Below are 280,134 nucleotides of genomic sequence, written 5' to 3'. Positions count from 1 at the left end.
GGGAGGGGCGCGCGCTCCCGGGTCGAGACTACCGGCGGGGGCGGGGGCCACAGCGTGAGGTCCGGTCCTTTCTCCCGCGCGAGCGCCTGGCGGCGTTGCTCGGGGTGCGTCCTCCCGCCGCGGGGAGGCCGGGCCGCGGCAGGTGAGGCGCGGGGCGCGGGAGGCGAGGCGGCGGGGGCGCCCGCGCGGTGCTGGGCGCGGTGGCGGTGACTGGAGCCCCCGGCGCCCTCCATCTTGGAGCGCGCGGCCGGCGCGGCGCCCCCCGCCTTTGTTCCGGCCGACCGAGGGCTGCGGGTGGCTGCACAGGTGAGGGCGGAAGCGCCGCAAGAAGCCCAGCGTGCCCGTGCCAAGCCGCCAGCCCTGGGGCCCTGGGACGGCGTGTGCCGAGAGCCCTGTGCGCGCACCCACGGTGCCCCGGCCCGGGCGCGCAGCCCGGCAGACGGGAAGGGCGCCCCCCGCAGCCCGGGCGGGGCGCGGGGCCCCGCGGCGCTGGCCTGTGCAGGGTGCTCGGAAAGCCGGGCTGGAGGCAGGGCGCTGGACCTGCTCCCGGGAGGGCCTCCCACGAAGTACCTCCTGCAGCGCCCAGCGGCGAGATGAATGCGTCTAGCTGGCTCTCCTCTGACCGTAGCTCAGAAACCCTTTCTGTTCAAACCCTGTTCTTACCTACATAGGATCGTGCCACAAGGTCCCAATGTCTGTCCCACGTCGTATCTCTTACAAAGGGGAGTGGGCGGTCTGGGACAGATGAGTTTTCCGACAGAAGAGTTGTGCTACTTCTGCTTGCTCCTTTTCAGTTTCTGCGAAACCCTGGTCTAAAAAAATACCTGCATTGATAGATATCGGAATGCTTTGCAAAAAAAGTTGTTTTCATTGCTGTTTATATACGTAGCTACACACTGGTGAACACCTGTTTCTTCAAAGCGGCTCCATCCAGGCACTTGTAGGAGGTGGTGATGGTGGGAGTAGGCGGCAAGGACAAGCCGGAAGAGCATGGACCCAGAGAGCCAGGGTCCCTTGGTCTGTGGGCTCTGCCACCATCAAGCTGGGACGGGGAATCTCAACTCTGGTCTCAGTTTCCTCAGGTGTCAAGTGAGAGAGTTTTATTCTGTGGGTGACCACTTTGTGTCTCATTCAGGTAATGGAATTAGGAGTCCAAGCTCCACTGGGCACCTGTCCTGGCACTGGGGCACATGGTTCCCGCCCGATAAATAACTTCCAAACTACAGTCTTCAGAATGCCTCTAGGTAGAAGAATGGAGCCTTTTTTTAAAAAAAAATTCAAAAGAGACTTAAGAGTGTTCCTCTCAGAATCAATCTCAAGTGTATTATGACTGGTGGTCACAAATCTTTGCAGATTGATTAAATTGCGCAGAACTAAATACACAAATGAGTGCATATGAAACTGGGGAAATCTGAACAAACTTAGTGGATTGTCAATATCCAGGTTGTGATACTGTGCTGTAGTTTTATAAGGTGTTGCCATTGGACAAGGCCGGTGGATCGTGAATAGTGCACGAGACCTCCCTGTATTATTTATTACAACTACGTGTGAATCCACAGTTAACTCAAAAAGTTTAAGAAATGGATGGATAATGGTAAACCAAAAGATAAAAGACCATATAAATGTACCGAGTGTCCTCACTAGAGTTTGCAGAAGTCTCCTTGTCCCAAAACCAGCCCTCTCCCCACCACCCAAGCTGGTATAGACTTAAGTCTGATCTCCTATCAGGGGCTGGAATTCAGACCATTAGGTTCACTATAAAGCAGAGACAATGATTTCATTGTCTCCGTAAGTCCATGGTTATTGTATTCAGCCCCAAAGTCATCTTTCATATTTTACGTTCATTGTATAATCATCGTCAGATTACCCACCTGCCAGTTGAAAGGGTTATACTTTTAAAACTCCCCTGTTCTTAAATTTAGGTACAAATTTACATTCATCCTTACCAAACATCATTTTGCTGAAGTTTTTTAAATCTTCACATTAGGCATCCATCCCAGCTTAGCATCACTGGAATATTTATAAGGCTGCTGTGTACAATGAATTAACATGCTTGAAGATTGCCCCAAGACTGGTGTGGCCTGCCATGAGACAGATGCACGCTCAGACTCAAAATCCTTTCATCAGAATTCTAGGGCTTACCGTATAGTTGAGCATGTCTTATCTGTGGTGTCATCTACACTTCTATATTCTGTTTGTGCCTTCATCACAAGACACCATCAGATGTTTTGTGAAAATATCAGTGTCTTGTGACTGAAAGGCATCACCTCAGTTTATCAACCTTGTACCCCCTTTGGAAGAGTGTAGTATAACATTGAACTAGTGTGTAGACTCCTAGTGGTGACGGCTTTCTTAGAAGTCACTACTCGGCCAGAATTTCCAAAGGTAGAATATATTTATGGGATTTGTCTTTTGTCCTTTTGGGAAGCCTGGGGCACCACATTTGTTCTGTGTAACTTCTCACTGAATGTTCGGCTTCTTTGCTGAGAGAACTCGAGGGTGAGCATATAATCTCTCTGGGCCTGCAGAGAGCATTACGTATGAGCACCTACATCTAGGGAGTCAGTAGCTTTAAGTATTCATGGCACTTTTCCAAAATCTGAGGTTTATTTCCTGTGAGAGAGAAGAGACAGGTGACATTGAAGGTAGTTCTGCTTTCACTTTGTCAATGAATTAATGAATGAATAAAAGGCAAATTAACCAACTTTGAGAAACTAATCTTCTTTATGAAATAGAGGCTCAAATTATTTTAGGTTTTGCTCTAATAAAAAAAAGAGATTTATACTCATTGTAAATGTGAAGGATGGAGTTAAAAAATTTTATTTTATCTTTCAAGTTAGTGGCTCAGGAGGGTGAAGCTTGGTCTTTTATAAAGGCAATGTTAGCCATTTCCTGCTTGCGGCACTTGCTCCCAAGCTCTGGGCCCTATGAACTCAGACTGGCAGACGATCAGTCAAGATCAGAGAGCACATGAGTGATGCAGTTAAAAGAAAACTTTGACACAGCAAGTTTGCCCTTTGTCCCCAAGGGTTGCCATCTTATCCTTGATTTCTATAAGCGATTACTATGAACATTGGGATTTAACTTAGCTGCACATCTTGTACCAGTGATAAAAAGCTGAAAGCTGAACCCGCCCCCACCACCACCCACTGCCCTGTCTGACCTCATAAGGATTTTATTTTACATAGATCTTTTTGTCCTTGAAATATTTACAGACCTCCAGGGGAGAGATTTCCCCTTTCTGTGCAGGGGGAGGGGGACAGGGAGACCACTTGGTCTCTACCTGTACCTGGCATCATTATCCTATTTATAGATTCCACATTTGGAGTTTGTATTCTAGGACCGCTACTTTTCACCGATGAAGAAAATAGCCACAACAACTAAAAAATAGTAGCTATCATTCACAGAGTACCTCCTGTGTGCCAGGCACTTTCTTTTTTCTTTTTTCTTTTTTTTGAGACAGAGTCTCACTTTGTTGCCCAGGCTAGAATGAGTGCTGTGGCATCAGCCTAGCTCACAGCAACCTCAAACTCCTGGGCTGAAGCGATCCTCCTGCCTCAGTCTCCCGAATAGCTGGGACTACAGGCATGCACCACCATGCCTGGCTAATTTTTTCTATATATGTTAGTTGGCCAACTAATTTCTTTCTATTTATAGTAGAGATGGGGTCTTGATCTTGCTCAGGCTGGTTTCGAACTCCTGACCTCGAGCAGTCCTCCCACCTCGGCCTCCCAGAGGCTAGGATTACAGGCGTGAGCCACCACGCCTAGCCTGGGCACTTTCTATAAATTGACTCAGATCCTCTCTGCAAACTTGCTTGGTGTATGCATCACCCCATTTTACAATGAAAGGAACTGAGACCCAGAGGGGTTAAATAACTTGCCCGAGATCACCAAGCCCAGATCCCCGTGAGGGACTCCTGTTCTTCCTCTTACAGGCACCAAACCTCTGCTGGACCCAGTGTCGAGCAGCAGAGGGTAGTTCTCACTGAGTGGGTGTGTTGACTTTCGTCTGCCGGATACAATATTTGGGACACTTGGCCACCTTAGAGATTCCCTTGATCTGCAGACAGCAATTTCCAAACAGGAAAGAGGCTGAAGCCTACCCGTGAGACAGCTGTGCTCATCTGGGCAAACTGGACGCTCATTGAGGTCTGCCCAAGTGCTGACTCTTTTACATTTAGAATGTGCTCTTTAAAATGTTATATGTGTGACATGTGAATTATATGTCAATAAAGTTGTTTTTAAAGAAATGTTACATAAAGGCCAAGTTTCCATATATATATAATTATGTAACATCTGTATTATATAATTATAGATTTAGATACATATCAATAAGGAACTTTCAAATCAGGAGTACTTAATAAGAGAAAATACTTAGCTGCAGCTACTGTAACAAAGTTTTTGTAATTTGGAATGTAGCTTTAGGAAGCCATTGGCTATTTTCTGTGTTGTAATAAAGTAGCCAGTGAGCCTGTGTTTCCAGAGCCCTTTTTGCTCACCCAGCACTGGGGGCGGGGTGCCGGGGAATGTTAAGGTCGCAGGAAATATGAAACATTAACTCTGGGAGGAAAAAGAAATGAAATCTCATGAAGAAAATCACAGAGCAATTAAGTGCTAAGCCACTTTTAACTACAAAAGTTTCAACAAGAGAGAAATCAGAAGAAAATCAAAAGAATAAAATCATAAGTGGAATATTTTATTTTTCACCTTTAATCGTGGAAATTTCAAAGGGACACACAAGTAGAATTCTTGTTTGAACCATTGCCCACTTTTTTTCTTGAAGTATTTCAAAGCACGACCAAGCCACGAAGACTGAGCCATCCCCTGGGGGTGGAGAGGGAGTGGGGGTGCGGGCTCATCGGGTGGTCCTGTGAAGATTGGAGGGTCCATCAGGAGTCTCAGGACTGCAGATAGAAATCTCCAGTGAGTACAGTTCTCGTTAAACTTCTCAGAAGAATAATGTCAAACGCAGGTTTGGAAAGGCCATTCCCACGTCCAAAGCGAAGCCCCGGGAGTGCCTGGTGGCCAGCAGAGGTCATTCCTTCCGCAGCCCTGCTGGGCCCTGGACGGTGCGCCAGGCTGTGTCTCAGAGTGGAGCCCGGCAGGAGGAAACAGGCAGGACCTGTGCCCCCGTAGGGTTGGACGTGTGGCCAGGGTGCCCAGAGATGGTGGAGGGACTGTTGCTGCCGCCAGTAATGTTGAGGACCAAGGCATGACATCAGCATGGTGACTGAGCTCAAGAAGGACAAGATCGCCAGTCGAGGCGCTGAGAGGCCACACTGGAACAGGAGGATGGTGGAAGAGGGCTGTGGGCCAGGGACTACATCCAAGGAATGAAGGGGGTGACTCTGGTCCCCAAACAATGTCAGCCTGAGCGGGGCCTGGGGGAGGCCGAGTACTTGAAGAGCCAGGCGTCCCTCTGTGCACTGGTGAAGGGGGGTGGCTGGTGATGGAGGGTTTGGAGTGGAGGAGGCCAGGAGATGGGGTGTGTAGGGAAAAGGCTAGCTCGCTCGTGCAAGCAAAGACCAAGGGCGTGAAATGGCAGGTGCTATTGGGAAGACAGTGGATGGCGAGGGCTGGGAGACAGATTCAGCGGGGTGCATGTGTGTTGGGAGTGGTGTCAGAGTTGGGGTCTGGCTTCAGTAACTGGGTAGAGACACTGATAACTGGAAGGTTGGAAGCAGGGTGGTTGTGGCGGAGAGGGAGAAGGCAATGAGTTATGTTTGGACAGGTTGAGTGTAAGATGCCTTTTGTGTTAGTTTCCTAGGGCTGTGTGTGCAAATTACCAGAAATGTGGTAGCTTAGAACAACAGAAACGTTTTCTCTCCAGTTCTGCTCTGACAAACAAGTGTCAGCAGGGCCATGTCCCCTCTGGAGTCTCCAGGGAAGAATCTTTGTCCCTTCAGGCTTCTGGTGGCAGCTGGCATTCCTTGGTTTGTTGTCACATCACTCCAGTCTTTGCCTGTGTGGTCACACAGCCTTCTCTTCTTGACTTCGGGCTTTTGGCCTGCAGAACTGTGAGAGAAGAAACTCTTGTTTTAAGCCACCCAGTTTGTGGTCATCTGCTGCAGCAGCCCCAGGAAATGAATGCAGAACAGTTGCAGATTTGCAGAAAAATGGAGCAGACAGTGGAGTTCCCAGGCACGCCCTACCCACTTGCACCTATTAACGTCTTATGTTGTGAAGGCACATTTGACACAATTAATAAACCAACCTGGGCATGTTATTATTCACTGAAGTCCACCTATTCAGAGTCCCTTAATTTTTCCCTAATGTTCTTTCTTTTTTTTTTTTTCTTTTGAGACAGAGTCTCACTCTGTTACTCAGGCTACAGTGCCATGGCGTCAGCCTAGCTCACAGCAACCTCAAACTCCTGGGCTCAAGCGATTCTACTGCCTCAACCTCCTGAGTAGCTGGGACTACAGGCATGTGCCACCATGCCCGGCTCATTTTTCCTATGTATTTTTAGTTGTTCAGTTAATTTCTTTCTATTTTTAGTAGAGATGGGGTCTCGATGTTGCTCAGGCTGGTTTTGAACTCCTGACCTTGAGCGATCCTCCCACATTGTTCTCCCAGAGCGCTAGAATTACAGGCGTGAGCCACTGCGCCCAGCCCCTAATGTCCTTTCTCTGCCTCAAGATCCCATCCAGGATACCCCATTGCATTCAGTCGTCTTGTCTTCTTGAGTGCCTTGAAGAGGTGGTTCTTATTTTTACTCCAAGATGTCTCTCCATGAGGCTTGGGTGTCGTTGAAGGTAGCTGAGCCACTGCAGAGTCTGAAAGCTCCGGCTCTCTCTTCACAGGCTCTGTGGCGCTGACCTTGAATGTGGTGAGCCACCCTGACTTGATCACCATGAACCATGCCCAGGAGGCTGTCCATGTCACACCCAGGTGTGCATCCCTGCCCTTCTGGACATGCCCAGGTGTGTCTCAGGCACCGCGGTGACCCTTCCTCCCTCCCACCCTGTATCCCCCCCCCCCCCGCTATACATGCACACACACGCACGCACGTGCACGTGCACACAGAAACATCCTCGGAGCTGACATAATTCTGCGAGAGAGGGAGGGGTCTGGAAACTGAAACCGCCGAGTCTTCAGTGTTGGAGGACTGCTGATTGGGGTCCGGGAATTTCTTCACTGGCCGCTGGCCAAAATGCTTGCTTCAATCAAACCTATTTTCCTGAACTTCAAGGAATGTAGAAATATTCGACTAGGGGTAAAAATAACAGGAAGCAAGTAATGGAAGACAACTGTGCGAAAGGTGGTGCGGCAGACACAGGGAGTTTCTAAAAACTTAATTGGTCATCATAATTCTTTACTTTTGTGTAATCATCCACACGGAAGTCCCAAAGGAAGTATTTACCTTTTTAAAAATAAATTTTTATTGTGGAATAATTTAAATGTATAGAAACGTTGTAAAGATTACAGTACATAGTATACGCTTTACCCCGAGTGTAACGATGGTACCTTCATAGCTATGGTACTTTTGTCAAAACTAAGAAATTGCCATTGGTATGTTACTGTTAACCATACTCCTGGCTTTATTTGGATTCCCCAGTTTGATGGCTAATGTCCTCTTTCTGTCCCAGGATCCCATCCGGGGGCCCATGCTGCATTTTGTTGTCACGTCTCTGCTCTGTGACAGTGTCTCTGTCTTCCCTTATTTGTCGTGACCTTGAGAGTTTGAAGGACTGGTCAGGTATTTTGTAGAATGTCCCCCATGTTGTCCATCTGACCTCTTTCTCTTGATTAGCCTGGGGTTATGGGATTTGAGGACGATTTCTACAGATGTGGGGTGTCCTCTTTGTCACATCAGGCATCCTTAACATCACACAACTTATCACAGGTAGTGGCAAATCACGTGGGTAAGGTGGTGATTCTGAGGTGACTAGGTTTCTTCATATAAAGTCACAGGGAAAATTTCCCCTTTCCTGGTTGACCTTTTAACATTTTTTTCATTTTTAATTATTCCGGGTACATAATAGTTGTATACCTGGCTGACATTTTTAGCATAGTGATTTTTACCATTCAAAGGTGTTCTGTGGGAAATCACTTTGATTCAGTGGTAGCCACTGAGTATGCCACTGGGCAGGCTGTCCCCGAGACCGCTGGTCACACTGCTGATTAACTCGATTGAAAACTGACAGCAAGAAAGGAGGAAAGGTCGGGTGGTGGCTGCATGCCGGGCGGGCTGCGTTAATGTGGACATGTCTTCTCACCCTGTCGCTGCCCGTGTGGCCGGGAGGACGGCAGTTGAGGCCGAGCCAGGAGGTCAGCACCGCTGCTACCCCAGAGAGATGCCCACCCTGCGCCTGGCCACCGCCGTGACTTGCTAGTTAGCCCACCAGCAGCCATGGTGTGGGCTGCCTTTCTCAGGGAGGGGACGCAAGCGGCCAGACTGGGCAGCCCAGGACAAAGCAGTGAGACCCAAAGACACGGGGAAAGGGCCACCACGGTTAAACCGCCAGGCAGCGCTCAGAGGAGCAGCTCATCCCCACCGCGGGCATCAGCACCGGCAGGTCCCCGGCTGCTCAGGTGTGTGCCGCACCAGCGTCCCAGATGGCGGGTCTGCAGCCCCCCGGAGAGCGTGGGGGAAGGCTGGGCCCTCCGCCAACACACGGCTGTAACCACCAGCCAAGTCCCTGAGGTTAATGTGGGTTTCCTGTTCCCTGCTCACGCCCACCTGAGTGCCAGCAAAGCAGTCACTTCAACATTAGCCGCAGTCAGTGGTTAATGAGCAGATTTAGTCGTTTTTGTTACATAGGTGAGATTTGTGGGATTGAGGACTCCCAGGCATATAGTCATCCTAGAAAAAGTCGCCATCTTGTTTTACTATATTCATAGAATATGCTGCAAAAGGAAACATTAGGTAAAATTGGATTTCAAAACTGTGACATGTATATATGCATGCCCATCCTAATCATCCCCCTCCCCCACACACACACAGACACACACAAAACCTTGGAAGCACAGTTGCGACGAGCATGGCATCACAATTTGCCACCTGTGACCTGCTTCCCACTTCTAAAAAGTGCACTCCGTGCTGCTTCTGTAGGGTGGCGGAGGCCTCGTTTCCTGGCTCTGAGCAGCTCACGTGCACTCGTGGTGACTGGACGTGCGTCTCCGGGTCCCCTCCTGAGGAAGTGTCATGGCCTAATCTGCTCAGACTTGATTCTCAACTCCCTGCCTCTGTGACCCTGGACACGTTCTGTCACCTGCTCTGGCGGGGGGCAGTCAGGTAATGTTAACACCCTTTCTTTCCTCTTTTCAGGACACAACCCACCTTCTCTCCAGCTCATGTTTGTTTGTTTATTGAGACAAAGTCTCGCTCTGTTGCCCTGGGTAGAGTGCAGTGGCGTCATCATAGCTCACTGCCACCTCAAACTCCTGGGCTCAAGTCATCCTTCTGCCTCAGCCTCCTGAGTAGCTGAGAATACAGGCACGTGCCACTACGCTGGGCTAATTTTTCTGTTTTTTGTAGAAATGGGGCCTCACTCTTGCTTAGGCTGGTCTCGAACTCCTGAACACAAGTGATCCTCCCACCTTGGCCTCGCAGAGTGCTAGGATTACAGGTGTGAGCCACCACACCTGGCCCCTGGCTCGGTTTTGTCGCCTCTCTTCCATGCCGAGACGGCGTGGCTCAAACAGACTCTGCCTGCTACAGAGCTGGGGTTCTACTGGTAGGCACTCTTTTTCCACCCATGAACGTCTGTGGATTTTCAGAGGAGGGCATAGTCCGAGACTCTCGTGCTTCCTTGGGCGAGCGCAGTACTCAACAGCCACAGCAGTCGGGCTCTCTGGGTCCAGAGCCTGCTCCAACACTCACTCCTTTGTGCAATGTCTGCAGAGCCGCTGACTTTCCCGAGGGGCAGAGGAGGGGTTCGCTGCCAAGTCTAAGCCCCGGCCACATGTTCTGCCCTCTCAAGGCTTTGCAGCCACCCCTGAGCATTTTTGTCCATTCCACAGGGTCAAACCAAGCAGATTTAGTTGTGGATGGAGATTATAGCAGATGCTGCCTGGAGTCACCCTTGTTCTTTCGTCCATGAATGTTTTCCTGCACCCCAGCAGCTAATGCTTGCCTCTCCCTGGAGGAAGACGCCCTCAGGTACAGCAGTTCACTCTGCCCTTGTGCTCAGAGAGCCCGAGGGGCCCGACACGCAAGGAGTGGAAGTGCCCACCCCAAGGGCAGCCCGGACTGGCTGGCGGACAGCAGTGGGGCAGGAACATCGCAGCCCCCTCGTGCCACCGGACAGTGCCGAGAGTGGCTGTGCTGGACACCCTCTCCGGGGGACTCTCTTGGGCTGCCTTTGAGGAACCGAGCCTTTGTACTGTGAGCTGCCCTGTGGAGGGGCCGAATGGCAAGAAACTAAGCAGCCCACAGCCCACCAGGAGCCGCACCCTGCCAATAAACACTGCATCCGGCCCTGCTGATGGTGTTCGTGTCTTTTTTTTTTTTTTTTTTTTTTGAGACAGAGTCTCACTCTGTTGCCTGGGCTAGAGTGCCATGGCATCAGCCTAGCTCACAGCAACCTCAAACTCCTGGCTCAAGCGATCCTCCTGCCTCAGCCTCCCGAGTAGCTGGGACTACAGGCATGTGCCACCATGCCCGGCTAATTTTTTCTATATATTTTAGTTGGACAATTAATTTCTTTATATTTTTAGTAGAGACTGGGTCTCACTCTTGCTCAGGCTGGTTTCGAACTCCTGACCTTCAGCAATCCACCTTCCTCGGCCTTCCAGAGTGTTCGTGTCTTTTGACTTTAGCAGGAAACAGGGTATGCAAGAACATCTGTGCATACAGGACATCTCAAATTGGAACGGATTTACTGACTTTTGATTGAACAAATGATTTCCATCATTCATGATCTTAAAAGCACAAATAAAACTCTTTTTCTATGTTCAATTTGGCTGTCAATGAAGGGTGTATAATTTTTCCACAATTCTATTAAGAGTTAATTTTGTATATACATTCAAACAAAAGATGCGTGTGTGTGTGTGTGTGTGTGTGTGTGTGTGTGTGTGTGTGTACTTTCAAAGCCACTCCAGAGAGAGCAGATTTATGTGAAAGAATTTGCCTTTGAGGGGCCTTCAGTGTTCATCAGCAGAACTCAGATACATAGCTGAACATCATCACGTCTCAAAACCATTACATTCCTTTGTGGGTGTTAGAAATTTTGTTTAAAAACTTTTCTTCTTTTGAACTGAAATGTCCAAATGTCAACCTGTAAAATAAAGTGAACTGAACCGAAACTCTGATATTCCTTTTTATAGAGAATGGTAGGGAAATGTCTTTAGGTATGCAAATGGGAGGATTGTTTCCTACCATGAAGGAATGTAGAATTATTTATGCTTTCATGCACATCCAGAAAAAGCACAACATGTGAATTTACACGTAAAATACTTCACTTGGCAGTAACTGAAGTAAACACTGAACTATCTTTAATAGTTTCTGCTTGTCTGTTTATTTGTGGCACTATTCTCTTAGTTGTTAAACATTTTAAATAATAGCATTAGCTACTCATATCACAATTAACTTTTAATATATGTTTTGTTTCCTTTTCTTTCTACTTGGTGTTTATTCCATCACTAATGCCAGTTTCAGCTCTGGAGCTATACGAAAACTGTTACTCTTGGTACATTTACTTCATCTGACTGTTACCAATCATTCCTATGGAAAGAATGGCATGTGTTCCAGGAACTTTCGCTGTGAGTTGAAAATCGAATCGCTGTGAGGCAAAGCCTGTCTTGCCTTTCATTTGAGCTTTCTTCTCACAGTTGACGGCTGGCCGGCTGACATTCACCGAGAAAGCATTTAAACTGGTGTGTGAGGGGTTGGTCCACAAAGGGCAGGGAACTGCTGCCCAGGGCAGGAAGAGCTTCTCCAGGAGCTCACACAATGCGGCTTCCTGTTTTATCTAGACCAGGGTGGAAGTTCTCCCATAAGTTTCAACCTCAGAAAATTGTCAGGACATCCTCTGTTCCTGACACAAGTCACTTGTGTCTGTCCCACCCAGCCCTTATCTGTTATCCTCCTCTTCCCTTTGCTCCCTTTTCCTGCCAGCATCCTGACTCTGTCCCGGGTTAGTCCCAAGCATTCTCACTGTCAGACCCCCAGAGGAAGGTGGCTGCTTGTCATTCCCAGACCCAGACCGCCACCTCCCTCCCTGACTCATGCTTTGCTTTGGGAATGCGCCTTGGCTTAGTTGGGTGCTAATCGATTTTTCTGCATCTATTTTGAACCAAGCCCTCCCCAAATTCAAATCTGACCTGGTAGTGCCCTTTGTGTTTCAGGGCGAGATACAAGCCCTAGGGCCTTGCTTGTCCAAGTAGGAGCCTCAGGCCAACAGCCACCAGGTCTCCTGGGGGGCGGCTAGAGATGCAGAGCCCTGGACCCCACCCCAGACATCCTGCATCAGACCCGCCTTTTCACCAGATGTGCAAGTGAATGCACAAGAAAGCTTGACAAGTACTGTTCTCAGGCCTGATGTCATTTCAGGTGTCTCTCTATTTTCAAAAAGTATAATACAATTTAATTTTAAACCATACTCATTCCTTATCTTTTTCCACCCCCTCCACTTTTCTCATCTTTATGACTGTTAGTTTATTTGGGGTTGGCAGTGCCTTTGCTCTTTTGGTGTTCTTCTTCATTAAGGTCTGGTAACACTCCCTTTATTGATCACAGATTGTCTCTTGATTGTTGCTCAATCAGCTTGCATATGGTACCCAATACATTTCTGGTGAATTGAACTGAATTGAAAAGCAAAGATGCTGCTGGTCCTCGGATGGAAGGGAAGGAGGTTGTGGCCCAAGCAGCTGAAATCCTTTATCAGGAAGGCAGCTGTCTGAGCCTAGGCTGCTTTGTGCACAGAGCCTAAGGCACGTTGTGCCAAAGCTTTCTTGGGGTCAGGTCCCAGGACTACAGGACTGAAGACAAAAGGGAAGTGAGTCAGGGAAGGAGGAAAGCACATGGGAACAGTGTGTTTATGAACTGGCCATGAGATTCCCAAGAAGCTAAGCTGGTGGTCGCAAAGCACTCCTTGTGCACGTCCATACTGAGGAAGGAAGGACGAGCAATTTATCTGCCAGCAACTTCCTGCTTCCACTCTCTCACTGGATTCCGTTTGCCTGCCCCATTAGGTGTTAGCCCCCCTGCAATTCCCAGTTAGCTGCCCAGCTCTTTGGGGCAGCTGCTAGGTAAGCCAGAGCCTCAGTCAGTAGGCTTATATGAGCTGCAACCTACCCTACGGCCCTTTGCCTATTTTGTAAATAAAGTTTTATTGGAACACAGCCATACCCATTCACTTGTGTATTGTCTACATCAGTTTAAGTATCAGTAAAACTTACCTGTATGGCTCCTTCCAAATATGAAATCTAAAATTCAGAGCATAGGCCGGGCGCGGTGGCTCACGCCTATAATCCTAGCACTCTGGGAGGCCGAGGCGGGCAGATTGCTCTAGGTCAGGAGTTCAAAGCCAGCCTCAGCAAGATCGAGACCCCGTCTCTACTATAAATAGAAAACAATTAATTGGCCAACTAATATATATATGGAAAAAATTAGCCGGGCATGGTGGTGCATGCCTGTAGTCCCAGCTACTTGGGAGGCTGAGGCAGGAGGATCGCTTGAGCCCAGGAGTTTGAGGTTGCTGTGAGCTAGGCTGACGCCACAGCACTCACTCTAGCCTGGGCAACAAGGTAAGACCCTGTCTCAAAAAAAAAAAAAAGAGCATAGTGCCTGCCCACACTCCATAAATTATTATTTAAATTTTATTTATTATTTAAATTCAGATTATTTTGAATAACAGTCTCCTCACTTAGGCTGTGGCAACACTTGTCTGTCCCAGTCACTTTGGGACTCGGGGCTCAGTAGGATACCTGAGATTTTCACAATGAACTCAGTCCTTTCGGCTGAGACATGTGGATGTCGAGACTAATAAGCCGCCTGGGAGAGAAACCCACTGAGCACCTCCCAGCAGTTGGTGCATCTGCTCAGGCAAGAGTGGTGGCCAAACAGATGCATGTTCATGGACTTGGAAACCAATTGTCACTGCACAAATACGCTCAGCAGCACCACCTTTGTATAATGTTTCTCCCATCTACAAAGCTTCCAGATATTTCTGCCTCCTAAGTGTGTGTGTGTATGCATATGTGTGTGTGTGTGTGTTTGCTGTAGCTCATCTACTTTTGTTGCATTTGTAACCACCCTGTTTCATGAAAAGTTTCTGTCACCATCTCCATTTTATTTCTCATGTTAATTTCAAGTTCCTTCTTACTTTGATGACAGATTTTTAAAAATTTAGTCTTATAGCCACGCTTCTGCACATTTGCTCGGAGGCCCACCTTTATTTAGCATAGTCAACCGCCAACGTGGGCCTAGGAATCTGCAATTGGAGCAGTTTCCTCTCCAAGGAGATTCTGACTACTGACCCCCGTGGGAGGCAGGTCCTTGAACACTGGCACTGGAGCCAGCCAGAGTCCCTGGCGAGCACCCCCAGGTGTGCAGGTGGGAAGCAGAGAGGTGGACATAAAACTGAGTTGGAATGCACCACCCATTCAAGTGCATTGGCCAAACAAGCCCCTGGCAGTTGGGCAAGCATACAGACACTCCTTTTCCATTTTTGTCTTGTAAAGCACATTCCATTACAGTAACCTCCAGAAGCAACCTCTGCTTACCAAGAGAGAAAGAAGAGACTGTCCAAATTAGATATCAGGATCCATGCTTTAAAATATCAGCATTGGGGAAGTAGTTCTATGGCAGTAGTTCTATGGTGCTTTCTACTGTTTTTACAACTGAATGTGTAATGCAGAAGAGCTGTTAAGATTTTTGAAAATGTTGGTCTGTTCTGACTTCTATTCACACAGTGTGAACAGGCTGCATTTATAGACGTGCCAGGACTCCCTTCTTTTGAAGCGGTGGCCTTTGCAGCCCATTGTTAAAGACAGCTCTGCTCCCTGTCTGGCACTGGAGCCTCCAGTCTGCCCTCTGCGGGGTCCCAATGGAACCCCAGTCCTGGGGTCCCCAGAGGAAGATGGCATGCGCATTGAGCACACACTTTGCCTTCCTTAAAACTGCAAGGCTGCTGTGGAAAGTTAGCTAAGCCACTGTGGTGGGAGGGCAGGGGAAGAGCCCATGGAAACAATGGGGACACCTTAGCTTTGGCCGATTGAAAAAAATGTAGAGGTGAGCACGGTGGCTCAAGACTGTAATCCTAGCACTTTGGGAGGCGGGCAGATCACTCAAGGTCAGGAGTTTGAAACCAGCCTGAGCAAGAGCGAGACTCCATCTCTACTAAAAATAGAAAGAAATTAGCTGGACAACTAAAAATATATATATATATTTTTTTTTTTTTTTTTTTTTTTTTTGAGACAGAGTCTCGCTTTCTTGCCTAGGCTAGAGTGAGTGCCATGGCGTCAGCCTAGCTCACAGCAACCTCAAACTCCTGGGCTCAAGCAATCCTCCTGCCTCAGCCTCCCGAGTAGCTGGGACTACAGGCACGAGCCACCATGCCCGGCTGATTTTTATATTATATATATTAGTTGGCCAATTAATTTCTTTCTATTTTTATGGTAGAGACGGGGTCTCGCTCAGGCTGGTTTTGAACTCCTGACCTTGAGCAATCCGCCCGCCTCGGCCTCCCAGAGTGCTAGGATTACAGGCGTGAGCCACCGCGCCCGGCCTAAAAATATATTTTTAAAAAATGAGCTGGGTATGGTGGCATATGCCTGTAGTCCCAGCTACTCGAGAGGCTAAGGCAGGAGGATCACTTGAGCCCAGGAGTTGGAGGTTGTTGTGAGCTAGGCTGATGCCACGGCACTCTAGCCTGGGCAACAGATTGAGACTCTGTCTCAAAAAGGAAAAAAGAAAAACCCTGGAGAGGGGCCCATTTTACTGGGGTAGAGGACGAGGAAAGATGTCTCTTTTGTGGTCGAAAATGAGCCTATTGGGTTTACAGATGATGATAAATATGATAGTTCCGGAATTTTTTTTCTTTTTATAAAATATAAAGGCCATAAGCTAGAGGGGCATTTGTATTTTCAACCTTGAAGAACTTTTCTTTAAACATCACTCAGTATGCTTATTGTTATCATTAATATTGATATTATTTTGAAACCCATGTGTATAGAATAAAGCAAGATTTTTGAATGTGTAAGAAAATAGAAAAGTTAACACAATTATGAAAAATCTGATTAAACTCGAATAGCTTTTTTTTTCTACACAGGATGGCTTTTGAGAGCTAATTTGGAGTGTTAGAAACTTTACTGTGTTGCAGTTGAGCAAAAATGGAACACAACTGAAAGTTAAGGTGCAAAATGTGTGTGTGTTAAGTAGTTTCCCCTTTCTTTCAGATTGATACTGCTGGATGCAGCGGCTCACGCCTGTAATCGTAGCACTTTGGGAGGCTGAGGCAGGAGGAATTTGAGGCTGCAGTGAGCTATGATGACACCACTGCACTCCAGCCTGGGCAACAGAGCAAGACCTTGTCTCCAAAAAATGAATGAATTGATTACTTAAATTTAAAAATTAAAAAACAATTATTTTAGTGGTTCTTTTGTTCACTTTAAAGGAAAATCGTACCTCTGTGAAGGTGTTGCCCCGAATGACAGGGGCTATAAACAAGCACTGCGCTATTGTAACAGCAGTCGCTACTCACAGGCACTTACAGGCACCCCACACAGTGTGTGAACGGGTTCTGGTGCCTGCAAGGCATCAAGATCAGGATGTCAGAACCCTAAATAGGAAAGATCTGGCTCATGAGGCCTGTGTTTTTAGTAAGACCAGTTAAGAAGAGATGGCAGGTTTGGGGCTCTAGCTGCTGGAGAATGAACCACCAGGAAGCCTTGGTGAATGGGGGGAAAGCTGACCTTATGGACCCCCTCCCCAACCTCTCACCCCCTCCCCCTTCTCTCCTCCTCCCTCCTCCCTTCCCCTCTCTGTGTCTCCTCTCCCCCTTCTCCTTCTCCCCCCTCCTCCTTCTCCTTCTCTCCCCCTCCTCCTTCTCCTTCTCTCCCCCTCCTCCTCTTCTCCCTCCTCTCCCCTCCTCCACCGCCCAGGCATCACCCTCGTGAGGCCTCGTGCCGTTAGCGGAGGGCACGGCCCCCACCGCGCCTGGCGCCTTTTCTGCGAGAACGGGGGTTGGGGCGGAGGGGAGAGCCAGGGCGCGTGATGCCCCCAGCCCGCCCAGCACATGACCCAGGCGGGCCGGTGGGGTCCTGGCACTCCGCGCCGCGTCCCCCAGCAGGGCCATGGCCTCCCCTCGCCTGGGGACCTTCTGCTGCCCCACGCGGGACGCGGCCACGCAGCTCGTGCTGAGCTTCCAGCCGCGGGCGTTCCACGCGCTGTGCCTGGGCAGCGGCGCGCTCCGCCTGGCGCTGGGCCTCCTGCAGCTGCTGCCCCGGCGCCGGCCCGCGGGTGCCGGCGCCCCCGCCACCTCCCCGCCAGCCTCGGTCCACATCCTGCGCGCCGCCGCCGTCTGCGATGTGCTCGGCTGCCTGGGTAAGGGCGCCGGCCCGCGGGCTGCGACCTGGCGGGTGTCGGGGAGGGCGCGCGGCCCGGGGGTTGAGAAGTGACGGGTGTCCCGGGAGGGCGCGTGCTGGAAGCTGGAGGCGGCTCTCTAGGGATCCGACCGACGACCAGGTGATTCTGCAAAGCAAGATGGTCGGTAAAATTCATGTCCAAGGGACGTTGAGTTTTTAAAGATAAGTTTATTGTGTTTGATATACTGAAACTTCAGACAGTGCAGTTAAGCAGACAGTGGGTTTTGGTTAGCTGCACCAAGGAGGGACTAACAGTTAACACTCTGTGTGTGTGTGTGTGTGTGTGTGTGTGTGTGTGTGTGTGTGTGCGCGCGCGCGCTCTTTTTTTGCACCGTACAGTCTTTCCAGAGTGTTTTTTAACCTGAAACCCTTCCTTGTCCAGGCCTTTTAGGTTTGGTTTGTACACCACATGCGTGCAAACTGCAGCCCCCAGGCCAAATCCTGCTGCCCCTCCTCTACAGGAGTTAAGAATAGTTTTAGATTTTAAGTTTTTTTGTTTTTTTTTTTTTGAGACAGGGTCTCAGTCTGTCGCCCTGGCTACAGTGCAGTGGTCTGATCATAGCTCACTGCAGCCTCAAGCTCCTGGGCTCAAGCGATCCTCCTGCCTCAGCCTCCCAGTAGCTGAGACTACAGGCACCCTCCCAACCCCTGCTAATTTTTCTATTTTTTGTGGAGCGGGCTTTCACTCTTGCTCAGTCTGGTGACCTCCTGACCTCAGGTGATCCTCTCACCTTGGCCTCCAAAAATGCTAGGGTTACAAGCATTTTAAGTCTTTTTAAAAATTAGAATAAGAAGTATATTTGGCCGGGCGAGGTGGCTCACGCCTGTAATCCTAGCACTCTGAGAGGCCGAGGCCGGCAGATTGCTCAAGGACAGGAGTTCAAAACCAGCCTGAGCAAGAGCGAGACCCGTCTCTACTAAAAATAGAAAGAAAATTAATTGGCCAACTAAAATATATAGAAAAAATTAGCCGGGCATGGTGGCACATGCCTGTAGGTCCAGCTACTTGGGAGGCTGAGGCAGGAGGATCGCTTGAGCCCAGGAGTTTGAGGTTGCTGTGAGCTAGGCTGACGCCATGGCACTCTAGCCCAGGCCACAGAGTGAGATTCTGTCTCAATAAAAAAGAAGGATATTTGCTGGCTTGGGACTGTACATGAACTTCAAATGTTAGTGACCATAAATAAAGTTTCAGGAGTCGAAGCTATGCCGTGCACATGCACTTACGCATTGTCTAGGGCTGCTTTTGCCCTAGGAGGGCAAACTGAACAGTGGATGGAGAAAGTATGTCCCACAAAGCCGAAAATATTTACTATCTGCCTCTTTATAGAACAAGTTTGCCAACATCTGCTTTAAACTATAGCATGACATTTTTTTCAGACCTCTAAGCTAGATTCTGCCATTTTGTTTAACTTTTCATTTTGGAAAATTTCCAACATACATAAATGTAGTCTATTATATATAAGCAAATATAATGAATTTCCATGTACCCCTCACCGAGCTTCACCCACACCCCTCATCACCCTCCTCACTGGATTAATTTGAAGCAAATCCCAGGCTTTGTATCATTTCGTCCATTTGGATCTCAGTGTAGAGCTCTCAAACATAAGAATTTTAAACATATATATCTCTAATATCATTATCACTTTAAAATAATTAAAACCAATTCCTTAATATTATCAGTGTATGTCCATTTGTCTCAAAAATATTATTTTACAGTTGGTTTGTTCAAATAAAGATCCAAATACTGTCCACCCTTTGCAATTGGCTGATAGGTGCTGACCATTTTGAAAATGTATTTTCCGGTAATGTTTGTCCTTGAAGCAAAGGCTGTTAAGTATATGGGTTTTTTTTGTTTTGTTTTTTTTTGAGACAGAGTCTCGCTTTGTTATCCAGGCTAGAGTGAGTGCCGTGGCGTCAGCCTAGCTCACAGCAACCTCAAACTCCTGGGCTCAAGCAATCCTCCTGCCTCAGCCTCCCAAGTAGCTGGGACTACAGGCATGCGCCACCATGCCCGGCTAATTTTTTCTCTATATATCAGTTGGCCAATTAATTTCTTTCTATTTTTAGTAGAGACGGGGTCTCGCTCTTGCTCAGGCTGGTTTTGAACTCCTGACCTTGAGCAATCCGCCCGCCTCGGCCTCCCAAGAGCTAGGATTACAGGCGTGAGCCACAGCGCCCGGCCTAAGTATATGTTAACTGCCCTTTGTACCCCACCTTGAGCAGGTGTCTGGGCACAGTTGGCTGTGTGTCCCAGGAGCCAGTCCTGTCCTATGTGCAGAGTGCCAAAGATTTGACTGGAGACACTCAAGAACTTTGAGTCCAAATAATTCTGTGCAACCTCAGGTTGCTTTCTCAGGCTTGAGGAACGAGATGAGGAAGCAACATTCCCTTTCCATTAGGGATAAAATGATTCTGGCACAGCACAAGTCAATCAAAATTGGTTTTTTTCCTAGTTCCACTAAATCACTTTGGAAAAGCGTCTTCATAGTAATTTAGTTTCTGTAACTTGAATGTATGGAAATAAAGATGTACCTAAACATCTTTTCATGGTTAGTGAATAATACTTGCATATCCTTTAGCCTTAGAACGGAAGCGATGACGTCGTGGGCAAACGGGCAGAAGTGGAAGTCAGGGAGTGCTGCGTGGTCGGGACCCCTTACTGAAAAATAAGAAATTTGAATTGGTACTGCATCGGGCTTTTCTTAAGCTCAAAGGAGTGGTATATGCTGAAAATTTTAAGGCACTTTACAGAAGAAAGGAATTATTTTATTAGCAGTGGCTTGATAATGAGAAGATCTATCTTAAGCTTTTCAGTGTCCACGGTTGTCCTTTAGTGGTATATTACATAGTGTGTGTTCAGGAGTGTAGTAAATACTCTGTGTTTAGTAGGGTATTACGTACTATATTATTAGTAGTGTATTCCATAATGGATTCAGTAGTGAATTCCATAGTGTCTGTTTAGTAGTATGTTACTCAATATGTGTTCAGTAGTGTATTGCATAGTTTATGTTTAATAGTGTATCACATAGCATGTGTTTGGTACTGTATTCCATAGTGTGTGTTTGGTAGTGTATTGCAGTGTATTCCATAGTGTTTGGTAGTGTGTTACATAGTACATATTCAGTAGTGTATTGCACAGTGTGTGTTTAGTAGTGTATTGCATGGTGTGTGTTCAATAGTGTATTGCATAGTGCGTGTCAAGTAGTATGTTACATGTACACTAGTATACACTAATACATAGCGTGTAGCTTTGTATTGCTTCCAGTTTTCCTTTAGCAGTACGTTACAGAGTGCAAGTTTAAACAAAGGGTATTGCATTACCTAACAAAGTACCGTAATATATTCCATGCGTGTGTGTATTGTTTTGAGTGTTAGATGTTTGTGTCTACCGTAATAGCAAGGGGAACTCACAAATAATAAATGTTAGAAGCAAATTGTTGAGAGCTAATTTGTGAAAATCTTAAATGTATTTTTACAAAGAATGAGGGAACTATATATTAAAACTTCCGAATTGTGCTTTTTGAATGACTCTTTTTTATATGAGGAATAATTAACACGGACATTAAAAATGCAGCTGAGAAATAGATTGCTAGTCGCATAGTGGTTCTGTAATGCCGAGTAAACAAAGAAATTGGGGTGAGACTGTGGCTAACAGTGATTTAAGTTGAAATCAAAGTGCCCAGGTTTGCTTTGCTGCTGCTGTAGGAGTAACTTTCTGAGTAACTCAGTCTTCTTTTGTTCTTTCTCTGCACCCACCAATAGACATACTTTCTTTCTTTCTTTCCTCCTCCCTCCCTCTTTCTTTCTTTCTTCTGTTCTTTTTCCCTTCCTCCCTCCTTTTTTTCCTTCCTTCCTTTCTTTCTTACTTCATTCACTCCTCCTACCTCCTTACTATCTAGCTACTGTGTTTCCCCGAAAATAAGACCTACCCATAGAATAAGCCGTAGCAGGATTTCTAAGCATGTGTGCAATAGAAGCCCCACCCCAAAAATAAGCCCTAGTGATGGGCGTGGCTATGCAGCGCATCTGCACAACTCATGCATTTCGTCGCAGAGCCGGAAAGAAGACGAGCAGCCCTTCTCATCTGCCCCATCCTGACAGCTACTATCCCAGAGGTGACTGAAAGGTGCGGGCAGCCCCACCAACAAGGTCGGCTCCCCCTATCAGGTCCTGGCCATCCTGTGCGTGCTGCGAGCTGAGGCTTTGAGGGGAAAACAACACATCCCCTGAAAAATAAGCCCTAGGGTGTCTTCTTGAGGAAAAATAAATAGAAGACCCTGTCTTATTTTCGGGGAAACATGGTACCTATCAATCATTTTTACAAAGCAGCGAGTCAGCTTTAGATTTGAATTACGATCAGACACAAAGAACCATCTAATTCTCTCTCAGGTATTGTAATCCGCTCTACGGTGTGGTTGGCATGCCCAGATTTCGTCGAAAGCATCTCTGATGTGAACGGGACAGACATTTGGCCTGCTGCTTTCTGCGTGGGGAGCGCGGTAAGCCCACCCCCCTTGGTCCACCCTCCGCCCTACCTGGGCTCCAGGTGCGCTGTGGGCCTCAAACCGCAGCAGCACCAACCCAGGGCAGTCGGTGGGAAATGCAGCTTCTCAGGCCCTGCCCCAGACCTGGTGATCAGGAACGCAGTCAGCCACCTGGGTTTTAACAAACCTTCCGGGGGATGCTGCCGCACACTCAGGTGTTGTTCCCCCACCTCCACCCCTCAGCACCCACGTGCACCTTGCCTGAAATAGGGCCACAGTCAAAACCAGATGGCAAAAAAAAAAAGTTATCAATATATTGGATGTATTTTGCTTAATGAAATATATATTTAAATAGATTAGAATATGCAAACATATAAACAAATCATTAAATATATATTTTGCATGCACGCCCCCAGTGAGCCCTCATACCAGTTTAAACCGCAAATCTTAGACCCTCACCTGCTGAGCGTGCAGTGGGACCAGAAGGTGAAGTTCGTTAGTCAGGTCTGGCCGAGGAGACAAGACAAGCATACACACCCAGGCTCTTGTTGCTTACAGATGTGGATCCAGCTGCTGTACAGCGCCTGCTTCTGGTGGCTGTTTTGCTATGCGGTCGACGCCTACCTGGTGATCCGGAGATCCGCGGGGCTGAGGTATTCCCCGAGGAAAGAAGCAGGGGCTGCAGCCCGGTTCTATTATGAGGAGAGTTTGGAGCTATCACTGAGCAAAGCATTTTGCAGTAGGGCAGACACCGTCCATCAGACTCTGCCAGCTGGCCTCTCTGTCTAGAACCATCCGTTGAAGATCAATTTTTATAAGAGGCCAAAGGCAGTTTCAAACTACTATTTAAAAACCTTAAAAACAAGTAATTCACAATAAATTTGGGACTAGAGAAATTTGAGACTAAAATAGAATTGGCGTGAATGTAAACAAGTTTTCATTGTGTATGAAGGTTCAAGGAAAAATATTCTAAGTATGTATTGATAGTTCGTGCCAAGTCTGGGACCCAAGAGTGCTGGAGCGGGAGGGGGCTGCTCCCCTGCGTAAACGTGACAGTCCGTGTGGATAGTTGAGCGCAGTGCCTGGCCGTCGAGGCTCTCGATCTGTGTCAGCCGTTGCTGTAGCTGTATGTGCGCACGTGTTGAGGAAACAGCAACACAGAGAGCCTCACGGACAAAGAGAAGCTGGGCAGTGGCAGGACAGGCTCTAAGTCCAGGAAGCATTTGCCTCTCTGCCCCCCACCAAGGTCATGGTCCACTTGAATCAGGTCCCCTTTGGTTGGAGCCTTTGCTTTTTTTTTTTTAACAGCTTTACAAAGTTCACCTGTTTAAAAGTGTAAAATCTGGTGGTTTTTAGTATACTCACATAATTGTCCAACTATAACCATCATCCAGCGTTATGACATTTTAGTTATGCCCCCCAAATCTCGGCTGGTTATTACTTACCCTTATTTTCTCCTCCCCCTAGCCCCCGGCAGCCATGAATCTACTTTCTGTCTCTAGGGATTTACTTACTCTGGACATTTCGTATCAGTGGAATCATACAATACATGACCCTATGTGCTTGGCTTTTTAAACTCGGCGTACATAACATTTTCAAGGTTTGCCCATGTTGCAGCATGTGGCAGTACTCATTCCTGTTGTGGTCTGAGTGTTTGTGTCCCCTCAAAACTCATATGTTGAAATCGTAACCCCAAAGGTGATGGTATTAAGAAGTGGGGCCTTTTGGAAAGTGATTAGGTCATAAGTCGGATTAGTGCCCTTGTGAAACAAGCCCCAGAGAGCTCCCTTGCGCCTTTCACCATGTGAGGACACAGTGAGAAGGTGATGTCTATGAACCAGGAAGTGAGTCCTCACCAGACACCAAATTTGCTAGCGCCTTGATCTTGCACTTGCCATCCTCCAGAACTGTGAGAAATAAATTTCTTTTATTTATAAGATACCCAGTCTATAGTATTTTTTTTAAAGAGAGAGAGTCTTATTCTGCCACCCAGGCTGAAGTGCAGTGGCTCAGTGATGGCTCACTGCAGCTGCAGCCTTCAACTGCTGGGCTCAAGTGATCTTCCTGCCTCAGCCTCCTGAGTAGCTGAGACTATAGGCGCCAGCCACCGTGCCAGCCTAATTTTTTATTTTTTTGTAGAGATAGGGTCTCACCTTGTTGCCCAGGCTGGTTTCAAATTCCTGGCCTCAAGTGATCCTCCTACCTTGAACTCCCAAAGTGCTTGGATTGCAGGCATGCGCCACCACGCCCAGCATGTATTTTGTTGTGGCAGCCTGAATGGACTAAGACAATTCCTTTTCATTGTTGAATAATAATCCATTGTATGGATATACTATATTTTGTTTATCCATTTATCAGTCATTGGACATTTAGGATGTTTCCATTGTTTTGGCTATTAGGAATAATGCCACAATGAACGTTGTAATGTTTGTGTGGACATAGATCTCATCATATATTCCTGAGTATATACCTAGGTATGAAATTGCTGGGCCACATCATATCTCTAGCTGTAACCTTGTAAGAAACTGCTAAACTGCTTTCCAAAGTGGGGGCAACATTTTGTATTCTCACCAGCAATGTATGAGGGTTCCAACTGCTCCACATCCTCACCAACATTTGTTATTATCTGTTTGTTTTAATTGTAGCCAATTGTTTTAATTGTGTGAAGTGGTAACTCATTGTGCTTTTGATTTCACTGATGGCTAATGATGTTGAGCATCCTTTTGTATGCTTATTGGCCATTTGTATACTTCTTGGAGAAATCTCTGTTCAACTCCTTTGCCCATTGCTTAATTGGGATATTTGTCTTTTTATGATTGAGTTGTAGGAGTTCTTTATATAGTCTAGATACAAGTATCTTATATAGTTCACAAATATTTTATCCCATTCTGTGGGCTGTTTTTACACTTATTTGGTGGTATCTTTTGAAGCATAAAAGTGTCGTGGCCCATTTGCAGGACGGAGGATGAACATAGAACACACAAAAGACACACAGACACACACAAAGACAGTTACAAGACTGCCGCGCAGAACGCACCAGTCGTTTTATTTTTATACTCTAAAAATCAAAGTTAGTTCCTTGTACATGCCCACCCAGGCGTGGCAGCGATAGCCATAAATTCCAGAACATGTAGCCTAAGGACACAGATGTCTCCTGACTCAAGGTTTCCAGGCAGTTGCTCGAGGCGCCAGGCATATATCACATACTGAGATTAGCAAGGTTGGGCAAGGCCGCCACAGGGGGCATTTTTCGTCCCCAGTTCTCTTAGGCTGATTCCCTGAGGCTGTGCCTGGCTTAGGTCACTCCTCCCTTGAGGGGTCTTACCCATCATTGACTAACCAGCCATCTTATGGGATTAAGCAGCAATCAAAAGAACAATGTGTTTATTGTGTGGCCTCCAGGCCTCCACTTATCCTGGGGCTGGGCAGCTCTTGCCTCAATGCAGAAACTTAGGTCTATTGTTATGCCTCTAGGCAGCAACCGTGTTTGTCACAAGGGCCTTGTCCAGAACACATTACTTTCAAACACTCTGGGCAGAACACATACATTACTCACTAAATTTAATTCTTAAACTAGGAAAATATATGTCAGTCCCCTACATAAAAGTTTTTTATTTTGATGAAATCCAGTTTTTTCTGTTTCTTTCTTTGCTTTCTTATGCTTTTCCTTTCTTTTCTGTGAAATCATTGCCTAACCCAGGGTCACAAAGATTTATACCAGGGGTGGGCAACCTTTTCATGTTGGAAGGCCACATTAATTTAGCTATGATCAAATAAGGCCTCATTGAAGAAACTTCAATTAGATATACTTAAAAATGTACATTTTGTAAAAATCTAACTAGTATGTACTTAATAATTTCAAAAAATGAAAACTACTTGTTAATTTTAAAGTTAAGTAACCTTTTAATGACTTTGTTGTGTCTGCTTTTTGTTGGAAAGCATTTGAATATTTGGTTGCAGCATGGAGGTCTGCGGTTTCAACTGATCCTCTAGATGGGTGTCGGTCATTTGTGACCTTAGGGGCATCTTGATTTGGGTTAAGTAGGAGAATGTAGATTCACAGCAATAAGTAGTCGAAAAGCAAGAAAGCATTTTTCAGGCATGTTGTTGAACATGTGGGTGTTCTACTGCATTTTTCCATATGTCAATTGGATCTTTCTTAACATCAAACAATGACTTTAAAATCATCTACAGAGAGCTCAGTCAATTCCATCTGTAGTTTTTTAAGTGCCTTGATGATATCAGCTAGGTGAGGCTAAAATGCTAATTTGAGTGTGATGTCATGATTCTCAAAGTCAGTGAACCTTTCATTGTGTCCTCCAATTAATTGGTCTATAACAACTGCCTATTCTTCAAATGATTCCCATATATCATCTTGCTCATCAAGGACCTTTGCTAGGGTCCTTGATGGGGAAAATGTTCATCCAAACATTCCTTTTGAAGGAGTGTTTTGAAAAAAAAGTAGCTTGTTTTGAAATGCTTAGAATTTTTGCCACATATCATATATAGACTTAGTTTTACCTTGCAAAGAAATATTCAGGTTGTTTTGATTTGACATATTGTGCAGAAATGCTGCATTCCTATAGAAATCTTAATAATTCACACTGCTGATTCTCTTCTTCATAAAATTTAACTATCTATTTTCATAGAGATAAAATTTTGGCTAAAATGATAGTGATAGTCACATGATGCAGCAAATCCACACTGAATACTTCATCATTCAACTTTAGCATGTTACAAAACTGGCAATGCTGTGTTGCATTTGTGTGAATATATTTAACAATACTTGTAACTTGTTGCCAAGTGCCACTTAAAATAGTAGCTTTAGCAGAGAGATTTTGCTGGCGCAAGATACAATGAAAAGAAATGATAGCATCTGGATCTGTTAATAATTTTTTATCTGTGCAATAAACCCTTCATATTTTCTTGTCATGGAAGGTGCACCGTCTGTACATACACTCATTAAATTTACCAATTTCGCAACATTTATCTTGAAAGTTGTTGAAGATATCTATTCTCTGTGTTCTGTTTGCAAGAGTGCCCAAAGTGAGTAACTCTTTTTTTGAGACAGAGTCTCACTCTGTTGCCCTGGCTACAGTGCCATGGCATCAGCCTAGCTCACAGTAACCTCCAACTCCTGGGCTTAAGCGATCCTTCTGCCTGAGCCTCCCAAGTAGCTGGGACTGCAGGCATGCGCCATCATGCCTGGCTAATTTTTTCTATTTTTGGTAGAGATGGGGTTTCGCTCTTGCTCAGGCTGGTCTTGAACTCCTGAGCTCAAATGATCCTCGGCCTCCCAGAGTGCTAGGATTATAGGCGTGAGCCACCGCGCCCAACTGCAACTAACTCTTCATAGCAAAAAAAATCTTCTGTTATGACCCGAATGAAGTATAGAACCTGTGCTGAGTCAGTAGTATCAGTTGATTCATCCCAAGCAATTGAATAACACATATTTTTCTTTTGAAGTATTGCATGAAGTTATTCTGTTAAGTTGAAGGCTAATTCATGCTGCTAATGAGTTGTGGTTTTCCTTGAAAGAGGCAGTTGTTTGTATTTTGAAATGTTACCAGGGTCTAAGCATCCTACAACTTAGACAATGTATTCTTTCACAATTTCTACATCACTGAATGGCTTCCCTTTTTCCCCAAGTATCTAAGCTACTTTGTAAGTTGCTTCAGTGGCATTATTTCCAGGTCTTATTGCTGCTTGAAAGAATTGTCTTTGCTTTTGCTTTTAATCTTTTTATTTCTGCAATATAACCCTTTGAGCCTCTCCCTCTAATTTAAACTATTTGTGGTCCTTATGAGTGTTATAATGCTGATAGCATTGAATTTCTTTAATGTTCATACTGCAGTATCACAAAGCAGGCAAATCATCTTATCGTTAGCAGAAACAAGATAATATTGCAATTCCCAATCCTCATTGAAAAATTTGTTTTCTTCCTTCAGCCTTTTCTTGGTCTTCTTTGACATGATGGGCTGTTAAGCAGACAGAATTGAAAAATACTGTTGAGGTGTGCAACTATTCATAAATTCCACTTCAAACAGAAACACAGTGCACCATTGTCAAAAGCTGATAACAGACTGCTGTCCTTGACCCCCATAAACTCTCACCAACCAGCCTCCTGTGGTAGTGGTGTCGGTCAGGCGGGGAAGTCGGAACTAAATCATGTGCATAGCAGCCGTCAGTTTAACCCTTATGGCTTACTAATGTTCTAATTTTGCCAGTTGATCTGGGAGGATTATTTTGTCAAAACTTATTTTATTCCTTCGTATTGTAAATACATTCATTTTAAAAATAAAAATATAAGAGATGAACAAAAAAGAATTAATAAAAATAAAAATATTTGTAAAATTTGGATTCAGTCAAAAGGCTGTACTTAAGGACCTAGAAGGCCACAAGTTCTCTACCCTTGATTTATACCTATGTTTTCTTATGTTTTGAATGCTTACATTTAGGTCTATTTAGGTCCATTTTGAATTAGTTTCTGTGTATAGATGAGGAAGGGGTCCGTCTTTACTCTTTTGCATGTGCGTACCCTGTTGTCCCAGCACCATTTGTTGAACAAATTCACTGTTAAAACCAATATCATCACGCCTGTAATCCTAGCACTCTGGGAGGCCAAGGCAGGCGGATTGCTCGAGGTCAGGAGTTCGAACCCAGCCTGAGCAAGAGCGAGACCCTGTCTCTACTATAAATAGAAAGAAATTAATTGGCCAACTAATACATATAGAAAAAATTAGCCGGGCATGGTGGCACATGCCTGTAGTCCCAGTTACTTAGGAGGCTGAGGCAGAAGGATTGCTTGAGCCCAGGAGTTTGAGGTTGCTGTGAGCGAGGCTGACGCCACAGCACTCACTCCAGCCTGGGCAACAAAGCGAGACTCTGTCTCGAAAACAAACAAACAAACAAACAAAAAAATCAATATCAATAAACAAGTAGAGATCATATGCAGGTTATAGAATATATTGGGCAATCTTAGTAGATCCCTGCTCTAAAATTATTGACATTCTTTATGTTTATCACGTCACCATTAACTTTGGTCTCTTTGGCCTGTAGTTTAGTGTTTACTTCATTTTTTTGTTCTTGTTCCTTCCACCTTTTTTTTTTTCTTTTGAGACAGAGTCTCGCTTTGTTGCCCAGACTAGAGTGAGTGCCGTGGCATCAGCCTAGCTCACAGCAACCTCAAACTCCTGGGCTCAAGCAATCCTCCTGCCTCAGCCTCCTGAGTAGCTGGGACTACAGGCATGCACTGCCATGCCCAGCTAATTTTTTCTATACATATTAGTTGGCCAATTAATTCCTTTCTATTTATAGTAGAGACGGGGTCTCGCTCTTGCTCAGGCTGGTTTTGAACTCCTGACCTCGAGCAGTCCGCCCGCCTCGGCCTCCTAGAGTGCTAGGATTACAGGTGTGAGCCACCTCGCCCGGCCCCTTCCACCTTTTTCCTGCAGCTCCCAAACTCTTATACATGAGTACAGAACCTGGGTATGCCTGGTCATGAAAATTCTCTAGGGAAGATAGTCAAGGCCAAAGCCAGCCAACCAGGCGTGTCAGTGAGGATTAGTTTTGGCTACATAAAATATATGTAATAATAGTGACTTGCAGAAGATAGGAGTTTCTCTTTCATGCTAAAGGAGTCCAGAGATAGACAATCCAGGACTCTAATGATGGACGTCAGGTATGCAGGTTACTTCTGTCTTCCTGCTTCACCATCCTATGGTGTGACTTCCATTGGCAAGATGTCATGGCCCAGTATAGCTGCTGCTGCTCCAGCCATCAGACCTGCTCATTCCAGGCAACAGGAAGGAGGAAGAGAGCAAGGCAAAAGTGGCCTGTTTTCCCCTGAGCCCGTCTTAAACAGTGTCCCTGGGAGTTTTGCATAATGCCACCTATATATTATTGGCCAGAACTTAGCTTCATGCTACACTTAGTTGCTAGAGGAGGTAGACAATATAGTCTGTGAGCTGCAGCTCTGTGTGACATCCAGATAATGTTACTGAGGGAAAAAGAGAGAATGCCTTTGGGTAGGCAATGAGCAGCCTTCTCCCTTAAGAAGGCCTTGGCCCTAAAGCCTGCACCATCAGTGTGTGCACCCCTCAATCAGTGTTGGAGGGATCAGAGCTCTAACACAACTGGAGGTCTCACAGATGGCCTGTTACGGAGAGAAGAGGGACCGCAGACTGCCACAGGGAAGCTGGGAGAAGAGTATTGCCCCTGCAGTCACAGGAGGGTGTATAATACCACTTCATCCTCACCTATAGTGGGAGGTGGGGTGGGCAGCGGTGGATGGGGTCCGACGGGGCAGTCTGAGAACTGTGTGGACCCAGAGGACAGGCGGAGCTCTAGAAGCTGGGACAGGCAGTCACGAAGCCTTCCTCATCCCCAGGAGACTGTTTGGGAATTCATTTTGGAGCTCAGCGTCCAGAAGGCAGGACGCTGCGGGTGCTGGAGTCCAGAGGATGCTGGGCAGAGTGTGGCCGCGGGGACCCCCATCATGCAAAAAGGGAACGTCTGAGGACATGAAGCATCCAGACACCTCCCAAGCACAAGAACAAGGGCGGGTTTCCAGGACCAGGACGACGGTCTCTGGGGAGTGAAGTGGGCTCTCCCGGCAAAGAGGAACAGGCACAGGAAAGAGAGAGAGGACAGGTGCTCAGCTGCCATGGAGACCAGGCCCCAGCTCCTAGCTGGCACAGGTCCCACTTCCTGGAGGCTGCGTGTGAGGTCTCAAGGGGACACCACTGATGGTCTGAACCAGGGCTGAGAGTGTGGGTTCAAAAGCCTTGTAGCTCCTCTTTTAAGAGGCAGCTTGTTTCCCGAGCCGTGGGTGGAGCTGAATCTGCAGGTGGCCATTAAGAGATGGCAGCTGGAGGGTGGGGACGGGGGTGTCCTGACCAATCCCAGGGCAGAGGGCCAGGCGTTGCAGGTACGGGTGGATTAAGCTCCACATTCCTTTCTAGAGCCTCTCAGTGCTGAGATATTTTCTTTGGCACAGGAATATTTTTTTTTTAAATCCGAATCCTAAGAAATGTCATGAAGACAGATTTAAAGTTAAAATTTAAATGACTACTCTGGTCCCAGGTGTGGGATATACAGGCTATAAACAGTACCAGAAGGCACTTGGGATCCTGGAACAGGCTTGGGAATCGAAGGCACTGCTTGCTCTGTGAAAATGGCAGTGTGAGAGGAAAGAGGGCCTGGGGGGGCAGGGGGTGGGGGGACCTTCGGGTGCCTGGACGTGGAAACCGCCCGGCGTTTGCACAGAGTGGGAGCGATGCTGCACTCTCCAACAGGCCAGTGCCTTTCGGAGGCCACTGCCTAGGTTATCTGGGTCTCCCACAAAGCCACTGGTCCTGGGCAAGACCCTGCGTGGCTGAGACCTCCCCACCCGCCCACTCCCAGCCCAGCCCGGCCAGGAAGGGAAGGGCCGCTCGGGGAACTGGTTACAATGTGGGAGGAAAGTATGTTGGAGCCGCTCCTTAGGAGATAGAGCTGGCCACAAAATGTTTATTCTCCTCCCAAGCTCACTCCGCGTGTGCCATTGTTTCTTTTCCGGCATGTGCCACTGTTTCTCTTCCCCTGTGTGCCTCTGTTTCTCTTCCCCTGTGTGCCTCTGTTTCTCTTCCCCCATGTGCCTCTGTTTCTCTTCCCACATGTGCCACTGTTTCTCTTCCCACATGTGCCTCTGTTTCTCTTCCCCCATGTGCCTCTGTTTCTCTTCCCCCATGTGCCTCTGTTTCTCTTCCCACATGTGCCACTGTTTCTCTTCCCACATGTGCCTCTGTTTCTCTTCCCCCATGTGCCACTGTTTCTCTTCCCACATGTGCCACTGTTTCTCTTCTCTCTCCCTGTAGAAAGGCGTCCTTTCTCACTTGCAGCCCTGACAGGCCCCTTGGTCCCCGCGGCTGAGCTTTGCAGTTAAGGTCCCAGTGGGATGGGGGTTGTGCTGTGTGCCAGGAGCCTGGTGGGGGGGTGAGGGATGTGGGGCCCAGGAGGCAGGGAGCGCTGGCCTGGCCGGCCTGTCCGACAGACAGACAGACAGACAGCTCCGCAGGGATGTGCTTCTGTCTCCTCCTGGCGCAGCTGGAAGGCCCAAGGCTCACGCGCTGGGGGAGCGGGCAGGCTGCGGGGGACTAGAGATGAGTGACAGGGCTGGTCCAGGAACACTCCTGTGCGGGACTGGGGAGGCAGGAAGGCAAGGAAGGAAAGCCGCCTCCTTGGGGACCATCCGGGTCCCTCTGGGTTCTGGAGAGGCCCCTGCCCATGAGGGCTGAGCACTCAGATGGGTGCGCCAGGGCATTCGGTCTGGAGAGGAATTCCAGAAGGGACGGGCTGGGAGCTCCTTGCTTGTGGGGCAAGCCCGGTGCTGGGAGGCCTCAGACAGCCCGGGGGCCCCCAGCTGGGTCAGGTTCACATCCTCCTGGTGGGACACCCCGGGTTCAGGGCAAGGTTTGGTGCAGACCCCTCTGGATCCATTTTGATGCCCGAGAAGCAGGCGGTACAGAGAAAGTAGATAAAACCTAGAATTCCCTCTTTTCCTCCCTTCTGTCATGTTTCCAGAAACCCTGGCGTCACAGTCATTGCCTGATTTCTTCCCAAATCTACCCCCAACAACCACCACCTTTTTTTACTCAGTTTTTTTCCCCCCAGATTCTGTTGTGTTTTTTTCAAGCTTTAAGATTTACCTTACTGCAATATTTTCTTGAAAAAATGAAGAGTCCGTAAGGTTTTGCAGCGGTGGCGAAAAGGGGGGGGGGTGGAAAACCACGTGGCTTTATTTAGTACTCCTGGACGAGGTTCTGGGGCCCCAGGAGAGGGGGGGGGGCAGAAGTTGCCTCCATTTGAAGTGGCTGCCGCCTTTTATACCGTTTGGGCCAGGTTAGGGATTTTTGGCGGGAAGAGCTGGGGTGACCTTTGGTGGTCATTGAGAAATAGGAGGGGCTGGTAGTATTTGCGGAATCCAGGAGCCAAAACGTTCTCATCCGGATGGACATCTGGGTGTGGTTCCTCTCAGGGGGCCTGGCAGTTTTGTCCTTGGAGAGTCTGGTCTCGTGAGCCTTTTCTTTTTTGATCTAGGTAGAGGAGGAGGCCTGCCACCAGCCTTACAGAGTCCACCAGTGGATTCTCATTGTACTTAGACTGAAACTGACGCTGTCCTGTGGCCCACAGAGTTCTGGGCCCTGGGCCTCACCGCACCACCCTCCTGCCTGCCCTTCCTCCTCCCACCTCCCTGCTCCGCCACTCTGGGCTCCCACCTGCCACAAGCAGCTGGCTTTCCTTAACTCGGGGCCTCTTCTTCCATCTCCGAAGCCAGCAGTGGTGGGTCACGTCCTTCCCAAACTCTCACCTCCCACGTCCTCACAGAGATTCCCTGCTCTGGTGGATTCTGGCAATTGGTTAGGGCCCACCCCGTTAATCCGGGGTGATCTCCCTGTCTCAGAAATCCTTAACTTAATCACACCCGCAAAGTCTCTTTTGTCATATGAGAGGACATAGTCACATAAGTTCTGGAGGTTAGGACAGGGACATCCTTGTGAGGCCTTATTGGGTCTATCACGAGTGTTTGGCCACTTTAGTTGACAAACATAATCTCATGTCTCAGATTAATCACAGCTGTGAAGTTGATTTCATGTAAATTCTTTTCCCCAGCCAGGCCCTCCCCTCCCCCCAGCAATGGGAGGGATGGGGACATTACTCTGCTTCTTGTTTGTCACCTTCTCCAGGTGGTCATCCCCGAGGGCAGGGTCTTTGTTTTATTCTTAGTGTTTCCATTGCCTACCTCAGGCATGGTCTCTTGCTCAATAAACGTTCAGCCAATGAATGCTAACGGGGACACATGGCCCATATAGCTCTGTGCTCTGTTTTCACTTGAGATATAATTTGCAGGCCATCCTGCCTTGAAGGGCAACAGAAGTAGCAGAAAGTGGCAGGGCCCTGCTAGAGTGGCACAGGCCGGCCACAGAGGGCTTTATTGTGCCCATGGGTGGGAAGAGCACCCCAAGGGATGCTCTGAGAAGCGGGTCTGGCCGAGGCAGTGCTGCTAGTAATCAGCTAGATGTCTGGATTCAGGGTTGAGAGCTTTTTGCCTCAGGGCATCTTCCTGGGCTGAGGCTGGGTAGGTGTGGAGGGTGGGCAGGAGCACCGCGTGAGCACCTGGCCTATCACATGGTGTCCAGGCTGCTGTAACAGATACTGCAGACTGGGTGGCCAATACACAACAGGTGTGTAATGCTCTCAGCTCTGGAGGCTGGAAGTGCAAGATCCCGGCGTGGCAGGGGCTGTGTCTGGTGGGGACTCACTTCCTGGTTCACAGATGGCACCTTCTCGCTGTGTCCTCACGTGGTGGAGGGGGCGAGGGAGCTCTCTGGGGTCCCTTTATAGGGGCATTAATCCCATCCATGAGGCTCCACCCTCATGATGTCATCACCTCCCAAAGGCCCCGCCTCCTCACGCCATCACCTTGGGGTGAGGGTTTCAGCATGAATTTTAAGGGGCCACACACATTCAGATCATAGCATGTGAGAACTAGAAAATGCCATCAGAGGGTGCCATAGGCAGAATTTCCTATTCCACCGTTGGTGCAGACTGGGTCCTGTTTACATCAAATCTCAAAAGTTGCAGCCACTGTCACCAGGATGGCTATGATGAAAGTTGTGAAATAAGTGTGGCAAAGGTGTGGAGAGATGAGAACCCTTCTACGCTGCTGGTGGTGAAACGGCGCTGCCACTGTGGGAAACAGTTCGGCATTTCCTCGAAAAGTTAGACACAGAAATACCATCTGACCCAGCAGTTGCACTCCTGGGTGCGCAGCCCTGAGATTGGAAGCAGGAACTCAAGCAAGTACTTGTACGCGCGTGTTCACAGCAGCACCATTCACAGTGGCTCAGAGGTAGAAAGAACCCAACATCCATCGCTGGATGGATGGATGGATGGACAGAGTGCCGTCTGTCCGCACCACAGAATGGATTCAGTCATAAAAAGGAATGAAGCTCTGACACCTGCTACCACGTGGGTGAACCTCGAAAACATCATGCGCGTGGAAAGAAGCCAGGCACAAAAGGCCACGTAGCATTTGCTTCCATTTGTGTGACATGTGCATGGAGACGGAAAGTGGGTCAGTGGTTGCGGGGGCTGTGGTGGGGGAGGGCAGGGAGGGCTCAGTGGGGACCGGGCCTCCTTTGGGATGACGAAAACATTTTGGAACTAGACAGTGGCGATGGCTGTACAGCACTGTGCGTCTACTAAAGGCCACTGAATTGTTCCCTTTCAAATGGGTGATTTTATGTTATGTGAATTTCACCTGAATTAAAAAATTAAAAATCCTCAGCAGCAACACAAGGAAACGTTGCGGCGGGTTTTGCTCTGTGTGCGTGGTCCTGACCTTTCCGGAGCTGCTGGTCTGGCAGCTCCAAGGCGGGACCGCTGGGCGCCCCTGAGCCGCGGCCGCCGTTGTGCTTGTGTCCTAGCACCGTGCTGCTGTACCACATCATGGCGTGGGGCCTGGCCACCCTGCTGTGCGTGGAGGGAGCCGCCATGCTGTACTACCCCTCCGTGTCCAGGTAGGCCGGACTCCCCGGGCCCCCGGGGCGGGGGCAATCCCTGGCCTGTGCTGTGCTCTCCGACAGGGGCCCTGACACACAGAGTCCGGCCATTGTCTTGGGGCCACCGGGTGTGGCGCTCACAGCCAGGACCCGGAGGGCTCGCTGCAGTCCCTTGCACCGTGTGGCCGTGTCCCCGCCTCTGCCCCTCCTGACTGTGTGCCCAGGCGCCTGTGCGCACGTGTGCAAGGCTTTGCTGTAACCCTCCGCGTCAGTCTGTGTCCGAGTTTTAGGTGTGCCCGCGTGTTGGTGCGGCTTCCTCACGCCCTCTCTTTAATCTGTATTCTCCACGCCTCCTCTGCGGGAGCAGGTGAGTTTGACACTCTGACTCGGGAGGATGCGGGACAGGGGACAGGAGCCCTGGGGAGAGCGCGTCCTGTGCCTCCGCTCCCTGCACGTCCTCACTTCTCTTCCTCCTGCATGCTCGGCTGTGCCCAACGCAGGGACAGGCAGGCGTGGCTGCCGAAACGGCTTCTTCACGTTTGGATTCCTGTCCGTGCAATCCTGGGCTGCGAAGCCTCCCCGCAAGGCTACGCACTCTAACTTCCAGGGTAAACCTGGAACACAGGTGGACAGTGTCGCTTTGTCTGCGATTCTAGGGCTGTGTAGACCAGGGACCAGCACAGCACAGCCCCCAGGACTAACTCGGCTCCGCCTGTTTCTGTACAGAGAGTTTCATTGGAATGCAGCTGCACGCATTTGTCTATGTCCCCTGGCTGCTTTTGCACGACAACATCACAGCCGAGTAGCGGCAACAGACACCACCGTGTGGCCCGGGAAGCTGAAAATATTTACCAACTGTCCCCTTACAGAGAAAGTTTGCCGACCAATGGCATAGATCATTTCTACCCCTTTTTCAGCTTCTTGCAGCTACTCATTTAGATGTCTCCAAACCGGTGTTGTCTTGTCAACTGTGAACACAAACAGGGAGTTCTGTGTAACCCTTCCGGACACTCTGCTTTCCTGGGGGACCCTAACAGGGCAGACACAGTGTCACACTGGCTATAACAGAATGCACTTAATTGGAAAGGGGGTCTCTGTCCCTCACCCGTGGCACCTTGAAGACTCCTGGCAAAGTTGCCCGCGCGGCCACTGCGGCAGGGCTAGCGCGCAGCCCAGGGTGCTCCCGGGGTCTTCGGGAGCTGCTATTGTCAGCTCGGCTGTGCCCAACGCAGAGACTGGCAGGCGTGGCTGCCGATCATCGGCAGCCTCGATCATCGCTGCATCCTCACATCCCGTGACCCGGGGTTCTCGGCATTCTTGAGGCTCACAGCCTCACGCTCTTGTCATTCACCTTCTGTCTTTGTACTGGAGCCGCTTGTCTTCCTGTCTTGTTTCCCTTTCTCTCCCCAAGCCTGTCCGACGCATCTCAGCCTTCCCAGCTGAGGGGACAGCGCCCAGTAGAAGAAGGTGGCATCGCAAGGAGGCACAGTCATGCTTCCGAGGGCCAGAGGAGATGCCTACTGCATTTTTCCTGCCTGATTCTTTTCCATTTTCTGCCTTGCCCCCCCTTCTGGGCCGACCACTCCATGGATATCAAAACAAGAGTGCTTTCACCCGCTTTTGCCACCCCACCTCTGTGGCCACGAAGCTGCTTGGTCGTCTGCTTTGCTGCCTCCCTCTCTCGGAGCCGTCCTCTCTCCTGTGGCCCGCAATTGTCCCATCCTCTGCACGGCCTGTCTGCTCTCCCACACTGTGCGCTTCTTAGCCTACCACAGCGACACGCGTGCGTAGGGCTCCCACCACGTCCTGTGGTGGCCAGTGAGTCACGGACCCTTCCATAGAAATCCTCGTCCTTTGCCCTGATGCGAACCTCTGAGCCGATTGTCCCCTTAACCATGGGACAGCGAGCGCCCTCGGAGAGGTGCAGCTGGCATATTTTGAGCTGCCCAAGGAGAGGGGCCAGGTCTCATTCACGCTATTGCCAAGCCACGCAGGAAGTGCCCCAGCCCTAACCAGTTAACGAGGGCCTCCATCTCTACCGGAACTCTGGAATCCACCAGCCCAGAGTGTCTTTTCCGCTCCTATCTTTTCCCAGCGGTGACTTGAGAGGCTGCCGTGGCGGGACGCCTTCGAGGGCCTCTCACGTATGAGGCAGAAACGTGACCCACCTGCCTGACCCTCCTGCAATGTATGGCCTGTTCCAGACACGAGAAATGAGTCGGGTTTCCTCTGGGCAGAGTCAGAAGCAGACATGTCCCTCTTCTCTGGGCTTCCAGATGAGCAGCTGCATGTCAGCCACAGCCTTGCCTCTGAGAAGAACGACAGAATGACGCGTTTTCCTCCCTCAGGTGTGAGAGGGGCCTGGACCACGCCATCCCCCACTACGTCACCACGTACTTGCCGCTGCTGCTGGTGCTCGTGGCCAACCCCATCCTGTTCCAAAAGACGGTGGCCGCAGGTAAATGACAGGGCCGTCCTCGGCGTGCACGGCCACTGGGTACGGCCCCGTGCCTCCGGCTCAGATAGTGACAAATGGTGTCCTTCCGGAATTAGCCAGGACAGTTGACCTCATTCATCACCCTCCAGAGACATGGAACACAGCTGGGGAGAGCAGCAGGTTCCATAAAGGGACATGAGCAAGGCTTTGCTGACATTGCTCCCGGCCAGGACGAGTGGACTTTTCCGTCCTGTGCCGGGCCCATCCCGGTCTGCCCCGCGAGTGTCGCTGGCCACCTGGGGCCAGGGTGCGCAGGGGCAGAAGGGGCGGGCCGCAGGGTGTGCAGTGAGGAGGCTCCCGTCACGGCCACACTCGCCCTCCGCCTTTTCTCAGAGGGGCAGGAGGCGGGACACGGAGCACAGGAAGTGAGTCGAAGGCAGAGCTTGGAACTGGGTAAGACGATGGCGATGTCATGTCGATGTCGCGAGCTGAGGAATGCCAGGGAGAGACCTCTGGGCTGGGGCTGGGCCCTGCAGTGCAGCCCCGGCCACCTCCTAAAGAAGCGTGGCCTGGAGTGACCTGCAGCCTGCCCGGCTGCCCAGGGTCCCCAGGGCAGAGCGGGAATGAGGAAGTTTGCCTCAACCGGAAGGCGCTTGGAGGGTCAGCTGTTGATCGTAGAACCTTTTAAAAACATGGTTTAAAGTACTCTGTCACTCGTAATAGGAAATGATTGCAGCTCTTTGAGCTAGACTTTTCATATCTACATTTAAATGTAGTATATTATTAATAAACATAGCATGTTTTTAACAAAATTGCATAAAAATAGTGATTCGAGTACACCAAACAAATGAAAATGACTTATAGAAAGAAGACTGAGGCCAGCATGGGGACTCACGCCGGGAAACTTAGCACTCTGGGAGGCCGAGGCGGGAAGATCGCTTGAGGTCAGGAGACCAGCCTGAGCAAGAGCAAGAGCCCTTCTCTACTAAAAATAGAAAAAATTAGCCAGGTGTGGTGGCATGTGCCTGCAGTCCCAGCTACTGGGGAGGCTGAGGCAGGAGGATCACTTGAGCCTAGGAGTTTGAGGTTGCTGTGAGCTAGGAAGATGCCATGGCACTCTAGCCCAGGTGATAGAGTGAAACTCTATCTCAAAAAAAAAAAAAAAAAAAAAAAAAAAGGAGAAGAAGACTGAAATAAATACACAAAGATGTTAACAGTGGTTGTCTCTGGATGGAGGGACCAGGACTTGTCAATACTTCTCTAAACCTTTTTTTAAATATTTTCTAAGTGTCTATAAGGAGAAATTTTAATTTTTTCAATATTTTAACGAGCGAATTCTTTTTTTTTGAGACAGAGTATCACTCTGTCACCCAGGCTACAGTGCAGTGGCATCATCACAGCTCACTGCAGCCTCAAACTTCTGGGCTCAAGCGATCCTCCTGCCTCAGTCTCCCGAGTAGCTGGGACTACAAGCACTCACCACCACACTAGGCTAATTTTTTTCTATTTTTTGTAGATATGGGGTTTCACTCTTGCTCAGGCTGATCTTGAACTCCTGAGCTCAAGCAATCCTCCTTCCTCAGCCTCTCAGGGTGCTGGGATTACACTTATGAGCCACTGCAGCTGGCCTGTGAATTATTTTTATAATAGACAAAACAAACCCTTAAAAACATAGTTGCTGGCCATGCACAGTGGCACTTTGGGAGGCTGAGGCAGGGGATCTCTTGAGGCCAGGAGTTGGAGACCAGCCTGGGCAACATAGTGATACCCCGTCTCTACAAAAAATAGACAAATCAGCGAGGTGTGGTGGTGCGCCCCTGTTGTCCCAGCTGCTTGGGAAGCTGAGGCTGTAGGATTACTTAAGCCCAGGAGTTTGAGGTAATAGTGAGCTATGATTGCACCACTACACTCTAGCTCTGGCGACAGAGCAAGACCTTGATGTATATAATTCCTGAACTAGAAAAATCCAAATAAAGTCAAAGTAATGTACCTCTGTTACTTTCTTAGTTGTGACAAAGCTCTCGTGGCTGTGTGCAGCGTTCACGTTGCGGGAAGCTGGGTAAGGGGACAGCTATACAGGAGCTCTCTGTGCTATCTTTGCCATTTTTATGTAGATCTAACATTATGTTAAAGTAAAAGTTTTTTTTTTTTTTTTTTTTTTTTTTTTTTTTTTTTTTTTTTTTTTTTTTTTTTTGAGACAGAGTCTCGCTTTGTTGCCCAGGCTAGAGTGAGTGCCGTGGCGTCAGCCTAGCTCACAGCAACCTCAAACTCCTGGGCTCGAGTGATCCTTCTGCCTCAGCCTCCCGGGTAGCTGGGACTACAGGCATGCGCCACCATGCCCGGCTAATTTTTTATATATATATCAGTTGGCCAATTAATTTCTTTCTATTTATAGTAGAGACGGGGTCTCGCTCTTGCTCAGGCTGGTTTTGAACTCCTGACCTTGAGCAATCCGCCCGCCTCGGCCTCCCAAGAGCTAGGATTACAGGCGTGAGCCACAGCGCCCGGCCTAAAGTAAAAGTTTTGAAAGCAAATATCCTTAGAGTGTGTGAGGGCGCCACTGGGCGCTGGGGGGCGTGTCAGAGCCCCAGGTCCCGGCTGTGCCCTGGGCTCCCGTGTGCAGTGCTCTGCCTCGCTGGCCCTCTGTGCCTCGCAGTCTCCGGAACTTCAGGCAGGAAACAGTCCTCTCTGTTCTTTGCAGTAGCCTCTCTGCTGAAAGGAAGACAAGGCATTTACACCGAGAACGAGAGAAGGATGGGAGCCGTGATCAAGATCCGATTTTTCAAAATCATGCTGGTTTTGATGATCTGGTAACCTTTCTCCTACTTTAAAAAAAAAAATTTCCAGCATATTATGGGGGTACAAATGTTAAGGTTACATATATTGGCCTTGCCCCTTCTCCCCCCTTGAGTCAGAGCTTCAAGCGTGTCCATCCTTTAGTTTGGTGCGCATCGCACTCATTGTGTATGTGTATACCCATCCCCTCCCCCCCCACACCCGATAAATGTTATTCCTATGTGTCCACTTAGGTGTTGATCCATTAATACCAATTTGCTGGTGAGTACATGTGGTGCTTCTTTTTCCATTCTTGGGATACTTCACTTAATAGAATGGGTTCTAGCTCTAGCCAGGAAAATACAAGATGTGCTATATCACTGTTGTTTCTTATAGCTGAATAGTACTCCACGGTATACATATACCACATTTTATTAATCCACTCATGTATTGATGGGCACTTGGGCTGTTTCCACATCTTTGCAATTGTGAATTGGGCTGCTATAAACATTCGAGGCAGGTGTCTTTTTCATAGAGTGACTTTTGTTCTTTTCGGTAGATGCCCAGCAATGGGATTGCTGGATCAAATGGTAGATTCACTTGTATCGCTTTAAGGTATCTCCATATTGCTTTCCACAGAGGTTGAACTAGTTTGCAGTCCCACCAGCAGTGTAGGAGTGTTCCTGTCTCTCCACATCCATGCCAACATTTATTGTTTTGGGACTTGTTAATAAAGGCCATTCTCACTGGAGATAAGTGATATCTCCTACTTTTATATTGCCAGTGGGAGGGACGTGCACATGCCTTGCCTTTCGCCTTTGCGAGTGCAACGGCAAGTTGCAAGGGGAAGAGTCTTTGCGCAGGAAATCTGCGAGGCTGTGGGAGTGTCCTTTGAGGCCATGCATGGAGGACAGGGGGGCAAGTCCAACATTCAGGAATTTCTGGAAAAATATTCAAATCTACTCAAATTCTATACAAAGCCCTTAGAACACCAGCTCCTGGTTTGGTTTTGAAATGTCCCAACCGTGGGCACCTGGTTATCTCATCTCACTGCTGGGGTTAAGCAAAATAAAGTGCTTGGCCCTGCTTTTTACATTTACCCGTTTGCCCCATTCTTGACGCCAGAATCACATCTGTGATGACACATGGCTCAGTTAAGAGGCGCAGAGGACAGGCCGAGCAACTTTTCTGTCCTCAGTTTTCCCCACCGCTGGTGTCCTGCACAAATGCTTCAGGTGGATGCTTTGAAAGTTGACCGGTAACCAATGCAAAAAAGACTGGCATCCGAACATGCTGCACCGTGGTGAATCCATACTTTGCAGGACAGGGCAAGCCCTGTGGTGTTAATAATTCACCCGATATGCAGAGGTTCATTTGGAAACCCTCCAGGAGAGACGTAAATAAATAATCTCCCACTAAAAATACACTCAGCTCACCATTTCCAATTTCACTGACCCACCTAGAATAACATTGAAAAATTCCAACACAAAAATGTCAAGATAGGTTTGCTTTGGTTTCTTTCTGTCAAACCTTTAGGTACTTCTCAAACATAGAATGGATTCCGGGTTACGTGACACAGTGCCAGAACTGTCGCCCTGATGTGGTGTCGAGTGTTACCGTTGGAAGGATTTGCTGACCTCTGCTTTAGAGAGGAGTTATGTTTTTGAATTACTTTCTTGGCATGCTGGCTCCTTGTCGTTTTTGACTGCTAAAGTCAACTCTCCACCAAAGAGTTGGCACTTTCAGGCCAGGGTAGAGATTGTTCCCTGACCCCAGCATTAAAAAACAAATCTTATTGAACATTCTCTTTACCTGTGGCCATTTTCTTTCCAACAGTTGGTTGTCAAATATCATCAATGAGAGCCTTTTATTCTATCTTGAAATGCAAACGGACATCAATGGAGGCTCTTTGAAACCTGTTAGAAATGCAGCCAAGACCACGTGGTTTATTATGGTAGGTCAATCTAGATTTCAGATTTTTGCTTGTAAAAAAAAAAAAAGAAAAGAAGCAGAACCACTCAGAAGTACAACGTATTGTTATTTAAATACAGAATGAGCTGAACCGGTTCCTGGTCTGCCTGCATCTGGCCTTGGTGTGCCAGCTAGCTGCTTCATTCATTGTTGGGATCGTTATTCCATGGTACAACTCCGGTAAATCAGTTCAGCGCAGTGTCAAACCTTTCAGTCAATTGCGTAACGTCACAGCATTGATCTTGAAGGGATATTTCAGACCATGCAGAGATGAAGATATTCCTGGTAGCGTTATCCATAATTATAAAGCATTATAGGAAACTCACATTTCCAAAAAAGAAATAAAAGGGATGGTTAAGTCAATGTGGTCCTTCATCTTGATGGAATGTTCCCAGAGGTTAAAAATGATGATCACAAAATCTCTAGTATTAAGTGGAAAATGTAGGAATATACAATTATACCAACTACAACTACATAAAAACACACATAAGAAAAAATATTGGGCCGGGCGCGGTGGCTCACGCCTGTAATCCTAGCTCTCTGGGAGGCCGAGGCGGGTGGATGGGTGGATTGCTCGAGGTCGGGAGTTCGAAACCAGCCTGAGCAAGAGCGAGACCCCGTCTCTACTATAAATAGAAAGAAACTAATTGGCCAACTAATATATATAGAAAAAATTAGCCGGGCATGGTGGCTCATGCCTGTAGTCCCAGCTACTTGGGAGGCTGAGGCAGGAGGATCGCTTGAGCCCAGGAGTTTGAGGTTGCTGTGAGCTAGGCTGACGCCATGGCACTCACTCTAGCCTAGGCAACAAAGCAAGACTCTGTCTCAAAAAATAAAAAAATAAAAAAATAAAAAAAATAAAAATATTGGCTGGAAATACATGAAATGATGGCACAGTGGAAGCGCCCCGGGTAGACCCCCCCCCCCCCAGCGTTTTCATTATATTGCATGCATAGTGAGACATGCACGCACGAGTTCTGGGTGGAGAGGTGCTCTCTGTGCTACACAGAATCGATATTTATGGTGCTTCCAATTAGGGAAAATCTCATTCACAAGGACTTTCCGATAAGACCAGCCCTAGCCTCGGGTCCCTGCATTTCGGTCTGGAGCCTGGCCTGGCTCCTTTGGCTAACCGTATGTGTTCTTTTTGTTTTTGAGACAGAGTCTCACTTTGTTGCCCGGGCTAGAGTGAGTGCCATGGCGTCAGCCCAGCTCACAGCAACCTCAACCTCCTGGGCTCAAGGGATCCTCCTGCCTCAGCCTCCTGAGTAGCTGGGACTATAGGCATGCGCCACCATGCCTGGCTAATTTTTTGTTTCATTTTTAGTTGACTGGTTAATTTTTTCTATTTTTAGTAGAGACGGGGTCTCGCTCTTGCTCAGGCTGGTCTCGAACTCTTGAGCTCAAGCAATCCTCCCGCCTCAGCCTCCCAGAGTGCTAGGATTACAGGCGTGAGCCCCTGCGCCTGGCCCGTATGTGTTCTTACTACACACAAGTGCAGGGATGTTTCCCAGACTCATTTTCAGTCTCAAGAACTGTTATTAAGTCAAATTCTGCCTTGGCAGTGCAAGGGGGAAGGCCGCAGGACGCAGAGGCACTCTGGCCGAGGGGGGTGGGAGGTGGGGGGACTTCACTATCAAGTGCCTGTGTCCCAGCGGACTTTGTCGCTCTGACAGCGGAGTGCGCTGATGCCTGGTGTGCCACACTCACCGCCGTGTCTCCTTGTCCACGCAGGGGATGCTGAATCCAGCCCAGGGATTTCTCCTGTCGCTGGCCTTCTACGGCTGGGTAGGGTGCAGCCTGGAGTTTCAGTCTCCCAGGAAGGAGATCCAGTGGGAATCGCTGACCACCTCGGCTGCCGAGGGGGCTCACCCGGCTCCGAGGGGCTCCCACGAGCCCCACGAAACCCCCGATTCCAGAAAGGTGTCGAGACTCGGTGGGCAGACTTCTGACGAAGCCCTGAGCATGCTGTCTGAAGGTAACACCCACCCGCCAGGGCCCCACAGCTGCCCTTGCAAATCCTTTACCAAACAACAGGTGGCCCAGTGTGGAGGGGCGTCCTGGTGCGAACACTGAACTTTGGGGTGCGAATGGAAAGTTCTGGTTGCTGACAATGACTCCACTCTTACATTTTGCCATCTACCTCTCCTTTCATATTCCAGTGGTGCCTGTCATTCATTTACGGCGTTACACTGTAGCCATAATTCTCGTTGGGTTAGATGGCATCTTGGTTTTTATTTTCCTAAATATTAAGGGGGTACAAATGTATTTGTTACATGGATAGCCTTTGTGGATGGCACTTTGAATATGGGATACATTGTCACGTTAAGCCCTTTGACACATTGGCTGCGAGGCAAGGAATGTTATGATGTGGCCTTCGGGTTATAGGTGCAGTCTAATCGGTCCCACCCGCCGGCCAGGGCTGACGCCTCGGATCTGTGCTTTTCACACGGAGACTCTAGCACTGGGGTCTTCAAGCTGTGCTCTGAGGAACAGTAACGTGGTGCTTCAGCCATCCAGTAAATGGTTCAAATTCCATCCCAAAGTTCACGTGATAAAAATCATGCATACTTAAAATGTGTTGGCTACCAAGCATTGACCCACAAACCCACTGACTTGGCCTGCTAGGGTCGCTAGCCTGTGTGGGGGGTCTGGAATATGTTCTTCACTTAAGTGAAGACTTAAGTCCTCAGATAGCAAGGTGAACCACTTAAAAGCTGTTCCATTTTCAGCTCCTCAGCCATTTAAAACTAGATTTTTTTTTTTTAAGATAAACTCTCATTCTGTCACCCGGGCTAGAGTGCAGTGGCGTCTTCGTAGCTCACAGCAACCTCCAACTCCTGAGCTCAAGCGATCCTCCTGCCTCAGCCTCCCAAGTAGTTGGGACAATAGGCAGGTGCTGCCACACCTGGCTAATTTTTCTAATTTTAGTAGAGACGGGGTCTCACTCTTGCTCAGGCTGGTATTGAACTCCTGAGCTCAAGCGATGTCCCACCTTGGCCTCCCTGAGTGCTAGGATTACAGGCGTGAGCCACTGTGCCCAGCCGCAATTTTCTTGATAGGGTGCAATCAAATTAAAACAGAGAAAAAATGAGATGCTCAAGTCGGTAAAAGATTATAACTTTCACCTCAGTTTTGGTTTCAAAGTTTTATGTTGACTAAAGCGTCCTTATAGTTCTGATTGATCACAACATTTATTTTTTATAAAATTCAAATTGCAACTTATGAAATAAATTCTTGCTAATATATTCTTCTGTGTTAGAGTTCCTTGTAAGGTTTTATTTTAGCAAAAAAAAAAAAAATCTTTGGGTTAGGAAAAGAAGTTTGAAAATCACCACTCTGACATGCATGGAGTTTTTAACTTAGCTGGCAATTTATAATGAACAAGCAAATCGGTCCTTAAGAGGAGGTCTCTGGTGGCTATAATTTCATGGTGGCCCACTGGATGTCTAGGAAGGAGGGAGAGGGAATCTTAGAGTCAGAATGCTTAAAAACATCCAGGGACTTAAATGCTGCCTTGCCTGTCCTCAGCTGGGCGGTTGGGACTGGGGAGAGGTAGGGCCAGGTTCCCTGTCTGATCTCTCGTCCACCCACCGCCTCTTCCCTGTAGGATGTTTAGCAGCCTCCGGGCCTCCACCCACTAGATGCTGGACTAGCCTCCCCCAAGTGTGAAAACCGAAACTGCTTCAGACATTGGCAAATGTCCCCTGGAGAGCCACCTCGGCCCCCAGTCCAGAACTGCTGCTTCAGGATAATCCAGCTTTCTAAAAGCTTGGATCTAAAAATATGATTTCCCCAAATTGTTGTCTGAGCTGAATGTGCACACACACAAAACCAACGACAAACATCACCCAGTCCAGACCACTTTGGTTTGTACCAAAATAATGTTGAAATCTGGAGTGGGAAAGATATGCAGAAAGATGTCCGGAAATGGCTTAAAGAGCTCCATTTTCTTTGCTGCTTCTGCTATTCAAGTGCATGGAAGGAAGGTTCATTTTTAGGTGATGAGCTTGTTTTACTTCCGAGGCCAAAACATATGGTGATGAATGGAGGGACTGATTCCATGAGACGGTCCTGTCCGGTCGTGAATGAGAGCTGGCGTTTTAAAGTAGCTGAGCGGATCTTCGACGGTCAAATAAAATGCTAGAAATAACAATAAAAGCCATCCTGATCCTCACCTTGCACCCCACCCCCGTCACCACCTGCACATGTCAGTCCGCCATTCCTCATCTTCATCCAGTGGCCCACGGCACAGAGCAACTCCTAGCAGTCCTGTCAGGCATGGGGAAGAGCTTGCCCTTGAGACTTGGACTCCATTTATTTAGTCAGTTTTCATTTTGGAAAATGAAAGACATTTGGAAAATGTCTTTTGAGTTTGGATAGTGACACAGCTAACTGGTGACATTGGCTGTCACATAGTGGCATTTCCCTTCCTTACGGGAGGTGAGAGAGTTCCAGTCTTCCAGCTGTAGAGAACCACCAATGAGTGGCGCAGCCCCAGTCCTGTGCTGCTTTTTTTTCCCTTCCTTTGCTTTTTAAAAAAATTGACATAAAATTCACATACCGTAAAATTCACCCACAGCAGTCCCTCCCCGCCTCCCCTCTGCCGGCCCCTGGCAGCCACGGATCTACTCTCTGTCTCTATAGAGTTGCTTATTCTGGGCTTTTCATATAAATGGCATCGTATAATATTTGTCCTTTTGTGTCTGGCTTCTTTTACTGCGTTGTAGCATGGATCAGAATGTTCTTTTTATGGCTGAAAACCATTCTATTGCACGGATAGAATCACTGTTTGTTTAGTGTCTACTGATGACGCCCGAACCCCGGCAGGTCCTGCTGCACACTGTAAACCTTGCGCTCAAGGACTGCACAGTGCGTTGGATAAAATTTTTAAAAATGTCATATTCTATTATTCTATTCTAATAATAGAATAATTAATTGAAATACCAGTTTGAGAAAATTTTGGAGGAAAAAAGGAAGCATATAAAGAAAGGTTTTCGAGAAAAACAAGAAATACAATCAGTATTTCTAATGGTGGAAAGCATTTCTGTAAAAATGGCAGCTGTCAACTCAGAACGCATAGTGACATATTGTTAGCTGACATCTGTGGGGTCACGCTGTTTGAGGACTGTTTGAAACACAGAGTAACTTTGCAAAATTAACAAGAAACATCTTCTGCTAACGTATAAAGTATTTGACTGAACACGATGGCTTGAGCCTGTAGTCCTAGCTACTCGGGAGGCTGAGGCAGGAGGATCGCTTAAGGCCAGGAGTTCAAGGCTGCAGTGAGCTATGATCACACCACTGCACTCCAGCCTGGGCAACACAGCGAGACCCTATCTCTAAATTTTTTTAAAAGTATAAAGTAGAAAAAAAAAGTGGATGTGCTCCTGAGGTGGCAGTTAGGGTCTCAAGTTTACATCTAGTCGCCCTTGGGATATATTAAAATTGTGCATGATATGTACTTGTCACCATTTTGTATATTGTAAGCCTATGCAGGAATTTATGTTATTATATTAATCAATCTAGTGAGAATTAAGAGGACTTTTATTCAGAAATTAAATATTAATAATTGAAGTGTTTTGCTGTCTAGGACACTTCAGCACATTTATGAAGATTGGCACATCTAACTTGTGGCTGTCATCAGTATTGTACTGTCTGGGGACAATTTTAGGATTCCTTCTAACTCTTCCTTCGTCATTATGTCTCTGGGGCCACCTGCCTGTCACCTGGGAATGTGCTTCCCTTCCCTGTCAGTGGTGGAGAAGCTGGAGTGTCATTCGGATTTTCTTACCAGAGCTTTACCAACTGCAGAAATGTCTCCAAGCTGCCTCCCTCCCTGCCTGTGGGCACAGGCTCATGGTGTGGAGAGCTGGGCAGCATGACCCTTGGGACTGTGTAAATCCTCTCCTAGCCCCCTCTTCTACCCACGTGGCCCTCACTAAATGGAGCTGAATTTAGGTAACTTAAATGTGCATGTGATGCTACTTCTGTGCATAAAGTTAAGGAAAACCCCTTGCCAGCACTGTTTGCCTAGTGACTTAAGCTGATCATTAGCACCTAAGTGGGTAGCAGAAAACTCAGCCACAGGCTAAGCTAGGCTTCTCCCTGTGTAAACTGTCCAGACAAAGCTCAACTTGTTCTGCTTTGTCTTTTGCTACAAGGCCAGGAGGCTCACGCGGAGCCCTGTTAAGTGTCTGATGTGGCGGCTGCCACTTACTAGGCATTTCACACAAGTGAGCTAAATTCCACCTTAAATATTCACTCAGCATCTGCTATACGGTCAGCCCCATTTCAGCCAGGGTGGGTGAGTGTCCCTGAGAAGTATAATGTATGAAACTCACAAATAAGTAAGGACAATGCTCTTTTTCATTTTTGAAAAATCTGTGACATGTTAAAAGAGTACAGAAAACGCAGGACTAGGTTGGGTTTTGGAGCGCGGGTGAGGGTTTCCCTGGAGGCGTCTGCAGGTAGTGTCTACACGGTAGCCCTGCGTCGGGGGAGGGGAGGAGGACAGTCCAGACGAGGAGGGGCTGTGGAGCGGGGCAGGCCATCGGCCCTCCTGGGGACCTGCAGCCCGGCCTGCTGTGCTGGCATCAGGGGCTTCCGAGGCCGGTTGGGACCAGAGGTTTGATGAAGGGTTTTGTACAGCTCCTGCTAAGGAGCTGGATTTTATCCGGTGGCCAGTGAAAGGCCAGTTAAGGTTTGTAAGCAGAGGCGGTGCCCATAGGCCCAGCCCGGGGGGCATGGGTGCGGTGGAACCGCTTGCACGCTTCTGTTCCGGGACTGCAGCGGTGCTCTGCACGCGGGTCTGCGTGTGGCTCAGCGTAGTGGGCTAGAGTGGGTCTGGAGACACGCGAAATAAGTCATTATCAGACCAGGATTGTGCATCTGCCGCCGAATTTCACTCCCAAACGTGCAGGTCTCACAGACCTGGTCCTCTGGGTCTCCCAGGACTACACCAAGGAGGGGCTAGGAGCCTGGCAAGGCGGGTGGGGCCTGGGTGGAGCTCTTGGGTGGGGCTCGGCAGAGGGGTGGGGCCAGGGTGGAACTCAGGGGTGTGGCCAGGAGAAAAGGTGGGCACAGGGTGGAACTCAGGGGGTGGCCAGGAGAAAAGGTAGGCACAGGGTGGAACTCAGGGGGAGGCCAGGCAGAAGGGTGTGGCCAGGGTATAGCTCATGGGTGTGGCCAGGTGGAGGGGTGTGGCCAGGTGGAGGGGTGTGGCTAGGGTGGAGCTCATGGGTGTGGCCAGGGTGGAACTCAGGGGTGTGGCTGGGCAGAGGGCTGGGGCCAGGGCAGAGCTCGTGGGTGTGGCTAGGTAGAGGGGTGGGGCTAGGGTGGGGCTCATGGGTGCGGCCGGATCTAGGGGTGGGGCCAGGCAGAGGGGTGGGGCCAGGGCAGAACTCAGGGGGTGGCCAGGCAGAGGGATATGGCCAGGGTGTAGCTCATGGGTGTGGCCAGGTGGAGGGCTGGGGCCAGGGTGGAGCTCGTGGGTATGGCCAGGCAGAGGGGTGGAACCAGGGTATAGCTCATGGGTGTGGCAGGGCAGAGGGCGGCGCCAGGGTGAAGCTCTCCAGTGTGGCCAGGCAGAGGGGTGGGGCTAGGGTGGAATTCAGGAATGTGGCCAGTCAGAGGGGTGGGGCCAGGGTATATAGCTCATGGGTGTGGCAAAGCAGAGGGGTGGGGCTAGGCTGGGGTTCATAGGTGTGGCCTGATCTAGAGGTGGGGCCAAGGTGAGACTCAGGGGTGTGGCCAGGAAGAGGGGTGGGGCCAGGGTGGAACTCAGGGGTGTGGCCAGACAGATGGGTGGGGCCTGGGCAGAGTTCATGGGTGTGGCCAGGAGGAAGGGTGGGGCTAGGGTGGAACTCAGGGGTGTGGCCAGGCAGAGTGGGGCCAGAGTGGAGCTCATGGGTTGGGCCAAGTGGAAGGGTGGGGCCAGGGTGGAACTCAGGGGTGTGGCTAGGCAGATGTGTGTGGCCAGGGCAGAGCTCATGGGTGTGGCCAGGCAGAGGGGTGGGGCTAGGCTGGGGCTCATAGGTGTGGCCAGATCTAGGGGTGGGGCCAAGGTGAAACTCAGGGGTGTGGCCAGGCAGAGGGGTGTGGCCAGGGTGGAGCTCATGCGTGTGGCCAGGCAGAGGGGTGGGGTTAGGTAGAGGGCTGAGGCCAGGCAGAGAGGTGGGGCCAGGGTATAGCTAATGAGTGTGGCCAGGTGGAGGAGTGAGGCCAGGTAGAGGGGTTGGGGAGGGGTGGAGCTCATGGGTGTGGCCTAATGGAGGGGTGGGGCCAGGCAGAGGGGTGGGGCTAGGGCAGAACTCATGGAGTGGCCAGGTAGAGGGGTGGGGCCAGGGCGGAGCTCATGGTGTGGCCAGGTGGAAGGGTGGAGCTAGGGTGGAACTCAGGGGTGTGGCCAGACACAGGGTTGGGGCCTAAGTTGTTCTCATGGGTGGGCCTTGGCTAGAGTGGAGCTCAGTGGTTGGACATGGTAGGGGGAGGTGGCCAGAGCATAACTGGGCTGGAGCTTGGTAGGGGAGTGTAGCTACTAAGGGTTGATGGTTCTTTATATTTTCTCACAATTCTTGTATTTTAAACAATTCCCTGTGCCACAATTCCTTGTTTCTCCCATAATACCTTAAGTGTCCCATAATGCCTTAGCTTTTCCACAATTCTTTGTTTCTCCCATCATACCTCAGTTCTACCAGAATTCCTTGTTTCTCCCCATAATGCCTTGTCTCCCATGCCTTAGCTGTCCCACAATTCCTTGTTTCTACCATAACACATTACGTCTCCCATAACGCCTTAGCTCTCCTACAGTTCCCTGTTTCCCCATAATGCCTTACATCTCCTATAACACCTTAACTCTCCCACAATTCCTTGTTTCTCCTATAATGTCTCAGGACTCCCACAATTCTGTTTCTCCCACAATTCTCTACCTTTCCCATAATTCTCCATTTTCTCCCACAATCCTTTGCATCCCTCATAATTCTGTCTTCCCACAATTGTGTTTCTCCCATAATGCCTTAACTCTCTCACTCCCATAATTCTTGTCTTTCCCACAATTAATTCTCCTCATGTTCCTTGTTTTTAAACACCATTTTTCATAATTTTTTTCTCATAATTCACTGCTGTCACCACTCTCCCTTCTTTTACTCATTTGTTTTATTCTGTAATTCTGATCTCAACTACATCTTGCCCCCTACAATTCTCCATCATAATTCCTTCCCTTGCCACTCTCCCACAACCCCCTGCTCTGCTTACAATTCCATCTCCTTCCCAGAATTCTCTATCTTCCCCATAATCCCTTGTGTCTCCCACATGCTGTCTTTCCCACAGTTTCCACCCCTCTCACACTTTTCCATTCTCTTTCACAAAATGATTTTCATCTATAATTCTGTTCTGTACAATTTTTCATCCATATAGTTCCATTTCTCCCACAAATCTTTATCCTCTTGTGTACATCCTTCCCTCCCAAATTTTGACATTCTCATAATTACACACTTTTTCCCACAATTCCATCTCTTCCCTATAATTCTACATTCATCCCCATAATCCTCTGTGTCTCACACAATTTTCCCTTACCCACAATATTTTGTGCCTCCCATAGTTCTTTGTATCTTTTGCCATTTTTTCTTGTACAGTTTTCCCTTTTCACATAATCCTCTGTTGTTCCACAGGTCTCAGCTTTATATCACAAATCTCAGTTCTCATCTACAATTTTGGTTTCTCCCATGATTCCTTTTATTGCTTATACTTTGTCTCTCTGCAAATTCTGTCCCTCAAATTCCTCATTTTCACCAGAGTTTCCTTTCACAGTTCTGTTCTCTCCCATAATCCTTTGTCTCTCCCATAACTCCCCTATTTTCCCCTGAATTCCCATTTTTTCTCATAATTCTGTCCTCACATAATACCTTGTCTCTCTCATAAGGCCCTACTCCCACCATTTTGGGTTTTTTTCACACAATTCTCTTCTTTCCCTTAATTCTTCTTTCTTCCAAATTTTCTGTTTTCATCCATATGTGTCCATTAATTTCCCCTTTTCTCCATTATCTCTTTTAAGATTCTCCCTTCTTTGCCACACTCTCCCCTACAAATTTCCTTTTGCCAGCTGTCCCTGTGTCTCACAATTCCTTATTCCCTCCAGAATTCCTATATCCCCACTCTTTTCTATTTTGTCTTCCAACTCCGTTTCTCCCACAACTCCATCCTCCCCAGATTACATGTCTCCCCCAGTTCCTTATGTTGCTACAATTCCCCAACCCCTTCCACATGTCCATTCTCCCCCACAGCTCCCTGCCTCCTCCCCAACTCACATTCCCCCCTGCAATTATCCATTTTCTTCAGAATTCTTCTTTGCACAATTCTCTTTCCTCATAATCCTTTATCTTTCCCATATTCCCTAGGTTTTTCAGTTCCCTCTTTCTTCATTGCCCCACAATTCTCTATTCAACTTTTTGTTCAAGTTTGAGAAGACAAAGCTGAAAGCCTAGTCTAAAAGCATATCATCTAGCCTTTTCTGTGCGTACACCTGGATTTTCAATAACGCACTGGAGCAGAGGCTTGTCGGTATATGGCATTCAAAAAATAAAAATGCTTTCCAAAGCCGAATGAGGATTCTCTCAGGGCACATCTATCAAGAGAGCAAGCAGCACAGGCCCCAGCCCTTGCCTCCCGCTCCCTCCCCTCCCCGGTGTAAGAGGAGCCCTTTTCATTCATGCCAGTGCTGACAGCAAGGGGTGGGAGCCAGTGGGCTGCTTTTGACTGGTTGGGGCCTTGTTTCCACTGGTTCTTAGTTTTAGAGGTAAATGTGGGCATATTGAGGAAGGTAGGAAAGGCAGGGGTATCTCTGAAGCTCAGCCTTCTTTCCGGAACAGGGTGGGCCATGTTTCAAATGCGAGCTTTTGGGGAACTCAGAGGCTGCCTTCAAGGACATTTCTTTCAACTGCTTCTGAAGAGCCATCATGTTAGCATGATTGCTCCCTTCCCTGTCCATCACCTGCAAAATTTCTTTCCTGGTCAGCCGCGTTGGACCAGCCACCTCCCACTTGCAGGGCCCTTACGTGGCAGCATGCAGATGCAGACGCTTGAACGGCCTGTCCTCCACGTAGCGCCCTGAGATGCTGCCCCCAGAATCGGAAGTCACTCTGCAACCCGCCCAGGGCGGGTGGAGTCTCAGCGTGGGCTCTGGGAGATCAGCTTTGCCCTCATAATGATCGGCTGTCACTTCCCCTGCCCTGAACGTAATCCTGGTGGCCCCACCAATTGGCATCGCCAGGTCAAATTCCACACCCTGACGCGAGCGTGGCTCAGGTGTCGTGTTGTCTGTGGCTCATGCTCTGTGCCCACTGGTAGGGGTTTTGGTTCTAGGGCCTCAAGGTTTTCACGGGATCCGAGAAAGGCTGCTGCAGGCACAAGTGACATTCAATATACGATCGTGTGTCACTTAACGGCGGGGAAAGGTTCTGAGCAATGTGTTAGGTGATTTCACGGTTGTGTAGGCATCACAGCGTGCACGTACGCAAACCTCGATGGTAACAGCCTGCACCCGGACGCTGTATGGTACAGCCTCTTGGCCCTGGGCTACCAACGTGTACAGCACGGCTGTGCGGAATGCTGCAGGCAGCTGTAACAGCAAAGGTGAGTGTTTGTGTGTCTAAACACAGGAAAGGCACGGTTAAGATGCTATAATCTTATGGGACCATTGTCGTCTATCGTGGATGGAAAGGTCGTTATGCAGTGCATGACTCTGCATCCAAATCTCAGATCTGCACGGGGCTGGGAGAACCTCAAGAACCTGCCTGGACTTGCAAGGCTCTTGAAAGGGGGCTGCTGGCAAGGGGTCGGCCCTTGGGCACCATGAGGTCGCTGCAGGGACACCAGATGGATGTTGAGACTGCCCCAGTAAGGAATGGGTCCGCATCCCCAACAACCTCACCGAGTTGTGTTCTCTGAGCCGTGCTCGGCCAGCACAGCCTCAGCTCGTGGAGACCCCTAGAACCAGAGGAGCAAGCCCGGCCCACTGGGTAGCGCACGGCTGCAGGACCCCATGCGACACAGCGACGCGTGGGGGGCTCATGGGGCACCCTTCCTGCAGGATGTGTTTCAGGAACGTTATGTGTAAATATTCTCTTCCGTGGTGCCCCAGAGGGAGGATGAAGGGGCCAGAAACTTTCCAAAGCCACAGGACCCAGAGCATGTCCCAAAGTGTGAGGTCATGGGGGAGTGTCCTCAGTCCAGGCTTTGATCACGAGCTGCCGTGTGACAGCCCAGCCCAGAATCTTGTTGAAAAGAACCACATAAATCACACACGAGTTCCCATGAGTCCCGGATGTCCACATCAGCACGGGTGACCCTGTTAGCATCGTGTCTCTGTGATTCATCACCAGCCCCTCCGGCGGGAATGCTGCTCAGGGCCTGTGGAAGCTTCCCCGTCGGCGCCTGGCCCCAGGAGGAGCGGGCTCACCCCACCCGACAGCAGGGCCTCCTCCACCATCCGCCGGCCACCCAGGCTCTCCCTGGGGTCTGGCTGTGCGGTCCCTGCCCAGAACATCCGTCCTTCCGCCACCCTCTAAGTTCCTTCACGCCCTCTTCGAGCAGCTCATCACGCTTGGCGGACGTGCTCAGACCCGAGACTCTCCCAGACCCATCTGAACGCAGCCCTGGCGCCGAGACGCGAGCGCGGCTTCCCCAGTGCCCACAGTGCTTGTCAGGGGCAGCGCAGTGTCACACTCGCCTTCTTGGTAATATCAACGTGGCCACCTTTCTGTGGCTGAGGGTTCCCTAGTCCTTTCCAAGCACATCTCTGCTATTGCTACAGTCTGTCACCCCCTCTTCCATGTAACACCGACATTCTCTTTTTTGCTCAAGTGTCCTCCCCAACTCTGTGCCACTCCGTGAGCACGTGCTCCTTCCTGCTCACCGTGCTTAGCAGTGCCCCGAGCTACTAGCGCGGCCTCCGGTGAACGCCCAGGCACTGGCTTGACTGCACTTATCCCTTGATGTGTTTAGTGAGCACCTGCTACGTGCCGGCTGTTGCGTGAGGTGCTGGCGACGCTCTGGTGGCAACTAGGATAGACAAGTTCCCTGTCCACTGAGACTCTGTCCCAGTGGCAGAGACAGAGAACGGAGAACACAAATAATTATATACTACTCCATCTGGGTAGTGAGAAGTGCTGTGAAGAAAAAGCAGTCAGGGAGGGGGTGGGAGAGGGGTTTTAGAGAGGGTGTCCTGCAGTCTCCCTGAAGTGAGGTAACATTTGAACTGAGACCTGAATGCAGTAGAGGAGCCGTGAGAAAATCTGGACAAGAGCTTTAGAGGTAGAAAAAGAGACGTGCAAAGGCCCTGTGGCAGGACCAGGCCTGGAGCGTGAGAGAGCGCGGCAGTGTGCCCAAGGGCCTGAGTGAGCAGAGAGGGAGGCTGCGATTGTCAGCATGGTGTCTTGGTGAGGGCTTTGGAGGCTTGTGTGAAGGGTCATCGTGGGCCACAGATGTGGTTGAAAAAGCCACGTTTTGGGTCTTCTATCTCTGCCTCCCCCACGCACAGCTCACAGCCTGGCATACAGCACACCCTGCAGGACATTTGCGATTGAAAGAATAATTTCTGACATCTGTTCCAAAGGGATGGTTAAACCTCTGGGATTAGTCTTTTGGTGGGAATGACGTTAACTCACATTCTGCTGAATGGTACCCACTCTTTTTTTCTCCTAGTATTGCACCTGCTCTTTGTAAGCCATCTCGTATTCTGGAAGGAGGACGGGGAAAGGGGAAAGTTGATTAATAAAGAACATGAACAGGGCCGGGCGCAGTGGCTCACGCCTGTAATCCTACACCTCTGGGAGGTCGAGGCGGGCGGATCGCTCAAGGTCAGGAGTTCGAGACCAGCCTGAGCAAGAGCGAGACCCCGTCTCTACTATAAATAGAAAGAAATTAATTGGCCAACTAATATATATAGAAAAAATTAGCCGGGCATGGTGGCGCATGCCTGTAGTCCCAGCTACTCGGGAGGCTGAGGCAGGAGGATCGCTTGAGCCCAGGAGTTTGAGGTTGCTGTGAGCTAGGCTGACGCCACGGCACTCTAGCCTGGGCAACAGAGTGCGACTCTGTCAAAAAAAAAAAAAAAAAAATGAACAGGACCAAAGGAGAATGAAAATGAAATCAAAATAGTAGAATCAACCTTCCATAGTTATTTAAAATGTGCTTTCAGCCTGTTTGACTTTGAGCTTCCTAAATGGGAAATAAAGAGAAAATATGACCGGTTATGGGATCTTAATCATCCACAAGAAAACACTGCACCTGGAAGCAAATTGTCTTGAAGCCCAGGCCTGAGAAAAATGTCTCTGGTGATTTCTCTTGAAGCAGGTGCTGGGTGACATCAAGTGTATTTGGACATATACGTTCTGGTATTCAAAAAACATAGCATTTGTCACCTTGTCATACCTAGAGTCCCAGTTTGTGATGAGCACAAAGCAGCTCCACTTGGCAAACATGTCCCAGGCATTGCCACTGTGTATGTAACTGGGGCCTGAGAGATGGGCGTGTCTCCCGAGACGACAGTGCGGTGTTGGCGGGAGGACTGCGTGCTGAAGCCCTGTGGCACCGTGTGTGACGAGACGACTCGGAGGTGGCTATTTCAGGGTGGTGGTGCCCCTCCCTTTGGGCACCTCCCGCGTTGTGTAGGTGGCCAGGCAGCCACAGGGGCCCCACTGCCTGGGCCATCACGCCTGTGGAAGCTACACCCGCGGTTGCACGCCTGCAGTCTGCCCCTGTGCCCTGTGCCCGTGTCCCGTGTCCCCAACACCTCGCTAGGTCAGCAGTTGCAGTTGCCTTCGGCGCTCCTGTAGCATTTGTGTCATCCTTTGGAATGATCTAATAAAATGCAGATGAAAGGAGAATGCAGCTTTTTCTTCCCCACAGAAAGGTGACTGCTAGGACCTTGACCCAAGTTGGCGCGTGAGACACTCAGGGGCTGCGCGGTACCGAGAGCATTTCCCGAAGCTGATGACAGACCTTCCAGGACACAGACACCATCACTGTCTTCTCCTTTCCTCCTCAGGTTCTGACGCCAGCACGGTTGAGATCCACACTACAAGTGAGCCCCGCGACACAGATGAGGTCGCCTCTGCGCCCCAGCCCCACGGAGACCTGTGAAGGGGGCGCGGCCGGGGCAGACCGCATCCCTCGGACTCGCGCTTCTCCTCCTTCAGAGCTGTGCTCCACCGTCCCGCCACCGTGCTCCCGCGTGCAGCTGCCCCGCCCCCAGCCTTGCTCTGGTCACCACGCTGGGGCTGCGTCCTGAGGCTCCTTCGTGGCGGGATGCGTCACGCGTGTGCAGGGGGGGTGGAAGGGGAGTTCCTTACATGCCACCGGCAGCTTCTCTAGGCTCGCAGCTGCCACTGGGAACTCGTCTGAGGCTGGTGGCTGCGTACGTGCATGGTCCAAGTACGTGGGGAAGTTGACAAATAAAGTCATTGTGACTCAGCCACCCGCCGGCCTCAGGTCTGTCTGAACACCTCCTCTAGCGAAACTGGCATACACTAACGCGTCACGTAAGGACAGGGATAAGTTTCAAGAAACTTGTTATTAGGTGGTTTTGCCGTGGTGGGAGCAGCGCAGCGTCCTCACACAAACCCAGATAGCAGAGCCCGATGCGCCTGCGCCACATGGTACTGCCGGTCACTCGTGGGCCACACAGCAGGTGACTGCACTGAACGCTGTAGGGGACCGCAACACAATGGCGTGTAACACCATGGCGAGTGTGATACCATGGCAAGTGTGTGACATCATGGCGAGTGACACCATGGTGTGTGTGACACATGGTGAGTGTGTGACACCATGGCGAGTGTGTGCTTATCCAGACATCCACACGGTGAAAGCCTACGGTAAAAATATGTGTTCTAGAGCAGATGATCTTGATTGAGGTCATCAGTGATGCCAGCAGCAGCGAGGCGGAGAACCAGCAGGATGGCTGGGGAGCGGCTGCCGGCGTGGCCTCCTTGCACCCAGGTGGGGAGGGGACAGGGCTTGGTCGTGCATTTAGCCTTTGCTTAGTTGAGCAATGACACGGTCCAAGCTCAGAACCTGACTTATGCTCAGATCGTTGCCTGTGTCTCAGTCTTCCCATCCATTAAGATGTACGAGGGTTCAAAACGTTCATGGAGAAATGGAATAAATAAAATGAAAAAAGGCAAACTTCCCTTCCCGATAAGCTCCATCAAGGTCAAGACATTTTTATAAGCGATGACATCAGCCGTTTCATCCATCACTACAAAACCGAGGGTCCTGGGAACTTAACCACGTCAGTGTGGCCTTTTTCACATCATTAACTGAACAAAAATGGGTGCCCTTGACAGATTTTTTAATATTAGGAAACAAAAAGAAGTCAGAAGGAGCCACACGAGGACGGTAAGGTGGAGGCCTGATGACTTCCTGATGGGGAAAAACCCCACTCCGGGTCCCTGTGGCCGATTGGTTACAGACACAGCTCATCGCTGATTGGATGTGTGTAAACCTGCTGCTGATTGGATGCTTTTGAATCCTGCTACTGATTGGTTGCTTTTGAATCCTGCTGATTGGATGACCCCCTGAGCTCACACTTGATTGGGTGTTTGTAACCCTATGAACTGTACAAAACTGAGAGAAAAACAGGAAAGGGTGCTCAGAATTTGGTGGTATGCCCCTCTGAGCCCTCCAGCAAAATAAAGGCTGATTCTTCAACTGTGTGCCGCTCGGTTCTTTCCCGGGCCAGTCGCTGTAACACTTGCTGTAACATTCCCAGCAAACTCTTGCAAGATCACCCGGTGTGACGGGAGGAACGGGCAGGAATGTCGTCGTGGCGGGAAAGGACTCTCCGCTGAAGCTTTCCCAGTGTTTTTCTGCCAAAGCTTCAGCTGACTTTCTCCGAACACTCCTGTGATAAGCAGATGCTCTCGTTCTTTTTCCCTCTGGAAGGTCAACAAGCAAAACGTTTTGAGCATCCAGAACTCCTGCCGTGATCGCTGTCCCTGACCAGTCTGCCTGGCTGTGACGGACCCTCCCGCCTCTCGCAGCCGCTGCTTGGGTTGTGCTCTGTCCCCAGGGTCGTGCTGGCAAAGCCGTGTTTCATCTCCTGTTACAGTTCTTGGAAGAAATGCTCAGGATCCTGATTCTACTTGGAGTTTCATCGGAAGCTCTGCTCTTGTCTGCAGCCGATCCAGGTGCAAGTCTTGGCGTCCATCGAGTGGAGTTTGCTCACCTTTAATTTCCCAGAACTGTGTTAAGCTGAACCCTTGAGATGCCTATAGTGTTTGTGCTATTAATCACCAGTCCTCTTCGATTAGAGCACGAACAAGATGAATGTTTTTCCTTGAGAATTGACTTGGAGGGTCTGCTACTGCTAGCCACATCTTCAACATCTTCTTCTTAAAACAAGGTATCTATCTGTAAACTGCCAAATCCTTTGGGGGCATTGGCCCTGCAAACTTTTCATGAAGCACTGACGAGTTCACCATTCTTCCACCCAAGCATCACCATAAATTTGATGTTTGTTCTTGCTTCAATTTTACCAGAATTCACATTGCTCTGATAGGGGCTCTTTTCAAACTGATGTCCTCCTTAGTGCCTCAAACTAGATCCTGCTCAGACATGTTATAATAAGGTAGTACGAGTTTATTTTGGTGTAAAAAACCCTTTTTAAATCCCTGCATTGCTTTTTCATAAAACGTATTTTCCATTAACTTTTTGAAGTCTCCTGTGTGTACTTTTCTTTTACACAATCTTGCAGCAGGCGTTGGGATTGCAAGCTGCCCAGTGTGCACGTAGGAAAGCAAGACACACTGTTTTCTCTGGAGTCTGCAGACAGCTCTGCCAGGTGACATCTCCCTTCATATCAACACTGGGACTGCCTTTCATCATAGAAAAGCTGTCCAGGAAGCTTCTACATTTGTACTTCTGGCATCACAAAGCTGCACGTGGATTTTGAGCACATCGTGAGGTGGTGCCCCAGGCTCTCTGGATAACTGCTGCTGCGCCCTGTTACAGGTGGGCCTGGGCTAGACCACACCTCCCCCATCAAAGGTGTCAAGGAGACGTGAGGCAGTGTCGGTTTTCTACAGACGTCTGCATTCTGCATCTGGGTGATGGCATTCTGTCTGCATTCCCAGCCCCCCATCACAGGCCCTTTGTGTAGTTGATTCCCTACTACCTGCCCAGGCACAGTTCCAACCCCCATTCTAGAAGCAAAGAGGCCAACTACTGGCTTTTCCAGCCTCCCTTGCAGCTAGAGCAAGGCAAGTGACTTGGCAGGGCTGATCAGGCACGTCTCTATGTTAGAAGCTGGGGCCCCAGGGACAAATGGGCTGCAGGGAAGCACCTCTGGAGAGGCCTTGGCAGCAGGCAGGCCCACTTTGGGAGGCAGCACCAGGCTGTGTCCCAGGCCAGTCCAGCATCCACTACTGGGGTGTGGGCAGCTCCTGCTGCTTCTGTGTCATCTTCACTGCTCCAGTCCTGCCGCCTGACCTTGGCGGTTCCTGTGTAGCCCCACACCTGGTTCTCAGGATTCTCAAAGCTGCCCGATATCCTTCTCAGCTTACGTTAGCCTGAGCTTATTCATAAGCACCCCGAGATCTGATTGCCCTAGACAGGTGACTCCTAGATGGGGCACCAAGTGTCACCAGCTGACACACGCCCAGCGGCTTTGATGGGGGCTAAGTGGAGTGACAGGGCTAGTGGATGCCTTCTTGTGGCTACATAGGCCCTGGGCCAGGCCTGGGTGTCAGGGACGGAATGATGGATGTGAGAGATGTTGCGTATGCAGTCAACCTGGGCAGGGAGGAGGCAGTGATGAAGATGGAGGGAGGGGACACCACAGGAGGAAAGTTCTTAAAGAGGGGAGGGGGTCGGGCGTTCACTTCCTGGGAAGGCTGATGCAATAACCACCACTCTCCCTCCCCTCCCCGCTGTCTCGACCCTACCCCTGCGTGGTTCTCCAGGTGGGACGCCGGGACGTTGTCCTCTTGCCTTGCTTCCCTTGCTGTGGATGCGACAATGCAGAGACAAAGCACCCAGACTGGAAAACACCATCCGGCCGAATCCAGAGTCTTTTATCAGGGCTTGAATCTGTCCTCACCCTGCCCGCCCCTTCCATGCAGCCCGCAGGGACTTCTAGGTTTCCGCCCCAACACCCAGAACTCTCAAACACCCTCTGCAACAGCACCAAGATGGCACAGTTAAAAAAAAAAAAAAAGAGGTCTCTGTTCAGTAAGTTGAAACTTAGGTTCCCAAAATACATAAAATTAAATGGGCACCTCAATGAATAAAGGAAAACATTTTTAGAATCACTACAGCAAAGGGTTCCATTGGGTTTTTTTCCCCTAAAGGTGACAATTGTTCATTTAACATTTAGTCTTATAAAGAAAAATTAAAAAAAAATTTTTTGAGACGGTCCTGTTCTGTCGACCAGGATAAGAGTGCAGTGGTGCAATCACGGTTCAATGCAGCCTCCAACGCCTGGGCTCAAGTGATCCTCCTGCCTCAGCCTCCCAAGTAGCTGGGACCACAGGTGCATATCACCACCTGGCTAATTTAAAAAATATATTTTATATAGACAGGGTCTCGCTATGTTGCTCAGGCTGGTCTCAAACTCCTGGCCTCAAGTGATCCTCCTGCCTTGGCCTCCCAAAGTGCTGGGATTACAGGTGTGAACCACTGTGTCTGGCCAACATTTAGCCTACAGTTGCCAATTCAAGACGTGTACTTGGGATTTGGCCCCTTCAGGAGCCTGAGTCATCTGTGAAGCCCACAGATACTCTTGGATATTTCCCGGGCAATTATCCACAGTAGCCTTGAACCCAGAGGGGCCTGACCTCTGCTCTGCCCTGAGCAGACCAAGCAGCTTGAGAGGGACACAGCAGTGTTTGGGACTCACCTTCACAGTGAAAGCCTGGACTAAGACTAAGCCTGTGTCCTTCATGGCACAGGGACGGCCAACACCACTAACTGCATCACATAATACCCACCAATTAACTGAAGTGGCATCAATGAACACGCATGGCAGAGTCTGGCAGGGAAAACGTCGGCCCGTGGTTGCCACACGCTAGCTTGCACTGTGCAGAAGTCACGTCAGATGTCCGTCACCCTGTCCTGTGACTGCTAAGTTCTTCAAATTACTCAGGGCTGGTCCTTGAATCCAAACTCCCAGCAAACCAACCTTCTGGTGAAAGTTCATTTGTGTTGCCCTTTAAAGACAGCCCGGCTGAAATGCAAGAATGGAAAGGAAACCCACCGGAAAGCATGCTCCTTGCACAGGACACCCTTCCGAGCAGCCGCGGTGACAGCCCTTGGCCGTGCTCGGGCTGTTCAGCAGAGCGATCCCGGGAGGCGGCGCGGCGCGTCCCCGCCACGGGGCAGCAGGAAGGAAGCACACCCACCACGTTCTCTAATATCAAAATAGAGCAATTTATTCAAGACACTGAATATGATCTGTTGATTCTCTCGAAACAAATGAGCTACGACACACACGGTGATTTTTTTCCCAAAGAGCGTGAGGGTGAGCACGAGTGGAGAGGAGAACGGAACAAAGCCGATGTCGTTTGAGCAGAATCTGGGAACGCTGACAGAGAGCACGTCTGGCTGTACGTCTGACACAGACAATAAAAACCGCAGAAGCCAGAATTCACAACTTCAGCAAGTGGCGGAAGGAACATTTCTGCATCACACAAGAAACACAATTTAAAAAAAAAAGGTGGGACAAAAGGTTAAAACAGAAAAGTAACTAGGAACGAAGCAGACCCTAACATTTGACAAAGTGCACTTCACTTGGCTCCAAGATCTAGTTTTAGAAAGACAAAACAAAGTCCAGTCATGGGGGGGGGGGGGCGTGGGGTCAGAGGGTCGAGCCCCGCCACGCCCGGCCTGTTTGGTCCCGGGGGCAGCGTCCCGTTCCCAGGTGTGCGTGGCCACTTCAGACCCTGCCGGAGACTCCACAGGGACCGCCGCGTCACGCCTGCTTCCAAGGTCAAGTTTGGTCACCAACACTCAAGCTCTGCTCGCCATTTTTTAAGGTGATCGTTGAACAAAAGAATTTCAAACAGGCCACCCCTGTGGTGACAAAGACGAGTCAGCTGACTTCTGGCAGCTGTGAGGGAGGAGGCGGGCGTGCAGACGCCGGACGCTCCAGGATCGGCTTTGCCAAGTGTGGGTGGCTTTCAGGGGCAATGGCTGCGTTCTCCCTTGGCCCCCCTTGCGTCCTGGTGGCAGGTGGGAGGGCAGGGGCAGACCGTCTCCCTTTGTCTTTCTGGGGGCTCCTCCTGGGCACAGGGATTGAGCCCAGGGTCCAAGGTCTTGCAGCCCCAGGCGCCAACCTGACAGTTACGACGTGGTCACATTGCAAACGCTAAAGCCAACACTCTGGCGAGACCCTGGCGACCAACACTCATGCGCAGATTGTCTAGTGAACCCGTCACGGTGCATTGGACCAACACCATCTTGCAGTGTCCTGGTTTGTGACACACAAGCCGTGTCCCCAAAATGGGCTGGCCTCTGAGAGCTGACACTCAGAAGAGATGAATGCACTTTTACTTGGGGAGGGGTAAAGACGGTGTTCACCTGGGACCCCATATATTGCACCCCCAAAACTTACTGAGTTCTCAGGGCAGGAAGTTGTCAACTCCTCTGGGGAGGCCTGCTATCCTCAAAGATGGGCACTGTGACACCATGTGACTTTGGCCATCGTTGCTAAGTGTTTGGGAAACAGCCTGAATAAAATACTCATCTTGGAAACAGAGCAGCTTTTTGGTCTTTTGGGGCTAGAAGAATTCACATGCCCAGGTGGAGGCCAGTGGACTATGTGAGAATGATTAACGCACCCTGGCTTTGGTAGCTGGTCCCGGCACACTCCTAGTCCCGCAAGAAGCCCTTCCCTGACAGCTGGTTTTCAGCTCTGTGGATGGATGCCACCCTCCGTTGCCTTCCTGTTTTGCTGCTAGAACACACGTAGAGCGAACCCTTGCCACTGCCTGCCGATCCAGCAGCCCCCGCCGGCCTGGCCAGCCTCCCAGCGCCTCCTCTGCCCGCAGGACAGCCCGAGGGACAGACGGCCTGGACTGTCTTTGGACCATTCCCCGGTTGCTATTAAAAAAAAATAAGTCAGTGTCAGGTTATGACAACAAGAGTACAAAGATCACCTGATCTAATGAAAGGAAGCTCTTCTAGGAACACAAAGCCTTGTTTAATTTCTTTTAAAAACAGTAAAAAGATGATTTAAAAAAAAATTCTTTCTCCTAGTCTCTTGAGAGAGAAAGAAATTATAAAGACGGCAGAAATTTTTAGTGACGTTCTACCTTTGGGACTGAAAAATTTTCCTTCCTCGTTAATTTTTGTCATCATTAGACCAAGTGACATGACATGCTGGGGCCCTGACGTGGGACATGCAAGCACTCGCCCTGCCCTGCTGTGGAGGGGCCAGGCTGACGGCGGGACGGCCAGCCGTCGGCTCACACGGCTTCTCCAAGACCTTCCGCTGGTGGAGCTGCGTCCTCATGGTCGCATGCACACTGTTGTCACCGCTTCCCTGCCAGCTGCCAGGGTAAACACACACCGCTCTTCCCACCCACACTGCTGAGATGGTCCTAACTGGCTGCGGGCCGGGCACGGGCATGGGCATCCTGTCCCCCAGGGCCACCTCCACCCAGTGCTTTCCAGACCACCTTCCACGAAGCTGAGGGGGGAGGGGAAAGATCCGCAGACCCCGCCTGTGTCTTCTTAAATTTCTTTTTAAAATATGAATCACACAAAGCTCTCTATGTCTGATGGCCATTTTGGGATTTTAAAATTGTTTTAACATAAAAATATTTTTTTTTTCCAAAAATACTCCAGGCTCTTTCTCTTATAAGTCATTTTGTTTTCTCCTGTAAAAAGTTCCCCAGCCCTGCCTTCTTACATAAAGCACTTATTATGCACCAAAAGTGCCCTTGAGACCTCAGATCTGAAGCAACTATGTGAGGGGGAAAGGGAGAGGGCGGGCAGGCGGGCACGCAGTGGGCAGTGGGGCGGGGGGTGGAGCACAGGGACGCTGTCCCCCAGAGACTTTGCCATCTGTCCGTGGCTGCGCCTACCTAGGGTGCACAGGAAAGCCAAACCTCGAGACAGACAGGGGACAGGCGGCGGCGGGAGTGGCGCACGATGGAGGGAAGGAGCGACAAACCCAAAACAGTTCCATCTCAGACCGCAGGCCCCTGTGACAGAAAAACCACCCAACAAAGAAGATTCTAGAAAACAGAAAGCGTTGGGGTTACAGAGTTGCGCATTTCATCGGTACAACCTGGTCTGTGAACATCTTCTGTGAGAGCAACTGTAGTGTCCAAATTGTTAGAGGAAACAAAGCAAAACAAAAAAATGCCACAACAACGAGGGATTTTTTTTCTGGTGTTCTTCCCCTTTCGGTAGGTTCATCACAGCATTTTTCTTTCTTCTTTCTTTTTGGCACAGCTTTAAAAAATTGTCTTCCGTTCTGTTCAGCCCTCACAGAGCCTGTTGCGGATGGAAACCAAAGTGGCGCGTCCAGCTGGTGGCTTCGTGTCCCCAGGCCACATGGGCTGGTGGGAGCCTTCCCTTCCTCCTTTGAAACGACTGTTTGCTTTTACTTTTGTTTGCTTTTTTTTTTTTTTTTTTTTTTTTTTAAACTTCTCGATGAAGATTACGAAAAAGATACAGACTTACAGACTCCTGTGGCCAGGGATAAGCTAATTTCAGAGTCCACACTAACGCAAGTCAGTTGGGACAGTCCGGGAGCTGGCGGAACTGTGTCTGACTGCGCTGCAACCTCACACCTTCCCTGCTGGTCCTTCAGACTTCGTTTTCACTTTTTTCTATGACACTTGGTGGTCACTTCCGCAGATCTAACACACACACCTGGAAGGAAAGACAAAGCGCCTGTTATCCTGAGAGCCCACCGAAGACGCCTTGAGGGCAGGGCTGGCGGGCTGGCGACAGCGGCTCACAGACAGACTCCAGCCAACAGCCCGAGGGAAGCCAGCTCTCGGAGAGGCCGGGGACTGAGTGGCAGTGACCACGGGCCGGAGTCACAGGCCGGATGCCTGCGAGGGTGACACGTGACAACGCAAGCCTAAGCACTGGACTTGGAGAACATCTGGGGGCCACGGCGACATGGCTGGCCAGAATGCCCCCTGCCTTGGAGGTCAGGGCAACCCCACGTCCAGGGCAAGACAAACATCTGGACGGCTGACGGGCCCCAGGAGGCCGGCAGAACGGAAGGCCCCGTGTGGCACCGGGGAGATGGGCTGTGGGCTCAACGTGGGCGCGAGGGCAGGAAGCCTGTTGGCGTGGGCACTCGCAACAGCCGGGCTGCACACTCCGGCCGTGGGCCGTCCTGGGCCCCGGAGGAGGCTGAGCAGCATCCCTGTGTTCACGCGCAAGACGCCAGAGCCCCACCCCCACCACACTGCAGCCACGCGCCGCACAGCGCCGTCCCCATCGATGCCACACGGCACAGGCGGCGGCAGGCTCGTGGTCACAGTGCTGAGCTGCGCTGTGCCTCTCCTGTGTCTGGATGCGGTGCGGTGCACGCACACTCACTGTCCTGCCACACTGCCGCTCGCTCGGCGCAGTCGCCTGCTGTGCGGGAGTGTGGCCCAGGTGCGCCACGCCTCGCCACGTAGCCCGCACCATTCAGGTCTGCGTGAGTGCACGCCAGGATGTCACACAACGGCGCAGTCACCCAACGGTGCGTTTCTGAGAATGCAGCCTCGTCGCTAAGCGACGCATGACTGCAGTGACCACCCCAAACACCTCCAGACGTACTGTAACGTCCTCAGAGGGCGAGGGTGATGGGGTTGGGGACCACTGACTTAACTGAGAAACGCTGACTAGAATGACATTCTGCAAGGGACAAGGAGGCGGCCATTCCCAGATGAGGTGCCAGCCCAGATGGCACCCAGCCTGGAAGCTTCCTTGCAGCATGGCACGCGGGCCGAGTGCCTGCTGCGTGCCAGGCCCCCCCGGACACGGACACCACACACGCCCGGGAACGCACGCAGGAGTCAGCCAGCCAGGGTCGCTCTCCCCCCACCCCGCTGCGCTCCCCGGCAAACCAGAGGTGCTGCTTACAGAGCCGTCAGACGCGCTGGCACCCACTTTGTCACCTCGGGCGTTCCAGCACACCTCGAAGATGCCGCCGGTGCCTCGGTAGCTGTGGACGAGACTTCCGCTCTGCAAAGCAAGACGGTCGTCACTTACACGGCACCCTCGCCCCGTCGCCACCAGTGTCCCCCGTAAACCTCTGCCTGTCTCTTGGAGGACCCGATGAACACAACAGCCCCCTTGCCCTGTAGCAAGGAAAACAGCTGCCTAATGATTATTGATTAAATTTATCAGTATGTCATGAAGTTAAAACCCAAACATTTTTCGGACAATTAGCTTGAAAGAACAAATGCATAACGAACGTGCAATGGAAAACACCACAGACCACTAGCTTCTGGTTCAAAACAGCACTAATGTGACAAATGCAAGAGAGGAGGCAAGGAGAGGCTGTGGGAGCACCCAATAAACCTTCACTCAGGATGCACGGAAATCGGAAGGTCGAGACCAGGAGAGTTCTTACAAAACCTTGGCTCAAACAGACCCTTTAAAGGGTGGCGTTCTGTGGACTGGGAGAGACCAAGTCAACAGTATTCTGTATTTTATTTTCATACTTAGGATTAAAGTAAGCTTAAGAATTTTTCAGATTTACAAAAAATGGTTGAAATGATTCAATGAGTTCTTGATGGCAGGCAGTATCTACTTGATACGGCACTTTTTTTTTTTCAGAGATGGAGTCTCGCTGTTGCCCAGGCTGGGATGCAGTGGCGCAATCACATGCAGCCTCAAACTATCCTCCTGCCTCAGCCTCCGGAGCAGCTGAGACTGCAGGTATGCTACCACAGCTGGCTGATTTTTATTTTTTTGTGGAGATGGGGTTTCACTATGTTGCCCAGGCTAGTCTCAAACTCCTAGGCTCAAGGGATCCTCCCTACTGGGCCTTCCACAGTGCTGGGGTTACAGGTGTGAGTGACCATGTCCAGCCCGATCATGTCATTTTTTGATGATGCCACTTCACAAATGCATCCGTCACTATTTGTAGTAAGCACTCCATGAGTAGAGACCTTGGCACATGAGCCCTGAGATGCATGTTTCCCGGAAGGCCCATCTAGGGCTGTGGCGCTGGGCCTGGCATCAGGCTGGTTCTATGTAGGGTCCACCATTTCCTTCCCTCCCCTGACAGGACGTGGTTCACGTGAGGCACGTTCCTGGGAAGCCCGTGATCTCAGTGGACCCCCAGCCAGTGCACACGGCTTATCTACCACCTCCTCCTGCCACAAGGGGCGTGAACTTGAGAGTGCAAAGCCACCTCCATGTCAGTGAAGCCAAAAGGACTGGAGACAGTGGATCAGATTAAAGTGGGTGGTGGGGAGACATCTGATCCATCCTGGGACCCAACCAACCGGATCCTTGGTTATTTTCCGTGACTCCCACCACCGCCTCACTCCTCTCCCCCGTTAGAATGAGAATGAAGAGCTGGCCGCCCCTGAACACGGCACAGCACTAGTTCCACCCTTTCCATCCGGAATGCTCCTGTCCTCAGGTACGGCCACAGGAGTCACGTGTACTCACATCCTGTCTCCTTTTAGTCCGTGGTAAGAAGACAACCCAATGTTGACACACCCTGTGCTACTAAAACACAAAACATTCTCATTCAGAAAGTCTCAGGGGTTGTGACAACAGCAAACACACATCCTTTGGAATTCCCCAGGGTGTTCCCTGGCGGGGTTGCGGGAGCCGGTGTGGGTCACAGGCAGCAGCTGGCCTGGCCCGGGGTGCCTGGAGGAGAGTGCTCCCGGGGGTGCTCTACCCGGCCCCGGGCGCCTGGAGAGTGCTCCTAGGGGTGCTCCACCTGGCCCTGGGCGCCTGGAGAGTGCTCCTGGGGGTGCTCTACCCGGGCCCCGGGCGCGTGGAGAAGAGTGCTCCCAGGGGTGCTCCACCCGGCCCCAGGCACCTGGAGGAGAGTGCTCCCGGGTGTGCTCCACCCGGCCTGGGGAGCCTGGAGGAGAGTGCTCCTGGGGGTGCTCCACCCGGCCCCGGGCACCTGGAGAGTGCTCCCAGGGGTGCTCCACCCGGCCCCGGGCACCTGGAGGAGAGTGCTCCCGGGGGTGCTCTACCCGGCCCCGGGCGCCTGGAGGAGAGTGCTCCCGGGGGTGCTCCACCTGGCCCCGGGCACCTGGAGGAAAGTGCTCGCAGGGGTGCTCCACCCAGCCCTGGGCACGGCCTGACGGGCCCCGTAAACGTGACTGCTCGCACACTGCTCTGGGCAAGGGTCGGCCGCAGGGCCGGGCGTTACCTGAGTGTTCCAGATGTGGACACACTTGTCGAAGGAGCCGCTGGCCAGGTACTTGCCGTCAGGGCTGAAAGCTACACTGTACACAGGCTCCTGATGTTTGGTGAGCGTGTGGATGCAGACGCCTCGCTCCACATCCCACAGCCGCACCGTGGAGTCGAAGGAAGCGCTGCGAGGACAGGGAGAAAACACAGCCACGTCAACACGCCGGCGTTCGCGTGTCTCCGCGGTGCCTGTCGACCTGGGACGGGTCGGCTTTCTCAGTGTTTATGTTCTGAAAGACAATAAACTAGCGAGCCTTTGCTCTTCTACAGTGTAACTCAGATGTACTGAAAACAAACCCACAGTCATTAAATAGCAAAACACAATTTTTGTGTCATTACTAGGGAAACGTGATATCCACATTTGTTTCTGTTTCCTATAGATATGAAAGGTAAGTATTGTAGAATATCGATTTCTCTAAAACTGCTACAATTTAAAACACAACATTTACTATTGCTAACTAAATTAAGCAGATAGCGCTATTGGGAAAAACAGCAAACTGAGTGAATAAACATTTAAAAACATTTTAATCCAACGGGAAATTAAATACAATCACATCTACATATGTGATTACATTGCCAAGAGCTACAGACTTTAATTATTTTCAAATTTAAAAGAATAGCACACATCATAAAACTGTTATCTAGCTTCCTTTTTAAAAACTACTTTTATTTTTTGTTTTTTTGTTTTGTTTTGTTTTGTTTTGTTTTTGAGACAGAGTCTCACTTTGTTGCCCAGGCTAGAGTGAGTGCCGTGGCATTAGCCTGGCTCACAGCAACCTCAATCTCCGGGGCTCAGCGATCCTACTGCCTCAGCCTCCCGAGTAGCTGGGACTACAGGCATGTGCCACCATGCCCGGCTAATTTTTTGTATGTATATTTTTAGTTGGTCAATTAATTTATTTCTATTTTTGGTAGAGACGGGGTCTCGCTCAGGCTGGTTTCGAACTCCTGACCTTGAGCAATCCGCCCGCCTCGGCCTCCCAAAGTGCTAGGATTACAGGCGTGAGCCACCACACCCGGCCTAAAAACTACTTTTAGTCAATAAATTTTTTAGAGACAGGGTCTCACTCTGTTGCCCAGGCTGGCGTGTAGTGGCAGGATCACAGCTCACTGTAGCCTCCAACTCCCGGGCTCAGCGATCCTCCTGCCTCAGCCTCCTGAGCAGCTGGGATTAGAGGTATTCCCCACTATGCCTGGCTAATTTTATTTTTTATAGAGATGGAGTCTCGCTACACTGCTGAGGCTGGTCTCCAACACCTCGCCTCAAGTGATCCTCCCGCCTTGGCCTCCCAAAGTCCTGGGATTGTAGGCGGGAGCCACTGCGCCAGCCTTGTTATCTGGTTTGCTCTCCCGCAGCAAGGCCCCGCTAGGCACTGGTATGTCCTGTCTATACTCGAAAAAAGGATAATTTATGCTCCTGATGGGTACCACATGACACAAAAGTACCTTCCAAGTCACTAACAAATGATTATAGCGTGTAGCACTATATCATGACGACATGATTGGATTTTGGGACTGGAAATACAAGAGCTATGGCCTCTGTGTTCTTTGTTCCTTGGTTCAACCACTCAGTTGATGCAGGAATTATGTCCTCTTTTCTAAGAGATGGACTTGGGTCCAGCACTGTCTACAAGAGTCCTCCCTGCCCGGCTGGGGCGTGCAGAAGGGGTGGGTGCTTCCTTCTCCGCAGCAGGACCGTGCCCACCGTCACTTCTCCCCACCACCCTCCTCTTTGAACTACGCAGAGGCAAGTCCGTGCTGCCTCCTGGTCGCCAAACATCCCTTGTCTTTTCTAGGCCAGAGAACACCCGTGTTTCATGGACCCAAAGCCCTTGGATCCATGTGATGGACTGCAGACGCCCGGTATGGTGGCACTCAGTCTCACAGTCTCGTACTCTGGCACGCGGCTGACTGGCCACTCCACCCCCGCTCCCCACGTGGGTGTCGTCGGGGAGTCCCGACGGTCGGGTCAGACCCGGCCAGGGCCCGGGAATCTTTTATCTCCACTGGAAAGTCCCCATGCTGGCATCTCTGGGTCAAGCCAAGAAAACGTAGCCCAAGCGCCAAGCTGAACTCTTCCAGCTTCCCTTCTGTGTCTGGACAAAAACCCTCACCAAAGCCAAGTGCTCAAAGCCTGGACACAGAACACATCTCTCCTACCAGCCTCACGGTCACAACGATCCTTGCCTTGAGGTCAGGTGTCACCTGATAATTCTATCTCGGCCCCTTCAGAGCGAGCTGCCACCTCGTTTAGCTTGGAAGGACCTCAGTACACCGGCAACATACTTTGGCAACATTGCCTGACCCGTCTGTGTGCGAGCGAGTTTCACTGGCCGTGTGGCTAACTCGGCCGTGGCGAGCAAGGCCACTTGAGGCCCCGAGCCCGGGCTGTGCGGCCGCCTCCCCTCACCTCGCCAGCATGATGTTGGAGTTGGGGTTGCTGGTGGCCGGCCCGGTGGGGCTCCACTTGATGGTGTAGATCTCCTTGTTGTGAGCTTGAAGATCATGGACACACGTGTCCTGCTTCATGCTCCAGATCTAGAGAACACATCGGGAACCACGTGAGCAAATGCTGTCCCCTCCCTGGGAACGATTCAGCGTCGTTCAGAAGGGGGCTGGCCCATTGGCTGCAGGCGGGCTCGGGGACGCCGGGGAGCAGGGCCACGGGAGACTAGGACATCTCAGCAGGACCCTGACTGAGAAACAGGAGCTCCCAGAATGACAGCAAAAGGGAACGTGCCCAGTAACACACAACCCCCAAAGACACCAGGGCTGTCAGGGAGGAAAGGGCCTGCCCCTGCAGACATCACCTTCAATGTCATGTCATCAGAGCAGGACGCCAGCAGCATTCCAGAGGGATCCCACTTGATGGCGTTGACCTCGTTCTGCAAGAGAGACAGGGTTTGACACAGACATCAGGGCTGCCCGAGGTGCCGCCGCCTTCCACCAGGGGGCAGGAGCGTGCTGCCTGGGCCATGGCCTCTATGGCTGTGCCCGGATGTCAGATACAATGCGGGAGCCTGTGCATTTTTCTTTTCTCACTTGGCCTTTTGCATTTATATAAAACCACAGCCATGCACCACACGTAACCAGCCACCGTCATCCACATTTCTCTAAGGAAAAAAAAAATCCCTACCAAGATGAAGCCACATGAAGAAAATTTACATACAATAAAACACAGCAAATAAAACCAATGGTTATTTTTGGAAACTGGAAAAAAATTTTTTAAATAAAAAAAAAATGGACTTTGAAAATCACTTTCCCATGCATTTTTAATATGACAGCTACTCGTTCTGTCTCCATGGCTGCAAGGCACTTCTTCCTTGGGGGGGGGGGGCGGGGGAGGGTGATCTTGGGGACGAAGCTCCGCACTCCATGCAGTTCCACACAGGGCAAGGGCTGGCCCAGGTGGAAGACGGTGCCAGGCACGTGCACACAGGCAGACACAGGTGCGAGGGAGTCAGACGCAAGTGACGAGCGTCAAGAACACACACAGGAGTGGCAAAATCCCCACTGGGGACCCGAAATCCAGCCCGAACAGCCAAGAGAAAGAAGGGGACACACAGGAGACGCGAATTCAGACAGGGACCGCCTGGCAGGGTCTTGTCTTGAGGTGGGACACGGTGCACCAGCAAGGCGCTCTCTGGTGGTGTGTCTGTGGGGCCCCATCTGCCCAGTGCAGCCCCGCTATACGATGCCTGCTGTCCCGGCACAGCAATTAACTAATGTCACACTCGTAATTAATCACCTGAACAATTCCACACTCCTAAGTGCTTTGGTTTGGATGATAAATTACCTGATCATGCTGCTTTCTGAGGACACTGAGTTTTGAAGGGTGTGAAGCAGGGAAGTGACAAGGCCACATCTGTGTTCCAGGTGGTGCATGGCCCAGGACAGGGAGGAAGGAAGCCGAGTCCAAGGGGCAGGCTGTGGCGTGTGCGAGTGGAGGGCACAGGGAAGCAGGTTGGAGAAGGGTGTGTGTGAGAGCGTGTGCCTGCGTGTGTAAGAGCAGGTCGGGTGGCCTGACCGCAGCTGCTGAGAGGACCCACAGGCAGGTCTCTTAGGGAATGTGGAGCCAGTCACCATGCCAGTCCCCAGCCGAGCCCAGCTCTCATCCTTCAGAAAGGAACACATTCCTGTCTGGGAATGGACCCCCACCCCCAATCCAAGCCAAGATTTCTAGGCGCCATGTGGAACCAGCTCCTGGGTCTCCGCTCCAGCGCGCCCGGCTGGAGCTTGTTTGGGATCAGGCACAGTGAGACCCCCTTAAAGAGCCCAGGGTGTGCCGGGGGCCATATCCTCAGCAGGGAAGCGGGAAACCACGGACTGCGGGTCGCCCGAGTGAAATCTTGCCTATTGTCTAGGGTTACGGGGAAGCATGTTGAGACCAGAGAAACAAAGAGAGGGTCTTTTATAGCCAGGAGATGTTCACAGGCGATGCATGCCTGTGCTCTAACAGCACCCCTTTGGAAGTGGGGACCCTGGGCCAGGAGCGGGGTGAGGTGCGCACTGGGGAGAAGAACAGGCAGGACGAGGATTTCCATCAGTTAGAGGCACGATGGCAGCTCTCCAGGGACCCTGATCACCCACCGCCACTGTAACAGGGGCCCCGAACTCGGAATGATACTCTGGGTGCTGGAGAGAAAGCAGCACAAGCCCTGGGCCTGCGGCTCACGCGCTCCGCGTCTGCTGCGGGAGGCAGCTGCCTGGCCACGGCCAGCCTGGTGTGGGGCTTCACCTGGGGCCCGGAGCCCAGAGGACGGCAGGGGCTTGGGAAGACGGGAGGACCCCGTGCCAGGCCGAGGGGTGCTGTGAGTCTAAGGCGGGGCGAGTTCCTGGCGGGGCTCAGCGAGGGTGAGGGGCTCAGACACACTGATCTCGGGGACCCGAGCACTGTGGGCTTTGGAGACCAGAGCGACCTGGGGACAGACTGGGAAGTCTCACGTGCCACGCTGAGGAATCCAAGTCAGCTGTCGCTCACACTGTTGTCCCTGGTGTATGTACAATGTGACACTTTTCAGCCTCTGGTTGCGCCTGTGATTTTCTCTTATCAATTTCAGCGTCCGCTGAGCACACTCCTAGGTGTTAGGTGTGGTTCTCTACACACTTGTTCTGCTTAGGATGTGATGAACTTCTTGGATTAAATGCTGATGTTTTCCACCAAATTTTGGCAAACTTGGCCATTATTGCTTCACAGAATTTTCTGTTCCAGTCTCTTCCTTCTTGTCCCATTACACACGTACGCTTACAGTGCCTGACACTGTTCCGTAGCCTCTGTGCACATTTCCAATCCTCCACCTATTCTTCAAATTTGCCAATTTCTAGGATCTCCCCATTGGCTTCACTAACCTTACTTTTGCCATCTCCAATCTGCTGTCAAACCCATCTATTAAATTATCATTTTAAACACTATATTTTCTCAGCTTTCAAATTTCCATTTGTTTTTATTTTTTTAATTTTAATTTTTTTTTTTTTTTTTTTTGAGACAGAGTCTTGCTCTGTTGCCCAGGCTAGAGTGCTGTGGTGTCAGCCTAGCTCACAGCAACCTCAAAATTTTGGGCTCAAGCAATCCTCCTGCCTCAGCCTCCCGAGTAGCTGGGACTACAGGCATGTGCCACCATACCCGGCTAATTTTTTTGTTCTATTATTTTTAGTTGTTCAGCTAATTTCTTTCTATTTTTAGTAGAGACGGGGTCTCGCTCTTGCTCAGGCTGGTCTTGAACTCCTGAGCTCAAATGATCTACCCGCCTCAGCCCCCCAGGGTGCTAGGATTACAGGGGTGAGCCACTGTGCCCAACCTCAAATTTCCATTTGTTTTTAAAGACTCAGCTTTCCATTCCCTGCTGACCGATGCTCCCCCCCACGCACTTACTGTGAGCGCCTTTGCCTACGTCCCGTACATGTCTCTCATAGCTGCTTTAGCGTCTCTGCTGTAACATCCACCTCTGAGGTCAGTTAGGGTCAGCTGTTCTCACTGCCTGCCCACAACTGGGCTGATGCAACCGCCAGGGCCAGCCACCCCGGCTCTAGCAGCAAAGGGCTGCAGGGGAACTGGTCTGCCGTCACAATATCTTTTAATCCAGGAACGGGAGAAACAGTGCTCACGTCACGCTCTCAGGAACTCGAGTCTGGGGACCGGAACTCCCCCTTACCGTGTGTCCTTGGAAGGTTTTGACTGGGCGGTCGCAGCCGAGCCGGCAGACATGAATGCACATGTCCGTGCTACAGGAGGCGAAGGTAGTGTTGTTCTGCCAGTCCACGTCAAGAGCGGGCGCTGCGGGGCAGGGACAGAAGGGACATCTGCGGTTATTCATCGTGCACAGACCTCTGCAGAGTTAGAGCAACAAAGCGCACAGGCAAGAAGCCCTGCTTGGCTTCTTGATAAAAAACATTCCCAGTGTGAACTCACTCCCTTTCCTTCAAAGACCTTACAGACCGTCTCCTTCCATATTTGCAGAGACAACAAGAAATGGGTTCCCTTCCTACCAGCTCAGTTCCGTGACTCCTCCCACCCCCCCAATCCACGCACTTACAATTACCTCAAAGCGCATTTCATTTAATTCTGAATTATGATTGCTGAATTTATAAACAAAACAACTCACCTGAATGAAAAGGGAACTGTTGTTTGGCCTCTCCTGTGTGAGCGTCCCAAATTATTGTTGTCTGTGCTCCGCAAACAAAGGAAAAAGTTAGTGACCATTCTCGCCAAGTTTTCTCTAGAAAAACATCTTGTGCAAGAAGCGACAGAGTGAGCCCCTCTCCTTGCAAGCCAGCGCTGCCCAACAGTGTGAGCTACGTGGGCTATTTGTAATTTTCTAGTATCTACATTGAAAGGGAAAAAGAAACTGATGAAATTCATTAAGAATATATCTTATTTCGCTCCTCCAACATAGCTAAAATATCTCATCATGTATCAGTAGCAGAATCTCACTGCAGCACTGGGCATTTTCTCTCCTCCCACCCCGTAGCTCTCTGCAGCCCAGCGTGGAAGTGTGTCTTACACAGAACGTCAGGGGGCCAAGCGGGCCAATGGCTTGTGGAAGGACAGGGCCGCCTTAACTAGTATGTGGGAAAACTACCACAATCGATGGGGATTCCCTTTCATCCTCAAACATAGAAAACCGCTAAAATACATGTAAGAAAGCACATCTACACCTCTTTTTGGGCATTTTTCCAAACGAAGGGCTGTAGGAATAGGCATTTCTGAAAATTCCTCTGCCTGTGACTCCATGAACTGGGGGCTGTGTCCCAGCGCAGCCATGGGATTACACGGGGGGGGGGGGGGGGGGGGGGGGGGGGCACTCCATGGAGAAAGGCCACCTCTGTCTGGGAAACAGATGAGTCCTGAGTTCTCATGAACTCACTAACGCTGGGAGATGCACACAGGGCAGTCAAAGGTAGCTCAGTGATGACACTGGAATTAAGTCTTGAACTGGAATTTTCAACTTCACTGGAAACTTTACATCTCCCTGTCAATATCGCTTAATAAAGATTTTGCTTTAAAAAGAACTAGTTATATTTTGTGTTGATTGTGGAAACTTTCAGAGGCAACACTCAGAGCAGGGAGTGTCTCTGAAACATGGTACTCCGGGGTTTTGGGTCTGCTCTAGCCCAATTAATGTTTGTTTGTTGGGGTAGAACAGTTCTTAATTTAGTCCCCCCAAAACAAGTCCGGCACTGCAGAGAATCTGTAATCTCTTCCAGAATTCTCTGATGCAATCTCACATGCCACATCAGTAACTAGATTATTCAGTTGATGTTTGTGTTAAATATACGTTACAAAAAACACTATAGAAAAGTTCTGAAGAATTTGGCACATAAACTAGTCACTCTGGGTAAATAAGCATTCACGGCAGGTCCACTCCAGCATCCTGCAAATTACACTTTCTCTCTGGGTGTCACATACAAGGTGTTATCATTCCTGCCATGGTTGACTACGTCATAATGGTGGACAGCACATGGCCCGAAAGACACCTGTAATTCCAAACATGCATTTCACTGGTTATACAGTTCACCTTACAGAGCTAGGATTCATAATCAGGGAGAACACCACAAATGAATGTTAAAAAGAGTCTCCATTTGATCACGGGCAATAGCATAGAAGAAAAAAAAAACACACACACAAGAAAATATTAAATTTAAATTAAAAAAAAAATAAAAAAAGTCTCCAGGTAGGAAGGAGGCCAGAGAACAACTCTTTGGAATTCTACGGAAGTCAAAGGGCAGCAGTTACTGGTGCCCCAGGGCCTGAGCTGCCACCCCACCTCCACTCTGTGTGCCCCTAGGCAAATTAACAACCTCTCTGGGGGCTCCAGCTCCTCCTCTGTCACATGGGAGCGATCACACAAACGCCTGCCTCCTACCTTGGGAGTATCAGGTGGGCTAACACAGGTGGCAGTCCAGTGCCTGATAAATAAAAGTGCTATCATTTGAACTATTTTAATAATTCAACCAGCAGTTACTGGTGGCCTACTGAATGCATAACAAGTGCTGTGTATTGCTTAATTAGAACATCTTGGTAAAAATTTGATGGTAGTTACATGAGAACATTTAATGTGTGTCAACCACAGCAGCTCAGCTTTAATATTATGTATTAGGGTACCAAGTCTGAATGAGGGGTTTCCTGGCTTAAAGAGAGAGGAGATAAAGAATGAAGGATTCATTGACTTTGAGAGTTATACCCTAGTGCAGTGAACTTTTTCTGTTAATGGCCAGACAGTAAATATTTTAGGCTTTGGGAGCCATATAGTCTTTGTTGCAGCTGCTCAACTCCACCATTGTATTGTGAAAGCAGCCATGGATAATTCTCAACAAATGGGTGTGGTTGTGTGCCAATAAAACTTTATTTAAATAAACCAGCGAGGGGCCAGACTCGATCAGTGTGGGCCACAGTTTGCCAAATGCGACTATGACTTCTCCAAGAGTGACTACATTTATAGATCAAGCCTACCATTTTACATTGATTTTTAGAACCTGAACGAACAGTAAGCTGTGATTTAATAAGGTTTTCAAATTATCCTGAAATGATGGTAAAACGCAAAGCCCTATGGAGGCCCAAGTACCATCTAGTATTCAGGCATGGTTTCCATTTGTAGAACACAAACTGATATGAAAACACCTGTTTGGTTTTTTATAATTCTGGAAAACACTTCTTGCAATCTGCAGTGGGAAGCAGCAGTTTATCAAATGAGAGCAGAAGCCTGTGGGACAGAAGACAGTTTGTGCCACTAATGTCCCTGAGTAGGTGAAAGTCTATGCAGGGCACACCCTATACCACCTGCTCCTTCCAGCAATTGACAAACACAAGCTGGAGACTTTCCTCTTTCCATCACTGAACTGTGTGCCTCAAAGAAAAAGAGGAAGCTCTGCACAAAGGCCTGCAGCACGGCAGAATATATTAAGAGATGATGTGTTATAAATTAACAGTTAGATCAAAACCACAAAAACAAACAAAACCTAAACAAGTTCTTTTGGTTTCTTACGGGGCAGCAGAAAGCAGAGGAATTCAAAGGAATCACAATGTTATTTTGAGATTAAAAATAAATAAGCATTTGTAGATCAAAGGGAGGTACTTTGAGCGAATACTCACTTTGTCTACACCAGCACTCAAAATGTAATTCCCCTTTTTGTTCCATTTCAAGGCAAAGATGGGGCCTTTGTGTTGGCCTAAGGTGCTGGCCAGGTTACCTGTTAGTAAAAACAAAAAATTGAACAAATGTGTTGACTTCAAAGCTGTGCTCTGTTCACTCAAAGGTTACACACGGAAGTACCTCTCACCCAGGACTTACCGTCTTCTGTCCATATTCTTGCAAAACCATCGTATGAACCTGTAGCCAACAGCGTTCCATCGCTCTGAGGGCCAGAAAAAGACACAAACCCACAAAAGTACCTTAGTGTTGGCAGCACCGGAAAAGCCCGGAGAGCCTCTCTCCCTGGATCCCAAGCCTGGAATGTTCTCAAGTGAATCTAAGAGACTGGTCTGTCACCCCGACAACGTGACGCAGCATGCATGGCCATCAGACTAAACACGAGGCAGCCACAAGAACGCAGGGGAGCCGCTCACCTGTGTGTTCTCTCATTAGTGACAGAATTGAAAACACTACACAGAAAGCTACCCTAAGGCTTTGCAGAGAGTAAAAGGATGAGCTGCGGGTGTCCCCCGAGTCAATCCATGCACACGTGGCGCTGAGCATCACGGTGGAAAGGCATGTCCCTGGGCCACCCTCTCCTCGGCCAGCTGCCACCGGGAGGCTCCCTTCGAGGCGCCACCGCGCTCGTCTTGCAAAGGCACGCTCACGACGGAAAGACACGGCCACGGACTCCCAGCTCGTGGTCTGCCCTACACGGCCTCGGTCAGAGCTCTTAGACAGGGACGGCCCCGCGGCCAGGCCCCCTGCGGGCTGGGACACTCCTGCTGCCAAGTGCCGGGATGGATGCTTACGTTCCAGTCCAGCGAGGTGACGTCTTTGTTGCTGGGGACATCGTGGCCCCCTTCCCGGATGCAGTGCCTCAGCACGAGCTGTGTGGAGCCCCCATTGCTGTTCTCATTGAGGTTCCATATCCTTGCTGTGGAATCACCGGATCTGCAGATTGAAAAAACAGCAGAGTCTTTGCCATGCCTCTCGGTCCCTGTGTCCCCCGTCCTCAGCACCGCCTCTGTGCTTAGTAATCTTTAATGTCTTCCCATTGCTCCCTGCCCCACAGAGAAGACGGCTGCCCCATGGTGCAAGGCACACGGGGCAGCACAGCACAGACCTGCCACTCCTGGGCCTGCACACGGCAGGGCCCCAGGGCAGCACACGTCCCGACATCCTTACCCAGAAGCCAGCAGATCGCTGACAGGGTTCCAGGCACAAATGAACACCTCGGACTCATGGCCCCGAAGGACTGTGGCTTTGTTGGGTGGAATCTCAACGTCCCCGTCTATTTCCATTGGTTTTGAGTGATTATCTGTCGCAGGAAACAGGAAAAGACAAGTGGCTCACCGATATGAGAGGAACGCATTTTCAGAGCACTTTTCTTTTAGAAAAACCTTGCTTTTATGCACTAAGAAATACTGCCTCTGATGATTATTATAACAAAATCATGGATTTTGTGTGATTTAGTGAATACTTAATATTTGGACAGTCTCTAAATTTGATTGAGGAATAAAAACGTTTATTCTTTATAACTGGGGCCAACCAACTACGGCCTGTGGACCAAGCCTGTCCTCGGCCGCCCAGCTGCACAACAGAGTTTGGGGCACGGCCAGCCCGGGGCCCCCACTGCCTCAGCTGCTGTCACGGGCTGAATTGTGTTCCTCTCAAAAGTCATGCTGAAGTCCTGATCCCCACGTCCCCAGGATGTGACTGTATTTGGAAACTGGGTGTTTAAAGAGGTGACTAAGGTAAACTGAGGTCACTAGGGTGGGCCCTAATCCAACAGGACTGATGGATGTCCTTACAAGAAGAGGAGATAAGGACACAGACAGGCACAGAGGGACGACCATGTGAGGACACAGCGAGAAGACGGCATCTACATGCCCAGGAGAGAGGCTGCAGGAGGAACCAGCCCTTGACCTAGGACTTGCAGCCTGCAGGCTGTGAGAGCAAATTCCGATGTTATGCTGCGGCGTCTGTGTGTTCTGCTACGGCGGCCCGAGCAGACGCGCACAGGCGCATTGCAGGGCAGTGGCACGGCTGAGCAGAGGCGAGAGACTGCGTGACCCTCGCAGCTGAGATAGTCACTGTCCCTTTAGAGAGTTTACCAGCCCCTGCTTCCCACCGATGAGAGAGGGCGATGTACTGTCTGCTCAAACGACAGTTTCACAGCACAGTGGAGATCTGCATGCACTTTACCACGTCTCTTTCATATAGGTGTTTTGGTGGAAGCCCTGGGAGGAAGAGGATTCACTTCTTACTCCATGACAGGTAAGCCGAGGCTGCACTGCTTCTGTCTCAACATGTAAAAACAACACAAAACTGCCTGGAGGTCCTGCTTGGATCAACAAAGCTGATACAAAATATTCAAGTCCTGACAATGGGACTCTTCAAAGCTGGCATTTTACACTTATGAAGGTCTCATCTGGCTGGCTGAGGCATTGGGAAAGAAGAAAAATGTATTTCCACGTTTGTCAGACTCGTCCTTGGCAGCGGCAGAGGTGGGCAGGTGTCCCAGCTGGCCACGCAGCGGTGGGGCCTCGCGTCTCCCAGGAGGCCTGGAGGCAGCGTGCACACGCGCATCACCTCGCAGCCTTGCCGCACTCATCTTGTCAGGCACGAGGGGCTGAGAAGGGGGTCGGGGTGGCTGCCCCAGGCCCAAGAGTGTCCAGCCAGGGTGCACAGGTGAGGAGGTGGCGTGCGCGCAGGGCAGGGCTCGGCGCGCAGACCCGCTGTGGGCAGAAGTGGACAGGCAAAGCCTAGAGTGGCCATGGCCACGGCAGGGAGCTAGCCTCCAGGGACACAGGCCAGGGAGGGGGGCGGTAAGGCGCCAACCTCGGACCAGGCCCCAGCGACCAGCTCAGGCTCACGATGGGGTACGGGGCACGTGCATTTCTTGGCAAAGCGAGTTTTGACTGCGGGTCCTGGGACAGGGCCTCTTTTGTGTCTGCTCTGGTTTTAGGTGGCCTTTTAGGTGACATGGGAGTTACTTCACCGAGGTACACCAGGTCTGAGCAATCTTTACTATAGACCGGCTTGGCTGCTAAAAAATAAAAAAAAATATCTAACGCTTGTTTTCCCCTGGTACGGAGCGTCCCCGAGGTCCTCTTGCATGTGCTGTTGGAGCGAAAGCTCAGGACACCTGCTGAGTGACCCGACCCCTGCTTTCCTTCTGTATTCTTATCACGGACAGCACCCTCTGCGGAGGCCACCTCATCTACAGGCATCAGACTCCTCATCTACAGGGCATCAGGTGAGTCGGCGGTCGCATGTGACAGGGACCAGCCCTAAGGTTCCTGTTCTCACGACGAGACAAATGTTTTCCTGGGGACCACCTGCCTATGGTCTCACCTCTGCATCTGGGAGGTTCCCACGGGTAAGCACTGTCATTCTTTTAGAAAGGCCACGCCTGCAAGTGCCCCCGAGCGCTTGGGGCTCCAGTGCTGCCTTCCTCTGGGTGTTATTGCCCACGTGTCGGGCTCTGCAATCGGAGCAGAACCGCCAGGGCTTCTAGGCGACCACGCCTGCCCTGGCAGAGCCACACGGCCCTGGCTCTCGGTTCCTGGGTAGGTCACTGACAGTGGAGACAAGCCATGCTAAATGCCACCCTCAAGACAAACAGCCTCCCAATATTCAATTCTCAGTCCTCGCCTTACTAGACTCTCAGCAGCTCGTCCTCAGTGGACATGGCTGAGCACATACTTTCCTTCTGAAATACTCGACTCTCTCGACTCCCTTAATATCATAATTGCCTTCTATCACCTCAGTAGTGATTACTTTTCTATCCCCTCTTCTGACTCCTCTTTTCCTGTCTGACTTCTAAATGCTGGTGTATCCACAGGTTCTGTCCTTGTCCCTATTCTGTGTCTACCCCTCCCCCTGGAGATCTCATCATATCTCCTGGCTTCAAATAGAGGCTATATTCCTATCTCCAGCCCAGATCCCCTTCCTAAGCCCCATATTGGCAACTCCAACAGTCTACTCAGCATCTGCTTTTTTAGAGGTAAGAAAATGTTCAAACTTAGCACTCCTAGTGTCACAGTTATGACATCTATCCACTCATCCCATCCTCTGTCCAGCCAGCATTTTCTTCCCCATATCCCCACCATCTCTTTCAATGGCACCATTATTCACCCAGTTGCTTACGCCGAAAACCTAGGAGCCATTCCCGATTCTTCCTCTTTCACTCTTCATCTCTCCCCCTCCACTCACATATCAAAAAAAAGGACAAACAGCCTGGAAAGTGATCGCGTCCCTCCCAAGTGGCAGAAGAAAAGTTCTGGAAGGTTGGAATGAAATCTGACTTCAGGTGTGGCCTCAGCCTGTTTGGACACACACGCAACAGGTGGGTGGGGACAGGCTGCCCTGTGGTCAGGCGGGCGCTCACCGGGAGCATGAGAGAGGGCAGACTGCAGGTCGCACAGAGCCCAGAGCCAGGCCTGACCGCAGGACGGCGGCTGCGGAGGGGTGGTGGTGGCGACCCACAGGTGACGTCCCTCTGAGTATGAAGACTGACCTGCCCACGCTTCCCTAACGGAATCCAGCGTGGGAAAGTCATGCTGTTGTCTCCACTCCATCCACACGGGGGGCCCACAGGGACCCCACGTTAGAGTTGCTGGAGATTTCAGGAAACTGGTGGCGCAATTTAAACGTTGGCAAATTTCTTCCTTGGCAGACACCGATCTCTTGAAGTTCACCAATCACAAATTACTTTCTGTGATGTAAGATTACGAAACCACCTATACCCACATTCTTTATGCTTCAGAATTTGAGGTAGCATTCTATGTCGCTGGACAGTTGACAAATGCTCTTCAGGACAAGCCAGGTGTTTTCTTATTCTTCCTTCCCTGCCTAAGCCTCGGCCTCATCCTTGGAGACCATGGAGCCTGTGGGGGGACGGCTGTGCATTGTGCAAGCCAGATGGCCTGCAGGTCGCCTGTTGTAACGGAAACAGTCGTACAGTCTGCTGGGCTTGCCATTAAATGCTAGATCTGCTTCTTGAGCCCAAGAGAGATGTCAAGAATTCCTTTGCTGGTGCCTTTGACTTGCCACAGGGCTTGGTTGTGGGCTGCAGTGGCGTCACAGGTGGCCCAGCCGGCCCCCTGCACAGGAGGAGGCTCTGGGGCCGGGACCTACAGGGTGGGACGCCCATATCATAGCTCGAGCTTCAAGGACTGCTGGGCTGCACGAGGGAAATGGCTTTCAAGAAAGGAAGAATATACACGCACACACACCACACGTAGGCACATGTGCACACCATGAACTCAGATGCTGCAACAGAGCCCGTGACTTTACAAAGCAGTGTGTGTCGAAGTGGAGGTGGGTTCTCCGGGTGCAAACTCGGGCTTTCTGACTTATCTGTCACACGCTCTTAGGCAATTAGCTAACGGGGACTGACCTCCTGGGGTTTTGCAAAGACCACGTAACCTCATGCCCCACACGTCCGGGCCCGCTGCCCTCACAGCAACAGAGCTCGACTGTTCTACCGTAACTTGGTCGGAAAATCTCAACATGGACTGGGAAGCTGGGACTAAAGGTTTCCACGAATGAAACGCTTCTGTTTATGTTGCACAATAATCATCTGGCACTTCTTGTTGTACTGGAACTCTCAGGTTAGCAGCAGGCCAGGCTTTCCTCAAATTGAGGATGTGTGAGTGAAGAATAACAGGTGTGAGGGCTTTGATAAAACAAATGGAACCTGAAGCTCTTCCGGCCAGGCAGTAAGCGAAAACTAGACAGCAGTTGGTAGGAAATCTACAGTGGTAGTAGATTTTTTAGGCAGTTTTAGGATTTGCCCAGAGTCCAAAAGAACACAATAAACCCCAGACACCCAGAGAACCGCCAGAGCGGGGCACTCACTTATTGCATGCGCTCCGTTCTCCTCCCCGTTCACCGTGGCCTCTCCGTTCTTTGGTGGATTTTGCTGGGAAACAGTTGCTTGGGTTGTCGTGGCTGCTGTCGTCGTTGCTGTTGCTGCCGTCGCCGCCGCCGCCGCTGTGGCAGCCGCACTGGCTTGCTGCTGGGCGAGCTTCTCCCGGAACGCCTGCTGCCGTGTCTGCACCACGTCGGGCATCACAGCATCAATCAGGGACAGGGACTCTATCGGGCGGCCATCAAACACTGTGCCATCCTGGAAAGCAAGCCCAGGGGACACCCGTCAGCTCACCCAGAACGGCCTCTCCTCTCCTCTCCCGGCAGGAGCAGGGGCAGGGATAAGGAGTGTAAACAGCTGGCACCAAGCAGCCATGGGGCTGAGGAGGAAGCTGACTTTGGCCGGGTGCTCAGGAGTACAGGGTGAGGGGATCCTGGGGGCCGGGGGTAGGGACAGGTGACTGGGGGTACCACCCATGAAGAACCGGGTACAATGGTTGTTCCCAGTGTCAAACTGCACTGGGGCATCGAGGACGCCGGCTTTTATGCCACGACAGAAAAGTGCTGACCCTAATGCGGCAATTCTCAACGGGGGGTGATTCTGCCTTCTTGGGGACATTAAGCAAAGTATGGAGATATTTTTTGGTTGTCACAACTGGGGGAGAGCAGGGTGCTACTGGCATATGGTGGGTGGAGTCCAGGACACTGCCCAACACCCTACGGTGACAGCACGCCCCACCACAGAGAGACATCCAGTCCCACATATCTCGTGCTGAGGTTGAGAAACCTGCCCAGGTGCTATCGCAAGTGTGGAAAGTCGCTGCAAGTAACTGTCCATTCATGCTTTGGAAGCAGCAAGTCCAATTCAAAGGAGCCTGAACCATTCAGGATTCAATTCCTGCTACATGTGTCCATCTGACTTAATTAAACAGGCAACTGCTGTTATTTGAAATGACTCCTTGGGCTCAGAGTGTGGACTAAATATAGCCACGACAAATTCGACAATGACATCACTAGTAATGATTCATGTTTTTTTGAATGTCCTTTCATTGTATGGTTTCCAGCTATCATGAAAAAATTTCCACATGCATTTAAAAATACAGAGAGAAGTAGCCGGGCATGGTGGCTCATGCTCTAATCCCAGCACTCTGGGAGGCTGAGCAGGGAGGACCACTTGAGGCCAGGAGTTTGAAAGCAGCCTGGGCGACATAGCAAGACCCCGTCTCTACAAAAGATAGAAAAATTAGCCAGGTGTGGTGGCACACACTTATGGTCCCAGCTACTTGGGAGGCTGAGGCAAGAAGATCCCTTGAGCCCAGGAGTTTGAGATCGCAGTGAGCTATGATGATGCCACTGCACTCCAGCTGTCTCACTTTGTAAAGACTAGAAGCTGTTGTGACAAGTAAGTGACAAGTGACACGGTCCTTCCATTTGCTGTAGACATGCTGGGATGTGGAGTCCAGGGAAGTGAGGTCACGAAAGGCTCTTGGCAGAGGAGGACAGGAACCCACCAGCGGGGGAAATGGAGTCACATGCGGCACCCTGAGGTCTGAGGGCTAGCCTGGCCCTCTGGGCCGTGCACCCCTTGAACACAGTTTAGGGACAGGAAAAAGGAGACATGGCCGGATGGCGTCAGTGGAAGACCCTGGGCATCCAGGGTGACAAAAGGGAGAGTGGAGGTAGCCGCTGCTAAGGGCACAGGAAAGGCACAAACGCCAGGGTTCTCGAAGCCTCGCATTTGAGCGAATGGGTGCAGAAAAGAGGAAGGCAGAAAACAGGACATTATTTATTACTCTGATGACTTCCTAAAAGAGCTTCCTTCGAAAGCTAAAGAGAAAGGATTGCGAGGGGCTGTGAAGGAGAGAGTTTGGAGTTCCAGGAATGCGGGCGGAGGGGACCCTGAAGCATGCGGACCGGACCGTGGTGGGGTGTGGAGAAGATGGGCGTGGTCCCTGGGTCGGAGCAGGGGGGAGAGAGGCAGGAGGGTGCTGGCAAGCAGGGGTCGGAGCAGGAGAGAGAGAGGCAGGAGGGCCTGGTAAGCGAGGGTCAGAGTGTGGGGGAGAGAGAGGCGAGCGGGGGTCGGAGCAGGGGAGAGAGAGGCGAGCGGAGGGGGGGTTGGAGCAGGGGAGAGAGAGGCGAGCGGAGGGGGGGTTGGAGCAGGGGAGAGAGAGAGGCGAGCGGAGGGGGGGGGTTGGAGCAGGGGAGAGAGAGGCGAGCGGGGGGGGGTTGGAGCAGGGGAGAGAGAGGCGAGCTGAGGGGGGGTTGGAGCAGGGGAGAGAGAGGCGAGCGGAGGGGGGGTTGGAGCAGGGGAGAGAGAGGCGAGCGCGAGCGGAGGGGGGGGTTGGAGCAGGGGAGAGAGAGGCGAGCGGAGGGGGGGTTGGAGCAGGGGGAGGAGAGAGGCAAGCGGGGGGTCGGAGCAGGGGAGAGAGAGGCAAGCGGGGTGGGAGCAGGGGAGAGAGAGGCGAGCGGAGGGGGGGTCGGAGCAGGGGGAGAGAGAGGCAATGGGGTTGGAGCAGGGGAGAGAGAGGCGAGCGGAGGGGGGGGGGTTGGAGCAGGGGGAGAGAGAGGCGAGCGGAGGGGGGGTTGGAGCAGGGGAGAGAGAGGCGAGCGGAGGGGGGGTTGGAGCAGGGGGAGAGAGAGGCAAGCGGGGGTCGGAGCAGGGAGAGAGAGGAGCGCGCGGGGGTCGGAGCAGGGGGGAGAGAGAGGCGAGCGGGGGGTGGGAGCAGGGGAGAGAGAGGCAAGCGGGGTGGGAGCAGGGGAGAGAGAGGCAAGCGGGGGTCGGAGCAGGGGAGAGAGAGGCAAGCGGGGGTCGGAGCAGGGGAGAGAGAGGCAAGCGGGGGTCTGAGCAGGGGAGAGAGAGGCAATGGGGGGTCTGAGAGCAAGGGAGAGAGAGGCAAGTGGAGGGGGGTCGGAGCAGGGGAGAGAGAGGCAAGCGGGGGTCGGAGCAGGGGGAGAGAGAGGCAATGGGGGGTCTGAGCAGGGGAGAGAGAGGCAAGTGGGGGGGGTCGGAGCAGGGGAGAGAGAGGCAATGGGGGGGTCTGAGCAGGGGAGAGAGAGGCGAGCGGGGGTCGGGAGCAGGGGGAGAGAGAGGCGAGCGGGGGTCAGAGCAGGGGGAGAGAGGCGAGCGGGGGTCGGAGCAGGGGAGAGAGAGGCGAGCGGGGTCGGAGCAGGGGAGAGAGAGGCGAGCGGGGGGTCGGAGCAGGGGAGAGAGAGGCGAGTGGGGGTCGGAGCAGGGGAGAGAGAGGCGAGGCGGGGGTCGGAGCAGGGGAGAGAGGCTGAGCGGGGTCTGAGCAGAGAAGAAGAGAGGCAAGCGGGGTCGGAGCAGGGGAGAGAGAGGCAAGCGGGGGTCTGAGCAGGGGAGAGAGAGGCAAGCGGAGGGGGGGTCGAGCAGGGGAGAGAGAGGCAAGCGGGGGTCTGAGCAGGGGAGAGAGAGGCAAGCGGAGGGGGGGGTCGGAGCAGGGGAGAGAGGCAATGGGGGGTCTGAGCAGGGGAGAAGGAGAGGCCAAGCGGGGGTCTGAGCAGGGGAGAGAGAGGCAAACGGAGGGGGGGGTCGGAGCAGGGGGGAGAGAGGCAATGGGGTCTGAGCAGGGGAGAGAGAGGCAAGCGGGGGTCTGAGCAGGGGAGAGAGAGGCAAGCGGAGGGGGGGTCGGAGCAGGAGAGAGAGAGGCAATGGGGGGTCTGAGCAGGGGAGGAGGGAGAGGCGAGTGGGGGTCAGAGCAGAAGGAGAGAGGTGAGCGGGGTCTGGAGCGAGGAGAGAGAGGCAAGCGGGGGTCGGAGCAGGGGAGAGAGAGGCAAGCGGGGGTTGAAGCAGGGGAGAGAGAGGCAAGCGGAGGGGGGTTGGAGCAGGGGAGTCAGAGGCAAGCGGGGGGGGGGGATCAGAGCACGAGAGAGAGAGAGAGAGAGGAGAGAGAGAGAGAGGAGAGAGAGAGAGAGAGAGAGAGAGAGAGAGAGAGAGGGAGGGAGGGAGGGAGGGAGGGGGGAGGGAGGGAGAGGGAGGGAGGAGAGAGGAGAGAGGGAGGAAGGGAGGGAGGGGGAGGGAGGGAGGAGGGGGTGGGGGATCGGAGCAGGGGAGAGAGAGACAAGCGGGGTGGGGGGGGAGAGAGAGGCAAGCGGAGGGGGGTTGGAGCAGGGAGGGAGAGAGAGGCAAGCGGGGGTGGGATCAGAGCACGAGAGAGAGAGAGAGAGAGAGAGAGAGAGAGAGAGAGAGAGAGAGAGAGAGAGAGAGAGAGAGAGAGAGAGAGAGGGAGGGAGGAGGGAGGGAGGAGGGAGGAGGGGAGGCAAGCGGAGGGGGGGGTAGGAGCAGGGGAGAGAGAGAGACAAGCGGAGGGGGGGGTTGGAGCAGGGGAGAGAGAGAGACAAGCGGAGGGGGGGTCGGAGCAGGGGAGAGAGAGGCAAGCGGGGGGGGGGTTGGAGCAGTGGGGAGAGAGAGAGGCAAGCGGGGGGGGGTCGGAGCAGGGGAGAGAGAGGCAAGCGGGGGGGTTGGAGCAGGGGGGAGAGAGAGGGGCAAGGGGGGGGTCGAGAGCAGGGGGGAGAGAGAGGCAAGGGGGGGGTCGGAGCAGGGGAGAGAGAGGCGGGAGGGCGCTGGCAAGTGGGGGTTGGAACAGGGCCTCGGTGGAGTCAGCAGAGAGGTGGCGAGTCCAGCGACCGAGGGATCGGGCGGGGCTCTGTGGAAAGCGCAGACAGCCGAGCATCAGTACTGGCACGGGACTCGCACAACCACGCACTGTGCCCGTCTAGGAAGCGGGCCGGGACACAGCGCGGTAGGCCATAATTCGCAGTTACCACCGTGCGAGCACAGGACGCGTCACCTGAGCTCCTCCTCAACACGAGGCCCCCTCCACGACCCGACGCTCCCTCTGGTCATACCTGTCGTCAGGTTCCCGCAAAACACAGTTCTCCCTACCGTGCGCAGTGTATCCCTTCTGCGCACTTACCTCGAGAAGCTGCAACGGGAAGGTGCATCTGCGCAAGTGCCACCAGGAGGGCGCGTTCGCGCAGGCTCCGGGAGCGCGCATCTACGCAGGCGCCGGGAAGGCGCGTCTGCGCAGGCGCCGGGAAGGCGCGTCTGCGCAGGCTCTGGGAGCGCGCGTCTGCGAAGGCACCGGGAGCGCGCTAGTGCCAGGGAAAGATGTGCACGTCCTTCTCAGGCGTGGCTGTGCATCGGCAGCAGAGATTCTGGGCATTTACGTGAAAAACACAGATCCACGTCTAAGGGGCCTGAACACCTGCTACTGGTGTGTCCGCACCACCACCGTCTCCTCATCGAACAAAAGGAGCACCACCAAGCGGGGGAAGGAATCGCGACCGACCCCCAGTACCGGACGCGCGCCAGCTCCGCCCGGCTGCCCGGGCGCTCCCTGGGGTCTGTGCCCGGCCCACGTACCTCATTGATGCTGATCTCGGCTTCCACATACTGCAGCCCCTTCTGCAGGATGGAGATGAGGGCAGCCGGGGCACTAGCGTCCCATTGATGTTGGACTGGCTGATGTGGCTCTCGATCCCGAACGTGAAAGCCGAGTGGGAAAAACCTGCAGCGAGACAGGGAAGCCGAGGCTGGTGAGCGGCGGACGGGGGCGGGCACAGCCACCGAGATCTGAGGGCGGCCTGTGGCTGTCAAAGGCCCTGTGCCAGCGGGGGCGGGCACTGCTGCGGGATGCCCAGCGGGGCTTCTGACTTGCGGTTGGGCGGGCAGGGAAAAAGGAAGACATTGGAGACCCGGGAAGACCCGTGCTCGAATGTGATGGGAAAAAATGGCCTTTAGGGGTGGAGCCTTTAAGCGTTATTAAGCAGCAAAACAGAGAACAGAGGATGGAGCCTGCCCTGCGTGCCCGGGTTGGATGTTCCCGTTGCAGAAATGCGGCGTTTGGCTCCCCCCGGACTCCCTGGTGTGTATCCCTCGCCACAGAGGCTCACGCTGAAGCCTCTCTGTGTCGCCAGCTGCAACGCACACGGGCGTTCTTTAGCCCCAGATGAGGGGGCGGCGAGTGCTGAGCTCCGAGGCTCACGGACACGTGGGGGCAAATGTATCACACAGCCCCACGCCCAAAGGACAGGAAGCGGCTGTGCGTGCTGATGGGCAGTTTTCCCACAGCTTTGCAAGAGGGGCTGGCCTTTCCCTTTCCCCACCCCAGTGCGTACTCCACTGCCTCCGTGGGAAGCTGCGGATGAACGCAACATGTGGCAATTTCAAGGTACTTTTAGATGCATGCTGAATGCAGGCTCTTGCATGAAGACATGGGGAGAAGAGTCTAGATTGTTACTGCACACAGCCGCGCCTTGCCCTGGTGGAGAATTTGGGTTTCAACAGCACAGGGAGTGGGGTGGGCGCTGGGGAAACTGCACCAGCCCTTCCCCAAGGACAGGAAGGCGCGTCCTGGGGCGGTTGGGAGGAGGGATCTAGGCAGCTGCAGCTATTTTCTTTCACCAGCAAACCTGGGGTGCAGGGGCTAGATCTCCTTGCTTGGTGCAAAGGCAGCTGGAGGTGCGCGGGAGCTTGGAACCCTTGGGAGGGAGAGACCGAGGGGGTCCGGGGGCCTGTGTGGGTAATGTGGAACCCCAGCGCTCAGCTCCCTGGCTTGCAGAGGTGGGGAGTGCCAAGGACCTTCCCATCCCATGGCCTTGTGATCTCATGTTGTTTATATTTTTCACGCATCAGATGAATGAGCAGGGGGCAGGAATTCTCCAAGTGACCACCCAACTCCTTTGTTGGGACACACAGCCTTAGCCTTACGGGGCACCTACTTCTCTTCTGCTTTCCTTCGGTTGGCCACAAGGGGGCAGCCGCCCCTCAGATTCCACGCCTGCACCCTTAGCCCAACACAAACCGACCCTGCAACGCACGAAACGGCCACCAGGTGGGAGTGTTCCTCCACGAGAGGAGATGCTGTGCCTGCACTGCTGCTAACCTCTTGGTGTCTCTCCCATCTACCCACTGTTCCCCTACGGCCGCCTGATACTTTCGATGTACCGTGTTTGCCGGAAAATAAGACCTTCCCATAAAATAAGCCCTAGCAGGATTTCTAAGCATTTGCACAATAGAAGCCCTACCGGAAAATAAGACCTAGTGATGGGCGTGGCTACGCAGCGCATCTGCACAACGCACGCATTTCGTTGCGGAGCGGTAAAGACGATGGGCAGCCCTTCTCATCTGCCCCACGAGAGCTCTAGTGCTCCACGTTAGAGATTGGGGCCGATGGCTCTAAAGGAAAGAGAGTCGCAAGACACTCAGGATGGAATTCAGGCTTTGGAGAGTTATGATGATGTTCCAGAAGACAATGACTTAACTATATTTGAATCAATGTAGATTGTTGTACCGTACTTAAAAAAAATATCCCCTGAAAATAACCCCTAGGGTGTCTTCTTGACATAAATATAAGACCCTGTCTTATTTTAGGGGAAACATGGTACCTAACAGATCAATAGGGCAGCCGCTATCCATTTCACCATCAGTTGCAAGAGCCTTGCATGTTTCCTTACAGATCTCTGACCACCTGCATGGGTAGCAAGGGAGCCCCTCTTGAGGTTCCCACCCCAGGGATTCTTCCCTCCTGGGCTCTGGGAGGATGTGAGCAAAGGCCCTTTACCACCTGCCTCACTGTTTCCTACTAACTTCCTTTCTCTCTCTCTGTCCACCTTCCCAGGCCTTACCCACTCCCACAACACAAAACACCCATACCTGTGCTCATCAGTGACTCCATTCCCCACCTCGCTACAACGAGCTTTTATCCTTCAGGTTTCCAGCAACGTGTAGACTAGAAAAACCCTGGCCAATGGATGCAGCAGGACCACACACTGGAATCCAGATTCCACGCCCCATCGCATGGGATTCGCACTACATGCTCCATGATGTGGCATCCTCCCTACGTGCTCCCCATGACGTGGCATCCTCCCTACATGCTCCCCATGGCATGGTATCCTTACGTGCTCCCCATGGTGTGGCATCTTCCCCATGACATGGCACCCTCCTTACGTGCTCCCCATGGCATGGTATCCTTACGTGCTCCCCATGGTGTGGCATCTTCCCCATGACATGGCATCCTCCCTACGTGCTCCCCATGACGTGGCACCCTCCCTATCTGCTCTGGGCCACAGGGATTTCCCTCTCACATGAACTCACAACTCTCCTGGCTGGTGGGAGCCACCCCCGGCTCCCACTCACATGACTTTAGACAAATCCTCTTGCATGCACTGGGGTCATTCCCTCTCTGCCTCTCCCACCTTTTGGGACTAGGTCCCCGGATCTTTCCAGGGTGACGGACAGGACTGTATTCTCAGCTCGCAAGGGTGGGGCTGAGACCCAAGCCTGGGCAGGGGCTCCCCCCAGCAGCCAAGAAACACCATCTGGAAACATGCCCTGAACGCAGCAGAGCACAGCACTCAGCGCCGACGAGGGCTCCCGACAGACACAGCTCAGTGACCGATGGAGCAATCGTGGAAGAGAAGTCAAGCTTTGGGCATGTATCATTCATTCACTCACTCACTCATTCATCCCCTCAAGCACCACTGGGACACAGGACTGACACAGCACATTAAGTTCCACAGGCCGAGTCCAACTACATCACCACCTTTAACCAAACCTGGGCTCTTGCACCTACTCTCAACCTCTGCAGCAGCTTCCCTGTGTCCCTATTGTTTCCAATTCACACGTAAAAGGGACATATATATATTAAGAAATTGGGTAACTTGTGCAAGGTTCATACATGTGATGGGACACTGAACTACAATCTAAACCCTCCACACTATGTGACTCCAAGATTCACCTTTTTGCCTTACACTCTAAGACCTGCAGACACAAGAACGAAAATTCCGGAATCCTCCAGGTGGACACAGACACATCTGGCTACCCAGCCGGACCCCCTCAGCTCTGCGCGGTGGTGCCATGGTGCAGCCCAGGCAGCGTGCAGAGAACAGGGTGCAAAGCCCATTTCCAACCCTAAGCTTGAGTGTGTCCTCATTTCTTTATCTGGGTTTGTACACGTGGGAGTATGTGGTCTGGCAGCATAACTTTGCTATCTCTCTATGTGGTTATTGTCTTCAACGTGCATTCCTTTTCTAGACCTTGTGGGCGACAGTAATCAGACGAGGCTTGTTGAAACATGGGGACAGGGACAGAGACATTACGATGGACTGAGGGTGTAGAGAAGCCTGCGGCTTCTGCAAAGGAGAGCGGACAGTCTGCTGGAAGGTGCCTTCCCCATACAAGCCCGATGACAAACAAACAGGACAAAGCTATGCTGGGCACTGTCACCTTGGACGTTGGATTAGCCTTGCTCCTCTGCTGAGGAGCTGGAGACCAGGCACCTTCATGAGGACTTGCTGTGTGCACGTTGTGCGTCACTGATAAGAAGTCCTCCTACCAGCTGACCTTAGAGGGACAGCTATCTATCTGCATGAGCGCTGGATCAACGGCTTTTCCATCCAGCTGCTTGTAAGACTTTCTTGCTAACTTCTGGCCCAGGTGATTTCATGAGGGCAGGCAGGAGGGATGCATGGGGGAGAGGTCAGGATGGCTGGCTTCTGTCCCTGTTTTGCCATCGGGTGCCTGGGACATGCTACATGCATGTGGCTGGGCCTCTGTTTCATCTTCTGCAGTGGGTGGGCAAGAAGTACCTCAATGACCCGATGCGAGAAACCGACTGGAGAACAGCCGGGACCCCAGACCTGTCCGAGTCAAGAGAGTGAGCACAAGCGTGTGGAAAGGGCGCTTTCCCACCTCTTCTTGTTGGTACAATGAGGACATTAGATGAAAGGGCCATTAGGATACTTTCCATACTTTTTTTTTTAATGAACCCTTTCAGGCTGAATTTATTAGCTACCATACTATTTTATTTTATTTTTAAATTCAGGATATTATGGGGGTACAAACATTTTGGTTACATGTAATGCATTTTGCCTCACCCAAGCCAGGGCTACAGGCGTGCCCGTCCCCCATACAGTGTTGCTCTGCGTCCATCAGTTGTGAGTTTGCCCACCCCAACCCCCCTCCCACCGGACTGGCACCCAAGGAGTATTACTACCATGTGAGCTACCTAGTGTTCATCACTATTACTACCTAGTGTTCATCAGTTAGTACCAATCTGATGGCGAGTACAGTGGTGCTTGTTTTTCTATTCTTGTGATACCTCACTTCGGAGGATGGGCTCCAGCTCCATCCGGGATAATACAAGAGGTGCTAGATCACCACTGTTTTTTGCAGTTGAGTAGAATTCCATGGTATGCATACACCACATTAATCCACTCATGGATGGGCACTTGGGTTGATTCTACAGCTTTGCAGTTGTAAATTGTGCTGCCATACACATTCGCGTGCAGGTGTCCTTTTTATAGAATGTCTTGTTCTTTTGAGTAGATGCCTAGTAGTGGGATTGCTGGATCAAATGGTATTTCTATTTTTAGCTCTTACTAATCTGCAGTCCCACCAGCAGTGTAAGAGTGTTCCCAGACAGGAAGATGCCTGCTATGGTCTGATTGCCTGTGTCCCCCCCCCCCCAAATTCATATTGGGAGTACCCAATGTGACAGCATTAAGAGGTGGGGCCTCTGGGAAGTGATGAAGTTATGAGGGCTCCACCCTCACAGGTGGCATTAGTGTCCTTACGAAAGAGGCCCGAGTGAGCTCCCCCACCCCTTCGCTCAGCGGCAGGTGCCGAAGTGGTTTAAAGGGAGGAGACAAGGAGCCTAGTGACACCGATGAATGACAGTGAGGGCAGTGGGTTAGTGTCCTTGGCGCCCCCCCTCCCCCCACTGGCTAGCCTGGACGTACTCCTGAAGCCAGTGGGCTGCCTCCCTGCTGGGATGAACCTGTCGGCAGCAGCGTGTGGCAGCCGTGGCATGGCTTACACTGGGAGGCTCGTTCTTTGCTGGGTGGGGGCCGTCCCGTGCACTGTGGGACCCACCCGCTAGAGGCCAGGAGCACACACTCCCACCATGAGAGCCAAACGTGTCTCCAGGTACTGTCCAATCGGCCCTGCCTCCAGTAAGGACCAGTGACTAGAGTAATTGACATCCCCAAAGGCCACTATCCTTAGCTCTACTGCCCTCTCCCATTTCTGCTCGATTCTGGGTGGTTGCCACTGCAGAGTAAGCCGCTCTCCATGTGCAACTGAAATCGCTGCAGACCACACACAGCAGCTGAGAAAAATCAGTAAAATTATTCCCAAGGAGAAAAAAGGGAATAATCATGATAAACTCAGGAACTGAAACTTAAAAGAAGGACATTTTATAAAAGATGGTAGGTAGGACCTCCAAAGTCAAGGCCTGTCCATTTGGAGTGGAAGGTGCTACAGGGTCACGAGAGAATTAGTCTCACCCAGCTAGGCCACAAAAACAGATGTATAACAAACCAAGTACATGCTTTGTTTTCTTGCAACTATGACACTGCTAAGCCACCACCTCTCGCGATGGCTTCATAAGCCGAGTTATACAGTGAACCATCATGCCCAGCTAATGTTGGCCTGACTCATCAGCAAAACCTGCTAAATTGTCACTTGCTGGCCTATAGAAATGCTACTTATTTGGCAGAGAAAAACAGACATTTAATACTCAGGCAGCTGTGGGGCTGCTTTTGCATCTTCGGCGGAAACAAACAGCAAGGGCACCAATGTGTGGCATGAAAAGCAGAATTTTTATTAAGTATTTATTTAACAGACGTAGAAACTCTGAATACCGACTGCTACCCAAAGCCGATGGGTGCAGTTTATTTTTAAATTGTCCAGATCAGGGTTGGCAAATTGAGGCCCTCGGGCTGAGTCTAACCCACTGCCTGTGTTTGTAAATAAAATTTTATTGGGACACAACCATACCCAAGAGTTGACGTCTGGTCTACCGCTATTTTCATGCTACAATGGTGAGTTGAGTAGTTGCAACAGAAACCAAAAGGCCCATAAGGCTGAAGAAATTTACTGTCTATTTCTCTACAAGAAAAGTATGCTGATCCAATCTGATATATAGCCAGCCCTCTGTACCTACAGGTTCGTATACTCGGATTCAACCAACTGCAGATCAAAAAATATATGGGGGGAAAAAAGGAATAAAAAATAAAAGCTGAGTATGGTGGCTCATAACTATAGTATCAGCAGCTTGAGAGGCTGAAGGCAGGAGGACTGTTTGAGGCCAGGAGTTCGAGACCAGCCTGGGCAACATAGTGAAATCCTGTCTCTACAAAAAATTTTCAAAATTAGCCAGGCATGGTGGTGCACACCTGTAGTCCCAGCTACTCAGGCTGAGATAGGAGGATCACCTGAGCCCAGGAGTTTGAGGCTGCAGTGAGCTATGATCACACCACTGTACTCCAGCCTGGGTGACAGAGTGAGACCCTGTCTCTTAGAACTAAAAATCAATATGACAGTCAAAAATAATACAAATAAAAAACAAATAGAGTATAATAAACATAGTATTTATATTGTATTAGGTATTATAAGTAACTTAGAGATGATTTAAAGTGTACTAGAGGATATTAAATAGGTTAGGTGCAAACCTACACGATGCCATGTCATAGAAAGGACTCGAGCATCTGTGGATGTTGGTACCGTTGGAGGTGCTAGAACCAATCCCCCTTGGATACTGAGGGACTTCTGAATACATACAGCATCAGTAAGCACACGCCGTGGCCTCCCACATGTCCTGCCTCCCTTCTCTCTGTGTCTCTGCTACCCACCCATCTTTTCTTTTGGCTGCTGCTCTGATCTGGGACCCTCACATCCCCTAGCCCTACTCTCACCTCCCGTCTCATGTGCCTGCCGATAACGGCAGTAACAACAGCAGCTGGCGTGGGCAATGGCCTGCAAGCTTTGCACGCACAGCACCATGCCGCACAAAACCGCCGCGGCAGCTCTGCTGGTCCCATGAGCAGCCTACTGCTCCGCTCCAAAGCCGCGGAGGCCGGCCAGGCCTCCCTGACCCTGCTCTAAGCCCAGGCCCCTCGGTCTGCGCCACCTCTCCATGCACCTGCCTGCTTCCCCGCAGGGCGACTGCGCACTCTGGTCTCTCGGTCTGGACAGTAAGTAGTTCTTGAGCAAGGCTTGTTTTGTTCCCTTGGAGAAGACACTGGCAATATCTGAAAACATTTTTGGCTGTCACATTGGGTGTGTGTGTGGGGGTGTGTGTATGAACCACAGGCATTAACAGCATAGGTGCAGACCAGGGGTACTGTTAAACATCCTGCCAATCCAGAAGACGGTCCACCACAACAAAAACGATCAGCCCAGAACGATGGCAGCGCCAAGGTCGCCCAGCGCTGCTTTGGAGTCCCCTTCCCGCCCCAAGGACACCTTCTTGGCCAGGCGTCGTCCTGCAGGGCAGCCTGTCCTCTTGACAGGAAGGGACTGCTCTCCCCGGCTGCCCCAGCGCTCCTCCCATCCTGGTGTCCTCGTGCAGCGTCACCTGCAGCGGCCCAGGCGCCTCCCCTGCCCCTGCGGAGACTGACGCTCTCTGCAGGAAGGACGCCCGTCTTAATTCGCTTGGTGGCACACAGAGCTCCCCTCCTTGCTACGGCAGCTGCTGCTCAGGATGAACGTGCTGAAAGACACGTGATGGGTGACTGAGAGAAATCAGTGATGGTGACGTCAACAAAGGGCAGTAAGCAACCGAATAATAAAACAGAGCCCTCGATGTTTTTAGAATAAAAGACTTTAAAAGAAAAGAACAAGAATTAAGGATTCAGGCACAACAGCAAGATAGAAATAAAACTGAGTTTTTAGGCAAAGATGACTTCCATACAAATGACAGTCTCAAAACTCCCGAGCTCTCAGCCATGTGTGTTAACATATACCTGAATAAAAATCTATTACATTATTCAAGAATGCTAAAATAAAACTAATGACAGTGTCTCAGCCTTTTCATGAATTGACCCACAGAGACTTGGCAACACCTCTGAGTTTACCCAATTAAATCCATACTGCAGAAGAGGAAACTGAGTCACGCAGCGGTTAAGTGATTTCCATGCGGGCACACAGCCAGCAAGCAGCCCCGACTCCTGAATCCACACACCACCGAAATGCGTTCAGAAATCTTCGGTGATTAAAATGGCATTCTTTGAAAAAAGAAAGCCATTTAATCAGTAACACCATTTGTAACACATTTTTCAGCTAAGTAAGTTGCAAACTAGGTCTATGTTGTGACAGTGAGGGTGAATGCTTTCTGTATTACAAAAAGCAAACAGAGATAAACTGCATCTTTCGATGATGCTCACATAAAGACGGCTAAATTAAAAATAAGAGAGACAGCACACAACCAAAATCTGATGCAATGATGGGGAATTTGGTATGATTTCCTTATGCTTACGGGAAGAGCACACTTAATCAGGTGCTCCAAGGCCTCTGCCCTCATTAGCTTCCCTCACTTCCTTTTTGGACCGAGGAACAGGTGGAATTCAATGATCTACAAGGTCCCTTTCCATTCTAAAATTCCTTCCAGAGAAAAAAATTACCTCACTGTCCCATCCCAGCCAAACCCAAGGGCTGTTAATTTATGGAGGTGACTGAGCGACAACACAAACAGGTTAATGCCATCGAGAGGAGGATTTATTACTCACAGCTAAGAGATGGGTGGACGTCGGGTGTGCCACGCCACGCCTCGCCACACAGGGCCACGGGAACCGTATCACACACAGGGACCAAGAAGCCGAGACAGGAAGAGGGGTGCATTGGAACTGCGCCTTTATGGCAGTGGTGGCGGGGGCGTAGGAGGTGGGGACATCCCTTGCTGGGCAGGAAGTGAAAACACCCACATTGGAGTCGGTGGCTGGGAGCTTCCTGATTTGATTTTGGTGCACCTGCGAACGCTGCCTGGCGACGGGCAACAGCCGGGGCTGCTGGTCAGGCCCCGTGACCAACAGGTGCCCAACAGCCCCTGGCTAACACGCTCGTCCAACCTAACGGGCTAAAGAGGGGGGATTTCACAACGGAGTCACAATGAAGCCCGAGCGGTGGGCTCGTCTGCAGGCAGCACTTCCTTTTGCTTCTGCGAATATCCCTGTTCATAGGGGGCCAGCTCAGCTTCTCCCTGGTCTGTATTTCCTGGATCAGAAAGGTCTCTCCAGCAGGGCTGCAGCTGCCTGGAAAGCTGCCCGCCTTCCGCTCAGGGTAGAGGTGACTCCAGGTGGCTAAGGAGGGGAGGACGCTGACGAAAGTAAAAGAGAAAGAGATGCCAGGGGATGGGAAGTAGGAGCCGGGTGGAATAAACGAAATGGTGGAGAAAACAGACACACGCACACAGAACCAGGAACAGTACACAGAAAGGACAAGAGAGTTAGAAATCGCATCCTCATCTTCAGGGCTAATTTCTTGTGGGTTCACTTCTTTTCAACAGGGGTGGATTAGTCTCACCAGAGGATTATATTTGCTGCCCGAGAAGCAATTCTAATCATATGTAAACTCCAGTTTAATCCCTGGTAAAAAGCGGGGCTGTGCTGATTTGCGGTCTAGACCACGGAGCGCGCTCACGTCAGCTTTCCACTTTAATGTGTGTGTGGATGAAAGAGAATCCTGCAGGCCCCGTGCTCAGCCCTACCCTCATCTCTGGCAGCACTGTGCGACCGGAAGTGCGTGCAGAGACAATGTCTTTACGTGTTGCAGACCTGTTCGAGATGACCCGCGGTAACACGGGTTTAGTGAAGATGGAACGGCCTTGGATGGCGTTCAAAAGAAACACCAGAAAGATCTCATTAAAATAGGGTTTCGCTCATAACATCTGGCCTGGACCCCAAGGGTGGCGGCGGAGCACAGCTCGGGCCTGCCGTGCAGCCCAGGTGACCTTGCCAGCACTGTTTTAACCTCCTCTAAACACGGAGCCATCCAGGAGGGGAAGGCATTACTCAGTTATAAACCTGGGTTGCTACTTCCTCCAGGCCAACGCCTGGCTGGGGTGAGGACGCTACCCCATAGGGGCCCTGGCGGGGAGGCCGCTTTCCTGGAAGTGCTCACAGAGCACCACAGCCGAGGGAGGCCTCAGCCCCCACCTCCAGGCAGCCTATCGGGACTGCCAGTCTCAGACACGGCTGCGTCCTCCCGCTCCGCAGCCTGGTGCCCAAAGGTTTCGAACTCTCATGAATTTTTCATTTGATATTTGGAAACTGGAAAATAGCACGGATGCTAAGTCGAAGATTTACAATGGATAGCACCACTAAAAATCACGATTGAACAAAAACTGTATGACTTTGCAAATAACAGAGAAAGCAATTTGGAAGATTGAGCAAAGAGCTCACATTATAATACAATCAACACAACTCCTGTTCTCACGTTGGGGAATTTCTTCCAGTCCCTTTTCTCTGTGCATATTAATTATTGCACATAATCTTCATGGTCACTGAATACTGAATTGCTGTTCTTTTTCACAGAACACACCGTGAGCATCTTCCCAGGTTGCCGAGTGGTCTCGATCGCTGCCGTTTGGTTATTAATCTCCATGGAGCAGACCCGGCATCCTTTACTCACAATGCCTCCAGGTTTAGCTCTCAAGAGGGAATCAATGGCTTCTCACTGCACAGGCTCCAAAGTCTCAGCTGGTGGCAATCTGTTGCCACCCCGATCTGCCAGCATCTTTTCCTGCGCCCTGCCACCACGTCTCCTGGGTTCACATCACCAAGACGGTTCCTTCTCCTTAAACATGCCCAGATTTTCCTTGAAATGCTCTTCTTCCTTCTGAAGAATTCTAGCTCGAGGCGCAGCTCAGATGCCTCCCTCCTCCGTTGTGCCCTTGCCCGGCCTCCCAGCCTCTTCGTACACACTCGGCGTACACTTCTGACGCTGCATGTGTCAGCCTCTGTGACAGATGACTCTGCAAATACCTGTGATGCTCCCGAGGCAGGGAGGCAAAAAAGACTCCTCATCTGTCCTTCCAACCCTAGCACCGACGACGGCGCCATCACTCAGTGGAATTAAAAATCGTGGCAACTGCTGTATTTCTAGACAACAAGGACTCTGGTGGCACTCATAGCTCTGACAGCACTCAAAGCTGAAGTAACATGGTAGCAAGTGTTTGAAATTTAATATTTATTTTAATGTGTGCTACGCAAACAGAACCCAATGAAAGAAAACTAGTTACTAATGAACACTTGTATATTTAAGAAAATGTAGCTGCTTCAATTTAAGGAAAAATAAATATTAACAAAATATGCCAGGCATATGCAAATATGGTGAAAATTCAGATGAGCAGCAAAGAACTAAGGTTGGGAAATACAAGTTTAGATTGGTTGGGGAGGGGGCGGGGGGCTGCAAGAACTTTCAAAGGAGGAAGACACTCCTGGATTCTATTAATAGGCCTGGGCAGGGGCTGGTAAACACAGTCTGTGAAACAAATCCAGCTTTTTTTTTTGAGACAGTCTCACTGTGTTGGCTGGGCTAGAGTGCCATAGCATCAGCCTAGCTCACAGCAACCTCAAACTCCTGGGCTCAAGCAATCCTCCTACCTCAGCCTCCTGAGTAGCTGGGACTATAGCCATGCACCACCATGCCCGTCTAAGTTTTTCTATATATTTTTAGTTGGCCAATTAATTTCTTTCTATTTTTAGTAGAGACGGGGTGGGGGAGGGGGGTGTCTCGCTCTTTCTTAGGCTGGTTTCGAACTTCTGACCTTGAGCAATCCTCCCACCTCGGCCTCCCAGAGTGCTAGGATTATAGGCGTGAGCCACTGTGCCAGGCCCAAATCTGGCCTCTTGCCTGTTTTGTAAATAAAGTTTTATTGGACCACAGCTACTCTCACTTGTTAACATATTTCTGATGGCTGATTTTGCACTAGAAAGACAGAGATGAAGGGTTATGACAGAGACTACAATATTTACTATCTGGTGCTTTATAGAAAGGTTCCTAACCCCAATCTAGTGGAGACTTGGGCTAGCAGATGGGGCAGCGGTCCTTAGGAAAGCAGTTTCTGAACGCCCAACTTATTTTACAAGGCCAGCCTAAGCCTAATACCCAAACCTGACAAGGGCACTCAAAAAGGAACATCAGAGCCCAGTTTTTCTCAGTGAGAGAAATGCAAAAATACCAGCAGGCAAAGCACCAACAAACTGAATTCAGCAATATATAAAAAGGGCAAAGTGTTCTGGCCAGGTGGGGTTTGTTCCAGCAAAGCAGGGTTTGATGTCAGAAAACAAAGCAACTATTTCACCACATTAACGGAATCCAGAAAAATCATTTAGAAGAGGAAGATTCTGCCAAGAAGCACATAAAACATGCTCAACATCAGTAATCATGAGAGATGAGGACTGAACTCTCATCTTTTTCTCAAAACTCCTTCCTAGGGAGGCCAGCTGAGTCAGGCTGACAAATGGTAAATTCCCACTAAACAGCTTTTGTTAACCAAATAAAGCTGTGGTTTACTTCCCAACCTGATTCTGGTATAGCATTAACATCACCTAAAAGATAAAAAGCCCCTATCTTAACTCAAGCATCCTAGCAGATACCTATCTTAAACTTGAAACATTGAAAAACCTTTATCTTAAATTAAGCATATCCTTTCTGGTTTTTTAGATAAAGCCTAACTCTCTCAGCCAATTGCCGGCCAAAGAATCTTTAAACCTACCTATAACCTGTAAGCACCCCCCCTTCGAAATGCCCCACTTTTTGGGGCCAAACCAATGTATGCCTCTCATGTATTGATTTATGACTTTACCTGTAACCCCTGACTGTTAGAAATGTATAAAAACCAAACTGTAACCCAGTCACATCGAGTCCACTTGCCCAAGGCCTCTTGGCAGTGGCTCCGGGTCATGGTCCTCAAATTTGGCTCAGAATAAATCTCTTTAAAATTATTTTACAGAGTTTGGCTTTTTTTCCCATTGACAGAGATATACAAATTAAAACCACAATGAGATGTCATATCACACTTATTAGAACAGCTATTTTCAAAATGGTGAAAAACAAGTGTTAACCAGGAGGCAGAGAAAAGGGAACCCTGCGCACCATCAGTGGGGACGTATGCCATTTACACGGCCTTATAAACTATGGAGTGCCTCAGAAGCTTCAAAGCAGAGCCACCCTATGCTCCAGCGATCCCACCGCTGGGCACAGCAGAGGTCTGAAGTCAGTCTGTGGGAGAGACGTCTGCACTCCCACGCTCACCGAGGGCCCTAAGTGTCCACCAACAGAGAATAGATAAAGAAAATGTATCGTATGCACACAATGGAATACTATCCGGCCTTTAAACATGAGCCAGGCACAGAAAGACAAATTCCACCTGGTCTCACTGGTACGTGGAGTGTACACACACTGAACTCATGGAAGTGGAGAGTAGAATGGTGGTCACCAGGGCTGGGGTCTGGGGGGGACATGCCGGTCATCATGGTAACGATCGTCAATAGCAATGTCATTGAAAGTGGCTGAGAGAGTAAAGTGTTACCACAAAAAAAAGGTACATATGTGAGGTAACGCATATGTTACTGAGCCAGTCCCCAACTGGCACATACAGTTCTCCCTTGGTACCCAGGGGGACCGGCTCCAGGACCCCTGCAGACACTCAAATCCACAGATGCTCAAGTCCCTTATATACAATGATGTGGAATTTGTAAATAACCCACCAACATTCTCCTGCATAATTTAAACCATCTCTAGATTACTTACAATACCTAATATGATGTAAATACTATGCAAATCGTTTCTATTGTATTGTTTTTTACATTTGTATTATTTTCATTGTTGTTTCATTAATTTTTAGTTTTTTTCCACAAACTATTTTTGAGCCACAGTGGGCCCCTGCCACCACGTGAGGACACAGTCAGAAGGCGCTGTCTATGAGCCAGGACACAGATCCTCACCAGACACCGACTCTGCCAGGCCTCAATCTTGGACTTCCAGCCTCCAGAACCGTGACAAATAAACATCTGCTGTTTATAAGCCACCCGGTCCATGGTATTTTGTTATAGCAGCTCAAATGGACTAAACTAGTGATATAGACTAGAGGAAGCTTTTCTTTGGAGCAAAGGGACAGTGGTAGGGAAATGGTGATGACAGCAAGTGTGGGATCACAGGAAGGCGTGCCTGAGAAAATATTGTCCAATACTGCTATGGACATCACTAGAGAGACCCAGGGTGGGCACCCAGAGTTGGGGGTCACCGGGGAGATTGTGGTGGGTGTCCAGACTTGGGGGTCACTGGGGAGACTGTGGTGGGTGCCCAGACTTGGGAGGAGCAGCACACTGACCACAGACAGGTGTGGGAGGGAAATAAAGGTCACCGCCCTGGGCACAGTGACGTGCAGACACCGAGGGAAAAGGGACAATGCCGCGTCTGACAGTCCAGACGATTTGCTTGCTGTTCAGTCTGGAAAGGAAGAAAGGGAATGGAATTTGGCAGGAAATAAAATATATCCATGCCGGAAGCTTTTAAGGTCACATTAGAATTTCAGAGCAGGCAGGTCTTAAATGCAATGGTGAATAAACTTTGAAAACGGGCATGTTGGTCAGTGGCTACTTTATCTTGTATAAAACAGGAAACTCAACTGTCTTGGACTTTTCCACATCACCACCAATTTTTAAAGTGGAAAGTGACAATTTAAGCCTTAAATGCGTCTTCAGCAGAATCTACCACCCACCTTTTTTTTTTTTTTTTAGTGTTTATACCAATGGAAAACTTTTGGCTACACTGAGCAAGACACATATTTAAACAACTGTAATTTATAAGCACTCAACTGATTTTCATTCTAATTGCTTTTTCCCCTTGTAACAAATTAATAAGCACGAGAATGGCAAGTCTCAATTTGTAACTTCAGCTAGTTATACCTAAAAAAATTATTCTTTTATGAGCTTAGTGGAAATGGGGCTTTCTCTACTCTGACAAATTTAAAAGAATTGGTTAAAATGGATGGGGAGGGAAAAGGCAGAATCTTAGCTTTCACAAACATACAAATTTAGAAAACATCACACAAACAAGATTCCACGGGAACCAGGGTAGTTGCATGGTTATGAACATCTGGAATATATGAAATAGCAAACTTCTGGATTCTTGCATTTTGCTACTGTAAGTGGCTATAATCAAAGCAAAAGAACAGTTTAGGAAAACAGTCTTTTCACACAAAAAGTTCATTTGCAACTAGCACCATTACAAGAGGGCTTATAATTGAACAATTAGCATTTGATACAGGCTCCTGCATAACCTCTCGTGTGAGTGGGAGATCTGCAACCCCCACACCGCATTCTGCAAAGGAAGGATGGATGCACTTGGTGGAGGCGTATAAATTATGATGCCACACAGCTAGCTAGGGTGGCGTTCTATTTTTTTCCTGTATGAAAGATATGGGTATCACATTCTCCAGCTACTTACCCCCAGCACCCACACACTTTTTAAAGGAATTTTAAAATATTGGCATTTAACATACACACAAATGCACAAACAACAGATAAACCACCACAGCCCAGATTTAAATGAGGACTGGGACAATGGCAGTTTGCACTGTCACCTGGTCTCTAGTTTCCCTGAGCCCCAAGCGCGTGCTGCATGCCCACGAGACTGACCCCAGTAAAAACCCTGGACACCAAGGCTCACATGAGCTCCTCCCGTTGGCCATGCTTCACATGCGCCATCACACACTGGTGCTGGGAGAATTAAGTGCCTCTGTGTAATTCACCCTGGGAGGGGACACCCGTGAGGTTGTGCCCGGTTTCTCCTGGACTTGGTGCCCTACACCTTTTCCCTTTGCTGAGTTTCATTTGTATCCTCTCATGGTAATAAAGCACGAATGTGAGAGCTACCGAGTTCTGTGAGTCCTCCCAGCAAATCACTGATCCTGAGGGTGGCCTCGGGGTCCCCCACCGTGCAATGCTGACACCTGGCAGAGCCCATCAGGGACGAGCCGTTACTGCTTTAAACGGCTTCCAAGGTACTCTCAAACCTCAAGTAATGTGGACGTTTTATTCAGGTCTTCCTTACTTATTATTTGGTGAAACTAACAATTTCCTTTATTATTTCTAAAGCCAAGACTGCTGTCACCTCAAAGAAATGCTTGCCTTTGCTGTTTCATAAAGATTCTTTTTTTAAACAGGGACGCACATTAGCAATGGAAAAGAGCCACTGCAGTCAGGAAATATTTTTAGAGACTCAGCTGAACAATAAGCCCTGAACTTTTGTTTAAATTAAGATAGCTGAACCATTAGGATGATTTCCCGAATCCATGGCAACGCGCCTCGCGTGAGGCGGCCTAGGAAACACAGTGGGGCCCTCGGGGCAATTTGTCAGCTGCTGGGGTGACAGTGGGCAAAGCCACTTAATCATTTTGTAGATGCAATGCTTCACCAGTATTCAGAGTAACACCCTTCTCCTGGTTACCTAACCTACTCACTAAGTGGAAAAAAAAAAATCCCAGGCAGAAAACCTGCTACTCCTAATTATTTTATTATCTGCCAGAGGATGCTTTTGGCAGACTTTCCCCTTCCTCAAGGGGAAAAATACCCTGGAAAAAATTTAATAAAGATGAGGACTGGGTTTTGCTCACTGTGAAAGTCTATTCAAGTACTGCGGCTGCAGAAATCACAATGCAGCCCCAGGAGAAGATAAGATGAAGGGCGGAGAAAAAGAAGAATCCCATTAAAATTCACTGACCAGTAAAGACTAGTTAGAAGGGAAAAAAAATCGCACAACTAAAGGATTTAAATGAGTGGTTCTTAACGGGTGGGGATGGCTGGCAATGTCCAAAGACACCTGGTTGTCCCAGAGGAGGGGCGGGAGTGGGCAGGCGCCAGGGCAACTGCTGAACACCCCACAGTGCTCCGGACAGTCCCTGCAAGGCAAGGAAATGAGCCAGCCCCCAACGTCCACAGTGCCAGCTTGAGCAACCCGATCTCAACGCTCGGGCTGACAACCTTTAGCAGATGCAGTGTGTGGCCACTCTCGGTATCTCCAGAGTCCCAGACCCTCGAGTCTGCCCACTTCTCTCAGGCTGAACACATCTGTGCAACAGAGTCCCCCAAGCCGGAGGTCGCACGGGGTGGTGTACAAACATTCTAAGACTCACTGGGGTAAGGGGGTAGAACAGAAGCCACACACAGACGTTCCCCCCAGGATACACACAGCCCGCCCAGGGACCCCGATCCCCTCCCCAGTGCAGAATGGCTTCTCGAGATTGCGGCCGAGGGGCAGCCAGCCAGGCGGGCACGGCAGAGTCTGCCAGATTTCCAAGGACACAAGCGCTAAAGCCACATCTACACAGCAGCCGCTGATATTCCATTATTCTTCTGTTTCCAAAAGCCGCAGAAGGTTTGTGTGGCCATCTACTTCTCAGTATTTTAATAGGGCTGTTACTTGAATCCATGACAAAAAAGAACACCCCCATCCAAACCTAGGCCTGCAATGGCTAACGACCTGCAAAGTGTAATTAAAGTGTCGCACCCGCTTTGCGTTAGTGACCACGTGTGTCTCTCTCTCTCACACACAAAGCTCTGCAGACAATGGAAGTGTAAAATCATGTTTTCAGTTTTGTCTTTTAAAAAGGAATGATTTTGCAATGATTGTGGACTCAGGAGAAGTTGCAAAACTAGGAAAGTCCTGGTACCTTTCATCCTGCCCTCTCCAACGGCGACATCTTATGTTGCTGTAGTACAGCACTGAAACCACGAAGTCTGTACCAGGGTGGGGCCATTCGCTAGAATACAAGCCTTACTCGGTTTTCAGCCTGCCCAGCGTGTGTGTATAATCTACACGGTTCCATCCTACGAGTGGATGCATGGAGCCGAGACAGCAGTGAAGGCACAGCGCAGTTCTGTCAGCACAACAGAACGCCCCCAAACCCACCCTTTGTAGTCAGCTCCCTCCCTACTCCTAAGCCTTGGCAGCCACTGACCTGGTGGTCTGCATCTCAGGAGCTCTGACATATTAGGATGGTTTTATAAAAGAAACACACAGTATGCGATCTTTGGACGTGGGCTTGTTCTACCCAGCACTTTTCTCCGGGGGCGCACCCAGCTGGCTGCGGGTGTCAACAGCGCGCTCCTCCTGACTGCTGAGCAGCACTCCAAGGTGCGGACACACCGCCCTTCGCTTAATCCATCACCCACTGAAGGACACTGGCAATGTTTCCAGAATACTGCTATTAGGGATAAAGTGGCTTTTTAAAAATAACCAGTTTTCATCAAACACAAAAGGATACAGTACATGCCAAGGACTTGCCCCAAACACTGAACAGGTCTGTGGAAAATGCCTTAAAATGTAATAATGTTACATTGTGGAATTCAAGTGGTTCCTTCTCTTCCTTTTGAGACTAACTTTCCAAACTCTGGAACAATCTACATACCAACCTTCTCATCTATAATACTGTGGGATAAAATGTTCATAACATAAAATTACCACCTTCACCATTTTTTAGTGCACAGTTCAGTGGCATTAGGCACATTCACAATGCTGTGCAAGCATCACCACCAGCTACCTCCAGAGCTTTATTTACCTTGAAAACTCAAACTCTGTTCCCATTAAACAGCAACTCCCCATCCCTTCCTCCCCCAGACCCTGGCAGCCATCACTCCACTGTCTCTGGCCATGCAACTTTTCTACATATTATTTTATTTTATTATTTTTATTTATTTTTAAAGACAGAGCTCACAGCCACCTCAAACTTCTGGGCTCACGGATCCTCCTGCCTCAGCCTCCCATGTAGCTGGGACTACAGGTGTGAGCTACCACACCCAAGTTAGGGTGCCCAAGTTAGGGTGCTTGGGCACCCTAACTTTTTCTGTTTTTAGTAGAGACAGGGTCTCACTCTTTCTCAGGCTGGTCTCGAACTCCTGAGCTCAAGCGAACTCCTGCCTCAGCCTCCCAGAGTGCTAGGATTACAAGTGTGAGCCACTGTGCCCGGCCTCCACGTACTAGTTATTATAAGTGTACTCGCTTATTTTACTTGGCATAATGTCTTTGACTTTTATCCCTGGTGTGGCCTGTGTCAGAATTTCCTTCCTTTTTAAGACTAACATTCCACTGTATGGGTAGACATTTTGTTTATCTGCTCATTTGTTGACAGACATCTGGGTTGCTTCCCCCGAGATTTTGTTAAAAGACACGGTACTCTCTCTAAAGAGTGAGGAAGACCTTGGAAGGCGGGAGCACGTCTTTCCGTTTGGTCTCCCACACGCCCCCTTCCGACACAGAAGCTCCGCGACGCGAAGGGAAGGGATGAGGCCAGGCAGACACCAATACGACTAGCTCGAGGTTGGCAGGAGGCAAGAGTAGCTATGGCACTGTCCTGTGTGACTGACAGCCCTAGCTCAGAGCCCACTGGGCACAAAGGGCTGAGGAACACATGGGTTCACAGACGGACCGAAGCTCCCAGGAACCCTTCTTGCACGCAGACCAGCTGGATTTAAATAGCGCTCCATTTTACGGAGCATGAGCTGTCACTTGTCCCTCTACATAGGCCCCAAGTCACCTGTGGTTGTGTCGGAGGGGACTGTGTCACACTCACCATCTAATGTTTCTGTGGAAGGTGCTAGAGGGCAACGGTGGCCCCTTGGAAATCAGGGAGCCTCCCCATTCGGCCCTGTCCCCACCCTAACAAAGACCTGCGCCACTTCACCCGCTATGAACTAGCTAGGTCACGTGACCTGCTAGGTAATCTCTCTGGAAAAGAAAACCTCACTGTATGCTCAGAGCACGGAACAACCCTTTAGCTCTGCGCTTGGGCTCAGCTGCAGGAAAAAAAGGCCACCAAAGTCTCCCTCTTCCTCTTCTCCTAGGGCACCTGCGGCGCTGGCACTAGGGGAGCCCCCTGGCAAAGCGAACCACTTGGTGGAGGAGTCTTTCTTGGTCATGTTTTTCTTGGCATAGAAATTCAAAAAATGAATGACAGTGTCATCTAAATTATATTCACAACCTTGAAAGTCCGGGCATGTGGACATGGTATCTCACTATTATCTTCATCTGTCTGGACTACTGTAACAAATGGCTACGGCCCGGGTGGCTTCTAAACAACAGACGTTTGTTCCTCGCGCTTCCGGAGGCTGGAAGTCTGCGCTGGAGGCACTGGCACGTTCAGCGTCTGGTGACACTTGCTTCCTGGCTCACAGATGGTGCCTTCTCACAGTGTCCTCACGTGGTGGAGGGGAAAGAGGTCTCTCTGGGGCCTCTTTTCTAAGGACACTGATCCCATCCCTGAGGCTGTACCGTCAAGACCTCATCCCAGCCCAACACCATCACGTGGTGGGGGAGGGTTCCAACATACGAATCTGGGGGGACAAACATTCAGACCCTGTCAACTGTCCCCCTTGGGAGCAAGGATGGTATACAGCATACAACCATGTATGCATTATGTAAATAAAGACACATGCCTAATTCTACCTAGATAGTCGTGTGTGTGTACAAATTGGCTCTTTAGCAAAATGGGACCGGCCTAGCAGACTTTCACGTTTGATAAGCACCTGTGAGGCTCTGAATAACCAGTGTACGGTGAGGTCAATGGAGGCAATAAATGTGTATAATAAATTGGCCTTTTAGCTGCAAATCAGGACAAATCAGAGAGTAAGTGCCAGTGAATAAGGAGTTTTCAATCACACTTGCGGGTCTTTAAATCTTCACAATGAAGAAAGAAGTTCATCATCCTGGCAATTTAACATACACAACAAATGAATTTTGACCATCTGTCATGACAAGCTCTTGTTAGTAGCTAAAATGTTTAAAATTACAGCAGCCAAGGACACCGAACCTGGTGATGTCCCTGCACCAGGCAAAACACTAGTGAAACTTGATTTTTCACTTGTGTTTTTTTTTTCCTTTAGTCACCACCACTGCCGTTATCAAGTGGTTCCTACTACCCGTCTGCCTGTTCCTGGTGGCGTGCTGACGTAAGTCACGGCGCTAGGAGTGGGGAAGTACTCCACTGGGTTTCGATGACTTTGACACCGTGTCTGTGAGCAAATGCACAGAAAGCTTCTGTGTCTGCCACAGGGCTCAACCTGTGGGAATCCCGTTATCCTGAAGTCTGAACAGAAGGGCCCCTGTCCTGCTCAGACACGTGGCCTTATCCACTGGAGGGCTGACCAGGCTGCAGAGTTTTCTATTTTTATGCAGAAAGCTGGACCATGGGCACGGCTGAAGGAGCAGAAAAAGGTGCCCAAACAAGGAAGCTCTGTCACTCAGTGGACCTGGGCTACATTCACGGCTGGCTGTGGAAAGCGCGAGCCCAGACAGGTTCACGAAGGCTAACTACAGACCCCAAGAGGAAGCGTCAAATTTCGTGAGTATCCTGCAGATATCTCGGCTGCAGCTAAGGTCCTTTTACCTACTTTCCAACGTGCCTGGCGCAATAGGCACAGCGTAGCTTCGAGACTCAACTCAAATCTACAAAACCACTGATGTGTACGAAGCACCTTGCTGCAGCCTTAGATTGAAGAGAATGCAGTGGCTTCCAACAGCGACTCATCACACAGCCAGCAGTCCTGCTCCCAGATATTTACCCAAGAGAAACAAAAGTCTACCTTAACACAAAAATCCTATATGCAAATGTTTCTAATAGCTTTAAGGTGGAATTACCAAAACCTGAAACAACTAAAATGTTCCTCAGCTGCAGAATGGAAAAGCTATCTGCCCAAGCAGCCTTCAAATGGAATACCACTTAGCAATAAAGAACATACAGCCGGTGCACGTGACAGCATGAATGAATCTCAAATGTGTGTGACATTCATGGCCACACACTGTAAGATGCCATTCCTATGATATTTCTGCAAAGGCAGAATGCTAGGGACAAAAAACAGAAGGGTGGTTGCCGGGGGCTGACTACAAAGGGCACAAGGGATTCTTGGGGTGACGGAACTGCACTCTGTGTTGACTATGCTGGTGATTAGATGACTGCACGTATTTGGCAAATCTTGCAAACCTGTGCTACAAAAACGGTGAATTGTATGCGTCTCTCCCAAGGAAAGGTCTTATTTGTCTTCTCCGAGGTTGTCAGCTGAGACCCATGAGGTCATTACACTGCTGTGGAAAATCTCCTCTGCAAAATAAATTGTGACACTGCTCCAGCTACATACGACACCATCCTTCTGCAGATCAATCACACAACTGTCCCAGAATGGGGACTGAACCTACACACCCTGCTCTTTTCAGGAGACATCAGTAAATCCATTCAATCATTCAGCTCTCTAGCCAGAGCCTAGGCACCCTCCCTGATTACGTGAAGGGCCAGTCCCCACCAAGGCCAGTGTCACTGGGTCCGGACTGTCGTGACTGCCCATGGCTCTGTTTACACCCTTGGTGGTTCCTCTGCCCGGCATACCCTGCACTCTCTCCATTTGCTCAGAGAGCTCCTCGCGTTCCTTCCTGCTTTCCTCTTCAGACAGAATCTTCTCCTTTAACGAGTCTTTTTGTACGTATCTCCCCTCCCCTGAAGTCTAGATCACCCGATTATCTGGGTGGGTGGCTCCTGCCCAGCTCCCTGCGATTAGAATTGCAGTTCTGTCCCGCTGCACTCCTCACGACGCCTTTCAAGTCTGTGTGAATTACTTGATTGATGCCAAAAATGTGGATCTGGGAGAAATTTTCTTTATAATTTGGATTTTGGGATAAAGCCCCAGAGGAAATACTTACTACGTTTATGGGATTCACTTGCCGAATTTTCCCTCTTTCCATACTGAATTGCAAATGGACTTCCGTTTCTCTTGCTGCCTTTAGAAACAAGCGGGGAAGACATCTCACAGTTCACCCAGCATTCAGGGAGCTGCCCGCCAGACCACGCAGGCTGCACGTGTTATGGGGATCACTCCCTTGCTTCTCTCTTCCTGGGATGGTGATGTGAGCTTGCGGGAAAGGCACGCTGCCACCATCTGCTTCTTAAAAACTGCCCAGACAGCACAAGTGACCATGCAGTGGACCCCAGAAGACAGAGGCCAACGTCAAAGCTGGACCGCTGGAACTCTTGCAAACAGAAAGGAGCCATTTATTGCCAGGGCTGGGAATGCACGTTTCCCACCGATTAATCGAAAGTCTTGCTTCCTGTTTCATATTTCAGAAGAGTGCCCTTGATGGGCAAGGCCCTTGCTTTGGACAACGAACAAGGCCAACGATGAACATCTACTCTTCCATACAGGGTGGGAAATATACGGTTTGGTAAAGAGCCAGATGACCTGACTTCTGTCTGTTGGGGGCGGAAAAATAAAACACGTCCATTTGCAGGTTCCTTCTGAAGTCTGAAGAGATATGTCCTAGACCCTCATGACATGCCGTCTCCTACCCTGCCTTCCTGCCACCAAGGCTGCCAGTGTCCCGCTGAAGCATCCCCTTCCTTGTGGCCTAAAGCATCCTAATTGCCACCTCGGACACCAGGCTTAGGAGGAAAAGAGGGGACCGTGGAGGGGATGGAGACCCGGACAGACCTCCCAACACCCACCTCCTGCCCCACATAGGCACGGAGGGAGGACCAGGTACAGAGCAGTGACGGCTGAGGCACGAGCATCCAATCTGCCACCCAGAACTTACTGGCCACTTCCTTCCGGCAGAGAAAGCCAGGTGGGAAGGCAGAACTTGATTGTGTGCAGTTTGCTGGTGCATAAGGAGCGAGAGTACCGTGATCAGGGAAACGTTTTCTTCTTCTTTTTAAGATGGAAGGGAGCCAGGAATAGGTTGAGGAGACGGTCTCTTTGGATCTGGAGGCTCCATAAATGGCGGCCTAACCAAAACGTTAGGATTTGACATAAACATGGAAAACCACCCCAGAAATAACACTTCAACACGAGGCATTTCTTTTCTTTCTTTTTCCTTGAAGACATTCTTGTGGGGTATCCCCCAAAACACACAATGACTTGAAGAAAATGCAACACTCTCTCTCTCAATGCCAACTCTGCCCATGGGACGTTACTTCCACGACGCTGACAAATTAGGGAAAGGAGCTGGCGGAATGTTGCACAAAACTGACATTTGCAACTGTCTATCCATTGTTGTGTCCCAGCGCTCCCTCCCTGCTGCCTAGTTACAGAAGCTTTATAGACAAACACGAACTCAGGAAGCCAACCTTTCTGGGGAGGGGTGGAGATTTCTGTGTTTATTCTGAGAGGCCAGCAAAGCTTGCGCTCCAGGGCCCCGGGGACCAGCCACCAGCACAGCTCTGCCTCTAGGTTATAGAGAACTGTGTCTCCCACATCCAATGCCAGTTCCAGTTTGTGATTTGCTCACACATTTTGACTCTCTTTGACTGTTTTCATGCCCTTGGGCAAAGGTGCTTATAAATGGAGAGAATCTTGAATTCCACGCTAAGTGTCAACAGGGGAGCAGGGTTTGATGCGAGGGATTTCCACCGCAAGCGTCTCTGGGAATCTCTGCTCCGCAACAGAACAACTGTGCTCTCAGTGGGCGGCTCCTGTAAGTGCCCAGGGCTGAGAGAGACATCAGAGTGGTGGTTGTAACTTCCCTGATTTCCAGGAATGAGGTAGTACATATTTTGTTTTCTATACCAGTTCTTTATCCTATGTCCTGGCAACGGCTACTCCAAATGATCTAACATACATGCAGAAAGAATGTGCACTTTTCATGGGTAATGCTAGCTGGGAGCCCAAGTGACAGTTACAGGCTTGGGGAGGGTGCTTATTCAAGGTGTAACGTGCCCAACAGAGTTGAGCACTTTTGCCTGGACAGGGAAACTGAGGCTTAGGTGGGGTAAATGACTTGTTCAAGGATCAGAGCTTAAATCATTCTGGCTGGCTCCAAGGCCTCCACCTCCCCCTTCTGTGCCAGTTCTGAAAGGGCCTGGGCCCAGGGGCTCCTAAACTGGTTTTCCCTCAAACCCAGTACGTGCATCTCCAGGAGGTGGGGCCAAGGAACTGGGGCTGCCTTTCCAGATAATCAAGTTCCAGAATATATACAGTATGTATCAAGGGCACAGAGCTTACATATGCCCCAAACCAACTGTTACTGTTTGAATTGTGTCCCAAATTCATATGTTCAAGTGCTAACCAACAGTACACACTTCAGAATGTGGCTCTATTTGGAAACAGGGTCATTGCAGATGTAATTCATTAAGATGAGGATGCACTGGAGTGTGGTGAGCTCCTAATCCAATATGAGTCCATCTTTATAAAAGGGAAATACGGATACATTTGGACACAGATAATAGGGAGCCAAAGAATGCCAAAGATGGCCAGGAAACCACCAGAAGCTAGAAGAGACACAAGGAACAGATTCACGCTAAGGAGGAAGCAACCGGCCGACACCTTGATCTTGGACTTTTGTCCTCAGGAACTACAAGACAATGTATTTCTTTTTAAGCCATCGTAGCTATGACACTGTGTTACAGTAGCCCTAGAAAACTAATACACCCATACTTTATATCACTTAGGAAAACATGGTGTGGACCCAACACGAGGGGATGATAAACATGCCACCAGGGAGGCAGACACAGGAAGGGTCCCCGTTGAGACAGTTTGCTCCTTAAGTTGAATGAGTAGTTGGGTACCAGGATGTTTTCTCCATTAATGAATGCCATTTTTGTATGTCTTAAAGTAAATATCTTTAGGTTTTAAAGGTTAAAAACCATTTTTATTTTAGAGCTCCAATGACTTGTAAGAGGAATTCTGCTGGTCCATGACAAAGCCAGGCCTGACCCTGGCCTCAGGCTTCTTTCCACCCCATCCTTGTTCCTAGAGGGTGGTGGCTGCTAAGCACAAGGTCCACTTTGTCAAAGGGGAACATTGTGTTTGGTCTTTCAATTACTTACCATAAAGTAATGTCTTGGGCACGATCAAAAATATCAGAAGAAACTAGAATGATTCTTAAGTTTGAGAACATTGCGTAGGGCCCGTTTGCTGGGTAGGCAATTTGGAAGCTGAATAAACCTCTACTGCAAAATCTACGAGGCTCAAGTGCACATTCCAGCCCATAAACTCCCTCACCGTGGCAGAGGACAAGGGCCCTGAATTGTGCACGCCCAGGTCGACCATGTTCACCACACCGGCTCTCCATGTTAATTTCAGTCGGATTTCATGGGAACCCACGTGTCAAGGGGAAAAAGAACATGATCCCTCATCCCACCCCGGGGATGGGATAGCCCCAGCACCCTCTCTACTCCCCTTTGACGCTCTTACTAAGAAAGCCCTTAGCTCTTTCTGCCCGAGTTTCCATCAATGGTTGATCACTCTGCTCACGGTACATCGAAGATGAATTTCTTAAGACAGAAAACCAAGCCCCTTACCTGACTCTTGGAGATACCGATACACCAGAAAGTTCACCTCGTCACTGGTTATGCTCATTTTAGCCTCACCTTGCGGCGATGAGGTGTTATGAAGTGCGAGCCACCCTCTGTCAGAAAAAAGCAGAAAGAGAGTGTTTGAAACGTTGCCTCTGTGTGTGTGTGTGTATACATATATTTTTTTTGCTATACCCTGGCGCTAGCTTGGGCAGGCATAGCTGGATTAGACGGGAAGCACTTCTGCAGAGAGATGGGGAAGAATGAGTCATGTTCAGTCCTGTCCACACCCCTAGGAAGAGAAGTAACCAGAAGGTCCTGGAGAAATGGTTACTCGCAACACCTGTCCCTCACAGGAGTGTGAACAGTTGGAAGTTTATGCGAGGAGCTGTGTGCTCACTCCCCCGACGGCTGCAGGAGTCTGAGCAGGAGCACCCACGGGTGGCTGAGTCACTGGACGCCGTCAGTCTGGCTGAGACCTCTGGTGCCAGGAGGCAAGTGGAGACTTGAGGCGTGGGCTGGGGGCCTGTGAAAATCACAGGGGCCTCACGTCCGAGGCAGCCAGGAAGTGAGGTTTTCCTCAAAACCATCCTAGTTAGACACGAGAACAAACCAGCCCAAAGAGAACAATCGAGCGATGGGACTCTTGCATACAGATGAACCACCATCTATACGTCGGCAAGAACTGTTCCCTCCACACAGTGGTGACCCCTAAAAAGGCCACCACAACTTATTTCAATTATGTCACACCACTACATATGTGCAGGCATTTTGCGAGTTGTCTCGGTGTCCATGTCATACGTCTTCAGGCATCTTTATGGGCAGCAAAACTCTTATTGGTGAATGAAGAATAAGTTTTTGTTTGTCCAGAAAAAGACAAAAGGACAAAGTATACATTCAAGTTGGAACTTATATTACATTTATGGAGAGGACTTCAACTAAATGTTGCCGTTAGGGACACGCCTGAGCCCCAACAAGTCCGCCCTGACATGACCCCCTTCCCTCGAGTATGGGTGCGACCTGGGACTTGCTCCTGCCCCATGGGATACGTTGGAGGAGACCGGGTGCACGTTTCTAGGTTAGGTTACGTCATGCGGCCGGTTACGTCAAGGCTGACCAGATGTGTGTCGCATCCTACAAGACTGTCTTTGCAGACCGGAAGAAGAGACCGTCCGCTGGCCGTGAAGACAGAAACCGCCATCATGGGATCTGTCCAGGGATCGGCAGGCAGCCTATGGGGAGCTGAGGGCTTTCGTCCTACCGTGTTTCCCCGAAAATAAGACAGGGTCTTATATTTATTTTTTCTCAAGAAGACACCCTAGGGCTTATTTTCAGGGGATGTGTTATTTTTTTTAAGTACGGTACAACAATCTACATTGATTCAAATATAGTTAAGTCGTCTTCCTCTGTAACATCATCATCACTCTCCAAACCCCGAATCCCATCCTGAATTTTTTTGCGACTATTTCCTTTAGAACCATCGGCCGCAATCTCTCATGTGGAGCACTAGAGCTCTCATGGGGCAGATGAGAAGGGCTGCTCGTCTTCTTTCCCGCTCCGCGACGAAATGCACGGGTCGTGCAGATGCGCTGCGCAGCCACGCCCGTCCCTAGGGCTTATTTTTGGGGTAGGGCTTCTATTGCAAGAATGGTTAGTAGGGCTTATTTTATGGGTAGGTCTCATTTTCGGGGAAACACGGTACAACCCCAGGAACTGAATCCTGCCAACGATCTGAACTTGGAAGGAAACCCCAAGGCCTCAAATGAGAATGCAGCCCAGCTAGCACCCTAACTGCTAATCCACAGAAACGGCGGATGGTCACTGGGTGTTGTTCCAGGCGGCTAGATTTGTGGGGGTTTGCAATGCAGCAGCAGGTACTACAGCTGCCTGAGAAGGTCATTGCACTTCTCAATCTGTACTCTTAATAGGGTTTTATTTTACAGTGGTCAGAACTTTGCCCCTCAAAAACGCAAAAAGGTTAAGAAATGAAGCATCAGAGAAGATAACCAACGTAAATCCCAGAGGAGCCAAGATTTCAAGTTAAGTTGCCTGACGTTAAACACTGTGCTCTCAGGGTGTGGGTTAAAGTTTTTGAAGCCACATAATGGAAAGATGTTTCTGGAAGCACCCCAAATCAGGTGGGGGGTGACCACAAAACTGAAAAGAAGGCTGACCTGGTTAATAGTGTGACATAGTGTGACCCCACTTGTGGGAATATATCTAGATAGGAAAAGTTAAGGGAGAAATACATAAAAACATTTTATGTTTTCTTTCAGATACGTATCTTCATTAACCAATAAGCATATACATATTATCTTATAATAAGAAAACATTCCTCCAAAAGAAAAGAGTTCTCATTAACTTTACTGTTATATTTACCTGGAGTTAAATGGTCCACAATGGTGAATATAATCAAAGAACTATTTTTTTCTTTTAACCAGAATGTAAATGCTTGCAGCTCCTCCATTTAAATATGAGAATAAACATTTCAAATAAGACACAGTCATTAAAAGAGCATTTCATGACTAAGGAAAATGTCTATGACACAGTACTGTATGGAAAAAGTAGGTTTCCATAAAGCACGGTGGAATGTACAAGATGCTAAACTGTGTTTTGTACACATGCACACACACGTACAAATGGAAGATGCCCTCCAAAATGTACTGGCAACTATCTCCGGGGGTATGATTACACTGAATTTATATCTGTGTACATGTGTGTGCCTTTTTATAGTTTGCATATTTCCTCCAGTGGACAGGGACTGCTTTCATATTTATTAAAATATAATTAAAACCTAGCAATGTCTTCAGAAATGACCCATATGAGAATGACCAGGTAAGAAGAGATGAGGCTCCAGGGTTGGGTGAGTGGAGGAGAGGCTTTGTATTAGAAACAGAATGCAGCTCTTCATGGGATAAAACAGCCCCCAACAGTGAGACACTCAAAAGGATCCTGTCTGTCCCCCACTCCCCTTCTGGACTAATTGAAGCCTGGCTGGGGCTTCTATCCTAACCCCACGTGCACGTTAACTGCAGATGCTATAGAGACAGGGAAGCCCCCTTGAAAATGCTCAACCTAGCAACAGCAAACCACTACTAGGAAGGTCCACATCACACGAGCCAAGCAATGCACACAAGCAGACCTGCATGATTTTCCTGTAACACTCTCCCTTCTCCACAGCTAGATGTAAGTTCACGTACCCAGATTTCAATGCAGACTGCGTCGGGAGAAACCGACAGCTACCACTTCCACATAAGAGGAGTCTGTCCTGTTTTTCTAGCAACTCTGGTCTTCCAAGCCAACACTTCTGATATCTAGATCAATTATGACCTATTTTCTAGCCAGAAATTAACCTGCATATTGTAGTTATCTTTCAGACAGAGAGAGTGAACACAGATTTTACATAATATGCACTAGGCTTTCAACCCAATTTTAGGAATACACACAGTCAAGCTATGAAACCTCTACAACACTGTGATTTCTCACCTAAATATGAAGGATTTGATTTTGGCCAGGACAAATCCCTTTCTCGTGGTAGGTGGGGTCACCTATTCACACAGTGTGGCCTACACAGCTGTGAAAAATAAATCTGTGGCTTTCTCTGCAGACATAAAGTCAGGCAATACCTCAACCCCTAAGATAGCCTGGATCTCCTATAAATGTTGGTGTTATATCTGTTTTTGATGCTTCCATTTAAATGAATCACAACGAACTTTTTTAAAAAGGAAAAAAACTGAAAGCATCATGAACTCAAATATTAGATTGGGGGGGGGGGTCCCCCACCATTCTCACGTTTATGCCAGCAAAGGCAGGAGCTAAAGTTTTATAATTAAGTGCTCAGCAGCTTAAAATTCCACGGCCACAAGCCTGCTAACGTTGAAAGTACGGAATAAAATCCTGGCAGCAGCAGCGAGCAGGGCTCCTCAGTATCCCCCCGAGATGTGGGGCTGGCTCAGTCTTTGCTGTCAGGGGCTGCCCTGTGCACTGCAGGGCGTGTGGCAGTAGCTCTGCCCCAGCTGTGACAAACAGAAACGTCTTCAGACATTTCCGAGTATCCTCTGGAAGGGGGATTCCCCCCGGGTGAGACCCCGCAGTTTGGGCAGTTACGTAACTTCCTTGTGTAAAAGCCTGACTCCTCCACTGTCCACAGTGCTTTTGCTAAAGTAACCACAATCTAGGTTCTGTCTTAACCACATCATGGCCCCGTGTGGGCCTCTCGGAGACTCACCTGCAACTCAGAAGGCCACAGGTAGGAGAGGTGGAAAGAAAACAGTTGTATCCTCTAGGTTAGGGCCATAAACACCTGATATCAGTCTATGAATAAAGTTTTATTGGCACTCAGCCACAGTCACTCGTTCGGGTATGGTCCATGCTGCTTTCGGCCTGCAACGGCAGAGCTGAGCAGCTGCTGCAGGGGACCGCCTGGCCCACAAAGCCCAAGTCCCGCACCACCTGCCCAGCCGGAACATGCTTGCTGACCGTGTGCTCCATCTTTCGCATCCTGCTGCAGATTTTCCCGTTTCTGCATCAGGGAACAACTGCCTCGCCCCTTCTTGGCTTGAAATATTCCTTCCCCAGAAGCTGAATGGTGAAACCCCTGACTGTGAATGTTCCTTGTAAACATACCAACGCCCTTAAGACCAAGATCCGAGAAAATAGGACCACTGAGGTTTGCTGTGGATGGCTTTGAAAGGAGGGCACGCACTGAAACCCTACAAATCTAAGGGAACAGTCACAAGCCTTCACTTTCTGATGCGCAATACTCCAGACAGACAGACAGACCTTGCTCTTTATAGACTTCTCCCACCCCACTGACAACTGCAGCAACAGGGCGGCATTTGGGCGGGCAATCCCACTCGACCGTCTGCACGTATACTCTGCACAATGAGTCCTCCATGGCTACAGAAACACTCAAAGTGACGTACAAGGCAAAACACAAATACCTCAAGGACAATAGGAATTCGATCAGTGCGTGCCCAATTGAAGTAAATCAAAACTTACATTCCCCAAGTGCTAAATTAATACCCAGTCAAAACACTAGTGAGAAACTGATCCCCTCTCTCATCTTCCCTCTGACATTTAAGACTACAGTTCAATAGCACTGCAAAAAATATTGACTAATAGTGCAGACACTTAGAATAGTCTGACAGCTCCTCAAAATATTAAATGTGGAGTTACTATATGACCCAGCAATTCCACTAAATATACGCCACAGAGAAATGAAACATACGTCCACACAAATCTTGTATGTGATTGTTTATAACATCATTATTCAAAACAGCCAAAAGGTAAATACAACCCAAATGTCCATCAACTGATGAATGGATAAACAAACGTGTCTGCCCATGGCACATCCACACGATGGAATATTATTCTGCCACAAAAAGGCATGATACGCTACAACACAGATGAACCTTGAAAATCTTTTACTGAGTAAAAGAGGCCAGTCACAAAATTCAACTTATTATTGTAAACTTTTGGTTTTATTAGCAAACTACACTTTCCAAATATTTAAGTCAAGACTGAAATACTTACACATTTAACTTGTTAAAACAATTTATGTAAGTCTGGTTTTAAACAAAAGTACCTCAAACAATAAGGTTCTTATTTTAGTTAAATTTAAGTCTATTATTTTAGTTGTAGTTGGTTCTCTTCAAACAGTAAAGAAGAATCTTCCCTAAATTTCCATCTTTATGTTTTAAAATTACCAAAGTTTTGCAGGGTTTTGTTTTGATTTTTACTAAAAATTAAAGAACCAGAAAATCCAATAACAAGTAAATAAAATAAAACCCCAATATCCCACATACCAAAGGTAACAAGATAACTTTTACAGAACTTTTGGGGAGTACGGTATCCATTTTAGTTTTGGACATGGGCTTCAACCCCTGACATCTGTTTACAAACAATGGTTTGCTATTCTGGAAACCTTAGTGTCTCACCAGACTTATACATAGTAACCTACATGATTTTCTAATAAGTTTCAAGGTTAACTAGCAAATCAATTTGCAGAAACTAATAAAGCATAGAATTAAGACACAGGAGCCAAATAAAATCTCTACTCATGTGCCCAACTATAATTAACTTTCCTGCATAATTATTATTCATAATGTTGACAAGAGAGGTTGATTTTAGAAGGTGTCTTCCTTGCCCGGTAAGACCCAACCCAGAACAGTTTGTTATAGCTCATTCAGGATCCAAAATTCTTAGAAGGCAGTGAAAGGCTAATTCCTCACTCAGAATTAATGATACACCTCATAATGATTTAATGATGCTCTACGTAGTGCCTTCAATTTCAGCAAGGAGGAAGACCTGCAACTTCCTCCTGGGGAAAAAAAATCATTTCAAATAGGAGAGGTTCAGTTTTGGCAAAATGCAGTTCTGCTTCTGAACTGGAGTCCAGGTAAAAATACAAGGATCTGATGGCACATGGGGCCACTCACCTTTATGGTGACTTCATGTGTAGACCTTGGGACCAGTGGGCTTCCCAGCATCCAATCATAGAAACAGCGACCAGTCTGCGGCTACCAGCCTAGGGAGAAAGGGGAAGATTTGAAAAAATAAAAAAAAAGACTTGCGTTCACCTCTCACCCTTCCCAATCCTTTAGGTTTCTCTTTCCTCCTGACTCAAACTTAACATTTTATTGGTTCATCCTTTCTATCTTAGTCCTTAGCAGAGACTGTAAGATATTGTTTGCAAAGTGAAAAAAAAGGAGAAATTAAAATGGCCAGTCAGGCAGTATTTTGCATGCAGAAATTCTGAAAGAGTTTCAGAAGAGACAAAATCAGTATTAGCTCAGATATTGCTACTGTTATTGTTTAATGATAAAGTAACCGTTCACTTGAAATATCTTTGTTTTCGGGACAGTGCCTTGTGCAACTGGTAAGTTAACGTGTAAACACCATCAGGAGAAGACAACACTGTTTTGTGAAACTTTATACATTGCTTGGGCTGGGTTTCTAACAACCCCAGCAAGCACACTTGCGTGCATATACCCTCCCTCATGTACTATGCTTGTAAAAACACAGAAACAAGTTAGAATAGTTTTCCCTTTGGCTCTGCCAAAATAAAGACAGACAAAGGCACCAACAAATGTGTCTCAACTTTTCAATCACTGTTCTCAGACATTTTCATTCCACAGGGGTTCCATTTATACAAACCTAGCTGGGTTTGTAGCTCATAAAATGATAATCCTTTATAACAAAAATTGCCTTTACTTTTCAGGCACTATAAACACTAATCAGCCAATCATCATTTACTTAATAATATTTATCTTCTTCCTTATAAAATTTCTTTGGTTGTTAATTAATTCAGCCTCCTATAAAGCTTGAATTATCCACTATCTTCTATAAACTCAAGAACTTAAGGAAATTAAACGTCTGCCATTTTCTCTATCTTCCTATTCAATAGTTTTAAGTGATAATAAAAATGTGCCAGGTTCAATATAATTCAAATCCACAAGCAAAGCTATGAGTGAAGGTGTTTCTTATGAGTGAATTTATATAGAACCTCATGAGTTTTAAGGAAATTCAAGTAAATTATTCCCACTGAGTCATGTTTATAGTTATGCTATTTAAAGGAAACAGATTAAATGAATTCTATAGGCACCTAAATTCCATTACAGTACTTTAAAACAAATAAGGATATATAAGATAACCAAGGCAATTTTTAAAAAATTGACCACTGAAGAAAAATAATGAGAATTAAACAAAATTCATCTATAAGTCTTTGAATAGAAATGAAAAGGCACCAGAATGAAGCAGGCGCAAAGGGAATGTTGATTTTGCTTTTCAAATAAAAATACATTTGATTATGAAAAAACTTCTGCAGTGGAGATGAAACAGGACAATACCCCTATAGTAAAAGCTGAAGCAAATTACTATTTTGAGGACTGGGTTGTAAATTACCAGGGGGGAAAAAAGCCTTATGATGAAATTGCTAAATACCAAAAAGTATCAAAATATGAGCAGATGCCACCACAATAAGCTCCAAATTGCTTCTAACTTAAAACATTAAAATCCATAATAATTCAATAAGTAATTAATATACAAACAGCTCTTATTACAAGCTGTTCAGAAAAAAGCTTTAGAGTCAAATTCCTATTCTTTGGTCCAAAACAGATGGTAACTCACAAATTAGAGTCTTGAAATGGAAGATTATCTTTTATATATGTTGTTAAACTCAGTAACTATAATTAACTTATCATCTGCGTGTGATCAACACAAAAAAATGGAAATTATGACTTGGGTTAATAACATTCTTCTGGTTACGCAACATGTCAAAACTAATTAGTTTATTACTAGAAACAAATTAAAATGAGAAATCAGACCTTCCAATACCTTGTCATGATTGACTTTCCCATTAGTAAGTACACAAATAAAACCATTATTAATAAACAATGCTGGCAAGAGAGTTTATATATCGCAAAACGTTTGTGTGAAATACAAATGATTTTAACAAATGCAGTACATTGTTTTTAAAAGTAAATGCCAAAATTGGATAAACATAAAAGGTGTCCTAATTTTCTGGTAGACCTCAGCTCTTGGCATGACATAGCATGGCACACTGTACATGCATGCTGACAGTCTTCCATGGAGGAGGTGTAAGTCCTTGTAAGTGTTCTTAGTCGTGCTACACATATTAAGAGAATTAAACTCAAACACTGTAATCAAATAAAATATAAAATAATTTAGAAGCTGCTAATTCACCAGCCTTCCTTTCCCAACCCACTTATCTATCCGTTAGCCACACAAGCACACCTTGCCGAGAGACTCCTGAGTGCCACTACTGAGTTCTTGCCAATGGTATGTAAGGAGACATAAACCTTCTGGGTTTTGCCTTTACAACACTGTCCTGTGAGAGCCACTTCTGACCTTTAGGAATGGCAGAAGAGCAGGACTGCAGGAACCTGCATGCCCCAGTGCCCTTTGAGATTTGTTACCTACCCTTCTCGGCTACTGCCTACCTTTGGGCTGCTGTAAGAGAGAGAATGCATTTTCTCCTTTGAGCCACTGCAGTTTTGATGTCTAGCCTATTCCCTAAGCAGAATACAGAATCCCTGGGGATGCCCTCTGTTTTCCTTGTATCCTGTGCTTCCTTTTGTCACACCACCCGTAACACACATCACACCCTTCCTCAAGCTGATTTCTGCAGTCTAGGCTTGACATATACAGCACACCTAATAAATGTCAGCTTAATGAATGAATGTGAGAATGAATGAATAATGTACCAGGTATGTAATCAATCACAACATTACAGTAGCTGATTATACACCTTTTAATATGGCAGATTTCAGAATCCCTCTAACACATTCATTTCTTTATGGCCTTAATTTTATTGCAAAACAAGGGGGAAAATGCAGCATTTTAACAGGGTCGGCTCACCGTTTGATGTGGCTGGAACAGACCTGAGCGTACATGAGCCAGTCACCTACAGTTAATCGTCTGCCTTTTCATTCCTTCACACAATGATTGTTTCATAAAGCTGAAAAGTTACAAAGGCCTAGCCAAGCATCGTCCAAACTCAACAGCACCTCAGCTGAATTCCATCCTAAACGCAAATCAGCTGGTTTTGTTCCCTCTCAATTACAAATCCTATACATTGCTTTCCAACAGTGCTTTTACGAACACCTGCAGATGCATAAAACCATGGTTCAGAAATTTCTAAATTGAATATAACAAATGATGTTGCAAAGCAATGAATGATTCTTCTTTTAAATAGCGACATTTTCAAATTTAAAAAGTTGCATTCCTCAAAAGCAGTCATTTTGGGGAAACACTCTTTTCGTACTTGGGAAAAATTAGCAGTTTGAGGACTCCCCTTTCGGAGCTGCATTCAGAACCTGGTCACTCAAGAAAACACAGAATCTCACACCTCACACCCAACCCCCACACTCCCCTGGACCCTACACGGTTGGTGTTTTGTTTTCAGTCACGGAACATAAAAGCAGCCATTTGAAGAGTACAAGATAGCCGCATCTAGTACAACCAAGTGCTATGCGGCCACCGCCCCCGTCAAGCTCCAGAACACTTTGTTCCCTGCAATGGGGACTCCATCCCCTTTAACCAGCCACTCCTGTTCTGCCCTCCCCGGCCCGCAAACACCCGGCTGCTTTCTGTCTCGCGGATTTGCCTATTCAGGACATCACATAAACGGAATCATACAATAGGTGGCCTTCTGTGTCTGGCTCTTCTCTTCTCACTGAGCACGTTTTCAGGGTTCACTCGTGCTGTAGCCCCTATCAGTGCTCCGTTCTTTTCATGGCTGAATACTCTCCCATTGTGTGCATGGCCACATTCTGTCTGTCCATGCAGCAGCTGAGAGGTGTTTGGCCAGGGTGAATCGCGCTGCTCTCAACTCTCGTGTACGGGTCTGGTTCGAGTCCCTGTTCCCCGTCCCTCGGGGGACGTGCCTGGCAGTGGAACTGACCCACGCAGTTCTGTCTTTACCCTCCTTCACCTAAGTCTCCTCCTCCTCAGGAATGAATGATGCATGGGACGGGCAGAGGGAGGCCGAGCTGCAGCGCGCAGGGACCTGGGCAGGGGAGCAGACCCACAAGAAGGAACCAAGGAACTTGTCAGCATGAGAGCCACAGCGGGCAACGACCGCAAGCCAGAGCCCTGCTTGGCCACAAGCCCTCGCCGTGTGCAGGGCTGCGCACGCTCACTTCCTGGCTGCCGCTGCAGACTGAGCACTCCTCTACGCACGAGTTTTCTGCTTGGAGTAAACAGAGCAGCATGCGATACTGATTACGTATGTAATCCCAAGTAAAGGCATGGGATTATCATGATGCCTCCGTGTTTTAATACAGTGCTTCTCAAGCAGAAGTAACTATTCCTCCCCACTCCCCAGGCAATGTCTGGAGATATTTTTGAATGTCCCAACTGGAGGTAGAGGTGCTACTGGCTTCTCTTGATAAAATGGCATTAAATTTGTGTGATAAAATCCCTTTGGTTGCCTGTGGAAAGGCCAGCATGGAGCAGGCCCGAGGCCTCCGGCCAACCAGTAGCACCAACTAGCCAGCCGTGTGAGGGAGCACTGTGTACACGGATCCTCCAGTCCCCAACATACCTTCCGATGACGGGAGCCCCGGCTGGTATGTTCCCTGCGACTTCCAGACAGACAGACTCAAGCCAGGATCAGCCAGCTAAGGCAGCATTCCTGACCTTGAGAACCTAACACCCTGCGGGAGGCAGGTGGAGACACCTGGGAAAGGGGCCTTCCAGCAGGTGCCTCATAAAACAGGAATAATGATTTGCAGGGTTGCTGCCAGGAAAGCCTGGAACCAAAGGAACTTGGAAGCCAATCAGCTGGAGGCTTAAAATAAGCAGAGGAGTATTTGCCAAAGTACGTTCTTCAGAGTGACATTTCTCAGGTGGTTTAGTAGTAGGTGTTTAGTATGCATCACCTGAAAACAGCTCCTCGATCCAAAAGGCTCTGCGACACCAGGTTATAGTTAAAGAGTAATGATAGCCAACACATATATTGCACCTATTGTATGCCTTGCTCTCCTGTAAGTGCTTTGAACTTATTTAGTCCTTCTAGTAAATAACTTTAAATGTTTAAAGTGCTTAGAACACTAAGTCCCTATATAACATGTATTATGCCCAAAGGAAGTGGCAGTCACCATTTCTACAGCGCCCTAGGAGGCAGGGCTATTACTATCCTGCTTTCATAGATGAGGAAATGGAAGCGCTGAGATGCAGGTGCTCGCCCCAGTCCCTGGCTAGGAAGTCTGCATGTGTAGAACCAGCAGGTGCTGTCACCGTTTTATTTACTGGAGGATTTGCTTAAAGCTTTGACGTGCTATTGCGTATTGCGCGGTGCAAGGAGAGAAAGAATTCAGGATTTCCTACGAGTCCCACCTGCCACAATCTCACCATGCCTGTTCGCTGACGTATCCCAGGTATCTCCAGCAACAGCGTGGGACCGGCCGCTCACGTGCTTGCACAATAAATGACAACTGGACCCTCATGTTTCCCTCTCAGCTCTGGGCAGTCGGAGGCACGTACTCTGTGCACGGCCCCACCCAGCCTTACTGCTGAGGGGCTGCTGCGGCACCCGCGGCCACGCGGTACGGCCGCTCCACGCTTCACACGCTACAGTTTGCCCAACTCCCCCACATCTCTCTGGGAAACGCTTTTCAACATGTTGAAATTTTAAAGACCATTTTTTGATTGACTTGGAATACACCAGCCACTAAACATTCCAATAAATTAAGATTTTACTGTTGGAAGACTATATATGTTCTCCAAGAGAAACATAAAATCAATGTGCATTTTGTCTTAAGACTCTGGAAGCTTGAAGTCTAAGGATGACAGTACTTGACTAAAATGAATGTGAGTGTGCCAAGTTGGTAATGACTCATAAAGATGCACGTTACTTTTAATACAATGATGGTGTCAAGAAGTGGGGCAGGCCTCCGTCCACTGGGAGTGAAAATCAGGCCATCATCCTCATTTCTCCGCTCACTCACCAAACTATGACAATAGGTATGGTGAGGTGAAAAGTCATAACACGCCAATTATTTCCTTATCTCTTATTTCATTTTTTTTTTTTTAGAAAAATTCACTTTTGGAATACTTTTTAGATAATTTTTGCCACTATAGCAAACATATGCCCTTCTCTGTTTATATATATTCCTGAGTGGCAACACGAGAGACCCCTTCCCTTTGAAAGTTATATTTACGACATAGAAAAAATGTTTTGTAGTATTTTCTCAACAATTAATGACTCTAATGTTGTACACAAATTCCAAAGACAGCAGAGTCACTCATAGCTATAATCCCAACTACTTGGGAGGTTGAAGTGGGAGGGTTATTTGAGGCCAGGATTTCGAGACCAGCCTGGGCAACATAGCAAGACCCCCCCCCCATCTCTAAAAAATAAACATAAAAATAAGGCTGGGCGCGGTGACTCACATTTGTAATCCTAGCACTCTGGGAGGCCAAGGCAGGTGGATCGTTTGAGCTCAGGAGTTTGAGACCAGCCTGAGCAAGAGCAAGACCTCATCTCTACTAAAAATAGAAAGAAACTATATGGACAACTAAAAATATATACAGAAAAAATTGGCTGGGCATGGTGGCGCATGCCTGTAGTCCCAGCTACTCAGGAGGCTGAGGCAGAAGGATCGCTTGAGCCCAGGAGTTTGAGGTTGCTGTGAGCTAGGCTGATGCCATAGCACTCTAGCCTAGGCAACAAATACTCTGTCTCAAAAATAATAATAATAATAATAGTAATAAAATAAACATAAAAATAAAAATTAGCTGGGTGCAAATAAGCATATCTGTTATAAGCAAACTAGAAAGCTATAAATTAAAACAAACATCTTAAAAGAATTTTCTTTTAAAAAGTCTGCATGATTAAAGAATAAAAATTGCTGTTCTGTGTATATAGAAAAAAATGGGAGTTTGAATATTTTGGAATTAACATTTCAGTAATGTCATCTGTCAAATGTAATCTTGGGGGCGCCATCAGTTTTCCTTTAGTAAGTTAATGGATTGTCACTGTATAAAATGTGTGTGAGAGATTCTGGTAATATGTTTTGCTTATATTTGACAACATGGGAAAAATGGTTACTATAGGAGCATGTCCACAAAGCTGATAGTTTCCCAGGCAATTATGTCTGATATCTCTTCCACAAACTAATAACGTTCAGGTACCGTACACAATGCCAGGCTTCAAATGCCCATGAGCTTGCTGGGTGACCCGATTCCATAGGGGCTGAGGGAGCCACGTGGAAAACTGATTTCATCATCGTTTCCCACACTGGCTGTAGTGTTCACTCAGAAAACACTAGTTCTAGAGAAGATAACACGCATCACTTAAAACAAGGATTTCAAGATTAAATAACGTTGGGAAATTCACTTAAGGAAAGTAAAAATGATTCAAAAAGCTAAAGAAACCCCAAGCAGGAAAAACACTGCAGAAAGTCCCAACAAGACACAATTACTTGAAAATCAGTGATAAAAGAAACTTTTAGAAGCAGCCAGAGGAAAAACACAAATCATATCTAGAGGAAAAAAGATAATAAACACCACAAACTTCTTATCAAAAACTATTCAAGCCAGAAGACAATGGAATGAAATCTCTAAAGAGCTGAAGGGTGTATCAATCTAAAATTCCACACTCGGGTGAGATATCTTTCACAGAATAATGGCAAAAAAAAGACTTTTCCAGACAAACAAAGTAACAGAGAATTCACAGTGAATAGACCTGCCCCACAGGACATGTTAAAGGAAGTCCTTTAAGCGGAAGAAGAATGACCTAAGATGAAAATGTGAATTCCTACAAAAAAAAAAAAAAAAAAAAGATGAGTGGCAGAAATAGTAACTGTAGGGGTGAATATAAAAATATTTTCTTCTCTGGGAGGCTGAGGCGGGCGGATGGCTCAAGGTCAGGAGTTCGAAACCAGCCTGAGCAAGAGCGAGACCCCATCTCTACTAAAAGAAATTAATTGGCCAACTAAAAAACATATATATAAAAAATTAGCCAGGCATGGTGGCACATGCCTGTAGTCCCAGCTACTGGGGAGGCTGAGGCAGGAGGATTGCTTGAGCCCATGAGTTTGAGGTTGCTGTGAGCTAGGCTGATGCCACGGCACTCTAGCTTGGGCAACAGAGTGAGACTGTCTCAAAACAAACAAAAAAACCTTCCAACTCTTCTGAATCCTAAATGTGTGCAATTGGACAGACTAACTTCATTGTTTCAGAAATGACATCTTTAATTGTTTTTTAAGATGCTACTAAAACTACAGGAGTAATACATGTTCATAGGGGAAATTTTAAGTGGCTCTTAGTCAGAGGTGATTTTGCCCTGCAGGGGATAATGGTCAACGTCTGGGGACATTTTTGGTGGCCATGATTCAGGGAGGACACTACTGGCATTCAGTAGGTAGGGCCTAGGGATGCTGCTAAGCCTCCTGCAGTGCCCAGGTGGCCCCACCAGGGAACTCTCCAGTCCCAATGTCCCCAGTGCCACGTGGAGAAATGCTGATGTCAAGGGAGTCTCCTCTCTTCCCACGCCCTCTGAGTCCTGCTGCACCGAGGCAGCCTGCTCCAAGCTGCGTCTGTAACCTTCCCCAAGTTTTCTACTTGTGTGTTCTTAGTTCTAACACAGATGCATCCTGCTAACTATAGTCTTTAAATTTTGTCATGAGAAACATGTATCAATTGTTTTCATCACTAAAATTCCTGAACAGCAAAGCTGGTTATGTCTCTTCTATATACAATAACTCTTCTGTATACAATAACCCATTCGTAAAGAAAGGTCCATTTTATAAAGTTCCCTTATGTGCATTATATAAAATTAACTACCACGTCAGCCCCATTTGTTGTTCTCACTTGGTAGATAAAAAGACTGAGTTCTGAAGAGTTTAAGTGAGTGACGTCTCACAGCTGGTAAGTGCTAGGATCTGAAACCCAAGCTCTGGCTTCACCGAGAATGCCCTCATTATTTCAGACCAAAGCAGTTCACAACTCACACTAACTTAGATTGAAGGTAGGTAGTAACTCACTTTTGCAAAGTGAAAGAATAAATAGATATCTGGCAACTGATGCATAATTTATGGGGAAGTCTTCCAAACACTTTGAATAACAATTTGCATATACTGAACATACCCATCACGAATCATTCTAACTGCTTCATTTGGATAATCTTTAATACTTTTAGTTGGTCTGAAATGTATTTAGTCATTTGCACTGTACCTACAAACAACTGCATTCAATTAACTTGGGTTTTCTAGAATACTTTTTTCCTGACTCAGATAATTCTTTCCTATCAGTTAGTCCACAGTGTCTGCAGCACCGTAGCTGCAGCAGGAGCGGGCCACCACGGGGCCCTGCATTTCGCCCACGTGTGCATCTCTCTCACGACATAAAATTCAGACTCACAGAGTCTTAGATGAACACAGAATATCTTATCTACAGGTGAAGGACAAGGTTCATGGGAAGACCAAGTGGGTCATTCTCCTCACCAAGAAAACAGCTGCGTGCAAGGTTGGTTGAGTGCATGAATTTCATTTTTGATCCATGGAATTCAGTGAACTCTTTGGAAATAAAACTGTGCAATTCCCAGATGCCCTGATTGCTGTTAAAATCCTCACCGTACGGATGGATCCTGCTTTCAAATGTAAGTGCAGCCCTAGTTGCAGCACAGCTGCTGGAAATGTGCAAAACCACAAGCAACAACTATTTCTCATAAGTGACTGTAAAACCACTTTTTAAAAAGTGTGGCATCTTCCATCAGGCCTCATTTCATGTGACAACAGCTACTGAATAGGAATATTTTTCAATTCATAAAATAAATGTTGTCACCCTTGTAAGGACTCTGATTCCTCAGTGCCCTTCCCTACCATCTTATGCTGCTAACCAGCATAGATTCAATGTGTGGGTGACATGTGGTCCCCCCCCTAGAAAGCAGGGTCCAAAAGGACATGCAGTTTGGCTCTGGGACACGATGACAAAATACCTTTTCTTCTACCTGGCTTTTATGAGCCGCAATAGCCAGGACACCAGTTCATGCTCAGGTGTGACACCATGAAATCACTGAGAAAACAAATACTTCAGATATTTTGCTTGAAGCAAAACCAAGACATCTATCATTTAATTAAAAACCACTTTTACCACAATAAAGCACCTTGATGTAATCCTGTGAGGCAGGCAGGTCCTGTTGATCTCTATAGACTAATGACACAGGACACAGAAAGATGACATACCTTACAGAAGTAACAACAGCCTGTGTAGGGCCATGGACTCACGAGTTAAAAAAATTTCCTAGAGTCAAATATCTCTGCCCGCTGGTTCTCAGAATTTCCAGACTACTAAAAGCTTCTTTGACTTCAGAATCTGGGCATGCAATGCTGGAGTCACATAAAATATAGGGAATCTCATCTTATCAGATCAGGAACCCGTACGCCAAAGCATGTCGTAGTACATGGGACACACACAGCACATTTGCGCCATGCTTCACGTTAGTGAATCCAGTCTCCCCGGAAGCTTGGAACCCACAGCGTCCCCATCCCCTGACACCTTAGAGATGAGGGGACCTCTCCAGGATGCTACCAGGCAGGTCAGAACCTAGCAGTGATCCCAGGTCGCCTGACCCTAAACCTCACCAGCTTGCCATTACACCTAACATAACCTATCTTAAAAAGGTACTTTTAGGAGACTCTTAGAAATAAAAGATAAAAACAAACAATCAAACATACATACAAACCAAAAAATGCAACTCGTTGTTCTCCTAGTTTGCATTTACCTCAAAGGCCAAACTCTTGCCTGTGCTTTGCTTATGTGTCTCAGTCATGCCCTGCCCAGTCTAAGTCACCTCTCTCTCCTCCGTATTCTAGTGTGGCCTTGTTTTCCAGAAACTATACTCAATGGATAGAAACGATAGTGTCTCTCTAACAGAACAAGCAGCTAGCACATTCTCCAAGCAGCAGCATGATCCTGGAGGGAGGCTGTGTATCCTCCAGTAAATAACTTAACCTCTCTGTGCCACTAAACGAGCATAATGTCTTATTGTTAGCTGCATGAATTCACAAATTCCAATACAGAAAAAGCCATACACATAGGCTCATAATGAACATTAGTTATTACAATCACACGGGGAATGGCTGCACGGTCACTGTATTCCCTTTGTTCTATTAATTCTTCTAGACATAAAAAGAAAACATAAAAACAAGATGAACTTCATGTGCAATTTTGCCACAATTAAACAAATTAAAATTTAAAAACCAAGATGAACCTACAAACATTTTAGCTGATCACTCCCAAAAGGATAAATTTGAGTGGTTTCTGTAAAAGAGACTTAAAATAGTCACACAAGGACAATGTAGTGAGTGAAATTGCCATTTCAAATGGAACATAGTCATGTTTATCTGTGGCTTTTTCTTATATGGAAGCGTATTACTTATTTCTCAAACTGGATTTTTAAAAATGAGCATGTGTTTGAGAAAGGAAAAAAGAAAAGGGTCCAGTGAGAAAAAAAAAATCAGATTAGATTGAGCTCCCAGCAGATGCTAAAATTCTTAAAAAATTTTGTGTTGGTAAAGAGAATATTAAAATATTTTAGCAGCTTCCACATTTAATTAGCACTGGCCTTGCCACGTTTAATTATATGGACACCTTATTTAACAACATTGTCACGCTGTATTTCCCAAATGATCTTACCTGCCCTTACCTGTTTCACTGTTCCCACTTCACCAGCTTACCAGGCAACAGGCTGCTGCTTCATGCAAATGTCATCTCAAACACAATTTCAAAAAGGGAAAATGGAACTGAATTTTGAGAAGTCTTCCTCAGTTTGGTTTCTCATTATACAGAAATTTACCTCCTGGTCAGTGGGAACAGGAAGTTCCTTAAAAGACACGATAGGAAGTCATTTCCTATAAAAACTAAATATAGGGAAAATGGAATTTACGCATGCTTCCGCATTTAAACTTAGCCTGATTTCTGCTGGGCTTGTTCAAATTTCTCTCGGGTTCTAAGATCACCCTCATGAATTAAATAAAACAACAGGCTACCTGCAGGAGAGTTGGGTATGTATATTAAGAAGCTCTCTCTGGGGGTGAAACATCTGACAACAAAAACATCTTCAACAAATGTTACCCTAAAACGAGCAAATAGATGCTATGTGAATTTAACTTTTACCAAATCACACTCAGCCTTCCATTCAAAAACAACTCTTTGCAAAAAAAAAAATAAAAAGAGAGAAAAAAAAAGTTGAAAACACCCTACAGTTACGAGTATGACAGTCACATGGTTTTATAGAAATATCACACATTAAAAATAGAAGACTGTGCCTCTTAGTAGAGCACAAACCTTGTCCAAAAAAAATGTATAAAACACATAACTGAATTATGAGAAGTCTTCCTCAGTTTGGTTCCTCATTATACAGAAATTCACCTCCTGGTCAGTGGGAACAAGAAGTTCCTTAAAAGACATGATAGGAAGCCAAGTCTTGGAATTACACCCAGAAAAGGAAATGTACCTGAAACGGACAAGACCCAAGAGCCGCTGACGTTTTTACACTCCGCTTCTCCTACAGAAGAACGTCCCCCACAGGCTGCAGCAACCGGGATTGGCGCGTACGTGCGAAAAGGTGGCAGGAATGATGTTTCGGATAGTGTGATTAACCAGGTGGACAACTTGCCACACCCACTCCAACCCTCGGAAAAGCCTACCCAGATGCAGACTGGCAGAGCAGTCGGCAGATGTAAACACGCTTGTCTGATTCCTTGTCAGTTTAACTGGGTGGACAAATTTGTTCTTAAAGAGCCAGAACAAATTCTGCTTCATGGGCTGTACAACCTGTTACAAGCTGTCAATTCTACTGTACCGAGAAACAGTCACAGACAGCAGACGTGGACAATGAGCACAGCCGTGTTCTGATGAAAATTGCAGCTACGCACAATGAAATCTGAATTTCATAGAATTTTCATGGATCATGACATACTATGCTTCTTTTGATTTCTCCAACCATTTAAAAACATAAAACATATCCTTAGCTTGTTGACGGTACATACAAAAAACAGGCCGGGCTGCATTCAGCCTGCAAGCTCTGGTTTGTTAACCTTTGTGTTAGAAAACGTGAGTCATCGTTAGATTCTGTTTCTATCATATCTCACAGAGATGTAAAAATGAACCTTCAGGACAACAGTATGGCGGGTCCTCAAAGAATTCAACACTCAGAAACACCATGTGATGCAGCAATTCCACTGCTAAGTATAAACCCCAAAGAATGGAAAGCAGAGACTCAAACGGGTATTTGCACGCCAGAGTTCACAGCTCAATTAATCACAATAGCCAAGAGACCAAAACAACCCAAACGTCTGTCAATGGATGAATGGATAAACAAAACGCTATATACAGACAGTGGCATATTATTCAGCTCTTAAAAAGAATGAAATTCTGACACTTGCTGCAACATGGACAAACCCCCAAGGACACCACACTCACGCAGGCACTGAAGGACAGATACTATATGACTCACTTACATGAAATGCCCAGCGTAGTCAAAAATAGAGACAGCAGGTAAAACAGTGGTTTCAGGGGCAGTGGGGAGGGAGAATGGGCAGTTATTGTGGGAAGATAAAAAAGTGCTGGAGATGGAAGGTGAATGTATTTAATGCCACTGAACGGTACAATTAAAAAGGGTACATTTTATGTCACATATATATTTTTTACTGTACAGAAAAGATTGCAATGAAAATTCAAACTTCACTCTAAATATATTTCTTCCAAAGATGTTTCTGTTGGTTAAAAAAAAAAAAACTGGAAAGATCAAAATGGTCATTATGATAGTTAATGGGTATCATTTAACTTATTTCAAACTAATCAAGAATATATAAGTATCAGCTTTCTTCTTCTTTTCTTTTCATAAGCCAGATTCAAGTCCTTAATTAAGAATAAAAAATGCACAATACTCAGTTATTTTCAAATTAAAAAGTATCATTTTGATATAGTTCCTGGTGGAGAACAGACATTTCCTAGAAATAGCCTCAGAATTTCAACTGTTTCTGGAACATCTGAATGTTCGTCAAACCTAGAAATTCTCAGGCCAGCTTCCCCCTTGGAGAATTTAGCTACATGGTAGTACAATGGCACATTTTGGTTCATTAAATTCGTATTAATCTGTGTGGTTTGGAAATGGGATGGATGTTCTTATTAAATCAAGGTTAATCATAAAAGCCATTCAAAGAAATTAACACGTTATGCTGTTACATGATGCTCAGGACTGTACTTGTGGTTGTTAACACAAACTCCGTAGTCCAAGAAAAAGAGATACTCGGATCTAATTTAGGCTGCAACATTTCTCTCCACCTTGGATGCAAACTGAAAAGTCAGAAAAAGGGAGAGAGGGTGGAATTTAAGCACAATTCTTAGTCTAAGCTGTTCCCCTTATTTACAGAAAGACAGTAGAGTTGTAAGACAATGATATTAATGTATAGTCTCTCCAAAAGCCACCAGATGGCAGGTTCATGATATTCCTATCTCCTAGGAGCTTCCAGGTCTCTATGTAAACACAAGGAGTTATTAAAGGACTCTGGAAACCCCTTGGGCACTTCAAGCTTCTGAAAGGCATCTTTCTGATCTCCGGGTACCCCTCGGTGAGAGCACAGCCTCTGTTTCTCCAAGGAATGCACTCAAAGCTGTCCCTCCTCTTCTCAGCTCCCCTGAGCTGTGCTAGCACAAGAGGAGATCTTCTGCCTGGGACACAGAAGGGGCCGTGACAGACCCTCCCGCACCCACCGGCCAGTGGTGTCGTGGGAAGCCACTGGAGGGTCAAGTCCAGACTCCTCCTCATTAGCACTGTGTCCTGCAAGGAACGCAGGGTCTGCTCCCCACACACTCCTCCGATCTCACCTCCCTGTCAGCCACTTCCTCTGGCACGCCAACCCAGCCTCTGTCTTTCCCCACAAGTCCCTCGAGCTCAGTCCGGCTGCCTGTCCTTCGCACGTGCTGGTCCCCCTGCCTGAAACTCTTCTCTCAGCTCTTCCCAGCTGCATCCCTCAGATTTCAGCTCACCTGTCCCTTCTTCCTTGTAATGTGGCATCCCTTCCAACCCAAACTGCTCATCACGCCACCCTGCTACCTCTGTCCCAGGATACGTCACTGTCACCAAATTATCTCCTTTCTGTGTCTCTGTTGACTACTGGTCTCCCAAACAGCAGCAAGCCCCAGCAGGGCAAGGGCCTCTGCAGCCCATCCGAACACGGAGCTTGGAGGGTGCCCGACATAAGAAAGAACCTTAATAAAGAGCTCAGTAAATAAGAGTGTGTGGACAAATGTACAACCTTAGAAAAATTCAGAAGAGGGGAAGCTGTATTTAACAGCACCACTCCATTGAACGCTGCATTTTCCCTCTTGATGACCAGGGTCAACTGGCACTTCCGGGTCTTGCATGGCTTTTACAGTGAGCATTAACGACAACCCCAAAGTGGATGGAGCAGTAGAGGCCGTGCGATGCCATATCCCTCTCAATTTACATGGTTATGAGCAGATGGGCTCACTGCAGGAGCCTTCGTGTTCACTTCGCCTACACATAAGAGTTTAATACCGTCATAACATAAAACCTACAACTGAGTTGGTCTGGCACGTACACAATTACTAGACTTCACACGATACCAGGAAGTCTAGTAATAAAATAGATAAATGGTAGCTAGTTTTCGTGAAGGTGTCCGCCGTTTCCTGCCAGGCACTGATTTCCATGTGCACTGCGGGAGGGAGTGAAAGGGAGGCCGCCCAGGTAGCTGGCCCGCACTTACCCTAAACCTTGCCTTTTACTCTGGAGAAGAAACTGAAGGACAGATGCCCAGCCACAGGCCGCCGGCTCCCAGCTGGAAGTTGGCCCTCCCAGCCTCACCTGCACCGTCTCCCAAAGCTGGCCCAAGCTTGCTCCCAGCCCCGTTTCAGGCGCTGCCCCTACTACTGTAACTACAAACTTTAAACATGACACAGACAGATGAAGTATGAGTGCATACAGGGCCAGTCAGTGCTCGTGTGTGCTTAATGAAAATGAAGTTGGATGCACGAGAGACGGGGTAAGCACGAGTCACTTTAAGCAAATGCCGTGAGGTTATTAGATGTGGGCAAGACGGTCATGAAGGTAGAGGGGGAAGGCATCGCTCCAGCGAGAGGCAGAAATGAGACTTGTGTGCAGGTTTCCCTAAGCTAACCAGAAACTGGTGTGGGTGGTGCTGGAATCACTTAGGGGGGATTCCAGGCTCTCGGTCCTCCTCGGAGCAGAGACCCTGGCTGCCCTCACAGTATGGCAGATGGCTGCATGTTTGTATGCTTTGGGTTAAAACAAACAAACAAAACTATGACATTTTTAAAGATTCCCAGTCAGCTTTCACTAACTTTTAAAATTAACATACCAATGCGCAGGCCAGATTTTTATTTTGGCGAGGGTCTCCACTGTCCCTTATAGAGAACTAAGTTTTATTTGTGTGGTGCATGTCTGTTTAGAATGTGCATAAATGCAGAAGTCATTGGTGCTTACGCCATGAGGTTCTAAATAGTTAACACGATGACTCATGCTTTCTGGAGTCCTGAGAAAGTCCAAGGTTAAATGGCTATCACTTTAAAAAGCCAGATGGATGCAATAAAATCACTACAACACGCCAGACACCACCCCCTGCCGATACTTTGAAGCCCCTTTACAAAATACATGCCTCTAAATTCTGTACTTACAACATAGCTAAATTAAAGAGTATTTAAACTGTAACCAGCTCCTTAATATTAGAAAGGAATATAAAATAGAATTTTGGAAATAAACAAATATTGACTACATTAATAATTAGCTAACAAAAATTCATTTATGCACATACTTTCCCCCCTAAATACAGAAATGGTAACATATAACTGTGACATATGATACAATTTTAAAAGCATACATAATACTGATCCTTCCATTCGAGTTCCTCGCCCTACCTCTGTGCCTTTAACCCTTTGCACTCGGATGTCGAGTGTGGATAATGTCGGTGGATAATGAGAAAAAAGCAAGCGAGTGCAAAGGGTTAAGGACCAGTTTGGAACTTATCTCCTCCAGATTTTGAAGTCAAGCCTTCTTGATTCCAAGAGGAATGGCTTGATTATTGTCTCCTTGGGTATTATTTTCGCAAAGCTGTGGAAGAACCCACCTCACTGTGCCCTGGTGGTAGCTTTAAGTCTCTGGCACCATTTCCTGATGCAAGACAGAGCTCCTTACATTCCCATGCTTTTACCTACCTTTTCCAGTGGTTCTCAACAGGGGTGACACTGCCCTCCCAGGGGCCAACGGGCAGTATCAGGAGACAGTTTCAGTTGTCACAACTGGAAAAACGGAGTGCTACTGATATCTACTGGGTCAGGGACACTGCTACACCTCCCACAGAGCACGGGACAGCCCCCACCCCAAGAATTATCCAGCTCCAAGCATGAAATAGTGCCGAGGCTCAGAAACCCACTCTATCCACCTTATTACCTGGTGCGTTTATCTCTTCTCCCCGCACTCAGTCTTCATACTCTTTACAAGCTTAATCTTTTTTCTTGCTCCTATGTTTTCTGAAAGACACCTTCACGACACTGGTGGGAACTCAATGTTGCTTGTACTTCCCAGCGTCTTCGGGGCACCACTGCAGGAAATGTGACCTCCAGTGCCAGCAATCTGGAGTTTTAATGTTTCCAACTTCTGAAGCTACTAACCGCCCCCACCAACAACCCTCATGCCCCACTTCCTGGGTCTGCACAGATCAACTCCCACTGAGAAACAAAAATACCCTCCCAAGTTGCAACAGAATGAAACACTGTAGCCATGCCAGTTGGCTATATTAATCAACAGGTGAGACAACACTGCCATCAATATACAATAAGTACTACACAAATGCATATATATCTAAGCACCTTCTTCAACACAGTGAAAACCATGTGCGCTCTGAGTCTCCTAGATCTTAGCGAACCTGACTTTCTGCTCTTGAGAGAGCATTTCCTATGGGCTGCGCTGTCCTGCTCCCTGTGCACGTCCAGAGAATGCTTCCCTGGAGGGGCATGGGAGAAAAAGACCTCTCAAGTGGACAGGAAAGGGAGAAAAAGACCAGAATGGCCAGATACACACAGGCTGTCTTAGGGTTCGTAAGACATCTATCCAAAATGCAGTGGCCCAACCAATAACACTATTTTATCATAATACCTGCCACACAAAGCCGTACTCGACAGATGCCAAAATGACGAAGCAATTCAATCAAAAAAGAATTGGATTAAATTAAGAATACGGTGCCTTGTGGGTGTTCACCCCCCCCCCACCATTCCTACTGGATTTTCATGGCTCCATGGTGTCATCTAGGTAAGTCCACAGTTAAGCACTCATCCTACAGGGCTCTGTGCCCAAGTGCATGCCTGGGTGCGACAGTCCACTGTAAACATAAGGAAATAGCTCATCACGCAGCGGAACTTCCAGGGGCTGAGTCCGTCTGCATTTATCTCTTCTTAATTTCTATGGGTGGAAACCCCCATTTAACAGTACCAACCTCACCAAATGGAAATTCTCCATGCAGGTCCAATGGCACACTTTTAGCACTGATACACAGGCTAAAAATAATGATGATGATTTACAAAGCTCCCCAGAAAGCAAAACACTCTAAAAGGCTCAGTAATAATAAAAGTGTCCCATTTGCATAAATTTTAATAGCACTGCTGCTATAGGAAAACACAGTCTGATTTTTCCTTACTGGGTTATTAAAATAAAGTCAGGGGCTTCTTATTAATCAGCTCAACTCTCTAAATCATTCTTCACCTCATCCAACCTGCGTGATTATCAACTTCTCAGTAGTTCTAAATGAGACCATGCCTAGGGAAAAGCATCACATTTGGTAATTTCTACACAAACTCCACGAGGAATCAATTTCTCTGTATGGTCTTTTTAATTGGCAAGGGTATGCTAAAGAGTGTTTTTTTTCCTTCAGAAAAAAGGTGGATTTTTTTTTCAGCCAAGTTCTGTTTTATAAAGGGAAATGAGGTTTTACAGATTTCTTAAAAACAAGCAAGAATTTAAATGAACTTCATTTTTCTGATTACATGGTTCAAAATTATAAACAAATGTTTCGAATATACCATAGTGACATTTTAAAATATTCAATCAATACTTTACCACTTTTACCATTTTGGGGGGTGCGGGTGTATAATTGTTACTTTCTGCTCTTTGCTAAATAGTACCAATCTCTGAATCTAACATATACAATATAATGCAAATATCAAAGTGATTTCATATGTTCCCATCATAACACCCAAAGTGCCATACATAGCATATAATTTTACCCACTAGAATGTAATATTCGCATCTGGTTTGTTCATAGCTATCTTTTCTAAAGTTCCACATAGTAGGTAGTCAATAAATACTTGTTGGTTAGTGTTACAATGAGAAGTTCGGTGAGTGCAGATGACTGAAGGACACAGATGTCCATCAAAAGCTTCATGTGTGCAAATACTATATGCAAGGTGCTACAGGGGCTGAAAGGACACACAGATCTAGAAGACCTAAAGCTCACAATATAAACGGCATGCATTCACATAGAAAGAGAGCTCCCAGCACCACGTAAGATCATCTCTGGCCACGTGGCTCACAGGCAGAGTAAGCAGTGGGCAAGAGCCAAGGCGGACTCACACCTGGGCATGGAAGGCTGGTACAAGTGCCCTCCGCAGCAGCTTTGGCTGCATCCCACACGGGCTGTCTCAAATTCTGCACTAAATGTGATTGTCTTAGGAACGTGAATTTTTCCCTAGAATGAGGGTAAGGAATGGGGTGGAATCTGCTATCACTATCCATTTTCCCCCCTTCATCTTGTAAGAACAGGATACCTGAATTTTACATGGGTTTATGTTGCATGTCACGAACGCACATGTTTTCCATGTGACCAGGTTCTGGCCAACAGGCTATGCTCCAAGTCAGACAGGAAACTTCACAGCCATGCCCATAAAGGCCATGACACGTGCCCCCTCACCCCTTCCTCGGATAGGAAGGTGGACTGACAGCAAGAGCTGGAGCGACCACCCAGACACAAGCAACATAGAACGCTGGGCCCCACCCTGAGGCTGTGCTTCAGGAACAAGAGTCCTCATTCCCACCCCAAAGCTCTACGAAGTGATATTCTAGGCCACCAGCTAACTGTTGAAATTATTTACCTGAACTTCCAACCTGCCTTCTACAAAGGTTAAAAATTGCCAGCTGACCTCACATAACACAGAGAGCTCCATCAACACAGAAAAAGGAGTGAAGCATTAAATCTACTCGTGACTTCCCGGACAGAAAACTAAGTATTCCCAGCATACTTATACCCTAGTATTTCAGAGTCTGAATGAACAAAAATCATCTGCAATATCATTTTATAAATTCACTTTTCTGGGTTTGGAACCAAATTTGAAGTCTTCTGGGCCCCGAAGTGCTTTGACCACATAGACAAAGCTTCAAGTAGGCCCCCAAATCAAAGGAGGTGTCAGCTCTTGGCTGGCATCAAAGGATGCAGCCCGGGGCTGAATTCTTGGCTCTGACTCCTACTAGTTTGCACAGTGGTGGTTCAATTATTTCGTCTGTTTGAGACCCTTTACCTTAAGGGTACAATGGCAATAATCGTTTTTATGTCACAGATATGCGTGAGGATAAGAAAAACAGCGCAGACCAAGGACCTGGCTTCCTTCCAAGCCAGACGGGCCTTGACTTCTCTTGGCCAACTCCTGCTACCCAGAAGTGGGAGCCGGGCAGAGGTATGGGGACGTCGCCACATTTGAAAACGGCTCAACACTGAGCACAGGCAGCTGAAGCAGTCATCACATTGGCTCACAAGTGTATGGAAAGTCTTTGGTCTTGAGGTGGGGTTGAAAGTCTGCCATTAACCATGAGCCTGTGACTGCAAGATTACCTCCCTTCATTTGTTACACAGCAACTCTAGTAGAGATCCGCCCAGTCCAACAGACACGCAAGGTGAGACTTACATATAATTTTCAATTTGCAGGTAGCCAAATTAAAAACATAAAGAGAGACCAGTGGAATTCATTTTCATAATATATGTTAATTTAACCCTATAAATCCAATAGTATTGTTTCAACTTGTATTCTATATAAAAAATTACTGAGATCTTTTACATTCCTTTTCCCTACTAAATCTCCTAAATCATCAAAAGCATATGTGTTAATATTTTACACTTTTAACACGTCTCAGTTTGGAAGCTAAATTTGCACTGGGAATACATGCCTGGTAGCACAGTTCACAAAACACACACTTTATGATTCCCAATGTACTCGAAAGTTCTTCAATCACTGAAGTATTTATTTTTAAATTTAAATTTATTAAGAGGAAATGAAATAATGTGGTGTGTTCCTCAGTGGCACTAGCCACACTGGGTACTCAAGGGCTCCTCGTAGCAAGTGGCCGCTGCAAGGGAGAGCGCACGTCAGCCCGGCCACTCAGGAGTCTGCGGCAGCTAAAATTCTTCTGCTGTAGGGTGGAGAGACACAGGGGACTTTTAAGGCCATGTGATTCCTCTTTAATTGGTCCACATGTGCAAATTTTTAAATTATATGTTCAAAGTACTTTTTTTTCCTGGACCAAGTCCAAATAGATTAATAACCACAAACTGTCCTGGTATAAAACTATTAATATCTCTTCCTAAAAATAGTGTAACTTTCACCTTGAAAATTATTTTTCATACTATGAGTTGATTTTCGTAATTTCAGAGAGACACTGGAGCTTGGGATTTCAGACTGCACTGACCAGAGTACACAATGAATTCCCCAGACTTTGTACAGAAAAAGAAAGAACATAAAGTATCTTGTGAATAATCTTTTTGCAGAGATGCTTGTTGAAATGATGCTATTTTTGATACACTGGGTAAAATAAAATACAGTTTGGCAGTGTTATGTACTAAAATAGGTACTTTAATATTAATCTAGCATATATTAAAGTAGATAGAGCAATATAAATTTCACCTGTTTCTTTTTATGTTTTTTTTTTTTTGTTAAGAGATGGGGTCTCACTCTGTTGCCCAGGCTAGAGTGCAGTGGCGTCATCACAGCTCACTGCAGCCTTAAACTCCTCAGCTCAAGCGATCCTTCTGTCTCAGCCTCCTGAGTAGCTGGGACTACAGGCATGCGCCACCATGCTCGGCTAATTTTTATATTTTGTGTAGAGACAGGGTCTGCTATGTTGGTCAGGCTGGTCTTCATCTCTTGGCCTCAAGTGATCCTCCCACCTCGGCCTCCTCAAGTGTGAGATTACAGGCGTGAGCCACCACACTCAGCCTCTTTTTACTTTTATACTGTGACTACTAAGAAAAGTGCGAATTACACCTCTATTCCTACCGGACAGAGCAAATCTAGATGGCTTCTATGGTGCCTGCAGGCTCTGAAATTTTGTTGACTGTAGTTGGCAAGATGAAGAGGCACATGGAGTATTTTTTAGGCTACACTATTCCTCTTTTAATTGTGTCTGCCTGTAAGTTTTAAATTATATGCCCATAATATCTTTTTTCCCGTGATCAATATGAAATCATTAATAATCACAAAGAGTTCTAGTTGAAGACTAGCTTTCTCTAGGAACGAAAGAGCGACTTTCTCTGAAGCTGTTTTTAATAGAGTGAAGTATTATAAGTTCTGTCGGACACCTGACCCGATCCAGGTGAAAGCTTGTGGGCCTCCGACTGTCTAGGTGACCAGCAGGTGGCTCATGTGGCAGGCCGACCACCCACCTCGCAGCTTGGTGCCCAGTACCCCTCGATGTGGGGCCCCTGGCCTGCAGGCTGCAGGGGAGCTATGAGCTCACAGGGCTCCCCAGAGGACCCAGGCAAGGACCCTGTGTGGCCGAGGTTCCCTCACACAGGAAACAGGGAGGACGGCGCCAACCCCTGTGCCGCCCTCCCTGACAGACTGCCTGGGAAGGACACAGGCAACGCTGCCACCAACAGGCTTGTTGGGCAACAGCACAGCTCAAATCCCACAGTGCTGCTAATTGACACCAGGCGACCCCAACGAAATGCCTGAGCCAGGATTACTCTTAGTTACCTGTGTTACTACTGTTATAATAAATCCCCTTTCAGATATGATGTCTGTCCCTTACGTCACTTTAGGATCTAATTAAGTCCTGCCCATCATAAGCGCTGGGGAGACGGCGGTGGACAACGGGGCCTGCGGGAGCTGGACATGGAGCACGGGTGCCCGCCCGCATCGCACCCACGGCGACGAACTGAACACTCCACTGCCCGTTTTAGCAAGAGGACTAGTATAGCCATGTTGAGTTCTTTTTTGAACTAATTAACAACCACCCATAAGACAGGACAGCATTAATGAAGTGTAATTCATTTTATGGGATGGACATTATGCCGCATCAGGAGAAAGCTTTTTGCTGATATGTTTATTTTGGTGGAGAGAATGTGGGTTTCATCTGTCCACAGTTGAAACCATCATCCTGTGTGGGCACACACGTGCCCTGTGACACTGAGTTCAGAGTGAAAGTCACCAACCTGGAGCCACCTTCCGAAAGGAACTTTTGGAGTGAGAACTGCTGCTTTTCCACTCACAATTTCTGAGCGCATTGCACAGGGTAGCACGAAGAGAAGTCACCGTCTGCAGGAGCAAAACATTGAGAGAAAACGGAATCTCGAGTCCTGAGAGGATGCCAGCGTTGGCGAGAGACAGCCCTTTCTCTGTGGGTTAGCTCCATCTACTGAATTTGGTAGGAAATGACTCACTAGGGGCCCTGCTGGATTCATACCTATTCAATGTACTTTTGAGCAAAACTACACAAACATCACTGAGAAGCTAACTACGTTATGTTGTAAAACGACAGACACTCCAACCCAAAATTATCACGGCATTTGTTTTTAGCAATCTATTAATAATTTCTGAATCATCTTTTTCCTTTCCTTTCATTCATTTCATTTCAAAGTTCGAGAAGCTTTCTTTAGAGGGAAAAAAAAAATAGAAATGATGCTTACAACAAAGACCACAAAAGGAAGAAGTGGAATTGATGTTAGGCAAGCTTCGTGACTGTGATGTCTTAAAACGGTAAAAGGAGATACGGAAGCACAGAATGCACAGGAATTTGAATAATGACTTCGGGGCAATACTGAAAACAAACAATTCTCCCCTCGCCTTGAGTGTGCTATAAGACAACGCGACGCTATTCAGGCAGCATACAGCTTGGCACATAATAGGTACTCAATTAATTCATGTGCACACACACACACAAAAACAGATGTCACACACACATACACTCATTGACGCGTTTCCTTGGGAAACACTGAACTTTGGCTGATAACAAGCAGAAACAAATTGGCAAGATTGCCAATTTATAATTCATTAAAAATAATCCTTTATTGGCTAACATAAGAATCTGTGCTTTTTCTCCGACTGTCATTCTGTAAAAACACTGTCTTTTGCGGAGCACACTAGGAAATGGCAGATAGGCAGCCCAGGCCCCCAACACACAGCTCTGGTTCACAGGCGTCCCCGACTGCCACACGGGGAAGGCCTGAGCACGCATTCATGCAGTCACCAACAGCCATGCACAGGCACCTCCGGCCTCCTTAAACTGATTTGCTAGTCCCTTCTTCTTGCTTTCTGGACTTTGCTTCTGTTTACTACGCAGCTATAACGTGTAGACTCACAGCTGGGCTCAAGTCTGGAGACTAACGTGCAAGCATCAGAAACAGCCTATTTAGCCCAAACTCCATCACTGTGATCCTTAAAATAACTGGGATCCCAGTGAAACCCCAAAAGTGTAATGTTGAAAGGAACCTGAGTCACACTTTTTCAAGGGGCTGATGTACAATTCACAGAAGAAGAAATGCAAATGGCTGACAAACATGATAAAATATTCCACCTCATTGGGAATTTAAAAAATGCAAGGAGGCAGGGGAGAAAAAGATGCTGTGCATTCACGTGTCAGATGACCACGATCATGTGAACTGAGAGGGCTGCACCCCATTCCCGCCATCCCAGCCCTCCTCACTACTGTGCAACCTTTCAGGAAAGCAATTTCATAATCGGCCTCAAGAGCCCTACAGTTCTATTTCCAGCAATCTGTCCTAAAGCAAAAATTGGAAGCAATCTAAATCTCCAACAACATGCATTAAATAAATTACAGAACATGCACTTGATGGAAAGATGCACACAAATACTCTCGATCGATGCTCGCAGATGATCTAATGCTTCCCCCATAAAGTCAGGTGGAAGATGCACACTACATAGCTCAGTACATAGCAGACCGTACACGTGCACAAAGAAACGCTTAGAAGAAACACACCAAAACACTGGTGGGAACCTCTAGGGGTGGGCTTACAGGTGTTTCTTTTCTTTTCATGCTTAATTTTAATTTTTCAAATTGCTTATGGCACACTATAATGAGAAAAGAGTTATGCTGGCAAGCAAAGAATAATTACGAACACTTCATCTGGTGAGTATTAGAAAGATTAAATGACAGTTCTTTATTTATTTACTTCTTTGTATAGCATGTGGGATGGTTTTTCTTACACAGTGTGGTGTGTTGAGGAAGTTCTCCTCTCCCCAAGGTTTATGCTGGCCAACTCCCTCCCCTGGAGTCACCTTTTCGTATTTTTATGACACTAAAGTCTATAAACACAACATTAAATATTTATAGTTGTTATCTGCTGCTTCTAAAAATACCTGGAGGAGAAACTCTCTTAACAAGGCCTGCACTTAACCTTCTTGCTGAATTAACTGAAGCTCTCTCTGCCTTGAGCCTACCGGGCTGCGATCTGCTTCTGCCCAAGCTGGTGTCCTGGGACTTAATAAACACCCAGACTGTTGGCTGGTTCAAACCTGCAGATGGCAGTCGGACTTGTTATTGCATTTATGAAGAGTAATTAAATAGTACATAAACTGATGAACGAGGAATACTAAAAAAAAAAAAAAAATACTTTTTCCTACAAAACCCACCTTAAATTCTTTGTTATAGACTGAACCAAGAAAGTGCTCAACAAAAATGTGCTGTCAAATTGGTTGCAGAGTGGACAACAGTCAAGAGATCTGGGGAAAGAAAACGGTACATGGATTGCACTCTGAGATGGTTTCACAAATCTCTAACTTCCCACTCTACTGCAGAGACCAACACTGCAGAAGGTGCAGCATGGGAGTGGTTTGTCAGGAAAGTTGACCCAAATGAGGATTAAAGGACCCACATTCCAAGAAAAACCCCATTCTCCCTATCAAGACATGAGTGACTAGATCTGCACTGGTATATTTTAACATAAAAAATAAACAACCTCCAGGAAGAGAGCCTTGACACTCCTATCCCACCTCCAAGCATGTGTACTTTTAAAGAAAAGTGTATGGAATGTGATAAACGACCTCCAAGTGCAGAAACCCAGCACCCGCAACCATAACCAAGCACCCTAGTCAACGCCAATAGTAATAAGTCACATTGGCAGCACTGACCCCTGATATGACGCAGTGAGAAGCCATCCACCTCTCACGGGGGTCTTCCTCCCTGAAACCCACCACCTAACTGGAAAATTCTAAAAACACCTGTGCAGGCCTCCTCAAAACTGTCAAGGTCATCAAACATAAGGCAAGTCTGAAAAACTGTCACAGGCCAGAGGAGACATGATGGCTAAATAAGGTGACATGATAACTAAATGCAACCTAGCATCCTGGATAGGATCACGGGATAGAAAAATGACATTAATGGGAAAATGGCTAAAATCTGAAAAAGTCTGAAAGGTAGTTTAATAATAAAAAATTAAAAAGCAATGCATATGTGTACCATTTCTTATGATTTCCTATTTTTCTCAACTCTTTCTAAAGAACTAACCATCCACGGGTTTCCGTCCTCCAGGTAAGATGCCAGACTAGGACCCAGGGGCCACGTGGAAGCAGTGGTATCACAATCTGCATGGTGGCATGCAGCCCGGGGAGCACACCTGCACACGCAGCTTCGCCGGCAGCCCCAGGGAGCACATCCACACGCTCAGCTTAGTCACGTGGCCCTGGGAAGAGCACCTGCACGCTCAGCTTGCCACGCTGCTTGGGGAGCACACCTGCACGCTCAGCTTAGATGCAGGTTGTCTAAAATAAGCCAGCCCAGTCTGGGCCAGCAGCTGTTATGGGGGCACAACCACCAAATAATTCTATTTCACAGCCAGACATTTCCTCACAGCAAATCTTCACCCCATCAAAATCCTTAGTCTTGGCAACCCTGGAGGAAACACAAACACAGTTCTATCATGTTGCCAAGCTTTACAAACACGCTGGTTACCAATATGCAAAAAGCCATCCTCATAAATATTCTATGATTGTTTTTTATTTTCATTCGTTTCCTCCCTTGGGAAATTGTGGTTGCCCATCGCAGGGAAGGTGAGAACTCTTCAGGGAAAAGTTAAAACAAGAAGGGGGGTTCTGTACAAACCTTGGGTCTCAAGGACAAGACCATGAGCTGTGAAGCTAGAAACCTCCTGCTACCATCAAGCTTCACGCCAAAGCCCCAGCTACACTGTGTGAACCTGGGGAGGCGCCTGCTTTCTGCGGGTGTCACAGGACCCAGGTGAGGCTCATGACAGCCTGGTGGTCACACCACGACCTCCGCTCTCCACTTGAGGAAACCAACCCCTTCTCTGGACTCTAGCTGTCTTGTCTAGAACATACGAGAGCTGCAAGAGAATCTGGGTGATTCCCTCTTAACTCTAGAACCTTAGGATCCTACAAAATGTTCATTAAGTCACCCTGAGTGTCTAGATTTGCAAGATGGAATTTGCACTCACTAAGGTCATTTGTTCAAGTCTGATGGGTCTCAAATTACTGTTAAAAAATCGTTGGCTCTTCTGTCTTCACGGCCCAATGCCGGGCCCACAGAGATGTTCAATAAGCACCTGCCGCAGGAATAAACAAACAAGGGATTTTAGTGCCAAGAGCCAAGAGTAACAAAGATGCTATCGCCTTTGAAAACATGAGTAAGAGATAAAATTTTGTAAACTCTGTGAATATATATATTCAGAGAAAAAATTCTCATTAACTTTTTTTTTTAGTTAATTTTGCACAGAAGGTGTAAAATTCAATTGCTTTGTTATTTTTTATTTTTTTTGAGACAGAGTCTCGCATTGTTCCCCGGGTTAGAGTGCCGTGGCATTAGCCTAGCTGACAGCAACCTCAAACTCCTGGGCTCAAGTGATCCTCCTGCCTCAGCCTCTCAAGTAGCTGGGACTACAGGCATGCGCTAGCATGCCCAGATCATTTTTTTCTCTATATATTTTTAGTTGTCCAATTAATTTCTTTCTGTTTTTAGTAGAGATGGAGTCTCGCTCTTGCTCAGGCTGGTTTCAAACTCCTGACCTTGAGCGATCTGCCCACCTCGGCCTCCCAGAGTGCTAGGATTACAGCCGTGAGCCACTGCACCTGGCCTGCTTCGTTATTTTGAGAAGGGAAAGGCCAACGTTCCCCAGGCGTGTTGGGGCAGAAGGGTGTGGGGAGGCAGCGGTAGTTCCAAACCACCTGGAACGTTGACACGAGTTTGTGGAGCAGGTGGGAGCTGAGGACACTCATCCATTATGGCTTCAGTGATGGTTTTCACTCCATTGGAATGAAGTATTTTTCTGTTCAAGAATAATTAAGAGCAAAATATAGGTATGTAATACTATATAGTCAAGAGAGAGTCTTTATACATAGGCTCTAACGGCTCTAAAGGTTAGTTCACGCACAGGCTAAATACACAAGTCATTTTTCCATCAGTTTCCAAGAGATGATTATGGACTCAGAAGTTTTCTAACCACGATGCCCATTTTTGGATAAAAATGTGACAGACAGTGTCTTAGCCGGCACCCACAAGCTGGGCCTACTGATATCACACCCTGGTCTAGTCCTGTTCCATTTCACCAGGCTTGGTCCCTGTGACCAACAGAATACAGAGCAAACAACAGTTTGTGCTTCTGCCACAGCCACATGCTGAGTGAGCTAGAATCGGTCCCCTCCAAGGCTGCAGCCTGCGCTGACATCTGGACTGCAGCCGCATGGGAGACCCTGGGGCAGCGCCTCCGGCCAAGCTGCGCCGGGATGCTGACATCTGGGGACGCCTGAGATCATCGGTGCCTATAGTTTTCCCCTGCTGAGTCCTGGGGTCATTTGTTACACAGCAATCAATAGATGACTAATACAGGGGCTAAAACAGGAGCGCACTGGTGGAAATGAGAGAATGTGGCGCAGAAATTAACCCAGTCCATCTGCTCCCCATGCAAGCCAATAATTACTATTTAATCTGACTTGTTTGCCTTCAAGCGAGCGTGCAAACAAAACCAAACAGACAGAACACCCGGCAAACAGAATGGATCTATCATGCCACCATGAATTATTTCGCTTTTAATAAACTCCGAGTCTACTAGGTCAATCATTTACCTCCCAGATTCATGCAGTCTTAGAAACCAGACTGACATATTTTTTATAAATCTCCAGTGAATAACTTGCTCCACTCAGCTAAGCACTTCCACGTCCAAATGGTAGAAATGGCATTTTTTAAAATTAGATTAGAAGAAAAGTCCCTGCTTAAAGTGCTTGGTTTACTATGAGCAAATCCTAAACTTGTATGATTTACTTTAGCAAATTCTTCACATAAACACACAAAAAGCTGCCCTATCATATTGCATCAGCACAAAAGAGTGCATTTATCTGAAAGAAAGGGACTCTTTGTGGCTTGCAATTACTTATATTATCTCATGGAACAGACTTTAGACTTTTTTTCCTCCAAAGTAAAATTCCAGTTTCTGTTTGGTTAGCTTGTTTATGAGTCTGCCATTATCCCCAAAATAAACGGAGCCAGTGATTGCGTACAAGCTCATTACCTGGGACGCTAATTAGGAAGCTGGATCGTGTCTGGGGGGTCTAATTAGGATGCAAAATTGTATTCTCTACTGTCACAACTGCTATTTGGAAGCTGGTCCTTCAGGGCCCCAGGTCTGTCTCCAAGGTCTGAATTTGGTGACAGGACACCCAGGTCACCTCCTGTTTACTGTGTGAAGCCACCGCCGACAAGAGAGGAAATGCCAGGGTCAAGACTTCACCTACCACACTGAGACTTCCAAAGATAGACCGTTTCTGTGCTGACCGTGGGTTGGCCTAATGCTTCCCTGAGAAAAGCCAGACAGTCTTGAAACACGTCTACCTTTGCACCCAAGACCTTCCCGGAGGACAATTTCTTTCCAAAAAAACCTGCACAGGACTCCAGGGAAGGCCCTTTGGATTCCAGGCACCAAAAACCCAAAGACTAAAGTGCTTCTCTTCCTGCCCCCTGCAGCCAGGACGGGGTTGGGCTGTGCTCCACAGTGCCAGGCTCAGACACCCTCCTCTCTCCGTGGCTGCAGACCTCACAGGGTTAAAGAGGCACGGCTCAATCAGAGGAGACTGCGGGGGACAGAGGCAAGGGGTGGGCTGACATCCTGACCAGAACAATCCTCCCACTCAGCCGCTTGGAAAAGCCCCTCCCGCACCAAGTGGCAAGAGCAGGTTCTCAGACCCAAACCCGCCTCGTGCCCCCAAGTGTGACATCTACGTATCAGAACAGCCTCCCTGCACCTCTGATGTGACAGACACAAGAAATTACCTCCCGAGGGAGAGACGGTTTGTGACAACTCAGATCAAGTCATGCTTCACTTACTCAAAAAAGCAGCCTGCTGGCCCCTCCCCCTCAAAAAAAAGTAGAATTAAAACTCACCGAGTTAATGCCGACTTCTGCGCCTGGCTTTTGACCTCGTTACTTAAAAAGGCTTTTGTTCATCAAAACGACAGTTACACGGGCCTTTTATGGAACACTGCCCTCGGAGCTCGGCTGTATTGACACATTAATTTTACGATGACAAAAACTGTGAACTCTTCGGACGTCTTCGGCTGGGCTGCGAACATGTCTAAGGACCAGTGGCACAGGGTGCACGTGGCCATGGAGCGGCCCTGGTGCACACCTGGGGACCCGGGAGAAGGGAAGACGGAATGAGGTGAGGCACCGCCAGTGCTGCGGTGAACCGAGCCCAGGACTGACGCGCGGAAGTCCTCATCTACAGCACCGCGGAACGGGACCTTATTTGGAAAAACGGTGGTCGCCAATGTAGTTAGCTAAATGAAGATGCGGTCAGACTGGCATAGGGTGAGCCCCTAATCTAATATTATTGGTATCCTTATAGGAAGACAGAGACACCCAGGAAGGCCACCTGACGACCTAGGCAGAGACAAGAGAGATGCGTCCACAAGCCAAGGAACAGCAAGGAGCACCAGCGACCGCCAGAAGCAGGAAAAGGCGAGGAAGGACCCTCCCCTGCGGGCTTTGAGGTGAGTGTGGCCTCGCTTGCTCAGTTTTGACCTCTGGCCTCCAGAACTAGGAGACAACACATGTATTAAGCCACCCAGTTAGTGGTACAAAGCGAGCACTGACCCAGTGAGCCTCAACCCCTCTTCCAGGGAATCTGCAGGTCAAAAGGCCCCTCCGACAGGCTCTAGTCCCCGGTTTGGAGCCCAGAGGACCCCCCACTCCCCTCCCTCCCAGGGGCCGTCCTGGCTCTGCTGCGGTCAAGCGTGTCTCCACCGTCCCGCCGTGTGCTGGGGAGGGTGGAGAGGGAGGATGTCCAAGATCCAAAATCACGGATTTGACATTTTAGGGGCTTAGAAAATATCCACAAAAGTACATATATAAATACGTATGTTTGTTTATGCAACTGGTATCTATACACACCACTGTACATGCGCTTACATGTCTTTTAAAACAGCCCAATTTGTATCGTGTTTGACATCACTGGATGACTATTCTAAAAACAAAGGTGGTGAATGGGTTTCAGATCAATAGAAGAGATGCTGGAACTGCAGCCTTGCTTGGCCCCGCCGGGAGCGAGACACCAAACCACACAATGGACGAGAAGCCATTACTATAATGAGCTCTTTCTCCACTCCCAGTAATGAGTCCTCTGGAAGAATTAATTAAAAACCCCGAAATGACTTCTCTTAAAGGAGAAGGACACACTTACAGAGAAGGTGAATAAGCAGTTCACGTCTAGGAGCGAGCTACCCACTTGCTCTGATGCCCACCTTTTGCAATGTCTGACAAGCAAATGAACCTGCATTTACTCTGAGACTTCTACATGCACTTGGACTTCCCTACCACTCTAAGGCACATGAAGACAAACATTTCAATATTCAATCAAGAACTGAATTTGATTTTAGAACTTCTGGATTCCATTGTGCCATGGCTGAGTCAACCAGGATCAATTATTACAACATATAAGATACTTAAAATCATTGAGACTTTCCTCACATTTTGCAAAGGAAATAGCACGTGTCTTACAAAATTGAAATTCAATGAGTTTGTACATGGGGAAAAGATTGAGAAATGTTAAGTCAACTCTATCCAATGCTCATCATCCATTTAGTACAAAACAAACCGCCTCTTCACTTTACCTAATTAAGCAACTGCCGTTAAAAAAAATAGATAGATAGATAGATAGATAGATAGATAGATAGATAGATAGATAGATAGATATTCAACTTCAAAGCTACTCAAGGCAGATAAGACCTGCATCCAGGACCAGCCACTATTACTGATTTGATTTCACGTTCCCTAATTCATAACCTCCCATGACAAAGCTTTCTGAGCTTCGTATCTCAGAATCAAGAATGGCTTCTAAGGGACATAAAGTGTGGCTAAAATTACTCAGCTTGGTCAACAAACCAGAAAACTGGTGGTTAGTTAAGCTGAAATTCAGATACTTCTCATTGGGAGGGAGGGAGGAAGGCAAAGAGCTTGGAAGACACAGCCAGGATTTGTACTTAACAATCATTCATTTTATGCTTCCTAATCTTGAAGTCACTAACTGAGCTTCAGCAGTAACATGAGCCATTCTAGACAGTTCTATACATGAGAAATGTACACAGCATGAATATCGCCATGCTCATAACCACTTCTCTCAAAGACAGCACTTGCATGAAATAATAAAGGGAAGAAGAAAAACTAAACATGCTGCAATTATGCCTTTGACCTATGGCAGACACAGATAACATTTCCATCTGAAGCAAACGTTCAGTTAAACAGGCCCAGGTGGCAATTCCAAGGGCCTCAGTCACTGGGATTCCTTCCTGCACACCTGGGACCTGGCTCCTTCTCACCTGAGTAGCCAGAGGGGTGGAAGAGAGCCTGGAGAAGAGCAAGACTGGAAACGGGTTCCAGAAATGTGGAATGGGGGGTGCTGACAAAAGACGCCACTCTGGCCCATGTCCCTGAACTATAATCATTCCTCAGCAACTCACTTCCAGAAGTACGTAAGCAAAGATCCGTCTGTCCTTATAGCAGCTGCCCTGAGCTGCAAAACAGCTGTCCCCATATCTTTGCAATTTATGGGGACCAAAAACAAAAAGCAAAAAAAACCCCACCTATGTGGATGTCCCCGAGGATGCCTAGGGAGCGCATCCTTGCCACAAGACGCCAACCCTTACCCCACAGCCCCTTCCTGAAGGCCTCCCTAGAGACCACAGGGGGCCGCCGGAGTCCGTCCCTACATGGCCCAGATGCCCACACCGGCCCACCGTGAGGACACAGAATAGCTGGGGAAGGACAATGGTGGCGGTGTGGCGTCCACCCTCCCGGCCCTGGAATCTCTCCTGCAGTTCTGCCGCAGTCTGCACACTGGTTTGTCATCCCAGAGGCTCAGACCCCACCACAGCCCAAGGTAACCCCTAAAACACTGACTTATTGCATCATTCTCTATACAGCAAAAACTCCAGTGGTCCCCAGAGCACCGGTAATCCAGTCTGCAAGCCCTGACTCATTTGTTCTCTCTGTTCCAAGAAGATCCTCTGCTTTCTCCAGTGGATAAAATTCTACTTTTTCTTAAAGAGAAGTCAGCGTTATCCTTAAGCCGCCTTCATCCTCTGGAACAGAATGAGACCCTTCTCTTTGCTCCCATGACACTGGGTTCATACATTTATTAAATTGACCGTGTTGTATCGAGGGGTTTGGCTGTGTTCAGGCCTGTCCTACCCAATCAGATTATTAAAAGCTTTCATTTATCATTAGACTAATCCTGTGCCCAGCACCGTGCCTGATACACAAGAAGCACTCAGCCAGTGTTGGCTAAGTCGATGTAAACTCAGACATCGTACTGTCATAACACAGAGTTCCATGGGCATAGGCACATGGCAGGCAGGCTATGGACCACTTCAATTTTGTCTATTAACAAGTATTTCCACTGAACCAACTGAGGTCAACATGGCTTACCTAAGTTGAGAGGTGAGCATTTTTCTGTTAAAAAGGAATGCTATTATTATGCTCTGTGGTACTTTTTCCAAGCTGTAATGTCCTCATGCCATGGTCTGAATGTTTGTGTCTCCCGCCCCCACCATCAAATTCTTATGTTGAAACCTAACCTCCAAGGTAATGGTACTAGGAGGTGGGGCCTTTGGGAGGTGATGAGGTCCTGAGGGTGGAGCCTCATGGATGGGATCAGTGTCCTTATCAAAGGGACACCAGTGAGCTCCCTCGCCCCTTCCACCATCTGAGGCCACAGTGAGAAGGTGCCACCTATGACCAGGAAGTGAGTCCCCACAAGACACAGCGTCTGCCATGCCGGGATCTTGGACTTCCAGCCTCCAGGAAGAACTGTGAGCAATAAATGTCTGTTGTTTAAAAGACACCCCGTCTATGGTATTCTGTTATAGCAGCCCGAATGAACTAAGACCTCCTGCTAGGTTCTCATCACTGGTAGTTAAGAGCAAACAAAGTCGTAGTGAGCATTATTGATCCAACTGAAAGAAACATAGCGGTGCCAAATATTGATTTCCCATCCTGGATTTGGGTTCAATATGTCCATTGATAGAGCAGTCACTGACCAAGTAGGGCCTCTGATTGGTTACCCCATTCTCTCCGCAGCTTCGGGGGGTCTGTATACTGATCGACAGTCCCAGAGCCAGGAACACCGCTTCATTTCCTAACGGCTCCCCCTACAATAGAAGCTTCTGTGTATCCTAATATATAATGTATTTTATTTTCCAATCATATTTTGTTTGTAAATCACAGTCTTACCTACGGGCAAAGTTTGTAACATTCATGACTAATCTTTTTTTTTAGCTTTGGGGAGCCCTATATCCTACAGTAAATTTTGAGTACAACCAAATCATTGAACTGATTGTGCTAGAAGCAGTAACATGGCCCGAGCTTTACATAAGGAAATGAAAGAGAAGACTGAGGACTTCAAGGAGGACATTTCTGAGAGTAACAGTTGATCTCTCCATAAAAACTCAGAGATTCGAGGCTGACCCCCTCTGACAAGGAGTCCATCTGCTGTGGCGCCTGTTTCTCTCTTCTTTGCATCACAGTGACCCTGCTCTGCCACCACCTTGATCTCAGACTTCCGGCCTCCAGGACTGAGGACGATACATTTCTGTTGTTTGGGCCTCCCAGTTTGTGGTGCCGTTGCAGCAGCCCTAACGAACTAATACCGCGGCCTCCTCTCTATCGACCAGAAAGAGTAGAGCTAGTTACGGCACCCACGCAGCCCTGGCCAGTCCTGGCCTTGCCCGGCTCAGCCTGGGCAGGGAGGAGGCGGCCCAGGGTGACAAGCACACCCTGTGTGTCCCCGCACAGTGTACGGGCTCTGGCGTTTTAAAAAGATAATCATGAAGTGTGGGGGAGACCAGGTTTTTTTATGGTTAATGAGAAAAATGAGCTGAATCACTACATTATTCTCCCTATTTCTATAAGCTGAGCAGTAATTGCACAAGCCCTGGGTATGCTTCACAGATTGGAATATACTGGGACAACCAGTATAGTCTGTTAGTCTTGCAGGCTGCCACACAAAATGCCACAAGCTGGGAGTCTGAACAGACATGTACTGCATCGCAGCTCTGGAGCACAGACGTGGGGTAGGGGCGGCTCCTTCTGAGGGCTGGGAGGGAGGGTGTGCCCCAGGCGCTCTCCTTGGCTGTCGGTGGCTGTTTTCCTGTTCATAGGGCATTTTCCCTGGATGCGTGTCTGTGCCCAGATTTCCTCTTTTAACAAGCACACCAGTCCCACTGGACTAGGGCCTGACCTCACTTTAACTAGGTGAAGATCCTACCTCCAAGTTAAGGTCACATTCGAGGTGCTGCGGGTTTGTACTCCAAAACATCTTACTTACTTATTGATTTATTTAGAGACAGGGTCTTGCTCTGTCACTCAAACTGTGTGAGTGCAGTAGCGTCAGCCTGGCTCACAGCAACCTCCAACTCCTGGGCTCAAGCGATCCTCCTGTCTCAGCCTCCTGAGTAGCTGGGACTACAGGCAACGTCACCACGCCCAGCTGATTTTGTATTTTTAGTAGAGACAGGGTCTCACTCTTGCTCAGGCTGGTCTTGAACTCCTGGCCTCAAACGATCCTCCTGCCACATATGGCCTCCCAGAGCGCTAGGATTACAGGTGTGAGCTACTGTGCTCAGTCTAAAACATCTCTTTTGATGGGACACAATTCACTTCTTAACAAATGGTGACACTGATTAATTTATAAAGCCTGACGCGTGGCGATAAATTCTCAGCATCAGAGATAGGATGATTCCTTTCTTGGGCTTGAGCTTCAGTGAAACATGGGTGCCTGCGCCACCAGGCACCAAGCCACACCAAGGCTGTGCTACGGCAGCATTCCTAAAGGACACATTTGGCTCAAGCACTGCCGGACCTAAACATTTTCCCTAAATGTTGGGCATTTCATGCATTTCTTTCAGAAAAATGCCTGCGACTTGTGGCACTCAGCATATGCTCTGGTCAGTGGGTGGTCGGCTATGTGTGTGGGGCCACAGGATTGTGAGCGAGTGGGCACTCACCGCTGTTCCAAATTCATGCCTTTGGGAGGAAAAATGCTTGCAGAATTTCAGAGAGGAAATGAAAGGCAAAAAGTCTGCAGGGTCATAAAGAACCTCAGCGGCAGAGGCGGTGTAGACTTGAGTCTTCCAGAACAGATCACTAAACTCACTTTCTAAAATAGGGCCAAAACTATCCTGGGTTTAAGGTAGGGCAATGCCCTACCGCCTTTTCTCTGCACTGCTCGAGTCTTTCCTCAGCATCTGGTCTTTTCTCTACTTCTTCATCCTTAGGTTAAAGTCCAAGTCTTTTTAATCCATTTCCTCCTTTTTCAGTGGCGTTGAATTTTATTCTAACGTGCTTTTTCCTGAGTCTTCTATCCATCTAGGTCCCGGCTCTCTTTCTTCACAATTAGTCACGTTCATGACTTTTTTCCTATGAATATTGAGAACCAATGTCAAAAATTTATAGCCTCAGCCCAGTTATTTATAACTAGATACTCCAGATGGGGTTAGTGTGACAGGAAAGCACGAGGCCTTGGGCCTCCAGCTCAGCCCTAGGTCTTCCCCAGAGAGGGCGGGGGAGACGAGCATACACGAGACACTGAGTATTTCCATCAGCACTCTCTCCCTGGGGCAGACATCTGCGCCTCGCGTTGCTTTAAGCGAGAGAAAACACAGCTACAGGGCAAGTCCGGACACATGAGGGGTTACTACAAATGCCAGGGCTACAGCCTGGCCTGGGCTCGGGTTTACGCCAGGGTGGCTCTCCGAAGTGTCTTCCTTCCGAGTTCTCCTGCGTGGTCACGCCACGTACCCACCAGCACCTTAATAGCTTTAAATCAGCATCTAAGATAAAATTAGCACGACCCAGAAAGGCTACCCCAGGATCCTCACTCTTGGGCTTCCAGAAACCCCCACAGAACTCGGTGTCTAGGCAGGACTGAGAGGCACAGGGTTCTACCTCCGCCCCTGCAGGTAGCCAGGACAGCTTGGAGGAGCCACTTACTTGTCTGAGCTCAGGGGGGGAGGGGACAGAACGGGTGACTACAAAGCCTTAGAGTTTAGGGCAGGGGTTCCCCAACCTGGGGAGATTACACCCCACAAAGGGCATGAGGCAATGTCTGGAGATGTTTTGGGTTGTCACAGGTGGAGGGGGGATGCTCCCGACATGCACTGCGTGGGCTACCCTTTGCCATGGGGACCGACCAATGCACTGAGCAGAACCCCTGGCCTCTATCCTCTAGATACCTATTGTCCCTCCCTTGCATTGTGACACCAGAAAGTCTCTAGATACTACAAATGTGTCCTGGGGAGCAAAACTGCCCCTGGTTGAGACCCGCTCGACCTGCCCGTCTAGGCAAATGGCCAATTTTGCTGACTCTGGTTTCCCAGGGATGCACACTCGCATTTAGGAGGGCTGGCCTTTGACGACGAACATTTCTTATCTTGCCTGCTAGGCTTAAGGAACTCTAGGGAAGGATCCACATCTGAACGTTCAACATATCTGTGTATTTTTAAAACACTTCACATCTACTCTTCATTAATGGAACCATGAAACTGTTTACAATATTCTGCCACGTCAGGTAATGCAACAGTCTGGTCCCACAGGGAGGTTAAACAATCTCCTTGTGGTTTTATTTTGATTAGCACAGGAGAATGGTGAAATGTTATCAAGTCTAAAGGGGAGGGGAGTCCCACATTTACAGAGGTTCTGTATATTTGATCTTTTGCTCTGCTGAAGTTGAAGACAATGCTTTCATGGAAACAAAATTAAATTACCTAAAACTTCAAGAATGATATTCCCAACACTTGCTGCATGATTTCATGGTATTATTATTTTACATATATCACAGATGGATGCTCAATTTTATTCTGCCCATTTGGAATTGCACGATACCATTGCCAAAATCTCAGCTGTGGAAATGAGGCACTGTTTCAAACTGTTTTACTGGTGACAAACCAATCTGGGTACTGGTCTGCTTAAAAAGAAAAATAAATTCAACTTCCAAGCTGCGCTGGTTTGCACAGGGGCTTCTAATTCTTAAGGCGTCCTAAGGATTCGAGCCGTGGTTAAGGGTTCCCTTTCACCTTGGTCTGTGTTTTCCTAACAGCCAGTGCGACATGGAAAAGAAGGACCCTAACGTGCTGCTCCAAGGAGCCAGGCACACAGTGACTCTGAAGGGAATCATTTATAACAAGAACCCTCTCAATCGAGAAACTGACGCGAGATTAACATTTGGGCAAAGAGCTATTTACATTTCAGACATGGCACAATCGGTGCCCTCTTATCAGCAGGGCGGTTGGCCATCAGGCAACCAAATGGAACCGACATGGAATACATTGATTTAACCTGATTATTGGCTGGAACATCTTTGCTATTTGAGCTCCTGGACCATTTCCCAGCTGCCCTCGGGCAAGCTGCATTTTTGACAGCGTCTTCTTCCTCTGTCAGACAGGGCTAGGAATCTGCGCCCCCCTCTCTCCGAGGGCAAAGAGCCCCCCTCGTAGCGTTCTGGGGATCACCTTGCCAGCTGCAGGCCTGCCCTCCCCAGAGCAGCAGAAGCCCCTCCCCCGGCGCCAAGCGGCCACGAGGGCTGGCCTGCCAGAGGAAATGTCCCTGACGTCCTATTGGATTTTACTGTGACTTTACTTTAGAAACCTCTGACACCCTGACACTTCCAGACTCACAGTTGATACAGTGGGGAAAATAAAAATGTAAGTTTTGGGACCTCAAAGATCGCTACAGAAGCTACCAAGCCAATTAAATATAAGTCGTGGTATTTGAAGGGACAGGAATGAGTGAGAAACCAAAAAAGATACAAGTATATACTAATATAATATTATTCAAGAGAGAAAAATAAAATAAACCCATTCAAGCTACCACTACCTACTGATTCTAAGGAGATCTTTTCTAAATCAGAACGAGGGGAATGAAAACTGTTTAAAACAACAATTTGGGCTGGGCGTGGTGGCTCACGCCTGTAATCCTAGCACTCTGGGAGGTTAAGGCAGGAGCGTCACTCCAGGTCAGGAGTTCGAGACCTGCCTGAGCAAGAGCGAGACCCCGTCTCTAGTATAAATAGAAAGAAATTAATTGGCCAACTAAAAATATATATAGAAAAATTTAGCCGGGCATGGTGGCGCATGCCTGTAGTCCCAGCTACTAAGGAGGCTGAGGCAGGAGAATCGCTTGAGCCCAGGAGTTTGAGGTTGCTGTGAGCTAGGCTGATGCCATGGCACTCTAGCCTGGGCAACAGAGCCAGACTCTGTCTCAAACAAACAAACAAACCAAACACAACAATTTGACTTAGCCCCTTTCTCTTCCCTAAAATATTTGGTTCCAGAATATTTTATTTTTTGCTAGAAGCTCTTACTTCAAAGAAGACAATGCCAGGCTCCCAGGTTAAAACCCATTTCTTTGGCTTCTTAAGAACTTGATTTCCAAAATGATTCTCCCCCTATCTGGGCAAGAAAGACGTCAACAGAGATGGCCAGGGGTTAAGTTCCTATAAGTCACAGTTTGGATGAAGCAAGAGCCGAAAACCAGGATGGGAGTGAGCAATGTCTACGTGGAAAGTTTTCACAGAGCAATGTGCCCCAAACCCCATAGTACTCATACCAATCTGTCAAGTTTACTGCCTGCTTATCCTTCTGGAAATTCCTAGGGACTAAAATATTATCCGCCACCTAAAACTGTATTTGCACACAATTATTTTCCTTTTAAAATAAAGATACCCAGAACTGGAAAAGTTACCCAGAACTGGAAAAGTTATTACAATATTATGAACTGACATAAGAAATTGTTTAAAGTGTTTTCCTGGGAATCTGAAATAAGTTAATGCTGGCAGAGTGCCCCATTTTATAAACATAATTGTAATTGACTCTGGTACGTCTGGACCTCTGTGTGATGCACAACAGCAGCACCTTTTTGAAAGCTATATCCGAAGATACTCATTTCCTCAGAGGACCTTGCTCCCTGGCGTCCCTCTCTGCACCTGGTTTTAAACCTACTTCCTGTGCTCAGCCTGGGCCAGGGAGCCCAGGGATTGGGCGCAGTTTCAGCTCCATCATCAGTGTGCCAAGAGAGCTGCTGGGAATTTTCCAGGACACAGCCAGGTGGGGCGAGGACCCTCCACGCAGCAGCCCAGCCCTCCTGCCCCCTGGGGTGGAGGGTGTGGCCAGGGGCTAGGGGGGTAAGAGCTGGCGAGGGGCTCCAGGCAGGGCATGCACTTGGGGGAAGGAGAGGGGGACCTGGGGGCGGGGCTTGGGAGGGAGGGGGAGAGGGCGTGGAGACAGAGGGGTGCAGGTAGGCAGATGGGAGCTGGGAGCACCCAGAGGATCGCATGGGGCCAGGAAGGAAAGGTGAGAGGGCACTGGGTGCATGGAGGAGAGGGAAACAGCCCCCACAGGCCAGACCGAAGGGCATGCCTTTCCCAGGGTCCCCACCTGGCCTTAGGCCTCACCCCATTAGCTCTCTGAGACATGGGATATTTCATAAGCAGAATATACGTGGATATATTCCTTGATGTTCACCCAAGAGGGTTTTCAGAGCATTTAGGGGCAGAAAACTAGGCTAAAGTATGCATGTACACCCCATTTTCCACGAAGAGACTCACGGACCTCACAGGGGTGTGGTTTGGGTTTACAGAATTGGTGGGCAGGGGTTAGAATGGCATTAAGACAGGAAGGAGAATCTGCTCGCATTGGTCAATCATTGGCCTTCATTTGCCATCATGTTTTCCATGCATTCTCCATTTAAAGCATAAAAATATGCCCAATTGCTTTAAAACAGAGAATGTAGAAAACCACATCTCAATTCTTCATGACCTTCCTACTGATGTACCTTCATTTCCTCGTGATCTGCAAACACCAGAATGGGGCAGCTACAGACTCAGAAATCAAAACGATACCTACCTCCCATCACAACATTTATTTTTTCACTCAAGGAAAGAGGATTTATGTTATTTCACTGTGATTATCATAAGGAAACCAGAGAAGCAGAAACATCCTACTTAGAAACCAGTTACAAAGGGTGGTGATGAATCACTCCTAAATTGATCTTTTTCACGGCTGCGACTATTCTCATTTCAAATATGAAATGGGAAACATGGGTTTAAAAATGCACTTGATAACATACGTGGAGACAAATATAAAACCACTTTACCTGAAAATAAAAAGTCTAAAAATTCCTTGAGGGAGGAAAGACAAAGATTTATACAGGAAAGATGTGACTCCCATTCAGCTGAACTAAACACCATGAGGCAACAAATCCACATCAAGGTACTGGTTCCTGTACTAGTCAGTTACTTTAGTCTATATCCGTCATTGATGACAGTACCTGACTTAATACATGCTCAGTAAATGTTGCTAGCAAGGATGGATGGATGGATGGATAATGGTTGGGTGAATGGGTAGATGATGGGTGGATGGGTGGATGATGGATGGATGGATGGATGGATGGATGGATGGATGGATAATGGGTGGAGAGATGGGTGGATGGATGAATGGATAATGGGTGGGTGGATGGGTAGATGGGTGGATGGCTGTATTTGGGTTTGATTTGGCCAGAGGGGAGCAATTCCATTACCACAGCATCAAGGAGACAAAGAACCACATCCCTGTGACCATCTCTTTAGAAGCTAGATGTGAAAACCAGTAGCATCCACAAAAACTCACAGAAGAAACATCTTTTCCATGAAGCTCATGACACACCACATAAAATGGATAGACCTGTGGGCATTGTGACCTCCCTGGCACCAGTCCGGGTAGGTACTTACTACTATTCTCTCTCTTTTTTTTAACACCAGGCAAAGGAGTATTATTCAGTCCTAAAAAGGGATAATATTTTGATATATACTCCAACATGGATGGACCTTGAAAACATCATGCTTAGGGAAGTAAGCCAGACATTCCACATATAAGAGCAAATAGAGAGAAAGTAGAACAGAAGTCACCAGGGACTGAGTGCGCAGAGGGGAGTGTGGAAGGGCCAGTTATTGTTAAATGGGTACAGGATTTGGGGGAAGGATGATGAAAAATTTGTACATATAATACAGGGTGTCCCAAAGGTCACCATATGTAGGGAAAATGGGGAAATTGTAGCTAAATGTACCTTTATTTACAAAGTATTCGTTATAAAACTCTACAAAATTTTTCCTTTGTATGGAAAGGAAAAATTGTATGGAGAAGACAAAGGAAAAATTTTGTAAAATTTTATAACGAATACTTTGTAAATAAAGGTACATTTAGCTACAATTGTAGCTAAATAGCTACAATTTCCCACTTTCCCTACATATGATAACCTTTGGGACACCCTGTAGAGGCGATGGTTATAACACCATGAATGTATTTAATGCCACTGAATTGTACACTTATGAATACATTACGTTATATATATTTTACCACAATAAAAATACAGAACAGAATATGTAACCAGACATGACAGTTTTAGTAAAGATTTGATAATCTCTTTGACTGCTAGAGAAGTAATGACCGAAGGGTTAGGATGTTCCTAACTACCAACAACCACGGTGGTGAGAAGCCCCAGCTACACTACCAAGGGCTATGACGTGGCATTGCTTCTCTAAAACGCCATTCAGTAAGTGCTTGGAAAAAACGTCAACAACCTGGCAGTAAAGAGAGTAGACAAATGGAGGAAGAATGAGGATACGGGGCAGTCAGCAATAGAACACATCAAGACATCGGAAATTACTAAGCAAAAAGCAGAAACAACAGACAGGAACAGGAGTCAGCAATCAGGAAAAAAATGATATCAACAGACACAAAAATCTAAAGATGTTTAAGGGAATGAGTAATGGAAAGTCCCACCTGTCACATGGAACACGAAGTGTAATGTTCCAATTCAAAGTAGTTTAGACTGCAAAAAGAAAATCAAAGCCATTCTTCAGGTGACCGAATGGCTTTGCTTTATCATTAATAAATGAGCGGTCTGACTCCGAGTCCACGAGCCATGCCAGCCCTCATCCCTGGTGCCCTGGGCACTTTCCTCCGCCCCGGCTTCACTGGAAGACCCATAGCTGAGGACGCCTTCCTCCTCTGCACTCCAGAAACCTCCCCGTCACCATTTGTGCCTTGGCTCAGATGTCCCTCCCTAAGCTCCCGAAGGCAAGAGCAGCCCTTTCCCCCTTCACCCTGCAGGAGCGATCAGGGTCCTCTCTCCCCAGCCGCGAGGGGACGGCTCTGCTCTTCTTCCCACTGGCACTCCGCGAGATGCCTGATGGCCGGCTGGTTCTCTGCGTGTGTGCGCGCACGCACACACATGTACAATAACCAGCACACAGCAAGCAGTTGTAAACAAGGACTTATGAAAAATGAGTGTTCATATATCAACAGCATTAAAATAAGCATAAGAGACAAGTTTAGATTGGCCGGACAGGAAATAGCAGTACACTGGGATACATAGCACGGCATCTGAGAAAGGAAGGCAGGCAGGCTGTGCACGGAACCATCTCTCTTGCTGTACCAATGACAAGGGACGATACTATCACCAAATCGGCAAAAGGCTTGCCGAAGGGCAAGGCACTGCGCTACGTGCTTCTGTGGAGATCTGCGCTCCATCCTCATGTGAAGGGTAAGATGGTAGCATTCTGTGACCCAGCACAAAACTGATGCTTAAAACTTGGAGCTTTTGCACAAGGTCGCAGGGGTAAGGCAGGAACTGTCACTGGCAGTCACGGCAGGGACAGCCCTGCCCAAGGTTCAGTGCTTGCCCCTGGATCTGGGATCTGCCCTGGGCTGTCCCTGGCAGGTCCATGCCTGGCCACAACTTTTCCGTTGCCTCTCCCTGCCCCACCCCCAACACACTGGCTCCTGATTTGGGGGTAGCCCTTGAGTCTCTGAGGAAGGTACAGCCCCTGAAGTCTCGGTCCCCTTCCCTATGGGATATGCCAGTGCAGACTCCACGGCTCCATCCCCTCAATGGTTTCCTGAAGCACAGGAAGAAGGCGCCGCTCCCAGTGTGAATGAGCGCAAGTCTGGAGATCAAATGGAATGGCGCACAGCAGTGGCTTGAAACCTAGATTCTTAATACCCCTGAACAGTTCCACTCATTAAAAAAAAAGAACACAAAACTTTAAAAACCCAAATGCATTTAAAAGATGCTGTGTTTTGAACACGTGGGCTTTCTTTCAAGAAGAGGAATACCACTAAATGCATTTCCTAAAAAACTTTGAAATGTTCAAGCTTCAAATGTAAAATGATTAGATTCAGCTGTCATTTTTTTGCGGGAATGCCACAGAAATGGTGCCGTGTCCTCAGATCATCGTTAGACGTTGACGTGCCTTCCTACCGATGATGTTGACCTTGGTCACCTGGCCCAGGCGGTACGCTGGGTCTCCTGGCATGAGTCCCTGCTCGTGCACCTTTTGTAATTAATAAATATCTCAGAGGAGGCACTCTGAGCCTATGCTAATATTATGTAATGATTCCTAAATGTTACGGATACAAAAATGGGCATGTCTCAGTGTAAAATTTAAATGGTTAGTTTTACTTATATCCTTTTCAGAAGGAAAGCTTTCAAGAAGAAATCTCTTTAAATGCCATTTTAAGAAAGAACTCCCGAGTTCAATCACAGATGAAGACTTAAGCAAGAGCAAGGACCACACTGGAAACGTCCAGGACTCCATGCGCAAGTAAGTGCCCAGCCCAGCAGGTCACCGCCAGCGCCAATCCCAGTCAGAAGGCTTGGTCCAGGCGGCAGCTGACCGCCATGCCAAGGATGTTCCTCATTAACGCTGCATTTTGTGTAATTTCTATCCTGACTTCAAACAAAAGTTCTCCTGTAGTATCTGCTCCAAAATGATACTGTAAATATCAGTAAATGGATGGCTAATTTCACTGCCAAGAAACACATTAAAAAGAAAAAGATTCCTATAAGCCTAAAACTATTCTAAAATAATAAAGTCTACTAATTAAAAAAATAAGTTATAATGACATGCTATAGAAAAAAAAAATCAACATGACCAGAAGTTAGGAACAAACACACTCTAGAATCATCACTATGAGCTAGCAGCACCAACCCAGCGATTCACTTATCTCCAAAAATTAGGCCAAAACTGATGGAGGGAAAATAAAGGTCAACTCCACAGAAAGCTACTTTCAGGTGCTCTTGGTCGTGGTATATAAATGAGAAGAGTGGCCTAGTTTAGCATGCTTAAATAAACACACTAAAGGCCAGGAGCGGTGGCTCATGCCTGTAATCTCAGCACTCGGCGAGACCAAGGCGGGAGGATTGTTTGAGCTCAGGAGTTCCAGACCAGCCTGAGCAACAGTAAGACCCCGTCTCTACTAAAAATAGTACAAATTAGCCAGGCATGGTGGCGCATGCGTCTAGTCCCAGCTACTCTGGAGGCTGAGGCAGGAGGATCTCTTGAGCCCATGAGTTTGAGGTTGCTGTGAGCTAGGCTGATGCCACAGCACTCTACCCAGGTGACGGAGTGAGACTGTCTCAAAATAAATAAATAAATAAATAAATAAACACATTAAAGACATAGTTCTGTAAAAGCTTAAACATATATACAGCAAAACCCTAATAAAACCATAGTATATTTTTAAGCCCCCCCAAATTTTCTTCATATAAGGGAATGATGTACAGCCTTACAGAAACATAAAGAGCATTTAACGTGCAGTGTGTGCTGCAAAAGTTCATGCACGAAAACATTTCTCATGAACCTGAGCTGTAAACCATGGTCTGTTTCCCTGGGTTTGGATCCAGGTAGACGTGTTGGCTCATTTCCAGCTCCACTGCTCACAGGCGGTGTGCCCCTGAGCAAACACACTCATTTCCCTCCCATAGACGGATGAAAACACTTTGGGGTAAACAGTAACCATTTGTGTAATTAACCCACCATGGCCCAGCAAAGATTAGGGCAACTTGTCCATTAACCAACTGTTAGCAACCCACGCAGCTGGTTCCCGAGAGGAAGACCACAGTCACTGCAGTGGGCCGAACTGCATTCCACTGGTAACCTCCAGTACCTGTGAACACGACCTTGTTTGGAAACAGGGTCTCTGCAGATGCAGTCAAGTCAAGATGAGGTCATGCTGGATTAGGGTGGGCCCTAAATCCAATGACTGTGTCTTTATAAGAGAAAAGGAGAGATCTGGAGACGCATGCAGAGGGGACATGTCAAGGTCTGAGTGGAGACCAAGGCAGATGCTGGAGTGATGCTGCCACAAGCCAAGGAACCCCTGGAGCGACCAGGAGCTGGAGGAGACGGGAAGGATCCTCTCCAGGGCGTCTGGAGGCAAACAACCCTGCCACACTTGCATCTTGCACTTCTGGCCTCCTGAACTATGAGAGAATACATTCTGGTATTTTACGCCACCCAGTTGGTGGAAATAATACAGTATGGTAATAATTTTTCTGGACCTGACTTTAATTCCTGCACTGGGGAAAGGCACAAATAAGGTACTAGCAGTAGGGTTATCTGGTTCCTATTTTGTCTAGCTAAGTCAGCTCACTGAGGCTGGACGAGGACACGCTGCGGGGCAAGAGCAGAATTAAAATTTGAGCCTTTATCAGTGGTCTCACCACCCCTTACCCACATCTCGAAGCTTCTATAGAAGGATTTGCGGGTCTCAGTGTACAGTTGAATCCACAGCTAAGATTTACTCAGTGAAAGGATACAAAGCTAAATCAGTAAATGGCTTTTTTAATTTAAAGATAAAAATATTGATCAATTTGACCACATTTAAAAAAATTCTGCCTGGAAAAGGTATCATAAACTAACTCAAAAGACTATGGCAAAGTGGAAAAGTATTTGCAACTTTTCTCATAGAGCAAAGGCTAATTTTCTTAATAAAGAACTTCTATACACCAAGGAAAAAAAGGTCAGAAACCAAGTAGAAAGGCAAGCAAAAGACCGACTGTCATTTCACAAAAAATGGCTCATAAAAATATGAAGATATTCTCATTCGTGATAAAGGAAATGCAAATGAACACTATAAGATACCAGTTTCTAAATAAGATTGGCCAAGATCAATGAGTGTGCTGGCACCGTCTGTGGACAGGGACACGGGGAAACAGGTGCTTCCGGGTCTTGCTGAGGACGTTGTCGGAACAGCCTTCATGGCGAGTAGGATGCGTTGGTAAAAACCATGGGAAGGAACCTCTTCTACCCCTTTCTGTCTTGTTCAACCTGTATCAGCTGCGTTGGCCTCCCGTGGGAAACCAGGTGCAGCTTCCAGGTGTCACAAAGAGAGTCACAAAGGATGTGCTCACCTCCCCCAGCCCCAAATGGTAACACTTATGAACAATGTTGTACCAGGGAAGCTCCTTAGAGCAGGGGTCTTCAAACTTTTTAAACAGGGGGCCAGTTCACTGTCCCTCAGACTGTTGGAGAGTGCGCACTGTGGGCCCGGGACCAGTTGGCTGCTAAGCAGGACAGGCAGCTGCGGCAAAAACACCCGGAGGGCCGGATAAATGTGCTAGGCGGCCCGCATGTGGCCCTCGGGCCGTAGTTTGAGGACGCCTGCCTTAGAGACTCAGTACCCAGGTTGTACCAGGGGTTGCAGGGGTTGGCCATGCAGGCCCTCTCTGCCTAGCACAGACCAAGACTCCAGGCTCCCAGAAGGAAAGCAGGTGCTCAGCACAAACATGCCATGCTCTTACTGCTTAGGGAAGGGTGGGAACTCTCCCCAAACCCAAGTCCCCAACCTGGCAAGCAGGCCCGCCTCAGGAGAGCGGTCTCAGGCCCACGTGTTAACTCTTTTCTGCACAGAGGCCCAGGTTTCTCTCTTTACTCAACTACATTACAAAGACAGTAATTTGGGCAGAGATGTTTTCAAAAGATAGTCAACAAAAAGGGTTAGAAGTGAAAAGGGTTAAAACAAATTTTAGATTGCTCCCAGCCATCTGGAAAATGAATTTAACTACCACACTTGGGTCCCCAATGTGCCAGGTAACCAGGGAACCCACTTCAAGTCTTCTCTAACATCTAGAAGAAAATAATAAGTATGACTGAAGCAGGTGAAATTAGTTGGGATATCTTCCTGGAGACGGCATATTTTAAGCCAAAAGTCCAAAGAAAGAGACGGACCGATGGGGAAACTTTACAAAACAGCGGTGTGAGCAGAGGTGAGATCAGGAAAGATGAACATAAGGAAACAATAAGGAAAAACCCCAACTTATGGTATCAAGGGCATTGAAAAATGTACATTTGAATCTCGAGTTGAGACATACACTCATCAGATCCATTAGATCAGTTGGAGTTAGCAAACGATGGCCCTTGGGCAGAATCGGCTGCTGTCTGTCTGTGTAAATCAGGTTCAAGTGGAGCTCACCCCAGTCCTTTTCCTACTTAGTATCTACAGCAGCGCTGGGGAGTCCTGACAGAGAGCCCCAAGGGCCACAAAGCCAAAAATATTTCCTCTCCTGCCTTTTATAGAAAAATTATGCTGGCTTCTGTTCTAGATCACAGAAAAGACCTCATATGATATGGGGATAAAATAAGACCCAGAGTTTTTTCTTACTAAGATATATTTTGAATTAGCTAATACATGCAGATGGTCAAAATGCACATGCGCTGAAAGGTCTCCCTCCTACCTCACCCCACGCCCCTCCCAAGAAGTCTGATTCTTGGTTATTTCCTTCCAAACATGTTCTATGTATACCTCCTTGCGCTTCGACACGTAACATGTGATAAAGTCTACCCACTGCTGGGGACCTTGCTTTGCTCACTGCAAGAGTCATTTGGAGTCCATTCCTCATATAGAATTAAGCTTTTTCCTGTTATTTGACAGATTCTATGCCTGTATTTATCACAATCTGACAAGTTCATTATGGACAGTGGCTTCCATCAATAGCGCTTTTACAAACAATGCCTCTGATGAATATCATGTGAGTACTGCCTTGCAGACATTTATAATATGTCCGTGAGATAGATCCCAAGGAGTGCCGATTCTAGGTCACAGGGTAAGTGTCTCTTACATTTTGATGTATTCTGTCAACCTGCCCTCCAGTGGCTTCTCCAGCAATGCTGGGCAGTGCAGGCGCCTGTTCCGCTGTGAGCCCCGCCAACAGAAAATGGGGTCAAGCTGTCGACCTCTGCTAACAGGACAAGTGACATGGTATCTGATACTTTTCATCTGCATTCCCCACGAAATGAGTGAGACTGAGCATCTTTCCAAACATTTTGTTTGAGAGCTATTTGTTATTTCACTCCATGAAAACCATTCTGGCCAAGCATAGTGGCTCATGCCTGCAATCCCAGCACTTTGGAAGGTCAAGGCAGAAGGATCACTTGAGGCCAGGAGTTCAACACCAGCCTGGGCAACATATTGAGACCCTGTCTCTGCAAAAAGTAAAAAATCAGCTGGGTGTGGTGGCACACACCTGTAGTCCCAGTTACTTGGGAGGCTGAGGGAGGAGGATCGCTTGACCCCAGAAGTTTGAGGCTTGCAGTGAGCTATGATGGCACCACTGCACTGCAGCCCAGGCAACAGAGCAAGACTCTGTCTCAAAAATAAAGAAAGAAGACTGTTCATTTCTTTTGCCCATTTTTCTCATGGGCTGCTGTTGGTCATCTTCCTTAGTGTCTTATAGGAATTCTTCATATAGTATAGGGATTAGCCCTTAGCATTCTGTGTTGCTGGTATTACTTTCTTGGTTTGACTTTGAGCCTCAAGGGAAAAGAGATGAACTACATACATTAAATGCTTAGCATTTACATACTGTGTTCCTACTGTATCCATTTTTATCTTTAATCTTTATAACAATTTGTGAGGTAATTCATTGATATCCTCACTTTATAGATGAGGAGACTGGAGGTTCACATATAATTTTAATCTAAGACACTGGTTTGTGCAAGCATCTATTTGGCCTATAAAACGTGCATTCATTTCCCCCCCACATTTAGCGACAACACCTTTCTTTATATGCCATCAATACTCTTCCTCAATAACTCATTATAACCTTAAGAAAACCCCGGGACAAAAAGGTAATCCGTCTTCCCCTAACTCACACATTCCCAAGAGCATGAAAGAAACAAACAGGAAGAAGGACAAGACCCTAACCTGTCCCCACAATTGGTGAATATTACCTTATACGGTAAAAGACTGTGACCTCATTTTCTAAAAAGGGACACTGCAGATGCGATTAAATTAAGAATCCCGAGATGAGACTGTTCTAGGATATTGCCTCGGTGGCCCTAAACCCAATGACAAGTGTCCTCCTGAGAGATAGAAGAGAAGGCAAGACACAGGGAAGGCCACGTGAAGACGGAGGCAGAGACTGGAGTGACGTAGCCACGAGCCACGAAACACCTGCAGCCACTGGGGCGCAGCGGGAAGAGACTCGGGACAGCTTCCCCGGCAGAGCCTCCGACACCTGGATTTCCGACTCCCGACCTCCTCATCAATGAGAGAACACACGTCTGTTCTTTAAGCCACCCAGTTCGTGGAAATTGGTGTGGCCGCCCTAGGAAACCATTATAGGATGATAAGGATATCACGGCACTTTAAAAATCCTTCTATGTTAGAAACACAACCTGAAATATTTATGGGTGAAATGACGTGATGTCTGAGATTTGCTTTAAATTGCTCAAAAGAAAACACACAGTGAGGGGACAGTGAGAGAAGCTCGTGACGTGCTGACTGGCTGAGGGTGGGGGAAGAGCACCCGGGAATACGCCGGGAGAGTCTGTGCACTTTGGAGTAAGTTTGGCAATTTCCGTGTCAACAAGCTGAGCGTGTATAAGTCAGGGTCTACCCAGGCAAGTGTCTGTACTACACTGGTGACATCTGTCCCAATCTCTACACAATGCAATTAACTTTCATATTCAATTTTGTTCACTGCCCTCTTCTAAACAATAACACAACACTGGAACTGAGTTCATTAAAGCTGCCAATGCGCACGCTCGCTTATGGGGAGCAATCATCTGGCTGAGGGTCCCGAAATAAATCTTAAACTCATAACCTCATCTTCCTGTATGCTTGGCCAGATAAACTACAGCACAAGCTGAAAGGACATACCTGCATTTGGATAAAAATAAGGGAGGCTTTCTTCTACACATTACACAAGTAGCATGTGAATAGAAATGCAAGTGATTATAGTTGATACCTTGATGTGTAAAAAAAAAAAGAAATGCAAGTGACAGAATCAACATGTTTAAATTAGCATTTCCTAAAGGCGCCTGCTGCTGGAAGCAGATCCTCAGCCTGGGAATTCTCACGCAGGGCAGCATTAGTGGTGGCCCGCGCAGGAGTGAGCTGCTGATAGAGACCCAATTAATATGACATAGGCTGAGGCCATGAACTGGATCGTAGTCTGGGGAATCGCACTTCAAGCTACAAGAAAACTCTTTCAAACATTAACTTGCAGTTTTGAGGCAATAATTCAGGATGTGACTGTACCAGCTGGGAACCTTTGCAACTGTGCACCAGAATGCAGCCACGTGCTTCGCTGCTGGCCCTGCCCCGCCCTGCCACAAAGCACCAGACTCGGCGAGACGCTTCTCTTCCTCCTTGGAAAGATAGTGAAGTTTCTTGATTCATTTATTTAGCAAAGGCTGGACCTGATTCTCATAATGCCTCCTCGGGGAACATTCTGCTCCAGCCTCACCTAAATTGCCCTGGAAAGAAATGAAATAAGAGAGGCGGCAGCCTTGACTCAGCATCTTTCAGGAGAAACCTCGGCAGAATCTAAATGAAAAACGAAATGAGACACAGGCGGGGCTCAGCAGACTGGGCGGCCAGGCTCTGCCAGCTCTCCAGGGTCTCGGGGTCACTCTGCGGGCGGAGGTGTCCTTTCATATGACCACATTTTCAACGTCCTGTCAGACTCCCGACGCCTGCCCGCCTGGCTAGTGCAGGCTCTTGGTCCTTTCCGAGGAAACGATCTTTTGGCAGAGGAACCTTCTCGAAGCACTGAGCAAGTGAAAACTTCCCTAGAACACAGCTTCTGGTGTCAGCACTGTGGACATTTGGGTTGGCCACTCTCGGTTGAGGGAAGTTCTCCTGTGCACAGTAGGATCTTTAGCAGCATCCCTGGGCTCCATACACTAGGTGCCAGGACCATCCCCCACTCCACACTGTGACAACCCAAAATGGCTCCAGACATTGCCAAGTGTCCCTCTCCCATCAGGAAAATTAGAGCCTTAGAAGGCTCCTTACTAGAGAGCCATGCAGAAACTCTAGAACGTTCTGATACATCTGGGGTAAAGTGTAAATTCTTTCTTCTTTTCATTCGGCCTGCTGGGCAAAAAATGGAAAAACAAAGAGATCCCAGGAAGAATGTGTGGATACACACGCATGCATGTTTAACTGGCCACACTCAGATGGCTTTCAGGAAGGCAAAATGAAATCATCTAGGAATAATTACTGCAGTGGCCCCATGAGAAAGGTGTGTGTGAAGTTTTTTTTAGTGTAACTGTGTGCAATTTCTAGGGACGCAGGATGGGTGGTGCCATCACCTTCCTACAGTCCTTGGTCTCCGAAGAGCAGCAACCACCATTACAACAGCACTAATAATGACAGTGGTTTAGGGACATGTATGATAGTGCAGTTGTAAAACAGCACCCATTCATCCCCAACCACAGAACAGGCAGTGCTATCTCCCACAGGGCCCAGGGAAAACAAAGAATTTTCCTTAGAGTAGACACACAGGGCCCCTGACATGGAACCCGCCGAAGCCAGGTTCCCAAGTGCAGAGGGCGTCCTGTGCAGCACAGATGAAAACGACAACCACATCCTAGCAATCCGCTTCCCGATCACTCCCCTCCCTCAGCCTTTCAGGAAGAAAACAGGGCCTGCTTTCAAATCCCTTCTCAGTTCACCTAAGGGATCTGGACAGCCAATCTAATTATTTTGGTTCCAATTTCCAGCTCTATCAGGAAGGCACTGATGCAAGCAAAGGGAAGATAAGTCCCTAACAGTGCTAAAAACAGAACGCCTAGACACCGTGCATGTGCGACCCCACAGCGGGGTAGCTTGAAGATCCTGTCACACCAGATGTAAGATCGGCACTCGTGATGACGCCTGGGGGGGGAGGGGGCTGCCCTACACAGCGATGGAGAACACACGTGCGCACGTTTCGGCTGTTACAGCGTCTTGCATCACGCTGTTGTGGAGCTAGACTGTTGTAACAAGAGGCTCCAATTCTCTGCTGCAAAGGAATTTATCTGACAGCTCCCGCCCCCTTTCTGTGGTTTTACTTTCCATCTTTGGCACACAGGGTATTCCACACATTCGCAAATATTTAGGGGAAAAAATAACAATAAAATTGCCTGCAACCATAAGCAACATAATGCCTATTAGGTCTTTGCTTTAAGAAATTTTAAATTAAATAAGATCCAAATCCCCCTGGGGCTTGGGGCTTGCCAGGGAGCTTATTTTTTGTGAATGATTTCAATTTAACTCCTTGAATAACTTGTCTTACTACGTTGCTGACACATCTGTGCTACTTATTTCTATGGTTTTTGCAAATACGATAAAAACGATTTCCATTTACTTGAGGCATCATGGTTTCCTTTTTATTATTATTATTATTATCATCAATATTACCTGTTTGGCAAGCTGTCCAGGCTTTCTTAAGATGATAAATGCTGCAACAATGTGCAGTACCTTTAAAAGAATCAGCCAATTCGATTCCATTAAGCCAGGAGTGTTCACTCTCCCTGCCAAAGCCACCCCTGCATCCTGCCACAGGCGACCCATTTGTGCTGGAGCACAGGGGACACTTGTTTTCCTGCGGCGCCCAGTTCTACTCAGCGCCATCCACAGAGCTCTACTTTAGCTCCCAGCTCTGTGTTCCCTTCTGCCTGCTCCAGTTGGCGCAGTTGGATTTGCAATTTCAACGCCCAAGCATGTGTGTGTGTCTGTGAACGCGTTACTAATTGTGACACTCACAACTTATGCTTCAATATCAGTGACAGTGTGTGGGGGGGTTACTGTTAGCATTTTTAAAGAATTTCTTTCTTACCTTTTTTTTTTTTTGAAACAGAGTCTCACTCTGTCGCCTGGACTGGAATGCAATGGCATCATCATAGCTTACTGCAACCTCAAATTCTTGGGCTCAAGCGATCCTCCTGCCTCAGTCTCCTGAGTAGCTGGGACTACAGGTGTGTGCCACCACACCTGGCTAACTTTTCCTTTTTTTAGTAGAGATGGGGTCTTGCTCTTGCTCAGGCTGGTCTCAAACTCCTGACCTCAAGCGATTCTCCTGCCTCAGCCTCCCAGAGTGCTAGGATTACAGGTGTGAGCCACCACTCCTGGCCAGGATTTTTAAAGAATTTCCCCACAGCACTTAACAAGAAGTGGAAGTTCCTTTGCAATTATTTAATTAAGTGTTTCTGTTTTGCCAGATAGTGCCAAGACTGGTTTGCAAAACAGGAACTTTGTAAATGCTTTCTAATCATCACGAGGGTTAAATAAACCTGAAAGTGAGGACATATCCTTGCAGCCTAGCCACCTCCCCCCATTCCTTGTCACCCCTCCCATTAGTTGAGCCCACAGCTGTGCTGGTGGACATGTATGATCCAGGGTCACATTTACCCAAATTCAATCTGAGAGCAAACTGCAGATGCAAATTGTTTCTCTCTTTTAACAATAAAGCTATTGGGCTGAGGCACAAAAGACCACTGCTATGTCACCATTTTGACTCATGATGAACACGAACTCCCTATTCTTGTCCTTATATAAGTTAGGATGGCAAGAGGGAGGAGGAGCCCGAGAAGCCACGTGGAAGTCGGAAGCCTGGCCTTGGCCCTGCCCGGGGGTCGGTCCCATGTTCAGCCTGCATCTCCTCATTTATAAAGCTGGGTCTGCAGCTGTCCATGTCGTCTCTCAGAGCCATGCCGGCCTCGTAAATACAAAGCAGGGCTTCTCAGCCACAGCACGTTTGGGACCGGACAGCTCTTTGTAACACGGGACGTCTGTGCCCTGTGGGACGCTGGGCAGCATCCCTGGCCTCTGCCCACCAGATGCCAAGAGCACCCGCCTCCACCGTGACTGCCAGACATTGTCAGATGCCCCAGGGTGTGGGCAGAGAGGATACAAAATTGCCTCTTTCGAGAGCCACTCTTTTCTCAAAGGATTAGGTCCCCCCTGGTTTCCCGGGGTCCACCAAAACACAGTCCCGGGTTAGCCTGGCTCTGTGACAAGCTCCCTGCGTCTCATGCCAGCACGCTGGAACGCACTGCACTACACTCGCCCATCAGGACGACTGCTGAGCTATCTGCTCTGTCCACTGTGGGCAGTCACTTTTCATATCTTACAGCAAAATGAAATAAAAATCACAATTCAGGGCCTCGGTCACACTGGCCACGAGTCAAGTGCTCACGAGCTGTGTGTGGCTGGCGGCCACTGCCCTGAACCAGGCAGATACGAACAGCTCCATCTCCACAGGTGTCCCCCTGGGGCTGTGGCTTGTTCCAAGTCACCCAAGATGTTCCAGACTCTGGTAACAGCACCAATGCTTCTCTATGCCCTCTCAAAAAACCTAACTGGTGGGCAAATTTAAATGAATCCCAGGCACAAACATTCTAGGCTTAAGAAAATAAAAATAACTCTTTTTTTTTTAATAGAGTACTTTTCAAAGATTGAAAGAACTGCATTTTCTGCAAACTGACCACTCAATCTTGGACAAGCTTATAATTTTTAAAACTATAATTTTAAGAAAAAACAAACAGGAAGTTAAGAGAGAAGGCATTCACCCCAAATTTACATGCATTTAATGAAAAAGTACACACCTGGAAAATATTGAGATCAGCCTAAAATTATGGATTTGGAGAAAAGGAAGATGGTTGATGGAGACTCCAATTATCCAAGAAAGACATCTGGAGCCGTCTCAATGATCTGCTTCATCTTGTCATACAATTCCATCCCCTCTGATGGGTGTGGTGCCAAGTGTGTACTCTGGAGCTGTCTGGGTCTATCTGCAAACCTGTCCTCAGACGTCGCACCACCTACAACAGTCCTGCCACCTGCCCAAATAAACGCACAGAGGCGGCCTGAAGCCCGGATTCTGCAGAGCACGTGCACGTGCCCCTTGTCCACCTCTGACCCAGCCCACCACCTTCCAGTGTGAGCATGTGCGACATGCTACATTCTAGAAGGAATGGATAAAAGATTAAAACACACTTAAAACTATAATTTACTCAAAATCCTTAACTGAAAAGAAGAAGAAAAAAAAAAAGAAACTCACGCTCTTTGTATATTACTTTGTATATTACTTTGATAGCCAATAATTCCTGGGGTCATCTTAACTGCTCGGTATTAATTTTCCTTATATTGATCTTTTGAAAGATTATCTACTTCCTCCTCCCTAGTAAGGGTAAAATATGTCCACACTGACAGTAGACTTTTTCTGGGATTGGTTAAAAAAAAAAAGCACCAAACTCATAAATATTGATCTTCTAAAAGAATGACAGCTTAAGAGTTCCTACATAGTGTTATAGTATTTACGTAAATAAAGTCACACTTCATCGTTCCACCCGACTAAATATAGTACACAGCTAATCTGTTTTTAACTGCACAAAACAACATTTCTCTGATGGAAGTTAGTCAATCCTATAATAAGCGTATCTCAAAAAATGGCTTTGCATACATCCACACAAAAACTAGTCCTCGTATGTTCACAGTGGCGTTTTTCACAATAGTCAAAGGGTAGAAACCACCCAACCGTGCGCCGACTGAGGAATGCACAGACAAAACGTGGTCGAGTCACCAACCATGTGCTGACTGAGGAATGCACAGACAAAACGTGGTCGAGTCACATAACGTGGCCATGAGAAGCAAAGAGGCACTGACACAGGCTGCAACATGCGTGAACCCTGAAAACGTGCTGCTCAGTGAAAGAATTAGGACACGGAAGACCCACACATTGTACGATGCATTTATATGAAATGTCCGGCGTCAGCAAATCTACAGACGTACAACGTCAACTGCTGATTGCTCGGGGCTGGGGCCGGGAGGGAAACATGGGAATGACTGCCAGTGGGCACAGGACTTTGTTCAGGGGTATTAAAATTGTTCTAAGCTTAGATTGTTGTGATGGTTGCACAACTCTGAGAATATACTAAAAACCACTGAACTGTACACTTTCAGTGGGGGACTTTGATGGTACATGAATTATCTCTCAATAAAGCTGTTTAGAAAATGGCTCAATGACTTCATGCTATCCGACACGATCAAGCACAGGACAGTTGCGCTCTGGGGAAGAGAAGCGGCGAGAGTGGGGGACATCACCTGTCCCCCAGGACCGACAGAAGGAAGGGCCATGATTGGGGAACATTTTCAAACACAGTACACTTCTTTCTTGCTAGTGAAAAAGGGGCATACAGGGGCATAAAGTCCCTTCCAGCAGAGGCTCTGGGAGGCAGCCCAGCAGCCAGAGCTGCCAGGATCAAACATGCATGGGGGAAACTCCGTGGTGTGCTCTGACCTCTTGGCTGAACTTGCCAGACAATCTGAGCATTTGTCAGTGACTCAAAATGCATCGACTTAACCACCATTTTCAAAATCACTGCATGGCCGATGCAGCCCACTGCCTGGTGCACATGCCACACCCCTTCTCCCAAGTCGTGATGAATGTGGTGGGCTGCATTTCATAAGACACCGGGCAGAGCATGAGTCCCCTCTCCCCTGGCCCCCCACCTGGCTGACACAGGGGTTGGGGCCACCCTCAGCCTCCAGAGATTAAACAGAGCCAAGCACCTGCTTTTGCCACTGGGACCCCCAAGGTGTCCTTGGGACACAGAGTCCCCTGGCCATGCACATGCAGCTGTCCATGCACATACCCAGGGACTCTCCCTGTGAAGAGGTTCTCAAAGGGAGGCTGGCACAAGCGACCCTGCGGTCGCATGGCATTAGGACCAAACCAGAGAAGACCCATGGCAAGAAACACTCCCTGACACAGTAAGGGATTCTGTGGCAAATGTGGTCGTGCCAGCCCTTGCCTGCCACTGTCCAGAATATCTTTATTCACAGTTGAACAACTCGCCACAGCTGCAGAGTGTAGCGATTTCAAGAGCCATAAAGCCGTCTGTTCCCTGCTTGTGTGAATTTCATACAACATTAATATTCTACCTGCATTCGCTGACCAAGACAAATAGCTGCAGAGTGCAAAATGACAACGTTTCATGTAAATAAACCCTGTGAAAAGAAGCCGTGTGAAAAGGTGACATTTGAAACTAAAATCTGGTGTTTCAGAGAAATGTAGATTTTGTAAACCAAACACTATGTGGTCACATAGGGGAAAAAATGTCTTAAAGGTGGATATAAAAAATATGAAAGGTCAGTAAATAACCTGCCCTTCATCACTGTCAAATGCAATATATCTAATAGGAAGGTTTTTAAGAAAACCATGAAAGCACCCAATAATGTAATTAATTTAAAAAGAAACTATAAAATTAAGATGTGAATCATACTTAATCAGCAATGTAAAATAAAGATTAAATGCACCCTAGTGTGGCAGAAAATCCTCCCGCTGTGAGGATTTGCCTTACAAATAAAGATTTTACCTTAAGTTTACATGGAAAATACAGATAGCATTTAGTTAGCCTGAAATAACAGAAGGCAGATGTGCATTTTAAAGGACTCAAAACTGCCAACAGAGCGCTGTGAGATAATGTGCATTGCTAAAGGTAATGGAGATTCTGTAACCGGTTTTTAATTATTTCAACAAGCTCGCTTCAAGCTCCACACTGGCCCCCTATACATTTTCCATTCCCAACTAAAAATCAAATCACATCTTTGCTATGGCAACCCCTAGCAAACTAATATCCTGCTCTAACCGCACCTGCATCCAGAAGGCATTTATTATCTGCTGAACAAACGAACAGATAATTCAATATCACTTCTGTTGTCCTACTTTGCACCAAATGTCAGCGAACTCCATCTTGATCATTCCATGTAAATAGAGTTATAAACTCATCCGAGTTGAAAGATCCCCTTGGTAAGCAAACAGCAGTTGCTTTGGGTTGAAGTACTGTGACAACATGCTGGAACAGACTCAGATCCAAATATAGAGCAGTGATTTTTGTAGACGATGTTTAAGTCACAGACACCACATTTCAGAATCATCATCAAGAATCCTTTCACATAAAGCTCCAACTTCATCATGCTGATTGCAAAGCGTCTCCAAAGTTTATATACATGGAGCGAAAGTTTATGCTTTTGCAGGAAAGTAAAGTTACAGAGAGTGGAAAAGAGGAAAGCCAATTCCGGGACAGAGTGAAGGCTGGTGGGGAACTGTCACACGTCTGTGTTACAGAGGGTCGTGGCTGAAAGGCGAGCTCCTGTGAGAGATCACAGAGGGAAGTGGGCTGGCATGCCGCTGGGATACTTCCGTGGCTGCTGTTGTAACTCTTCTACTCTTTCCTTTGAAAGTTGCAGGCATCGCAAAGGCAGGTGGGATGAGTGTGTGCGTGCGCTAATCTCAGAAGCAGAGCAGCTCCTGACACAGCAGAGAGCTGTGGACAGGGCACAGAAGGACATTTACAAGGAAACCTCTGGGGTTTTCTGTATGGATACAATGTGATTTCACCACGCACCACCTGGAATCACTTTCTATGTCTAAAGAGCAGCCATGAGCCAGACATAATGAACCCTACTTCAAAGTAATTTTTTGTAAGCAACCCAACTGCCCATCAATAGACGGCTGGATAAACAAACTATGGCCTATACAAACAAGGGATTATTATTCGGCCTTAAAAAGGAAGAAAATTCTGTCCTGTGCTACAACACGGATAAACCTTGAGGTCATTACGCCAAGTGAAAGAAGCCAGTCACAAAAGGACAAGTCTGTAGCATTCCACTTCCATGACGTGTCCAGAGTTCTCAGATTCGCAGAGATGGAAAGCAGAACAGTGGGTGCCAGGGGTTGAAGAGAGAAGGGGAGGGGGGAATTCCAGTTTACTGGGGACAGAATTTCAGCTGGGGAAGATGACAACGGTTCTGGAGACGGGTGGTGGAGATGGCTGCACAACAGCATGAATGTACCTAATGCCACCGGGCTGTACGACTGAACTGTGCAAGATGGTGAATTTATGCATGTTTTATCACAACAAAAAAATAATAATTCTTTTTCTACCTGACTTAAGTAAAGGCCAAGATCTTTCAGTTATAGTCTTTTCTTGGGAAACTATTTTCACATGGAAGGTTCCATTAAAAAATTACTAATTGTGCATATGGATGTCTTAACCCTTTGTACTTGTTTGCTTTTTTCTCAATTCCTTTATTCTACTTGGGATTTAATTTTTTAAATACCCTAGATTTTACAAAGCGCGGCAGTAGAATAAAAAACTGGAGTTTCTTTTCATACAAACTTATTTATTTGGATTTTTTTATATTTCAAATTATTGATACATTCAAAGAGTAATTTTAATCTCTATAATTTTTGCTAACCGTGTCGAGTCACACTCGACATCTGAGTGCAAAGGGTTAAGATGGGAAATTTGGAGAATTCTATAATTATTCTAAATAATTAGATTCAGCAGGACCAGCTAGGAAAAAGATCAAATTGTGCAGATTGTTTTTCTTTTTAATAGACTATAAATGAAGTTAAATTAAATTGATTCCTGTGATATATGATCCCTTGCTAAAAATATATTTCTTAATATAAAGAAAAATACAACTTAGATGGATACGGTCAGGTTTATATCTGTTGTGGAGTGGAATGTGTACCCCCCCAAGATTTGAAGCCCTAAGTCCCAAGGTGACTTTATTTGAATAGACGGCCTTTAGGAAAGTAATTACAGTTAAATGAGCTCATAGGTGGGGCCCTAATCTGATAAGACTGGTGGCCTTGGAAGAGGAAGGGACAGAGAGCATGAGCGCCCTATGTGATTTCCCTCCCTCCCCGCCGGGCACAGAAGAAAGGCCATGTGAGGACAGTGACAGGCAGCGTCTGCACGCCAAGAAGACAGGCCTCACCAGAAACTGAATTTCCTGGCACCCTGATGTTAGACTTCCAGCCTCCAGAATTGTGAGAAAACAAGTTTGTATTTTTTTTTTTTTTTTGAGACAGAGTCTCACTTTGTTGCCCAGGCTAGAGTGAGTGCCATGGCGTCAGCCTAGCTCACAGCAACCTCAAACTCCTGGCTCAAGCAATCCTCCTGCCTCAGCCTCCCAAGTAGCTGGGACTACAGGCATGCGCCACCATGCCCGGCTAATTTTTTGTATATATATTAGTTGGCCAATTAATTTCTTTCTATTTATAGTAGAGACGGGGTCTCGCTCTTGCTCAGGCTGGTTTCGAACTCCTGACCTCGAGCAATCCACCCGCCTCGGCCTCCCAGAGAGCTAGGATTACAGGCGTGAGCCACCGCGCCCGGCCCAAATTTGTATTGTTTAAGCCACCCACCTATGCTGTTTTCTTACGGCAGCCGAGACAGACTAAAGCAGCATCCTTATTGTTTTCCAAATGTCCAGTCATATGCAGTTCAAGAGTCACTTTTAGGAGATCCAAAGGTGTACAGCTCCTTGCCGAGGGGCTTCATTACAAAGGTAACTGAACAGCTCCGAAAGGAGACGGAGGGCAGTGTTCTGTAAACTCAAAGCTCTTTGCCGTGTCCCACACCGGCCAGCCCTGTCACCAGTGACGTCTGCGCCCAGCGCACCCTGTGGTGGGGGTGGAGGGTGCTGAGCAGTGTCCCTGGCCTCCACCCACGCGATGCCAGCATCTCGCACGCACACCCCCAGGCCACGACAAGCAAAACTGTCTCCAGACACGTCCACAGGTCCCCTGGGGGGAAAACTGCCCCCAGAAGAGAACCACTGTCCTCAACTGAGACAGAGATATTTGGGCACTGTCCTTGTTTATAAAGAAAACAAAATGGCAAGATAGGTCAGCAGTGCACCCCACCCCATGAGGGGCCTGCCCGGTAACCTCGCAGGGGCACCTCGTGTACCAACTGAGTAGAGAAAACTCCACCAGAGACCCTGCCGTGTCCTCACAGGGTTTCCGCTCTAAGCCACAACACTGGGAAAGCCCGAGGCAGTGGGGCGCCGCTTCTCTTTGGGTCGTGGCTCGCTTCGATTACAACTATCTGGATTATCTGTGCCACTCTTAGGTTTTATGGATAAAAGGGAATGGTGAGAATTGGCCAACCATCCCTGTCACTTCAACCTCAGAAAGGACAGTCATCAGCATCACACATGACGGTAGAAGGAAGGCGCCTGGGAGACACAACACGTACACACAACACGCACACAACACGTCCCACAAGCAGGACGCAGCCCAGAGGCAATGAGTGGGGTGCCCTTGGGGTTCAAGGCACTCCCCTGACCCCGAAAGCTTCCACCCTCTTCCAGGCTGTCAGCAGGGAGGGGGCACAGGGGAAAGAGGACCAGGAGGGCGACAAGCAACATGCACTGACCCGGCAGCTGCAATGTGCTCGTGGGAGGTGGGGCTCCACGGCCCCATCGAACAGGAGACAGAGGCACTTCCCAGAAGTCCCAGAGGGCGTGGCTGACCAGAACGGACATGAAGGGAGACCTGTCCGACTTGTCGCCGGCCCTGGTGCTTCCAAGGCACAGCAAGTCGAATGCATGTGATGGGGGTGCTGGGACAAAGGGAGCTCCAACCTGTACCGCTTCCCGAGCAGCTGACCCCACCCCATGGGGGCTCCCCAAGGCAGCTCCTGGGGACAGCCCGCCTCTAGGGAGGGCCACCAGGCAGAGCTACCTGCCTGAAGGCTTCTGGGGTTTGGCTTGTACCATTCTGAAATCGCCAGGGCTCCTGATGTCCTAGCTGGGGCAGGGGCACCCCTTAATTCGACTCATCTTCTTCCCAGCAAGCACAGCGGCTCTCAAAAGGACAGTGGCTCTGTTCCTTCTGCAGAGTGTCTTTTTTTTGCTCCCCCATCAGTGAGGTCTGAGAAAGGAATGGAACCCATCCGACGAGCCACTGGGACCTCAGGCTGCAGTCTGCTGGGCTGAACCCTCCTCCAGGTGCAGGCGGGATAAGAACAGCTGGGCAGCTTCAGGTCCTCAGGGGAAGGAAACGGGACCAGGGCAGCGGCAGGCTCGCACCCAAACCCGCGCCCAACGTTTACGTCAGCTCTACCTGTAACAGCCCACACGGGAAACCACCCTGACACCCTTCAACAAGTGAAAGGATGAATGAACCCTGGTACATCTGTGCCACGGAATACTACGCAGTGATCAAAAGGAACAGCTATCAATACACGCAAGTCAGACAGAGCTCACGCCCATGCAGCCCCGTTGGGGACACCCACGCCACGGCCCGTACAGCACCCACGCATGCCCTATAAGGTGTTATCCAAACACCCACAAAAAGGGCAAACCCAAACCTATCTCTGTAGACTCCACAATGCTCCAGAAGTAACGAATCTTTCATACGAAATGGTCTGAAACGGATGCTCTTGACTCCGTGAGCACAGGGAACACTGTAACGTGGGTGAAATAAAATTAGCACCTCAAATGTGTATCGGAAAAAAGATTAGAAACTAAGTTTCAACTCAAAAGCACACACATCTTCTTAACAGTCTCCATTTTTCTTTCTCGAGATTCTTATCTGACTTTCAGAAGCTACATAAGAAAGTTTGCTATGAAGTGCTAATAACGATACTCAGCATTTTCCTCCGGTAGCACAATCACCTATTACCAGAAATCTTGAGAAATCGCCGTTTCCGGTACACAAAGCCAATATAGTCTTATTTATTTTTTAAGCACAGAAAGTATGAAGCAGTTGACAGTTTATTCATCATGCAATAAGAAATCCAATTCACAATCTCACTTACTCAGAGCCAAACGCAGGCAGATCCCTTCTTCTTTTGAGCGTTTATTTTCCGGCCTCTCTTCTGCCTTCAATTACCTGTTAATGAAAAACACCGCATGTTAAGGCAAAAACGTCAAAGAACACATCCTGAGGCACGTTCTCCACCGCTCCCCAGCAGGGCAGATGTTGAATTAGCGAGCAGCACTACGGAGCCGTATTAGCAATGCGTTAAATGACACACAACCACCCCCGGAGAATTCAAGGCATAAGCCTCTGCTCCCAGCACACGGTGACACGCTTCGTACCAGCCTGCTCACCACTCACCATCATCTCAGGACCGATCGTGATCACAACACTGCCAGGCAATTTCAGCAGCTGAAAAATCTATTCAACTCTAACGACAGGCACAGTGTTCTCTACCATCCTAAAGCACACGAAATGAAAATACACGTATTGCTAGCGTCAACGCAACTCAGCAAATTTTCACCGACGCAAACACGTGCTGGGCCTTGTGGAAGACGGAAGTGCGGTGGAATCGGCAAGGGGAGGGCAGGGGAGATCAGCTAGCACTCAAATGCACGAGAGAACATGGGATGACAGAAATCTCTCGAGTCACACCGGGCAGCGAAACAGATGGTTGACCCAGAGATGGGGAGGTTACTCTACGTGGGGGCCCGAGTGGAGCTGTCTAAGGAAGGGGCTCTTGAATGGGGCAAGAGAGGCCGGGCTGTGGACACGACAGGTGCAAACGTCCTGTGGCAGGAATGAACCGGGTCTGGGGAGGGAGGCCCAGGCAGGGCAGCAGAAGAAAGGGGCAGCAGGTCCCAGGTCCCAGAGGAGTCTGCAGCCATGGAAAGGAGGCGGAACCTCCGCACGCCAAACCATACCCCTATTGGCTCACTTCACTAAAAAAGAAAATCTGATCATCCTTCCACTTACAAAGCCTACAGGGGCTTCCCACTGCATCTTAGCAGACCAGCAAGGCTTGTGCTCAGCGGAGACACAATGGCACATAGCAGAGAGGAAGCGCACAGAAGCGCACAGGGCCTGTGGCACTTGGTGAGGGCAAGGGGAGCTGAGGATGACGGGGTGGGGCACACCAAGGAGGGCTCCCAAGTGTGGGGAGAGGGCAGCAACTCGGGAAGTGGCACCATGCTTTGGGATGCGGCAAGGTTGCGGAGATGGCTTGTGTGTGTGTCAACTCTGAAATGCCTACTGGACCTCACATGGGAGTGTCAACTGGATAAACAGACAGGCGTGGGTCACGGGTACCCATAGCTTTGAAGATGTAGGTGCCCGCGTGGGAACACCTACAGCAGGTCTCTCCACCCCTCCACCCCTGACGCTGTTGACTGCACCATTCTCAGGGACAGGGGCCTGTCCCGTGTACCCTATGATGCCATGCAGCACCCCTAGGCTCTGCCCACTCAATGCCAGTAGCCCTTGCCTCTCCAGCTGTGACAACCAAAAACATCTCCAGGAGGGCACAGCCCCTGTTGGGAACCACCAGGCCAAAGCTGTAAACTGAGGACCAAATCCCGAGAGGAAGAGGAGCCGGCCCAGGAGAGAGAAGGCGTGTCTGCCAGGCAGGAGGAAATCCACAACGGTGCGGTGTCACTCAAAAAGGACCGTGTACTGACCACTGGAGCATGCCAAGATGGAGAGAGCTTATGTCCTGGACCAGAACAAAGTACTGCCTGGAGAGACATGCCAGTGACAACAGTGACTGTGATCCCCCAGCGACCCCAGCTTACGACGCAGCAGGGACTAGAGGTGCAGAGGCTGCTCTGGGGCCAGGCAGGGCTCCCTGCGGGCAGGCTCAGCTCTAGCTGACCTGAGTGCCTCGTACGGAACCGCAGCAAAATGTGCGTCTGCTCTGCACGCTTTCACTGGGTCAGAATCATGTTTTTCTCTCTGTGGGGCCTTGTCTGAGTGGAGGAAACCTACAGGGGCTTCATGGAGGAGGTGGCACTCGAGTTGGCCTGAGAACTCAGGTGAGAAAGAGAGACAGGGGCCATAATTTGATCGAGAGAACTCAGGTGAGAAAGAGAGACAGGGGCCTTAATTTGAGCGGTGTTAAGAGGCAATAGCAGGGGGCAAGCCAGGGGCACTGGGAGGTTTCTGAAAACGGGGGGCGACGCTCTCACAGTGCTTGGGGAAGAGGATGCAGACGTCAGCGTACCAGATGGGTGAGTGGTGCCCCATCCAGCTGAGGAAAGAAGCACCTGCCTGGGCAAGGTGGCCCGCAGATGGCACAACCCCTAATACTGACAACCCGCTTGGGGGGGAAGCAGGGGCTCCCTGGCTGGGTCACACATTAACCTTTCATCTGCTGAACCCCGTGGGGGTGGGAGCCAACCCTGGTGGAGGGGACAGGCAGTCAGGATGCAGGGACCCACAGACAGGGAGCTCCTCACATGACCAGCAGGGACCGATTTCATTCTTTTGGCCACTGGTTTAAGAATAGCTGTGGCAAGCCACACCTGCCGGCTCCACGGCCACCCTGGCGACAAGTCAGCCCAGAGCCTTTCTTCTTGGAGGAGCTCCTGCACCGCCCCAGCCCCCACCCAGTCTGGGTCTTCAGGAATTGGGGTAAAGCAGCACCTCATAGAAGGACCACAGGAACTACACCTGCTGCCTCTCCCCTCTTGTATGTTTTCTCTAAGCTCACCATGGGTGCACACCCCTGGCAGGTGACACCTGGAACTTCTAACAGTGAGAAAATCCTAACTGACTCCCAAGCGCCTGAGCCAGTCCCCTGTCCATCCAAGGGACTTCTCCAGCGTTACTGGGCGTCTACATTACATCAGAAAGGAAAAGAGGAAAAGAAGGGGGCAGGAGGAGCAAGGAAGGAGGAAGAAGAAGGAGAAAGAGGGAAGAAGGAGGAAGAGAAAGGAGGAGGAGGAGGGAGGACGAGGAAAGAGGAGGAGGAAGGAAGAGGAAGAAGGAGGAGAAAGGAAGAGAGAGGAGGAGGGAAGAGGAAAGAGGAGGAAGAAGGAGGAGGAAAAAGAAGGAAAAGGAAGAAGAGGAGTAGGAAGGAGGAAAGAGGAGGAGGCGGCGGCGGCGGCTAGAGGCACAGGCTCCATTCTGCTCCTAATAAATTATAAGAAACCCTCTCTAGACCAGAGTTTCCTCAGCTGTGAAACGAGAGTTTTAAATTATTTATAAGGTTTCATCCACATCAAAAAATGTGAGGGGCCATTTTCCCGTTGACTTCCTTTGTCAGCTCCAGGAGAAAACATTTATGAAGAACTTGCAAAAGAATTACAGGGTGGGGGAGGAGGAGGACGTGTGTGTGTCTGTCCCAGACAGCAAACTGGGACGCATGCAAGGAGTGTGATATTTTTGCCATAATGACTAACATTTCAACTCCAGAAAATTCAAGTTGTGCCATGATAACAACAACAGTGAAAAATCTAAAAAATGTTTTCGAAGCCACTAAGCATGAAAGAGAATCTGCAGCTTCCTCCTGATTGCTTTTTATTTTTCTTAGCAAGCCCTGAATGTACCCAGGCCAAGGGCCAGGTGCTAATTCACGTGGCACCGGCGCAAGTATTGGGGACGCTGCAGTGCCAGAGAATTCTGAACCACTCCATTAGCGATGGGGTTCAAGTTCTGTGTCATGAAACTCTTACTTCCTTTATTCCCAATATCGAACAGCATTCTTATATATTCAGAAGATTTATTCAACAACAGATTTTAAAATCCTTCAAACTGGTGGTTCTCAAACAGGTGACTCTGCCCCGCTCCGGACACTGGGCAAAGTCTGGAGACATTTTTGGTTGTCTGGACTGGAGGAGGAGTGGCACTGGCATCTAGACGGTAGAGGGATGTGCTTAATGTCCTACAACGCACAGGACATGCCCTCCTAACAAAGATTTATTTGACCCAAATGTCAGTGTTGCCAAGGTAGAGAGCCCCTGCTTTACACTGTGCTAAAATTTCTATAATTTTACACAGAAACCTTTTAGAATGGTTATCCACAAGAAACATCCCTTTGTGCATATGGATGGGTTTTATTATTGCCCCCCAAATATAAAGAGGGAAGCTATAAAAGTACCCCACGAAACAGTAACATGTATTATAATGGAAGCAAGCATTAAAAAAAAAAAAAAAAAAAAAAACTAAAACAAGACAACTAATGGCATGCTTTGGTAAGAAATGCTAATTCTAGGCTGCAACACAGGCACAGTGGCTCCTGCCTGTAATCCCAGCACTTTGGGAGGTCAAGGCAGGAGGGAGGATCATTTGAGGCCAGGAGTTCAAGACCAGCCTGGGCCACACAGTGAGATGCTGTCTGTACAAAAAACAAGAAAAATTAGCCAGGTCCAGGAGTTCAAGGCTGCAGTGAGCTAGCAGAGCATTTTCATTCATTCCGTAAATGCCACAAATATAATAAATCATTGTCCAGGCACTCTGGTGACAATGACCTAGGTAGAAAATAGAACAAAACCAAACTGCAAAAGTTCTTTATACCTGCTCCAAAGCACATAAGCCTAGTGTTCCATTTGAATTCCTGGGAATCAGTTTTCATTAAAGCTTAGTGCCTAGAATACAACACACAGCAGACATGTAAGAGGTGTATATATAAAACAAACACAGGGCAGCATTAAAACCAAAATCAGGTCACTAATGTTTCTTTAACTAACTTTGAAGACAGACATACTAGTGCTATATGTACAAGGAAATAAATGTTCAGGGAAAACTGTTCATTTTCTTTTCAAGGATCAATGGAGAAACATATTTTCTTAGTCTACTCCAGATAGGTCATTTAATATCCATTAGTTCCCACAAAATATGAAATTTTATTATGCGTGTAGGTTTTACAAGTTCTGTGTAAAATTATGAGCTATTCAAGTAAGGAAGGAAAACACGCATCAATGATTTCCTCTTTAATGTCTGTGAGTCTTAAGAACAAATATTCTATACTTGCACCACTGACAAAATCAATACTTTGAAACAAAACACAAACCCATAGGAAACTTTAATAAGCTATCGATAATATTTGTTTCTAAATATTTATTATTATTTAAATTACAATGATAGATTAAATTTTATTAAGTGGTTGAAACTAATCTTTTTTTTTTTTTTTTAAACAGAAAGTCTCCAAGTATGAAACTAATCTTTAGTGAGAGAAAAAGAATCCCATTTAAAGATGATACATAAAAGTGTTAGGATAATATGATCTTACACATTCAGCAAACTGTCAATCAACAGCAATTTAAATCTCTTCCCACAGATACAACTCCAAATTTTATAAAGGTAATCATCACATAAACTAATCAGGTTTTTGTTTAGAGATGACACAGTGTATCACAAAGTAGAAGAGAATCCTAATTAATCTTTCCCTCATGTCCCAAACCACTGTCTCCACATTTTGTAATGAGCAGTAAGCTCAATTTTAAATGTAATTGTCAAGCACTTTATTTATTCACTGGAATTATGATAAAAGTTGCTCAATACCATATGGTCCTGGTATTCATGTTTCAGTTCCTATCATTTGCAAAACACATCTGATTCCCTCCTCACCTGGAAAGGTCAATTGCGCTGCCTTCAGTTTCATTTAACAAAACAGCCAGCAAATCCCTTTTGGAAAGCAATTAAACACGGTAACAATTTCCCTCTGCCAGTCACCAAATTCAACTATTCACTGCCGTAAGTTCCTCGAAACCTAGGACACCAATCTCTACAGGAAGAAAAAAAGCATCAGCCAAGTCAGGAACTGTGCATTCAAGCGTGCACACGTGCGTGCACACACATGCACACATGTACCCACACATATGCACACGTGTGCACACATACACACACACCTGCACACACACACATTGCCATTCCCAAACCAAACTGCTGCTTCCATCACTGCCTCCATACTGAGGCCATCAGGAAGAGGTGCTACTGGTACGTCCTGCGCACGAATGTCACAAGGCTTCTCTTTCACCCCAAATAACACGTTTCTAGGCTCATCACAGCAGAGGGAATTAGAACGTGAAGAGAATTTATTTTGAAAACAGATGTCTACAGGGAAGGGCAACTCAACTAATCACACGCCCTGTTCAAGGTGGCACACAGGGCTTTCTCCCGTTCAATCCAGAGGTGGCTCCTCTGGCCTGTGTCTTTGTCACAGTAAAGTCCCTTCATGTTCTTCCCTACAACCTGGCTGGACTGTGGACAAGTTCCCCAATTCTCTCCTTCCTCGTTACCTCCCTTAACGAAACCACCACCACCACCCAACTCCTGGATCCAACCCTGGATTCTCACTGTACTAGAAGAAACGATCACACCCTTGTAAGGCAGAGACCCAAACTGCCCGACTTTCTGATTCTTACCCCTTGGGAAATGAGTGCCTTCAAGATGACTTTTAAGCCCCCTTTTCCAAAAGTAGAAACTGTTTAAGGTGGGGGGCAGATGGGGAGGGGGGAGCCATTGGGAATTCTGCTCTAGTTCACACTGAGGGTCGCCCCAGCCCCAAGCCTTCAGACCAGCATCCTCAACTGAGGAATGACCGTGCTCCTACCAAGAGACATTTCGGCAGTGCCAGGAGACATTTCAGGCTGCCACAGCTGGGGGTGGGAAACGCTCCTAGCACCCTCCAATGGCCGCTTCAGCAAGAACAACGCAATGCTACAGGAGGCGTGCATGTCACTCTGGGTGCCGGACTCAGAGGACCCAGTTGTGCAGGTGTCATCTGAGGACAAGAGGCAGCGGGATGGACCCAGGCGAGGGGTTTTCCATGCCAAACAGGCCCTGGCCACTCAGCTCCATGAATACCTCTGTGATCTGTGTGCACCTGCTTCAGGAACACCTCGGGGTCTGCCTGGACCTACCCCCCATCTTTTTTCCAGGCTATTAGCAAGGTCTCCTAACTGGTTTCCTGTTCCCCGGCTTCACTCCTGTGAGAGAACCCAGCTGTCCAACTCTTAACCGCCCCCCCTGCTTCAGTGGCCTCACCCTCTCTGCAAGCTCCCTCATCGGGCCCAGCCTGTCCTTACACAGGCTGTCCTTGCACCTCCGACTCCAGAATGAAAGTGAGATGCAAGGCAGGGAGCCTGGCCTCAAAGCCTTGTCTGGTTGTGACGCAGACAGACGCCACACCCTTATCTGGGATGCAGCTGGTCTGGCAATTACCAGCACGGATGCCAGGGCCAGAAGGGCTGGGCCAGAACCACCCTCCAGCCCTTGCCAGACGCAGTATCCTTGGGCTAGGCGTCCTTGGAGGCTCCTGGTCCTCATCTGCACAAAAGAGATCACTAACCGAACCCCCAACGATGTTCGGGGTACATGCTACTATGCTACCATGAGCATAGAACCTTCCTGGCGCACAGGGAACACCATATACTGCCTACAGTTGCTCTGTCAGGGAACTCGGTCCACGGTGATGGAACTGGCTTGCAGCCTTGTCAATTACCAGCTGTGTGGCTCCAGATGGGAACTTGTGAGCCTTGTTAAAATGGGATGAAGGACACCTAGGTTACGTGGCAGCTGGGAACGAGACAGCTCCTGGATCATCAAAACTATCAACTGGAGGGCATTATTATTATTATTATTATTAGCTGTGATCAACAGAGAAGGGAGGTGCTGAAATGATGGCACAAAGTGGTTCCAAACCTTTCCTTCTTATCATTCAATAAACAAATTAGCTGTTCTTTTTGCAGTGATCTCCCTTAGACTCATTTCGTGGGAGACATTTAAGAATTTTCACTTCCAATACCTCATTTTCATTTCCTGCTTTTCAGCAAATGTTACGAAGTATACTCAAGGCTATGAGGCCCAGTTTGCAATGGAGTTTAGAGGAAGCTGCTACACAACATTTGCAGGGACAGAAAATGAATTTCCATTCAATGTATCTTTAAGTCCAAGAATTTATTTTCTTTTATTCCAGTCAAATTCAGTGATGTGGGAGCTCTGTTAATCATTATGAACTCCTCTGTTCTACACTGATTTTAAAGAACTTTATTATCTTTAACATTCAGACCTGAATGACCTCGAAAGTTTACCTAGGGTCTGAGCACCAGCTGCTTTTGATACGGTATTCACCATACTAAATTTAGAAATATACTCTGTCCCGAGGTATTACACTTCAACAGGAAGTGGCTAGATTAAAATAAGATGCCGCTAACACATCAGAATTCAAAAGCTACTGTGAGCCAACAACCTCCAAGAAGCCACAGTGTTCTCATTCACTGAAATACTTCTAATTCCCCACCAGGGGAAAAGAGAAGAGAAAAACCTTGGTGTGGCTTCCAAAAGCACATACAAAATAGCAAAAATAAAATAATGAACTGGGTGAATCAGGGCACACAGAGAAGATCATGGCAGGGGAAACAGGACGGAGCCCAGAGGGGAAGGCGTCACCCAGAGTTTGCCATGGCATGTGACCTTCCATCAGTGGGAAGGAACCATGCATCTGATTCTGAGTTTCCCAGACATCTCCTCAAAGAAGGAAACATGATGAGATGTTGATGCACAGCACATAAAAAATAAAGACACGTGTATCAGAAACAGCTTCTATAATTCCGAGACATGCACAAAATTTCTACCATAGGTCCCAGAAAGAGGAAGTAGTGGACTATGTACAACACTTCACCATCCTCAGTAAACATGGGGGACAGTTCATTGGCACACTTCTCAAAATATCCCTCAGTGAAGGATAACTGCACGACACTAAAACACAGCTAAGTCAATCAAACTTGTGAGTGGATAAACCATGCCGCAGAAGCGTGCAGACCTCCCTGCAGCCTGGTGTACTCCAAGGAAACATTTTAGCAGCCTGGTGCACTCTAAGGAAACATTTTAGCAGCCTGGTGTACTCCAAGGAAACATTTTAGAAGCACTCCGAGTCCCCACTCCCACAGGGTTACAGAAACACTGCTGCATTATATTGTAAACACATTTTGGTGCTAATAAATATACTTCTACAGTACTATTTTAACGGTTGCCTAGTAACCCATCATATGGCTAGATGCTGCCTCATTATCCAATCTTTCGCCACCACGGTCAACTCCATGCTACTGGAAGCGATGCCGCAGCAAACAGCAAGCAGCACTTCTTGAGTGTCAAAAAATTTCACAGGTCATCTACATAAAAGAAGAAAGCTACACTTTTATTACCTAACTTTGCAGAAAAAAATACCTAATGGTGGCAAGACTACATAATGCTGGTTAGTTCAGCGATGCCTTTAAAATAATCTGTGTTTCTTTTAGTCCCACTAGCGGCTACAGGTATTTGCAAAACAGTAGTACACATGTAACAACTGACTTTAAGTCCATAAAACAATGCCGTGTGTGTGTGTGTGTGTGTGTGTGGACAAATTTCCAGATTTCCTGGGAAATAATTATAAAACATACAGCATTAAATTTTTTTCACAAATCTGTGTGAGAATTTCAGGAAAAATGTAAGAGCTAATCAGGACGTTTAAATCAGTCCAGCAACATATTCATTCAGTGAAGCCCAAGGACCAGAGGCACGGCACTGCTGCTGCGTCCCAGCGTCCCGGTCAGCCCACCAGGGATGCGCACGTAGCAGGGCACACACAAGCCCTCGCCCCCACGCTCCTCAGATCTGACTTGAACCCCGCTGCCTCAGAGACACCTTCCCTGAGCCCTCGCAGGTCTGGCCATTCCCGCCGTACCTCATCCAACATCCTGTCCCCTTGGATGTGAACCTAGTGACTTGTTTTTAGCTAACAGAGTGCGGCAAAGATTATGTTGACTTCTTTCTTGCTAGCAAATTCATTCTCTATTTCTGCCGTGTTGGCTTGTGAATTTTAACAAAGCACGCTTCTGGGCTGGAGAGGCCCACGTGGCCAGGAACGGAGGGTGGTCTCCAGTCCAGCAGTGTGGGGGGATCGGTGTCCTGCCACAACCGCACGAGTAAGCTGGGAAGCACCTTCTTCCCCAGCTGAGTCTTCGGATGAGACTCATCAGACAGTCTGACTGCAGCCTGGTGAGAGACCACCAGTTTCAGCGGCGTGTCTGAGTTCCTCGCCCACAAAAACGTTAATAAGTATATATCATTCTAAGCTGCCAAGTTTGCTACACAACAATAACTAGCACACACATGCCTCCATGGCTCCCCTGTGCAGAAATAAATTCGTTTAACTAATCTTTCTTTTGGAGAAAAGCAAAACATATTTACTCTCTTACGGTTCTGGAGTTTAGCAATCTAAAATCAGTTATTAATAAATAATTTTTGCCTAAGAATTTATTTACTATCTTGCTTTTTTCCTAAACAGTTAAGACCCATGGTGGTAGGTGCAGGTCTGTTTGGCCTCCCGCTGTACCTCAAGTGTGTGGCACACAAGGAGCAGCCGTCAGCTTGTGTGCACTTGTCTGCAACGTCATCCACCAAGTTTAGTTACAAAACACAAACACTTAGTATTCTGCAAGTTTAAAGACTGGCTACTCTTAGAACTAAAAATCATCTTCTCTTTACTCTGCTGGGCAGTTAGCCTTGGAGACCCCAAAACAAGTCATCTCTACCAGAGAACGCTGGTTTATCAGACTGGCGACTAATCCAAAGCCCTGTGGTACTAAGGTCTCTTAGTAGGGCTGTATCTTGAGATGATGCCATTGGACCCCTGTTGTCTCAGGGTTATTAACAGTGCCCCTTTCTCTTTCAGAAGTGTTCCAATTTGGACAACAGATTACAAGACATTGTCGGTAGGACTGACATCTTGGTCAGCACCCGTGGTAAGACCATGACATCCTGGTCAACAACCAAGGTGGTGTAGGCTCCAGAATGAGAAACTAGGAATGTCAAAGTCCCAGAAGAGATAGGTTCCTACATAAAGAAGCCGGGAGCTTTTCAACCTGGTGGTCCTAACATGGCAAAGTAGGTGAAAACGGCCAAAGGTTAGAAGCATGAAAATCGTCAAAGGAAGCCTCCTACACCTGCTGTCTTGAAATGATACAGGCTATTTCCAAGAACAAATTATGCAAAACACTTTGCCCAGGTGCCACCTGCGGTTGGTGAATGATGCCGCCCCCTGGTTGTCCACATTCTAATCCCCGCAAACCGTGAATACGTGAGGTTACAGGCAAGGCACAGTGATGGCTGTAGATGGAATTCAGGTTGTTAATCAGCTGGCCTAAAAAAAAGAGAAATTATCCTGGATAACAGAACTGGTTCCAATGTATCAAGAGTCCCATGAATGAGGAAGAGGGATGGAGCATGAGACCAGGGTGGTGGGGGACCCACTTGGCCACCACTGGAGGAGGAGGAGTCAGTAGCTAAGGGACACCAGCAGCCTCTAGAACAGAAACAAACGACATGCATTTGCCCCTCAGCCCTACAGATGCCTCAATTTTAGCCCAAGGACACCCATTTTGAACTCATGAGCTCTACAACTGTTAAGGGAGTAATCTGTGTTGTCTAAGCAACTAGGTTTGTGGTATCTGGTCACAGTAGGCGTAGGAAACTAATGTTATATGTATCTTCTCTTGCCACCGAGCTCCCACTGTACTCCCTTCATCCCACTCTACAGCACCGAACACCACTTTGCATTATGAACACCTTATAACCACTCTTAGGATAGACTTCTGAGCTTTAAGGAGCTTGTAATACAACGCACACGTAGTCTCTGATAGCACCTCCAATGAGAAGCTGCAAAACTGTCTTCCGTTACTGGAATGAATGAATGAAATCTGTCGCTCAGGGTCAGAGGGGGATGAGGGTGCGTGAGCACCCCTCAGTCCTCACTCAGCTCACCTTAGCTGGGCTCTGCACTCCTTTTCCTTAGACTTTTGCTCCAGCTCCCCTTGGGGCACCCCCATTTCATACTGTGTCCTACCGCAGTGTCCTCCTCCTCCCTCCCTAGAGCGCCTGCTCTGAAAGCCCCCATCCTCACTCTCGATGCTGCAAACTTCGGCCTGGGCCTTGAAAATCAAAGTCAGTCTTCATACTATCAGGGCCGTGCGAGTAGAGAATGGAGAGCAACGCCTGGGGAAAGAACCGCACTCCATCCGGGAGCTTGAGTCCTGGAGCTGAACCACATGGGACTAGGATGGGAAAGTACTGGCTTACCCTTCAGGCCCAAGCCCCGAGTCTCCACAGGGCCTTGGGCAAATCAGTACCTCACAATTCCTCTATGCTGGAAATCATTCATCGGTCCCTTTATTCTCTGTCCATCCAGGCCAATCTTTACGAGGTCATTAACACACATAAACAGAAGAAGGGCCCAGCTTAGGCTAGAGTGCAGTGCAGTCACCGTAGCTCACAGCATCCTCAAACTCCTGGGCTCAAGCAATCCTCCTGCCTCAGCCTCCCGTGAGGCTGGAACTACAGGCATGTGCCATGACTCCTAGCTAACTTTTTCTATTTTTAGTAGAGACGGGGTCTTGCTCTTGTGCTCCTCAGGCTGGTCTTGAACTCCTGAGCTCGAGATCCTCCTGCCCCAGCCTCCCAGAGTACTAGGATTACAGACATGAGCCACCATGCACCTGTCCACAGGTTTATTCATAATACCCAAAATATAGAAACAACCAAATGTCCATCAACTGATGAATAAGTAAATAAAATGTGGTATATTTGTAACACTGGAATATTATTCAACAATAAAAAAGAGTGAAGTATTGATTCATGCTAACACATGGATGACCCTTGAAAACTAAATGAAACAGGCCAGAAACTAAAGACCACATATTGTATGATCCCATTTGTATGAAATGTCCAGAATACACATATCCATGGAGACACAAAATAGATTAGTGGTTGCCAGGGGCTGGGGGTGACTGCTAACAGTTACAGGGATTCCTGCTGGGGTGACAACAATGTTCTAAAATTGTTCCCATGTCGATGGCTGTACAACTCTGTGAATTTACTAAAAATCACTGAATTGTACACTTACAAGAGGTGAAATTTGTGGTATGTAAATAAGACCTCAATAAAGCTGGTTTTATAAAAAGTTCTCTGAGATCCTTGAAGCAAAGACAGTATGTATGCACTTGTATATATATGCTAAATGCAATATATAGTTACACTGCCATTGTACAATAAAAATCTAGGGACTACTTCCAATTTTTAAAAGCATGAAAATGCTTCATCTGCTCTGGAATACAAGGAGATTTTAAATAAGTGAATTTCCTCTAATGTCAAAAGCACAATAGCGTCACATAAGTTGGTATGAGGCACAGACAATGGCTTTCTAATTCAAATTATACCCAAACAATAAACTTTATTGAATCATGTCATATTTGTACATAACATGATTTTCAGCTGGTTTGTGATGAAAACTGCAATGCATAAAATGTGTCTTGTTACAGTCACAACAGAATCTGGGGAAGATGAAACCCGCTAGAATGTTAGCTTATTACGAGTTAAGAATTCTAATACCTGAAGCCTGGTTTCCTAAGTGGATTTATAATTCAATGTAAGTGGATTAAGAAATTCAATTTTCTATTTTTGCACATGAAAACAGCTTGAATAATGAAGGTAAATATATTATTTAAATATATTTTTTAAACTGCCAAGTTGTACAGCTTTTTCCAAACTATGTTAGAACCACCACTGCTAAAAAGAAAATAGATATAACTCATGCACTTTAATTTCAGCTAATTGCTGTAAATTCCTCTATCTTGGACTGAACCATCATTATATAATCAGAAGTTTGTAGGTTTATTTTCCTATGTTTTTCAAAAAAAAAAAAAAGGCGGGGGTCAAATTTGGTCATTTATGCTTAGCAACATTAATCGCACTGGGAGGATGGGATCGATGAAACCAACAATTCACAGCTAACAGACCTCACCATGAGCTGGCATTTCTCAATGCAAGAGGGAACAGGAAGCCACACACAGAGCCAGCTTCAGAAGTCCCAGGCCCTGATCTCCTGCCCGTGATCAGCTGCCCCTCCCCATCCCAGTGTATTAAACTTTTGACTCTAACATCTGGCCTGTTGACCCACCTTGTTAGTTTGCTACTGCAGCTGTAACAAACGACCTCAAGCTCAGCTGCCTTAAACAACACAGATTCATTCTCGTACAGTTCTGGACAGGAGGGGTCTACATGGGCCACAAGCTGTATCTGTACCCTTCTGGAGGATCCAGGGAGAATCCATTTCCTTATGTTGTCCACTTCCTGGAAGCCACTCACATTCCTCCAGCCTCTGCACATGCCCTTACATCTCTGGGATTTTTGTTGTTGTTTTCTAAGGCAGGGTCTTGCTCTGTTGCCCAGGCTGGAGTGTGGTGGCATCATCATAGCTCACTGCAGCCTCCAACTCTTGGGCCCATGTGATCCTCCCGCCTCAGCTTCCTGAATAGCTGGGACTACAGGTACATGCCACTATGCTCAGCTAATTTTTCTTATTTTTTGTAGAGATGGGGGTCTAGCTATGTTGCCCAGGCTCATCTCAAACTTGGGGCCTCAAGTGAGCCCCCTGCCTTGGCTCCCAAAGTCTGGGATTACAGGAGAGAGCCACCACACTGGGCCCTCCTCTGGGATTCTGTTCCTCCTGCTTCCCTAGTCCACTTAGAAGCACCTCAGTGACTTTTTAGGGCCCAATCAGACAGTCTCCCCATCTCAAGATCCTTAAACCACATCTGCAAAGTCCCTTTTGCCATGTGAAAAGCACAATAGTGTCATATAAATTGGTAAGAGGCACAGAGCATGGCTTTCTGATTCAAATTATACCCAAACAATAAACTTTATTGAATCAAGTCATATTTGTACATAATATGATTTTTAGCTTGTTAGTGATGAAAACTGAAATGTCTAAAACGTGTCTTGCTACAGTCACAACAGAATCAGGGGAAGATGAAACCCACTAGAATATGTGGGGTTACATATTCACAGGTTCCAGGAGTAGGGCGGGGACAAATTTTGGGGGCCATTGCTCCACCTACTACAGCTACCAAGGACCGTTTTGAGAAATTAGAAAGTAATCTGGCATCCATGAAACATGACACGAGGTGATGGCAACGGAAACCACGACTGTAGGTGGCAGCATTCTTCTCACCACTTTGACCTCCTTTCTTTGCTTTTGGTGAATTCCCACATTGCTTCCTGCTTTTGGATTTTTTGTGCACGAGGTCCAGGTCCCCTGCCTCGCCATTTGTAGGAAAGTGTGGGAGGACAGGCATGTATGGACCCCGCCTCGGACATGTAACAGCTGTGGACAGAGTGACGTGCAAGCCTCGCCAATGATTTTCCAAAGATCACGCCGTGCCAGAGCTGGGACCTGAATTCCACACCACTTCCCGGAATTGCACCAAACGCCAGCTGTCTCCTCGATGTCTATGGGGCAGCTCAATACCCAAAAGCCCCAACCCACTTTCCCCCAAACACCTAAACCAGAAATGTATTGTTTTGAAGCCACGAGACAAACAACTATAAGACTTACAGCCCCTTGGCCAGGCGTGGTGGCTCACGCCTGTAATCCTAGCACTCTGGGAGGCCGAGGCAGGAGGATCACTCGAGGTCAGGAGTTCGAAAACAGCCTGAGTAAGAGCGAGACCCTGTCTCTACTAAAAATACAAAGGAATTAGCCAGACAACTAAAAAATATTTAGAAAAATTAGCCAGGCACGGTGGCGCATACCTATAGTCCCAACTACTCAGGAGGCTGAGGCAGGAGGATCACTTGAGCCCAGGAGTTTGAGGTTGCTGTGAGCTAGGCTGACGCCTCCTCTGCCGCCTCACCGCTTGGGCTAACTCCGGACACCTGGGCTGGGCTTTGTGCGACGTGGCCCTGCCCTCTCGGAAGCTCACCCGATCTGGACACCATACCTCTCGCCTCCTCCCTCTCCTAAGGGCTCCGCACCCACCCAGGTCCGGCGGGCACCACCCACACCAGCTGTGCCGCGGCAGTGGGGTCCAGTCTCCCCCGCCTGCCTCTCCAGCCAGACTTGAGGTTCTCCGGCCAGACTGGAGGTTCTCCAGGGAGACACTAGCTTGCTGCTCTCCCAGCCATGGAGCCAGCTGAGCACCTGGCGTTGCACGTGCCTATGCAATGTGGCACCATGACTTCATTCTCCTTTTCCTAAATGTCGTATTTGAAGCTAAACATAGAGAAATATCCCGTATCTTTTGCACACATACTTTGGAACGCATTTCCAAACGACAACGACAGGCCAACACAATTCTTCCCCATGTTTCCAGGGATTATAGCTGCCCGACAGCCCCCTCCGGCTTTGCCCATCACTGCTCGTATCCGGAAGCTGCAGGGAGCCAGGTGGCATAAGCAATTTATACGTGCAAAAGAACATTTTGTTGAAATAAGCTGCACTAAAAATTGGGACATTGTGAAACTACATTTGGAAAATACAAAATCTACTCCACTTTGGAGCCTTGAGCAAAAAAACAAAAGAGGCCCTTTGATGTTAACATCAGTGTCACCGCCATCACCCCAACTGCAGGGGCGACTAGCACGCTACAAAGACCATGACTTTTCGCTGTATCCTGGCCAGACAGGAGCATTTCCCCCCCGTCTGCCTGAACAAGCCTTGCCATAACCGACTTCCACCCATACAGTCTCGGTCAGTGCAGCTTCCAGGACCCCTGGGCAGAGGCTGGACATGCATTTTATAACCACATACTGGGAGGCACCCGCATTGCATGCTCCGTGTGTGCAGCAGAATCATCTACACTTGTGCGTGTGCACATGCTGTGTGTATGTATGTGTCTATACATACATAACATTTCCAATAAAAAAAATCCATAAATGAGGCTCCAAGACACCCTCTCATGAGCTTCTCAACCTTGGCACTTTTAACACCTGGGGCTAAATCACTCTTGGAGGTGGGGCTGTCCTGTGCACTGCAGGGTGCTGACCAGCAAAGTATCCAGGCCCCCACCCATAAATGTCAGGACACCCCCGCCTTCCTCGGGTACACTGCTAGATCGCCCCTGAGGGATACAACCACCCCTGGTTGAGAACCACTGCTCTAAACAACCAGAAGTTCTGAAGTCTGAGAACAGCCTGGGATTATTTAAAGTATATGCAGCCCTTGCAACGAGAACAATCTACTCTCCTGGATTATTATGAATTACAGAACTATCTTTCTGGAGAGGTTTTAAAAATGCAATAAATTCTGCATTACATTTTTTTTTGTCCTATATTCCATTAAAACAACCAAAATGTAAAGCTCTTATAAAGGAAATCTGTAGAAGTCATTTTTCCATGTACACACACACACACACACACACACACACACACAGTCAATATTTTACCAAGATGATTTGAAAGAATCTCACAAAAATCGAAACTGTTTTCTTTCATTAGCTTTACACGGAAGCCCACAATCAGTGAGAAAACTCCGGAGATGGTCCTGCATTAACCCACATTCCATCTTTTCCTCAGTTGACCGAGATTTCTGTAGGTTACATAAATAATACTTTTGAATGACTGTTTATTTTCATTCGGCTTGGGGACAAAAAATAAAATGGATTGCTGGAAATAGAGTCTACATTGAAGCTCTTATTTTATCCTTTTAATTACGACTCCAAGAAGGATTTCCATGCTTCTGTCGTCTGCCTCCTTCTTCTCACCCTCGTGATCACCCCCAATGCTGGTAGAAAGTCTTGCTGCAGAACCACAAAGACTATTTCTGGGATCCCAGGACCAATCTCCTTTTTAAAACAGCTAAACTGCATAGTGCGGTGGCTCATGCCTGTAATCCCAGCAATTTGGGAGACTGAGCTGAGAGGATGGATCACTTGAGGCCAGGAGTTCAAGACCAGGCTGAGCAAGAGCGAGACCCCATCTCTGCAAAAAATAGAAAAATCAGCCAGGCATGGTGGCGTACGCCTATAGTCCCAGCTACTTGGGAGGCTGAGGCAGGAAGTTCGCTTGAGCCCAGGAGTTTGCAGTGAGCTATGATTGTGCCACTGCACTCCAGCCTGAAACCGTCTCAAAAATAAACAAACAAACAAACAAATAAATGAACGAACAAACAAACAGCTAAGATCAGAGGCAGGGGGCTCTCAGAAACAAGAGCAACACTGCAGGGCAGATACAGTGACTGATGCTGCCGCACACCGTGCAATCTTCCCTGCATCCTTGGAGGGTTTGGCCGGGGTCCCCTCCCTCCCTAGCTTCTCCCCGAGGCTGGAGGCTGAACGTCAGGAAAGCAGTCTTTCACGCTGCTGTCAGGATCCTAGCAGAGGGGCAGCAACGAGAGCAAGCCCGATTGCTGTATCAAATGGGGCCGGGGCCTGACACTGGCCAAGGGCTGCAGTCTGCAGCTGCAGTCACTGAGGCATAACAGATGGATGCCACCTCCTGGCAGCGGAACCTGCTGCCCGGCTGGGGAGAGACAGGACGGGGTCCAGGCAGCAACAGGCAAAGACAACAGAGAAAGGATGGAAAGTCACAGAGCACTTTCTTTGGAAGTCGTTTACACTGAGAGATTTAAGTCAAGGGACAGCTGATACCTTGCAGCATGAGAGGAGGCATAATGTCTGTATCGTGTATACCATTTCTATGAGTGATGATGCTTACCACTTAACTTTTCACCATACTTTTTGTTCCTCAGTTTGCATGTGTATAAATCAAGATTAGCATGGCTGGTTGCTGACAATTCCTGAGTTGCACACAGCACGAACGCGGATATCACATAATCACGAAAGATTGCAGTAGTACCTCTTCTTACCATGTTATTGGAGAAACCCTTCTAATTCCAAGAGTGCTCAAAATCCTACAACCCAAGCTAACTAAATCTCAAAGCATTTGACACTGAAACATGATGCATCCATGTGTTAGATATCGACTTCCAGGAGACAAATGGGGTGTCCTGAGCAGATATTTGATAAAATTAAGTATATTTCACTGGTAGTCATCATGGCTTCTGACCAATTCTCAAAATAATTGGTCCCCATGTACAAACGCCCTGAGTTACAATTCCACATACTAAAACCACCACGATGAAAACTCCCTGGATGGCCTCAGCCAACTTTCACAATTTTCCTGCTTCGGTAATAATCGGCATCTTGGTCACAAAAGCCTACTTAAGGTGGTGACATTCTTGCTGCCATATTCATAAGAATTATCGATAGTTAAAGGGGGGGATTTAAAGGCACCAAGTAGATGCAAAAAGGAACACAGAAAAGATAAAAATCAATGAAAATGAAGAAGAGCTGGGGGACTTCTCTAAAATACAGGAGATTAAAGAGACATAAAACGAAATGCCACACACGATCTATGATTATGACATGGGCCAAACAACTGGAGCAATTCAAATAGGACAGAATATTAAATAATGCTATCATGGGTTTAATTTTTGAGGGGTGGACAACTCCAAGAATTTAAGTATGGTGGTTTTGGAGGAGAAGGTCCTACACACTCATGGAGCGAAAGGAAGGGAGAAGTGAGAAGAATTTCAGTAGTGGGAGAGAAAACGAATTTGACAAACTGTCAATAATCGATGAATCCATTCTTCAAGCTTTTCTGAGGGTTTGAAATTTTTCAAAATATAAACTTGAGGTAGATGTCCGGTACAGTGGCGAAAGCCTGTAGTCCCCGCACTTTGGGAGGCCAAGGCGGGAGGATCACTTGAGCCCAGGTGTTCGAGACCAGCCTGAGCAACACAGCAAGACCCAACCCCATCTCAAGGAAAAAAAAAAAGTTGGGGGAAAAAGAATTGCATGAACATTGGATTTAACTTTATGCTCCTTCATACCAGGTCCACTTAGCTACTAATTCCTTTAACAAAATACCTAGTTACATCAGTCTTAATATTGAAATAAATATTGAATAAAATATTCCAATAAATAAATGATCATTGTCATTCTAAAAACCTCACTCATTTTGCATTTCTGTCTCGCTGTCTAGGTAACAGCACGTTTTCACACCTCTCTCTACAGTCTCCCGGACAGGAGCTTGCAGACTCGGGCAGGCCTGGTGTTATTGGGGGTGGGGTGGGGGTGGGGGGCCTGCAGTGCACCAGAGAGAAAAGGGAGCCAGAATTTCTGGTGGAGCCTGCTTTCTGGATGCCACACCCTCCACATGCCACAGCTTCACGTGTGCCTCAGGGTAGGTAGTCACAGTGCATTTCTGCTGCTCCTGACTGTCCAAATACCCAATCATCAGTAGCAGTTTGGAATATTTTTAAATAATCCAGGGCAGCATTTACACACATTTCTTGGCATGCTGGGTGAGGTTATCTATCGGAATAAAATGCCCCAAGTCCTTGCAAAAACTCTCCCTGCCAGGATGTACGTGCAGCCAGGGGTGGGATGGGTGTAGATTTGTGATTGTTGTTTGTTTTTTTTAAAGAACAGCGGATTATCCTTTTAACGAGTTTAAATACTTATGACATCTGTACACAATTTTCCGTATTTAGCTACTCAAGGTTGGCGACCTGCTCCGTAGGGTAGATGATAAACCTTCACCTCTGCTTCCTGGAGGCAAATGTACGAGTACGCACAATTTTAATCTTCTTAAGAAAAGCACAACTTTCTCAAGAGAAACCCAAATTAATACCTTGACGTTTTACAAGAACCGTAAACTCAACATAGCAGGACTTTCTCGTTAAACGCTGCAAAAAATACACCTGGCGGACCCACTGCTGTCACGTGGGCGGGCGCACATGCCAAGCCTCTGAATTATTGCAAAGGCAATTTTAAGTCTCTCGTCAACGCACATGCTGGGTGAAGCCTTCCATCTGGGGCACGAACAGTGACTCTCACTCGGGCTTTGCGTTCTTATAGCTTCCTTTTCACGTCTTCACCCTCGCAGGTCACCTGCACTGATTAAATGCCCACGTTTTCCGGACTACATTTTCTTTTCTGTGCTTCATCTTCACGAAGCTGGATCCTCCCCTACGCCTGGTTAAGGCAGTCGCCACCCCAAGACCCTTCCTGCACGCACCATCACACCAAAAGCCGTTCCCTGGCTGCGTGACAGGGTGACAGCACACCCCTACTATTTAGGGTACTAGAATTTTCAGTTTGTGTGTGAATCTTCTATTTCTCTATCACCTCTCTCAACACTTGGCATGAAAAGGCTGCAGACAAGTTCAATCAAATAGGTTTAAAAGCGAGAGTTAACATAGAGTCCCCAGGCACGGCATGGACGATCTTCTCAGTACCACTGAGACACCAGGGCAGCTGTCCCAGGGTGGACGGTCACCTGCACACCCCAGGATGAGGACACCATGCGCTCTGCCTCCCCTTGCTCCTGGCCTCCCAGGCCTGCCCCCAGCCCCTGGTGGGCTCGCAGGTCCACTCACTATGAGAGCCAGCAAGAAAGCAGCAGCAGGAAGAGGAGGAAGAGGAGGAAGCTAAGTCTCTTAGAATCAGAAAAAGACACATTTGATTTCAGAGTCACCTGGCATTCCTGCTGCCTTGAAAAGTGAGATTCACATAGGGCTTAAACCCGGCCAAGATAAGGACACCCCTCAACGGACTCACAGACAACACATTCACACGTGTACCCAGAAAGCCACAAAATCGAGGCCAGGTTTGCGCGGAGGGACCACTCGGATTCCAGTCTCAGGTCCCCACCTTGTGTGACTGCATGGCCGTGGGGCAGGCCGACTGCACATGTCAAGCGGCTCTCCCTGTTCGCCAAGCGGGTGACGAAGGCACGTGGGAACTGCAGGGCACATATGAGCCATGGCTGGGCTGGCGCTGCGCTCCCCTGCAAGGCGGGCACCCCAGGACTGAGCAGCTGTGCTTTCCCGGGGCTGGTAGGTGACCACTTCTCAGGGCACCGCAGCTGCTGGGGCAACACCACTCATCACAATTCGGGGGTCTTCTGGGCAACAAAACAGTCCTGGAGAATCGCACTGTGGTCCAAGCGCAGGCTGAGACGGTCCGGCTCAGCGGATGTTTACTCAGTTCTGACTGCGCCATGCCACCCCCTTCCTACCGTGTCCCCGTTTCTTCTGGGGGATTCTCTGTTCTGTCTCGCCTTGCTGCTGAGGACGGAGAAGAATTTACCACGGAGCTACAGAAGTTCTGCCCGCTCTTGCTCCAGTCTCTTCCAAGGTGACCGGAGGGGTCAAAGCAGAGCGCTTACGAGCTCATACGATGATGGAAATTTACAAAAGAAAGACATATTCACCACAGTCATGAGCTGAGACCCCTTCTCCTTCACTCTGGCTCCCCCACTCTGAAGAAAATGACAGGGGAGTAAGCTATGGAGACGTTCCGTTCTGGTTTAGCGGGATGTGTCTACGTGGCCTAAGAGTATTCCCGAGACCCCGTGCTACTGCCAGCTGCAGCGGGGTAGCAATGGCTTCCAGGAACACTGCATTTGAAAATAAACTACCCGGGGTCAGGACACGAGTGAGCAGGGCCAGACAGCATGTCACGGTATGAACGGCAGAGGCGGAGCAGGAGAGGTGAGGCTGGGAAGAATCACAGCCAAGGGGCTGATGGAAAATTCTTGCACAGCATCATGGCATTCATCAGTGTTCACCATGTATCAACTGAAAATTACAGGCGAGCTCCCAAAACTGAGCAAGCCAAAAGTCCACATGCCGTTACCAGGAATAGGGTGTGAACCCCACATAAGAACAGCAATGGCGAATCTGGTCACCCCACTACACGAAGCCCTGGATATCTTTCTGCTTCCTCTTTTTTTTTCTTTTCCTCCGAGAAAACTTTGCACAGATCTTTCTACTTTCTCTACTGAAAATGCTATTGCAAAAGCACTGACATGGTGATCCAAAAACACACAACTTCACACACACACAAAAGGGGGAAAAGATACAGAGGTGTACCATGCAATCAGTTCACAAACTCCTTCCTAGACTATGTTTGTCATAACTGCCAACTTTTTAAAATTTGTGACTGGCTGCTTTGGGCCCCTCAAATCCTAGAGAGGGCAGTTCCTAGTGGAAATACAGCCAACGAGGGGCAACCGAATCCTTGGACAGCCTGTCCTCCGGCCCAGCCTGGAGATGGGCACGTGAACCCCAGTTCAACCAGCTAGCTACTGGGCGCGTGTGCACACACTCACACGCACACATCTTGAACCTTGAGGTAACAACACCAGGACGGAGATGCGTTTGCTTGCCATGGTGTCCAGGCCACGCTGTGCCTGGCACAGCAAAAGGCACTGTATTCCCTGCTTCCTGCTTCTCAGCTCTGCAAAGCCCCTTAACTCCTGCTGCACCCCAAGCCTGGCTCCCTGTGCCCCCCATCCACTCCCAAGGGTCCTAACCATTCTAGTGAACCCTGTCAGCCTAAGTTAGCCAGAAACCGTTTCTGCTGTTCAACACAGAGAAGGCTGACAGGCACTGGCTGGGTCTACACGGGGATGCGATGTCTCCTCGCAGACCAGTACGTCCAAGACACAGCAAGGGAAACAAAACCAAGCTGTGAAATACACTCACCCCTCCCTCCTTATAATTCATGTAAAACCGCTGGAAAAATACACAAAATACTACTGACAGCGGTTACTCTGGAAGAGGGATTAACAGGGAGAAAGAGGCTTTTACTTCTTACACTCACCCTTCAGTACTGCTTCAATTTTTAAATTTTAACTAAATAAACAGTATGCATAATAAAAATAAATACAAGCAAGCCCAAAAGGAGGGCCACGCCCGGAGAATAAGCTCTCACCCATGAAAAACACTTCATCATTGGAATCTTTTTTCCCCTCCTTCTATGGCAATGCCTATGACAATAGCCGTGCTCGGGCCAGTCTCCACCTGCGGGCTAAATCCATTCTAACCATGCAGTGTTTCCATGAGCAAGGCAGAAAGCCCTTCCTCTCCCTGCACAAATAGATGTCAACTGGCCAAACCTAGCCCTGGTGGCGTGAAGCCCAACATACTGGCTTTTCCCACATCAGGTGCCTAACGCTGAATGAATGAAACATGAGTGAACACACGGATTGCACCATCATGGCTTGGTGATCATTTGTTTCTACAGTGTTAAATTAGCACCATTAATTATAGTTAAATTGTACCCAACAATACTCACGTGTTTTTGTTTGGTTATGCTTTTACATTGTTTGAGTCTCAGGCTCTGTCCTTCCCCTGGTGAGCGAAGTTCTCTTTAATTGTTCACTACTTAATGCCTCATACAAAAATACATTCTGACTTTGTTTTCAACTGGAAAGGAGAGGCTGAGTTAGAAACTGGGGGTAATTAATGCTGCCTCCTTACTTGATTACAGTGACAGAAAAAGCATTTTTATGCCCTGTAAAAGGCAATAAAAGAGGCATCCACAAACAATATAGGATGTTGGACCAACTAACAGTAATATTCCCTGGGGTTGTCACTGAATGTGACGGTTTTCCAAAGAACACCCAAAGCATTAGTGAACACATAAGCATCTTATTTAAAAACATGGGAAAATATAATCCTGACCAAACCACCAAATTTAGACTTGTTTGTGATGAAAGACTCAGCCTTTTGTCAACTGTTAATATGAAACATTTTGCTATTCCTAAGTCAGCGCATATTTGAAGGAAAGACCAACAATTGCCTTTGGCGTCACTTCCCTTAGTGACTTTCTTAGCTTGTGCTAACAAGCCCAAAGTTTTCATTCTAACCTCCTTTGTAAAATGGTTTACTTTACAAAAAGCAGAACAGGGGCGGGGAGACTTCATCCCCAATGCCAGAGGTTGGCCTTTCCCGTTCAGTTTCTGGCCTGCCTTGACCCTCACCAGCTGACTTGGCCTCTCCAGAACAAAAACAAATTCCAGCACGGTGGAGGGCATCGGAAAGGCCACGGCCTGTCTTGCTCTGCCCACATCCTGTGTAACGACCGGGCTCCTGCGGGCCTCGTCCCTATGTAGCAGCTGCGCCCACGCCTGCTTCTTTGTCCTGGCAACCCACCTAGCATGCCAGACCCTCCAGGACCCTGGCTGGCACACAGTAAGAGCCCAATAAGTGTCACCTCTGACACTGGGACAGTGACAATGATGACAATTAGTTATTATGGTCTATGTCCACAGTGTGGAAAGGGCCCATGACTTTATCTTAAATGATCCCATTTCTTGCGCCAAATTCTCCCTGCACTATGTAACTACCACCTGCTGTGTTCTCACAGGTTACCCTGCACATGTTCTGGATAGTCTCTGCAGGTTCCGTTCTGCCTGCAACTTGATGTCTCCTAAGACCCTACCCAGAGCCAACCAGGAGCCCACTGGCCAGCCTGGTTCCACATCTCAGTCTGCGGTCTAAGAGGATGACTTGCAATTGATGGGGTGTGCGTGCCCACGATGTTGACAGTGAAGGGGGTGGGGTGCGAAGACGGAATAACCCAGTCTTCACCTGTTCTACTGAGTGACTACTATGTGCCAGGTGCACAGCTACAAAGATGAAGATGACATGGCCCCGGCCATGGCCCCAAGGACAGTTTGGTGAGGAGACAGATACGTCAAAACACTATCACAAAACAACATAGAAATGCTGTAACAAAATACCGTCAGCATATTATCAAACACTGGTGAGTGGCACAAAGCCACCTGGGCAGGAGACAGGGGCTTCCTGGAGAAAATGATACCTGAGCCAAGTCTTTAAAAAAAGCAAAAGCCACGAGGAGAAAGGGGAGTAGGAACCACCACAGAACATACCACATTTATAACTGAGACTAATCTTTACCAAGTGCCCACGCATCAAGATTTCACCTATGTGATCTCACTGAACTCATATAACAGTTGTGTAAGCAGATACTGCCAACTCTATTCTGCTGACTCGGAAAGAGGTTTCCTGACAAGGGGCCACAGGTCTTCAACAGTGGTGCCACAATCCACTGCAATCTGAGTCACTCCCAGACCAGTGCCATTTCTGTCATACCTACAACTTTTATGGAACAGCAACATGCAGATGAAGGGCTCTGTACATTTAAACATGTATGCAGTGTGCCTAGGTGTTCGTCACCCCCAAACGTGATCCATCCTTTTCTCATCTTGGCCACCGAAAGGTCCACAAAAGGAACAGAAATCAAGATTGTCAACCCTTCTTCTCAGCATCTCCCACCACATTAACCCTAACCCGCCACTTCTGGATCCTCCCGTTCTCTGCGCACTGTGTTCCCGGCAGCTTTCGAGCGCAAGGACAACGAAGCCCTCCGTGTGCTCCACCGCTCTGCTCCACCGCCCTGAGGCCTCATCTCGTGCCAAGAGGCACACGCACTGCGGCACACAGCAACCTTTCCCCCGCCACCTTTCCCTACCGAAGGCCAAGCGTGTAGACGTTGGGCTCACAAAGGAGGAGGAAACACCCTCTGGGCTGTGGACACGTCACACTCTCCCAAGAGCAGAAGAGCAGAAAGCACAAAAACAAACGTCACCCAGGAAACTGAGACGCAAAGCAGAGCCGGAACTTCCCGCCCACCCTTCGCTATAAGAGAAGCTTCGAGCCAGAGACAGGGGAGCAGTCTCACAAGCCAGGAAGTATGGGGCTAACCAGGTCGCAAACAAGCCACCCGATAGCTAAAGTACGCACTGTCTTAAGTGTCAGCAGAGGAGGGAGCCGGGCACATCCTGATAGCTCAGCGGATCCGTGTGAGTTTTCTTAGTTTCAGGACAGTGGACATAAAAATTTTCATTTGACTAAATTTATCTTTGGCGAACTGACATTCACAGGTGGCGCCTTTGGAGACATCCCTGTCACTATTAGATGGGTCCCGGCGCGAAGGATGGGCGAGCGAGCACAGGGCCACTGGGATCCCAGGGAAATCTGACCTGCGTTCTTTGCTGTCAAGCCACTTAAAGCAGGCTGCAATGACTGAAACGGAGAGCGGCGTGGTCACTGCTACGACCTGGGACTTTGAAGAAGGGGCGGCAGCAAAGCTCAGATTAAATCTAATCTCCAGTCCCCATAATCACTGTTTTTAAATTATTAACCTAATGTCCAGACATCAAACACAGCGCAGATGTCCCAGCAGTGAGCACTTCTTGGACTCCTCGAGCTGGCGTCCCCGCCAGGCACCCACGCTAATGACCCTGACTCAGACGCCCTCTGGCCACCTCAAAAGGTCTCACCTTAGGTCTGGTCACAGTCGTGGAGAATCACGTTATTTCCTAAGCCCTTGACTCTGAAATTCTCCTTTTAGAGGCCACCTTCCCACCAGGCCATCCCCTTCTCCCTCGAGTGGCCTCAAAACCCAGATCAGGCTCTCACCAAGGACCGCCACCTCGCCGCAGGACTTCCCTGCCTTCCCACCCACTGCGTCCCCAGGGACCTCAGGCCTAGGGCTGCCTGTCCCATGCGGTAGTTATGTAAACGTGCATTGATTAAAAGGAATTACACACCAAGGCCCACAGCAGCAGTATTCACAACAGCCAAAAGGTGAAAGCAACTCACCATCCCTGGACAGAGGACTGGATACATAAATGCGGTCCATCCACAACTCACCTTTGCAAAGGAAGGAAATGCTCACCATGCTGAACCTTGAGGACGATGTGCTACGGGAAGGAAGCCAGTGACAAAAGGACAAACACTGTACGATCCTACTTATGTGAGGTCTCTGGAGTAGTCGAAACCATAGAGACAGAAAAATAGTGGAAGCCAAGGGCTGGACGCAGCGGAAAACAGGGAGTTGTTGTTTAATGGGGACAGCCTCTGTTTGGGATGATAAAATAGTTCTGGAGAAGGATGGTGGTGATGGCTGCACAATGTCACGAATGTATTTAATGCCACTGAACTTACTGTACACTTAAAAATGGTGAAGACAGAAAATTTTATGTTACATGTATTTTACCACAATAAAAAAAATTGGCGGGGGGGGGGGGACCTACCTAATTCTTCGACCGCAACAAGGATGCCACGACATGGTCACCCTCACACACACACACACATACACACACACACACATACACACACACTACTCAAGACCATAAGCGCCTCACAGGGAAGGAGCCCTGCAGATCCCCGCCCCACCCCCAGCTCTGCGCTCTGCTCAGAGTAAGCGCTCAGTGGATACCGGCTACAGCCACCAAGTTCCCAGTGACTGCACAGGAATTAGTGCACTGACCTTACGGTAATTGCATCGAGACTGGACAAGAAGGATTGACGACTTACAACCTCAAAACCCTTCTAGGAATATTCAAAATAAGAGAAGGTCTTCAGTAAACAGACATTGCACTTCAGTTTCTTGTCCTGCCACTGGAAGAGAAATTAAAGCCACTGCCCTGATCCAGTAGAGGAAAAAAACTTTCCTCTATCACAAAAATTCAATTAGCAGTCTTTGACCTCCAGGTCACTTCACTCTGTGGCCCTGTTCCCTTTCTGGTGAGGTGACAGGCACGAAGTAGGAGGGAGGCATCCCATGTTGGGAGTGACACGTGTCCCGGCCTTGTCAGAATTAGCTCTGCTGCCATATCACTAAGTCAGACAGACTCCTGGTGGACACTCGGATCCCATGGAAATTATTTGGTAATCATTACCTGCCCACAACAAATAGAAGTTACGTAACTTTGCAGGGCATTGCCAATAATAAGACACTAATACTACATGATAAAAGTGCTCAGTTCACTCACAATTCAATAGCTTTACATAACAGCCCCATAATAATTACTGCAATACCGTAGCTCGTAAGGTATTTAAAAAAACATAAAAGACGGGTACTCAGTTATCACAGGACAGAGACTGCCTGCTACTGCTCACTTCCAGTGGCACAGGTCATTAAAAGCACAGCTCGACTGTGTGCTTTCAGTAAGACAATCCATGCGCTAAAGCCCACATTAGCTGGTTCAGGTCGATGGATTTCAAATCAGAATGCTGTAATATAGCTGTCCCCAACGTTTTTGGCACCAGGGACTGGTTTCATGTAAGACAATTTTTCCAGAGATGGGGTTGTGGGTAGGTGGGGGGATGTTTCGGGATGATTCAAGCGCATTACATTTATTGTGCAGTCAAACCTCTCTGCTAAGGACAATCTGTATTTGCAGCCGCTCCCCAGCACTAGTATCACCGCCTCAGCTCCACCTCAGATCACCAGGCATTAGATTCTCATAAGGAGCGCGCAACCTAGATCCCTCACACGTGCAGTTTATGGTAAGGTTCATGCTCCTGTGAGAATCCAATGCCACCACTGACCTGACAGGAGGTGGAGCTTATGTGATGACGTGAGAGATGGGGAGCAGCTATAAATACAGATGAAGCTTCGCTCGCCCACCACTCACCACCTGCTATGTGGTTCAGTTCCTAACAGGCCCGGACCGGTCCAAAGCCCAGGGGTTGGGGACCACAGGTATAAAGCATGAATTTGATCTAAAGGGTGAATCATTCGAAAATGCCTGGGGAATACATGATGTGACCTCAAACATTCATTTCCCTCCCCCTTGCCCCATAGTTTCACCAGTCCTTGCCACCAATGTGCAACAGGCTAGCGCAGCGTGCAGCCGGTACCCTGCCAATGCACGGTCCCTCATGAAGCTCCCTGCCCGCTACAGTGCATGAGACATGTTAACATTTTTAAAACCGGAGATGCGCTGGATCCCAGACAAATTAAACTCGACTCTCTGGAGGTAGGAATCAGAAAATCTGTAAAGTTCCCAGGAGTCTAGAAGGGCAGCCTGGTGGAACGTCCTCTGCAAAGCCACAGGGGATGGAGGGTGCAGGACGGTCAGGATCTGAGCGCTTAAGTCTCAGCAGGGCAGAGATGGGCACAGAGCTGGAGCACACAGAGTGGGTGACTCTGTGAGTGCCCAAAGGTTTTTGACCTTGGCCTTCACCAAACCCTTGTTCAGTCCCTGCCACTATGATGCCCAAATTTAGAACAGCAGGTACAGCTGTGGCAGTTGTGGGAGGAGACACGAGGGGAGGAAAAAGGGTTTTAGGTGAGCTGAGCCCAAAGGACACCCCAGGGGAGAAGTTCTGGGACAGCAGATGACAAGGCTCCAGCACCCAGCAGAGTGACCGGCATCCTAGGAGCTGACACATCACCCCCAGAGAGCCGGGCAGGCCTGAAGGACATCGACACCTGCTATAGGCATCTAGGAAGGGCTGCTGAGCAGGGGACAGGGGAGCCTGCAGGCAGAGGCACGACCTCACCAGGACCCCGAGTTCCGTGTACGCAGAGAACCCTGCACACACCCTGCCCGAGGACGACCCGCCACTAACGCAGGGCTGTACACGCAACACAGACAAAACACTTCTGCAGTGACGTCCTCACATGTGAAACGTGGTCCATTTGGGGGGGACTATTTCTAATTGAACACATCTAAAAATATAATGGGGGAGGGAAGAATTAATATCAATATATAAAACGTGCCATTTTAAAATATATGTATTTTAGGGAAAAAAAAATCCAGAAACATCTTCCTCCTATTACATTTCAACATTTCACAGGTTGACTTCAACACAGATGAATGAACATTTGTGACAGAAAAATAATTCCTTCAATTTGAGAGGCCAAGGGGATTTTCTTACCTTATGTTGAAAGAAAAACGTAAATATTTTTGAGGAAGTAAAAAAGGAAGGAGAAACAAACAGTACTTTTTAAAATAAGCACCTTTTTATAGTTTTAAGGCCACGGATAATTTAAGAACATAAAAATGTGTGATGTGGTCTGTTCATTAAAGTGTAAGCGCTAGTATAAATTGAATTTTAAACTATCATTTACCCAATGATTTCAAATGTAATAACTAAATTTGCTTTAATTGCTTTTAAATGGTGCTGGCAAAATTTGAGAAAGCTTTTCATTGCTGCAGATTTATTGGAAGCAGACACACTAGAATACAGAAGAAAAAAAATCAAATCATCCTAATAGAACAATGTTTCCTGGACTTGGTGTCCTCCACAAACAATGTCAATCAGACCCAGAAGCTACTGACTTTAACAAAAGCAAAGGAGACAGAAGAGAGGAAAGACCCCTCCACGTGACAGTAAACTAACACTTGGCTTATAAATGCTCGTTCACTTTGGAAGACGTCCACAGTAAAAAGGAATCTTCTCCTGTTTGGCTTTAAAATCACTTTTGTAAGTCTTTGCAAACTAGAGAAATGCATAAATGCTTTCCTCACATTCAGAAGGTTTTCTGTTCTTTTGCAGGTTTTGTTTATGCCTCCATGCCACATGTTCCTGGACATTAACCCATTGCTCTGTGTTTTGAGAAGGGACAGCATGTGGAATGGAGGTTTTCTAAAAGTTTCACCCCGAATCTCACGACCCCCTACATCCACGTCGTTGTTACTTGGAAACAACGTATCTGGCTACTGAAGGCAGCTCAGCCCTCGAAACCAAAGTCTCCGTCCAGCCGTGCCGTGGACAGCGTGGCACACGCCTGGCGGCAGCCCAGACCAACATCCTGCACCCTCCACCTGCTGTGGTCTGACGGCATCAGGCGCGATGTCTGGGATGCCTCCCTGGATGAGCCCAGAACCCAGTACTCCAGACAAACCTGAAGGTAAGGCCATCACCCCCCAGGCGACTGACTACCGTTGACTGCTGGACTCAAGACACTGCGACAACTGTAACGATCAGAGTGACAGAGAGCCAGAGAGTAAACATCTGACTCTTGAGGCTACGCAGTCTCCACTCCCATGACCCAACTCTGCCCTTGTCACGCCAAAGTGGCCACAGAGGACACGGAAACAAATGGGCATGGCTGTGTTCCGATAAAACGAGAGTCGCAGCTATGAGCCACGGAAGTACTTCTCGAGGACACAGAGCATTACTAAAATCCGACCGTGGGCATGTCCTTGGTGATTTAACTGTAACAACCTAAATCACCAAAACTTGAAATCGTTTTCCAAGAAATACAAACAATTCAACAGCAACAAACATCAGAAGACTCTTCCACTGAGTATTTTCAGCGCTGCTTTCCGAGGAACGGCCTACCACACACGGGACTGAATGCGGTCTCGTGGGTGCTGCAGTGCGCAGCCAACGTCCCCTTGCAGGGCTTCCCTCCCCCGCACGAGTCAGGAGCCGCCTTCACCCAAAGTCACGCCCTACGGAACGGGTCAGGTGGGGGCTTAGAAGGCCTGGTCCCCCGGAATGGAGTCAGGCCCAGTGCACCCCGGGGTGGGCTGGGGCTCCCTGGCCCGACTCTTCCTGATCCCCAAAGCTGCAGCTGCTCTGCCCCAGGAACTCCCTGCACACCAACCTCTTGGCCTGCTTTCCGGGACCCCCCCCCCCCGGCCATAGCGGGCTGTCCTTCCGGGCCCAGAGTGGGAGCCAGAGATGGGGGAAGAGGGCGGGACGGGCAGGTGCCACTCTGGGTCTTCCCTCTCCGTCCGTCCGACAGCAGTCAGAGACACCTCCCTCACTCAGGATGCCGGCGCCTTGCAGTTTATGCTGCGTTGAGCGCTTCAACTCCTCACTCTTCAAACGGGAAATGAGATTTCAAGTGTTCCTTAGATCTCTCTCCATTATGACAATTCCTGGGAAACGACAAGGAGCTAAAAATGATTTTATGTAAAATCAAAAAAAATCTGCTTTTGCACCACTTATTTAGTGGTCTACCCACGCAGTGGACTATGGTTGGGCCTTCAGAAGGAGGGAAATGCTGACACAGGCCACAGCGTGGACGAAGCTTGAGGGCATCACACTCAGGGAGGGAGGCCGGACACAGAGGGCCAACACTGCAGAAGCCCATTTGTATGGGGGCTTTAGAGACGTCACATCCACAGGCACGGAAAGTGGGACAGTGGGTGCCAGCGGCTGGGGGAGGGGGGCTGGGGCTAGGGTGTCAAGGGGACAGAGTTTCAGTTTGGGATGACGCAAACCTTCCAGGGTTACGAATGGCTGTGATGGTTATAGAACAGTGTGGATATGGGATCAGAGCGTCTAGGTGCCTGTCCATAAATAAAGCTTTACTGGAACACAACAACCCCCATTCATTCCCATATTGTCAGTCGCTACGACACCCAGACACCATAGGGCTCAAAAAAACAAATGTATTTATCATCTGGCCCTTGACACAAAAGCTTTGCTGACCCCTGACAAAACTAAAACAAAATATCCAAAAACTTTTTAAATGCACATTTAGGGTCAGTAGTAAATACAGCTTACAGGAATCAAGGTGATTTTTTTTTTTTTTTTTTTTGAGACAGAGTCTCGGTCAGTTGCCAGGACTACAGTGCAGTGGCATCAGCCTAGCTCATAGCAACCTCCACTCCTGGGCTCAAGTGATCCTCCTGCTTGAGCCTCCTGAGTAGCTGGGACTACAGGCATGTGCCATCATGCCCAGCTAATCTTTTCTATATGTTTTTAGTTGTCCAGCTAATTTCTTTCTATTTATAGTAGAGACGGGGTCTTGCTCTTGCTCAGGCTGGTCTCGAATTCCTGACCTCAAGCAATCCTCCTGCCTCGGCCTCCCAGAGTCTAGGATTACAGAAGTGAGCCACCGCGCCACGGCCAGATTGTGGTGAATTGCTTAAAAAAAAAAAAAAAAAAAAAAGTCACACTATAATTACTGCAACAGAGAGCTGAATAGTAATTGCACTCTGTACAGCAAACGTCTACTAGCCTTTTTCTGCTAAATAATCCGTCTCGAACACCATTAAAAACAAACTCCTGTGATGAGAGTAGAGATGTTGGCTTGTCCTGGGGTGCTGTGCTGCTGCAGCGAAAGCCATTCCTCAAACACAGCCCCTCTGCACTTGCCAGCCGGGGAAAGGGAAGCGTGGGGCTGGAGACAGACAGGACCCTTTACCCCTGCACCCCCTTGCCCACTCCTGGCTCTGGTCAACCCCCAGCAACCTCCACGCCACGGCTTCCTAAAGGGTCCGTCGGATGGCAGGGCGGCCCCCCAGAACACAGGGCTCCCTGCCTTCCACATCTGCCTCCCTGAGTCTATCGACCCCAGGAGGGCAGAAAGCATCTCTCCGGGCCGTACTAGCTCTGAGCACGGGCTTACACAGACAAGGCCGCCAGTAAGCACCTACTGAATATATAACCAATGCATTCAACGAACCAGGGCATGGCTAGAGCAAGCCAGGAATCCCACGGAAATAGAGCATAGTTTCCTTCCAGAACCCGCCCAGCAACAAACCCAGCATCGCCTTCGAGCAAGGACGGCGAGCCACAGGCACATCAGGAAACGAGGAAACACCGCTCTGGGAAACACAGCACTCCAAGCACAGGGGATACTGAGAACACAGCTGTACCGCCCACGGGACACGGGACACGGCCAGCCACCGCCTGCTTCATGCAGCCATGAGCAAAGAATGGGTTTTACGGGTTTTAAGTGTTTGGGGGGATCAGAGAGAAATCATCTTTCACGAGACGTGAAAATTCTAAGAAATTCCCTGATTTCAGTGGCCATGACGGGAGCGGGGCACCCGTGTCAGTTCACGTACCCTGCGGGTGGCCCTCGCACCTCGGGGTGGTGAGCAGCGGAGAGCAGCAGCGGGCCTGGCCCCCAACACCTAAAACACAAACCCTCTGGCTCTCTGAAGAACATGCCCTCCGGTATTCCCAGAATCCCATGGAACCTCCGTGGGATACCCTGTCCTGGAAGAGACCGTGGGGCCTGGAACCGGAGAGTGCCATCCTGGCACAAGCTCTGCCTCAGAGGGACCCAGGCAGGTCCCGCAGCTTCCACTCTACGAAACAGAAAAGACCACACCAGAGTTGTCCTCATATCTTCTACCTTAATACTGTGATTCACTGAACTCCGTCTTACTATGACAGGATTCGAGAACAGAACAGGGAAAATGTAGGTTTCATCTACAAAAGATCACGTACAGTCTGTTCTCCTCATTTAGGTGACAGGCAAATTCTGCCTGCTTATTCTGAATGCATCTCCGCCTCCAGGCCCAAAATGAGTAAGGAGGAGTTTCGTAAAGAAAGTTCAGGAAGCCAGACTGCCTGGAGTCTGCTGGGGATTACAGAGAGGCTGTGTTCCCGCGTGTTCTCTCTCTCTCTCCTTCCCTCTCCCTCTCTTTCTCTCTCTCTCTCTCACACACACACAATTCTGTCTCTCTCTCACACACACTCTCTCTTCTCTCTCCCCTTCTCTCTCACATACACAATTCTCTGTCTCACACATACATTCTCTCTCTCTCTCACACACACACACAATTCTGTCTCACACACTGTCTCTTCTCTCTCCCCCCTTCTCTCTCACACATACATTCTCTCTCACACACACAGAATTCTGTCTCTCACACACATTCTTTCTTTCTCTCACACACACAATTCTGTCTCACACACACTCTCTCTTCTCTCTCCACTCTTCTCTCTCTCACACACACAATTCTCTGTCTCTCTCTCACACATTCTCTCACACACATTCTCTCTCCCCCCCACCATTCTCTCTCTCACGCACACCCCTTCATTTTGAACTGTGGGTGCAGGTGCACCCATTCGTCTTATTTCTGACCCAGGAAACAGGACTAGAGGGAAAATTAGGCAGGAATGTCCCTGTACACGCAAATATCAGTAGATGCTTAAGCAGTCAACCCTCTTAGGCCAAAAAAAAGAAAAAACAAATCTAAGCCATCTCACACTTCCAACAGCTATCAGGGATTGTTTTTACCACAGAATCTCTTTGAGAAAAATTATTTTCTCTGTGCAAACAAATCAGGAAAACTGCAGAGAGCAGTGTGCATGTCCAAAGACTTGATTTACATAACGATTTAAACGCTGGCCAAATTGGTATTGTTTTATGTGTCACATATACTTAAACAGCAACTTGCACATTTACATTACAGCTCAAGTGAGTTATTTCCTCCTGTTCACAATCAGTTCTCCAACAGCACAGAATCAAAGGCGAAACAACACTCGGGAGACTATACAATCACTCCTTTCAAATGTGGATAATTTCTTTGTAAAAAGCAAACCTCTATAATGTAAATCTCGGCATAAACGTCTCCTTATTAAGCAATGACAGACCATTTGGATCCTCCAGGGAAGGCCTAATAATATCTGAACGCGAGCTAAGTGGCCCACAGTGCTCCCTGTAGTCACTGTGGTGACGAGTTAGAGTTATGCTTGCTGAGAAATTTGTCCAAATACCTAGCAATGTCGAAAAACAAAAAGACATACATTTTAATTCAGCCATTAGGTAAAATACTTTGAATATTCAAAACAAGTAAAATGAGGCTCTGACCTCGAGCCTCACAGGAAAGTAGAAGGGGGCCAGTGCCGCTGCCACCAAGAGTGGAGCACAGATGCCTACGAGGGACCCGCACTGTTCTGGGTTTCGAGGGAGGAAAGGGGAATTTCCCACAACAGAGGGAAACCAAGGACCCCAATAAATCCCAACGTCCTGTCTTTAAGTGATGCCCCCCCCTCTCTCTAGCTCCTGGGCCACCCTTTGGTCCAAGGAACCATCCCTGCGGATTATCCCAGTGGGCTCCAGGGGTCAACCCACATCCCCTGATGACACCTTCCCAGTCATTCTGCACTGAACAGCCAGGGCCACCTCCAGCAGCACTGCCCACTACCCCGAGGTGCGAGCCCCCCTCCCCACGGAACTCCTGGGAACGGGCCCAGGGCACCTCGCTCCACCGAGTCTGCTCCTCTCCCCACTTCCAGCCTTTGCATACGCTATGCCTGGGCCCTCCCTCCCCGTCCGCTCACCCCTCAGGCCCCACCTTGACTGCCGCGCCTCAGTGACTGCTGAAGATGCTCTTCCCAGAGACCATCAAGCCGCCTGGATTTCCTGGTGATTCTCTGCACCGCTGTAACCAATACCGTGTGTGTGAACATACATGCTGCTCCTTCCCCCAGCTGGGGGTGCACCCGCCGCGGTGACACATGCCACTCCATCCTGCTCACGGCCCTATCGCTGGTACCAGGGCAGAGCTGATCACACTGTGCCGATCAAACACCTGCTGAGCGAGTGGATGAAGGGGGGCAGCCGCTGACCAAGTGAGCATTTTCCGAGGGTGGGATTTCGGCTGAAGGTAGGGAGAGGAGGAAGCTCCCTGCATGGTCAGGGAAAGTCAGTCTTCCAACTTGTCCAGGGGGTAAGTGCAGGCCCATGTCCTCAAACTCAGATGGGGGAGATGGCAGCAGTTTTATTTTCACTAGCTATTCACCAATTCCATTACAAACCTAGGCAAACTCCTTCATGAATTAGTAGCTCCCTGAGATTTGCAGCAATAGAAATCACAGACCTTTTCATATTGTCCTACAAAGGTTTCAGGTACTTTAAATTGTCGCGGACACGCATCACTACCTGGAAATAACAGTAGCAGTTATAGCCACCGTGTGCCATTGCGAATGTTTAAAAAGCACACTTGAAAACTGAAAGCAGGATGTGGAAGGGGTGTTTGTACACTCAGTTTCACAGAAGCATTATTCATAACAAAGGTGGAAGCGAACCAAGTGTCCATCAACGGAGCAGTGGATAAACAGAATGTGACCTGCTCATACAACGGAATGTTATTCAGCCTCGAAAAGGGAAGAAATTATGGCCCACGCTAAACACGCATGAACTTGAGGATGTTACACTGAATGAAATACGCCAGTTACAGAAAGACGAATACTGTAGGATTCCACTTATATGAGGTCCCCAGAGTCGTCAAATCCACAGACACAGAAAGTAGAAAGGTGGTTGCCAGAGGCTAGCAGAAGGCGAATGGGAAAATGAGTTTTTATTAAGTACGGAGTTTCAGATTTGCAAGATACAAGGAGTTCTGGAGATGGCGTATTAGTGTGAATGTACTTGATGTCACTGAACACCACACTTCAAGATGGTTAAAAATGGTTAAAACAATGAATTTTGGCCGAGTGTGGTGGCTCACGCCTGTAATCCTAGCACTTTGGGAGGCTAAGGCAGGAGGATCACTTGAGCTCATTAGTTCGAGACCAGCCTGAGCAAAAGCAAGACCCCGTCTCTACTAAAAATAGGAACAAAAATTAGCCAGGCAACCAAAAATAGAAACAAAAAATTAGCTGGGCATCATGGCAAGCACCTGTAGTTCCAGCTACTCAGGAGGCTGAGGCAGGAGGATCGCTTGAGCCCAGGAGTTGGAGCACAGCACTCTAGCCTGGGTGACAGAGTGAGACTCTGTGTCTAAATAAATAAATAAATTTTATGTTATATTTATTTTACCATAATAAAAAAAGAAAAAAGGGGAAAAGCATAAGTTACTATTCAACAAATAAATCTTTTTATATTTTGGTAACCGTACTTTCAATTGCTTCCTTTGTGATTCTATTTTTAACACATTTTAAAACATGACTCTGAGGCCCCTGGGCTTTGCTAGAGGACTAAAGGGAGTCCACGTCCACGTGTGCGAGAATGCGCACACACATGAAGGGGAAGGGCGCAGATCAGAGACAAGGGGGCAAAGGAGGAAGCCTGACCCTTCCGAGCCTCAGGGTGAGGAGTCTGAGGTTCCTGTCGCAGGATGGGGACTTGCTGACGCTCCTGCCCCGACACTGGCTGTGGAGAGTCCCTTGGGTGGAAAGATGAAGGGGGCACTGAATGGGGAAAGGCTGGGGGCCGACCTGCATGGGTGACAGGGCCCTGCACAGGTGACGTGGCCTAGTGTGGGTGCTGCCCTGTGTGGGTGACAGCTGGCAGTGGAACCTTTCTCTAAGCGCGATGAAGGGGAGAAAACCAGGAACAGGGCAATAAGCTACCAGATCAAGACAGGGTTTGGGTTTTGGGTTTTCTTTTTTTACAAACCGCTTTGTGTTTTTTGTGCTAAAGGCAAGTAAAGAGTCTGTGAAGAGTGAACAAAAGAGAGGGGTGAGAGATTTTCTGCCCTTACGAAGCCTACAGCTTTCACTAAATCCCAAACCACGTGAATTCTTGCTGAGCTCAGAGTTAAACCCACGTCCTTACTCACAGATGGAAACTTTCAGATGTCTTTTCCTTTCTCAAGGCGAAATGTCAACAGAGCCGATGGGGAGCCTGATAAGAGTCTTGGTAAGAGTCGCTATGCAAAGGTGAGAGCCTGAGAAAGTGAATTCAACCAAGGAGGGAGGGAGGAGGCATTTTTGTTGCGGAAAGTTGGGGCGCCTCTCCCTAAACCCAATGGGCTCAACTTCAACTTCCCACTGCTTCCCACTAGAGATAGCCTTCCCAGATCAATTAACAAAGAGTGATCCAGCAGCTGCAGGTCCCAATCATTTCCTTCCAGGCTTAGTACAGGAGCAAGAAGAAAAAAATCGCACCATCCCAAACTACCTGCGGTTTCCGGTATTTAGAGAAGCAGAAGTGGATGGAATCTAGCACACAAGGCTCTGGGGCTGGGAGAGAGGGCTCTTCCCCCGCCATGGTCAGCCTTCCCCAAGCCACACACCTGCAGGCTTCACTGCCAGAACCACCCTGCTCAGCTCATCCGCAAGGCCTCATCTCTCCCTCTCACCAGGAGCCAGACAACCTCAGGGACTAACCTGCCCTGGCCAGCACACCACCTCCAACCACACGGAGCTGCGCAAACTTGTACTAAAATGCAGTGAAATTAAAAATTCAGTTCCTCTGTTGAACAAGCCACAACTCGAATACTTCACTGCCAGATGTGGCTACCAGACTATGCAGTGCAGGTACAGCATACACACAGCGGTAGAAAGTTCTGCTGCGCTGTGCCAAGTTACACCGTCTTCATGCAGTCCTTCCTAAGTCCAGCCGCTTTATGCCCCAATCAATTGGATTTTTAAACGTTTGGGATATTGTGGGTTTCTGTTTTCTGGGTTTTTTTTTGTAGTTCAATCTACAGTTGGCCCTTAAATAACATGGATTTGAACCATGTGGGTCCACTTATATGTGATTTTTTCTAATAAATACAGTTGCCCCTCCATACTGGCAGGTTCTGTATTCACAACCAAATCGGATGGGAAGTACAGTATTTTCCAAGGGATGCGAAACCTGGGTGTACAGAAGGCCAACTTTCCATACCATGGACTCTGCAGGACAGACCGCAGGACTCAGTGTTCATGGGTGGTGGCATCCCCACTCAGTCCTGTGGCCAATCCCCGAGGAGACCAAGGGACGACTGTGATGAGTGCACATAAGCTCTTGAACAAGGGGACTGTCTGAAGTAGATGACATGAGGGCTGCGCCAACCGTAAGCATCGGTGGTGACAGGGAGGAGGGAAGTCAGCCCTGGCCACCAGCCGCCCCACCCACATGCACGCACCCACCCTCTGCTCCCCAAACACGACCTGAAAGCCCCCGTTGTCTCCCGCATTAGCTGGTCGCGCTACCTCTGGCTTTCTTTGAGCCAGGACTCCCTTCGCCTTAGAAAACCAAGACCTTTGCAACAGGACACCTCTTGGCAAAGCCTTAAGAGAAATCATCTTCTTTCTGCTTCCAGAGAGTCCTTGTGTTTGCCACCTTCTGTCACTGCTGCACCTTTTCCCGCAAAATTTCCCGCCTGCAAAAAATGTACCCCCTGCCCCCATCCTTTACCTTATTTCATAAACCTCTTTTACTACTGCAAGTCTCCCCTACTCAAACATCCTTCCCCCACCAGGTCTCCCCTCACCTGCAAGGCCAGCCCTCTCCAAGGAAAAGCATGTACCCACCACCCCACCTTTTCACAAATCAGCCCATTTGCTCCAGCCTCAGCCTACTGCAGACACACTGCCCTACCCTGAAAACCAACGTGGATTCTCTAAAGTCTTCGAGGGCCTCTGTGTGCCGAGTCCTAGCTCTGCAGCGCCGGTAAGGCTGCATTCCCCTCCCGCTCTCTCGTCACTCTCTGGTCCCTCTTCAGCATCTTTTAGGGACACACCCCTTTAAGGCTCCCTTCCCAGGGGACTTCTGCTCCCCGCCCCCCACACCTCCCTGGCCTCTGGCCCCAGGCCACCTCCTCACTCTCCACCATTTAAAATTCCTACCTCCAGATCTACCCCTTTGGCACCTTTGCTATCAGGTAGATGTGCTGTCCAACTAGAGACAGTCCCCCTGGGGCTCAGAGATGGGCTCTACTTATCTTGGAATGGGAGGCGCTCAAGAAAAAGCGGCTGAAGCCAGCCCGGTGGCTCTCGATGAAGTGCGATCCGTCTCGCTCGGGTCTTCCGCACGCGTGTTCCAGTTTGTGTCCCATAAAAGGAAGGTGTGGAGAGAGGGTATTTGGGGCAGCAGTAACAGAGACCAGGGACGGCTGGACAGCGAAGGGCGATTACAGTAACCAGCCCCACCCACGCCCGGCAGCCAGTGTGCTCATTGAAGAGCAGCACGTTCCTGTGAGCTCTGCTCCCACCAAGAAATACTCTAGGCCAGGAGATCAAAGGGCCATGGCCCATCTCCTCACCCAGTTATTTTTAGCTCTTGTCAGAGCAGGGCAGCAGAAAGGAGAGATTTCCCACTCTACAATTGTTCTGGCAGCTTTTAAAGTAGGTTAGCATGAAAAATTATCTGGGCTGTCACTGTGGCTTTTGAATCCCCAATAATTTTTATCCCTGTTCCTTCTCTTCCCGGCCCCCCTTTGCACTCCCCCACCAGAAGCATGTGGGAGGGAGGCTAGATGCTTTGCAAAGAAGGAAAAAAAATGGAAATGGAAGATATGCAAGGGAAAGAAGCCATTTACCGAAGACACCACGACTGATGTACAAAGACATCTCGTCTCCCTACTATGCACATCAGAACAGAAACAAGTTGAAAGAAGAACTCTGGAAATGAGACAGTCTCTAAACTACCAATGGGACACGAGGCCAAGTCTTCATTTGTTTCTCCCTCGGAAATGTTCTTCTTCTAGAAACACTGCTGATAGAAACACAGCTAGCCTAGAAAAGGCCTTTTAAAGTCCACAACATACCTGAACTGCAAAATGGCCATGAAAGTACAGTGGTACATAGAGGCAAGCATGCGGCGTGGCATTGTGCATCTCAGCCACAGACAATGCTGCATTTGGGGGTTGTGTGCTCTGCGCACCACAGACAAGGCAGAGCTTGAGGGCTTCTCCCTCACCTGTGGACTCCCCAGTCTAGGCGCAAGGACAGGCAACCATCAAAGACAACGAATGTGGAGCAGGAAAAGGGCCACCACCTTAGCACATGCGTCCCACTGGCACTGCACAGAGTGCACCAGGCTGCGGCTGACCAGGAACTGTCCAGGCAGGGCCCAACTCCACCACTCCCCACCCGCCCCCACCTCCTGCCTCTGCACGTGCCAGCCCGTGCACCTGGCTGCACCCTGTTCTCTGACATGGGCGTCTTCAGTGGCTCTCTGAAGCCGACACCAGTTCACAAACTGTGGCCTTTGTCTCCAACAATCCCAGCTTCTGGGTGACTGAGGGAGGATGCAGAAAAGGGAGGCAATGAGTGAAGGCTGAGCCTCCTTTCTCCGTCTCCAGGTGCAGAGCAGCCGCACTGTCTTCAATTTGTGCTCTGGCCCTCGGGCTCCAACCTCTGGTCCCAGCTCCTGTCTGACAAGGCCAGTGATGATCCCCTCCAATTCTGCGGTATAAATAACTGATACAGTTGGACGTATTACCTCTCCCAGGACTATCAGCACCCCAACTGGGGCAAGACTGCACATTGAATAAATGAGCCTCTAACTGAGAAACACAGGGCTTCAGCAAGCGCAGCAGGATGGGCATAGGTGGAAATGAAGAAGTGATCAGGAGAGGGAAGTCCAAGTCACATCTCGGAGAAGGGACGTGCCTTCCAGTGGGCACGACTGCAGGCCTGCTCTGCACAGGCCCAGGCGGCAACGTCTCAGGGATCGGTAGGCAGCCGGTCTCTGCCCTGATGGCCGCGGCAGCCTTTGGAGCGAGATGGCAACCACAGACGACGCGGCCAGGAAGGACACGGCCAAGAACGACATGGAGTAGCTGTGTTACAATAAAACTGTACCTGAATTTCACAGCATTTTCACACGACAACATAGCATTATGCTTTTTTCAACCCTTTAAAATTATAAAACCATCTTCAGCTCAAGGGCGGCACAACAACAGGTGGTGGGCCAACAGCCAGCCTCACAGGAAGCCTGTCTCACGCCTGGATGCAGAGATGCTTTTGGAATCGGACACCACCATTTTTTCAGGGTCCCTGTGTACGTGTCCCCAGGCTTCTACCCACGTGAAGGTCTGCCCGTGGACTCCCCAGGGTGCTGTCCTAAGACTGAACATGCCATGAATTAGCAAAGAAAACCCTTCTGGCCTTTGGAGAAGCACCAGGACGCCCTGCAAGCACACAGGCTGTAAGGTCACGCTGGCCCAGCCCCGCTGCTCGGCCAGCTCCCGGCTCCGCAGCTCCGAGTGTGGGGCCTGGTACCAGCCACTGCCCTGGCCATGGTGTCCCCACCTATAGAATGGGGACAGTCTCTTTCTAGAGATCCACTGTACCAGCTCAGAAGGAGCTACAGAAAGCATCTAGGGCGCTGCGCTGCACAGAGCAGATTGCTGAAAAGGTACCGGCTACAATACTTATTACTTGTGTCTTTACCTCCCCCTGAGGCTCAGCTACATCCCTGCCCATGCCTCCAAGGTCAGGTTCCGCCTTAGCCCAGGGATTCGACAGTGGAGCCACTCGGTTTCCATGCAGAGCACGCAGGCGCCACTGTGCCCTCCCAGCAGGTCCTGCTCTCAGATGGGGTGGGGAGGCGGGGTGGGGCAGGGGTCTTCTGACTGCCCTCTGGGTCTCCTCCTTGCCTTATCTGACTATGCCTAGTCTGTCTCTGCCCACCCTGGGGGCTCCTCCCCAGCACGTTCCGTCTGCTGCCCTTTTGACTGTGTGGCACTTGCAGCTCATCGCGAAGATGCCTCAGGAGCCCATGAGGCTTTGTCAAGCTTTGTGGGTGGAGAAATTGTTCACGTTACTGAGCACCACGGGCTGTCCACCGTCTCCCAGCAAGAGCCACTGGAGAGCGGCACAAAGTGTACTAGCCATCTGCGCCGCATGCGTGTGTGCATGCATGCAGGGCAGGCTTGCCTTGCAGTCTCCCTCAGTGCCCATAAGCGAGGCACCTTTGCCAGTTCCACCGGCAATGACAGCGATAAAGGGTGACTGGAGGTACCAGATTTTTCCCCAGTCCCCAATAGTCAGACTAATGCTTGGCAGGTGTGCCCACTGTCACCATCCTGCCTGCTCCCCCGCTTCCACTTCACTCTCCCTCCTTTCTTCCAAAGACTGGAGCTACCACTTCTTTGTATCTTGCTTCTTCTCTTTTGTTTTGTTTTGGTTTGGTTTGTTTGGGAGCAGGAAGGCAGGCGGTGAAAGGGAGGGAGAGAAGAGGGAAAACTATAAAGAGGTGACACTGCCCCACTTCCTGCGACATCACGCAGCTTCACAGCTCATGGTGGACGCCTGGCTCCTAACTGTGGCAACGTGGAGGTCACACGCAGGGGCACGCTTTCTGAGCTGGCTCATCCGAAACTGCCATCTCCATGCCGAAAGCGACACCGTGTCCGTGCACAGGAACGAACGCACAGCGACCTGGCTAGGTCATGGGAGGTATTTTTGGGGTATACACAAAAGCAGTGGTCCTGAGCCCTTTTGTAGACAGGTTTACCGAGATATAAAACACAGATCCTACAATTCACCCATGGGAAGCAGACACTTCAGTGGCTTCTAGTATATTCACAGAGTTGTGCGACCACCACCAGCACAGCCAACTTCAGGACATTTTCATTAACCCCACACCCTTTTCTAGTGGCCACTGCCCCTCGTCCCCCCAAGCCCCCAGTTCTAGGCAACCACTAATCTATTAATACTTTCTGTCTTTACGGATCGAGCAAACCCTTTCTTATTTAGCTCAAAGGCTCCATAAATGTTTGACAAGCTCCCTGGCATTGATGACGTTCACAAACAACCTCCCAGTCTTATCACATCTCCCTTGTGCCAGCTCGTAATTGAGCCTGGCTTAGGTTTCTAGAAGTCATGACGGCTTCTGCAATTTCACTCCACGCCTCACTCACAACAGCTTCTCAATTCCCAGACCAAAAGCAACTGAGCTGAATTCTCAACCAGCACATGTGTCCAGAATCCTGGATAGGCGCTTGGTCATCGAGACCAAGGGCTGCCATCTCCTCCCCCCACACCCAGAGTTACAAAACTCTGGGGTGCGAACCACTTGCAGTCTCATGGTCCGCACAGCCAGAGGTGGCAAAGAAAAATCATTCCGCCACATTCTGTGCTGATGGGGATTCGTGCACACACAAGGGGAGTTTACACTCTGACCCTCCCAGTGAGGCAGCTGCCTAGCACACAGGCCGGAGGCCCAGCGGACCTGAAAAAGGCATGCCCAAGGGAGGGCTATACAGGGTTAATTAAGATCAAACACAATATGGCCATCACTTAAGGGGCAAGAAAAGTTATGTCATCTGTTTACAAAATATGTAATATCTGAAATTATTTAAGTAAGTGAATCAAGGGCAAATGATTTCAGGTTGCTATAACTTGGTTTCTTTCCTTCCTCTCTGTCAATCTGCCTGGAGCTTAGAAGGGAAACGGTTTGTCTTATTTCAGCACGGAAACCAAACGTGCACGCCCCAGGCATGCGGCGGCAGAACGCACATCCAGCTCTAACCCTCGGTAACACTTTCTGTCTTCCCAGTTGCTGTGACCTGCCCCCCGCCCTTACCTGGGCCTCCAAGAAAGTCAAGGTGCTCCTGCCAGGTGGTGAGCCCTACCTCACTGTGTATTCTCCTGCACAATTTATGTTCCGTTCACATTCCAAAGGTATTACTGACACTGATCTGTAAAATGCAGCTCATGCAAAATGAGTGAGATCCGAGCAAGGCCTGCTGGCGTGGCACCTGGGCCACAGCAATGTCCTTTTTCTGGGTTTTTCTGCTCCTCGATCCTGTAGGGTTCTGCCATCCAGGGACAGCAGGGACGCCGGGGGATGGGCACATGGGAACTGAAGGCACTACTTTTGCAAGTGAGTGTGAGTCTGTAATTAATAAAAATAAATCATCCAAAACAAAACAAGAAACTAAAGTTTTTAAAATGTAACACAATTTCTGTTGCGGGGCGCCCTCCTAGCACTTTGGGGAACGAAAAATGGCACACCCAAGGGACATACATGAACCGAGAAAGGTCGTCCCAGTCAATAAAAACTAATCTCACCAAACACAGGCAGTGAACCAGGAAAAACCTCTTCCTGTAACAAGCAAGGAAATAAAAGGTCTTTTACTGCATTAAGATTTAACACCCTGCAAATCTGAAAAATGCCACAGTGGTGCGTGGGGTTTTTCTGGTTTGGTTTTTGGGTTTTGTTTCTCGCTTTCTTACCTGGCCTCTGGTCTTCCCACACACACAGTAAGCAGAGTGAGCAACAGGGAGGCAAAACCTCAACACTGCCAGCACTGTGGGCCCCGCAGGAGTGGCCCGGGCCCCGCAGGACGGTGGGCGACATCCCTGGCTTCTACCCACTACATGCCAGCATCACTCCTGCCCAGCTGTGACAACCCAGAATGTCTCCAGACATTCCAAATGTCCCCTGGGCGCAAAATTAACCCCAGCTGAGAACCACTACTCCAGGGGACAAAGATCTCTTGAATAAAACAGGCAAAAAGTACAGGGGCCTAAAATGTCCTGGGCACCTCCTACATGCCCGGCAGCTATCCATGTGGTTCACAAGTGGATTAATTCAGACAATCCCCCAAAGACCCAACGGGTGGGAGCTCTCAGGATGTGCACCTTCCCAAAGAGGCAGGCGCCTCAGGCAGAAGGAGGTAACTGGCCCCAGCTACAGAAAGGGTCCAAACCTCCCGCTGCCCACTAGAGCCCCCGACCTCGTGGGCGGAATGCCTGCTTGACTTCACGTATCAGTGGAGCTGAAGGGCAAGGAAAACTCAGGCAACAACCTGGGTCGACTTACTATGATTTGCTACCTTGTCCAGTCGAACAAGACCCAAAGGGCTGACTCCTTTTAAGTTTAAAAACAAACAAACCCCAGCAAAGTGCAGTCACCTGTCACCTTAGGAACTAAAAAAGGATCTTCCCGCATACGTGCACGCTTTGTTTCCTCACGTGTGCTGCTGACACTCTGGGGACCTCTTCCAAGAGTCTTCATTTGTACCCAAACCACAGGGTCCCAGGACTAGCTTTTCACCAGGTCCCAGGAGCACGTGAACAGGCACTTAGCTCGAGGGAAAAGTGAAGGCCACGCCAGTTTTTTCAAATAAAAGGGTCTAGGTCACTTTAATAGAAATTCTGAAATGAAAGAAAAGTCCACCTTCTCCTGGAAGGAGGGCAAGGGAGGATGGGGGCAGGGGAGGACTAGGCAACTGGGTTTCAAAAGACTTCTAAAACTTGTAGCCATTCCGGAGCCCCAACCCAAGCCCAAGCTCCCAAAAAAGACAGAGCATCTCGCCGGACAAAGCAGTGCTGACACATCTGGAATACAGCAAAACCATCCCTAATCTTACTTTCCAACTGCCTTTCACTTGAACTGCAAAGATGTGTAGCCCAAAGGAGCAACCCAGCAGGCAGACGGCGTGCAAACTCTAAATCCCCTGTCGGCACTAGAGTTGGTGGGCATGTTAATTCCCCAAGCAACTGCTCAGAGAGGGGTGGGATAAAGGGGCAACCAGGCTCCTGCCATCTCTGCGGACTCGTGAGGAGACCAAGAGGAAGACACGGGCTCTATGAGCACCCACTGCAGCACTCACTCCTGGATGGAAACGCCAAGAGGCTCCGGCACGCTCAGCCTCCTAAGGCCAGGTAGCCACGGAGTTGACGTTGCCTTGCTTAGGGCTGTGGGGTCTAAGCTGTGGGGTCTGCACGTACATCGCGTCATCTGAGTCCCAGCCAGGAGCATCAGGGAGCACAGGAAGTCCACCCTGAGAAGACAGGAAGGCACTGGCCACCAGGAAGTGAACAGCGCCCAGCTGCATGGGCTGGGCCACCCCACCAGGCTACTGGGTACCTAGTAGCCTCCTCCACTCTCAACAGTGGCACTGGGCGGGTGTGTGTGTGTGTGTGTGTGTGTGTGTGTGTGTGTGTATCTACAAACCCTCTTTCTGCCTGGAATTCAGTGCACACCACTGCACTCACTCGGACTCAATGAACACGAGCCTAAACACGGACGCCACCCTTTCTCCTCTTTGCCTCATCAGAAGAGGAATAGCACATTAGCTTGAAAGAGGACCTTACCCCTTTGTTCCCAAACACACTGACTATATGTCAATGAGCACTACTGACACACCTTTTGAAGGTGCCCAAGTTGTTGAAATGACCAACAGACTAAAAATCAAATCATCCTTTGAATAAAAGATGAAAACAGAAAAATTAATTTTAGCCACGTTTCAGAAGTGCATTATCCAGGGAGGAGGAGGAGGAGGAGGAGGAGGAGGAGGGCAGGGAAAGAAAGCAGCAGCCGCATGCACGAAGTCTGGATGTGGAAACGGGCCAGGCTGTCACTTCCTGGGGATGCAAGCTGGGAAACCTCTTGAGAATCGCTGGACCCAGCGCGGCCCCATTTTCTCGCTAGTGAAATAACGAAAATGTCCTATTTCTAGCAGCGACGTACAGATCCAAGGAGGGGGAACACGGAGGATCTCCAGGGCAGGATCTCCTCTGCACGACACTATACTGGTGGATACACGTCACCGTGCATTTGTCCAAACCCACACGACGTGCGTACAACACCAAGAGTGCACCCTCGTGTGAATCACGGACTCTGGGAGACAGCGATGTGTCAACGCAGGTTTACCGACTGTCATGAATGCCCCACTCCAATGGGGGATGCCAGCAGTGGGGGAGGCCGTGCATGTTTGGGGACAGAGGCACATGAGAACTCTCTGTCCTTTCTGCTCAATGTTGCTGTGAGCTTGAAATTGCTCTTAAAAATAAACTCTATTCAAAATGAGAAAAAAATTGTATCTCTGTGTACTAGCAACAAACGATCTGGAAATGAAAATAAGAAAATAACCGGTTCTCGAGAACATCAATAAGAATACATGCAATGCTGTAAACATGAGCCATAAAGAAGTGGTGTCATTACACCTTAAGCTCCCATGATCCTGAATCCCACTCTGCCTCGGTGTAAGTGGGCGTCGGTGTAAGTGGGCGTCGGTACGGGACAAGGTGGCCTTCCTTTGCCATCACAGGGACCAGTAGAGGACACGAGGGCCCACACAGCTGTTCCAAAGCATTACTTTTTAAACGGGTGATCATTAAGTCCTTTTAGAAAGATTCTCTGATTTGCTCATTTCTGAAGTTTAAGCCCTCATCCATTCAATCGATCTCCCACCTCTTATGTCAATCAAAAACACAGCCACTGAAACAGTAAACCAGCCTGTGTCAGCTGGGCACTGCTCTGGCCCGATCAGCCAGGCCTCGCTCGGTGTGTCCTGGGGCATGGCAGGCACTCACAGACAGGCTATGCCGATCTTGTATTGAATAGGAACAACTTCACAGACTACCAACCCCATGCGAGGCCGCGATTCCTTAAGCCCTCCCCAAATCATTGCAAACAAGCCCCCATCCTTGATCCCTTCCTAACCCCCTCTTCCAGTGCCCCCAGGACATTCGTTCTCTCTCAGTGCAGCAAGTCAGCAAACCCAGCCTTGTCCAACCACAGGTGCACGTGCTCCTGGCGGTCACCAGCTGAAGGGCACGGGCCATGCCAACGACAGCAGATAAATACAAGTGCATGACAAAAGGTGTTTCACCTGAAAAAAAATTTTTTTTTTGAGACAGTCTCACTCTATTGCCCCGAATAGAGGGCAATGGCATCATCATAGCTCACTGCCACCTCTAACTCCTGGGATCAAGTGATCCTCTTGCCTCAGCCTCCCAAGGAGCTGGGACTACAGGTATGTGCCACCATGCCTAGCTAATTTTTCTATTTTTAGTAGAGACCAGGTCTCGCTCTTGCTCTTGCTCAGGCTGGTCTTGATCTCCTGAGCTCAAGTGATCCTCCAGCCTTGGCCTCCCAGAGTGCTAGGATTACAGGAGTGAGCCACCACGCCCAGCCTGAAATTCTTTAAAAATATCAAATTACTTGTATGAACTCTAAATAAGAATAAGGAATTTTCCCAATTTTTATAAATTGACCCTATCACCACGAAAAGCCACCCACCACTCATCAATTGGATACTTTTAATGACATGAACTGCATTTGTTTGCTTTTAGGACCAAGTTGAGGAGTTATTTACTTTGTAGTACTAGTGGTCACATGTTAACCAAATGTTATTTAATATTCCCATCACTTCAGAAGCTATAATCGTAAGTTTGTTGTCTATCCTGGAAACTTTTTTTCCAAACATAGAATCTTAAAATACAGGACATAAGTTTTCAGCACTCACAAATCAGAAGGAAAAGAAAAGAGTTGTCTAGGAAAAATTCATTCTTGTGGATTAAAACAACCTTAAACACATGCACACGACCAACGCCTACTCATAAACCCAGTACTCTGTTTAATCACTTAGTCCCTTTCCACCCTATGTGGACAGGCAGGCGTCCTGATCAAATCAACCAGCCCAGAATCCTCGAGATCACCATTATGGGCCAAACCGCATTTCAGATGCGGGAGAATGGATTTTTCTCCACAAGCAAGGAAGACACAGGCTTATCCTCATTTCAAATAGCATTATCATACCTTTAAAAGACTCTACAGAGCTGAACCACAAGAGGTTGACAGTATTTGACAGCTTTTGATCAAAAGCAAAAAAACCCTGGCAATTTAGGTTCAACCTAATGTGGGTGAAAAACAATCTATACACAAAACTGAAATCAAAAGTCTGGTTTACAAGTGTGGCAGCCCTAGGGGAGAGTGCCCCGCCCCCAGGCAAGGACTCTCATCTCCTTTCAAGAAAGAACTGATTTCCCATGCCAGCCTGGCTAAAAGCGAAATCCCCCTGCCCTGCCCGAGCTGCCCCAGGCAAGGACTGAGCAAGGCCATCTTCACCTGCGGGGCAATCTCAGCTCCACAGCTAGAGGGCTGGTGCCCAGGACCTCATCAGATATCGGGGTACCCAGGCTTTCACCTCCCTTTCATCCTCTGAGCCATCTCCTCCATCATAACATTTGCACCCGGACGCCCTAGCACCACGCGCCTTCCGGAGGCCAAACATACACGACAGCTTTAACGGTGACTCTTCTTTCGAGCTGTTAAAGATCATCCTCAAGATATAAATGTGTATGTGTCTATATAGATGCACCAACACTGCCCTGCATATATACACACATCTGGGCCTCATTATCCCTGGACTTCACATTCATGAATTTGCCTATTGGCTAAAATTTATTTATAGCCCCCAAAATCAGTACCTGAGGCACTTTCATATCCATTTGAGAACACACACAGAGCAGCTAAAAATGTCACCCAACATACACATCCCCAGCTGAAGTCAAACAAAGCTCTCTCTGTCAACAAGTATCTTTTTCTTGGGCTATGCAGTGCCAGTTTTTTTTAATTTTTGTGCTTTCTTAGTGGGTGGTTTTGCTGTTTAAAATAGCCCCCAAGCGTCATGTGGAAGTGCTGTCTAGTGTCCCCAAGCACAAGAAGGCCGGGATCCTCTTATGGGGAAAACACGTGAGTTGATGAGGTACACCCAGGGAAGAGTCACACTGCCGTTGGCTGTGAATTCAATGTGCAGGAATCAACAGACACACGTGCACATTAAACAGAAACACGTAAAACAAAAGTCACGAACTGACTGGTTGCCAACAAATCTGTGGCCAGAGGCTTGTAGAGTCTCGCCCTCTATTTGCCCTGGGACAACGCTCCCAAGAATAATGGAATCCACAAGCACAATAAGAAGATCAGGCCATCCCAGTAATCCCCACTGGAGCCAAAAAAGTAAGTCTTGCCTGGGCACAGTAGCTCACGCTTGTAATCCTAGCACTTGAGAAGTCAAGGCGAGAGGATCACTTGAGGCCAGGAGCCCGAGACTAGCCTGGGCAACACAGTGAGATTCCATCTCAACAAAAAATTTTTTAAAAAATTAGCCAGGTGCCGTGGCGGCCACCTGTAGTCCCAGCTACTCAAGCAGCTGAGGCAGAAGGATCGCTTGAGCCCAGGAGTTGAAGGTTGCAGTGAGCTATGAGGATGCCACTACACTCTAGCTGAGGTGACAGAGTGAGACTGCATCTCTAAAAAGAAAGAGTCAGAGAAGAAGAAACACATAGTGGCCGTTGTGAAATAATATTTGATATTCCGAACAATCCTGATATATAATTATTTGTTACTTTGATTTGAGAACTCTACAGATAAAAGTACTGAGTCTAGTTTAATTGCAGAAGAAAGGAAAGAAACAGAAAGAAGGAAAGAAAAGAGAAGAGAAAAAGAAAAAGAAAGAAATCTACAGCCATCCTGGCATGTTTTCATATTCGAAAGAAAGAAGGAAAGAAAGAAATCTAAAACCATCCTGGCATGTTTTCAATATTCCACAGCCGTCCCTGAATGGCACGTCCCCATGCCCCTCCCTTCCGCCCATCTCCCCTGTTCTCCGGTCCTAGATCATTCTTGCCTCTTCTCCACTAAATCAGGGCTGCACAGGGACCAGCTACGAGACGCCCCACACAGCCTCCCTGCCCACAGTCCCTGTATATGTTGCAACTTGGTTAAAATGAATGTCAAGGGCAGCTGAGAGTGGAAAAGGCCAAGGCCAAAGCCAAGGAAGAGAAATTGCAGAGCTGGGGGCAGAGCCAGGCCCTGTCCCTCCGTGGACTGATGGCTCTTGAGGCCCCACTGGCTGGTCCTTTCCTATGACTCAGCATCTCTCGGGAGTAGCTCTGCTGTTTGTCTCCATTCTTAAGTGGAAAACCGATGGAAAAAATGTAGTATCCAGGGCAAGAAGTGAACGCTGGTTACGCAACACAGTATATCAACTCCTCCGTCCTGTTTTACAACTCCTCTAAGACAAGATGTGACAACATTTCCAAGAAAGCAAACGAGCAAAAACTAGAGCTCAAGACAGAAATTTATTTTGTAATATGAGTGATCCTAACGGCAAGCCAAATAGTTTAACACATCTGCTTTCATGGAGATTGTTCTAGCCCAAATTCTTAAAGGAACAAATATGCCAAGCAAGAAAGAATCTTTTTAATTTAAAAAGTACCAAAGCATGCTTAGCACATTACCTGCTGTGTGAGTTGTATTTAACTCATACTAGTTTTGAGCCTAGGGCCTCAAGAAGCCTATGTAAGCATATTGGTTGGTGAATCTTACTTGTTGTTGTTCTTATTGTTACAATTAATAGACAATTTAAATGCATATAAGTGACACACAGAAAATAAAAAATAACAAATTTTTCATTAAACTAGAAAGGATCATTTTGTTTTTGAACTTTTTATTCTATTTTCGTAATAAAACACTGTGGCCCCAAGGAAAAAAAATTCTTTTCTAGTAAAGCAGTCAATGCATTAAACTCACAAAAGATTACCAATTTTCAATGAAGATTCTCAGGATAAATATTCCAATAATACAAAAAATACTTTTTTTAAAGTTGAAGACTATGAGTTGATTCTACAAGGACTTCACAGAATAGTAAGAAAAAAATCCTCTATATGTGACACTTGTCACCATGGCACAAGCCTATATATCTTCCAAAGAGAACTAAGATAACTAGATAAAGGTAATCGTATTCCTTACTTCTATTTAGACTAAGTGTCTGAGCCTGATTTTCTCTGATATGGTCCACATCGGCTTTTAACTATGTCAGACCCACAAGGCCAAATAATCAGGAAATGCTCTTGGACCTCTCTATAAAACAACCCTAGAGAATGGAATTTGCTGGAAGGTTCCAGCAAATTACCTGATGGAATTTGGTCCTTTTCCTTCTTGGTTCATGTTCAAGGCAATTTAGTCACTATAAATTCCAGTGAACATAATAATTACATGATGTCCCCCTATGGTGCCAAAGTGAAGACCCCAAACAGCTTTCTGGCCTCTGGTTTGCACTCTATGCAACGGTCACCACTGTGAGGGACAGAGTGAACTTGCACAATTCCACAAATTCAAACCAGGGGCTGTGAATAGTCTCAAAGATGGATCGCACTGCAGTGCTGGAATGATCTCAGAGGGCATGTGGCCCAAGCCCTGAGATGACAGAAGCAGCGGGACAATTCCTATATTCTCTTGGGGCCAGTGTCCCATGGGTGGTTAGGGACAGCATCAGAACTAAATTCAATAATTCTGTACATGTTTGAGGACTCTTTCCAGAGAAACATGAGTCTGCATATTGGAAGGGAAAAAAAAAAACCTATGATAACATAGGTCTTCTTTTATTCAGACCAGTAAATCACAGCTGAGACCAGGAACTCAAATTGGGCTCATTTAATACCAAATTCCAAACAGGAGGAATGAACTAATCCCTAGAAATCTTCCGTTGCTCTTGTTCATGCTACCACGTGGAGCTTGACGGCAGGTGCCCTGCAAGAAGTTAGACTTCCTGGAGAAGTCGGGCAGGAAAACCATGGCCATCTTCCCCTTGATAAATGAGGCATTCTTCAAAGGGACTTAGAGATGGCTTATCCGATAATGCCAGTTCCTAGTTCCTTAAAGCAGAGTGAAGCAAGAGGGAAAATACCATCTCCGTCAAGCACTGGGAGTTCCTGGAAAGCATTCTGGCAAGCTGCACTGAGACGCTGCCCCATGGCACTGATAAGACGTGGAGGTAACTGACCAGCACAATCTCGCTCCATCACACTGAGTCACAGAAAAACGCCACGTTTACATTCATCACCAGCTCAGGAACCCAGCCCAATGCCGAAATAGTATTGCTTGTCTTAAAAGCATGCCTTCCAACACATTACCAAATGGTTTCTCCTTCCATTCCTTCCTCCCCTTCACACACACACCCCTTGTCCCAATCTCAACAACATTCCACTCCCTGCATCTGATACCATGGACCTTCTATCACTGTGCCATGAATTAATCCTCCGAATGCACAGACACGCAAAACAGAAAGAGAAGTTAGGTTTCCTCCTATGTCTCTTGTGGCTCAAGTCCTTTGGCACAAGCCACAAACATTCCAGGCCTCACGTCAAGTGAAGTCAGGGTTCCTTTTCCAAAAACTGACATTAGTTTTCCAATAGCTAAATTATGACTTTAAAGAGGCTGGTTTATTTTAATGTATTTTCTTCTAGACAAAACAACAACTGGAAACTTCCAAGATGGGTAGCATAATGACATCTGAAATTGCTAGCCCCGCACTCAGAAGAGTGGCAGTTAAAATGTGCACAACGTGGCTTTCTATTTTTTTAATGAAGCCAAGTCCTCCTTCTAATGTAGTTCACACACTTCTGTTTTCAACTTCTCTTTCACTACATGGGTATTTCTAGGTCATCCGCTTGTCAGACACACTGACTTGGTGTCTTGACGGCCAAGGAGATAAAAGGAGAATGATGGAGGGGAAAAAAAAAACCATGGAGCAACTGAAAGGATGGAGCCCTCTGCATGGACCGTGCTCCTCCCCTGCATTCCACTAAACACTAAGTGTCTTCCCCACAGGGGAACCAGGAGGGACAGCAGCCTTGCTCTCACAACTGCCATACTACGGATATACGCAAGGACAACCATTTCAGTGCATCACTACTAAACCAAAAGAAAAAGAAAAGGTATTTCATAGAAGAGTTATTTTTATAACTTGCAGGTACCCCCAGAGGCAATACCTGGCTGATCCAATCATAGCAAACTCTAGGCGACAGGGCGACCTCTACAGAAATGCTTCCCTGACTGGCTTTCTAAAAGGAAGTCTGTATTCGTTTGCCATGAGCAAAGGAGGTGGGGGCGGAGCGGCTCTGATCAGCAAGTAATTCCTCTGATTTTTTTTTAATGCCTGAAACATTTCAATCACCAAAATAAAACCACCTGGGGGCAGGGGGAGGAAAGAGGCTGTCCCTCTTCCCCTAATGGCCTCACAGCAACTGAGCATCCATCCACTCACAACCATCAACTCCTAAGGCCTAGAGACAGGATGTCCAGCAAGGAATGATAGAAAAGGCTGGTCCACGGACACTTGACCCACACATCTTAACCAGAGTGGCACTCACGTTGCAGTTAAAACCCTTAGCAACCGGCCAATTATCTATATGCTGACTGCTGTGCAGAGCAGAAACGAAACCTAAGGCATGATCACTGCTATCAAGAATTTACACCTGGCGCAGTGGCTCACGCCTGTAATCATAGCATTCTGGGAGGCCAAGGCCGGAGGATCACTTGAGGTCAGGAGTTCAAGACCAGCCTGAGTAAGAGTGAGACCCCCCCCCCCACTCTACCAAAAATAGAAAAAATTGGCCAGGCATGGTCAGGTGTGCACCTGTAGTTCCAGCTACTCGGGAGGCTGAGGCAGGAGGATCGCTTGAGCCCAGGAGTTGGAGGTTGCAGTGAGCTATGATGACGCCACTGCACTCTAGCCTGGGTGACAGAGCAAATCTTAAGAAAAAAAGAGAGAGAATTTACAATCTTGCTGGTGAGGAAAAAAGAAATATATGCATAAAAGAAGCAGTTGGCAAAAGGTCACATAGAAAAAAATTAAGCTCATAATGAAAATCTCCTAAAGAAACATAGATTTTTCCACACAAAATAAATGATCCATGTATTAAGCTGAACAATAGTATGTAATTAATAAAACTTAAGGAATTAATAATAGCACACAGCAAAAGATTTTTAAAAATCACAGAAATAATAAAGACCTGGTCAAGCCCCTTGAATTTTTTTGTTTGTTTTGAGACAGAGTCTCACTGTGTTGCCCAGGCTAGAGTGCCATGGTGTCAGCTGAGCTCACAGCAACCTCAAACTCCTGGGCTCAAGGGATCCTCCTGCCTCAGCCTCCCAAGTAGCTGGGACTACAGGCACGTGCCACCATACCTGGCTAATTTTTATTTATATTTTTAGTTGGCCAATTAATTTCTATTTTTAGTAGAAATGGGGTCTCACTCTTGCTCAGGCTGGTCTCCAATTCCTGAGCTCAAACGATCCACCCACCTCGGCCTCCCAGAGAGCTAGGCAAGCCCTTGGGTTTTAATTTGTCTCTTGCCACAGCTGTCAGCGAGAAAGTAAACTCTTCCTACTCAGCAGGTCTCTATATGGAAAGGATCACTAATTCCTCTTCCCCACTGGGACAATCTCACAAGGCACGTTCTCACACTACAGAGTGCACCAGGATCACCTGGAAATTGCTGTGTCTGCAGGGTTTCTTGACCTCAGCACTACTGACATTTGGGCCAGATAATTCCTTATCGTGGGGGCGTCCTGTGCAGCCCCCTTCCCCCCTGGGCTCCACCCCAACAGATGCCAGCAGCACCCCACCCGGTTGTGACAGACAAAAATGTTTCCAGGCACTGCAGAGTCCCCAAGGGGCACAACTGCCACCCCCTCCCCAGGTTAAGAACACAGCTCTAAGATGGACCCGAGAAAGCTACATACTTAACAAGCACCCAGGGCTTCTACCCTCCACCTGCAGAGCTGATTTTCCAGGCTATGACTGGGTGTGTCCACAGACTGCCCCTCCACCTACAGCTGGGGCAGAAGGCATCACAACCCCAGCTCGCTGCTCCCTCCGTGTGACGGAAGTCCACACCCGCTCCTTCATGTGTCTCTGCAGGAAGAGTCCTCCCCACCCTGGGATGCTGGACCTCATCATGTGACTTGTTTCCATCAATAGGATGTGTGTGAGAGTGACGGGCAGAGACCTTCCATGTCCCTGCATGGTTTAGTTTGGCTTCTTACACCTACCAAGAGAAACACAAAGACACACCCCAGGGTCCCTCAGCCCCAGAATGAGGAAGGTAAGGTACATCACCTCAGCCCTAAACCCAGCCTGGAAACTGAGGAGGCCTTCCTGTTCCCAGCTGAGCCCAGGAGAGCCACAGCTAATCACTGACTAGGGAGCAAGAGAGAAACGGTTTAAGCCTCTGACTTTGGGGGGGCTGTTTGTTATGCAGCATTAGCATGGCAGAAAGCTGACCAATACACTCCCAAAATATGTTTGAGCCAAAATGCTGATTAACGAGCCCATACTATCACAAGTCTTCTGTCCCTTATGACACCTGTCCCCCTCTCCATTTTGTGGAGATACAAGCGCAGAGGCTGCTGATTTAGACCCCAGAAGTGCGCACACGGCATCTACAAAGTCCTGGGGGCTGGGCACCACCTGCTACCTCTGTTCGCAAGCATGGTGGCAATCTGGTTCCTTGTCCACAGCTGACAGACTGTGTGACTCAAAGTCCAGGGAAGTGGCTCTGGCACAGTCCCTGATAAAGCCCCAAGCCAAGGGCAGCAAGGGCCCTGAGTGTGGGGCTCTTGGGAAGGAAAGAGGGCCCAGGCACGCTTGGGGACGTGTCCCCAAGCTGCACCAGCAATCTCAGGGCTTTCCAATATGGAAAGTGAAACCCTGACTCTGCTTAGAGACAAATCAAGACTCAGTGAGTGAAGAGACACATCAACAAAATGTTCCAACAGCCCTGGATGTCTGAATTATTCCAGAGACAAAAAATGAACACTAAATAAATGCACAAGTCCTGCAGGCTTCTGGGGAGCAAGAGAGACAGGAACAAAGGAGGTAAGTCTCTCTTTGAAGACTCAACATGTAGTAGGCAGAATATTGGCTCCCAAGGATGTCCACGCCCAAATTCCTGGGACCCATGGATACATTTTCTTCTATGGCAAAAGGGACTTTGCAGATGTGATTAAATTAAGGCTCTTAAAGTGGGGGGATTATTCTGCATTTTCCAGCTGGGCCCAGTGTCAACACACGAGCCTTCAGAAGCGGAGAACCTTTGCAGGCTATGGTGGGAGGGAGGTGTGCCTACAGAACAGTCAGAGAGATGCCACCCGCTCCTCTGGAGACGGGGGAAGGGGCCGCGGCCCAGCAATGGGGCGGCCTCTAGAATATGCTCTGGATAAGCAAGGAAACAGATGCTCCCCTAGAGCCTCCAGAAAAGAAGTGGCCCTGCTGAAACCTTGATTTTAGCAGAGTGAGACCCCTCCCTTTCAGACTTCTGACCTCTAAACTGTAAGATACTATTTAGGTGTTGTTTAAGCCAGTAAGTTGGGGTCATCTGCCCCGGCAGTGACAGGAAACTAATATAGTCAATTATAACATCAACCAGGAAAATACCTATGGCCTTCAGCCAATAAGATCTCTGTAGCAAGCACGGATGGCCCAGTGACGTCCCATGGGTGGTCTGAGAAAGTCAGCCTCCATATTCTCCGACCCAAGCCAGGAGCAGTCATTTTGGTCATACACAGACAGAAAGTTGGTAAATTCACAAAAGTAAACAATTCTCTGATTCCATTACTGAGTCAGTCATGGTTGCAGCTTCGGGGACGCCCCAGAAAGCAGCCAAACTCTTGCTGCTACGAATCCCACAACCTCAGCGCCAGGCGGAACATCCCACAGCCCCCACGGGAGAGAGAGTCGAGCTTCTTAACTGTACCCAAGAAAGGACATCCTAAAACGCCACCCAAACTACACGGGAGAGAGACATCAGCACGCACACGCACAGCTTCGATGGCCCGAAATGATTTTTGTGTTGACCTTTAGGTACAGGGAAGTGGAAGAAATGTGGAGGAACTGGAGAGGAAGGGAAGGGAGATAATTACAGTCTGTGCTAGACTGGAGGCTGAACTGTAAGCGATCTTATGAACAATGTTCCATTTGTGAACGATTTCACATTTTAAATGTAATCGGAGAGAGCAGCAGCCTGCGTCCCCGGCTGACTCACCCCGTAACACTCCTCACCTAAATGCCCAGCCCTGCAGCACAGCCCCTCCGTGATCACCACGGTTCTGGCAAAGGACGCTGCCAAGGAACCAGAACAACACGTGCCACAACATGGACGAAACTCAAAAATACAAAGTGAAAGAAGCCAGACATAAAAGGCCACGTATTGCACGATTCTGTTTCTCTGAAGTACCTACTGCAAGTCCAGAGCCAGAAGGCAGACTCAGGGTGCCAGGAGGCTGGGGAGGGGGGATGGGCAGTGATGTCTTAATGGGTACAGGGTCTATTTCAGGGGTGATGAAGACATTCTAGAATTAGATAGTGATGATGGTTTAATGGGTGCACGACTTTATATACATACTAGGAAATTCCTTAGTTATATAGACTTTAGAAGAATGAGCTACATGTGTGCTTAGGAAAGCTGTCATTAAAAAAAAAAAGGTCAGGCATGGTGGCTCCTGGCTGGAATCCCAGCCCTTTGGGAAGCGGAGCTGGGAGGATCACTTGAGGCCACCCTGGGCAACATAGCGAGACCCCATCTCTACAAAAATAAAAAACAGAAAAATTAGCTGGGTGTGGTGGTGTGCAGCTGTAGTCCTAGCTACTCGAGAGGCTGAGGCAGGAGGATCACTTGGGCCCAGGAGTTTGAAGCTTCAGTGAGCTATCACTGCACTGCTGCACTCCAGCCTGGCAACAGTATGAGATCCTGCCTAAAAAAAAAAAAGGAAAGAAAGAGAGAAGAAGAAGAAAGAGATAATTTCTAGCTCCTGCCCGGTGGCTGGCTTGCTAGATTAGACTCCTGAAAGGCCAACAGGCCCCTTGCACTGACTGGTTTGGGACCGGCTGTTTTAGGGGGCTAGGAGTGGATGGACAAAGGATAGGTATTTGTGTGACCCACTTCACCCTAAAGTCCCAGAGGCAGAGCAGCACCATGGGATGGCTAGCACAGGATGGCTCCAAGCCTGCCCCACACAGGTGGGTGCTGACAGCATGGCCTGGCCGTGCCATCAGAAGGGACTCCAGCGATTGGCAGCAGAGAGAGAGACAGAGTGAGGGCCCAAGATAGGTCCCCAGTGAAGGCAAACTCCGTGTTTGGGGGAAATCACAGCAATATCAACAGCGACCCACACGCCCTGAGCAGTTGTTGGTGTCAGCCCCTTGACATAAGAAAGTCAAGCCCAGAAGCCCAAAGGCAAGACTGACGCTCAACCACACAAAAAGCAGGAGTCTGGGCCGGGCCCAGTGTCTTACACCAGCACACTGTGAGGCCAATGCAGGAGGATTACTTGAGGCCAGGAGTTTGAGACCAGCCTGGGCAACATGCCAAGACCTTGTCACTCCAAAAAAATAAAAAATTATTTGAGTGTGGTGGTGCACACCTGTATTCCCAGCTACTCAGGAGGCTGAGACAGGAGGATCACTTGAGTCCCAGGAGTCTGAGGCTGCAGTGAGCTATAATCACACCACTGTACTCCAGCCTGGACAACAGAGCAAGACCCCATCTCCAACAAAAGGGGCGGTGGGGGCGGTGGGGGGGGGGCTGATGATTCAAAGCACAAGCAACATTACAAGACAGCAAATGGTCCAAAAGAAATATTTGGAACTAACAAAGGAGTACCTATCACAATGTACGAAGACTTCCTTTGCAGCGGCCCTCAGACCATCATCACTGGATACCTGTCAGAAGGGCCAAGTCTTAGTTCCCACCCAGACCCACTGTTCCAGAAATTCTGGGGATGAGGCCGGGTGCTGTGTTCTAACAAGCTCTCCAAGGGGTTCTGACGCATGATGAAGTATGAGAACCCGGTAGGACCACATAAATATTTATAGTAGCGTTACTCATAATAGTCCAAAAGAATGGACCAGCCCAACCACTAGCAAATGGATAAATGAACGCAGTGTCTCCATGCAGGATGGAATCCTACCCGGCAGTAGAGAGGAATGAATGAAGGACATGTGCAACAACAGGGAGGAAGCCCTAAAATTGCGGTGCCAGTGGAAGTCGGACCAATGGTGAGCGCATGCTGTACAACCTCCCTGAGATGAAATGCTAGGAAACGCACGCAAACTACCCTATGGGAACAGAAAGCACATCCGCGGTGGCAGAAAGAGATCACAAAAAGGCACAAGGAGACTTTGGGGAGTGGTAAAACACGCTTTATTATTTGGATTGTGGCACTGGTTCTGCAAATATGTGTGTGCACACGAAAAAGTCATTAAAACCGCACACTTTTACATGCCTCGTTTACTGTACTTCACTATACCTCAATAAGATTGTAAAAATAAGGAAAGCAGATGGAGCGGAACAAGTATAATACGAGCCCATTTAGATGAAAACACAAGATTGCATACTTGTGTCTGGACAAATGAAACTGCTAGAAAAAGATCCACAATGCTGCGCTCTAAGCTGCGAAGACTGGTGATTGCCAGTGGGGGAGGAAGAACAGGCCCCCACACTGCTTGGATTCCTTGCAATTAGCATATAAACACAGATTACCTTGAGGGGGTGGAAATGAGGTTAGACACAGGCCAAAAGAAACCAAAGAATCAGGAAAAGGAGTTTCTTAAGAGGCAGGAAGCAGAGGCAGGCAGGGGTGGGGGTGGGGAGGAAAAGGCCCCACCAGGTAGGGACAGAGGAACAGGGTCAGTGCTGGGAGGGGCGCTAAGGCAGCAGAGAAAGGCAGGTGTAGGGACCCAGTTCTTCAGGAACAGACAGAGGTTAGATGTGACCACCAGATCAAAGCCAAGCAGTGCCCCAGTGTCTCTGTCTACACCGCCATTTCATCGCTCACTTGTAAAAGAATACTTCCCAAGGATTTGCAAGTCATTCTTTTGCCTTCTAAACTGAGTTCCAAAGTCTTGTTTATCCTTTTTTGCTTTAGGAAAACAATCCCTATTTTTTTCTAAATATATGTGTAAGACTGATTAAGAAGCTTATATTTCTTTCATAAGCCCGACGGGCTTTTTATTCCTTCAACTTCATTAAGTCCTTTTGGAGGACTAAGTACCTCACTTAAAACTACCACCAGGTGTGACACTACCAAAGGCAGGGTTTCTCACCTTGGCGATGCTGACCTTTTGGGCTGGACAGGCGTTTGCTGGCAGGGGGGACCACCCTCTGCACTGCAGCAGGCCTCTACATGCTAGATGCCTAGATGCCAGTTCACCCCTTCCTCGTGTATGACAGCCACAAATGTCCCCTGGGAGCAAAATGCCCCTGGTTAAAGACCAAGCTGCGGTAACCCTGGGCCAGTGTCCAAGTTCCCTGCAAGCCTGAACGACACACGCAGGTGATTTCAACATGGATGCACAAAGGGGTGTTTGCCCTGTGGTCACATCCACAGCCCGCCATTGCCTGGTCCCCTACCTGTCAAACAGGGCCCTGAATGCACTTCTCCCCACTGCTCACACCAACACGCTCACACCTCCTGTGTGCCAGATTCCGGGTTTCACATTTAGAGCCTGCCACAAATCCATTGTTACCCTGAACACTATCATACTCATCGCCCTCTCCCTCCCATCCCTCCCCAGGGGGGTGTGGGAGTCGGGTCTCACCACCTGGAAGGTCCAACCAAGCACAAAGACACTCATTCTTGGAAATATAACTCTAAGATATCCATATAAGGGGACGGTATAGAGACAGAAAGATTAGCTGTTGCCCATGGCTGGAAGGTGGGAACAGAGACTGACGACACCTCGATCTCCTGTCCTGACCTCATTGTGGCATGAAATGTTCTCAAACTGGACTATGGTGATGTTTACACAACTCAGTCAGTTTACGAAAAATCACTGAATTGTACCACTTAAAAAGGGGCATTTTTTTCTGGTGTGTTATTCAAACCTCAATAACCCTTGTTTAAGAAAATCAGGTGAATTTTAAGGCAGACTTAAGAATTTTATGTTAAAGGAAACAACATCACGACAAGCTGACATCTTGGCAACCCGAACGCAAAGCAAACATCTCCGGCAAACCCAAATGGAACGGGGCACCTATAGCTTGCAAAGGGAGTTACTAACAACTGGAAAGGACACGTCTGCATCTAACTCCACTCGATGAGGCACAGAAAGCCAAACACTCGCAACTGCCCAACCCAGAGGTGTGCATGGAGAGAAATCCACTCCAGTGAGCATCTGGGTTACCAGAAACCCATACAGAAAAATACATTTGTCGTCCAAATATAGAACACTGAATGGAAAAGCAAACACAACAGGAAATGAGAGAAGGCTGAACATTTACTTTTAGATAGCAAGCTATGAATTGAGCCCAAGTCTCCCTTAAAACAAACGCCACAAAGAAAAATGGGATTAATGACCCCGGCTTGCTTCTCTGCTGTGTCAGGCATATAACAGAGGAAAGAAAATTCAAAAAGGACAATTTACCCTGTGTTTTTTACACTTAAAGATGAATTGGGAAATAATTAAAACACACAGTCCCTTGTTTCAACTATCTTTTCTGAAAACATGTCCAGGATGTTCAAAAAATTACGAAATGTAACTAGAAACTAACTACTGGGTGGATGTGAGCTGTACTGACTGAGATAAAAATGAAATGTTTCCATGAGCTAATCTTATTCTATATTTAGTTTGAGTACACTAATGTAATTAACGAAGGTTATATAATTTCGCTAACTTCAAATTTCCAATTATAAAGCTTCGCATATAATTATCTGAACGAAAATTCATTTGATTTTTATTTCTGTAGAAAGATAAAGAGAGCTAATTTTAATAACCCCATTCTTCCTAACGAGAAGTAACTGCTTTCCTTGCTGTAAATTATGTAAACGGTACTTCAACAACGCTATAAACTAATTTCTTTTTATAGTCTCTCTTGAAGGTTAGTGTACTCATAGATTTCATGTCCCTGGGGTTTTACCATTTGTCCTTACCAGTCCCCTACACTCCAACTCCATCCACCTCTACCTCACACTCCCAGAAACTATACCTAGATGGACACACAGGACAGGTGCACACGTGTCCACTTAGGAAACAAAGTCAACTCTGGTGCAGGCTTCAGAACAGCGTGTTCAGGGCCATTTTCCGAGATACATTCTGAAATATAATGTCAGATGATTTCGCTGGCAAATAATCAAACAAATAATTATTAGCATCATCACTCAACAACAAAGACACAGAGGACTCCAGTGCAGAGCTGCAGCAATTCAGTGGCGACCGGCTGACCTGCTTCCAACATGAAGTCAAGACCACCCGTCTAAGGGACAATGTGTCTGGCTAAAAGCAAAATACTGTGTCATTTCTCTCTTCTCTTACAGGGGCTGGACAATGGGGGCAGATACGGCACATTCCCAAATACACCTTTTCCTCTGCTTTACACTTCTTTGTAACTCAAGTTCTCACTGGAGCATCAATGTGTTGACTTCTAGAGAGTAGAGACAGGTGCATAAATCTAGAGCGTAAAAAACTCTACTTCCTGTTTCTCTTCTCTTTCCAGTGAGTGCCTTGTGAATATTATTATAAAGAGAAGCAACAGGGTTTTTTAAGTAGACACAAAAATTTCAGTTACCAAAGTTCACATGAAATGTCTACATAGATCCTGGCAAGTGTTAATGACATTTGGCGTAAAGTGTCCTGTTGGTATATAGAAATCTACAAATCTACAAGTATTGTTCCCCATGGGCTTTTTAATGCACTAGGCAAGTATCTGATCATCATTTTATATACAAAGTTATACTGTAAATTCAATATTCACAAAGGGGAAACAGATGCAAACACCAACAATTACACACACACACACATACTCACACACACAGAGAAAAAAAAAGCTAACATGTAAATCCCCACAAGTTAAACAAACAAAAAAACGTGGTCTGGAAACCTGACACTACTTGATACTTGAGGTTGGCATTTAGAGTCTCACAAAAACCCAACCTTCAGCTATTCTCAGCAAATAAGCTCAGACCTTACATTTAGAGGTGAGCCCTACTTCTCACTTCCACAACGTGGTCTGAGTCGTGTATATAGTTCTTACATTTATTCACACATACATTACTGCTATACCAGTAACACGGCATCAACTGAGTTTTCTCTTAAAAACTGAAAGAAAACCCTGTAATATGAAATGCAAAAGACAAAAAGGGACTTAATAACAACCATGATGGATAAATATGTCTCTGAAAACAAAACAACAAATAAACAGCTAGATTTAAGGCACCCACCAACTTTTATCACAACCCAAATCTGAACCACTTCTTCAACAAAAACACCAAATTCTCCAGAGTTCAAGGGTACCCTCAATGAAAGCAGCTGATTTATAAACAGAATTAAGTGATTATGAAAACAATGCAGAGTCATAAAATGCTTAAAAAGCACAGCATTGTTCCAAGGTTTCCTCATGTACCCGTAACATACAAAATCCACTAGATCCAAAATGTGCACAATATCCTCCTCTTGCATGTTCCTTCTTCCCTGTCCCTAAGTCAAATCACCAATATCTGTCTCTCTGGAGTAATGTCCAACCTTCAAGCTGGTGGATCTCAAAGTTACTTCATGCACACATACCTTGGCAGCTGAAACTGGAAGAAAAGTGGGCTACAACTGTGTCCTGCCTACATCCAGGGCCTTTAATTGCTCCTTCTAGCCTTTGCAGACTTAAATCAGTAATCTCAAAATGTTTTTCATTGCATGTTCCTATCAGTGAAAAAGTATTGAGCATGTGCCCCCAACTCATAAAATTCATTTATTAAATATATATAAAACATTATATATATTTTCACGAACAAAAAAATAGATAAGTATTAATTTTTAATAGACATTTTCATAGTTTCTTCCTGCACTCCAATAAATCTTGTTGTGTACCTGCCAGAGGGCATCAAACTCACCTGGGAGGCCCTTTTGGGAAGTAAACCTAAGACTCTTCATTTCTGCCCCCCCCCCAAATTTGGAACGTCTAGTTTAAAGAAAACATACTCAGGGTCAGCACTGTGGCTCACGCCTGTAATCCTAGCACTCTGGGAGGCCGAGGGGGGGGTGGATCGCTCGAGGTCAGGAGTTCAAAACCAACCTAAGCCAGAGCGAGACCCTGTCTCTACTAAAAATAGAGAGAAATTAATTGGCCAACTAAAAATATATAGAAAAAGTTAGCCGGGCATGGTGGTGCATGCCTGTAGTCCCAGCTACTTGGGAGGCTGAGGCAGGAGGATCGCTTGAGCCCAGGAGTTTGAGGTTGCTGTGAGCTAGGCTGATGCCATGGCATTCTAACCTGGGCAACAGAAAAAAAAGAAAAAAACATACTCAGGGTGCCATAAAATTTATGAGTGTCCCATGAAATGTAAAAGTAACTCTAGTTTCCACAAGCTTCTCCCTGTGTGGTCTACAATAATTTCTGTCAAGAACTGGACACATGTGAGATCATTCTTTCTTATTTTCATCAATTTCATTTTATTTTGGGTGCACCTCAAACGTTACTTCTTCTGGCTTAGCCTTTTTGAAACATCATGATACAGATCACTGGAAATGGTTGGAATTGGCATAGAATCAGCAGTGACTTAGAAATGCAAACCGAATGTGACATTTCTTTCCTAATCAAATTGGGAGTTAAACGAAACCATGTCTCAGACTGACCTGCAACTTTCAGAAATTGGCAATTGCCATTTTCAAGTTTATATTTTTGAATTCTTGAGTTTTTACTGACATAGAGCTGGCATTAAAGTTGAGTAGGATTAAAATGTCTGGTAATACTCTGTTGAAAAAAGAACTTAAGGCAAGAGCCCAAGTTTATTCCATTCCCCAATGAACCAAATGGTAGGGACATAAATTTCCTCCTCAACTGCTTTTCCGAAGTACAGTCTGAAACTCTGAACACACCTGGATGTTTATGGATGCTGGGAATTACATTTGCATATTGGCACTGCCGATATTTTTGGTGACAGACCTCCACTCAACTTCGTTCTCATCTTCATGTGGATGTCAAGACAGTAAGGATGGCTACAAGAGCAGAGGGGTCCAGGTCGGGACTGAGAATTACCCACAACACACTAAACATGGAAATCACGGCTCAGTTGTGCTCCATTTTTCTCCAGTTCTTAAAATGACCTTATAATGGCCTGGCCATCGTAAAGCGTTTGTTATTATTGATTTAAGAAATAAAATGGCACCGCAGACAGTAAGCTTCCTTTTGTCCAAACTCTCATCCACCAGGACATTCAAGCACAACTGAACACCGCCAAATGCTCACACGGACTTAAGCCTCATGACAGCAGGTTAAGTTGGTAACAGGAAGAGTCACGCTATCCGCTATCCGGAAGGGGGGCAGTGCCCTGTCACTAACAGGGATGGCGCTGGGATCCAGTCTTCAACAGACCTGAGGAAGTTGTCCCATTCTTGGAGCTGAGAAGGACATGAGGCCGCATCTACACCAGCAATCTGGGGTCACATTCTAGGTTCCAGCCTTAAGGGAAACAAGCAAAGAAAACTCTCATGTTTTCTTTTAAACATTCCAGCTACATCCACCACGATAGGAAAAAATGACAGGAATTCGAGGCAGACACCCTGGTCAAGAATAAACACGGGGAGTTTTGCCGTGAGCATGGTTTGTGCTTATGTGACAGTGTCTCCTGAGACTGAAAACTCCAGGACTCCCAAGAATGATCCAGAGGCACCCAACCAAACTGTCTTCTCAACTGTTTTTTGTTGTTTTTTTTTTAACAAAAACACACAACTAACTTATCAATGTTTACCAAAACATTTCTTATTTTAGTCGTGGGAAAAGCGAGGGTCTAGGCAGAAATAAATAGCCGTCAGTGGACCCTACCATTTTGCTAACATAAAACCACCATCATCCTTAACCAGTCTAGAAAAACAGTGGCCTCCCGACCTTGAAGTAGGGTCGTGCTCCCACACTGAAATCTTCACACCTGGACAAGCCTTGAAGCTGCCCATCCGGTCCTTTTGCCCTGCCCGAGAGGACGCGCGCAGATCCTGCGACTTCACACAGCCAGGCAAACCACCCAAAGAAAGCTGCCACAAGGATTCTTCTAGAAAACACTTCCTTTGAGATCACAAAAAGTGAAATGATGGCCCAACACAAAATGTAGATGAGCAGCTACACTGAAGCACGAATGCAGGAATTCATCTAACATTTCTAGCCTATTTTGTATTCACATGATTAACCCACTGGGAAAACTGCAAAGGCTCTTAACAAACATGAGCCTTGTGTGCGAAACTAAAGCCAGGTCTTTAAACTCCTGAAACATCTGACACACAAAGTGTCTTTCAGTAGTCAACGTGAGGGGACACCCTCTGAAAGGGCATCCCAAACTGCCCCTTCTCAAGCACCATGGCTGCAATAACTCCTGGCACAGAAGAAACACCAGATCTTTAGCAGCCTCAGCAAACCCCCTGGTACTTTCTCACACACAGTAAGCAGCAACAAGCTCTTCTTTTCCTTGCTTTTGATAACATCTACAGTGCAAAACCTGCTGTCCTGAGGAAAGCTGGGTGGCCAAGTGTGCAGAGGCATGAAGTTCACCTGTCACCAGAGTGAAGGGTCTAGGAAGGTTCTAGAAGAGCAGAGGGACTCACATTAAGCATTTCATCATGTGTTAAAGAAAACGGGATCCCGGAGACCTGGGCAGCGGAGCAGACGGGCGGGCGCCCCAGGTAGGGGAGGGGCCGGGGCGGGTGGCCGTGCACCAACACCTCCCCAGAGAGGGACTCGTTCTCCATCGTGACTACAGTGGTGCTCACACCAATCGACACACACAGAACTGTACACCCAAGGAGAAAAACACCCAACTTTACCATATGGCGATTTAAAATAAAGTTATACAGATATAATTATATGCATTTTACACAGATAACTAGCCCTGAAATTCAAGAAGGAAAAGATAAGAAAAGAAAGCAGCAAACTACCAGAGACCATCCTAACTGATAGAGACATCGCCAGACCCAGCACCCAACTTTGAAAAGGGGAAAATATAAGCACATGGTGCTCCAAGCATTATAAAAATTCTCTCTCTTTTAATACAACAAGCCGGAGAAATAGATTTTATTCTCTCATTCTCTTCTCTCAATGAGAAAGCTAAGGCTAGAGTTCACCGATTTGCCCAGAGATGCAGTCCGTGCATGGCAAGCTAGCTGCACACCAAGTTTCCCTCACAGCTGTCCCCAGATCCCGGGTCTGGCAGGAACCCAGAATCCCCGCGACCAGGTAGAGCCTGGAGCTCCACTGGGGCTCATGTGGATGTGGGGGCCAGGGGCTGGCTCAGGACAACCCAGGCCGCAGCAGGACCACACCCTGGACGCCCTTCTCCTACTGACACTCCCAAGAGCACCAAGAAGCCGACCCAAAGTAAGACCTAGTAAGTCTGTGATGACATCAGTAAAACTAAAAGAAACTGAGAAACACGCACTCAGGGTGTACTTGTACTTGGGGCTGTAAGACACTGGCATGAGGCAGAGCTTGGGCGACACGCAGCCCGTCCCGCCAACACTCACAGGCATTATTCATAATCAGTCTTCTAAAGTCCACTTTCCACCACCCCCTTCCCTTTGTCCTCTGAGCACCTGAAACTCTTAGTGAATCCATCAGCAGCTATTGTAACTTATTCCCTAATAAAAGGTTTCCCTAAACCGTGTGAACCTTGACAACTCTAGAACTTGATACATACAATTGCACAGCTGACCATATAATTCAGGGTTTGTCCACCCTGGCACCACTGGCATTTGGGGTCAGGTCATTCTCTGTGGTGGGGCTGGCCCGTGCACCGCAGGGCGTTGTGCAGCATCCCGTCCCTGGCCTCTGCCCACTAGATACCAGGAGCATCCCTATCCCCAGCTGTGACAATTCAAAATGTCTCCAGACATTGGCAGATGCCCCTTGACGACGGGGACAAAAGTGCCCCGATTGAGAACCATTAGCTAGCTGCAACTTTCTGGAGCTCCATGTTGAAGACCCCATTTCCATAAACAACCTTCTTCTCTATCTTTAATTCTAAGACTTCCTTTTCTCTTAAACCATCTCGACCTCTCTGATCACTGACAAGAACGAACCTAAGCATTCAAGGGAAATGGTACCCAACTTCCTTTGTACAATAAACATATTCTCTCCTGTCTTAACTTTAAACGTGCTCCAATTCCATTTCTTAACCTTCAGGCACACTGGGGATTCTCCATAAATATTTGACGGCAAAGATAAGGCACAGAAGGGCGCTGCAGGAGAGTGCCAGCGCGGGTCCTCTGAAGTCAAGTCCCCGCTGGCCCCCCACGCAGCAGCCAAGGAGTGACTACTAATGACTGCATTTCTCCCTCGAGATTTCAAAGTCCTTTTCTCAGGCGAGGCTCTCTCTCCTTGCCCTTTACAAACATGTTGGCTTTTTATATCCTTCCCAACATCCAGCTTTTATTCTGGTTCTGGTGGGTTTCAGGTTCGCCAGTCTGGCCAGCACGGTCCATATGGCAGTGCCCAACGGAAAGGGTAGGCCGGAGGGAGAGGGGGCTGAGACCCCAGGAAAAAACTCGCCCCAGTCTCTGGCTCAAGGGGTCAGCTACTTCCTTCACATTGAAAATAGTTACGGGAGGAAAAAAAAAGTTTATCTTTCCAACTTAAAAAAGGTGGTTTACAAAATGCCCTTGGTTTTGCTTCCTGATTGAAACTATTTTTCAAATGTATCTGGTGGTGAAAGATTAACAGCGCACTGGATGGAGCGTACTACTTTTTGTTTTTAAGCCGGGGGAAGGAAGGGCCAATGCAAGGTATCAGGAAAGCAGGGCAGGGATGGTCTCTTCCCGCTGGGCAGAGAAACTGTGATCATCAGCTAGGCCGGAGGGCCACAGGGCCACACCAAGGGCACAGCACAGCTGTGTACACAGCCTGGCAGGAAACCAGGAAAGAGACAACCCCAAGTTTTAGCTGAGGTGTTCACCCACCCTGCAGGTAACGGTGCCAAGAATCTGCACTTGTGACATTCGGGGCCCACTGCTGAGGGCCTCCCCAGGAGGGATCCTCGTCCTGCCACTGGAGACCCTTGGGCACCCAGGTGTGTGCATCCTTTCAGCCAACGGCTGGCAGCACAAACCAGAGTCCTGACAAGAAGCCGAAGTGAGAGGCTCATGGCAGGACACTTCTGGGAAGTCACCTCTCCCATAGAGCCGGTTTCTCCCCCAGCCTCATTAGCAAATAAAATTTCTGCAAAGAACTATGCAAATGTCACATCCACTAAAGAAATAAAAATAACACCCTGACTCAGGGGTCTTGTGTACGGGGGAAACAGCTAATACTTGGCCATGTTTTGTTTTTTTTTTTATACTTTGACTAATGTGAAATCTACCTTGTTGGAAGGATTCCTTATCAGCCTTTTAATAGGGAAGATTTTGACCTCAAGAGATTCAACCTTAATACTTAGGGCTTAAACTGCAAGGAGGGGATGAGGGAGCCTGAGGCACCCCGCAGGACAAGCAAGGGCTTGAAAATACCAGACTGGGTTTAGCACTACAGCTCCTGGCACAGGATGCTCACTGACAGGGGAACCTTCAGCCTGGCATGAGCCTCCACCTACACCGTCCCAAGGACTCCGGCAGGCAGGGAAACTCGCAGTGCCATTTTTCACTGGGGAAACCAAGACACAGAGCAGCTGAATGCCTTGCCCAAAGCACAACACCCAGTCGGGGAACTCAAGCTTGGCGCTCTGGTTTTCTAACTCTAAATCAATCGGTCCAAAGCACCGCAATCTAGCGTTCACAGCTGTCAATTTCAGGTTAAGAACCCATCAGCTGAAACCACTTTCAGCAGGCAAAACCACTTTCAGCGGGCAAATCACTGGCTGAAATGGGTCTTTCAAAAAAACAAGTAGGTCTATCTGTGAGTTATTGCAAACTTTATCAACCTCTCCCTTACCACCCCCCACCCCCACAAAAAACACACCAATTCTCTTGACTGTCTTCTTCAGCAAGGCTTCCTGAGAGTAGCGCTCTGCAACAGAACTTCCTGCACGTTTTGTGCTGTCCAATATGGTGGCCACTTAGCCACAAGCAGCTACAGGGTACGTGAAATATGGCTGGTGGAACTGATGGAACAGAACTGTTATTTTCAGTTAAGTCTAAATATGCATATGTGGCAAGTGGCTGCCATATGCAATGACAAAGCTATAGAAGAAAACAATCACTCCACTGTGGTCAACCTTCTGTGATTCTGTTGAGATATGTCCATACATAATACATGGATCTCTATGAACACAACCAATGTAGATTCTCCTGTATATGTATGTACATATAATTTATAGATCTTTTGTCTCCAAGTGACAAAATCCACACTAGGTGGGACAGAAAAAGGCAAAATAACACCCAGATTAAGTGCTGGGCTTCAGGAATCAGACAATATTCCCTCCACTAGGTACAGTATTAGCAAATTACTTAATATCTATGAGTGTTGGCGTCCTCCGCTGCAAAAGAGAAACAATGATTGCCATCCATAGGGCATTGAATGCCTATAAAATCCTCAGTGTATGGCATCTGAGTAACATACAGGCAATTATTCTATTTGCACACGAGCAACAACTAAAATTTGCAAGAGGCTTTATATTTTTTAAAAACTTCCACATGCATTCTCTTTAGCTCCTTCAACTATCCAGTAGGACAATTTTAGTTCTCCTTTTTATTTTTACTCATAGGAAGTGGTGCTCAGAAAAGCTGCAGGAGTTCAAGGTTACTTAACTGGTCAACGGTAGACCATAAACACCATGGCCCTTTCACAAGGTCAGGCCAAATGGGGATGAAGGCAGTTCTTCTCAACAAACATTGCCTGTCATGACGCTACCTGCCATTGTTGGAGATGAACTCAGGGAGCTCTATTCACCACCATCTGCTCTCAAGCCCATTTAAACCCTCCTACCAGCCCAGCAAGGCAGTTTCACGATGCCATCACACAGATGAGAAAACCAAGGCTCTGCTAAAAGTGGAATTCAAAACCAAATGCAACTCCAAAGTCTGACATCACAAAATATCCCTATACAGTTCATGAAAAAGCCCAAACTCCAGGAGGAGTAAAAAGATCTGGGAGATTTAGAGATCAATGTGTGAAAATTTAAGGGAGATATTCACAATTTCTGGACCGACCAAGCCTTGGATAAAAGAATAAGAACACCCAATACCCAAGGATCCTAGTAGCACACCCTACTGTCAGTGAGTGGGCCACCCCCCACCCTCACCCCCACGCTGCCTTGCTCTTGGGTCCCCTGGGCCTAGCAGAGGACCTGGCCTCTAGCAGCAGCTCTGTGCATTTCTTAATAAATATTTGTCCATGACCATAAAGGGGAAATGTATCTTCTAACTAAGATGCTCCTGTATAGAACCAGCGCTACAGTTATAATTAATGAAAAAACTCCAGATCTTGATACATTAACTTCTAAGCATGTCTACAATAATAATTTTTTGTAAACCCCTTCCTACTCTTTCCTGGCAGTATAGACTTCTCTTGAGTTCCAGTAAGGGGGTAAGATGTAGGGGGTGAGGGAGCCAGGACCACAGCACTACACCAAAATTCTCCACTTTCGTCCCTCAGGTGTGTGTTCCTTTAAAGCCTGCAATCGCCTTAAGGGGTCATTTTAATAATGAGATCAAGGGATGAACTTCACCTTTTATCCCTGTATTAGCAACACAGCTTGGTGGTTTTCCACAAAAATCTGCAGCACATTTTGAGACACGACTACCTTTAAATAAAACCGTCATACTCAACATTCTTTTTTTTTTTCTCCTAATTGTGTCTTTTCTAGAAATGACTTCTTGTAAACTTTTCATAAAATCGTCAAGAGCTATTTCCTACAGCTAAGCCACCGCCTGGGACCTTAACCGGAGCTCCCCTCCGGTCCCTTCCCCCACCCCTCCCCCTCCCTAGTCCCGGCCCTCCCCTTCCAGCTTAAACCGGGGACTCGCGCGGCGTGTCAGGGGAAAACACCCAGAAGGCAGGTCAAGCCACACATGACAATGCAAAGCAGAAACAGCTGCAGATACCAAAGGCGATGGGTTTTTGTTTCCTTTTAGGTTTTGCTCCAGAACATCACCGACTCTAACAGAAACCCTTGGACCCTAACTGTGTGCAATGTCCGACGCAGTAGGTCGGAGAACACGAGGCCGAGCCCTGAGCAAGCCCCAGCCCTCGGCCAGACCGCGCACAAGCGACGCACGTGAGCTCCAGGCCCTTATCCCAGAGTGGCAGGCCTCCAGCGACCCAAAGTTGTCACCAACCCAGCGACCACCGACTCCCCAAGGCGCACCCCTTATTCTGACCACCCGCCCCTCCGTTAGGGAAGGTCCCCCCAGGGCCAGGGCCGAGGATCTGGGGGACACCCCCAACCCACCGCCGCCAGAGTCCAGGAGCAACAGGTCTGCACGGTGCGCTCCGCAGACGCCCGAAGTCCAGGGGCGCCCCCAGCCCGGTCCCCGCGCTTGGACCGGGAGTGGCGGGTGAAGGGGGCTTCCGACTTCCTTGACAGTTTCCGCGCCTCCGAAACTGAGCAGACACGGGGCCCGCTCCGCCTCGCCCGCCTCTCACTCCTCTCCGCGCGGCGGAGCCGCCACCCGGTTCCCGGCCGGCCCGCACCCCGGAAGACCGGGGCTCCCCTCCCCCAGGGGGGAATCCCGCCTAGATCCCCCAACCCGCGGGGGCGCAGGTTTGCCCAGCGAGCCCCAGGATCGGCAGACAAAGGGGCACCGGGGGTGGGGGAGACCAAGCGGTTCCCCAAACTTACCGACTGCCTCCCCCGCCCAAAAACAAAGGCGCCCCCCGCCAGCCTCCGTCCGCACCCACCGCTCCAGCACTTTGGGGAGCGGCCGCAGCGGGGTATTGTTCAGTCTCCAGAGAGAGCGCCGCACCCCGGACCGAGCGCCGCGGGGACAGTGGGGGACCTGCCCCTCCAGGAGTCCCGGGGGCGGGCGGAGCGTCCGGGTGCCCAGATCCGTCGCCGGACCCCGAGGTGACGCCGAGCCCCGCTCGCCACAGAAGTTTGCGCGCCCCCCAGCCCCGCGCCCGGCGAGCCCAGCCCCGCGCACTCACCTCGCCGCGAGCAGCGCAACTTGTGGCGGCGCCGCCGCGCCCGGCCGCGCTCCGCGCCTCCCTGCGGCCGGGCGTCGCCGAGCCCGGGCCGTGCCGCGGCCGAGCAGGGCCCGGCGCCCCGGAGCAGCCGAGCGCCGCCCCCGGGCCGCCCCCGCCCCGCCGCGCGAGTCCCCGAGAGGGCGCGGGCGCTGGAAAGTTTCGGTGCCGAATGGCGGCCGGAGGGCGCTGCGGCGGCGGCGGCGGCGGCGGCGGCGGGGCGGGGGCGCTGGCGGCTCCTAGCTCGCGAGCGCAGGGGACTGGGGCGGGAGTGGCGGCGGCGGGAGAGGGCGGGACGGCTGGAGAGACCGGCACGGGCAGTGACCTCCGGGGGAGCGGCCGCGAGCGCGCCGACCCCGGCCAGGAGGACTACTAAGGGGTGCCCAGCCACCACGGCCTGCTCCTCCCCCACCGCCGGGGGAGGGGAACCGGCATCCCAATCGGCCCCTCCCCAGCGCCCTGGGGGGGGCGCGTCCCGAACCAGCCCCTCTCCCGCAGAGGGTAGGGACTTCAGCCCTGCCCCTCCCCCACGACAGGGGACCAGCGTCCCTACAGTCCCTCGCGCCAAACCCACCCTTCCCCCCCGCCGAGTGGGTGAGGGGAACCCCGGCCTCTCCCTACTTGCTCCGATCCCTGCCCTTACCCGTGGCCTCTAAGGGAACAGAGAGGAACCCGGGCCTAATCCCACCGAGTCCCAAACCTAGCCTTTCCACAGTTGCCTGGAGGGGACTGGAACCCAGGCCACCCCCGCGGATTCCAAGGGGAGGGGACTCCAGGACACTGCTAAAGTGTTACCTTCCCCAGCCGCCCAGTTGGCCCTACCGAAGTCCCGGCAAACTGCCCGAGAGTGTATCTCCCTCACAACTCGGGATTTAGAAGACACCCCAATTGTCTCCTCCCTCCACTTCAAAAAGTGGGGGCTCAGGCGGAGCGTCGACCTTCGCAAAACACCTAACACCTCCCGGGAAGAGCCAGAAATGCTCAGAGAGGAACTCACACTCGGGTAGGCGCCAGCAACTCGGGTGTGGGGGCGTGTGGGGAGGATTTGGGGGAACCTGAGCCCGCGGACCTCTTCACCCCACCCCCATCCCCACTCCACCCCACCCCACCCCACCCCCAGGCTTCGGACCTCGGGATTTTGCAAAGTGTCTTCTGTTGCAATGGCTTACAGGGCCCAGCCCTGGTGCACCCAAGTCCCCAGCGCTCCTTCCTCCCCTCCACGTCGGTGACGGCTCCCCACCACTCGCGGCCTTAATTCATTTAGACAAATATCCGCCCCCCCCCTCCCCAGCACCTTTGGTGTCTGCCTCGTAGAAAATTTTTTAAATCAGTTCGCCCCTCCCTTTGGTATCTAATGAGCTTCGTGCTCAAAGCCCAGTACACTAAGCAATTTAAACTACAACCTCACTTGCTCCTTCCTGGAACACTGGACCATTTGTTCTTCTGCTTGTTGGGGGAGGGGGGAACCCGAGGTGAGTTTTTAAGGGGCCGGTCCTCCATCAAAAAGGCGGACCCAAAAATTACCCTGAGAAATATTGCTGTAAAACGTCAATGATGTAAAACGACTGTTGCTACACCATTATTAGAGCACATCAATAAAAAATACACACTTACACAGTCTCCATAATTGTGAATCAGCAGAATAGATTGTGTCTTATTATGTGTCAGTAGCCTTTCAAAGCCCCCCAAAAGGACTTGGTGGGGCCTTGCCTTGAGCCTGCCCTGCGTTGCTCCCGGGCTCCCTGGGCTTGTGCAGACTGATGCTGAGGTATTACATGCAATCGAAAAACGAAGGGTGCAATAGAAAACCCGAGCGAGCTCCTGATGCAACTCTGCCCTGGTTACACGTGCTTCCCTTCCCCCACCGCCTGCTGGTGGGAGCGCTGCGTTTTTTCCGCCTGTAGGGTCACATTGTGGTTGATTGATTCTTCTTTCGCCTAGCTCAGTCATTCAGATTTGGAAAGTAAATAACAAGTTGACATCATTACAGCTCTCGGCTTTACGGGGACGCGGCCCTCGGTTACCGCACACTTTCGAGTAGCTGCGCAGCGAAACTGGCCCCCAAGGCCTGCCAGCCCAGCTCGTCCTTAGCAGTTGGAAATCCCAAACTGAACTTGGTTAAAAGGCCTCTTTGTATGTTTGGATTACCTGACAGATGCCAATCATTTAAAGTGTGGGAAAGTGGTGGAAATCCTCACTCTCAAACTGGAGCCCAGTGTGGCCGGGTTTTGCGGATGATCTCTGGCAACCAACAGTGCAAGAGCTCAGGATCCATCTTGCCTGCTTGATATTTCCTGATAATCCCACCGATCTCCTTGCAGTTAAGGAGTCTGGCGCTGTTAACAGAGACTCACTGGCCCCCAAGGGACAGTTCGAGAGACCTAAAACATGAAAAGAGATCGCCTGTGTTTATCATGAAATCACCAAAATTCTTTTTTCAAAATGCTAGATGGCTGGTAGGTAGTGGTAAATTAGACTGTTATTTATTCTGTTGTTGTGATTTTTCAAATGTGCAGTCCTGCAGTGGGGGAGGAAAAAAAAAAAAACGAGGAAATAAAGTAGAACTGGAAAGAGTAGGTGCATTCTGAGACAACTAAATGCTAACAGGCAGGAACAATGATTTCCACTCGCTACATTTTATATCTTATTTTCAGGTACTGACGAGGCAGGGGGGAAACAAGAATCTGCTTGCAACAAATGTCATTAGCATTCCCCATAAACAGTACCCAAAATTTTAATTAAAGGGCAGTCAGATTGTACACAAATATCCTCAGTTACTCTTTGACAAAGGAACAAGGGCAATTCATCCTTTTTAACAAATGATGCTGAAACAACTGAATATCCACATGTCAAGGGGGAAAAAAAACCTAGACAGGGACTTTATACCTTATACAAAAAACAAAAATTAACTTAATATGGGCCATAGATCTAACTGTAAAAGGCAAAACCATAAAACTCTAGGAAGGCAACATAGGAGAAAATCCAGATGCTCTTGGGTTTGGTGATGACTGTTTAGATACGACACCAAAAATATGATGCATGAAAGAAAAAAATGACAAGTTGGGTATCATTAAAATTTTAAAAGTGTGCAAAAGACACTGTGAAGATAATGAAAAGACAATCCACATACTGAGAGAAAATGCTTGCAAAATCCCTGTCTGGTAAAGGATTGTATTCAGAATATACAAAGAATTATTAAAACTCCACAATAAGAAAACAAATAACCCAATTAAACAATGTGCAAAAGATCAGAAAAAAAAGTCAAAGTGATATACAGATGCAAGCAAGCATATGAAAAGATGCTGAACATCATCTATCATTGGGGAATTGCTAATTAAAATACCCATGAGATACCACTAGGTACATTAGAATGGCTAAAGTCCAAAAAACTGACAATACCAAATGCTGACAGGATGCAGAGCAACAGGAGCTCTCATTTGTTGCTGGTAGGAATGTAAAACTATACAGTTACTACAGAAGACAGCTTGGCAGCTTCCTACAAACCCAAGAGTAGTAGTACCATATGATTCAGCAATCATGCTCCTAGGTATTTACCCAACTAAGTTGAAAACTATGTTCACATAAAAACCTGCACACAGATATTCATAGAACCTTTATTCATAATCATCAAACACTGGAAGCAACTAAAATGTCCTTCAATAAGTGAATGGATAAACAAACTGTGGCATATCCATACAATGGAATATTATTGAGCACGCAAAAAGAAATGAGTTATCAAGCCACAAAAAAAAAAAAAAAAAAAAAGAAGGGACTTTAAATGAGTATTGCTAAGAAAAAGAAGCCAGCTTGAAAAGGCTATGTATGTATGGTTCCAGCAACAGGACATCCTGGAAAAGGAAAAACCACAGAAACAGGAAAAACATCAATGGTTGCCAAGGGTTCAAGGAGGAGGAAGGGATGAGTAAATAGACCACAGAGGATGTTTAGGGCAGTGAAACTATTCTATATGATACCGTAATTGTGGATACATGTCATTATACATTTGTCAAAATTCACAGAATGTACAACACAGGAAATCCTAATGTAAACTCTGGACTTTGATTAACACTAATGTATCTGTATTGGTTCATTAATTGTAACAAATGTACCACACTAACTTAAGATGTTAATAACACTGGAAGCTGGGGGGGGGGGGAATGGATATAGTAATTGTACTACCTGCTCAATTGTTCTGTAAATCTAAAACTTTTCTTTAAAAAATAGTGTATTTTTTAAATAAAGAAAGAGAGTAGGAAGACAGTTGCATCCTCGACCTGGGTTGGCACCTAATACTTTTTTTTTTTAAATCTGATGTTATGGGATGAATTGTGTCCCTACCAAAATTCATGTTGAAGCCATGACCCCCAGCACCTTAGAATGTGACTATATTTGGAGATAGAGTCTTTAAAGAGGTAATTAAGTTAAAATGGGGTCATTAGGTTGGCCCTAATCCAGTCTGACTGGAGTCCTTTTAAGAAGAGGAGATTAGGACACAGGCACCCATGGAGGGATGACTACATGAGGACACAGGGAAAAGACAGAGATCCGCAAGCCACAGATAGACGGCTCAGAAGAACCTAACCCTGCTAAGACCTTTACCTTGGACTTCTGTCCTCTAGAATTGTGAAAATACATAAATTTGTTGTTTAAGCCACTCAGTCTAGCGGCCCCTGCAAAGTAATGCATATGAGTTTTTACTATTTTTTTCCATTTAGAATTTCATATTCAGTTCCTATCATTTGAATACCGAGGACACCTTCCATTTGGCATGGATGTGTTCATGTATGTTATCATATTTGATTCTCCTAGATCCTCCCTGGAGGTCGGAGATTTTTATCTCTAATATCCAGAGGAGACAACCAGACTCAAGTGGTTAAAACTTGAGGGAAGAGGTCTGTGGCCATTTCTGTACTTCAGACCTTCTACAGCAATTTAGTGAATACTGTTTCTATATGCATAAAATGGTACATAAATACATCCAATCATACATAAGATTACAAAGCCACTCCATTATATTAAAATACTGTCATCCAATATTTTTGAGAATTCTAATATAGTAACATATGTGTTTCTTTTTTAGTACGTTGGATTGCAATCTCTAGAGGTGGAAGTAGAGGTGATTCTGATAACTTCCCTTTCGAAGTAGCAGTGAGCCTAAACAAAGTCTGCTCTACTGCACTCTGCTGTGAACACACATCCTATTTCTAGTGGTGCAAATTGGTGACAAAGTACAAATACTGTAAATGCTCCCATCATTGGTCATTGCCCTTTGTGGTTACAGTTACCAGAAACACTAAGTTTCAATTAGTTGTTCATGATCGGACAGCTGCAAACTTTTTCCCTGTGCAAGTTCACGGGCTCCAGAAACCTCTCCCAGGACCTTTGCTGCCCCAGGGAAAAGTGCAAGCTGGAATTGTGTCCTCTATTGCCCGCATACCCACCTGGATTCATTAATCCCACCACCTGTCCCTCCCAGGGCACAGGACCCAGGACACTAGGGTGAAGGGGGCTTAAGGGGGTGCCAAAAACACAGTCAGCAAGATAAATAATATTATAATGCCATGGCTTAAAACTCAAAATTCATGCAAAAACTCCATCATGAACAAAAATATCAAAACGTTCGACACAGCTCATTCTGTTTGCTGATGGTGATGGCGTCTAGAGAGCAGAAATGGCCAGTGACTCAGGCCACTGTTCAGAGAGGGGATGTCCTGAGAGGAGCCAAGGAGGAACTGGGGTGGGAGGAACAGTGCTCCATCAAAGGGAACTGCATATATTTTTTCCATCTAGCAAAGTTTTTATAGTTTTCGCAACATCTTCCAACACGCACTCACTGATTGAGTAACGTAGGAAGAGGTCGGGTGATATTATCATGATCATTTTCAGTTTACAAAGGGAAAAAGCTATTTTCAGAGGGGTTAGTGGCTGGGTTGGCTTCCTACTGCTGCTGTGACAAATTACACCTCATGGTGTAAAATAGCATGTGTTTATTATCTGACAGTTCTTGGGGTCAGAAGTCCCAAATGCGTGTCACTGGGTATAACATTAATCTTATGACTGGGCCACAGGATGCCCAGATATCTGATTAGACATTATCTCTGGGTGTGTCCCGATGAGAGCTGGTGTTGGAATTGGTGGACTGGGTAAAGCAGAAGGCCCTCTGCACCGTGGGGAGGTTCCTCTGACCCACTAGGGGCCTGGATAGAACAAAAACGTGGAGGAAGGTTCATTCGCCCACCATCTGCCTGACTGCTGGAGCTGGGACATTGATCTTCTCCTGCCCTCCATGCTCCTGATGCTCAGGCCTTCAGCCCCACACTGGAGTCTACACCACCATCTCTCTGGCTCTCCAGTCGTCAGCCTACACCACTGGCCTAGGGCTCCAGCTTGCAGAAAGTAGATCATGGAACTTCTCAGCCTCTATAATCTCATGAGCCAATACCTTAATAACAAGCCTCTTCATTTTTTTTTATTTTTATTTTTTTTAGAGACAGGGTCTCACTCTATCACCCAGGCTGGAGTGCAGGGGCACAATCATAGCTCACTGCAACCTCCAACTCCTAGGCTCAAGGGATCCTCCTGCCTCAGTCCCCCAAGTAGCTGGGACTACAGGTGCATAACACCATGCCTGGCTAATTTTTCTATTTATTGTAGAGATGGGGTCTCACTATGTTGCCCAGGCTGGTCTCGCATTCCAGGGCTCAAGCCATCCTACTGCCTCAGCCTCTCAAAGTGCTGGGATTACATGCATAAGCCACCATGCCTAATTCTTAATAATAAATCCCTTTATATATATATACTGGTTTTGTTTCTCTAGAAAACACTAACGTGCTGGGCCAATATCGAGGTGTCAGATGAATCCTGTTCTTTCTGAGCTCTAGGGGAGAATCTGTTTCCCTACCTTATTCAGTGTCAAGAGGCTGCCAGCTTTCCTTGGCACATGACCTCCTTTCTCCATCTTCAAAGCCAGCAACAGAAGGTCAAGTCCTCACATCACAGTATTCTGACCTCCTCTTCTTCTGCCTGCCTCTTCTAAATTTGAAGCTCCTATGCAACCCAGGACATACAGCCTATATAACCCAGTACAATCTCTCCATCGCAAGGCTCTTCATTTAGTCACATCTGCAAAGTCAAACCTTTTGCCACAGAAGGTGATATCGTCACAGATTTCAAGGGATCAGGACACGGGGACCACATTTTGCCTTCCACAGTGGCCTTGTAGACTATCTCCCACTAAAGGAAGCAGGACACACACAAATCCAGCTCCTCTGGTTCCCAAACCATGGCCTATGTAACCCCAGCCATGGTGCCTCTAAAGTGGTACATAAGTTCGATCCCACCCTTTCACCAATACCAAAAACAAACCAAAAAATAAGTAGATAAACATTGCTGCCTGTGTTTACTCAAAGTGCACACAGGCAAGCCTTTCCAACTCTCCCCAAATAACACGTGGCTGTTATAGCTACAACATAACAGGAGATTATCATTTTCAAAAGGCCACCCCCTCCCCCTTTTCTTTTGGTGACCGTATTTCATTATAAGAAGTTATGTGCTTTTCTCTCCTTTGTTTCCACTTCTGCATTTTGTGTTTAACACTCACGGTAGAGAACAAGCATGAGAGACAGGATGATTTTATAAATAGTTCTTGCACAAAAATCATCTCCCACACAGTCAAGCTCGACACCACATTGACAAAGAAAATCCTTCAAGAAAAGCACGGGTGGAACTCGAGAGGAGAGGAGCGTTGCATTTCTCCCCAGTGCCTTTGTCATAAAACCTCTTTGATGATGCTGCTTTTACGAAAATCAATCTATAGCCACTTGGTAAGATCAGGGCTGCACATCTGAGCTCGGTTGAATCCATGGATATGAAGCCCATGGATATGGAGGGCCAACTGTATACTACACTAAAAGGGTGAATTTTACTGTATATAAACTATGCCTCAATAAGAAAGAGAGGGAGGGGAGGGGGGAGGGGGAGGGAGGGGAGGGGAGAGGAGAGGAGAGGAGAGGAGAGGAGAGGGGAGGGGAGGGGAGGGGAGGGGAGGGGAAGGGAGGGGAGGGGAAGGGAGGGGAGGGGAAGGGAGGAAAGAAAAAGGAAAGAAGGGAGGGAGGCAAGGAAGGAAAGAAGGAAGGGAAGGAGGGAGAGAGGGAAGAAAAAGACAGAGAGAAAACCCAGCAGGTTTGAGAGAAGCACTATAAAGCTAAGTGGATTCCAAATGCTGGCCCTTTCTCTGGTACCTGTGTAAGGAAGTCTTAGCGGTTTGTCATTATTTACTAGATCACAGTCATTTGGTAAGGCCAGTTACATGTCCTATACAATTGGAGAAATGTCCCTGAGAGGAGAGGAAGGGAAAGTACACTTTATTATACTTCAGTATATTTTTGAGATAATAATGAGAATTGGTCACATTTCCAGAAATAACTATTTAAAATACTCCCCCCAACACACACACACACACACATACACACACACACACACACACACACACACACACACACACACACACACGAGCCCCTGCCAGCACACAGCCATGCCGGCGCCTGGGGGGCATTGGCTGGGTTGATTAAGCAGGGAGAGGCTTTCCAAGGGGTGGTCTCAGCAGGGGCCAGAGCCCTCAATGAGGATGCTTTCTGGGATGGGAAAACAAGAAGGATGCTCCAAAAAAGGGAGTTTTCCTTTGCATCGATCCCTTTGGATGACTAAAATAAACTTTTCTAGTTGACTAGATAATTCCAAAGTGGTTTGAATTTTTAATGTTAAAGTTCTTCCCAGAAGTTTAAAATGGAAAGGTCTCACGTACGAGCCCAGTTTTTTTGTATTTTTATATAAAGGAGACAAAGATAGACACGACAGTGACTGCATCAAACGTACGATTCTATTTTTGAGATAGACCAATGTCTGTTGAAACGTTAGGTATGCCATGAAATGTTGTAAATAAAAACCCAAGAATGTCCAAAAGCCCATGACCCCAGCCCACACGTGAGAAAATATCAGACAAACCTAAACTGAAGGACATTCTGGAAAATACCTGACTAGCGCTCCTCAAAACTGTCAAGGGCATCAAAGACAAAGAAGGTTGGAGAACCGGCTGCAGCCCAGAGGAGCCCACTGCGATACAATGAATAAACGCAACATGGGATCCTGGGTGGGTTTGGGGACAGATAAAGGACATTCACGGGAAAACAGGGCATTTAGTTAATAGCCGTGTACCAAAGGCATTTTCCACAGATGGAACAAAAGCACCACGGTGGTATAAGGCTTTGACAATGCAGGATCTGAGCTTGGGAAACACGTGCACTCTCAGGCCTATTTCTCTGTAACTCTGAAATTATTCTGAAATCTTACAAGTTTGCTTTAAAAAATTAGAATTGCAATTAACTTGAAAAATAATTATTTTAAAATATAAAAACATTTCTACGTGTACACACATACGTGATTGCATTGGTTTTTTTTTGGAGACAGTCTCGCTTTGTTGCCCAGGCTAGAGTGAGTGCCGTGGCGTCAGCCTTGCTCACAGCAACCTCAGACTCCTAGGCTCAAGCGATCCTCCTGCCTCAGCCTCCCGAGTAGCTGGGACTACAGGCATGCGCCACCATGCCCGGCTAATTTTTTCCATATATATTAGTTGGCCAATTAATTTCTTTCTATTTATAGTAGAGATGGGTTCTCGCTCTTGCTCAGGCTGGTTTCGAACTCCTGACCTCGAGTGATCTGCCCGCCTCGGCCTCCCAGAGTGCTAGGATTACAAGCGTGAGCCACCGCGCCTGGCCCGTGATTGCATTTTTTAAAAAAACCAAAGCAACTTGATAAAAATGATGCACTCTGGGCGGAGAGAGAGGTCTTGGGCTGAAATAAGGAAAGCTTTTTTTCTTTTTTTGAGACAGAGTCTCACTCTGTTGCCCAGGCTAGAGTGCCGTGGCATCAGCCTAGATCACAGCAACCTCGAACTCCTGGTCTCAAGCGATCCTCCTGCCTCAGCCTCCCGAGTAGCTGGGTCTACAGGTATATGCCACCATGCCCAGCTAATTTTTTCTATTTTAGTTGTCCAGCTAATTTCTTTCTATTTATAGTAGAGACGGGATCTTGCTCTTGCTCAGGCTGGGCTCGAACTCCTGAGCTAAAGCAATCCTCCCTCCTAGGCCTCCCAGAGTGCTAGGATTACAGGCGTGAGCCACCACGCCCGGCCTAAGGAAAGTTTTGTATATAACAAAACACAACAAGACAGACAGAGGATGTACACATGCATGTATTTCTTGCATATTTAGAGACAAATTAAAAATCAACAAGAAGCAGGAGATTCCATCTCCCCCCATTTTCCTGCCTGCCTTTGTCCCAGCCCATCCACTCCCCTTCTTTCTGCAGGGACCCGAGGCCTCTCCACAAATTTGGGTCTCTGCTCAGATGGGGGCCTACTTCTCCGTCTTTTTGGCACTCTTTCTCTCATGGGCCAAGAGGGTCATGCTCATTTGCTCATCCATTTTAATTGTGTGTTCTCCCACCTAGAATATGAGCTCAGTGGAGGCCGTATTCCCCCTTGCGGTGGAGGGCAGGGAAGGGAATGCTGGTGTGATGGTCTTTGATTGTGTCCATCTGCCTGGCCACCATCCTCAGTTATTCCATCAAACACCGTGTTCATTCTCCAGGGCTGCCAAACAAAGAAGCACAAATGGATAGCTCGAAACAGCATGCATTTATTCTCTCCTAGTTTTGAAGGCTAGAAGTCTGAAAGAAAGCTGTTGGCAGGGCCATGTTCCCTCTGAAGGCTCATCCATCCTTGTCTCTTCCACATTCCAGTGGTAGCTGGCAGTCCTTGGTGCTGCTAGGTTTGAAGCTACGTCATCCCAATCTCTGCTACCATGTTCACATACTCATTCCCGTGTGTGTGTGTGTGTGTGTGTGTGTGTGTGTGTGTGTCTAAATTTCCCTCTGCTTTCTCTTATAAAGACACCACTTATTGGATTTAGGGCCTCCTGTACTTCAGTATGATCTTGTTTTAACTTGATCACATCTGCAAAGATCCCATTTCCAAATGAACTCCCATTTTTACGTACTTTATCATTTGTGTGTATGTGTGTGTGTGTGTATGTATGTGTGTCTTTATAGAGATGGGGTCTTGCTATGTTGCCCAGGCTAGTCTCAAACTCCTGGCCTGAAGTGATCCTCCCACCTCAGCCACCCAAAGTACTGGGATTACAGGCGTGAGCCACCCCACCAGGCCTGTACTTTATCCTTTTTAGGGACACAATTAAGTTCACTACAAAAGCTAATCTAGGTGTTGCTGTGAGGGTGTTTTGTAGCTATGACTAAGGTCCATAGTCAGTTGACTTTAAGCCAGAGGAGAGATTATTCTGAATAATCAGGTGAAAGGCCTCCATAGCAGGGCTGAGGTTTCCTAAAGAAGAAGAAATCCCTCCTGTGGTCAGTCAATGCCCAAGAGAGTTCCAGCCTGCCCTTCCTAACTGCCTGCCCTACAGATCTGGGGCTTCCCTGGCTGGTCGCCCAATGGCATAAGCCAGTTACTTGCAATGAATCTCTTAGCACACATCTTCTACTGGTTCCATTTCTCTGATTGAATACTGACTGGTATATCAGGATTGGAGAATTGCCTTGAATTTATCAGAGACATACATACAGGATAACAAAGTAGAATTTTTTTTTTTTTTTTTTTTTTTTTTTTTTTGAGACAGAGTCTCGCTTTCTTGTCTAGGCTAGAGTGAGTGCCGTGGCATCAGCCTAGCTCACAGCAACCTCAAACTCCTGGGCTCAAGTGATCCTCCTGCCTCAGCCTCCCGAGTAGCTGGGACTACAGGCACGAGCCACCATGCCCGGCTGATTTTTATATTATATATATTAGTTGGCCAATTAATTTCTTTCTATTTTTATGGTAGAGACGGGGTCTCGCTCAGGCTGGTTTTGAACTCCTGACCTTGAGCAATCCGCCCGCCTCAGCCTCCCAGAGTGCTAGGATTACAGGCGTGAGCCACCGCGCCCGGCTAACAAAGTAGAATTTTAAAAATCATTTGTAATAGAAAGTTGCATGAAAATGTTTACAACATGTCTTTAGCACAATCTAGAATACCCTGGATGAAAATACTAAACCATGCATAAAGAAAAATCACAAATGAATAATCTTCAAGGTTTAAAAATTTAAAAAGCAAAAGCACTTATAACTGCCATAACATGGTTCTGAGCCTCTAAGTTCAGATCACTTATAAACTTCTGTCTTTAAAACAATCAAATCAGCATCTTGGTTCAACTCAATATTGTTTTTAGGATTTTCCTAGGACTGGCCAAACATGTGAGTGGCTATTGGAACTGGTTGGCAGTAATGGCCAGTAACTAGCGCTTTTCCAAAGAAGGCAGTCGATGAGAGAGGGGTAACAACGAGGGGAGTGAGGGATGGCTGGAGACGGTGCCAGACACACAGGCCACGGGTGCCACTCAAATGGGGTAAGAGTTTGCTTAGGCTGCAATATCGAAGGATAACCCCCAAATGCCAGGCCAACTGAGGCTTCCTGAGTCCCTGTGGCCCTTGTCCCAGGGTCATAGGCCCCTGGGCACCTTTCCACTGGCGTGCACTGGCTGCTCAGGGCCTCGGGGGCTTCTGTCTGCCTCCTGAGCAGCCCTAGGAGATGCGTGTGTGCGCACGCGCGCGTGTGTATGTGTGTGTGTGTTGCAGGCTTTGGCCAACTGGGCATCCTTTGACGCCTGACTTCCTCCTGGTAGAGACCAATATGGACAGGTCTTGGCACTGCTCCTCACAGCCGCATGGCGTGTGTGCAGAAATAAAGCCACATGGTCGGCCCACTTCAGGTAGAAGGTGGAAGGAGTCGACACCCAAAGTGCCACGTGGTGGTGGGCTGGGGGTTTCCAAAAACGGCGCTTTTTCTCCGCGCTCCCCCCCCCACAGTGGCGCAGTGTCAGTCCCTGAGCTGAGCTGAGCTGTGCTGTGCAGGGCCGAGGTCCAGGGAGCACAGGCTGCCAGGCTGAGTGGGCACCTGCGCCAGGTCTGCTCGGTGCCCAGAAGCCAACTTCATTATCGACAGGGAGGAAATCGCAGTCAGGCGTCTGCTGATCTCGGCGACTGGTCAGCACGTTCTCTCCCCTTGGTGCAAAAAGAGAATTCAGTGGGGAGCGTGTGAGGTCCACATGGGCAAGGGCCTCGGAGGACGATGGCGCTTGGACACCCAGGCTGTGCTCAGTGGGCAGAGGGACCCCCTCTGCAGGGCTGGGATGACAGCTCCCTCCCCTTCTCTTCTTCTCTCCTCTGTTCTCCTCAATAAAGCACTCACAGGCTTGTGAAGGATCCAGGTTTAAATATTTTTATATTGAACCAGACCATGGAGGTTGGAGTTTTTAACCCAGCTTTGCCACTCAGTAGCTGGTTGGATGGAGCAAATCATGCAACCCAACCCTTCTGAATCTCAAGATTTTCTGTTTATAAATAGGGAAGCGATGGTAATAATAATAGTAATAATAATGCCTTCTCACTTTCATGAGATAACCACATTAGATATTATATGCAAAATTAATTTAGCTCAAAGATATGCATGAGGTGATTTATATATATCCTCTCTAAATTATGTATTTGTGAAAGAGACTGCACACGAGGTAAGGCTTTTTTCCTCCTTTGGGAGATCCGTCAGGTTTAAACACTTCAGATTCTTTTAACTGTCAGTTCACTTGGTGTGAAAAAACAACTTTTGCCAGAACCTATGTGCAAATTTCAGAATTTATATAAATAGGACAGAAACAGAGTTACAAGCTTGTTACAATACAAAGAGTACAGAGTTACAATACAAAGTTGTGTATTTTATTTGCCGTGAAAAATACTTCAGAGAGGAAATACCATGGGACAAATTAATTAAAAAACAGGTAAAAATTTTTCTCGGGGTACATTTATACTAAAGTCATTGAAAAATGAGACTTGTATGAATGAATGGCCCAATTTTCTTTTCAAATTGCATTAGTTATCATTTCTAAATGGACCAGGAAGTTTTTAGGTATTACTTTATTTAATGCAATTACAACTTCCTAAGCAATGTTTCAAAGCTATTCTTAAAATAGCAATTCAGTGGCTCCTGTAGCAAAAATAAACAAGTAGAAAACAAAACCCCTTTTAGTAATGTAAATTTAATTCTATTCACACAAACATTTATTGAGTGTATTTTATGGATCTGTGGGGGGAAAATAAAATAATAAGTCACAGGCCTACCTCCTAAAAACTTACAATCTTTTAGGAGACAAACTCTGAATTCTTATAAAAGTTGTGAATGATAAATGGTAGAAACCAGTGTGTGTGGTGATGGAGAGGGTTAATTATTTCATAAAGATTTATTTATCTTTTTTTTCTAAGTTTGGACTTTGCCTAGTGGGCGTTCTAAAAGCTTGCTATTTTATATTCCTTTCTTTTTGAAATTTCCCTATTTGTAATTTTATTTAAGGAAAGGCAGAAATATTAGAATGAAAGAAAAAAGCCACCTGATTTTCAAAGGCATGTCTGGTGTGACTTCATGACATTCCATTCCGGATAATTGAAGTAATCATGTTCACCAAAATATTGAGACAAATTCCACAATCCCCATTGTGGAAATGGGGCAAATTCCACAATCCCCATTGCAGTGCCAGCCTGAAGAACTCCAGAGCAGCACACGCCTGTCCCATGACAAGGAATGTTTCTCTCTATGGCTTCTACTCCTTCTACCTGCTTTCATGGGCTGGCTGGTTTTCTGGGAGGTTCCGTTGGGGCTCTGGTGTGTGCTCACTGTCTACCAGCACTGACACAGTCCCCATGGAACAAAAGTGGGGATGAGACACTTCCTGGCTGTGTCGGGTTGGAGGGGGTGCCAGGGAGGGGCAAGGATGACAGTGCTCACATCTTCGTCCCCACCGCCATGGCCACAGACGACATCCTGAGAGGCTGTGGCCCTGCCGAGAAGCCTGCCAGGTCTGTGCACAGTGTGGGGCATGAGCAGCTAGACACCATTTCCAAGGTTGAAGCAAATGCTTCATTGAGCCTGTCTATAGAAATGAGGCAGCACCTGGAGTGTGTCGGGAGGCACAGGCCAGTCCCTGGGTCCCTAGGACCTTCAAAGAGCAAAGCATTCCATAAACAAACGTGACAGGTGTCGTCCTGCTTCCTAGCTAGGAGCAGCCACCATTTTCCTGTGCATCCTGTTGCTGCCTTCTTTCCCAGCACTAAGGGAGGAAAACTCACCCTGAGGGCCCTGGGGCCGTGTCTATGGACTCCCCATCACACCTGTCACCCAACAGAAACTCTGTTCTCGTTTCTAAATTTCCAATTTTTGTCAGCTAGACAACGTTCTCCCAGTTACCAAACCTTACCCTTGAAACCCTCAGCGACGACTTCCCTTCCCCATTGACCCCAACACATCCAATCGAGCTGCCCATCCCAAGCGCCCCGCCTTTGCTGCTGGTCACCACCTGCCTTTCCTCCCACTCCCGCTGCCCACTCAGGACCTTGTTCCTCACAACTGCACTCTACAACAGCCTCTGTCTCCAGCCACCAGTAGCGTGTCCTTGTCCTCTCAGATGGCCCCTGTGTCTGGACCGGCCTCCTGCTCTTCTCACCTACTTCATTTCCCACCATCTTTCCCAGTTGTTTCTCTCTTCTCCGAAAATCGGGCATGCCTAGGGTCTCTAAGAACCATGGGAATTTACCCTACTCTGCCTGGGGGCCCCACTGAGGCCTCCACTTTACACCTCCTTCTCTCTGGCTGAGAGAGAGGCTTATGAAACACCACCCAACATGTGAGATGCCCAAAGTATACTTGGGTGGAGAAAAATATGTTTTCTTTGATTGGTTGAGTGGTTATGCCAAGAGTATGATACACTCAGGATATGACAGAGAGGGCAGTTCTGCTTCGGAGTTGGAGAGATGGGTCTTGAAGACTGAGGAGTGAGGGGAGACAGTACAAGTGTGAAAGAGAAAAAACACCCACAACAAGGTCTCTCACACAAGACCTGTTGAGGGAACCATCTGAGCCCCATTAGGCCAGAATGGGAAGAGAGGCATGATGGGAAACTCCTCTGGGAGAGAAGCATTATGGGAA

General features: G+C 48.2%; 2 protein-coding genes across 2 annotated transcripts; one reads left to right on the top strand and one right to left on the bottom strand.

Moving 5' to 3' along the window:
• Window positions 1-17,228: 17,228 nt before the first annotated feature.
• On the top strand, window positions 17,229-44,893 carry GPR143 (G protein-coupled receptor 143). Its single transcript, XM_012782454.3, has 8 exons — window positions 17,229-17,493; window positions 21,924-22,033; window positions 22,577-22,671; window positions 35,488-35,580; window positions 37,911-38,020; window positions 40,701-40,809; window positions 42,611-42,728; window positions 44,480-44,893. The coding sequence occupies exons 1-8, from the start codon at window positions 17,244-17,246 to the stop codon at window positions 44,819-44,821; spliced, it is 1,227 nt and encodes a 408-aa protein (XP_012637908.2). The 5' UTR covers window positions 17,229-17,243; the 3' UTR covers window positions 44,822-44,893.
• An 18,252-nt stretch (window positions 44,894-63,145) lies between these two features.
• On the bottom strand, window positions 63,146-265,823 carry TBL1X (transducin beta like 1 X-linked). Its single transcript, XM_075999432.1, is given in 18 exon segments — window positions 63,146-66,622; window positions 67,838-67,939; window positions 70,104-70,269; window positions 72,555-72,682; window positions 72,955-73,029; window positions 76,297-76,418; window positions 76,747-76,807; window positions 79,734-79,831; window positions 79,933-79,996; window positions 80,586-80,727; window positions 80,962-81,094; window positions 85,642-85,912; window positions 91,037-91,107; window positions 91,110-91,181; window positions 117,738-117,844; window positions 124,172-124,260; window positions 188,726-188,799; window positions 265,673-265,823. Coding segments are annotated over 15 exon segments (1,590 nt in total). The 5' UTR covers window positions 117,796-117,844; window positions 124,172-124,260; window positions 188,726-188,799; window positions 265,673-265,823; the 3' UTR covers window positions 63,146-66,595.
• Between the last annotated feature and the right edge of the window lie 14,311 nt (window positions 265,824-280,134).

This window comes from Microcebus murinus, chromosome X (genome assembly GCF_040939455.1).
Source record: "Microcebus murinus isolate Inina chromosome X, M.murinus_Inina_mat1.0, whole genome shotgun sequence".
Classification (NCBI taxonomy): domain Eukaryota; kingdom Metazoa; phylum Chordata; class Mammalia; order Primates; family Cheirogaleidae; genus Microcebus; species Microcebus murinus.
Note: the sequence above shows the minus strand (reverse complement) of the source record. Positions and strands in the feature narration are given on the sequence as shown.

Bases quoted from the DNA above. Each gene is read 5' to 3' on its own strand.
- GPR143 (XM_012782454.3), top strand. From the start codon at position 17,244: ATGGCCTCCCCTCGCCTGGGGACCTTCTGCTGCCCCACGCGGGACGCG. The intron at 35,581-37,910 runs GTAGGCCGGACT...TTCCTCCCTCAG, and splicing joins TACTACCCCTCCGTGTCCAG to GTGTGAGAGGGGCCTGGACC. The intron at 40,810-42,610 runs GTAACCTTTCTC...TCTTTCCAACAG, and splicing joins ATGCTGGTTTTGATGATCTG to TTGGTTGTCAAATATCATCA.